This window comes from Rhinoraja longicauda, chromosome 6 (genome assembly GCF_053455715.1).
Source record: "Rhinoraja longicauda isolate Sanriku21f chromosome 6, sRhiLon1.1, whole genome shotgun sequence".
Classification (NCBI taxonomy): domain Eukaryota; kingdom Metazoa; phylum Chordata; class Chondrichthyes; order Rajiformes; family Arhynchobatidae; genus Rhinoraja; species Rhinoraja longicauda.
In genome coordinates, this window is record NC_135958.1 from 43,311,300 (window position 1) to 43,544,276 (window position 232,977).

General features: G+C 49.6%; 9 protein-coding genes across 11 annotated transcripts; 4 read left to right on the forward strand and 5 right to left on the reverse strand.

Moving 5' to 3' along the window:
* Positions 1–3,188: 3,188 nt before the first annotated feature.
* rad1 (RAD1 homolog (S. pombe)) lies at positions 3,189–14,324 on the reverse strand. The gene is made up of 5 exons (XM_078400889.1): positions 14,089–14,324; positions 8,772–8,880; positions 7,563–7,821; positions 5,504–5,602; positions 3,189–5,411 (listed from the first exon to the last, which is right to left on the reverse strand). Exons 1-5 carry the CDS (start codon positions 14,281–14,283, stop codon positions 5,228–5,230), a joined length of 846 nt encoding a protein of 281 aa, XP_078257015.1. The 5' UTR covers positions 14,284–14,324; the 3' UTR covers positions 3,189–5,227.
* Positions 14,325–20,974: 6,650 nt separating this feature from the next.
* On the forward strand, positions 20,975–50,690 carry tat (tyrosine aminotransferase). The gene is made up of 12 exons (XM_078400881.1): positions 20,975–21,091; positions 21,432–21,640; positions 22,613–22,717; positions 30,287–30,354; positions 33,082–33,240; positions 34,740–34,878; positions 41,839–41,891; positions 43,107–43,259; positions 46,375–46,503; positions 48,159–48,242; positions 48,340–48,438; positions 49,378–50,690. Exons 2-12 carry the CDS (start codon positions 21,436–21,438, stop codon positions 49,525–49,527), a joined length of 1,344 nt encoding a protein of 447 aa, XP_078257007.1. The 5' UTR covers positions 20,975–21,091; positions 21,432–21,435; the 3' UTR covers positions 49,528–50,690.
* Positions 50,691–66,204: 15,514 nt separating this feature from the next.
* On the forward strand, positions 66,205–110,940 carry LOC144594876 (1,5-anhydro-D-fructose reductase). 2 transcript variants are annotated; one of them, XM_078401796.1, is made up of 10 exons: positions 66,205–66,316; positions 74,626–74,793; positions 82,254–82,370; positions 90,624–90,701; positions 94,278–94,394; positions 102,774–102,886; positions 105,721–105,808; positions 106,905–106,988; positions 108,541–108,623; positions 110,698–110,940. In XM_078401796.1, the coding sequence occupies exons 1-10, from the start codon at positions 66,242–66,244 to the stop codon at positions 110,735–110,737; spliced, it is 963 nt and encodes a 320-aa protein (XP_078257922.1). In that variant the 5' UTR covers positions 66,205–66,241; the 3' UTR covers positions 110,738–110,940. The 2 variants fall into 2 exon arrangements, with proteins under 2 accessions (XP_078257922.1, XP_078257923.1); XM_078401797.1 differs by lacking the exon at positions 82,254–82,370.
* Positions 110,941–115,910: 4,970 nt separating this feature from the next.
* pdf (peptide deformylase, mitochondrial) lies at positions 115,911–117,751 on the forward strand. 2 transcript variants are annotated; one of them, XM_078400891.1, is made up of 2 exons: positions 115,911–116,523; positions 117,388–117,751. In XM_078400891.1, the coding sequence occupies exons 1-2, from the start codon at positions 115,929–115,931 to the stop codon at positions 117,555–117,557; spliced, it is 765 nt and encodes a 254-aa protein (XP_078257017.1). In that variant the 5' UTR covers positions 115,911–115,928; the 3' UTR covers positions 117,558–117,751. The 2 variants fall into 2 exon arrangements, with proteins under 2 accessions (XP_078257017.1, XP_078257018.1); XM_078400892.1 differs by having other exon boundaries at positions 115,911–116,516.
* A 234-nt stretch (positions 117,752–117,985) lies between these two features.
* Positions 117,986–153,962, reverse strand: LOC144594426 (vacuolar protein sorting-associated protein 4A). Its single transcript, XM_078400890.1, has 11 exons — positions 153,687–153,962; positions 140,652–140,763; positions 139,726–139,873; positions 137,322–137,383; positions 133,508–133,627; positions 126,426–126,582; positions 123,956–124,104; positions 122,124–122,205; positions 121,811–122,030; positions 120,103–120,243; positions 117,986–119,269 (listed from the first exon to the last, which is right to left on the reverse strand). Exons 1-11 carry the CDS (start codon positions 153,708–153,710, stop codon positions 119,168–119,170), a joined length of 1,317 nt encoding a protein of 438 aa, XP_078257016.1. The 5' UTR covers positions 153,711–153,962; the 3' UTR covers positions 117,986–119,167.
* A 3,043-nt stretch (positions 153,963–157,005) lies between these two features.
* On the reverse strand, positions 157,006–183,137 carry LOC144594428 (beta-2-syntrophin-like). Its single transcript, XM_078400893.1, has 7 exons — positions 182,456–183,137; positions 166,342–166,546; positions 164,669–164,864; positions 163,709–163,851; positions 161,252–161,448; positions 159,936–160,126; positions 157,006–159,440 (listed from the first exon to the last, which is right to left on the reverse strand). The coding sequence occupies exons 1-7, from the start codon at positions 183,120–183,122 to the stop codon at positions 159,348–159,350; spliced, it is 1,692 nt and encodes a 563-aa protein (XP_078257019.1). The 5' UTR covers positions 183,123–183,137; the 3' UTR covers positions 157,006–159,347.
* Positions 183,138–187,156: 4,019 nt separating this feature from the next.
* utp4 (UTP4 small subunit processome component) lies at positions 187,157–210,060 on the reverse strand. Its single transcript, XM_078400894.1, has 16 exons — positions 209,849–210,060; positions 208,734–208,925; positions 207,543–207,627; positions 205,473–205,562; positions 204,647–204,858; positions 203,985–204,156; positions 203,815–203,906; positions 202,262–202,358; positions 200,884–200,948; positions 199,647–199,769; positions 199,184–199,340; positions 192,858–192,964; positions 191,717–191,812; positions 189,777–189,962; positions 188,638–188,748; positions 187,157–187,406 (listed from the first exon to the last, which is right to left on the reverse strand). The coding sequence occupies exons 1-16, from the start codon at positions 210,005–210,007 to the stop codon at positions 187,290–187,292; spliced, it is 2,061 nt and encodes a 686-aa protein (XP_078257020.1). The 5' UTR covers positions 210,008–210,060; the 3' UTR covers positions 187,157–187,289.
* Positions 210,050–215,732, forward strand: chtf8 (CTF8, chromosome transmission fidelity factor 8 homolog (S. cerevisiae)). The gene is made up of 3 exons (XM_078400896.1): positions 210,050–210,191; positions 211,341–211,458; positions 214,018–215,732. The coding sequence occupies exons 1-3, from the start codon at positions 210,163–210,165 to the stop codon at positions 214,273–214,275; spliced, it is 405 nt and encodes a 134-aa protein (XP_078257022.1). The 5' UTR covers positions 210,050–210,162; the 3' UTR covers positions 214,276–215,732.
* A 1,341-nt stretch (positions 215,733–217,073) lies between these two features.
* LOC144594430 (hyaluronan synthase 3-like) lies at positions 217,074–228,310 on the reverse strand. Its single transcript, XM_078400895.1, has 3 exons — positions 227,687–228,310; positions 221,346–221,447; positions 217,074–218,578 (listed from the first exon to the last, which is right to left on the reverse strand). Exons 1-3 carry the CDS (start codon positions 228,308–228,310, stop codon positions 217,649–217,651), a joined length of 1,656 nt encoding a protein of 551 aa, XP_078257021.1. The 3' UTR covers positions 217,074–217,648.
* Between the last annotated feature and the right edge of the window lie 4,667 nt (positions 228,311–232,977).

Sequence of the window (232,977 nt, forward strand, 5' to 3'; positions counted from 1 at the left end):
GGTGGAGTTGCTATACTAATTAGGGGGAACATCACAATAGTAGTTCATGATGGCATTAGTGATGGCTCATGTTCATAATGTGATAGGAGCACAATTAAGCCATTTGGCCCATCAGGTCTACACCACCATTCAATCATGGCTGATCCATCTTTCCCTCTTAACCCCATTCTCTTGCCTTCTCCCCATAACCCTTGACACCCGCACCAACCAAACATTTGTCAATCGCTGCCTTAAAAATATCTATTGACATGGCCTCCGCAGCCGTCTATGTCAATGAATCCCAGATTCACCGCCCTCTGAACAAAAACATCCTCCTCAGCTCCTTTCTAAAGGAACGTCTTTTTACTGGGGCTGTGCCCTCTGGTCCTAGATTCTCCCACTAGTGGAAACATCCTCTCCACATCCACTCTATCCGGGCCTTTCACTGTTTGGTAAGTTTCAATGAGGTCCTCCCTCATCCTTTTAAACTCCAGCGAGTACAGGCCCAGTGCTGTCAAACGCTCATCATATGTTAACCCAATCATTCCTGGGATTATTATCGTAAACCTCCTCTGGACCCTCTCCAATGCCAGCACATCCTGCCTCAGATATGGGGCCCAAAACTGCTCACATTACTCCAGATGCAGTCTGGCCAGTGCCTTATAAAGCCTCAGCATTACATCCGTTTTTATATTCTGGCCCTCTCTAAATAAATGCTAACATTGCATTTGCCTTCCAAGTCAAGTCAAATTTATTTGTCACATACACATACTCGATGTGCAGTGAAATGAAAGTGGCAATGCCTGCGGGTTGTGCACAAAAATAATTACAGTTACAGCATATAAATAAAGTTAATAAGTTACTAAACATAGCACAAAAAGTGTCGACAAAAATTTAGTCTCTGGGGTTATCAAAGTTGACAGTCCTGATGGCCTGTGGGAAGAAGCTCCGTCTCATCCTCTCCATTTTCACAGCGTGACAGCGGAGGCGTTTGCCTGACCGTAGCATCTGGAACAGTCCGTTACTGGGGTGGCAGGGGTCCCTCATGATCTTGCTTGCTCTGGATCTGCACCTCCTGATGTATAAGTCCTGCAGGGGGACGAGTGTAGTTCCCATGGTGCGTTCTGCCGAACGCACTATTCTCTGCAGGGCCATCCTGTCCTGGGCAGAGCTGTTCCCAAACCAGACTGTAATGTTGCCGGACAGGATGCTCTCTACAGCCCCAGAGTAGAAGCAATGGAGGATCCTCAGCGACACTCTGAATTTCCTCAGTTGTCTAAGGTGGTAAAGGCGCTGCTTAGCCTTACCCACCAGTGCGGCAATGTGCGTTGCCCACGTCAGATCCTCTGAGATGCGGACTCCCAAGTATTTGAAATTGCTCACCCTATCCACAATAGACCCATTTATCTCCAGTGGCGTGTACGTCCTTGGATGTTTAGCCCTTCTGAAGTCCACAATCAGCTCCTTTGTTTTAGTGACATTCAAGAGGAGGCTATTGTCCTGACACCAGAGTGCCAGATCAGCCACCTCCTCCCGGTAGGCCTTCTCATCGTTGTTGGAGATCCGGCCCACCACCACAGTGTCATCAGCAAACTTGATGATGGAGTTTGAGCTGAACCTGGCCCTACAGTCATGTGTGTACAGGGAGTACAGTAGGGGGCTAAGGACGCAGCCCTGGGGGGATCCTATGTTCAGGGTGAGGGAGCTAGATGTGTGTTCCCCCATCCTGACCACTTGGGGCCTGGCTACTTACTACTGATTCAACTTGCAAATTAACCATTTAGGAATCCTGCACCAACATTCTCAAGTCCCTTTGCATCTCTGATTTCTGAATCCTGTCCCCATTTAGAAAATAGTTTATGACGTTATTCCTACTACCAAAATGCATGGCTGCACACATTGCTACGCTGTATTCTATCTGCCTCTTCTTTGCCCACTCTCCCAACCTGTCCAGTCCTTCTGCAGAGTCCCTACTTTCTCGACACTACCTGCCCCTCTACCTATCTTTGTATCATGTAGTCATGCAGTGTGGAAACAGGCCCTTCAGCCCAACTTGCCCACTACGGCCAACATGTCCCAACTGCACTGGTCCCATCTGCCCGCATTTGGTCCATATCCCTCAACCTGTCCTATCCATATACCTGTCTAAATGTTTCTTAAATGTTGGGAGAGTCCCAGCCTCAACTACCTCCTCTGGCAGCTCGTTCCATACACTCACCACCCTTTGTGTGAAAAAGTTACCCCCTCAGATTCCTATCAAATCTTTTTCCCTTCACCTTAAACTTATGTCCTCTGGTCCTCGATTAGACTCTGTGCATCTACCCGATCTATTCCTCTCATGATTTTGTACATCTTGAAAAGATCACCCCTCATCCTCCTGCGCTCCAAGTAATAGAACCCCAGCCTACTCAACTTCTCCCTATAGCTCACACCCTCTAGTCCTAGCAACATCCTTGTGAATCCTCTCTGTACACTTTCAAGCCTGACAACTTTCCTATAACACGGTGCCCAGAACTGAACACAACACTCTAAATGCGGCCTCACCAACATCTTATACCACTACATGACCTCCCAATACTCTCTAGTAACTTTCCAACTACAGGTACCATCCTCAAACTTGGCCACAAAACCTTCAATTCCCTCATCCAAATCATTGCTATATAAGCATGAAAGTTTGCAGCCCCAGCACTGAACCCTGCGGAAGACCACTAGTCATTTGCAGCCAACCAGGTTAGGATAGCCCAGTTCGACTTCAGTGAGACGATATTCCTGGAGCTGAGAAATAAATAAGGGATAATCACTTTATTTGGAGTGTACAATCATTCTCCAATTGGCCAGTTAATACAAGAACATATATGCAGGGAGAATGCAGGCAAGTGCAAGTAGGGTCACCAACTGTCCCGTATTAGCCGGGACATCCCGTATTTTGGGCTAAATTGGTTTGTCCCGTACGGGGACCGCCCTTGTATTAGTAGGGTTGCCAACTTCCTCACTCCCAAATACAGGACAAAGGGTGACGTCAATGGCGCCCCCCACTTGACCTCACCCAGCCAGCAGCCGCCATTGGTGGAGTGGGAGCACGTGGCTGCTGGCTGGGTGACGTCACCCTTTGTCCCTTATGTGGGAGTGAGGAAGTTGGCAACCCTAACAAGTTGTTATCTGTTAGATCAGTGAATATACACAATGATTCCCCGAGCCCTGTGGTAGTATTTTAAAACTTTTATTCAGGCACAGAGTTTACATAATATGAGTGAAGCATAGTACAGAAAAACAAAAACTATGGATGAACTATTAATTAAACTTTCCCTTTGATCAGATGTTATCTCCCTTACCTTTCTATTGGCTGGTGACACTATTGGAAAATCATGCCTCTTTCTGATTGCTTTAACTCCAACTAGCACAAAATGCTGGAGGAACTCAGCGGGACAGGCTGAGAAGGAATAGGTCATGCAAAATGGAACACCCATTCCTTCTCTCCAGAGATGCTGCCTGTCACAGTTATTCCAGCATCTTGTGTCTATCGTCGGTGTAAACCAGCATCTGCAGTTCCTTCCTGCACATTCCAACTGGTAGGGTGTTTGTTACAAGATGGACACTCTCCACATGGCCACTCTTCATTGGAACTGCTTTCAACCAACCCTGCAAAATTGTTGATTTCATCAATTTGCCAGCACAACCTTTAAACACATTCCTCAACTTGTTAGACCTCTTTACCCAATGATGCTGCAAGAGTGAAGCAGCAAGATTGTTGTTTCCCTGGTCGGAGGAAACAGCGAGCACCAAAGCGAGCTGATTGAACTAAACAAAGATCTGGAAGCACATGAGCAAACCGAGCAAACAGAGGAGAAATCTCAGCAATCGTGTTTTATTTGATTTCCTGCACCAGGATAATGAGTAAGAGGCAAAGCAGAGGTGACCCATTGGCTTGCAACAGAAGGAGTTTAAACAGAAGACCCTAATGCATCTGAAGAAGGGTCCCAAGCCACAATAATCACCCAATCTTTTTCTCCAGAGTTGTTTTGCTGCCTGACCCACTGAGTTACTCCAGCACTTTGTGTCTATCTTTAGAAGAGGTTTAAGTCCTGGTACTCACAGGAATCCCCAAACACCAAAGGATTCTTTTGCCACCTCAGTCAGATTAATTTATAAAATGTTGCCCAAAATCTGCACCACCTGACAGTTTAGTGAAAAGATATAATGTGGAAACAACCCCTTCGGCCCACCGGTCTATCTAGTATGAGAATCAAATTAGTTGTCAAATTTCTCCCAATCTTGTGTAAATGATTTCAAGATATTTGTAAGAGCTTGCCATTTGTTAGGTTAGCTGTAAGTTAAGATTCTCATGAATTAAATGATATCATATTCCCAGTTATTCTGAAATGAATTATTCCAAATCGCTATCATAAAATAAAATTGGCCAATGTGATGAGGACATGAGGCCTTTGCATTCTCTGCTGGCTGGTTGGTGGGTTCACGGCCCGTGGTCTTAACCCCTGATAAACTCCGTCAGCAGATCCCAATGCCCGACTTTCACTCCTCACTCGCCCATCTTTTTAGAGATACAACGCAGAAACAGGCCCTTCTGTCCCACCGGGTCCGTGCTGACCAGCGATCCCCACACATTAACACTATCCTACACCCACTAGGGACAATTTCTACAGTTACCAAGCCAATTAACCTACATACCTGTACGTCTTTGGAGTGTTGGAGGAAACCGAAGATCCCGTAGAAAACCCACAGGGAGAATGTACAAACTCCACACAGACAGCACCCAGTCAGGATCAAACCCGGGTCTCCGGCGCTGCATTCACTGTAAGGCAGCTCTACCGCTGCGTCACTGTGCCGCCCTGACCTCTACCCGCTCTGCCTGCCTTCCTGCTCAACCCGATGCTCTGCCCTCCTCACTGTCTCTGCCAAGTTACACAGGCTTGCCACCTGCCCAAGCCGCCTCACAGCAGATTTTAAATTTGGCCCTGCCATTTTCCACGGCTGCTATTCAGCACCCACAGTAACGTCTTCATATTTCAGCAGCGTCGGACAGATTTACATGACAAACGAAAGTGGATCTCTTGTGAAAAGGTGAAGCAGCTTTACACAGATTGGCTGCTATCAGCCTAAAACTACTGAGTGAAATCGGGAAATACTGCAGGATCTAATTCACCCAGACAAGGCTTATAGTCTGACAGGACAGTCTCCACAAAACCATTAGGTGGAATTTTTGATCCACTTTTTGATGAGTGACTGGTCATTATGAGTCTAGCCCCTCCATCTCTTCATCAGGGCAACAATAATATTCGACAAAGCAGATCTGCCCGTCTTCATTGCGGATCATGTATTGTAAGGAAAGAAATCCCCGATTGTCTGTGCGAAGCGAAACTTTGGAGGAGAGCGCCAAGGCTTTAGTGGACGGCTTCAGTAGTGAGATTTTGTACCTGTTCAGAAGAGAAGATGATTACTTTTGGATCACTTCTATAATTTTACTTCATGCCAACCAAAATGTCAAGAATCCAGTCAATGTGCGTACCTATTGCACTGGGTCTGGTTGCAATGGAATGCCTCAATCATGTCAGAGTCCTTTGGATAATCACAGTGCGTGCTTCCAGCATCACCATAAGTAGATAATCTGAAACAGAAATGTTGATTATTTACGGTTAACAAACGAGCAGAAACGTAGACTGGAATCGGAAGCCCACAAGAAACAAACAATGTGGGCAACTACTTTGTCATTGGAAGAGAAAAAAAACAGCAGCGAATAATGAACATGAAGGGAATCAAGGATTTAATGCAGGAAAGTGGCGCTTAAGTAAAAGGTCAGTCAGAATCTCTCTGAATGTTGGAAAGACTCCAGGTTCTTGTGAAATACTGCCATGACTGGATGGTTGTGAGGTCTGTCAGGGAAGCTACGCAGAGTAATTCTCACATTGCCGCTCTCGTCCTTGGTGGGAAGTAACTGCAGAGCCCTTGGTAGACTGCACACTGCAGCCAGTGGAGTGGAGAGATGGGTAATCAAAGTGGCTTTGTTGGGGCCGCATGGTCATTGTACATAATCTGGGTAAATGAAAAAGGTAGTAAAGGCAGAAGGTAGTAAAGGTGGAGACTCTCATAACATTCAAGTATCTGAACGTACACTCGGATCACCACAGCACAGAAGGCTATGGACCAAGTGCGAGTAATGGGGTTGGAGAAATATTTGATGGTTGGCATGGATATTGTCTCAAAGGCTCTGTTTGTGCATGATTTGATGAACATTCGAAGGTCGTGGCCGAATTTCCGTTGGATTTGGATTTAGTAAAGTTATTGGAAAGGACAAAGGAATATCAGGTGCAAAATATGTAAATCAAAGTAAGTTACCAGACTGAAATATTATTTATCACAACACTACCACTCCAAAATTAAGTGCTTCAATGAAGGAGAAAGTTTTGAATGTACGAGGTAGTGAAAGTTCAGACTATATTGAACATAGATTACATTTTCTCATGAACTGATGGTGCATCAGTTGGCAGGAGCCGTCGAATGGACTGATGGTGCATCAGTTGGCAGGAGCTGTCGAATGGACTGCAGCACATTTTGTGGGAAGTGCCTACTGCAGCTAAAGGCTGTCAGACACAGAGACATGGAGGTTAGTGGTGAAGCTTAGAGTATCTGTCAAGTGGACGTCATTGAGGAGTAAGTTGGAACTGCAAGGCAAGTGGCAAGTACTCTTTAACTGTCTTAGTCTTGTAAATGAGGGAAGAGGAGGGAGATTTGGGCGTCAGGAGGTGAATGTTTCATTGCAGGGTGCTCCCATTCTGAACTTCACAAGCAGCACAGTATTTATGTCACTGGTGTGGTTCAGTTTCCAGTCAATGTTCAGTGCCCCACCTCTTCTCTCACACACTAACCCCAAGATGGAGGTACGCAAGATTAATTTAACATGCATTGATGTGTGCTAAAGGTAAGTACGCTATTACTCGAGATGATCTATGGCAGAACATATATGGCAGAAACTTTACATCTACACATGAATGGGCGTAGAATACACATGGGCACCCTCAATTCCTGAAATGCAGGGGTTTCTGCAACAAGGCCCTGGGGCTAGGCCGCTGTGATAGTTGTAAACTTCTTCTCAGCCCAAGGAGACGTCCTCCTGATTGCCACTGATGTCAGCATCAAGACTCCTTGATGCCACACTTGGTGAGCACACGGGTTTATTTGATAAGGGCAGTCACTCTGAACCCGCCTCTGGAAGTCCACTGTCCTGTGCTCAGGGGACGAAGGTCTGGACCGGAGTGATTCTGGCACATCCCAGCTGAGCACGAGGGAATGGGTTTGCTTGATGGCCCTGGAAACCAAATTAAACATGATTCATTCTAGAATCTATAAGATTGATGTAAAGGCACCATTTATCATGCTGTGCTGATCACACCCACACATTTACAGTTCACCCACATCCAGGAGGAACAAAGCATCAGTAACAAAGCTCAGACACATTAACTGAGGTGGGCAATGTGGTGGCCGAGGGCGAACACAGAGAGTGCTGGAGTCTGCTGTGAACAGCCTCATTATCTCTTATTGTAATGTCACATTCTGGTGTGTTCCAGTACCTGAAATACGGTTTCTCTGGTGACATGGTGATCTGCAGCACATCACTGCTCATATCAAGTTCAGCAAATGTCTCCCGCAGGCTCTCTGATTGTAAAATAATTTTATTTACAACATTTGTACTGCAAAAATCAAAATCGAGAGTTTCCTCTGGCTCTTGAGTCTGAATCTTGCAGACAGTGACCACGCCACTCTCCTCAAGGAACAGGGTGAGGGGGTAGCCGTACCCACGGTAGCACATTCGCAGGGCTGTCGTCACCCCTAGGGAAGGGAAATCAAACGTCAGCCTCAGCTGCATCACAACATTCTGCAAGTGGACAGAAGATCAGTCTTCACTGCTTAAGTACAGAGCCACAGACAAAACTACAGACACAGAATGCTGGAGTAACTCAGCGGGTCAGGCAGCATCTCTGGAAAAAATAGGTGACATTTCAGGTCACATCTTATAGAAACATAGAAAATAGGTGCAGGAGTAGGCCATTCGGCCCTTCGAGCCTGCACCACCATTCAATATGATCATGGCTGATCATTCAACTCAGACGGGTCTACCAAAACTGCAGGTCCACTACCAATTTTCCAGCAACCAGTGGTCCAGCCCCTCAGTAATCCATACAAAATTATGAGAGCACACGTGAACCCCCCCCCCCCAGAAATGCCCTGGAAAATGTGCCGTCTAGGCCGGGTGAGGCGGCCAATCTCCACCTCATGCTCCAATCGGCGGGTCGAATTTGCCGGCTGTGGCCAGAGCTCTGGAACTAAGGCCTAGCCAGGGCTGGCAGATCCATTCCCATGGCCAACTTCCACAGCCAACTCTGCAGGCTCCAAAGTTCATGACCTCTGTCGGTCCAGCAAAATACGGCAAGGATCTGGGACCAAGGTGCAACAAAAATTTAGATTTTTTAAAACGGTGGTGGACCTGTACTTGAAAATCAAAAGAATTTCAGGTGCCGCAAGTCTGAAATAAAAGCACAAAATGCTGGAGCATCTGCGGTGGTCAGGAAGCATCTTCACAAAAGAGTCAGAACTGGGAACATTTTAAATTGCAGAGAGGATGTGGAGAAAGCAAATAGCAGTAGAAATCTGGAAACTTCTACTGAGTAAGAGTATTAAAACATACAAAACTAAAGTAGGTTGAGATACAAGTCAGTTACGATCTACTGAAATAAAATATTAGAATCAAAGGCTGAATAGCGAAAATAGTGATTATTTACCTGGCAGAGAACTTGCACTGAATATTGTCAGACAATCTAAAAGAACTGTTAAGTTTATGAGAAAGATTACAGAATCCTCTTCAATTCGAAACTCCTGAAAGATACTGGCCTGAAAATAATAAATATTTGAAAAAAATTAGTTGACCATAAAGCAATCATTGACACTAACTTCACCACTCACATGACCATGGAGAGATTTGCGATGGCCAATTAACTGACCTATTTAATAGGAGCGCTAGGAAAAGCTTGGGAACAATGAGTGAGGTTAACACCAATGGTGAGCATGTTACTGGAGAGGATTGTGAGGGATGAGGTGTGCAGTGACCCCTCGTTATAACCGCCCATCAGGGACGAATGGTGTCTGTTATTGCCGATTGTCTGCTATAACCGACTACGGTATTATCATTGAATGTACTGGAAATGCTGGTTAATACACAAAAGGACATAAAGTGCTGGAGTAACTCAGCAGATTAGGCAGCTTCGCTGGAAAACATGGATAGGTGACATCTAGACCCTTCTTCAGACAGATTCAGTCCGCTTTACTCCAGCAATTTGTAACGTTTCACCTTAAAACTAGGCACGGATGCTGCTGCTGTGCATCAGCGAGCCCTTCACCGGTTCACACGGCTGTTTAGTTTAGAGATACAGCGTGGAAACAGGCCCTTGGGCCCACCGGGTCCACGCCGACCAACGATCCCCGCACTTTAACACTATCCTATACACACAACACACTAGGGACAATTTTTACATTTACCAAGCCAATTAACCTACAAACCTGTACGTCTTTGGAGTGTGGGAGGAAACCGAAGATCTTGGAGAAAACGCACACAGGTCACGGGTAGAACGTACAAACTCCGTACAGACCCATAGTCGGGATGGAACCCGGGTCTCCGGCGCTGCATTTGCTGTAAGACAGCAACTCTACTGCTGCGGCTCCGTGCCGGCTATTGTTGTGGCTCTCGCTGTAGCCCCTGGGGACAGCGCTTGCGTCAGGCTGCCGGCCACCGACAGACGCACTGGGTCACCCTGGGGCTGCCTCCCCACTCACTTGGCCCGTCTCTCTGCCCTGCCGCCCGCTCCTTCTCCACCTCCTTGTTTTTCCTCACAGTCACCGACATCTTCCAAGGTGGAGTATGTCAGTGATTCCAGGGAAGAAAAAGGCAGCAGTGGTGGTGATGGGGAGGTGGAGGAGACAAAGACGGCCAACAAGATGCATCAGCAGGTGAGAGGGGAGAAGCCCCATGGTGACCGAGCTCATCCTGTTGATGGTGGCGGCCTGAAGGGAGAGCGGTCCCCGGGGGCTACAACGTGAGCCGCAACAACCACACCGTTCGACGGGTGAAGAAGGGCTCGCTGGTGCACCTTACAAGCCAGGGGTGACATTGAAAGCAGAGGCTGTGAGAGCCTCGGGAGGTCATGTGAGTGTGGGTGGCATCGGCAGGTCTGACTGCTAAAACCAAAATCCATTATAAAAGGCCCGTAAAATTCAGGGTTTACTGTATATGCAAAAACAAGGAACTGCAGGCTGGAGTAACTTAGGAATCACATTGTTACATCCACCCTGGTGCAATTTTGCAAACATCAGCTATTCAGGACCCAAGGTTCAGGCTCATCCTGTGCATTCATTCTACCATTTTATTATTTCTGTGGTTTCCAGAGATCATCATCATATCATATATCTACAGCCGGAAACAGGCCTTTTCGGCCCTCCAAGTCCGTGCCGCCCAGTGATCCCCGTACATTAACACTATCCTACACCCACTAGGGACAATTTTTACATTTACATTTACCCAGCCAATTAACCTACATACCTGTACGTCTTTGGAGTGTGGGATTGTAAGTTTCAGCTACCAGACACACCCTTATGAGCAATAGATTAATGGATTGATTGTAATCATGTACTGATGCTCCTCGACTTGCTATTGAGGGCGTGCAGCGTAGGTTCACTAGGTTAATTCCCGGAATGGCGGGACTGTCGTATGTTGAAAGGCTGGAGCAATTAGACTTGTATACACTGGAATTTAGAAGGATGAGGGGGGATCTTATTGAAACATATAAGATAATTAGGGGATTGGACACATTAGAGGCAGGAAACATGTTCCCAATGTTGGGGGAGTCCAGAACAAGGGGCCACAGTTTAAGAATAAGGGGTAGGCCATTTAGAACGGAGATGAGGAAGAACTTTTTCAGTCAGAGAGTGGTGAAGGTGTGGAATTCTCTGCCTCAGAAGGCAGTGGAGGCCAGTTCGTTGGATGCTTTCAAGAGAGAGCTGGATAGAGCTCTTAAGGATAGCGGAGTGAGGGGGTATGGGGAGAAGGCAGGAACGGGGTACTGATTGAGAGTGATCAGCCATGATCGCATTGAATGGCGGTGCTGGCTCGAAGGGCTGAATGGCCTACTCCTGCACCTATTGTCTATTGACTCGAAGGCTGAGCGACAGGGTGAGGATGGGCAGGCTAGGACTTTATTCCTTGGAATGCAGGAGGCTGAGGTGTGGTCTTATGGAGCTGTATAAAATCATGTGGGGGATTGGGTGAATGCACAGCGTCTTTAGGTAGGGAAATCAAGAAGCAGTGGACATAGGTTTAAGATGAGAGGGGCAAGATTTAATAGAATGTGTGAGAGGCAAGTTTTTCCACTCAGAGGGTGGTGAATATCTGGAACGAGCTGCCTGAGGAGGTAGTTGAAGTAGGCACTATACAGCATTTAAAAGACACGGGAGAGATCCATGGATAGTTCAGTTCAGTTTATTGTCACGTGCACCAAGGTACAATGAAAAGGTTTGGTTGCATGCTAACCAGTCAGCAGAAAGACAACACAGATGCTCCTCGACTTACAATGGGGTTACGTTCAGATAAACCCATGGTAAATCGAAAATATTATAAGTCGAAAATGCATTTAACACACCTAACCTACCAAACATCACAGCCACCTAACCTACCAAACATCATAGCCACCTAACCTACCAAACATCATAGCCACCTAACCTACAGTTTCTACCGGATGTTTAGTTTAGTTTAGAGGTACAGCGCGGAAACAGGCCCTTTCGGCCCACCGGGTCCACGCCGACCAGCGATCCCCGCACATATGGATATGCAAGGAATGAAAGGATTCGGATTATGTGTAGGCAGATAAGATTTGGTGTAGCATCATGTTCAGCACAGGCATTGTGGGCCGAGGGGGCTGGTCTTGTACTGGTCTGTTCGATGTTCTGTTCGCCACTTCAATAAACTCAATCAAATCTGTGAGATACAATGTCTCATGCACAAAGCCATGGTGTATCCATAATTAGGTATATACTGTCACACACAATCCTGCCCAGATGCTTTCCCACCACTGCTGTTAGTTACACTGGCCCATTTAGTTTTTAGTTTAGAGATACAGCGCGGAAACAGGCCCTTCGGCCCACCGGGTCCGCGCCGACCAGCGATCCCCGCACATTAACACTATCCTATAGGCACTAGGGACAATTTTTACATTTACCAAGCCAATTAACCTGCAAACCTGTATGTCTTTGGAATGTGGGAGGAAACCGAAGATTTCGGAAAAAACCCACGCAGATCACAGGGAGAACGCACAAACTCCGTACAGACAGCACCCGTAGTCGGGATCGAACCCGGGTCTCCGGTGCTGCATTCGCTGTAAGGCAGCAACTCTACCGTGCCGAATGTGTATCTCTTTTGCACCATCGAAAAGTTGAAATATCGTGAGTCGAGGAGCATCAGTACATGATTACAATCAGTCCATTTACAGTGTATAGATACATGATAAGGGAATAACGTTTAGTGCAAGGTAAAGCCGTGCAAGTGCAAGGTGCAAGGATAGTCCGAGGGTCATCGAAGAGGTAGATAGTAGTTCAGCACTGCTCTCTGTTTAGAGGGATATGGGCCAATTGGGACTTGCGTAGATGGGCATCTTGGTCGGCGTGGATTGAAGGGCCTGTTTGTGTGCTGTATGACTATGGCCAACATGCCTGGCTTTGGTATGCGAGAGTAAACCTCCTCATCCTCCTCCCTTCTTCCATCTCCCACCTCCTCCTCCTCCCTTCCCATCACCAAACTTGCAGGACCTGGGGTCAGCACTCATCTCTGCAAAAGGATCCTCGACTTCTTATCCAATAGACCCCAATCAGTGAGGATAGGGGACAAATCATCCTCTGCGATAATCCTCACCATGGGGGCTCCGCAAGGATGCGTTCTCAGCCCCCTTCTTTACTCCTTGTACACCCATGACTGTGCAGCCATGAACAAATCTAATTAATTTTACAAATTCGCAAACGACACCAGCATTGTGGGCCGGATATCAAATAACGAGGAGACAGAGTACAGGAAGGAGATTGAGAACCTCGAGTCCTGGTGTCAAGACAACAACCTTTCTCTCAAGGTCAGCAAGACAGAGGAGATAGTGATTGACTTCAGGAAGCAGAGCAGTACACATACGTACACATATGGTACATGTGTGCATTGATGGCACTGAAGTAGTTGAAAGCTTCAAATTCCTCAGAGTAAATATCACCAACAACTTGTCCTGGACCACCCATATTGAAGCACTGAAAACACACCAACTCCTCTACTCCGTCAGAATGTTTCGAACGTTCGGAATTTCCCCAAAACTCCCACCAACTTCTGCAGATGTGCCTTACAAAGCATTTTATCAGGATGCATCAAATCATGGTTTGGGGACAGCTCCATCCAAGCACGCAGCCCAGATCATCACACAAACCAACCTCCCTCCCGTTGACTCCATCTACACCTCATGCTGCCACGGCAAGGCCAGCAGCATAACCAAGGACCACTCCCTCTTCTCCCATCAGGCAAGAGCTACAGGAGTGTGAAAACGCACACCTCCAGATTCAGGGAGTTTCTTCCCAGCTGTTTTCAGGCAACCTAACCATCCTATCACTAACGAGAGAGCAGTCCAGAGCTACTATGTACCTCACCAGAGACCTTCAGATTATCTTTAATTGGACTTTATTTTGCACTGAATGGATTTCTCTTTATTATGTATCTGTACACTGCGGATGGCTCGATTGTAATCATGTATAGTCTTTCCGCTGACTGGTTAGTACACAACAAAAGCTTTTCACTGCACCTGAGTACTCTGTAAACTGGTCCTCGCATTGTTCCTACATCTCCCTCCTCACTCCTCCATGCTTTCTCCTTCTCCCATCACCTCCACCTCTTCTGCTCACTCTTCCTGCAACAGCCCCCTCTCCACCCCTCCCTCTCCCCTCCACATCTCCCCCTTCCCCCCCCTCATCTCCCCATCCCTCTCCCTCTACTCCCCCTCCCTCTCCACATCTCTCCCCCCGCGGTACCTGGATGAACGCGTTGCCCTGGACACTCTTTGCCGCCTCGGCCGTCATGCGGATGCCATTGGCCGAGGCGAAGAAGGTGACCTGGTCTCGGAAGTGAATGGCCTTGAGCAGGTTGGAGAGGTTCCGCGCGTTGTCCAGAGTGGCGACAAAAACATAGCGCTCGTCGTCGCCCGGGACAGGCGGGGAGCGCAGCATGGCGCCGTCCCCGTCCCCAACCTCAACCCCGTCCGCGGCCCCCAACCCCCAACCCCGGCCCCAGCCCCGGATCCGGTCCCGCCACCCGGACCCGCCCCCAACCCCCATCCTCGTCCGCGGAACCCTCCCCCCGAGACAAAGGTTCCGGCCCGGCGGACCCACAAGATGCCGCTCATCCCAGCACAGTGACGGCCAAACCACTCGCCACCCCACAGTGACGGACTGACCACTGACCCACTCGCCACCCCACAGTGACGGACTGACCACTGACCCACTCGCCACCCCACAGCGATGGACTGAGCACCCCCAAAGTGATGGCCAAACCACTCACCACCCCACAGTGACGGACTGACCACTGATTGTCCACACCACAATGTCTCTCAGCCTTTATTTAAGAAAGGCTGCAAGGACAAGCCAGAGAATGGTGTGGGCAAGTTGGGCTGAAGGGCCTGTTTCCACGATGTTTGACTCTATGACAACAGGTTCATAAATGAGTCGACTGCCGTGTTAAAGCCTTTACACCGTCTACTGCAGAAGGGCCAATGTTGGGCATGGTCAAGAGCTGAGCCGACGGCATTTGAACAAATAAAATCAGCGCTAGGTTGCCGCCCATTCTGGTGCGTCACGATCCAAAGAAGCCTGTAGTTATCGGCATTGGGGCCATTCTACATCGAAAGCCTTGCGGAACAGAGATGCCTGTTGCTTCTGTGTCAAGAACAATGTCTTTGGTGGAGACAAATTACTCTCAGCTTGACCAAGAAGCCCTTACTGTGATGTTTGGTATCAAGCATTTCCACTAATATATATTTGGATGCCCTTTCGAAATCTACAGACCAGAAGACCTCGACTTCTCAACTTCCTGACCAACAGACCCCAATCAGATACACAATACAATACAATACAATATATCTTTATTGTCATTGTACCCAGGGGTACAACGAGATTGGGAATGCGCCTCCCATACGATGCAATAATTTAGGTAATTTAGACAGCAGCAACCCAACGAAACGAAACAATTGTAACAGTTTTTTAGACAGGGTAAAGTGCAAGTTGATCTATGCGTTGTGGCCATCCGGCTCAGCAGGACCGGTTCATAGCAGCTATGGCCCTGGGGATGAAGCTGTTCCTGAGTCTGGAGGTGCGGGCGTAGAAGGCCTTGTATCGTCTGCCCGATGGAAGGAGTTCGAACAGACTATTGCAGGGGTGTGAAGAGTCTTTGTGGATGCTGGTGGCTTTTCTGAGGCATCGTGTGTTGTAGATGCCCTCCAAGTCTGGTAGCTGTGCTCCGATGGCCCTCTGAGCTCTATGGACTACCCGCTGTAGAGCTTTCCTTTCTGCCTCCGTGCAGCTGAGGTACCACACAGTTATGCGTTAGGATGCTCTCTAAGGTGCAGCGGTAGAAGGTCGTCAGCAGCTGTTGGGGTAGACCAGACTTTTTCAGTGTTCTTAAGTAGAACAGTCTTTGTTGTGCCTTCTTGACCAGCGCAGCAGTGTTATTGGACCATGTTAGGTCCTCCGAAATGTGAGTGCCCAGAAACTTGAAGCTGGACACTCTCTCCACACTGTCCCCGTTGATAGAGATTGGGGCATATTCCCCGTTATGTGACCTACGGAAGTTGATGATCAGCTCCTTGGTCTTGGTGGTATTTAGGGACAGGTTGTTATCCGAGCACCAGTCCGCCAGGTTCTGCACCTCCGCTCTATAGTTTGTTTCATCCCCGTTGGTGATAAGCCCGATCACCGTTGTGTCGTCTGCAAACTTGACAATGGTGTTGGTGTCGAATGCAGGAACACAGTCGTGTGTGAAGAGGGAGTAGAGCATGGGGCTCAGAACACAGCCCTGTGGTGTGCCGGTACTCAGGGTGATAGTGGAGGACAGGTGCGGGCCCATTCTCACTGCCTGCGGTCGTTCCAGCAGGAAGTCCAGGATCCAGTCACATAATGACGAGCTGAGGCCTAGCTGGTGGAGTTTGGTGATGAGCTTGGTGGGGATGACCGTGTTGAAGGCGGAGCTATAGTCTATGAATAGCATCCTCACGTACGTGCCCTGTCTCTCTAGGTGAGTCAGGACAGTGTGAAGAGCCAGAGAGATGGCGTCCTCTGTGGATCTATTTGCCCTGTATGCAAATTGATGTAGGTCCAGTGAGTCAGGGATGCTGGATTTGATGTGTGAGAGGACCAGCCTCTCAAAGCACTTCATGACTATCGGCGTTAGGGCAACCGGGCGGTAGTCGTTCAGGTTGGAGATCTTTGCTTTTTTCGGCACCGGAACTATGATAGCCGACTTCAGGCACTTGGGGACCGTAGCTAGAGATAATGACAGGTTAAAGATCCTGGTGAATACCTCAGCCAGCTGTTCAGCACAGTCCTTCAGTACCCTTCCTTGAACTCCATCCGGTCCTGCAGCCTTGCATGGGTTGACCCTTTGCAGAGCGCGTTGTACCTCCTGTGTGTTCAGTTGCAAGACCTGTCCCACCGCCTCGGCTGGGGTTCTTTCACTCAAGGTGGTTTTGCCAGTTTCAAAGCGGGCAAAGAAGGTGTTAAGCTCGTTGGTCAGTGCCATATCGCTAGGACAAGGGATAAATCATTCTCCACGATAATCTTCACCACGGGGGCTTCGCCAGGATGCGTTCTCAGCCCCCTTCTATACTCCTTGTACACCCACGACTGTGCAGCCATGTACAAATCTAATTCAATTTTCAAATTCGCAGACGACACCACCATTGTGGGCCGGATATCAAATAATGATGAGACAGAGAATAGGAAGGAGATCGAGAACCTCATGTCCTGGTGTCGAGACAACAACTTTTCTCTCAAAGTCAGCAAGACAAAGAAGATTGTGATTGACTTCAGGAAGCGGTTACACACACCCCAGTTTGCATCAACGGTGCCAAAGTAGAGATGGTTGAAAACCTCTAATTCCTAGGAGTCAATATGACCAACAACTTCTCCTGGACCACCCATATTGAAGCAATGACAAAGAAAGCACTTCAGCATGTTCCCAACAACTCTCACCAACTTTTACAGATGCACCATGGAAAGCATTTTATCAAAATACATCACAGCTTGGTTTGGGAAGAACTCCATCCAAGATCGCATGAAATTGCAGCGAATTGTGGACGCAGCCCAGACCATCACACAAACCAACCTCCCTTCTACTGACTTCATTTATACTTCACGCTATCTCGGCAAGGCCAACAGCATAATCAAGGATGAGTCACACCCTGGCCACTTCCTCTTCTCCCATCTCCCATCGGGCAACAGGTATAGAAGTGTGGAAACGCACACTTCCAGATTCAGGGACAGTTTCTTCCCAGCTGTTATCATGCAACTGAACCATCCTAGCACAATTAGAGAGCAGTGCTGAACTACTATCGACCTCTTTGGTGACCCTCAGACTATCTTTAATCAGACTTTATTTTGCACTTAACGTTATATTCCCCTTTCATGTATCTGTGCGCTGTGAATGGCTTAATTGTAATTATATATTGTCCTTCCACTGGTTAGCACATGCAAAAGCTTCTCACATTACGTCTGTGGTGTCCGGGCCTGCGGTGTCCAGGCCTATAGAGCCCCCAGGACCTAATACGCGACAAGGGCGATCCCTTACGGGACAAATCAATTTAGCCCAAAATACAGGATGTCCTGGCTAATATGCGACAGTTGGCAACCCTATTGGTGAGGCCATAAAATATAGGAAGCATATCATTAGGCCGGAAAGGGTGGAGAAAAAAATTCTGAGCATCTTACTGGGACTTAAGGACTTGAATGAAGAGAGTGATCTGGGATCTTACCTTCCACACCCTCAAGGTCGGCTGGGGGAGGCACCCCCGGGGCACAAAGGTTGAAGGTGGCCGGCGAGGAGAGGGATGGCTGTTCACTGGGCGATCTGGACGGAGGTGACGGCTGGAGGCCCTGCAGCAGCCTGGGGCTCACCTGGATTGGGTGCTTCTCCAGAGGACCAAGCGCGTGGACCTTGATGGTCAGGTGCGGCAAAGAAAGGGCAGAGGAAGTGGACCAGGGGGTTGAGGGGGAGCGTGCGTCGGGGAGCAGGGGGGACCAGGGGGTTGAGGGGGAGAGTGCGTCAGGGAGCAGGGGCGAGGGTGGGCAGAGGAAGTGGACCAGGGGGATTGAGGGAGAGAGTGCGTCGGGGAGCAGGGGGGACCAGGGGGTTGAGGGGGAGAATGCGTCGGGGAGCAGGGGGGACCAGGGGGTTGAGGGGGAGAGTGCGTCAGGGAGCAGGGGCGAGGGTGGGCAGAGGAAGTGGACCAGGGGGTTGAGGGGGAGAGTGCGTCGGGGAGCAGGGGCGAGGGTGGGCAGAGGCCCCAGCATCAAATCTATTGAAAAACAAGTTTAGCTTGTTGGCCCAGTCCTGATTGCTTTCCCTCCCCAGGCCTCTGGTCTTCTTGTAGTCTGTAATGCTCTTCAGACCGCCCCACACATCCCTCATGCTGTTCTGCTGAAGTTTCAGCTCCAGCTTCCCCCTGTAGTCGTCCTCGGTCTCGCCTTCACGTGCCCCCCCTTGCACCCGTTTCACCTCCTCCCGACCTGTCACCATTCCTGAAGGCCCTCTTCCTCTGGTTGAGAAGGGTCTTTATGTCACTGGTGACCCAGGGCTTGTTGTTGGGGAAACAGTGTACAGTCTGTTCAGGGACAACGTTATCCACATAGGAGTTTATTTAGGTGGTAACACAGTCCATGTGTCCATCAATGTCCTCTCCATGGGGACTATAGAGTGCATCGCAGTCGGTGACCTCCAAACAGCCCTGTAGAGCGTCACAGGCCTCCTGTGGCCACCTCCTCACTGACCTTGAGGTCACAGGTAGCCTGGGTAGGAGGTGAACCAGGTTGTGGTCGGATCTTCCCAGTGGCGGAAGGGCTATGGAGCTGTACGCCTCTTTAACATTGGCATAACAATGTTTTCATATCTCTGGTGGGACAGCCAACAAACGGAGTGAAAGTGGGTAGGGTAGTGTCCACAGTCACGTGGTTGATATCCCCCGAGATTGCGATGAAAGCTGTCGGGCGCTGAGTTTGGAATCTCGCGGTGACTGAGTGGACGATGTCACTCACGCACAGCGGGTTGGCGGACAGAGGAATGTAACTGCCACCACAATGGCGTGTGAGAATTCCCTCACCACCCCCACAGTGATGGGCAAACCCATGATCGTCCAAGCCACAGTGTCTCTCAACCTTTTTGACTCTTGTACTAATTCCATTTTGTCTGTATACTTTCACGTATTGCAAATCATTTTAAACATGGCTTTGTACGGATTCTGCGGCCGGGCAAGGAGAGGGACGATGGTTCACTGGGCGATCCAGTAATTTCTTCGATAGCTTCCCACAGTGTCCTCGAATATATCTGATCAGGCCCAGCAATTTATCCACCATCATACACTTTAAGACTTTCAGTAGAGGGTTGCCAACTTTCTCACTCCCAAATAAGGGACAAAAGGTGACGTCACTGCCCCGCGCCCCACATGACCTCACCCAGCCAGCGGCCACGTGCTCCTGCTCCACCAATGGCGGCCGCCCGGGTTGGGAGGCGGGTTGCTATGCAACCTCCATTAGGCGGTGCCCGGGCCTCCGGGCCTACACTGTTCAGGCCTACATCGGCACCTGGGCCTACTGTGTCCGGGCCTACACTGTCCAGGCTTACACTGTCCAGGCTTACACTATCCAGGCTTACACTGTCCAGGGCTATACTGTCCGGGCCTACAGTGTCTAGGCCTACAGCGCCCTCCGGGCCTAATACGGGACAAGGGCAGTCCTGTACGGAATAATTTAGCCCAATGTACGGGATGTCCCGGCTAATATGGGACAGTTGGCAACCCTATTTCAGTACCTCCTCAACTGTAATATAGACTGTCCTCTAAAACACTTCTATTATCTATCCCAAGTTCCCCAGTCTTCACATCTTTCTCCACAGTAAACACAGAGGATAAATGCTCATTGAGGGCCTTGCCCATCTCCTGCGGCCCCACACAGAGATGTAAGCTTTGGTTTCTAAGGGCGCTATTCTATTCACCCTCTTGCCCTACTGCCTTTTTTGAAAAGGGTGACCACATTTGTTGTCTTCTAAGCCTTGACATCTCAATTTTATTAACTATTTCTTCTCTTGCTAATTTACCTCTCTCTCTGAGCAACTATTCTGATTTCTTTCTCTGTCAAAGCAAATGCACCAGCGACACATCAACACCCACAGTTTATCATAACAGGAGCTGGGACAAGAAGGGCTGGCGCATCTGTCGGCCTGTTCCCTGGAAGACACCATCTCAACCCCAAGCTCCAGTTTGTTGTTACTATCTCCTTGTGAGCCCCTGCCCTGACTCCAGCAAGCCACAATTAACCTTTCTCCAGGTTTAAATAATCCTGACAATGGAAGGTGAGAGATTCAGGACCAAATAACCGGCTTCAACTAAAGCATTGCATAAACCAAACAAGTGACATCAAAACAGAGAAATCATTGCACAGCTGCTTGCAGGATTGATGTACGAATGTGTTCTCCACATTGCTTGACTCAGGTTTACCTTTATTGAGTAATTTCTGTTTGTTTTGTCCATTTTCTTGTTGGAGAGTTTGGAAAAGTAAATGCCAGACGTCAGTGGTGGAATTGTGCTTGGTGTCAGTGGCCTGACACAGCCCACTCCTGAGACCAATGGACGTGGGAGTTAGCTCTCCGCCCAGCCCGGTCAGCTTTTAGAGCTCTCCGCATTTTCCTTGCAGCACTCATCCTTCTAAAGCAACTCATCCTTCCACAGGACATCATCCTCCAGCTAGGCATCATCTCTACTTTCCTCTCTGTCAGGTACTCAATCTGTGTAGTCCTAAAGATAAGTCATAGATCAAAGAACTGAACTGCTGTTTTAAAGCGTTTGACAATTCTAATTGTTTGGCAAGGTTTCTATTTTTAAAAGCAGGTTGGGCAAGCAAAGGAGATGTTTGAACTTTCCCATATCATTGAACTTCTGCTTCATGAACTTTCTCCATCCCTCTCTCCCTATCTTCTCTTCCCATTCCCCCATTCATTCTCTAGTTCCACCAAATGCTCACCATTATCTCATCCCCTACTTTGTTCTCTCCCATTCATCTCGTCCCTCACTTTCTACTGTTGTTCTGAAATCTGTGATCTTATTGTTGCTCCCCAGTGAGATGGCCAGTGACAGTTTGATGATCCTCGACTCCATCCTGAGTAGCAGTGGTTTCACGTGTTCCGGGAGGTTAAAATCACGCTGTACCAAGTGGAATATTCGGGCCTCGGAAATGTCCAAACGTACTTTCAACCCAATACGTGCCATTGTGGATAACATGAAGATCGAGCCAAATCCCGAGAAAGCCTTGATTACCCTGTCTATTGGTAAGTGGATACGTGCAACAACTGCACTTTGTAAGAGTGTTGCTTCCACACAACAAAGGCACCTTTGCCCATCTTTCATGTTGACCTCACTTCAGATTGGGGAACAAACAATGTAGTGAGTGAAATCTAATCAATGTGGAGGTGAATTGTATTGTATTGTATTGTATTGTATTGTATTGTGAACACAGTGAATACTGTAGTCAATTCTGAGCAGATCTCCACAGTCCAATTCATGAGATATGAAATGAGAAGGAGCAGGAAAAAAAGTGCAGATGCTGGTAAAAATCGAAGGTAGACATAAAATGCTGGAGTAACTCAGCGGGTCAGGCAGCATCTCTGGAGAGAAGGAAACGTCATCCATTCTTTCTCTCCAGAGATGCTGCCTGACCCGCTGAGTTACTCCAGCATTTTGTGTCTACCTTTGATATGGAATGAGAGTTGTGGAGTTTTAACGATTTCACTCAGATTTGAAAAGGGTTAATGTGACTTTGCTCCTGACAGTGAAACCAGTTCAAAACTTGATTCAGTTCTGCTCCCTTTGGGGATATCGGGAAGGTGGGAGGGGGTGGGAGGGGGGGAGGCAGGTAGGAGGTGAGATTGTTGTGAAGTGGAGTCAATCAGAGAGTCAGGGCTTGAGTTTGATTTGCTGGATGTGCTGGGGTGGTTGGACTTACATATGACAGGAAGGACCAAGGTTTGGTGTAGGGTTCGTGGTGGGGGAACGCGTTGGACTTGGGTTTGTGGTCATAGGTGATGGGAGTGAAGTGGGGTTAGTATTGGAGTTCTTGCTGGGAGGAGGAGCCCACATGGTCCACGCTATGTTGACACCTGTACAAGTCTCCAGCAATGGTGGCCAGCTGTTTCCCAAACCCAAGGGTTTAATTCTGAATCAAACAATATTTAATGATGAATGTTTAGGAGCATCCCTCCAGAGCCTGGTGTTGATGAATAATCTGTAACTTTTGTTTGAAGGTGATCCTACTGTGTTTGGGAATTTTCCCACTAATGAGAAGATTCTGCAGGCCATGAAGGAAGCGGTGGACTCGGGCAGGTTCAATGGCTATGCACCTTCCATAGGTACTGACTTCAATTCTAACACAGTGCAAGGGCTCATATACGAAGCACATTGTGATCCTAATTACCATCACAGATAGGGTTGCCAACTTCCTCACTCCCAAAGAAGGGACAAAGGGTGTCGTCACAGCCCGGCCCGGGGGCCGCCATTGGTGGAGCGGGAGCACGTGGCCGCTGGCTGGGTAAGGTCACATGGGGCGTGGGGCAGTGACATCACCCTTAGTGCCTTCTTTGGGAGTGAGGAAGTTGGCAACCCTACTAATACGGGACAAGGACTAATTTAGCCCAAAATACGGGATGTCCCGGCTGATACGGGACCGTTGGCGACCCTAGTCTCAGACACTACACTATACTGTATACTATTTTCTAGTGTATGTGTGGACATTTCAATGAGGTGAAAAGAGATTTTGTTCAGTTGCATTATATATAAAGTGACCTCTACACAAATGAACAAATTATCTGCAAAATGTAAGATATTTGATAAAGTCCCCCATGGTAGGCTGATCCAGAAGATGCAGTAGATTAACAGTGGCTTGTTGTATGGATTCATAACTAGCTTTCTAATAGAAGACAGAGGGTTGTGGTGGAGGGACAATATTCTAGCTGGAGGTCTGTGACTAGTGGAGTTCCACAGGGATCTGTGCTGGAACCTCTGTTGTTAGAAGAAATGGGTTGCTTAGTTAGTTTGTAAATGACACCAAGATGGCTGGGTTGCAGACTGTGAAGGCTGTCAAAGTATACAGCAGGATACAGAAATGGGCAGAGAAATGGCAGATGCAGTTTAATCCGAGCAAGCATGAGATGTAGCACTTTGGGAGGTCAAATGTAAAGGGAAGATAATGGCAAGACCCTTAACAGCATTGATGCACACCAAGTCCATAACTCCCTGGAAGTGGCAACACAAGTAGATAGAGTGGTGAATAAGACATATAGTGTGCTTGCCTTCATAGGGGTAGGAGCATTGAGCATGAGAGTCAGGAGGTCATGATGCAGCTTCTCAGGACTTTGGTTAGCCTGCATTTGGAATATTGCGTGGTTATAGTCACCCCAATACATGAAGGATGTGGAGGCTTTGGAAAGGATGCAGAGCAGGTTCACCAGAATGATGCCTGGATTAGAGTGCATTAGCTACAAGGAGAGGTTCCTAGACTGTTTTCCCGGGAACACGGGAGGTAGAGGGGAAACCTGATAGGTATATGAATTATGAGAAGCAGAGATAGTCTGGATAGGCAGAACCTTTATCCCAGGATGGAATTATCAAACACCAGAGAGCATCAAGGAAAAAGTGACCGGGTTTAAAGGGGACCACATAGTAACATAGAAAATAGGTGCAGGAGGAGGCCATTTGGCCCTTTGAGCCAGCACTGCCATTCATTGTGATCATGGCTGATCATCCACAATCAGTAACCCCCGCCTGCCTTCTCCCTATATCCCTTGATTCCACTAGCCCCCAGAGCTCTATCTAACTCTCTTTTAAATTCATTCAGTGAATTGGCCTCCACTGCCCTCTGTGTCAGAGAATCCCACAAATTCACAACTCTCTGGGTGAAAACGTTTCTTCTCACGTCAGTTTTAAATGGCCTCCCCTTTATTCTTAGACTGTGGCCACTGGTTCTGGACTCCCCCAACATTGGGAACATTTTTCCTGCACCTTTTATAATTTTATACGTCTCTATAAGATCCCCTCTCATCCTTCTAAACTCCAGTGAAGACTCCAGCCCAGTCTTTCCAATCTTTCCTCATCTGACAGTCAAGGTGCTGGGCAAGATTCTTCCAGAGTGGGTGGTGAGTGGGTGGTGAGTGGGTGGTGAGTGGGTGGGGAGTGGGTGGTGAGTGGGTGGGGAGTGGGTGGGGAGTGGGTGGGGAGTGGGTGGGGAGTGGGTGGTGAGTGGGTGGGGAGTGGGTGGGGAGTGGGTGGGGAGTGGGTGGAGAGTGGGTGGGGAGTGGGTGGTGAGTGGGTGGTGAGTGGGTGGAACACTCTCCGTTAGTGGTGGTGGATGCACATACCATAGTGGTATTTAAGAGACGTTTGGATAGGCACATGGACATGCAGGGAATGGAGGGATATGGTTTATGTGTGTGATGGTGTTGGCATCTTGGTGGGCACAGGCATTACCAGCAAGGGCCTGGTCCGGGGCTGTGCTGTTCTATGTTCCGTGTGTATTTTGGTTACTCAGCTTCTGCCAGTGAAATTAAAGAAAAAACTGTCACAAACGTTCATTATTTTGAAAACCAATAAAAGTCCTCTATTCTAAATGCTCTGATCTCTGCACATAATGTGCTTCATCCATGGGAACTAGTACTTGTTCATCTCTGTATCACAGCACAGGAGGAGGTAGTTTGATTCCGTGCCAGCAGAATAATCACGACTGTCCCATTCCTTGTCTCTTTATTCCCATGTTGCTCTGCAACCTGGTGAATGGACAGGTACTTGATGGTCGGCGTGGACAAGGTGGCCCTCAAGGGATGACCTTGATCCCAGCTGCTTATACCTGACCCCTGCCCCATTCTCCTGATCAGAGCCTCAATCTCTCTCGTCATCCAGGGTTCCCTATGCCTGCCAGTCTTGTCCTTCACTCTAATTGGAACACGCTGGGCCTGAATTTTCAAGAACTCCGTTTTAAAAGCCTCCCACTTGCTTTATCTGTAAACAGCCTCTCCCAATCACTTTTTGAAAGTTGTTGTCCTATAAAATCAAAATTGGCCGTCTTCTTTAGATATCTACTTCTTCTCTGATTTGAGATTCAGATTTGGATTTAGATTAGGAAAAAAAACTGCAGATGCTGGTTTAAATCGAAGATAGACACAAAATCCTGGAGTAACTCAGCGGGTCAGGCAGCATCTCTAGAGAGAAGGAATAGGTGACGTTTTCGGGTCGCGACCCTCCTGAATTGGCCTCCAATGAATATTTTCTGCCTGACAGGAGAAGGGGGAATGACCGGGGTGTGAATGGTCTGATTATGTTTGCTGCTTTCCTGAGGCAGTATGAAGAGTAGATGGAGGGGAGGAGGGAGGCTGCTTTGTGTGATGAACTGGACTGATAATGACCGATACAACAATAAATACAATGACAAGTGCAAAACAGCAGAATGGTGCAAAGGTTAGTGTGCAATTTGAAGTGCAAACAAAAAACTAAAGTGCAACAACTGAATCGAGTTGAGAATGAGAGTACATGGCAGCAGCTCGGCAGCATGGGGAGAAACATAGACACATAGACAATAGGTGCAGGAGGAGGCCATTTGCCCCTTCGCGCCAGCACCGCCATTCATTGTGATCATGGCGGATCATCCACAATCAGTAACCTGTGCCTGCCTTCTCCCCATATCCCTTGATTCCACTAGCCCCTAGAGCTCTATCTAACTCTCTTTTAGATTCATCCAGTGCATTGGCCTCCACTGCCCTCTGTGGCAGAGAATTCCACAGATTCACAACTCCCTGGGTGAAAAGGTTTTTTCTCATATCAGTGGGAGAAGCTGTTGTTAACCTGGACATTTAAACTTCTCCCAATTCTATCTGTAATCTATTCTACAATCCTATCATAATGAGCCTGCTTCTTGCTGCCACTTAGAAACCTGCACTTAATTTTCACAGCCATTGGAAACCTGGAAACCCTGGAACATTGAGCTACCTGTCCTGTAATGGCCACAACATCATAGTTCCATGCACTGATCCCGTCTCTGAGTTTATCCCTTTTATCCATAATATTTTTGCCCTGAGATAAACACACTTCAGCCCATTGGATCTCACCATCTCCATCACAGGAGACAGACCACTGACCGACATCTACTACAAACCTACTGACTCCCATAGCTATCTTGACTACACTTCTTCCCACCCTGTTTCCTTTAAAAACTCTATCCCCTACTCCCAATTCCTCCGTCTACGCCGCATCTACGCCCAGGATGAGGTCTTTCACACTAGGGCATCAGAGATGTCCTCATTCTTTAGGAAATGGGGGTTCCATTATAGATGAGGCTCTCACTAGGGCCTCCTCAATATCCCGCAGCTCCGTTCTTGCTCCCCTCCCTCCATTCATAACAAGGACAGAGTCCCCCTTGTCCTCACCTTCACCCCATCAGCAGTCGCATACAACAAATTATCCTCCAACATTTCCGCTACTTCCAACGGGATCCCACTACTGGCCACATCTTCCCATCTCCTCCCCTTTCTACTTTCCACAGAGACCGTTCCTTCTGTAACTCCCTGGTCCACTCATCCCTTCCCACCCAAACCACCCCCTCCTCAGGCACTTTCCCCTGCAACCACAGGAGATGCAACACATGTCCCTTTACCTCCCCCCTCGACTCCATCCAAGGACCCAAACAGTCTTTCCAGGTGAGGCAGAGGTTCACCTGCACCTCCTCCAACCTCATCTATTGTATCCGCTGTTCCAGATGTCAACTTCTCTACATCGGCGAGACCAAGCGCAGGCTTGGTGATCGTTTCGCTCAACGCCTCCGCTCAGTCCGCCTTAACCAACCTGATCTCCCGGTGGCTCAGCACTTTAACTCCCCCTCCCATTCCCAAGCTTATCTTTCTGTCCTGGGTCTCCTCCATTGTCAGTGAGAGGCCCAGCGCAAATTTGAGGAACAGCACCTCATATTTCGCTTGGGTAGTTTACACCCCAGCGGCATGAACATTCTATGGCTAACTTCAGGTAGTTCCTGCTTTCCCTCTCTATCCCCTCCCCCTTTCCCAGTTCTCCCACTAGTCTTCCTTTCTCCTACTACATCCTAACTTTGTCCCGCCCCCTCCCCTGACATCAGTCTGAAGAAAGGTCTCGACCGGAAACGTCACCCATTCCTTCTCTCCCGAGATGCTGCCTGACCCTCTGAGTTACTCCAGCATTTTGTGTCTACCATTCGATTTAAACCAGCAGCAGCAGTTTTTTTTCCTAAACTTCAGCCCACCATGATCACCATGTCAAAGGCACAAAGGCTAATTTACAATGAGACTGCTGGAATTGGAGGGCTTCGGCTACAAGAGGGACAGGTCGGGTTTTTTTGCTCTGAAACAAAGGCGGCTGAGGGCTGACCTTATGGAGGTCATGAGAGGCAGAGATAAGGTGAAAGGTTAGTCTTTTTTCCAAGGTGGGGAGTCATAAATGGGAGGGCATAGGTTTAGTTGAGAGGGTACAGACTTAAAAGGAACCCAAGGGGCATTTCTTTTACACAGAAGTTGATGGGTAGACACAAAATCCTGGCGTAACTCAGTGGGTCAGGCAGCATCTCGGGAGAGAGAATTGTTTTTTTCCTACACAGTTGATGGGTAAATATGGAATAAAGTCCCAGAAGCAGTAGCTGAGGCATATACCATTACAACATTTATAAGATGTGGACAGGTTCATATTTAGGAAAAGTTTAGAGAGACCGGGGCCATGTGCGGGCAAGTGGGTCTAGCTCAGGTAGGCAACTTTGTCGGTATGAACAAGTAGAGCAAAGGGGCCATTTCTGTATCAGCTCATCAGCGAGAGTGTAGTCCTGATAGGGTTGCCAACTTCCTCACTCCCAAATAAGGGACAAAGGGTGACGTTACCGCCCCGCGCCTCACGTGACCTCACCCAGCCAGGGGCCACGTGCTCCCGCTCCACCAATGGTTGCTACGTAAACCGCCTCCCGGCCTGGGCGGCCGCCATTGCTGGAGCGGGAGCACGTGGCCCCTGGCTGGGTGAGGTCACCCTTTGTCCCTTACTTGGGAATGAGGAAGTTGTCAACCCTACTCATACGGGACAAACTAATTTAGCACAAAATATGAGATGTCCCAGCTAAACGATAAACAAGAAAAAAAAGTTCATAGAAACATAGAAAATAGGTGCAGGAGCAGGCCACTCGGCACTTCAAGCCTGCACCGCCAATCAATATGATCATGGCTGATCATCCAAAATCAGTACCCCGTTCCTGCTTTCTCCCCAGATCTCTTGATTCTGTTAGCCCTAAGAGTTAAATCTAACTCTCTCATGAAAACATCCAGTGAATTGGCCTCCAATGCCCTCTGTGGCAGAGAATTCCACAGATTCACAACTCTGGCTGAAAAAGTTTTTCCTCATCTCAATCCTAAATGGCCTACCCCTTATTCTTAAACTGTGACCCCTAGTTCTGGACTCCCCCAACATTGGGAACATTTTTCCTGTATCTAGCCTGTCCAATCCCTGAAGAATTTTATATGTTTCTATCAGATCCCTTCTCACCCGTCTAAATTCCAGTGAATATAAGTCCAGTCGATTAATTCTTTCATCATATGATAGTCCCGCCATCCTGGGAATTAACCTGGTGAACCTACACTGCATTCCCTCAATGGCAAGAATGTCCTTCCTCAAATTAGGAGACCAAAACTGCACACAACACTCCAGGTGCAGTCTCACCAGGACCCTGTACAACTGCAGTAGTACCTCCTTGCTCCTAAACGCAAATCCTCTCGCAATGAGTGTATACATATGCACACGTACATATGCACGCACACACACAACACACACAAACACACACACATAAAAAACAGACAGTAATAGTGTAAAAAGACAAAACCAATGCCCCCAAGCCTATGTAGTTCAGAGCCTATTTGAGGTTGTGGTGTTTAATAGCCTGATGGCTGTGGGGAAGAAGCTGTTCCTGAACCTGGACGTTACAGTTTTCAGGCTCCTGTACCTTCTTCCCAATGGCAGGGGTGAAATGAGTGTGTGGCCAGGGTGATGTGGGTCAGTGAGAGTGTGGCCAGGGTGGTGTGGGCCAGTGTGGTGTGGGTCAGTGAGAGTGTGGCCAGGGTGGTGTGGTCCAGAGTGGTGTGGGTCAGTGTGGCCAGGGTGGTGTGGGTCAGTGAGAGTGTGGCCAGGGTGGTGTGGGCCAGTGAGAGTGTGGCCAGGGTGGTGTGGGTCAGTGAGAGTGTGGCCAGAGTGGTGTGGGCCAGTGAGAGTGTGGCCAGGGTGGTGTGGGCCAGTGAGAGTGTGGCCAGAGTGGTGTGGGTCAGTGAGAGTGTGGCCAGGGTGGTGTGGGCCAGTGAGAGTGTGGCCAGGGTGGTGTGGGTCAGTGAGAGTGTGGCCAGGGTGGTGTGGTCCAGAGTGGTGTGGGTCAGTGTGGCCAGGGTGGTGTGGGTCAGTGTGGCTAGGGTGGTGTGGGCCAGTGAGAGTGTGGCCAGGGTGGTGTGGGCCAGTGAGAGTGTGGCCAGAGTGGTGTGGGCCAGTGAGAGTGTGGCCAGAGTGGTGTGGGCCAGTGAGAGTGTGGCCAGAGTGGTGTGGGTCTCTGATGAAGCTGGCTGCCTTCTTGAGGCAGCAACTGCGGTAAATCCCTTTGATGGTGGGGAGGTCAGAGCCGTGATGGACTGGGCAGTGCTCACAACTTTTTCCAGTCTTCTTTGTTCCTGGACATTCAGGTTGCTGAAGCAGCTGTGATGCTGAGCTGAGGCCTGGGTCATGTGGAGGGCAGGGCAGGGCAGGGCAGGCTCCAGCGGCCTGGTGCCACCTGCTCCTGGTCCTATTTTCTTATTTTATACCTGTTCTACAGTCATCGGGTGTGTTGACGTGCTGAATGAAGGAGGTCGTTTGAACTGCATGCAGGCTGATTTCTTCTGCTTTCTTTGTAGGTTATCAGATCAGCAGAGATGCTGTGGCTAATTTCTACAGCTGTCCTGAATCACCCTTGAAGGCAAAGGTAATGATCCAGCAACATTCATGTTGTGGATAGGGAAGGGCCGTGTCAGACAAGGAGGTTGTGGTGCAGGAAAGAACTGCAGATGCTGGTTTAAACCGAAGATAGACACAAAGTGCTGGAGTAACTCAGTGGGACAGGCAGCATCTCTGTAGAGAAGGAATGGGTGACGTTTCTGGTCGAGATCCTTCTTCCGACAGGGGTTCAGTTCAGGAGGTTATGGTGTTTGGTGGGGAGGCATCGTTGGGGAATTGTGGGGAAGGGTGCTGGGGGTGGGAGAGATTGAAGGACACAGCAGAGTGTGCAGGTGGGGGGAGAGAGGTGTAGGGAGGAGTGGGTCGGGTTGCCAACTGTCCCGTATTAGTAACATCCCGTATATTGGGCTAAATTTGTTTGTCCCATATGGGACCGCCCTTGTCCCGTATTAGACAAGGGCAGTCCTGTAGGCCCGGACACTGTAGTCCCGGACACTGTAGGCCCGGACACTGTAGGCCCGGACACTGTAGGCCCGGACACTGTAGGCCCGGACACTGTAGGCCCGGACACTGTAGGCCCGGACACTGTAGGCCCGGACACTGTAGGCCCGGACACTGTAGGCCCGGACACTGTAGGCCCGGACACTGTAGGCCCGGACACTGTAGGCCTGGGAGCCACTGTAGGCCTGGCCACTGTAGGCCCGGACACTGTAGGCCTGCAGGACGCTGTAGGCCGGGACAGTGTAGGCTAACGGAGTGTGTTCCTGGAGCGGGGCCGAGTATGTTCACCTTTTGGAGGTTGCGTAGGAGTCTTGACCTGAAACATCACCCATTCCTTCTCTCCAGAGATGCTGCCTGACCCACTGAGTTACTCAGGCATTTTGTGTCTACCTTCGATTATTACCAGCATCTGCAGTTTTTTTCCTACAGAGATAGCCAGCATTGCATTGTCAAGGGCAGATACTGTCTGACCAATCTGACTCCATTTTTGAAGAGATAATAAAGTGTATTGATGACAGTGTAGGTGTTGTTTACATGGACTTTAGTAAGGTCTTTGCACAGTCCTACGTGAGAGATTATCACAAAAGGTTAGAGCCCATGTGATCTAGGACAACTTAGTAAATTGGATCCAAGTTTGAATTGGCAATAGTGTCATAGAACACAGAGGTAGGCCCTTCAGCCCAAACCAGCCATTCTGGTTAAGCTGCTCCTTCTAAGCTCGTCCAATTTGCACACGTTTGGCCCATCTATATATATTACTAAAACTCATCTTGTTTGTTCCCCCGTTTGTTTGTTTGTCCCGTATGTGCAGTTTTCATCCGGAAAAAAATTGGTACACGATAGCGCCACAATTTTAGGCCCATCCTACTTACCATTCCCCCGCGGTCTCAAGAAATCAACTTTTGTTACTTTTTGAAAACAATTTACTTCATAAACTTTAACAAATGCGCTGCCCCCCCCCCCCCCGCCCGTCTCGGCGTGCCCCATGCCTGACCTTCCTCCCGTGGTGCAGTGTGGCGGCAGAAGCTCCAACAGAGTCCAACAAAATGGCCGTTCGCTGCCGACCACTCCAGGACAGGTTTCAGATCCACAGCTCGCTCTGGCTGATGTGATGGACGTCCGGGGCCGACGTGAGTGGTTCCCTCTACCCTTCCCTGTCCCCCCTCGCCCGCACACGGCCCCGGGGGACACTCCCCGCCCATCAACAGGTCCATGGATCGGTAGGAGAGGTTTGCCACAGGAGAGGTTTGCACCCAACGGGTCCACATGAGTCTATATCCCTCTAAACCTGTCCTATCCATGAACTGATTTTACCATGTACCATCTCAATAAGGGTCTCGACCTGAAAAGTCACCCATTCCTTCGCTCCAGAAATGCTGCCTGTCCCGCTGAGTTACTCCAACATTTTGTGTCTACCTTCCGTGAAAACCAGCATCTGCAGTTCTCTCCTACCGATTTGTGCATGTCTTTAAGTGTTGTTATTGTCGCTGCCTCAACAGCTTCCTCTGGCAGCTTATTGCAATAGATAGTGGGTGGGCAGAGAGTTGTGTGATTGGGTGCCGGTGGTCAGTGGTACTCACTGGAGTCAGTGCTGGGACCCTTGCTGTGTGTAATGTACCTGAACCATGTGGCTGTGGGAGGCATGCACAGTGAGTTCACAGGCAACATAAAATATTGAAGTCCATAGGTAGACACAAAATGCTGGAGTCACTCAGCGGGTCAGACAGCATCTCTGTAGAGAAGGAATGTGTGAAGTTTCGGGTCGAGACCCTTCTTCAGACTGATGTCAGGGGAGGGGGCGGGACAAAGATAGGATGTAGTCGGAGACAGGAAGACTAGTGGGAGAACTGGGAAGTGGGAGGGGATAGAGAGGGAAAGCAGGGACTATCTGAAGTTAGAGAAGTCAATGTTCATACCGCTGGGGTGTAAACTACCCAAGCAAAATATGAGGTGCTGTTCCTCCAATTTGCGCTGGGCCTCACTCTGACAATGGAGGAGGCCCAGGACAGAAAGGTCAGATTGGGAATGGGAGGGGGAGTTGAAGTGCTGAGCCACCGGGAGATCAAGTATGTTAAGATGGACTGAGCGGAGGTGTTCAGCGAAACGATCACCAAGCCTACGCTTGGTCTTGCCGATGTAGAGAAGTTGACACCTGGAGTCTTATATATTGAAGTCCATAGTTGTCAGACTTATTACTCATTAGGAATTATCATGCAGTAATTGACCTTGACTGACATCATATTTTATTCCTTAGGATGTGATTTTGGCCAGTGGCTGCAGTCAAGCCATTGAACTAGCCATCAACGTACTGGCAAACCCAGGACAGAACATTCTGATCCCCAGGCCAGGATTCTCTCTCTACAAAACGCTGGCTGAGTCTCTGGGTATTGAAGTTAAATTCTACAATTTACTGGTATGTAACACTGGAATGAGGGGCCTAGATATAATGAACGCATCCAGTATTTTTTTCTTGGGAATGGGAATTAAAAACTAGAGGGCATATATTCAAGGTGAGGGGGGTAGATTTAAACGGGACTCAATGGTTAAGAAAGTGGTGGGTATAATGAACAAGCTGCCACTTGAAATAAATGAGGCAGGCACAATAACAACATTTAACGGGCAGTTGGACAAGCACATGTGCATGAAAGGTTCAGCAGGTTAGGGGTAGGGATGCCAACAGTCCCGTATTAGCCGGGACATCCCGTATATTGGGCTAAATTGGTTTGTCCCGTAAGAGACCGCCCTTATCCCGTATTAGGCCCGGGGGGGGGGGGGGGGGTGTAGGCCCGGACACTGTAGGCCCGGGGGCCGCTGTAGGCCCGGACGGTGTTGACCAGGAGGCCCAGGAGCCGCCTAATGGAGGTTACATAGCAACCCGCCTCCTGGCCCGGGCGGCCGCCATTGGTGGAGCGGGAGCACGCGGCCTCTGGCTGGGTGAGGTCACATGGGGCACGGGGCAGTGACATCACCTTTTGTCCCTTATTTAGGAGTGAGGAAGTTGGCAACCCTAGTTAGGGGGTAAATGGGAGTGGCTTATGGGGCATCTTAGTTGGCATGGATGAGTTAGGCCAGAGGGCCTGTTTCTATGCTGTTTGACTGTGACTCTCTAACCATAGAAACATAGAAACACAGAAACATAGAAAATAGGTGCAGGAGTAGGCCATTCGGCCCTTCGAGCCTGCACCACCATTCAATATGATCATGGCTGATCATCCAGCTCAGTAGCCTGTACCTGCCTTCTCTCCATACCCCCTGATCCCTTTAGCAAAAAGGGCCACATCTAACTCCCTCTTAAATATAGCCAATGAACTGGCCTCAACTACCTTCTGTGGCAGAGAATTCCACAGACTCACCACTCTCTGTGTGAAGAAATGTTTTCTCATCTCGGTCCTAAAAGACTTCCCCCTTATCCTTAAGCTGTGACCCCTGGTTCTGGACTCCCCCAACATCGGGAACAATCTTCCTGCATCTAGCCTCTCCAACCCCTTAAGAATTTTATATGTTTCTATAAGATCCCCCCTCAGTCTTCTAAATTCCAGCGAGTACAAGCCCAGTCTATCCAGTCACACAAATTGCTAACTTTTGTCCTCAGTGCTCTGGCTGATGAAGACAGGCATGCTGTGTGCCTTCTTTACCCCCTTTCCACTTATGTTGCTACTGCTGTGGTGTATAACCCTCATGCTCTTGCATTTAGCTGCCATCGTAACTGCACAGACATCAATGGTTCTTGAAGAAAGCTTTTACCAGGACCAATAGGCCACTTATCCTGTGGTCCATACTAGCAATTTAACGTTTTAGTCATGTATTTGCTGTACTCTTGTTTATAAACATTAGCTGTTAGCATTTCTTGAATGGGACTTTGTTTGGTGTTTGCCAAGTAAGTGACTGTGTTTTTGATTGATTTGATTCTAGCCAGAACGGTCATGGGAAATTGATCTTCAGCATTTGGAAGCTTTAATTGATGATAAAACTGCCTGCATCATTGTGAACAATCCTTCAAATCCATGTGGCTCTGTGTTCAACAAATCACATCTCCTAAATATTCTGACTGGTTAGTACACAGGTTTGGGAATTTTGCAAATGAGATATTGGTCCAAGTAACTAAATCTAAGTAACTAAGTGCACTGGGTTTATCAGTCCTGGAGGTTTCAAGACAACAATCTTTAAATGCCAGGGGGTGGGAGGAGGGAGGGGGGGGAGGGGGGGGGAGGAGCAGATTCTCATGAAGCAACTCCTGGAGAAAGTGAAGTGAGCTGACATGGAACATCCCTGAGGCAAAATGAGAACGAGAAAGAGAAATGGTAAAAATGGTAAAAAATCTAATGTGTCAATCTAAAATTGGAGAAGTTAATATTGGTACCATTGGGTTGTGAGCTACCCAAGCGGAACATGAGGTGCTGTTCCTCCAGTCTGCATGTGGCCGCACTCTGGCAATGGACAGACTCAGGACAGAAAGGTCAGTGGCAAATGGAAAGGGGAGTTAAAATGGTTGTTTTACCGGGAGACTCGTTAGGCCTCGGCAGAACAAACGCAAGTGTTCAGTGAAACCGTTGGAGAGTCTACGCTTGGTCTCACTGATGTACAGGAAGCCAAATCAGGAACACCGGATGCAGTAGATGAGATTCGAGGAGGTGCACGTGAACCTCCGTCACAGCTGAAGGACTGTTGGGGTCTTGGATGGAGGTGACGGTGGAGATATAAGACCAGGTGTTACATCTCCTGTACCTGGGGAGGGGCTGTTTTTTTGAGTGAACCAAGGAGTTGCGGAGGGAGCTGTCTCTGCGGAAGGCGGGAAGGGGTGGGGGTGGGAAAATGTGACTGGTGGTGGGGTCACGATGGATGTGATGGAAATGTCAGAGGATGATATGTTGGATGCGAAGGCTGGAGGGGTGAAATGTGAAGTCCAGGGGAACTCTATCCTTGTTCTGTTTGGGGAGAGGAGCAAGAGCAGAACTAGGGGGCACAGAGGAGATGCTGGTGAGGAATTCATCTATGGCAATACAGGGAAAACCATGTTTACTAAAGAAACAGAACATCTTGGATGTCCCAGAATGCAAAGCCTCATCTTGGGAGCAGATGCAGCAAATACAAAGGATTTGAGAGCAGGGAATAGCATCCTTGGAAGAGGCAGGGTCAGGGTAGTCTGGATCACTGTGGGAGGCAGTGGGTTTGTAGTATATCTCAATCGTTAGTCTGTCCCTGGGATGGAGACAAGAGAGATCAAGAAAGGGGAGAGACGTGTCAGAGATGGTCCAGGTAAGTTGAATTGAAGATTAGCCAAGTATGTATACATACAAGGAATTTACCTTGGTGCTTTGCTCGCAAGTAGCAATACAATATACAGTAAACAATTAAGAATACAACAATATAAATTACACATGTGAAGAATGAAATAAAATACCAGAGCAAAAGGAGGCTACAGACTTTTGGCTGTTGAGTAGAGCTGCTGCTCATGGAAAAAAGCTGTTTTTATGTCTGGCTGTGGCTGCTTTGACAGTCCGGAGTCGCCTTCCAGAGGGAAGTGCTTCAAAAAGTTTGTGGCCAGGGTGAGAGGGGTCAGAGATGATCTTGCCCGCTCGCTTCCTGACCCTTGCAGTGTACAGTTCGTCAATGGGGGGAAGGTTGCAGCCAACAACCCAGTTTGTGGGCAGGTTAGAAGTGAATAAAATCAGTGAACTGGAAGCAGCCCAAATGCAGTCATTGATGTCGACGACATGAGCTAGCTTGGCTAAGGTTTTAGAGTCACAGTCATAGAGTGATACAGTGTGGAAACAGGCCCTTCAGCCCAACTTGCCCACACCGGTCAACATGTCCCAGCTATAGTCCCACTTGCTTACACTTGGTCCATATCCCTCCAAACCTGTCCTATCCATGTACCTGTCTAACTGTCTCTTAAATAATGGGATAGTCCCAGCCTCAACTACCACCACTTGTATGGCATTGTATAGTGAGGTTACGCTAAATCCAGGATATTTGCCCAGTGAGACTCTGTGGTTGGAACTCTGACCTCTGGCCCGGGTGGCCGCCATTGGTGGAGCAGGAGCACGTGGGTGAGGTCACGTGGGGCGCGGGGCGGTGACATCTCCCTTTGTCCCTACTTTGGGAGTGAGGAAGTTGGCAACCCTACTGATACAGAACAAGGGCGGTCCCGTACAGGACAAACTAATTTTGCCCAAAATACGGGATGTCCCGGCTAATACGGGACAGTTGGCAACCCTAACCGGGGCAGTATCTCCTTTAAGCCCACTAAAGCACCGTGCCTCCTCTTGATTTATGGACACCTGCATTAGGATTTTGCCTTCCCCTTTGCTGAGTGGTAGAGTCTTACAGCATGGAAACAGGCTCAAGAACCATCCTTCCCCCTCCCCTAATCCTGGCTGAGCTTGCATCGGCATCCCCTCCCCTCCCCCCCCCCCCCCCCCCCCCCACACACACACACAATGGATGCGCAATTCACAACTTTTCCCAAACATCAATTAGCCACTCTCTGCTCAGTCCGTCTAAACTTACCTGACCTCCTGGTTGCTAAACACTTTAACTCCCCCTCCCATTCCCACACTCACATTTCTTTCCTGGGCCTCCTCCACTGTCAGAGTGAGGCCCAGTGCAAATTGGAGGAACAGCACCTCATATTTTGCTTGGGCAGCTTGCACCCCAGCAGTATGAATATTGACTTCTCTAATTTCAAGTAACCCTCACTTTCCCTCTCTCTCCATCCCTCCCCCACCCTAGTTCTCTGACCAGTCTGATTGTCCCCCTGATTAAATTTTACTGAAGAAGGGTCCTGACCTGAAACATCACCTATCCATTTCTCCAGATATGCTGCCTGACCTGCTGAGTTACTCCAGCACTTTGTCTTCTTTTTTTTGTAAACCAGCATCTGCTGTTCCTTGTTTCTACATTTTGTCTTTTAAATGTTGTTATTGTACCTGCCTCGATTACATCCTCTGGCAGCTCTCCAAATTCCTCAAGTACTAAGTCTGTTTTCATTGTGAAATCTGATGAAAAGTATTGAACAGATATTGCTGAATAAACATTGTCCTCTGTGCTGAAAGATCACGTGGTTGAAAGCTGTCAGAGAACTGACCATCGAACATAGGACAACAGTACAGGTCAGGACCAGTCCCATCAGAGCACAAAAGATAGACACAAAATGCTGGAGTAACTCAGTGGGCCAGGCAGCATCTCTAGAGAGAAGGAATGGGTGATGTTTCAGGTCGAGACTCTTCTAGTTAGAGAACTCCAAGTAACAATAGACAATAGACAATAGACAATAGGTGCAGGAGTAGGCCATTCAGCCCTTCGAGCCAGCACCGCCATTCAATGCGATCATGGCTGATCACTCTCAATCAGTACCCCGTTCCTGCCTTCTCCCCATACCCCCTCACTCCGCTATCCTTAAGAGCTCTATCCAGCTTTGCTTTCCCTCTCTCTCCATCCCTTCCCCTATCCTAGTTCTCCAACCAGTCTGACTGTTCTCCTGATTACATTTTATCTCTGTATGCTTCATTGTTAGCTTCCCCTAGCTAAAATGATCTATTCTACATTTTCCATGAACTGCATCCCCTTTGATATCCCATTTTCACACCTTACCCTTCCTTATCTCTGTCTCCCTCTCCCCTGAGTCTCAGTCTGAAGAAGGGACTTGACCTGAAACTTCACCTGTTTCTTCTCTCCATAGATGTTGCCCGTCCCGCTGAGTTACTCCAGCATGTTGTGTCTATCTTCGGTGTAAACCAGCATCTGCAGTTCCTTCCTACACCATCAGCTCACAATGTGTCGAACATGATGTCAAGCCCAATTCTCATTTGCCTGCACATAATCCATATGCCTCCATTCCCTGCATATCCATGTGCTTTTCCAAAAGCCACTATCATATTTGCCTAATCAGAATGTTCTAGGCACACACTGCCCTTTGTGTAAAAAAAGTTGTCCCGCACATCCCCTTTAAACTTTACCTCTCCCACTTTAAACCCTGGACAAAAGGTTCTGACTGTCTGCTCTATCTATGTCTCTCATCATTTTATACACTTCTATCAGAACACCCCTTAAACTCCAGCATTACAGAGAAAACAATCCAACTCTCCTTGTAACTAATACACCCCAAACCAGGCATCATTCTGGTAAACACAAAAAGCTGGAGTAACTCAGTGGGTCAGGCAGCACCTCTGGAAAAAAGGAATAGGTGATGTTTTGGGTTAAGACCCTTCTTCAGACCTGATCCTTCTCGACCCAAAAAATCACCTTTTCTCCAGAGGTGCTGTCTAACCCGCTGAGCTACTCCAGCTTTTTGTGTCTATCTTTGGTTTAAACCAGCATCCGCAGTTCCTTCCTGCATCATTCTGGTAAACCTCTGCACCCTTTATCAAAACCTCTGGATCTTACCTATATTGGGGTGAGCAGAATTACACACAATACTCTAAATACAGTCCAAATAAAGGCAATAAAGCTGCAACATGACTTCTGGACTCTTGTACTCAATGCCCCGACCGGTGAAGGTGAGCATACCATATGCTTTCATACCACACTGTTGACGTGTCACCACTTTAAGGGAGTTATGGACTTGGACCCCAGGATCCCTGTATTTGGAAGGGGAATGGAAGACAATAGATGGACCTGGGTCTGATGTTGGGGGCTAGAGCATGGAGGTGGAAGGTGCATTGGGCACCTGTGTTTGAGGGGCTGGTACATTGGGCACCTGTGTTTGGGAGGTTGGTGCATTGGGCACCTGTGTTTGGGGGGCTGGTGCATTGGGCATTGGTGTTTGGGAGGCTGGTGCATTGGGCATTGGTGTTTGGGAGGCTGGTGCATTGGGCATTGGTGTTTGGGGGGCTGGTGCATTGGGCATTGGTGTTTGGGGGGCTGGTGCATTGGGCATCTGTGTTTGGGAGGTTGGTGCATTGGGCACCTGTGTTTGGGAGGCTGGTGCATTGGGCATTGGTGTTTGGGGGGCTGGTGCATTGGGCACCTGTGTTTGGGAGGCTGGTGCATTGGGCACCTGTGTTTGGGGGGCCTGGTGCATTGGGCACCTGTGTTTGGGGGCTGGTGCATTGGGCACTGGTGTTTGGGAGGTTGGTGCATTGGGCACCTGTGTTTGGGTGCTGGTGCATTGGGCACCTGTGTTTGGGGGCTGGTGCATTGGGCACCTGTGTTTGGGAGGTTGGTGCATTGGGCACCTGTGTTTGGGGGGCCTGGTGCATTGGGCACCTGTGTTTGGGAGGCTGGTGCATTGGGCACCTGTGTTTGGGAGGCTGGTGCATTGGGCACCTGTGTTTGGGGGCTGGTGCATTGGGCACTGGTGTTTGGGGGCTGGTGCATTGGGCACTGGTGTTTGGGGGGCTGGTGCATTGGGCACCTGTGTTTGGGGGGCTGGTGCATTGGGCATTGGTGTTTGGGGGGCTGGTGCATTGGGCATCTGTGTTTGGGAGGTTGGTGCATTGGGCACCTGTGTTTGGGAGGCTGGTGCATTGGGCATTGGTGTTTGGGGGGTTGGTGCATTGGGCACCTGTGTTTGGGAGGCTGGTGCATTGGGCATTGGTGTTTGGGGACTGGTGCATTGGGCACCTGTGTTTGGGGGCTGGTGCATTGGGCACCTGTGTTTGGGAGGCTGGTGCATTGGGCACCTGTGTTTGGGGGGCCTGGTGCATTGGGCACCTGTGTTTGGGGGCTGGTGCATTGGGCACTGGTGTTTGGGAGGTTGGTGCATTGGGCACCTGTGTTTGGGGGCTGGTGCATTGGGCACCTGTGTTTGGGAGGCTGGTGCATTGGGCACCTGTGTTTGGGGGGCCTGGTGCATTGGGCACCTGTGTTTGGGGGGCCTGGTGCATTGGGCACCTGTGTTTGGGGGCTGGTGCATTGGGCACTGGTGTTTGGGGGCTGGTGCATTGGGCACTGGTGTTTGGGGGCTGGTGCATTGGGCACCTGTGTTTGGGGGCTGGTGCATTGGGCACCTGTGTTTGGGGGCTGGTGCATTGGGCACTGGTGTTTGGGAGGTTGGTGCATTGGGCATTGGTGTTTGGGGGCTGGTGCATTGGGCACCTGTGTTTGGGGGGCCTGGTGCATTGGGCACCTGTGTTTGGGGGCTGGTGCATTGGGCACCTGTGTTTGGGGCCTGGTGCATTGGGCACTGGTGTTTGGGAGGCCTGGTGCATTGGGCACCTGTGTTTGGGGGCTGGTGCATTGGGCACTGGTGTTTGGAGGTTGGTGCATTGGGCATTGGTGTTTGGGGGGCCTGGTGCATTGGGCACTGGTGTTTGGGGGCTGGTGCATTGGGCACCTGTGTTTGGGGGGCCTGGTGCATTGGGCACTGGTGTTTGGGAGGTTGGTGCATTGGGCACTGGTGTTTGGGGGCTGGTGCATTGGGCACTGGTGTTTGGGGGGCCTGGTGCATTGGGCATTGGTGTTTGGGGGGCCTGGTGCATTGGGCACTGGTGTTTGGGGGCTGGTGCATTGGGCACCTGTGTTTGGGGGGCCTGGTGCATTGGGCACTGGTGTTTGGGAGGTTGGTGCATTGGGCACCTGTGTTTGGGAGGCTGGTGCATTGGGCACCTGTGTTTGGGGGCTGGTGCATTGGGCACTGGTGTTTGGGGGCTGGTGCATTGGGCACTGGTGTTTGGGGGCTGGTGCATTGGGCACTGGTGTTTGGGGGTTGGTGCATTGGGCACTGGTGTTTGGGGGGCCTGATGCATTGGGCACTGGTGTTTGGGGGGCCTGGTGCATTGGGCACTGGTGTTTGGGGGCTGGTGCATTGGGCACTGGTGTTTGGGAGGTTGGTGCATTGGGCACTGGTGTTTGGGGGGCTGGTGCATTGGGCACTGGTGGGGGAGGGCAAGGAGTTGGGCAGCTTGGGGTTTGAGAAAGTAGGGCAGAGGAAGGGGGAGTCACGATTGTGAACCAGTGGTGATATTTAACGCAACAGTTACCCACTTAACTCACAGGAAAGATATCTGTTAATTTCTCCAGCATATTTCCTCCGTTTGCAACGTATGATTCATGTTTGTTTCTCTTTTAGTTGCTGCAAGAAATTACCTTCCAATCATAGTGGATGAAATCTATGGAGGAATGGTGAGGAAAACCGGTGTGATCGGATTTATTCTTCTTAATAAACTTTGGAAACCAGTAATAATTGTCAGGACCAGCATTATTGGGGGCTGGTGCATTGGGCATTGGCCCCAGAGTTTTGACAAGAACTGCCCACATTAGTCCACACCTGGTTTAGCTGGAAATATCATTTATCCCCTTTTGTACTCCAATTGTTTATATTAAAAGCAAGCAAAACATTTTATTTTCCACAGTCATCCTTGCCAACCGAGTTTCGTGGTCCTTACCAATTCCAACCTTTTACCATTTAGAGAGTTCTTTATCCTTTATAAGTACAAAGTAAATAACCTCATATTTCCTCTGTATTAAAATCCAACCAACCCAGGTTTGTGTCATCAGCAACTTTGGGCATGTGCTGTTTGATCCCATCACCTCAGTTCTTTACACTGTGGTGAGCAGTGATGGCTCTTCAGCATCCCAATAATCCTGCTCATTTAAACCCTGGATTTTTTGGCTCTGTCTGTTTTCTAACCAGATCAGTAATGAATCCACTTTTATCTGTTTCAATTGTAGCTAATTGTTTCAGAAGGCACAATACAATGCTTTCAGGCAGTAGATATAACCAGTGACCACGTACATTCCCAGTCTACCACTTCACCATACTCCATATCTGTAGTCTCTAGTTGTCCGCACTAATCACCTGCCAGCCTCTGTCACTATCTCCGTCACTCCCTCCCCGACAAACTTAATCTGCTCATTGCCCCTCCCACCACCTATCACTGGCCAGTGACAGACACAAAGTGCTGCAATAACTCAGCAGGGTCAGGCAGCATCTCTGGAGAAAAAGGATGGGTGACGTTTTGGGTTGGGACCCTTCTTCAGACGGCCACTTGCCAGCTCCTGTCCCACCCCTCCGCCTCAACTCTTTCTACTGGCCAGCACCATTGGCACAGACAGGAGCCTGAGTGGTGGGTGCTGAGAACATGGTGCTGGGAGGGTGGTGGAGACAGATTACCTGGATGTGTTTCACAGGCATTTAGCTGGACACATGGATATGCACGGAATGTAGGCAGATAGGCTTAGTTGAACCTGGCATCACCATCATTGTGGACTGAGGGACCTGTTCATCTGCTATGCTGCTCTATGTTCTATGTAACTCTTATCCCTGCACTGCTGTTGCGTAATTCTATGAGTGACCACTGATGGAATATTTCTGACCGTTCAATCTGTCTGATGCAGGTCTTCGCTGAGAGCCATTTTATTGCTCTTGCCACCCTGAGCAGCAGCGTCCCCATCCTGTGCTGCGGAGGTCTGGCTAAACGCTGGCTTATACCCGGCTGGAGAATGGGTTGGATTCTCATCCATGACCGCAACGAGATCTTGAGCAGAGAGGTGAGACTCCAGCCCAATGGATGTGAGGTGCGATCGGCCACAAACTCTTGTGAAGCGGAGTTGTGGGAGGGTGCAGAACCTGCAGGGGAGGCAGACAAGTTGAGAGTTTGGACAGAAGATAGACACAAAAAGCTGGAGTAACTCAGTGGGCCAGGCTGCATCTCTGGAGAGAAGGAATGGGTGATGTTTTGTGTCAAAACCCTTCTTCAGACTGAAGAAGGGGTCTCAACCCAAAACATCAACCATTCCTTCTCTCCAGAGCTGCTGCCTGTCCCGCTGTGTCTATCTTCGGTTTAAACCAGCATCTTCCTTACACATGAGAGAGTGCACACCCACACAGTGAATGCAGCATTGAATGGCAGAACAGGGTCGAAGGGCAGAAGAGCTATTTCTGCTTCGAGAGTCATCAAGTTATGCAACACGGAAACAGGGCCTTCAACACGACTCGTCCATACTGACCAAGTTACTATTCTGAGCTTGTCCCATTTGTTTAAATTTGGCCCACATTGCTCTGAACTTTTCCTATCTATGTACCTGCCCAAGTGTCTTTTAAATGCTGTTGTAAGGTTGCCAACTGTCCCGTATTAGCCGGGACATCCCGTATTTTGGGCTAAATTAGTTTGTCCCGTACGACACCGCCCTTGTCCCATATTAGTAGGGATGTCAACTTCCTCACTCCCAAAGATGGGAGAAAGGGTGACGTCACCTCCCTGCGCCCCACGTGACCTCACCCAGCCAGCGGCCACGTGCTCCCGCTCCACCAATGGTGGCCGCCCGAGCCGGGCGGGAGCACGTGGCCGCTGGCTGGGTGAGGTCACATGGGGTGCGGGGCGGTGACATCACCCTTTGTCCCTTCTTTGGGAGTGAGGAAGTTGGCAACCCTACTAATATGGGACAAGGGCGGTCCCGTACGGGACAAACTAATTTAGCCCAAACTCAACGACTTCCTCTGGCATCTCGTTCCATACACCCACTATCCTTTGTATGAAAAGGTTTTCCCTCAGGTTCCTATTAAATCTTCCCCCTCTCAGCGTAAGTCTTTGCCATGTAGTGTTTGACTCCCTATCCTTAAGTTAAGGTGAGAGGGGAAAGATTCAAAAGGAATCGGAGGGGTAACCTTTTTTCACACAGAGTGATGTGGGTATGGAACGAGGTGCCAAAGAAAATAGCTGAGGCAGGTGCAATTGAAAAGACACATGGACAGGTACATTATAGAAACGTTTAAAGGGATATGGGTCAAATGCAGGAAAATGGGACTACTCTATGACTCTAAAATGCTGTAAGCACTATGTCGGAATCTGTCTGATGAAGAATCTTCAGTCCACTAATTAGAGGATTTTGTATGGCAATGTGATCGTTTTATGGTCATCATTGTAAATGACTCATTCAGATGTTGGGAAGACAGACCAGGGCAGGACCTTCACTGGTCCTGTGAGTGGCAGACCCTGAGGACAATAGACAATAGACAATAGACAATAGGTGCAGGAGTAGGCCATTCAGCCCTTCGAGCCAGCACCGCCATTCAATGCGATCATGGCTGATCACTATCAATCAGTACCCCGTTCCTGCCTTCTCCCCATACCCCCTCACTCCGCTATCCTTAAGAGCTCTATCCAGCTCTCTCTTGAAAGCATCCAACGAACTGGCCTCCACTGCCTTTTTTCTCACCTGTTTTAAATGGCCTCCCCATTATTCTTAGACTGTGGCCCCTGGTTCTGGACTCCCCCAACATTGGGAACATTTTTCCTGCATCTAGCTTGTCCAGTCCTTTTATAATTTTATATATAGAGCAGAGGCATCTAGCAGTACAGGTACTTAGTTCCCTGAAGTAGGTCACAGGTAAATAGGGTGGTAAAGAAGGCTTTTGGCACATTGGCATTCATCAGTCAGGGTATTAAGTGTAGAACCTGGGATGTTATGTTTCGGTGTTACAAGACGTTGGTGAAGCCGCATTTGGAGCATTGTTTTCATTTTGATCACCCTGCTATAGGAAGGATTTCATTAAACTGGAATGAGTGCAGAGAAGATTTACGAGGTTGTTGCCAGGACCCAAGTACCTAGCTATCGGGCGAGGTTGGGTAGCCAGGACATAATTCCTTGGAGTGCAGTCGGCTGAGGAGTGATCTAATAAAGGAAAATAAAATCATGAGAGGAATAGATAGGGTGAATGCACACAGACCTTTACCCAAGGTAGAGGAATCAAGTACCAGGGGACATAAATTTAAGGTAAGAGGGGAAGGTTTTAATAGGAACGTGAGGGGCAGCTTTTTCACTCAGAGGGTGCTGGGTATATGGAATGAACTGCCAGAGGAGGTAGTTGGGGCAGGTAATATAATGACTTTTAAAAGGCATTTGGATAGGTACATGGATCAGAAATGTTTATCGGGATATGGGTCGAATGCAGGCGAATGGGACTCACTTACATAGGCATCTTGGTCAGTATGGACAAGTTGGGCCGAAGTGCCTGCTCCTGTGCTGTGTGACTCTATAACTACACATTGTCATTCATTATTTCGGCTTTTGTGAACCATTAAATTTCCAGTAGCAACATTACGCTGTTTTTTAGAAATCAGAAATTTATGAACTACAACAGATCTATTCAGGCCAGCATGTTTCTGCTAGCTAGAAATGGGCTGTGTGAAGTGATTTGTTCCTTCCACAATGAACAAATCTGTAGCCCGAGTTGCTGATGTCCAAACAAATGGCAACTCCAGCTCCCAGAAGCAACATGGATGTAACCCTGACCTCCAGTGATATGCATGAGTTTGCCCGTCGGAACCTCAGCCAGGCCGATATGTCGCCTGCCAGGAACCACCTTGTCTACTTGTCCCAACACCTCCAGCGACCTGTGAACGTAAACTCCCAGATACTGCTGTTCCTCACACTTGGCATCCTTCCATTTGTTAAGTATTTTTTGTCCTTACTTCCCTCCTCATTTGGATTATTGATGTCCACCACCAGAAATCTTCCTGCAGTCAAGAAATTTCCTTCTCACCATTAACCACACTATTATTTATGGTATCACTGGCAAATTTCTTAATTTTGGCCTTTCATCATTTCTCAGTTGGAGAACAATATTTTTATAATATACTGATCTAACTATCTGTGCCAACAGGTCCGAAATGGCCTGGTCTGTTTGAGTCAAAGAATTCTTGGTCCATGCACAATAGTACAAGGAGCACTGGAAGATATTTTGAATAATACAAGTCAAGAGTTTTACGATGGCACCAACAGCATCCTGAAGGTAATGTTGTCCAGTCGAAAACTCCTCCAGGTATATGGATACAGTTAGACAGGGACATGGGTAAGGCAGGCTTGGAGGGATATGGACCAAACGCGGGCAGGTGGGACTAGTGTAGCTGGGACATGTTGGCCGGTGTGGGCAAGTTGGGCCGAAGGGCCTCTGTCCATGCTGTATCACTCGATGACTCTATGACACTCAGATTAAATAAATCCATCTGCCTTCACATGACTGCATCTCTCCATTCCTTGCATATCGATGTGCTTATCTAAAAGCCTCATAAACTCTACTACTGCATCAATTTGTACCACCACCCCTGGCAGCGCATTCCAGGTACCCACCACTTCCTGTGTAAAAAAAACTTGCCCCACACATCTCCTTTAAACTTTAACCCTCTCACCTTAAAGCAATGCCCTCCAGTCTGACATGGTGGCAAAGACGGACTAGCCCCTAGATAGCCCCATGGTGGCAAAGACGGACTATCTAACCTATCTATGCCTCTCCACGTTTTATATACCTCCCAGCCTCTAACACTCCAGCGAAAACATCCCAAGTTTGTCCAGCCTCTTCTGAGAGCTAATATCCTCCAATCCAGGCAGCATCCTTGACACCTCTCCTGCACTCTCTCCAAAGCCTCCATATCTTTCCCAAATTGGAGCATCATAACAGCACGCAACACTCGATAGTTTTATAAAGCTACATCTGACTTCCTTACTCTTATTCTCAATGCCCTAACCTGTGTAGGTAAGTATACCATATGCCATCATTACCACTCTATCTACTTGTGTTGCCACTTTCAGCAAGCTATGGACTTGGACTCCCAAGATCCCTCTATACACTGATGCTCTTGTCATTAACTGTACACCTTCCCTTTACACTTGACCTCCTAAAGTGCAACACCTCACACTTGCTGGCAGTAAGCTCAATCTGCCACAGCTGTGCACAGTTTTGGTTGCCACATTGTAGGTTAACACCTTGGAGAATCTCCTCTGCACTTCTCCAGATGGAACAGAGGAGGTTCACCAGGGTGTGAACAGGGTGGAGTGCTTAAGCTGTTGGGAAAAGCTGGGCTGGCTGGATTGGTGCCCTTGGAACGAGGCCGAGGGGAAACTTGATGGGCTGGCTGGATTGGCTGGGCTGGCTGGATTGGTGCCCTTGGAACGAGGCCGAGGGGAAACTTGATGGTTACACAAAATTATAAGGGCCATGTGGATGGTGGAATGTTTCGTCCCAGAAAAGAGCAGAAGGGAGAGTGGAATAGGGAGAGCCATCCCAGCGAGAGTGGAGGAAAGCTATTGACTCACAGCGAGCAAAGAGAGTTGGATGGTCATAGAGTGAGCGGGAACAGTGGGACATTCCAGAGCCAGGGAGATCGGGATCGGTCATCTTGGAATGAGGGGGAACAGAGAGGGACATTGTGGAGTAGAGGGAACAGATTGTGTCAGTGTACGATTTAGAGAGCCAGGACACATTGCTGATGTGAGCTGCCAGAATGCAGGATCCTGCGGTGAAAGTAGGAACAGATTGACAGAAGGATGCTGTGAGTTTTCCTGAGTGTGCCCATTATCAATGAGTGTGCCCATGATTTACTTTCAAAAGAAGGAATATGATTCCTGAACATTGCTTAAAGTGGGAGTAATTGTGTTTGCTTTTTTCAGTCCAATGCTGACCTGTGTTGCAATGCGCTTGCTCTGGTACCCGGCCTAAGACCCATCAGACCTTGTGGGTCTATGTACATGATGGTAAGTTGTAGCAAGCTCCAGATCAAGCACATCTATTGAGATTTCATCGCTCTTCGTTCAGTACCTCCAATCTCTGTTACTCTTTGTTGTTTGCTAGGTTGGAATTGACATTGACGATTTTCCTGAATTTGAAAACGACATTGACTTCACGGAACGCCTGATTTCGGAGCAATCCGTATTTTGCCTTCCTGCAACGGTAAATCATTTTCATGTAATGAAACCGGGGCCTTAAATCCTCTCCAAATTATTCCACATCTGCCTTAATTCCTCAATCTTCCAAAACACGGTCTACCTTCCCTTTAAACACTCCCTGTGATCCAACTCCTAAAACTGTCTCGAAGAGGACTACAGAACTGTACCATCCTCTGTGAGTTGAAATCACACACACTCAGCTATCAGTGACCACCTCCATCTTGTGATGCTTTTCATTTTCTCCCATGAGTAGAAACATCTCAATGCCCCCCCCCCCCCCCCCCCGCCTATGATGTCCTTAAGATTTTGGGTTTCATTAAATTCAACCCCAGTCTCCTGATCACAAAAGGAAGATGACTAACTGTTTGGGCTGTTCATGATAGACCGACCCTCTCCTGTCATCAGTGCATGTTGTGTCTCGCTGGAGGGGCAGCTGAAAGGGGCCATTTCTGGAGAATATGGGTCAACTTTCCTCTGATTTCTCTGATATCAGCACAGTGGCGCAGCGGTAGAGTTGCTGCCTTACAGCGAATGCAGCGCCGGAGACTCGGTTCGATCCCGACTACAGGTGCTGTCTGTACGGAGTTTGTACGTTCTCCCCATGACCTGCGTGGGTTTTCTCCAAGATCTTCGGTTTCCTCCCACACTCCAAAGACATGCAGGTATGTAGGTTAATTGGCTTGGTAAATGTAAGAAATGTCCCATGTGGGTGTCGGATAGTGTTAATGTGCAGGGATCACAGGTCGGCGCAGACCCGGTGGGCCGAAGGGCATGTTTCCGCGCTGTTCCTCTGAACTAAACTAAACTAATCATCTACAGAATGCACCTGGAAAAGAGTTGGAACGGTGGTCATCTCACCCATTTGCCTCAACTCCTGCTCCAGTGGCTGGCATCAGTAGCAGGAGTGTTTAATTGCAAAGTGTAACTTCTCTTCCATCTGTAGTGCTTCGAGTATCCAAACTTCTTCCGTGTGGTTCTGACTGTGCCTGAGGACCTGATACTGGAGGCGTGCAACCGTATCCGCGAATTCTGCGAGGTGCATTTCCAGTCACAAGAATATTGCAGTGCGCCTGATATTGAATGTGATAAGTAATCACGTGTACAGAGTTACTATCAAATCTTCATCTTTGTTATTTTATTCAATCCTAAGAAATGTTTAGATTTCTGTACAAAGTTTGATTTATTATTTATGCAAAGTAATTCTCATGAAATTTAATCTGTGCCATGGTGGGTCAGCTTGTGTAGAGACTGGTGAGACCATGGTTATCAGCTGCCGCTGGCTTTTAGACCACTTCCAATGTTCAGATCCAGATCTGTTCACTGCTGACACAATTAATAAACTGTCACATTTACTCTAATAATTGTTTCAGGGGATAATCTCCCTCTGAGCTGGGACAAAGAGGAGCAAAGAATCGATGTAGTAATTGGAACAATAAACTGTGTAGGTCCGTGGCACAATCAGCAATCTCCTCACATACATCATTAGATCCGTGGAACAGAAGACAGAGATGGTATCGCCCTCCCTAAACTTGTCGGTGTGAGACTTCTGAAAGACCTCACTTGTTCCTCTTTGGAACATTGCATTTTATAAGCAGCAGTTGGAGCGGTCACGGTGGTACAGCGGTAGAGTTGCTGCCTTACAGGAAATGCAGTACCGGAGACCCGGGTTCGATCCCGACTACGGGTGCTGTCTGTACGGAGTTTGTACGTTCTCCCCGTGACCTGCGTGGGTTTTCTCCGAGATCTTTGGTTTCCTCCGGCACTCCAAAGACGTACAGGTTTGTAGGTTAATTGGCTTGGTAAATGTAAAAATTGTCCCTAGTGGGTGTAGGATGGTGTTAATGTGTGGGGATCGCTGGTCAGTGCGGACCCAGTGGGCCGAAGGGCCTGTTTCCGCGCTGTATTTCTAAACTAAATAAACTAAACTAATTGGTTTGAGAAATTACTGCCATCCTATTGGAGGCAATGATTCTCAGCCACAGCTGGGACGCATCATTTATTTTCCTGCAGCAAACCTTCCAGTCACACAGTAAGTGCCATTGATTACTCACGGATGGAAAATAATAATAATATAATAATAATAATAATAATAATAATAATAATAATAATAATAATATTCATTTATTGTCATTGCAACGAGTACAACGAAATTAAAAAATAGCTAATCCTGACGGTGCGTACAAACATATATGCAATAAATGCAAAAACAAATAAATACATAAATACAATTATATTAAGTACAAGATTTTTTAACGGTGTTGCCTAGTGCAAAGGTAGTGTTCAGTTCTCGTATGGCCCTGGGGTAAAAACTGTTCTTAAGTCTGTTTGTTCGGGATTTGATCGACCTGAAACGTCGACCAGAGGGCAGATGAACAAACAGACGGTGGCCGGGGTGGGATGGATCTTTTATTATTTTGCCTGCTCTACTGAGGCAGCGTAGGCTGAACAGGTGCTCCAGGGAGGGCAGTGAGCAGCCGATGATCTTCTGGGCCGTCGTGATGACCCTCTGAAGGGCCTTCCTGTCCTTTTCTGAGCAGCTGGCATACCATGTGGTTATACAGTATGCCAGCACACTCTCGATGGAGCAGCGATAGAAGGACATCATGAGCTTCTCCTGCAGGTTGGTCTTCCTGAGGATCCTCAGGAAGTGGAGTCTCTGCTGTGCCTTCTTTACTGTGGTGATGGTGTTGGTAGACCAGGTAAGATCCTCTGCGATGTGCGTACCCAGGAACCTGAAAGTGGGTACCCTTTCCACACAGACCCCATTGATGTAGAGTGGGTCGTATTCTACACTGGTTTTTCTAAAGTCAATTATAAGTTCCTTTGTTTTGGAGGAGTTCAGGACCAGATTGTTCACTGAACACCATGCTGCCAGCCTTTGGATTTCATCCCTATAGGCTGTCTCATCTCCTCCTGAGATGAGTCCAACCACAGTCGTGTCATCCGCGAACTTGATGATGGTGTTGGTGGGATGGGTGGGGGCGCAGTCGTGAGTGTAGAGGGAGTAAAGGATGGGGCTCAACACACAGCCCTGTGGTGAGCCGGTGCTCAGTGTAATGGTGGAGGAGAGGTGAGGGCCTATTTTGACGGTCTGGGGGCGGTTGGTCAGGAAGTCCTTGATCCATTGGCAGATGGTTTGGGAAAATCCAAGGTCGGAAAGTTTGGTGACCAGTCTGCTCGGGATGACCGTGTTAAAGGCAGAGCTGAAGTCGAGGAAGAGCATCCTCACATAGCTCCCCTGGTGTTCAAGGTGGGTCAGTGCAGTGTGAAGAGCAGTGTCGATGGCATCCCCTGTAGACCTATTTGCTCTGTAGGCAAACTGGTGTGGGTCGAAGGTGGGTGGGAGGCTGGCTTTGATGTGCTGCAGGACCAGTCTCTCGAAGCACTTTGTGATGTGTGAGTGCTACCGGACGGTAGTCGTTAAGGCCGCTGATGACAGACTTTTTCGGCAGTGGGATGATTGTGGCGGACTTCAGGCAGGGAGGGATGGTGGATTTTAAAAGGGACAGGTTGAAGATTTTTGTGAAGACCTCAGATAATTGGTCTGCACATTCCCTCAGCACTCTGCCCGTCACACCATCGGGGCCTGCAGCTTTCCTGGGATTCACTGCTCTGAGCACGCGCTTAACATCATACTCCTGCACAGTGAAGGTGTTGCTGTCAGGTGCTGGAGAGGGTGTTATGTCTGCCACTGTAGCTTTCACCTCGAAACGAGCAAAGAAACAGTTAAGTTCCTCTGCCAGCGAGGCGTCGCCGTCGGCAGTCGTGCGGTTGCTGGTCTTGTAGTTGGTGATGTGCTGGATGCCTTGCCATACCCGCCGTGGGTCATTGTTGGTAAAGTGGTCCTCAATCTTCCTCTTGTAGGACGCTTTGGCATCCTTGATGCCTCTCTTCAGGTTGGTTCTAGCAGCACTGTATAGAGCTCTATCACTAGACCTGAAGGCGGTGTTACGGTCCTTGAGGAGAGACCTGACATCCTTTGTCATCCAGGGTTTCTGATTGGGATACAACCGGATGCGTTTGTCGACGGTGACATTGTCAACACAGTTTTGGATGTAGCAAAGTACAGTTGATGTGTACTCCTCCAAGTCCTGATCCTCAAAAATATCCCAGTTGGTCCTTTCGAAGCAATCCTGCAGCTGCGAGGAAGCTCCTTCAGGCCATGTCTTAACAGTCTTTATGGTGACTGGAGCTTTCCTCCTGAGTGGGGTGTATGCTGGAGTTAGGAATATGGACAGGTGATCTGACTGCCCCAGGTGTGGTAGTGGTGCTGACCTGAAACCCTTCTTAATATTTGAATAAACCTTGTCTAGTGTGTTTTTCCCCCTGGTAGCACATCTTATGTGTTGTTCAAGTTTCGGGAGAACTGACTTTAGGTCTGCATGATTGAAGTCCCCGGCTATGATGTGGGCTGCTTCTGGATATGTGCTCTGTTGTGAGTTTATTGCACCGAGCAGGTAGCCTAAAGCTGTGCTAGCGTTAGCATTCGGTGGGATGTAGACTGCTGTTACTATAACCCCTGTAAATTCACGAGGAAGGTAAAAAGGCCTGCATTTAACTGTTAGGGACTCCAGATCAGGAGAACAGTGGCTATCTATGATTTGGATGGGCAGACCTGTAGCAAGGCATAACTCCTCACCCTTAAACAACCTGCATCTAAATGTGAATATTCAGCACTGTGCTGGACTGCCCACCTGTGGATGTTTCCACTGATTCATTTACTGGCATCCTTGAATTATTAACCTTCCACAGTTGTAGGACATGGCAAGCTCAAGGACCTGTCCGCATAATTTAACCCACCCCAGAACCAGAAGTTGTGAGTGCCTCAGTCCACCAAGCCCTTCGCCAGTGATGTTCCACCTGAGCCTCAGGTCAGATACACAGCCAATGTCCTTCCAAATGTGTATACTGCCTGTCATTATCACCCTTTCAGGCAGGTAGTTCCAGGCCACTACCAACCTTGTCTCTAATCAAAGGTAGACATAAAATGCTGGAGTAACTCAGCAGGTCAGGCAGCATCTCGGGAGAGAAGGAATGGGTGACGTTTCGGGTCGAAACCCTTCTTCAGTCCTCTCAATCTTTCTCCCCATTTATGTATGAACCCCTCTGCTCAGGGACACGGATATACGGTATGTACAGTACATTCAAATAAGGAGCAGGAGTTGGGTTTTGCGGCTCAGCGATTTAACAAGACAAGGCTGATCAAAGTGTCTCCAGAACTCCACCTCCCCTCTGTCCAGAGCATCCATTCACCTCCTTGGTTATCAAGAATTAAACTCTATCTTAAATATATTTAAAGGCTCTGCTTCCACTGTCCTCTCCAAAGACAAACCGACAATGTTCCCAATGTTGGGGGAGTCCAGAACATGGGGCCACAGTTTAAGAATAAGGGGTAGGCCATTTAGAACGGAGATGAGGAAGAACTTTTTCAGTCAGAGAGTGGTGAAGGTGTGGAATTCTCTGCCTCAGAAGGCAGTGGAGGCCAGTTCGTTGGATGCTTTCAAGAGAGAGCTGGATAGAGCTCTTAAGGATAGCGGAGTGAGGGGGTATGGGGAGAAGGCAGGAACGGGGTACTGATTGAGAGTGATCAGCCATGATCGCATTGAATGGCGGTGCTGGCTCGAAGGGCTGAATGGCCTACTCCTGCACCTATTGTCTATTGACAAAGAATTCTACCTTACCTGTCTTGAATGGGTGACCTTTTCCAAACTGCTTCCAATGGGTAAACTCCCCTTCTTAAATAACAAGACCAACACGACACTGCTCTCCATTACGGGCCCACGGCTGTCCTATAGAATAAAACCATGTCATGACAAGGTTCATTGAGTGGACAGTACAATGTTAGCAGTCTACCGATCTTATTGCTGGGGATTCACCCATTTTCTAATATGATACATTAATACATTCCATCCCTTGATTCTGGTCTCATCTTGGGTTGCCAACTTCTTCATTCCCAGATACGGGACAAAGGGTGATGTCACCGCCCCACACCACCTCACCCAGCCAGCGGCCTCGTGCTCCCTCCCGGGCGGCTGCCATTGGTGGAGCGGGAGCACGTGGCCGCTGACTGGGTGAGGTCACATGGGGCGCGGGGCGGTGACGTCACCCTTTGTCCCTTATTTGGGAGTGAGGAAGTTGGCAACCCTACTAATACGGGACAAGGGCATCCCCGTACGGGTGCAAACTAATTTAGCCCAAAATACGGGATGTCCCGGCTAATACGGGACAGTTGGCAACCCTAGTCTCATCTGCAGCTTTCCATCAGAGGACTTAGTTCTGGGCTCCTCTCACCAGGGAGAGTGTAAGCAGAGTGAGTGTATCATTAGGACAAGGGTAGGTGCATTTGTTACAACGAAGTACAGCAACAATATATGCAATATATAAAGCCGCATTGGTCTGAAGGTGAAGTCACTTTCACTTCTGCTACTTCAGGGGGGTTTGACTGTGCTGTATAAACATGTAGAATAACTCGCAGACTTCTACAGGTAAGTTCCAACATTCAGTTGGTCTTTTCATGACTTTGTCCGTGGTCCCTGTTAGTGATCCCTGACCCCGTGATTCTTCTTCATGCTCCCTTACTTTCTGATTTCATTGAAAGAATCACAGAAACCCACCGCACAGGGGAAGTCCACTCTGCCCGGCAGTCAATGCTACCAAATAATGGACGTCAGGTTATTCCCACTCCCCACCTCTTTGCTCAGAGCCCTGCTGTTTCAGCCCCTCGAGTGGCACACTGGATGCCTTCACACTTTCCACATTGAACTCAAGCACCCACAGCCCTGTCCATGCCCTACTGCAGTCATCTGGTGCACTGTTCACTGTGTCACCTCCCTCATTGACGAAAACAAATGTAAGTGTACAGCAATCTACTGATCATCAGCTGAATCCTATCTGAAGGAACTGGTCACACTCACAATCACTCTACACGGCCAATATGCTTTAGCTGGGATTAAGTAGTTCCATACAGACTAAATGCAGATTAACACTTTGATTTATGGCTGCTTTAAGGTTATTTCTGCATCTGATCTGCTCAAATGGATCCTTTTAATGCATTATTTAATATTATTATTGTAAAGATTTGTTGTGTTTCTAATAAATATCCTACAAACTTTACAGCTATTTTTTTTCTTTATTATTAGTGAAGTTCCTTGTGTGGGCTGTATACTGTACTTCATTGGACAAGCAGAATGTAAACTGGTACTGCACTTTCCTCTGCTGTGTCCACACATAGACAGTGTGGTGAAGGAGGCAAATGGAACGCTTGCCTTCATTGGCTGAGGCACTGAGTGCAAGAGTTGAGACATGTTACAGTTGTACAAAACATTGGAAAAGTTGCACTTGGAGTAGTGTGTGCAGTTCTGGTTGCACAATAGAGGGAGGGTGCAGATTAGATTTTATTGTCATATATGAAATCCTTGTTCACATGAAGCTCACAGAGTAAACAGTATACACACAGTAATAATAAATACAATAAATACAACGATCTGTGCAAGAATTTAGTGTTAAAAAAGTAGTGCAGAAAAATATTTAAATAAAATGTCAGAATAAGTAAACGAAGTAGAGTTAAGTGGACACAAGGAACTGCAGATGCTGGAATCGAGCAAAAAAACATAATGTGCTGGAGTAACACAATGGGTCAGACAATATCTCTGGAAACATGTATAGGCAACATTTTGAGTTGGGATCCTTCTTCATACTGATACTTCCTTCATACTGATTCTTCATACTTCCTTCTTCATAGTAGGGGGGAGAAAGCTGGAAGAGTGGTGGGGAATGGGACAAAACCTGGCAAGTGATAGGTGGAGACGGGTGAGGGGAATTATGGCAGAAAGGTGGACGAATGCCAGAGATGAAAAGGAGACAGACGGCTGGCTATGAGATAAAGGAAGGAGGCATAAATTGTGAGGCCAGAGGAAAGGGTGTAAGTGGGGACAGGGGGCGGGAGGAATGGGTGCACATCAGCTGGGATACAGGGAAGGGGAGGGTAGCTGGTGTTGGTTAGTTACCTAAAATTGGTTATATCCTTGCAGTGTAAGCTACCTGAGCTGAATGTGAGGTGCTGTTCCTCCAATTTGCCTGCGGCCTCACTCTGGCAATGGAGGAGGCCCAGGACAAAAAGATCAATGTGGGTATGGGAAATTGAGTTAAAGTAGTTAGCACCCGGGAGATTCAGCGGGCCTTGGCAGACCGTGTAAGTATTTGGAGAAACAGCCCAGTCTACGCTTGGTCTCGCCGATGTAAAGAAGGCCATTTGAGGAGCACTGAATGCAATAGATGGAGTTAGAGGAGGTGCATGTTTCCTGCAGTCGGCTGTGGTCCCCGGATGGATGAGAGAGGAGGTCTGGGGACAGGTGTTCCATGTCCTGCAGTTTAAGTTTAAGTTCAGTTTAGAGATACAGCGCGGACACAGGCCAGTCGGCCCACCGAGTCTGCACCGACCAACGACCTTACACTATCCTACACACACTAGGGACAATTTACATTTATACCAAGCCAATTAACCGACAAACCTGTATGTCTTTGGAACGTGGGAGGAAACTGAAGATCTCAGAGAAAACCCATGCAGGTGACAGGGAGAACGTACAAACGTACAAACTCCGTGTAGACAGCACCCATAGTCGAGATCGAATAAGGATTGCTGGCGCTGTAAGGCAGCAACTCTGCCGCTGCGCCACCGTGCCACCCTAAATTGCTGAGGCAATACCTGCGGAGGGAGTGGTTTGGATCGGAAGGGATTAGTGAACCAAAGAGTTGCAGAGGTGGTGGTCGCTGTGGAAAGTAGAAAGGGGTGGGGATGGGAAAATGTGACCACATTGAAGGAGGCGGAAATATTGAACAATGATGTGTGGGATGCAGAGATGTGTGGGTGAAAGGTAAGAACCAGGGGAACTCTATCCTTGTTCCATCTGAGGGGAAGGGAAGCGGGAGAACTATGGGACACAGAGGAGATGAGGGTGATGGATCCATCTACAACGGCAGGGTGGAAACTATGTTTACTAAAGAACGAGGACATCTTGGATGTGCTAGAGTGGAAAACCTTATCTTGGAAACAGATGCGGAGACGCTGAAAAAATGAGAGTAGAGAATGGCATCTTTGCAAGAGGCAGTGTGGGGGAAAGTGTAGGTCAGATAACTGTGGGAGTCAGTGGGTTTATCATAGACATTAGTCAATACTCTGTTCCTTGTGATGGAGACAGACAGGTGTCAGAGACAGTCCAAGTAAATATGAGGGAATGGTGAAGCTGGTGGTAAAATTGATGAAGTCAACGAGTTCAGCATGGGTGCAGGAGGAGCCCTGATGCAGTCATTGATGCAGCAGAGTAAGAGTTGGAGTGTGGTGTACATGTGGTACAAGGACAGCTCAGAGTAAACGATAAAAGCTGGGGCACATGCAAGTGCCCATGGCTACAGCTTTACATTGAGGAAAGTGAGAAGTGTCAAAAGAGAGGTTGTTGAGGGTGAGGGCAAGTTCTGCCGGGCGGAGGAGAGTGTAAGTAGTGGGGAACCAACTGGATTTCTGATCAAGGAAGCTCCAGAGGGCCTTGCGACCTTCCTTGATGGGAATGGAGGTGCAAAGGGACTGGACGTCCATTGTGAAGATAGGGCAATGGTGGCCCAGGAGTTGGAAGTTATTGATGTGTTCATAAGATCATAAGTGATAGGAACAGAGTAAGGCCATTCAGCCCATCAAGTCCAATCCACCATTCAATCACGGTTGATCTATCTCTCCCTCCTAACCCCATTCTCCTGCCTTCTCCCCATAACCTCTGACGCCCGTGTTGAGGAGTGTGTGAGGTGTCTCAGGTGTAGGAGTTAACAATTAAGGTTAGAGTACATGGCCTCACCTCCGGGAAGAAGGTGTAAGAGAGGTTTATTCACAAAATGCTGGAGTAACTCAGCAGGTCAGGCAGCATCTCGGGAGAGAAGGAATGGGTGACGTTTCGGGTCGAGACCCTTCTTCAGATTGATGTCGGGGGTGGAACAAAGGAAGGATATAGGTGGAGACAGGAAGATAGAGGGAGATCTGGGAAGGAGGAGGGGAAGGGAGGGACAGAGGAGCTATCTGAAGTTGGAGAAGTCGACGTTTCTGGACCTCACCATCTCCATCACAGGGGACAGACTAGTGACGGACATTTACTACAAGCCCACCGACTCGCACAGCTATCTGGACTACACTTCTTCCCACCCGGTCCCCTTCAAAAAGTCTATCCCCTACTCCCAATTCCTCCGTCTACGCCGCATCTGCGCCCGGGATGAGGTGTTTCAGACTAGGGCTTCCGAGATGTCCTCGTTCTTCAGAAAACGGGGCTTCCCCTCCTCCATTATAGATGAGGCTCTCACTAGGGTCTCTTCTACATCCCGCAGCTCCGCTCTTGCTCCCCCTCCCCCCACTCGCAACAAGGACAGGATCCCCCTCGTTCTCACCTTCCACCCCACCAGCCAGCGTATCCAACATATCATCCACCAACATTTCCGTCACCTACAACGGGACCCCACCACTGGCCATATCTTCCCATCCCCTCCCCTCTCTGCGTTCCGCAGAGACCGTTCCCTCCGTAACTCCCTGGTCCACTCGTCCCTTCCTACCCAAACCACCCCAACCCCGGGCACTTTCCCTTGCAACCGCACGAGATGCAACACCTGTCCCTTTACCTCCCCCCTCAACTCCATCAAAGGACCCAAACAGTCTTTCCAGGTGAGACAGAGGTTCACCTGCACCTCCTCCAACCTCATCTATTGCATCCGCTGCTCTAGATGTCAACTTATTTATATCGGCGAAACCAAGCGCAGGCTCGGCGATCGCTTCGCTGAACACCTGCGCTCGGTCCCCATTAACGCAACTGATCTCCCGGTGGCCCAGCACTTTAACTCCCCCTCCCATTCCCAGTCTGACCTCTCTGTCATGGGCCTCCTCCAGTGCCATAGTGAGGCCCACCGGAAATTGGAGGAGCAGCACCTCATATTTCGCCTGGGCAGTTTGCAGCCCGGTGGTATGAACGTCGACTTCTCCAACTTCAGATAGCTCCTCTGTCCCTCCCTTCCTCTCCTCCTTCCCAGATCTCCCTCTATCTTCCTGTCTCCACCTATATCCTTCCTTTGTCCCACCCCCGACATCAGTCTGAAGAAGGGTCTCGACCCGAAACGTCACCCATTCCTTCTCTCCCGAGATGCTGCCTGACCTGCTGAGTTACTCCAGCATTTTGTGAATAAATCGATTTGTACCAGCATCTGCAGTTATTTTCTTATACTACTAGGTGTAAGAGAGGTGATTGGTTCAGAAGTCTGAGAGGAATGGGGAGAAAGCTGTTCTTAAGTCTGGACATCTGAGCTTTCAAACCCTGTATCTTCTCCCAGAAGGTGGAAGAGAGAAATGGGAATGGCCAGGGTGGCAGGCATCCTTGATGATTTTAGTTTAGTTTAGTTTAGTTTAGAGGTACAGTGTGGAAACAGACCCTTCGGCCCACCGAGTCTACGCCGACCAGCGATCCCCGCACATTAACACTGTCTTACACAAACAAGAGACAATTTACACTTATACCAAGCCAATTAACCTACAAACCTGTACGTCTTTGGAGTGTGGGGGGAAACCGAAGATCTCGGAGAAAACCCACGCAGGTCACAGGGAGAATGTGCAAACTCCGTACAGACAGCAGCCGTAGTTGGGATTGAACCTGGGTCTCCGGCGCTGTAAGGCAACAACTCTACCACTGCGCCACCGTGCTGCCCTGATACTTAATACTTCCAATCTTCCTGAAATGCACCATGAAAATGGACTGGATGGGAGCAAAGGACAAGCCTGTGATGGACTGGGTACATTCACCACTCTCTGGGATGACTGGATAGGCTTGTCCATTTTTCCTGGAGCAAAGAAGGCCAAGAAGTGACATGATAGAAGTTATGAGACGCATAGGTGGAATAGAGTATGTGTAGGAAGGAACTACAGATGCTGGTTTAAACAAAGGATAGACACAAAATACTGGAGTAACTTAGTGGGACAGGAGGCATCTCTGGAGAGATGAAACGGGTGACATTTTGGGTCGAGGCCCTTCTTCAGACTGTCTCGACCCAAAACGACTGTCTCACCTGCCTGTTCCGCTGAGGAACTCCAGCATTATGTGTCTATCATAGGCAGAATAGAATCTGTTTCACGTGGTCAAAGTATCCAAAACTAGAGGTCAGGGTTTAAGGTGAGAGAGAGGTGGTTTAAAGGGCTGTGAGGAATACATTTTTTACACAAATGCAGAAACAGTAAGATGTTTTGAGAGTCATCTGGAGGTACATGATTGAGCAGAGCATTCAGGGATGTGGAATTAAGGCAATAGATGTGGTGGCCAAAGGATCTGTGTCTACGGTGTGCATGATATTCAGGGTGTGTTCCCGGTAATGAGAATGTCAATATCATTATACATTACATAGAACATAGAACAGTATCATATCATATCATATCATATATATACAGCCGGAAACAGGCCTTTTCGGCCCTCCAAGTCCGTGCCGCCCAGTGATCCCCGTACATTAACACTATCCTACACCCACTAGGGACAATTTTTACATTTACCCAGCCAATTAACCTACATACCTGTACGTCTTTGGAGTGTGGGAGGAAACCGAAGATCTCGGAGAAAACCGTGACCTGCGTGGGTTTTCTCCGAGATCTTCGGTTTCCTCCCACACTCCAAAGATGTACAGGTATGTAGGTTAATTGGCTGGGTAAATGTAAAAATTGTCCCTAGTGGGTGTAGGATAGTGTTAATGTACGGGGATCACTGGGCGGCACGGACTTGGAGGGCCGAAAAGGCCTGTTTCCGGCTGTATATATATGATATGATATGATGATGATAAAACCCACGCAGGTCACGGGGAGAACGTACAAACTCCTTACAGTGCAGCACCCGTAGTCAGGATCGAACCTGAGTCTCCGGCGCTGCATTCGCTGTAAAGCAGCAACTCTACCGCTGCGCTACCGTGCAACAGAGGGAGCAGACCCATCAGCCTAGTGTCCATGCTAAAAATCATCTCTTCTGCCGACATTCCACATCCCTTCATTCCTCACATATCCACGTGCCTATCTAAAACTCTCTGAAATGCCACTATTTAGTATGCTTGTCGTGGCTGGACAGTATATTGAGTACAGGAGTTATGATGTCATGCTACAACTGGACAAGAGGTTGGTGCAGCTACATGTAGTGCTGCACGCAGTTCTTGGTGGCCTGTTATAGGAAGGATGTGATTAAATTGAAAAGAATGCAGAGGAAATGTCCAAGGGGATGTTGCAGGGTCGGCAAGGTTTGATTTATAGACAATAGACAACAGACGATAGGTGCAGGAGGAGGCCATTCGGCCCTTCGAGCCAGCACCGCCATTCAATGTGATCATGGCTGAACATTCTCAATCAGTACCCTGTTCCTGCCTTCTCCCCATACCCCCTGACTCCGCTATCCTTAAGAGCTCTATCTAGCTCTCTCTTGAATGCATTCGGTGAATTGGCCTCCACTGCCTTCTGAGGCAGAGAATTCCACAGATTCACAACTCTCTGAGTGAAAAAGTTTTTCCTCATCTCCGTTCTATACGGACAGGTTGGACAGGCTTATTTCTTTTTCATGCTGATATAGGGATCCTCACATCAGCTACAGTGCGGTCTTGACCTCCCATCTACCTCATTGGGGACCTTTAAACTTTCTTTATGTAGACAAATCGGACTTCAATGTTATGTCTTTGCACAAAATATTGTACCCTTTACCCTTTACCTGTGTACTGTGGATGGCTTGATCGTATTCATGAATAGTCTTTTCCTTGACAGGATAGCACAAAAACAAAAGCTTTTCACTAATATTCTGATACACGTGACAATGATAAACTAAACTAAATCAGATGTTAATAAAACCAGAAGAGGCATTGATAAGGTGAATAGCCATAGTTATTTCTCTAGGGTAGGAGAGATGAGGGGAGGGCATAAGTTAAGGTGAGACATGGAGGCACCTTTTTCTAGAGATTGGTGGATTTATGGAACATGTTGCCATTCCCCCACATTTCCGTCACCTTTAACGTGATTACCAACTACATCCCATCCCCTTTCTGCCTTCCTCCGCAACTCCTCGGTTCATTAATCGCTTCCCACGTAAACCAGCCCCTCCCTGGGTACTTTCCCCAGCAACTCTCCCTACACCTGCCCCTATACCTCCTCCCTTACATCCAAGCAGGAACCACAGCACCTCCTCCAGGCGAGGCAGAGGTTCACGTGCACCTCGCCTAACCCCATATTGATCTTTCTGTTCTGGGCCTCAGGCAAACTGGACCAACAGCTTGGGTAGCTCTTACACTCATTTCTCTCCACTCCTCCCCCCCCCCCCATTTTTCCAACTATATTTTTTCCGCTGTCTTCTATCCTTATCTCCCACCTTTTGCCTTTTCATCTGTGGCCTTTGTTCAACCATCTGCCTATCAAAACAAACCATGTACACTGTACCTGTACCCAGCTATTACTTGTAAAAACATGGAACTGCAGATGCTGATTTATTAACAAAATGATACAAAGTGCTGGAGTAACTCAAGTGGGTCAGACAGCATCCCTGCAGAACATGGATATGTGAGATTTCGGGACGGGACTCTTCTTTCAGATTCACAAAGAAGGGTCTGAAAAAAGGTCCCATCCCGAAATAACACCATCCATGTTCTTCAGGGATGCTGCGTAACCCACTGAGCTACTCCAGCATGGTGAGACGTTTTTTGTAAGCCAGCATCTGCAGTTCCTTGTTGTGTAGGAAGGAACTGCAGATGCTGGTTTACGCCGAAGATAGACTCAAAATGCTGGAGTAACTCAGCGGGACAGGTAGCATCTCTGGAGAGAAGGAATGGGTCGGAAGAAGGGTCTCAACCCGAAATGTCACCCATTGCTTCTCTCCAGAGATGCTGCCTGACCCGCTGAGTTACTCCAGCATTTTGTGTCTATCCTCAGTTTAAACCAGCATCTGCAGTTCCTTCCTACACAATCCCCAGCAATTTTCTCTGATTCCTGCTTGCAAATGCCAAACTTGTGACTCACAAAAATCTCTGATGGAGACTTTTTAGGAGTTTCTCAATGTCATAGAAACATAGAAAATAGGTGCAGGAGGAGGCCATTCGGCCCTTCAAGCCAGCACCGCCACTCATTGTGGTCATGGCTGATCGTCCCCAATCAATAACCTGTGCCTGCCTTCTCCCCATATCCCTCGATTCCACTAGCCCCTAGAGCTCTATCTAACTCTCTCTTAAATCCATCCAGTGATTTGGCCTCCACTGCCCTCTGTGGCAGAGAATTCCACAAATTCACAACTCTCTGGGTGAAATAGTTTTTTCTCACCTTAGTTTTAAATGGCCTCTCCTTCATTCTAAGACTGTGGCCCCTGGTTCTGGACCCGCCCAACATTGGGAATTTTTTTCCTGCATCTAGCTTGTCCAGTCCTTTTATAATTTTATATGTCCCTATAAGATCCCCTCTCATCCTTCTAAACTCCAGTGAATACAAGCCTAGTCTTTTCAATCTTTCCTCATATGTCAGTCCCAGGGCTCATGTTGTCGACCTCCTCGTGGTCAACTGACCTCAGTCAGGCGAACGACAACAAACAGAGACAGCAGAAGCAGAAGCAGCTTCATAACTTCTGCTGCCTCAAACCAAGAAGAAGATGACAGTCCCGCCATCCCAGGGATCAATCTCGTGTGTCCTGGTATGAAACCTTGCCTGAGGTCCATGGTCAAGGTCTGTGTTTGATCTGTGTTTTCACACCTTACTCTTCCACATCTCCCTGTCTCCCTCTACGCTGAGTGTCAGTCTGAAGGCTCTCGACCCGAAACGAAACATTGCTTCTCTCCAGAAATGCTGCCTGTCCCGCTGAGTTACTCCAGCATTGCGTGTTTCTGCAGTTCCTTGTTTCTCCTTTGAGAGCCAGGTCAGGCTCGGCTGGGCAGGTGGAGTGAAGGTGGAGTGGAGGTGGAGTGGAGGTGGAGGTGGAGTGGAGGTGGGGGTGGAGTGGAGATGGAGTGGAGGTGGGGGTGAAGTGGAGGTGGGGGTGGAGCAGGGCCGTTTTTACAGCATTATGGGCCCCCGGGCAAAGCAGTGTACTGGGGCCCCTACCGTTACTCTCCCCCACCCCCTTTCCCTACCAGTCCCCCCCTGTCGTGCCGGCGAAAAGCACTTACCGAAAAGCACTTAGCGATGGACTTAGGGTGCCACATTGTTGCGAAAAGCACTTACAGATCGCTGTGAGAAGCACTTAGGGACCGAAAATGTTGCGAAAAAAGCACTTATTGAACCTACATTTTTAAAGTAGTATTTATTTATTGCAAGTCACTTAACATACACAGATCAGCATGGGGCCCCTATGCTCGTGGGGCCCCGGGCACGTGCCCACCAGGCCCATGCGTTAAGACGGCCCTGGGGTGGAGTGGAGGTGAAGTGTGAAGCCAGATATTCTTCCCTCTGGGAGACAACAACGACTTAGATCGCTTTGGTTTCAGAACATCTCGACTGTCCTGCAGATTATCTCCAGCCGGAGCCTGGAGCGGGGGCGGGGCCTGTGAGGGGCTGGGGCCTGGGAGGGGCTGGGGCTTGGGAGGGGCTGGGGCCTGGGAGGGGCTGGGGCTTGGGAGGGGCTGGGGCCTGGGAGGGGCTGGGGCTTGGGAGGGGCTGGGGCCTGGGAGGGGCTGGGGCTTGGGAGGGGCTGGGGCCTGGGAGGGGCTGGGGCTTGGGAGGGGCTGGGGCCTGGGAGGGGCTGGGGCTTGGGAGGGGCTGGGGCCTGGGAGGGGCTGGGGCCTGGGAGGGGCTGGGGCCTGGGATGGGCTGGGGCCTGGGAGGGGCTGGGGCCTGGGAGGGGCTGGGGCCTGGGAGGGGCTGGGGCCTGGGAGGGGCTGGGGCCTGGGAGGGGCGGGCCCTGGGAGGGGCTGGGGCCTGGGAGGGGCTGGGGCCTGGGAGGGGCGGGCCCTGGGAGGGGCTGGGGCCTGGGAGGGGCTGGGGCCTGGGAGGGGCTGGGGCCTGGGGCCTGGGAGGGGCTGGGGCCTGGGAGGGGCTGGGGCCTGGGAGGGGCTGGGGCCTGGGAGGGGCTGGGGCCTGGGAGGGGCTGGGGCCTGGGAGGGGCTGGGGCCTGGGAGGGGCGGGCCCTGGGAGGGGCTGGGGCCTGGGAGGGGCTGGGGCCTGGGAGGGGCTGGGGCCTGGGAGGGGCTGGGGCCTGGGAGGGCCTGGGGCCTGGGAGGGGCTGGGGCCTGGGAGGGGCTGGGGCCTGGGAGGGGCTGGGGCCTGGGAGGGGCGGGCCCTGGGAGGGGCTGGGGCCTGGGAGGGGCTGGGGCCTGGGAGGGGCTGGGGCCTGGGAGGGGCTGGGGCCTGGGAGGGGCTGGGGCCTGGGAGGGGCTGGGGCCTGGGAGGGGCTGGGGCCTGGGAGGGGCTGGGGCCTGGGAGGGGCTGGGGCCTGGGAGGGGCTGGGGCCTGGGAGGGGCTGGGGCCTGGGAGGGGCTGGGGCCTGGGAGGGGCTGGGGCCTGGGAGGGGCTGGGGCCTGGGAGGGGCTGGGGCCTGGGAGGGGCGGGCCCTGGGTGGGGCTGGGGCCTGGGAGGGAGGGGCGGGGGCGGGGCCTGGGCCTGACTGACTGATCCCCGGCCCGGCGCTGGGGTGAGCGGTGGTTGGGGGCGGGGCGGGGGATGGGGGCGGGGTTGATGGGCGGGGAGGGGCGGGGTTGGGGCGGGTCCGGGTTAGGGGCGGGGCCGGGAGGGGCGGGGGCGGGGAGGGGCCTGACTGACTGATCCCCGGCCCGGCGCTGGGGGGGGGGCGCAGCGCGGCGGGATGAGCGTCTCCACTGGCCGGCGGCAGCTGAGCGATGGCTCCTGGATGCCGCTCCTGGGCTTCGGGACGTGGAAGGTAACAGGCGACTCCCAGCCGGGGCTCCGGCTCCGGCTCTCCCGCACCCCCGGGACCGGACCGAGCCGAGCGGGCAAAGCTGCCCCAGGCTGCGGGAAACCCTGCTTGACCCCTAACCCTAACCTGCCCCTGACCAGCCCTGACCCTAACCTGACCCTGCCTCTGCCCCTAACCCAGCCCTCACCCTAACCCTGCCCCTGACCCAGCCCTAACCTACCCCTGACCCAGCCCTGACCCTACCCCTGACCAGCCCTGACCCTAACCCAGCCCTGACCCTAACCCAGCCCTGACCCTAACCTGACCCTGCCCCTGACCCAGCCATAACCCTACCCCTGACCAGCCCTGACCCTAACCTGACCCTGCCCCTAACCCAGCCCTGACCCTAACCTGACCCTGCCCCAAACCCCGCCCTGACCCTAACCCAGCCCTGACTCTAACCCAGCCCTGACCATAATCTGACCCTGACCCAGCCCTAACCCTACCCCTGACCAGCCCTGACCCTAACCTGACCCTGCCCCTAACCCAGCCCTGACCCTAACCCAGCCCTGACCCTAACTTGACCCGGCCCCTGACCCAGCCCTGACCCTAACCCAGCCCTGACCCTAACCCAGCCCTGACCCTAACCTGACCCAGCCCTGACCCAAACCCAGCCCTGACCCTAACCTGACTCAGCCCTGACCGTAACCTGACCCTAACCCAACCCTGACCCTAACCCTGAACCTAACTGCTTGCCTCCCTACCCTGATCCTAACCCTAACCCAGCCCTGATCCTAACCCTGACCCTATCCCTTGTAGTTTAGAAGGATGAGAGGGGATCTTATAGGAATATATAAAATTATAAAAGGACTGGACAAGCTAGATGCAGGAAAAATGTTCCCAATGTTGGGCCAGTCCAGATCCAAGGGCCACAGTCTTAGAATAATGGGGAGGCCATTTAAAACTGAGGTGAGAAAAAAAAATTCACCCAGAGAGTTGTGAATTTGTGGAATTCTCTGCCACAGAGGGCAGTGGAGGCCAAATCACTGGATGGATTTAAGAGAGAGTTAGATAGAGCTCTAGGGGCTAGTGGAATCAAGGGATATGTGGAGAAGGCAGGCGCAGGTTATTGATTGGGGATGATCAGCCATGATCACAATGAATGGCGGTGCTGGCTCGAAGGGCCGAATGGCCTCCTCCTGCACCTATTTTCTATGTTTCTATGTGTCTATGTTTCTGAGTCCGTTTGTCTGGTTCTATGTGTCTGTGTGTCCATGTGTCCATGTTTCTATGTAACCCAGCCCTGACAACCTGATGCAGCCCAGACCGTGCTGGACCCTCTCCAAATGTGTTGCCGAATGTCTTATTGCAGATTGTGTTGAAACACAGAAAATAGGGGCAGCAGAAGGCCATTCAGCCCCTCGCACCTGCTGCACCATTGAAGAGATCACTTCAGGCTCCCCTGATCCTGCCTTTCCTCTGTAACTGAATGTAAAGGAGGGTCTCAGCCATTAGACATCACCTGTCCTTGTCCTCCAGGAAGGATCTCAGCCATTAAACGTCGCCTGTCCATGTCCTCCAGGGATGCTGCCTGACCACAGTTACAAGGTTGTGTCTTTTAAACATTGTGACTGTACCCTTCCCAATACTTAATCCACCTTCTGTGTGGACATCCGTCCCTCAGTTGCCCTATAATTATTTCCCTCTCACCTTAAACATTTGTCTCTAGTCTTAGACTCCCCTGCCCTGGGACAACAGCCTCTTGTGCTCCAGGGACATAAGCTCTTTTTCTCCTTCCCATTCAAGCCTCCAGTTCCCGACCTGTGATTTTTTTTCTGCACCCTCTCTAGCGTAATCACATCTTAACTACAGAATGGCAATCAGAACTGCACACAACACAGGGAGTTTAATTAGTGTAGTTTAGTTTATTGTCACGTGTACCAAGATACAGTGAAAAGCTTTTGTTACATGCAAACCAAGATCAGGGAAAGACAATACATGATTACAATTGAACCATTCACATTGTACAGGTACATGATAACGTGAATAATATTTCGTGCAAGATAAAGCCAGTAAAGTACAATCAAAGATAGTCCGTGGGTCACCAATGAGGTAGATGGTAGTTCAGCACTGATCTCTAGTTGTGGCAGGATGGTCCAGTTGCCTGATAACAGCTGGGAAGAAATTGTCCTTGAATCTGGAGGTGTGTGTTTTCACATCTAGCTGAAACTGTTCCCAAACTATGCTGTGATGCATTCCGATAAAATGCTTTCTACACAAAATGTATCTGTAGTAGTTGGTGAGAGTTGTTGGGACATGCCAAACTTACTAAGCCTTCTTAGGAAGTAGAGGTGTTGGTGTCCTTTCTTGGTCATTGCTTCGATATGGGTGGTCCAGGAGAAGTTGTTGGTGACATCTATATACTAAAACTCTCATTTGTTCGTTTGTTCCTGAACTACAGCCAAAACGGTACACGATAGCACGACAATTTTAGGCCCACCTTACCGTCATCCCGTGGTCCTATGGAAGAAGTTTTGTAGAAATCGGTGTTATATTTTTAAAGTTATTCGCATTTTTAAGTTTAAAAAACCACGCTTGCACAGTTGGGGCTCCGTTCATCTGGTACTTGCGTAAGATGGCCGCTGCATCCGCGCTTGCGCAGAACAAACATGTCCGCACCTGCGCAGTTGGGGCCCGTTGAGCAGGGCTCGGCCGCCTGTCTCTTGGGGGCGGGAGAGCCAAGCCTGATGCCGGAGGAAGCAACCGGAGCCTGGGCCTGGACGTGACCGGGTAACCGCGAGCCTGAGGTGGGCCAAGGGGAAAGGCAGCAGCAGCAGCGGCAGTGAGGCTGGGCGTTGGTGGAGGCCTGGGCCTGGCGCTGGGCCTGCCCTCGGCTCCCCCGTCCCCCCCTCCTCTCCCCAACTGTCACAGCGCCTTCCCCATGCCGCTCAGAGTCCAGCGGCTCAGCAACAGTGGGAGAGCCGCTGCCGTCTGCCACTGAACATCCCCGCACCGGGACGGGACAGGACTCTCCCGCTCCACCAATGGCGGCCGCCCGCGCCAGCAGACGGGTTGCCCCCGGGAGGGGTGTGGAGGAGAGGGGGTGGAGGGAGATTAGAGGAGGGAGTGGGGGAGGAGAGGGTGCTGCACCAATGCAGGAGTGGTTTGGGCTCAATGGGTCCACTTGGCAAGAAATGTGAGGTTTCCAACCATCTGTACTTTGGCACCATCATTGCAAGCTGGGGTGCGTGCACCACTTCACTTCCTGATGCCGATCACTGTCTCCTTTGTCTTGCTGAAGTTGAGAGAAAAATTGTTGTTTCAGCACCAGGACACGAGGTTCTCTATCTCCTTCCTGTACTTCGTCTCATCATTATTTGATATCTGGCCCACAATGCTGGTGTCGCTTGCAAATCTGTAAATGGAATGAGATGTGTACATGGCTGCACAGTCGTGGGTGTACAAGGAGTAAAGAAGGGGGCTGAGAACACATCCTTGCGGAGCAACCGGTGTTGAGGATTATCGCAGAGGATGATTTGTCCCCTATCCTCACTGATTGGGGTGTGTTGGTCAGGAAGTCGAGGATCCAGTCCGAGGTGTCATTGTCCGTGGAGTTGTGGCGGTAGGTGGACTGCAGTGGGTCAAGGCCGCTGGGAAGATCTGGATTTAATGCATTCCATAACTAGCCTCTCAAAACATTTCATGATGGTGGATGTCAAGGCCACTAGACAGTCGTTGTTTAGGCACGAGATCTTGCGCAAATCTGTAGATTAACACTGTCTCCCTGTCTCCCTGACAACAGTCTGTGCATGGAAATGTTGCCAAGTTTGAAATTAATAATTTCCCCCAAAACTAATAATTAAGCCATGACAGTTCTTGGAGACTGATAAGCAAAGCCGAGACTGGAGAAGGTCAGTGGAGATGATGGGAGTTGGTACCAGGGAGTTGAAGTGTGGCAGGCGCTTGGACGTTTGAGTCGCACGATGGGAACAACTGGTCTGCTCATCAGCAAGCAGCTTCATAAAAGACAGCTAATGAGCGTTGGCTCAGAGTTTGAACATTTACAATCTGAGGGAGCCGTTGGAGAGGACATCACTGCATTGTTTCCTGGTCATGGGTTTCGAGTGCTCTTCCTCTGATAATCCGAGTTCTTTACCTTCAGTCTGGGTTATATGATAAAGCCGAATACTGGATGAGTACAACAGATTTTCTGTCGAACAATCCCTGTTCCAGACGTACACTGGCCCCATCCCCGAACTCTACCTCCGCTACACCGACGACTGCATTGGTGCTACCTCTTATATCCATGCAGAACTCACTGACATCATACACTTCACTTCCAGTTTCCATCCTGCCCTTAAATATACCTGGACTATCTCCGACATCTCCCTCCCGTTTCTGGACCTCACCATCTCCATCACAGGAGACAGACTAGTGACTGACATCTACTATAAACCCACTGACTCGCACAGCTATCTGGACTACACTTCTTCCCACCCTGTCTCCTGCAAAAAGTCTATCCCCTACTCCCAATTCCTCCGTCTACGCCGCATCTGCGCCCGGGATGAGGTGTTTCACACTAGGGCATCAGAGATGTCCTCATTCTTCAGTAAACGGGGCTTCCCCTCTTCCATTATAGATGAGGCTCTCACTAGGCTCTCTTCTACATTCCGCAGCTCCGCTTTTGCTCCCCCTCCCCCCCATTCGTAACAGAATCCTCCTCGTTCTCGCCTTCCACCCCACCAGCCAGCGGATCCAACAAATCATCCGCCAACATTTCCGTCACCTACAACGGGACCCCACCACTGGCCATATCTTCCCATCCCCTCCCCTTTCTGCATTCCGCAGAGACCGTTCCCTTCGTAACTCCCTGGTCCACTCGTCCCTTCCTACTCAAACCACCCCATCCCCGGGCACTTTCCTCTGCAACCGCAGGAGATGCAACACCTGTCCCTTTACCTCCCCCCTCAACTCCATCCAAGGACCCAAACAGTCTTTCCAGGTGAGACAGAGGTTCACCTGCACCTGCTCCAAACTCATCTATTTTATCCGCTGCTCTAGATGTCAACTTCTTTACATCGGCGAAACCAAACGCAGGCTCGGCGATCGCTTCGCTCAACACCTTCGCTCAGTCCACTTTAACAAACCTGATCAACTCCCCCTCCCACTCCCAGTCTGACATTTCTGTCATGGGCCTCCTCCAGTGCCATAGTGAGGCCCACCGGAAATTGGAGGAACAGCACCTCATATTTCACCTGGGCAGCTTGCAGCCCAGCGGTATGAACATCGACTTCTCCAACTTTAGATAGTTCCTCTGTCCCTCTCTTCCCCTCCCCCTTCCCAGATCTCCCACTGTCTTCCTGTCTCCACCTATATCCTTCCTTTGTCCCGTCCCTCTGACATCAGTCTGAAGAAGGGTCTCGACCCGAAACGTCACCCATTCCTTCTCTCCTGAGATGCTGCCTGACCTGCTGACTTACTCCAGCATTTTGTGAATAAATATCTTCGATTTGTACCAGCATCTGCAGTTATTTACTTACACTTATTCCATAGTGGGGTTCTTTCCCTCTAAAATTCCTTCAGACCCAAGCAGTGTCCAAAGGGGTCTTAGCAGGAGAAGGGAAGAACTGCTTTTCCAAGATTCATTGCTTTTTATACAGAAAGGAAAAAGGGATGTTGCATAGTTAATCAATAACCAATTACAATCTTAATACAATTCACATGGTTACAGGGAATACAAAAACAACTCAATAATACAGGACACATGATTAGGGAAGATTGAAACTTAACTTTTCTACTTCGACACATGTCCATAGAAGGAGTTGTTATTCGAAAAGAAGGTGTCCCTTAGAAAAATTCAAGGGCTTTCTTGCTCACGATTGAAAACAACATTCCATTCTTATGAGAACATCAGCCTTCTACAACCCAGTATCCATGTCAGTGCTTTACTACTTAAAAACAGGCATTCATTTTCTAATAGCTAAAACAACAACAGGAGCTATTTTGTAACCATGATATCAATATCACTAATCACACAAGCTAATAGCATCCTTATACGCGATAGATTCCCACCTGAAAGAGTAGAGTCCGGAAGAATTTGGGTGAAGACAGATTTCCATTAGTCAGGTCTTCTATAACCTGAGGCCTCTGCACTCCAAATACATCGTCAGCAACATCCTCTGCAACTGCAACATGATCTCCCAGCTCTTGTACCCAGTGGCCCATCTGGCAGAGGCCAGGGTGCCATATGCTTTCTTTAACATCTTTTTCTATAGATTTGCCACTTTTGGGGAACTATGTCCTTGCACCCCTAGGTCTCACTGTTCTACGACACTCCCTGCAGCCCCATCATTTAAATTATCAAATTGCATCTCTTTGCACTTGATGTGTTAAATTACATCTGCCTTTCCTTTCCCCACTTCCCCAGTTGTCTAGATCCTCTTCTAACCCATATCGAAATCTTAGATAACCTCATCACCAGCTTTGATGTAATCCACAAATTTACTAATTATGCCACATAGTTACAACTCCAGTGCAGGTACATAGTTTGTTGAAAGTGGCACCACAGGTAGATATAGGAATGAAAAAGGCAAACTGGCCTTCATCAGAGTATTGAGTATAGAAGTTGGAAGGTGATGTTGCAGTTGTATAAGATGTTGGTGAGGCCGCTGTAGGAGTATTGTGTTCCGTTTTGGTCACTGGGTTATGGGAAAGGGTACAGAGAAGATTTACGAAGTTGTCAGGACTTGAGGGCCTGAGCTACAGGGAGAGATTAAGCAGGATAGGACCCTATTCCTTGAGCGCAGGAGAATGAGGGGTGATCTTATAGAGGTGCACAAAATCATGAGGGGAATAGATCGGGTAGATGCACAGTCTCTTTTGCCCAGAGTAGGGGAATCGAGGACCAGTGGACATAGGTTCAAGGTGAAGGGGAAAAGATTTAATAGGAATCTGAGGAGAAATGTTATCACACAGAGAGTGGTAGATGTGTGGAACAAGCTGCTGGAGGAGGTAGTTGAGGCAGGTAGTATCGCAACATTTAAGAAACATCTGGACAGGTACATGGATAGGACAGGCTTCGAGGGATAAGGGGCTAAATACAGGTAGGTGGAACTAGTGTAGATGGAAAACCAACCCCCCACCACCACCCTCTACCTTCCAGCAAGCCGACTTTGTATCCAATTGACCAATTCACCTTGGATCCCATGAGATCTCACCTTCTTGGCTGATCTACCATGTGGGTCCTTGCTGACCATGTAGACAATGTCGTGCCATCGCAATCCTCTTGGTGACCTCTTTATAAAAAAAACCTCATTTTTTTGTGAGATGTGATCTCCCACTCACCAAGTCATGCTAACTATCCTTAATCAGTCCTTGCTTTTCCAAACGCAGATAGATTCTATGTCTCAGATCCCCCTCCACGAACATACTGGCCTTTGATGTTCGGCTCAATGGTCTGTAGAACCCTGGGTTGTCCTTGTAACTTTTAAAATAAAGGCACAACTTTAGCCACGCTCTGGTCTTCTGGTACCTCACTCATCACTGGGGAAGATACGGAAATCTCGGCCAGGGCTCTAGTATTTCCTTGCCTTAGTTCCCACAATGTCCTACGCCATCGCTGGTCATGGCTTGGGGATGCAGTGTTGGTTTTGGTGAGGGGTTAGTGTCAGGACCTTTGCTGTGGTGGGTCTGGGGAGTGATGATCATTGGGTGGTGGGTGCACTAGTGGGCATTGAAATGTTTGGGGGTGGCAACGTTAATGGAGTAAAAGTGGTTGGAGTTACAAGTCAGTGTTTTGGTAGGTCTGGATAAAGTGGTTATCTGGTGATCCGGTGACTAGGGTTGCCAACTGTCCCGTATTAGCCGGGACATCACGTACTTTGGGCTAAAGTGGTTTGTCCCGTACGGGACTGCCCTTATCCCGTATTAGGCCCGGATGGCGCTGTACGCCCGGACACTGTAGGCCCGGACACTGTAGGCCCGGACACTGTGGGCCCGGGCACTGTAGGCCCGGACACTGTAGGCCTAGGCAATGTAGCCCGGGGGCATCTGTAGTCCCGGACAGTGTAGGGCGGGGCGTCGCCTGACGGAGGTTGCGTAGCAACCCGCCTCCTGGCCCGGGCGGCCGCCATTGGTGGAGCGGGAGCACGTGGCCACTGGCTGGGTGAGGTCATGCGGGGCATTGACATCGCCCTATGTCCCTTATTTGGGAGTGAGGAAGTTGGCAACCCTACGGGTGACTGGTGATCATCCTATTGCTTAGTCAATGTTTATTTTTCCTATTTTCTTGGCTCAGTGCAGTCTGCTTATTTCTGGAGAATTTCTTTGTACAGAGTGAGCCAGAAATGGTGGGCAATGCGGTTTCAGCCGCGATTGATGCTGGCTACCGGCACATCGATGGAGCTTACAGCTACTTGAACGAGGCAGAGGTGGGAGCCGCTGTGAAGAAGAAGATCGGTGAAGGGGTGGTTACCCGAGAAGACCTTTTCATTGTCAGTAAAGTGAGTTTTGGTTGCCCACTAACATTGCTCTGTTTAATGGTATTAACAGTAGTGGATGCTGTTAATTTAGTTTTTCATTTGTCAGATATGTTTCATACCAATTGTTGACACTGATAACCTCACCCCTCACCTGACATAGGACAAACACTGAGCGAGCATGTGCAGGGAACCTTCTGTATGTTGATGCAAGGGGTGGCTACGGGGGCAGTTAACCTTTGATCTTTACAATCCAGAAGAAGGCCATTCAGCCCATTGTGTCATGCTAACCAGAATGGGTTTGATGTTAATTATACTTGCATAATGTTTGCGACAAAGACCCATCATTTATTTATTTGCCTCTGTACTCCATAATTTGAGTTTGTAATAGAAAAAATCACATGTGGTTAAAGTGCACATTGTCAGATTTTAATAAAGGGTATTTTTATACATGTTGGTTTCACCATGTAGAAATTACAGCTGAGTTTGTACATATTCCCCTCATTTCACAGCACCATAATGTTTGGGACACATGGCTTCACAGGTGTTTGTAATTGCTCAGGTGTGTTTAATTGCCTCCTTAATGCAGGTATAAGAGAGCTCTCAACACCCAGTCTTTCCATCACCTTTAGAAACTTTAAAAGCAGTTTATCAACATGAGGACCAAAGTTGTGCCAATGAAAGTCAAAGAGGCCATTATGAGACTGAGAAACAAGAATAAAACTGTTAGAGACATCAGCCAAACCTTAGGTTTACCAAAATTAATTGTTTGGAACATCATTAAAAAGAAAGAGAGCACTTGTGAGCTTACTAATCGCAAAGGGACTGGCAGGCCAAGGAAGACCTCCACAGCTGATGACAGAAGAATTCTCTCTATAATAAAGAAAAATCCCCAAACACCTGTCCGACAGATCAGAAACTCTCTTCAGGAGTCAGGTGTGGATTTGTCAAATGTCCACTGTCTGCAGAAGACCTCATGTACAGAAATACAGAGGCTACACTGCAAGATGCAAACCACTGGTTAGCTGCAAAAATAGGATGGCCAGGTTACAGTTTGCCAAGATGTACATAAAAGAGCAACCACAGTTCTGGAAAAAGGTCTTGTGGACAGATGAGACGAACATTAACTTATATCAGAGTGATGGCAAGAGCAAAGTATGGAGGAGAGAAGGAACTACCCAAGATCCAAAGCATACCACCCCATCTGTGAAACAGAGTGGTGGGGGTGTTATGGCCTGGGCATGTATGGCTGCTGAAGGTACTGGCTCACTTATCTTCATTGATGATACAACTGCTGATGGTAGTAGCATAATGAATTCTGAAGTGTATTAGACACATCCTATCTGCTGAAGTTCAAACAAATGCCTCAAAACTCATTGGCCGGCCGTTCATTTTATAGCAAGACAATGATCCCAAACATACTGCTAAAGCAACAAAGGAGTTTTTCAAAGGTACAAAATGGTCAATTCTTGAGTGGCCAAGTCAATCACCCGATCTGAACCCAATTGAGCATGTCTTTTATATGCTGAAGAGAAAACTGAAGGGGACTAGCCCCCAAAACAAGCATAAGCTAAAGATGGCTGCAATACAGGCCTGGCAGAGCATCACCAGAGAAGACACCCAGCAACTGGTGATGTCCATGAATCGCAGACTTCAAGCAGTCATTGCATGCAAAGGATATGCAACAAAATACTAAACATGACTACTTTCATTTACATGACATTTCCGTGTCCCAAACATTATGGTGCCCTGAAATGGGGGTCCCGTGGCGGTGCCCGGGGGTTAGGCCACTCCCTGGGTCATCCCCCTCGGCACTGAGTGGACAGGGAGGATTAGGCCACTCCCTGGGTCACTACACTGGTGACCCTCGATATTTCCTCGCAAGTCGCGATGGACCAGACCGCTCCTCAACCCGCACTACCCGGCCCTGCCGGTCAGCCGCCTCTGGACCCCGCCGGACCCCACCCCTTGGACCCTGCCAGACCCCACCCCATGGACCCTGCTGGACCCCACCTCGTGGACCCTGCCGGACCCCACCCCGTGGCCCCTGCCGGACCCCACCTCATGGACCGTGTCAGACCCCACCCCATGGACCTGCCGGACCCCACCCCTTGGACCCTGCCAGACCCCACCCCATGGACCCTGCCGGACCCCACCTCGTGGACCCTGCCGGACCCCACCTCGTGGACCCTGCCAGACCCCACCCCATGGACCCTGCCGGACCCCACCCCATGGACCCTGCCGGACCCCACCCCATGGATCCTGCCGACCGCACCACTCTCCACACCGTGGCTTTGAAGCTGCCTCCCCTGTGGACCGACGACCCTTACTTCTGGTTTGACCAGTCCGAGGCGCAGTTCGCACTGCGGGGCGTGACAACCGATGCCACCAAGTACTTTAATGTGATCGGCGCCCTTGACCCGGCCACCGCGCCACGGGTCCGACCTTTCCTCCGCGCCCCCCCGGCGGGTGATAAGTATGAGGCCCTCAAGGCCTTTCTTCTGCGGCAGTTCAGCCTCAGCGAGGCCGAGCGGGCGACCCAGATCCTCCAGATGCTGGGCCTGGGTGACCGCCGCCCGTCGGTACTGCTGGGCGATATGTTGGCGCTGCTGGGCGACCACGAGCCCTGCTTGTTATTTAAACATTCTTACCTGCTGCAGCTGCCGTCCGATCTCCACCAGCAGCTCATCCACGACCCGTTCACCGACATGCAGGCGGTGGGCGAGCACGCGATGATCTTTGGATGGCCCGTCAGCTGGCCCTCGACGCGCTGGAAGTCCCTCCGATGGGCGACGACGATCCGCAGGTAGGGGCCTCGATCGCCTGCATCTCCACCGCTCCTCGACGTACTTCGCAACGGGCCCCGGCTGCAACGGCACACCCAGCCGGCAGCACGTCTCTCCCGCGCAGCCTGCCGGCAGTTCCTCCGCACGCCACCGGAGGTCGCTGGTGGTCGGATCGGCCCACACAGCCGCCCGTTTTCATGGACGCCAGCAGAGGGGGCTGACGCTACTTTCACCGGCGCTGGGGCCCTTCGGCCCGTCAATGTCAGCAGCCCTGTTCGTTCCCGGGAAACGCAGGGACCGGCTGTCAGTGATTGCTTCGGCGGCCGGCCAGATTGATCGCGTGTTTGCGTGGGATCGCCGCTCCGGGGCTCGTTTCCTTGTGGACACCGGGGCTGAGGTGAGCGTCCTTCCCCCTTCTAATGCTGACCTCCGCAGTGGTAAACGCGGCCCCCTCCTCGTCGCAGCAAACGGGACTCCAATCCGCTCATGTGGGATGCGCACGCTCTCCCTCAACTTCGGAGCGGGCCGCTTCTCATGGCCATTCGTCATTGTGGATGTGTCCCAGCCGTTGCTGGGTGCGGACTTCCTACGGGCACATTCCCTACTCGTGGACGTCAAGCGGCAGCGTTTGGTGCACTCCGTCTCACTCTGGAGGAGTTCCGCCTTATGGAGTTGCTGGGTATTGTGCGCCGCTCAGCCAGCCGTGGGCGTCCCCGCTCCATATGGTCCCCAAGGCAGACAGTGGCTGGCGCCCTTGCGGTGACTACCGTCGGCTTAACGATGCTACCATCGCTGACAGGTATCCGGTCCCCCACATTCAGGACTTTAACGCACACCTGGCTGGGGCCACGGTGTTTTCCAAGGTCGATCTGGTGCGTGGCTACAATCAGATTCCCGTCCACCCAGACGACGTCCCCAAGACGGCCATCGTGACGCCATTTGGCCTTTTCGAGTTCCTCCGTATGCCGTTCGGACTTAAGAACGCGGCGGCAGGCCTTATGGGCTGTGTGTGCCGTGGCCTGGACTTTATTTTCGTTGACCTCGACGACATTTTGGTGGCAAACCGCTCGAGACAGGAGCATGCTACCCATCTCCGCCAGCTGTGCCAGCGTCTCAGCGATCATTGGCTGGCCATCAACATCGCCAAATGCTGTTTCGGGGTGACGTCCATCAATTTCCTAGGCCACCACGTGACCCCGCACGGGGCGCTGCTACTACCGGACAAGGTGGACGCGGTGCGCCAGTTTCCACGGCCGACCACCCTGAGGGGCCTCCAGCAGTTCGTTGGGATGGTTGCCTTTCATCACCGATTTGTGCCGTCCGCGTCCAGGATCATGCGCTCGCTGTTCCACCTCATGGCGGGCAAGCGCAAGGAGGTCGAGTGGACTGACGATGCGGTGGCGGCGTTCCAACACGCCAAGGACGCCCTGGCTACGGCCACGATGTTCCTGCACCCACGGGCGGATGCACCAACCAGCCTGACGGTTGACGCGTCGGATGTAGCGGTTGGGGCGGAGCTAGAACAGCAGATTGATGGGTGTTGGAGGCCTCTCGCTTTCTTCAGCGACGCACAGTGGAAGTACAGTGCCTTTGACTGCGAGCTCCTCGCTCTTTACCTCACAGTCCCCCACTTCTGCTACTTCCTCGAGGGGTGAACCTTCATCGCGTACACTGACCACAAGCCCCTCACCTTTGCGTTTGCCAAGGTGTCCGACCCATGGTCAGCCCGCCAGCAGCGGCAGTTGGCTTTCGTCTCGGAGTTCACTACCTCCATCCGTTTCATCGGGGGCAAAGACAACAGAGTGGCCGACGCCTTGTCTCGACCCGCGGTCCACGCCGTCCTGCAATTGGCCGATGGCATCGACTACTGAGCCCTGGCGGCGGCCCAGCTGACGGACGATGAGGTGTCCGCCTATTGTACCGCCGTTTCGGGCCTGCGGTTGGAGGACGTTACCTGTGGTGCTGGGGGCGCGACGCTGCGATGTATCCACCGGGCAGCCGCGGCCCATCGTTCCCGTTGCCTGGCGGCGCAAGGTGTTCGAGGTGCTCCACGGGCTGGCCCACCCTTCCATTCGGGCGATGACGGCCCTCGTGGCTTCCCGTTTCGTGTGGCACGGGGTGCGTAAACAGGTTGGACATTGGGCGCGCACCTGCATCCCGTGCCAAACTGCCAAAGTACAGCGGCACGTGCGGGCGTCGCTCCAGGAGTTCCCCGTCCCTCGACCACATCCACGTGGACATCGTGGGGCCGCTGCCGCCTTCTCGGGGCTTCACCCACGTCCTGACTGTGGTGGACCGTTTCACGCGGTGGCCGGAAGCAGTTCCACTGGCGGACACTTCTGCCTCTACTTGTGCCCGTGCCTTGGCGGCACACTGGATTGCCAGATTCGGAGTGCCGCTCGACATCACGTCCGACCGAGGGCCTCAGTTCACATCTGAACTGTGGTCGGCCATGGCTCAACTACTGGGGGTTAACCTGCACCGCACCACAGCGTACCATCCGCAGGCGAACGGCCTGGTGGAGCGCTTCCACCGCCAGCTCAAGGCTGCCCTGAAGGCCCGGCTCGTTGGCCCGGACTGGGTCGACGCGTTGCCGTGGGTGTTACTGGGCGTCCGCACTGCGCCCAAAGAGGACTTGGCCACCTCCTCGGCTGAGTTGGTGTACAGGGCCCCGCTGACAGTGCCCGGTGAGTTTATTCCATCAGCCCAGGGTCAGGCGGAGCAGCCCTCGGCCGCCCTGCAACGCCTTCGGGAGACGATGGGCAAGCTGGCGTCTCGGCATGGTTCGGTTCAGTCGCATGTCCCTTCCACTTTGCAGGACTGTCCGTTTGTTTTCCTGCGCTGGGATGCACACCGGATGCCCTTTCAGCGGCCGTATGAAGGACTGTTCCAGGTGCTTGAGCGTGGCTCTGCCATTTTCGTTTTGGACATGGGGGGTCGTCCTGAGACAGTCTCTATTTCGCGGCTGAAGCCGGCGCACGTGGACGTTAGCCGGCCAGTCATACTGGCGCAGCCTCGCCCTCGGGGTCGTCCTACGTCCCGGCCCTTACCCCCAGTGTCACCGCCGCCTTCTTCGCCAGGCAGTGTGGTTCTGCGACCACCGTGGTGCGCACACGGGCTGGTCGTCTCGTACGTCCCCCTGTCCGTTTCGTGCCTGTGGGTCGTGGGGGGTCCTGTGGCGGTGCCCGGGGATTAGGCCACTCCCTGGGTCATCCCCCTCGGCACTGGTTGGATTGGGCTGGGGAGGGGTCTGGAGCTACGGGGTTTACTTGAAGGGTCGAGAGTTACTCGTGCGGGAAACTGAAGAGAGTGGATGTCTGATGCTGCATTAAAGTTATTGTTAATCCTTACCTGGCGTCTTGCCTGATTCCTGCTGCATCCAGACCCACTACAGGACTATGTACAAACATTGCTGTAATTTCTACATGGTGAAACCAAAATATATAAAAATGGTTTTTATTAAAATCTGACAATGTGCACTTTAACCACGTGTGTGTTTTTTTCTATTACAAATCTCAAATTGTGGAGTACAGAGGCAAATAAATAAATGATGGGTCTTTGTCCCACACATTATGGAGGGCACTGTAATTTAGACTCCCCTACCCTGGGTAAAAGTCTATGGTCATTCCCCTTATCTGTGCCCCTCATGATTTTATATACCTCAGCCTTTTGCTTTGTAGGGAAAAAAGCACCAGGCTCTCCAATAATCCAGGTAACATCCTTGTGAATCTTTTCTGCATTCTTTCCAGCTTAATAAGGTTGTGTTCATAAGTATTAGGAGCAGAATGAGGCCATTCGGCCCATTGTCCACTCCGCTATTCAATCATGGCTGATCCATCTCTCCCTCCTAACCTCATTCTCCTGCCTTCTCCCCTTAACCCCTGATACCCGTATTAATCAAGAATCTATCTATCTCTGCCTTAAAAATATCCATTGACAGCCTTCTGTGGTAATGAATTCCACAGATTCACCACCCTCTGACTGAAGAAATTCCTCCTCATCTGCTTCCTAAAGGAACGTCCTTTAATTCTGAGGCTACGGCCACTGGTGGAAATTTACTTGTGGAAACATCCTCTCCACATCCACTCTATTCAGGCCTTTAACTAATTGACATCTTTCTTGTAACTGGGTGGCCAAAACTGCACAATACTTGAGGTGCGGTCTCACCAATGCCCTGTACATCTGAAACATGAAATCCCAACGCTTGTACTCTGTACCCTGACCTATGTGGGCAGGCATGCCCTTTACCATCACCATGCTCATGTCTAGTGGTGGTAAGGTAGACGTTGGACGTGCCTGCCTTTGTTGGTTCTATTAGCTCTCTCTGACTGTTCAAGCACACATAGTAGACTCCAGTCAGCCTGCTAAAGTGGCTAAAGGGATCAGGGGGTATGGAGAGAAGGCAGGCACAGGTTACTGAGCTGGATGATCAGCCATGATCATATTGAATGGCGGTGCAGGCTCGAAGGGCCGAATGGCCTACTCCTGCACCTATTTTCTATGTTTCTATGCTTATTCTATCTTTGTTGCTCACTTCAATCTATATGGCCTGATTTAATGATGGAGTATTAGAATTATATATTTGCAACTGTTGTTTGTCCTAAGTTTCAAGTAGTAGGCGAATCTTGTAACTCAATGACAGCGGGCATATTCACAGATTCGAGTGATCTAACCTGTTTGTGTCGCTCCTTATTCTAGCTGTGGTGCACATTCCATGCACCAGAGGATGTGAAACCAAGTGTGATGGAAACCCTCCGTAAACTACAGCTCACTTACCTGAATCTGTACCTTATCCACTTCCCTGTGGGATTCCAAGTAAGTCACGGAGTTGTGGACCACAGAGGCAGGCCAGGCCCTGCAGCCAACCATGTCCATGCTAGGCATTCAACACACAGAGGCAAGCCCTTCAGGCCACTGTGTCCATGCTAGGCATTCACCACACAGAGGCAGGCCAGGCCCTGCAGCCAACCATGTCCATGCTAGGCATTCACCACACAGGCAAGCCCTTCAGCCCACTGTGTCCATGCTAGGCATTCACCACACAGAGGCAGGCCCTTCAGGCCACCGTGTCCATGCTAGGCATTCACCACACAGGGGCAGGCCCTGCAGCCAACCATGTCCATGCTAGGCATTCACCACACAGAGGCAAGCCCTTCAGCCCACTGTGTCCATGCTAGGCATTCACTACACAGAGGCAAGCCCTTCAGCCCACTGTGTCCATGCTAGGCATTCACTACACAGAGGCAAGCCCTTCAGCCCACTGTGTCCATGCTAGGCATTCACCACACAGAGGCAGGCCCTTCAGGCCACTGTGTCCATGCTAGGCATTCACCACACAGAGGCAGGCCAGGCCCTGCAGCCAACCATGTCCATGCTAGGCATTCACCACACAGGGGCAGGCCCTGCAGCCAACCATGTCCATGCTAGGCATTCACCACACAGAGGCAAGCCCTTCAGCCCACTGTGTCCATGCTAGGCATTCACCACACAGAGGCAGGCCCTTCAGGCCACCATGTCCATGCTAGGCATTCACCACAGAGATGCAGGCCCTTCAGCCCACCGTGTCCGTGCTAGGCATTCACCACGGTATTGCCAGGGAAGCAGCATTTTAGCTGTGAGGTGTTTGTCGGAATGGGTTAAGACAGATGAGACTGTAATTATATTCATCCGTCCATTACTTTTGCGTTAACTACTAATTCCACTTTAATCCTTTTTCTTCCTGCACATTTCTTTTCTTTGGTGTGGAGGAGGCTGAGGTGGCCGGCCTGATAGGCAGAAACAAAATGATGAGGTGCCTGGATAGTGAGAAACAAAAACAGAAGACAGGAAGAACTCAGTGAGTCAATAGAAACATAGAAAAATAGGTGCAGTGGGAGGCCATTCGGCCCTTCAAGCCTGCACCACCATTCAATATGATTATGGCTGAACGTCCAAAATCAGTACCCTGTTCCTGCTTTCTCCCCATGTCCCTTGATTCCTTTAGCCCTAAGAGCTAAATCTAACTCTCTGTTGAAAACATCCAGTGAATTGGCTTCCTCTGCCTTCTGTGGCAGAGAATTCCACAGATTCACAACTCTCTGGGTGAAGAAGTTTTTCCTCATCTCGGTCCAAAAATGGCCTACCCCTTATTCTTAAACTGTGACCCCCTGGTTCTGGACTCCCCCAACATCGGGAACTTTTTTCCTGCATCCAGCCTGTCCAATCCTTTAAGAATTTTATATGTTTCTATAAGATCCCCTCTCATCCTTCTAAATTCCAGTGAATACAAGCCCAGTCGACCCATTCCTTCATCATATGTCAGTCCTGCCATCCTGGGCATTAACTTGGTGAACCTACGCTGCACTCCCTCAATAGCAAGAATGTCCTTTCTCAAATTAGGAGACCAAAACTGCACACAGTACTCCAGGTGCGGTCCCACCAGGGCCCTGTACAACTGCAGTAGGACCTCCCTGCTCCTAAACTCAAATCCTCTCACAATGAAGGCCAACATGCCATTAGCTTTCTTCACTGCCTGTTGTACCTGCATGCTTACTTTCAGTGACTGATGTACAAGCACTCCCAGGTCTTGTTGCACCTCCCCTTTTCCTAATCTGACATCATTCAGATAATAATCTGCCTTCCTGTTCTTGCCACTAAAGTGGATAACCTCACATTTATCCACATTATATACTGCATCTGCCATACATCTGCCCACTCACCCAACCTATCCAAGTCACCCGGCAGCCTCATAGCATCCTCATCACAGCTCACACTGCCACCCAGCTTTGTGTCATCTGCAAACTTGGAGATGTTACATTTAATTCCCTCATCTAAATCGTTAATATATATTGTAAATATCTGGGGTCGCAGCACCGAGCCTTGTGGCACCCCACTGGGCACTGCGTGTAACAAAGGTACAGCAGTTATCATGGGTGACTTTAATCTACATATAGATTAGGCCAAGCAAATTGGTAGCAGCGCTGAGGAGGAGGGTTTCCTGGAATGTATACGGGATGGTTTTTTAAACCAATACGCAGAAGAACCGACTGGAGGACAGGCCATCCTAGACTGGGTATTGTGTAATGAGGAAGGATTAGTTAGCGATCTTGTTGTACAAAGCCCCTTGGGTAACAGTGACCACAATATGGTGGAATTCTGCATTAGGATGGAGAGTGACACGGTTAATTCAGAGACTAGGGCCCAAGGGTCAAGCAGCATCTCTGGAGGCAAAAGTGCAAGTTGACATTGCAGGTTGAGCCCTTGCATCAGGACTGAGAGCCTCCATGAGCTTGCCAGTGTGTAGCAGTGGGTGGGCAGGGGGGGGAGGCTGGGTGGTGGAGCCGGATGTGGAGGTAACAATGAAGTAATGGAACTAGATGGGGGACGGGATGGGAGGGAAGAACAAAGGGAGAAGGGATCTGAGCGGACAAGAGTGTGTGGAGAGAACAGTGGAGGCACAGAGGGGGGAGGAGAGCAGGCGCAGGGCCGGAGAGGTGTGAGGAAGAGCAGGCGGAGGGCAGCAGAGAGAGAGAGAGGTGGGGGAGAGCAGGCGGAGAGCAGCAGAGGGGTGGGGGGAGAGCAGCAGAGGATGGGGGAGAGCAGGCGCAGGGCCGGAGAGGTGTGGGGAAGAGGGTGGGGGGAGAGCAGCAGAGAGAGAGAGAGAGGTGGGGGAGAGGGTGGGGGGAGAGCAGCAGAGAGAGAGAGGTGGGGGAGAGCAGGCGGAGGGCCGGTTAGGGGTGGGGGAGAGAGTGGGGGGAGAGTAGCAGAAGGGTGGGGGAGAGCAGGCGGAGGGACGGTTAGGGGTGGGGGAGAGAGTGGAGGCAGAGCAGCAGAGAGAGAGAGGTGGGGGAGAGCAGGCGGAGGGACGGTTAGGGGGAGGGGAGAGAGTGGAGGCAGAGCAGCAGAGGGGTGGGGGAGAGCAGGCGGAGGGCCGGTTAGGGGTGGGGGAGAGAGTGGGGGGAGAGTAGCAGAGGGGTGGGGGAGAGCAGGCGGAGGGCCGGTTAGGGGTGGGGGAGAGAGTGGGGGGAGAGTAGCAGAGGGGTGGGGGAGAGCAGGCGGAGGGCCGGTTAGGGGTGGGGGAGAGAGTGGGGGGAGAGCAGCAGAGGGGTGGGGGAGAGCAGGCGGAGGGGTGGGGGAGAGGGCACAGAAAAATTCAATGTTCATACCATTGGACTCAAGTGGAATACAAAATGTTCTTCCAATTTGATGTCCAGCTTGCCTGAAGCAATAGAGAAGGCAGAGAGCAGACATGCCGATGTGGGCGTGAGGGCGGGAGTAAAAATGCCATGCAACTGCAGAATGGCTGCCTGGTCTGTGCTTGGCTTCACCAGTGTAGTGGAGGCCACATCATTGCTGTACACCAGCCTGGAAGAGGTGCAGGTGAACCATGGTTTATTCTGCAGAGCTGTTTAGGTCCCTGGGTGGTGGTGAGGGAGGAGGTGTGGGCACAGGTGTTATACCTGTGGTTTCGGAGGAAAGTGCCTGGGGATGGGGAGGGGTGTGTAGAGCAGGGAGTCTCAGAGTGGTCCGTGCGGAAAGCAGAAAGTGGGGTAGAGGGAAGGTGTCCTTGTACACCAGTCACTGAAAGTAAGCGTGCAGGTACAGCAGGCAGTGAAGAAAGCTAATGGAATCTTGGCCCTCATAATGAGAGGATTTGAGTACAGGAGCAAAGAAGTCCTTCTGCGGTTGTATAGGGCCCTGGTGAGACCACATCTGGAGTATTGTGTGCAGTTTTGGTCTCCTAATTTGAGGAAGGACGTCCTTGCTATTGAGGCAGTGCAGCGTAGGTTCACGAGGTTAATCCCTGGGATGGCGGGACTGTCATATGAGGAAAGATTGGAAAGACTAGGCTTGTATTTACTGGGGTTTAGAAGGATGAGAGGGGATCTTATAGAGACATATAAAATTATAAAAGGACTGGACAAGCTAGATGCAGGAAAAATGTTCCCAATGTTGGGGGAGTCCAGAACTAGGGGACACAGTCTAAGAATGAAGGGGAGTCCATTTAAAACTGAGGTGAGAAGAAACTTTTTCATCCAGAGAGTTGTGAATTTGTGGAATTCTCTGCCACAGAGGGCAGTGGAAGCCAATTCATTGGATGAATTTAAAAAAGAGTTAGATAGAGCTAGTGGAATCAAGGGATATGGCGAGAAGGCAGGCACGGGTTACTGATAGTGGATGATCAGCCATGATCACAAAGAATGGCGGTGCTGGCTCGAAGGGCCAAATGGCCTCCTCCTGCACCTATTTTCTATGTGTCTATGATATTATTGTAAGTGGAAGTGTTGGAGTAGACGGAAATAGCAGAGGATCATGTGTTGGACACAGAGGGCGGTGGGATACCTGGAGAACTCCTGCTGTTCCATTTGGGGAGGGGGTCGGGGGGGTCAGAATGGATAATGCATGTGAGGCCATCAGCTGTGGTTCACTCGCAGTGCGGGGCCATCAGCTGTGGTTCACTCGCAGTGCGGGGCCATCAGCTGTGGTTCACTCGCAGTGCGGGGCCATCAGCTGTGGTTCACTCGCAGTGCAGGGCCATCAGCTGTGGTTCACTCGCAGTGCGGGGCCATCAGCTGTGGTTCACTCGCAGTGCGGGGCCATCAGCTGTGGTTCACTCGCAGTGCGGGGCCATCAGCTGTGGTTCACTCGCAGTGCGGGGCCATCAGCTGTGGTTCACTCGCAGTGCGGGGCCTTCAGCTGTGGTTCACTCGCAGTGCGGGGCCATCAGCTGTGGTTCACTCGCAGTGCGGGGCGGGTCAGCTGTGGTTCACTCGCAGTGCAGGGCCATCAGCTGTGGTTCACTCGCAGTGCGGGGCCATCAGCTGTGGTTCACTCGCAGTGCGGAGCCACCAGCTGTGGTTCACTCGCAGTGCGGGGCCATCAGCTGTGGTTCACTCGCAGTGCGGGGCCATCAGCTGTGGTTCACTCGCAGTGCGGGGCCATCAGCTGTGGTTCACTCGCAGTGCGGGGCCAGCAGCTGTGGTTCACTCGCAGTGCGGGGCGGGTCAGCTGTGGTTCACTCGCAGTGCGGGGCCATCAGCTGTGGTTCACTCGCAGTGCGGGGCCATCAGCTGTGGTTCACTCGCAGTGCGGGGTCATCAGCTGTGGTTCACTCGCAGTGCGGGTCCACCAGCTGTGGTTCACTCGCAGTGCGGGGCGGGTCAGCTGTGGTTCACTCGCAGTGCGGGGCCATCAGCTGTGGTTCACTCGCAGTGCGGGGCCATCAGCTGTGGTTCACTCGCAGTGCGGGGCGGGTCAGCTGTGGTTCACTCGCAGTGCGGGGCCATCAGCTGTGGTTCACTCGCAGTGCGGGGCGGGTCAGCTGTGGTTCACTCGCAGTGCGGGGCCATCAGCTGTGGTTCACTCGCAGTGCGGGTCCACCAGCTGTGGTTCACTCGCAGTGCGGGGCGGGTCAGCTGTGGTTCACTCGCAGTGCGGGGCCATCAGCTGTGGTTCACTCGCAGTGCGGGGCGGGTCAGCTGTGGTTCACTCGCAGTGCGGGGCCATCAGCTGTGGTTCACTCGCAGTGCGGGGCCACCAGCTGTGGTTCACTCGCAGTGCGGGGCGGGTCAGCTGTGGTTCACTCGCAGTGCGGGGCCACCAGCTGTGGTTCACTCGCAGTGCGGGGCCATCAGCTGTGGTTCACTCGCAGTGCGGGGCCATCAACTGTGGTTCACTCGCAGTGCGGGGCCATCAGCTGTGGTTCACTCGCAGTGCGGGGCCATCAGCTGTGGTTCATTCGCAGTGCGGGGCCATCAGCTGTGGTTCACTCGCAGTGCGGGGCAGGTCAGCTGTGGTTCACTCGCAGTGCGGGGCCACCAGCTGTGGTTCACTCGCAGTGCGGGGCCATCAGCTGTGGTTCACTCGCAGTGCGGGGCCATCAGCTGTGGTTCACTCGCAGTGCGGGGCCATCAGCTGTGGTTCACTCGCAGTGCGGGGCGGGTCAGCTGTGGTTCACTCGCAGTGCGGGGCCATCAGCTGTGGTTCACTCGCAGTGCGGGGCCATCAGCTGTGGTTCACTCGCAGTGCGGGGCCATCAGCTGTGGTTCACTCGCAGTGCGGGGCGGGTCAGCTGTGGTTCACTCGCAGTGCGGGGCCATCAGCTGTGGTTCACTCGCAGTGCGGGGCCATCAGCTGTGGTTCACTCGCAGTGCGGGTCCACCAGCTGTGGTTCACTCGCAGTGCGGGGCGGGTCAGCTGTGGTTCACTCGCAGTGCGGGGCCATCAGCTGTGGTTCACTCGCAGTGCGGGGCCATGAGCTGTGGTTCACTCGCAGTGCGGGGCGGGTCAGCTGTGGTTCACTCGCAGTGCGGGGCCATCAGCTGTGGTTCACTCGCAGTGCGGGGCGGGTCAGCTGTGGTTCACTCGCAGTGCGGGGCCATCAGCTGTGGTTCACTCGCAGTGCGGGGCCACCAGCTGTGGTTCACTCGCAGTGCGGGGCGGGTCAGCTGTGGTTCACTCGCAGTGCGGGGCCACCAGCTGTGGTTCACTCGCAGTGCGGGGCCATCAGCTGTGGTTCACTCGCAGTGCGGGGCCATCAACTGTGGTTCACTCGCAGTGCGGGGCCATCAGCTGTGGTTCACTCGCAGTGCGGGGCCATCAGCTGTGGTTCATTCGCAGTGCGGGGCCATCAGCTGTGGTTCACTCGCAGTGCGGGGCAGGTCAGCTGTGGTTCACTCGCAGTGCGGGGCCACCAGCTGTGGTTCACTCGCAGTGCGGGGCCATCAGCTGTGGTTCACTCGCAGTGCGGGGCCATCAGCTGTGGTTCACTCGCAGTGCGGGGCCATCAGCTGTGGTTCACTCGCAGTGCGGGGCGGGTCAGCTGTGGTTCACTCGCAGTGCGGGGCCATCAGCTGTGGTTCACTCGCAGTGCGGGGCCATCAGCTGTGGTTCACTCGCAGTGCGGGGCCATCAGCTGTGGTTCACTCGCAGTGCGGGGCGGGTCAGCTGTGGTTCACTCGCAGTGCGGGGCCATCAGCTGTGGTTCACTCGCAGTGCGGGGCCATCAGCTGTGGTTCACTCGCAGTGCGGGTCCACCAGCTGTGGTTCACTCGCAGTGCGGGGCGGGTCAGCTGTGGTTCACTCGCAGTGCGGGGCCATCAGCTGTGGTTCACTCGCAGTGCGGGGCCATGAGCTGTGGTTCACTCGCAGTGCGGGGCGGGTCAGCTGTCGTTCACTCGCAGTGCGGGGCCATCAGCTGTGGTTCACTCGCAGTGCGGGGCGGGTCAGCTGTGGTTCACTCGCAGTGCGGGGCCATCAGCTGTGGTTCACTCGCAGTGCGGGTCCACCAGCTGTGGTTCACTCGCAGTGCGGGGCGGGTCAGCTGTGGTTCACTCGCAGTGCGGGGCCATCAGCTGTGGTTCACTCGCAGTGCGGGGCCATCAGCTGTGGTTCACTCGCAGTGCGGGGCGGGTCAGCTGTGGTTCACTCGCAGTGCGGGGCCATCAGCTGTGGTTCACTCGCAGTGCGGGGCCACCAGCTGTGGTTCACTCGCAGTGCGGGGCGGGTCAGCTGTGGTTCACTCGCAGTGCGGGGCCACCAGCTGTGGTTCACTCGCAGTGCGGGGCCATCAGCTGTGGTTCACTCGCAGTGCGGGGCCATCAGCTGTGGTTCACTCGCAGTGCGGGGCGGGTCAGCTGTGGTTCACTCGCAGTGCGGGGCCACCAGCTGTGGTTCACTCGCAGTGCGGGGCCATCAGCTGTGGTTCACTCGCAGTGCGGGGCCATCAGCTGTGGTTCACTCGCAGTGCGGGGCCATCAGCTGTGGTTCACTCGCAGTGCGGGGCGGGTCAGCTGTGGTTCACTCGCAGTGCGGGGCCATCAGCTGTGGTTCACTCGCAGTGCGGGGCCATCAGCTGTGGTTCACTCGCAGTGCGGGGCCATCAGCTGTGGTTCACTCGCAGTGCGGGGCGGGTCAGCTGTGGTTCACTCGCAGTGCGGGGCCATCAGCTGTGGTTCACTCGTAGTGCGGGGCCATCAGCTGTGGTTCACTCGCAGTGCGGGGCGGGTCAGCTGTGGTTCACTTGCAGTGCGGGGCGGGTCAGGCCACTCTATTTGTTCTGGATGTCACTGGTAACTTTCTGTTGAACAGAACGTCCCTGGTGAGCTGTTGCCAAGACGTGAGGGCAGCGTGCTGGTGAGCGAGGTTGACTATGTGGACACCTGGAAGGTGAGTATCTTGGTGTCAGAGGTGAATACTTGACACGGGTCAGCTTCTCCTGTCCTCGTAGAATTATGTCATAAGAATAAAAGTTGAAAATACTCGCCAGGCAACATTGCTGAAGTGATAACCAGACTGAAAATGTCAGGTGAAATGGAGGGAGCGAGGGGATAAAAAGAACATTAACTTGCAATGAAAGTCACAAAGTCACACAGCTTGAAAACTGGCCCTTCAGCCCACCTGCCCATGCTGACCAAGTTGCACATCAAGTAGTTCAATTTTTATGCATTTGGCCCATATCCCTTTCAACCTTTCCTATCCTTGTACCTGTCCAAATGTCTTTTAAATGCTTTATTGATACGTGCCTCAGCCACAACCACTGGCAGCTTGATCTACATGCCCACCACATAAACCTTTCGCTTCAGTATTTGATTTTCCAAAATTATGAAAAGAGATGGTGGCTCGAAGCATGGATTGTCCCTTCAGTCCCTAACATTCCACTCTTTCCCCAATTACCCATGTGCTCTTAATATATTTAAAAAATACTCGGGATTTACATTAATCCTGCCTGCCAGGCTTTACCCTGCATTTCTATATTAAATACCTGCTGACACATTCAGCTGTCCAAATTACTTTTAAATATAGTTATTGTACCTGCCTCAACTACTTCTCCTGGCAGATAGATATAAGGATCTAATCAAGGATTAGCTGCACCCCGGCCACTTCCACTCCCCCCCCCCCCCCCCCTCCCATCACGCAAGAGGCACAGAAGTGTAGAGACGCACACCTCCAGATTCAGGGACAGTTTCTTCCCAGCTGTTATCAGGCAACTGAATCATCCTTCCAACAACTTTTGAGCAGTCCTGAGCTTCTATCTGCCTCATTGGAGACCCTCAGACGATCTTTGATCGGACTTTACTGGACTTTATCTTGCACTAAACGTTATTCTCTTTATCAGGTATCTGTACATCATGGATGGTTTGATTGTAATCATGCATTGTCTTTCCGCTGATTTGTTAGCACGCAACAAACACTTATCAAGGTACCTCGGTACACGTGACAATAAACTAAACTATTTAAGAGACTTTTAGATAGGCACATGGATACGCAAGGAATGAAGGGTTATGAATTATGTGTAGGCAGATAAGATTTGGTGTAGCATCATGTTCAGCACAGGCATTGTGAGCCGAGGGGGCTGGTCTTGTACTGGTCTGTTCGATGTTTGATGTTCTGTTCGCCACTTCAATAAACTCAATCAAATCTGTGAGATACAATGTCTCATGCACAAAGCCATGGTGTATCCATAATTAGGTATATACTGTCACACACAATCCTGCCCAGATGCTTTCCCACCACTGCTGTTAGTTACACTGGCCCATTTCGTTTTTAGTTTCGAGATACAGCGCGGAAACAGGCCCTTCGGCCCACCGAGTCCGCGCCGCCCAGCGATCCCCGCACATTAACACTATCCTACACACACTAGGGACAATTTTTACATTTACCAAGCCAATTAACCTACATATCTGTACGTCTTTGGAGTGTGGAAGGAAACCGAAGATCTCAGAGAAAACCCACGCAAGGCACGGGGAGAACGTACAAACTCCGTACAGACGGGATGGAACCCGGGTCTGCGGTGCTGCATTCGCTGTATTTGCTGTAAGGCAGCAACTCTACCGCTACGCCCATTGTTGTGGCTTGTCCTTGCAGCCTTTTTAAAATAAAGGCATTAGCTACCTTCAGTATAAGAAAATAACTGCAGATGCTGGTACAAATCGATTTATTCACAAAATGCTGGAGTAACTCAGCAGGTCAGGCAGCATCTCGGGAGAGAAGGAATGGGTGACGTTTCGGGTCGAGACCCTTCAGAAGGGTCTCAACCCGAAACGTCACCCATTCCTTAAGCTACCTTCAGTCCTCTGGAACCTCACCCATGCCTAAAGGCAGTGTAAATATCTCTGCCAGGGCAATTTCTACCCAGCTCCCTTCAATGTCTTTGGATACACCTGAACAGGCCCCGGAGATCTATCCACTTTAACATGCCTTAAGATCTATCCACCTTAACATGCCTTAAGATCTATCCACTTTAACATGCCTTAAGATCTATCCACCTTAACATGCCTTAAGATCTATCCACTTTAACATGCCTTAAGATCTATCCACCTTAACATGCCTTAAGATCTATCCACCTTAACATGCCTTAAGATCTATCCACCTTAACATGCCTTAAAATCTATCCACTTTAACATGCCTTAAGCACCTCCCCTTTTATAATGTGGTTATGTTTTAATGCACCGCTATTAATTTTCCTTAATTCCTTTGCCTCATGACTTTCTCCGCAGTAAATGCAGGTGGGAAGAAGTCATTTAATTCCTTGCCCATCTCTTGTGACTCCACACACAGCTGACCACATTTATCCTAAAATATACCTATTCTCTCCCAAGTTATCCTTTTGATCTTAATATACTTGGAGAATACCTTAGGATCTTCCTTTACCATATCTTATTGGCAGAGAAGATTACGGACAATCCAAAGAGATTTTATATGTATATTCAGAGTATCGATGGAGAGAATAAGGCTCCAACGTGAACATCTATCTGTGGAGCTGCAGGGTATAGTCCTCAGTGAATATTTCTCCTGTGTTTTTACCACGAAAGCAGACATGAAGACTAGGGTAAGGTAATGGGGGATAGTCCACATTGCAGTAGAGGTGGTGCTGGACGTAAAACGTATGAAGGTGGATAAATCTCCAGGACCTGGACAGGTAGAACCAAGATAATTGGAGAAACTGGAGATAAACTGCAGGCAGATGGAGAAACAAAAGACAGCATCTGCTGGAATCTTGAGCAAAAGCAACGTGAAAAAAATCAACAGGCCTGACATCATCACAGGCCTGACATCATCACAGGCCTGACATCATGGCAGGCCTGACATCATCACAGGCCTGACATCATCGCAGGCCTGACATCATCGCAGGCCTGACATCATCGCAGGCCTGACATCATCGCAGGCCTGACATCATCGCAGGCCTAGTATCATCTGTGGAGGGATATGGCCAGACCATGTTTCGTGTCAGTACCCTTCTTCAGACGCAACATTTTACTTCCTCCTCCAATCTTTTCAATGACATTCAGTGTTCGCGATGTGGGCTCCTCTCCATTGATGAGACTAAGCATAGACCAAGGTAACACTTTCACTGAACACATGCTGTGAGCCAGGGCTCGCTGGAGCACTTGGTTGCTGACCAATTGAAATCCCATCCCTTTCCCAGACTGATCTGCCTGTCCTTGGCCACCTGCACTGTCGGAGTGAGACCATGCAAACTGGAAGGCCTCTCCCAACAAAGACCTCCAAAACAGATGGGAATAGAACCCGTGACAGGTTCTTCTCACAGTCACATACTGCTTTTCTTGAGAATGAAAATGCTGCCAGGCCTATCTATCTGTAGGGTAGAGTAGGTACTTGCTGTGTAGTTGCGTTAACTAATCACTCCCTGTTCTATTGCAATCAGCATCCATTCACTGTTGCTTGATAATTCTATGCATTTGCTTCAGTCCGTCATGAAATGTTTTATCTTTTGCTGAGCAGGCGATGGAAGCCTTGGTGGATGACGGGTTGGTGAAGTCTATTGGCGTTTCAAACTTTAACATTTCTCAGCTGCAGAGACTCCTATCAAAAGCCCGGATATTTCCTGCTGTGAATCAGGTATTGATCACTGCCATCACCCTGTGATTGAATGCACAAGCCCAATATTGATCAGCAAGTCCATGTCTGTGTTGTCTCTGCCTTGTGCACAGATGGACATAATTGTGGCATCATATCGTCAGTACAGTAGACTGCACGCTATTGGTACCAAGTCCATTAAGCACGGCTCGCAATTTCCATCCTGCAACTTCTTGCGTTTATTTCTGCATTCATTTTTTTGTTTTTTAATTAGTCATTTTTAGGATATGATCATCGCTGGCAAGGCCAGAATTTATTGTCCTCGATTGTTGTCCCTTGAAAAGGATGGATGGTTCTATCTTTGCAGTGAGCGTAGTGAAGCTACTGTCAATGAACTGATGGAGCGAGAGTTCATGGTGATGGTGGAAACATTTCTATAATTGCTATACATTTTTAGATTTTTTAGTTTTTAATTTTAGTGATACAGTGCGGAGTCCTTACCGGAGGACTACCGAGTCCGCACCGACCAGCGATCCCCGCACATTATCACTTTCCTACACATACTAGGGACAATTTACACTTACACCAAGCCAATTAACCTACAAAACTATTCCAGCCAAGAGTGTGTCATAGAGTCACAGAGTGACACAGCGCGAAAACAGGCCCTTCGGCCCAATTTGCCCACATTGGCGAACAATGTCCCAGCTACACTAGTCCCACCTGCCAGCATTTGGTCCATATCCCTCCAAACCTGTCCAACTACTTCTTAAACGTTGGGATAGTCACTTCCTCAACTATCTCCTCTGGCAGCTTGTTCCATACATCCACCGCGCTTTGTGTGAAAAAGTTACCCCACAGATTCCTATTAAATCTTTTCCCCTTAAACCTATGTCCTCTGGTCCTTGATTCACCTACTCTGGGCAAGAGACTGTGCATCTATCTACCTGATGTATTCCTCTAATGATCTTATACACCTCTATGAGATCACCCCTCATCCTCCTGCACTCCAAGGAATAGATACCCAGCCTCCTCAACCTCTGCCTACAGGTCTGCCCTCTAGTCCTGGCAACATCCTCGTAAAACCTCTCTGTAGCCTTTCCAGCTTATCATATCATCATATCATATATATACAGCGCGGAAACAGGCCTTTTCGGCCCACCAAGTCCGCGCCGCCCAGCGATCCCCGCACATTAACACTATCCTACACCCACTAGGGACAATTTTTTACATTTACCCAGTCAATTAACCTACATACCTGTACGTCTTTGGAGTGTGGGAGGAAACCGAAGATCTCGGAGAAAACCCACGCAGGTCACAGGGAGAACGTACAAACTCCTTACAGTGCAGCACCCGTAGTCAGGATCGAACCTGAGTCTTGACAACATCTTTCCTATAACACGGTGCCCAGAACTGAACACAATACAGTACTCTAAATGCGACCTCACCAACACCTTATACAACTGCAACATAAGTTCTCAACTTCTATACTCAATACTCTGGCTGATGAAGGCCAGAAAGCCAAAAGCCTTTTTGACCACCCGATCTACCTGTGACTCCACCTTCAGGGAGCCATGCACCTGTACTCATAGGTCCCTCTGGTCTACAACACTCCCCAGAGCCCTGCCATTCACTGTGTAAGTCTTGCCCATGTTAGACTTCCCAAAATGCAACACTTCACATTTTTCTGCACTAAACTCCATCAACCATTCCTCAGCCCACCTGGCCAATTGATCCAGATCCTGCTGTAATCTTTCACAACCATCTTCATTATCTGCAAAACCACACACTTTAGTATAATCTGCAAATTTGCTAATCTTGCCCTGTGTGTTCTCATCCAAATCATTGATGTAGATGACAAACAGTAACTGGAGTGTGCAGAGAGTCATATAGTAAGGAAATAGACCCTTAGACCCAACTCATCCGTGACTGACGCCCAAGATACCCCAACAAGCTCGTCCCACTTGACCTTATTGGCAAAACTCATAACCGAGGGATCTTGGGGTCCAAGTCTATAGCTTCCTGGAAGTGGTAACAAAAGTACCATTAAAACACTTCCACCCTGAGAAAAATGTTCCCTGAGAAAAACGTTCTGATTGTCTACCCTATCTATACATCTCATCAGTGTCAAAGACTTAAGGGCATAGCTTTAAGGTGACAGAGGCAAAATTTAAAGAGATTGTGCGGGTAGACTGATGGGACTGAAGGCTGATAAATCCCCAGGGCCTGATGGTCTGCATCCCAGGGTACTTAAGGAAGTGGCTCTAGAAATTGTGGACGCATTGGTGATCATTTTCCAATGTTCTATAGATTCAGGATCAGTTCTGTGGATTGGAGGGTAGCTAATGTTATCCCAATTTTTTAGGAAAGGAGGGAGAGAGATAACGGGAAATTATAGACCAGTTTGTCTGTCATCAGTGGTGGGGAAGGTGCTGGAGTCTGACAGAAACCTGGCAACAACCTCTGGATTACCTCTCACTCAACCTCACTACACCCAACGGATACTCCTACATCAATAAACCACGCTCGGAAGGCCGAGGTGGTGGGATTGCCGTAATTCACCGACAGGACTTCAAGATCAACCTCATCTCCATCTCATCTGCTCCGTCATTTGAACACCTGGCTTTCAAACTCTCTGGCCACACAAAATTAGTCATGGCAGTTGTCTACCGCCCTCCCAAACCACACCCATCATTCCTTTCTGACTTCTCTGACTTTCTGACCCAGTTCTGTTCTCTCTCCCCCTCAATCCTCCTCCTCGGTGATTTCAACATCCACATGGACTCCACTGACTCCACAATAACCGCTGACTTCACTGAAATACTCAACTGCTTTAACCTCACTCAACACGTCAATTTTCCCACCCATAACCGTGGGCACATTCTGGACCTTGTCTGCTCCACTGGACTAAATCTACATCACCTCTCTGGCTCCGACCCCACCCTCTCTGATCACTTAGCCATCACCATGTCTGTCAACATTCCCACCCCAGCTCCAAAGCAAAAACGCAAAATAAACTTCCGCAAGCTGAACTCTGTTTCACCTACCTCGCTCTCATCCTCCCTCTCTGAAATAATGTCCGCCTCTCCCTTCGTTGACCTCCACAGCCCCTCTGACCTCACTGACTACTACAACCACACTCTCTCCTCCTGCCTCGACCAACTTGCACCTATAAAAACCAAAACAGTTTCCTTCACCCACTCTGCTCCCTGGTTTACCCCTGAACTCCGCGTGATGAAAACTCATGCCCGCCAACTTGAAAGACTCCGCAACAAAACAGGTCTCACAATTCACTCCCAAGCCTACAAAGACCACATACAGCACTATAAAGATGCCCTCTCCCGCGCCCACTCCACCTACTACTCTCAAATAATTCACTCTGGCTCCGGAAACCCAAAAACACTCTTCTCTACAATAAACAAACTCCTCAGCCCCCTGGACACCATCTCCCAATCATTCACAGTTGACAAATGCACCACTTTCCTTTCATTCTTCCAAAGCAAAATAGACAACATCTACAGCACCTTAACCACCAACGCACCTGCTCCCACTCAAACCACCTGCCCCCCCTTATCCTGTCAGCCCCTGCCTCAGTTCTCCCCAATCTCCACCACCGACCTCTCTGACCTCTTCACAGGAATAAAAACTGCCACCTGCTCTCTGGACCCCATCCCCTCCAGTTTGTCAAGGCCTGCCTTCCTGCTCTCTCTCCACTTATCACTGCAACAATAAACTCCTCCCTGTCCACTGGCATCGTCCCGCCATCCCTCAAAATCGCTGCTGTCACCCCCATTCTGAAAAAACCTGGTCTAAACCCTGACACCCCAAACAACTTCAGACCAATCTCCAACCTACCCCTTCTGTCCAAAGTTTTGGAACGTGCTGTAGCTTCCCAACTCAAATACCACCTCTCTACCAATAACCTGTATGAAACTTTCCAATCCGGATTCCGCTCAAACCACTGTACTGAAACTGCGCTCCTCAAAATCACAAACGACATTCTCCTCTCCTCCGACGCTGGCAACCTCAACATCCTCATCCTACTTGACCTCAGCGCCGCCTTTGACACCATAAATCACTCCATTCTCCTCACCCGACTTGAAACCTCCCTTAACATCACTGGCACAGCCCTATCCTGGTTCAAATCTTACCTCTCTGACAGACACCAGTTCATCTCCATTAACAACTGTAAATCCCCCACCGCTCCCCTCCCCCAAGGTGTCCCCCAAGGCTCAGTCCTTGGCCCCCTCCTTTTCATCCTCTACCTGTTCCCCCTTGGTCAATTAATCCGCCGTCATGGTCTCAACTTCCACTGCTTCGCCGATGATATCCAGCTCCTCATCTCCACCAAGTCAATCTCCTCCACCACACACTCTACACTGACAAACTGCATTACTGAAATAAAATCTTGGCTTCAATCAAACTTCCTCAAACTCAATTGCAACAAATCTGAAATCATCATCATTGGTCCAAAAATGCTCACCAAATCCACCCAAAACTTCATCCTCAACATTGATGGTCTCCCAGTATCCACCTCACCTCACATCCGGAATCTTGGAATCATCCTTGATCAAACCCTCTCCTTCGACAAACACATCAAACACATCACAAAGACAGCCTTCTTCCACCTCAAAAACATTGCCCGTCTCCGTCCATCCCTCTCCTCCACAGCTGCAGAAACCCTCATCCACGCCTTCATCACCTCCCGTCTGGACTACTGCAACAGCCTCCTCTATGGCGCACCCTCAAAAATCATCAATAAACTTCAATACATTCAAAACTCCGCTGCCCGTCTACTCACACACACCTCGATCCGTGACCATATCACCCCCGTCCTTTATAAACTCCACTGGCTCCCCATCCCCCAGAGAATCCAGTACAAAATCCTCCTCATAACCTACAAAGCCCTCCATAACCTGGCCCCATCCTACCTGACCGACCTCCTCCACAGGCACACTCCCACCTGCACCCTCCGCTCTGCCGCTGCCAATCTCCTATCCCCCCACATCCGGACTAAACTCAGATCCTGGGGGGACAGGGCTTTCTCCATCGCTGCTCCCACCCTATGGAACGCACTACCCCAAACCATTAGAGACTCCCCCACACTCACCACATTCAAAACATCGCTGAAGTCTCACCTGTTCAGTACTGCCTTCAACCACTGAAGGTCACCTCACCTTCTGTCTCCTTTCTCTGTTCATTTATTTATTTACTTATTTATCTATTTATTCATTTCCCCTATGTTCTCAAAATCTCTGTAAAGCATCTTTGAGTATATGAAAAGCGCTATATAAATAAAATGTATTATTATTATTATTATTAATTATAAAAGAAGAAATTGCGGAACATTTGGATAGCAGTAACAGGATCGTTCCGAGTCAGCATGGATTTACGAAGGGGAAATCATGCTTGACTAATCTTCTGGCATTTTTTAAGGGTGTAACTAGGAAAATGGACAAGGGAGTGCCAGTGGATGTGGTGTACCTGGACTTTCAGAAAGCCTTTGATAAGGTCCCACATAGGAAATTAGTGGGCAAAATCAGAGCACATGGTATTGGGGGTAGGGTACTGACATGGATAGAAAATTGGTTGGCAGACAGGAAACAAAGAGTAGAGATTAATGGGTCTCTTTCAGAATGGCAGGCAGTGACGAGTGGGGTACCGCAAGGCTCGGTGCTGGGACCGCAGCTATTTACAATATACATTAATGACTTAGATGAAGGGATTAAAAGTAACATTAGCAAATTTGCTGATGACACAAAGCTGGGTGGCAGTGTGAACTGTGAGGAAGATGCTATGAGGTTGCAGGGTGACTTGGACAGGTTGTGTGAGTGGGCGGATGCATGGCAGATGCAGTTTAATGTGGATAAATGTGAGGTTACCACTTGGTGGTAAGAACAGGAAGGCAGATTATTGTCTGATTGGTGTCAAGTTAGGAAAAGGGGATGTACAAAGAGATCTGGGTGTCCTAGTGCATCAGTCACTGAAAGTAAGCATGCAGGTACAGCAGGCAGTGAAGAAAGCTAATGGTATGTTGGCCTTCATGACAAGAGGAGTTGAGTATAGAACCAAAGAGGTCCTTCTGCAGTTGTACAGGGCCCTAGTGAGACCAAACCTGGAGTACTGTATGCAATTTTGGTCTCCAAATTTGAGGAAGGACATTCTTGCTATTGAGGGAGTGCAGCGTAGGTTCACTAGGTTAATTCCTGTCGTATGTTGAAAGACTGGAGCGACTAGGCTTGTATACGCTGGAATTTAGAAGGATGAGAGGGGATCTTATTGAAACATACAAGATTATTAAGGGATTGGACATGCTAGAGGCAGGAAACATGTTCCCGATGTTGGGGGAGTCCAGAACCAGGGGCCACAGTTTAAGAATAAGGGAGATGAGGAAAACTTTAGAACGGAGATGAGGAAAAACTTTTTCACTGAGAGAGTTGTAAATCTGTGGAATTCTCAGCCTCAGAAGGCAGTGGAGGCCAATTCTCTGGATGCTTTCAAGAGAGAGTTAGATAGAGTTCTTAATGATAGCTGAGTCAGGGGGTATGGGGAGATGGGGGGAGGCCAGGAACGGGGTACTGATTGTGAATGATCAGCCATGATCACATTGAATGGCGGTGCTGGCTCGAAGGGCCGATTGGCCTACTCCTGCACCTATTGTCTATTGTCTAAATGTGGACGCAGATACAATAGTGGCATTTAAGATGCTTTTAAACAGGCCTATGGATTTGCAGGGAATGGAGGATATAGATCATATGTAGTCATAGGAGATTAGTTTAACGTGGCACTAAGATCATCACGGATATTTTGGACCAAGTTTCTATTTGGACCCAGAGTAGGGGAATGGAGGACCAGTGGACAGAGGTTCAAGGTGAAGGGGAAAAGATTTAATAGGAATCTGAGTGATAACTTTTTCACACAAAAGCTGGTGGGTGTATAGAACAAGCTGCCAGTTGAGGCTGGGACTATCCCAACATTTAAGAAATAGTTGGACAGGTACATGGATAGGACAGGTTTGGAGGGTTATGGACCAAGCGCAGGCAGGTGGGACTAGTGTAGCTGGGGCATGTTGGCCAGTGTGGGCAAGTTGGGCAGAAGGGCCTGTTTCCACACTGTATCACTCTATGACTCTATGACTCGTAAGGAGACTTGTATGTCTGAAGAAGGGTCTCGACCCGAAACGTCGCCCATTCCTTCTCTCCTGAGATGCTGCCTGACCCGCTGAGTTACTCCAGCATTTTGTGATACCTGACTCTATGACTCTATGTTCTAAGTCCCATATCCCTCTAAACCTTTTCTATCCATGTGTACCTGTCCAAATTTCTTTTACATTTTGTTATTGTAGATACTTCAACAACTTCCTTTGGCTTGCTCCATATACTCTGCAATTACTCTCTGTGTGAAAATGTTCCCATCAGGATCCTTTTAAATCTTTCCCCTCTCACCTTAAACTTATGCCCTCTAGTTTTGATGCCTTGTAAAAGACTGCATTCACCTCTGTTTCCTATCCTCCAAAAAGTAAAGTCTTAGCCTGCCCAACTCTCCTTTTGACACAGTTGCTCAAGTCGAGCAACATCCTTGTAAATCTTTTCTATACTCTTTCTTACAGCTTAAACGGCATCTTTCCTGACCTGCATGTAATAACTGCCCCACAGTGACAGAGTTTATGCCCAGGCACACAGCTAATGCTTGGTGATTCACCTCTGCTTGAGAAATTACAGATGGGAGTAAATCAAGCAATTTGATTTAGACTCAAGTACAGGAATAGGAGATAAAGGGAGAACTACAATCTTAGAATAAAGGGGAGGCCATTTAAAACTGAGGTGAGAAGCAACTTTTTCACCCAGAGAGTTGTGAATTTGTGGAATTATCTGCCACAGAGGGCAGTGGAGGCCAAATCACTGGATGGATTTAAGAGAGAGTTAGATAGAACTCTAGGGGCTAGTGGAATCAAGGGATATGGGGAGAAGGCAGGCACGGGTTATTGATTGTGGACGATCAGCCATGATCACAATGAATGGCGGTGTTGGCTCGAAGGGCCGAATGGCCTCCTCATGCACCTATTTTCTATGTTTCTATGTTTCTACAACGCAAGTAAGGAGGAGGAGGTGTGGAGGAAGGAACTGCAGATGCTGGTTTACACTGAAGATAGCCACAAAATGCTGGTGTAACTCAGCGGGACAGGCAGCATCTCTGGAGAAAAGGAATAGGTGACGTTTTGGGTCGAGACCATTCTTCAGACCTCAACCCGCTGAAGAAGGGTCTCGACCTGAAACGCCACCTACTCCAGAGATGCTGCCTGAGCTGCTGAGTTACTCCAGCTTTTTGAGTCTATCTAAGGAGGAGGAGAACTGATTATGAGCAAGGCCAGCTGTCCCATGGCTTATTTAATGGCTTCCTTCCTTCCTTCCTTCCTAATTGCAGGTGGAACTTCACCCATACCTGACACAACCCGAGCTGGTGGAATTCTGCACGTCAAGAAACATTGCGTTGACAGCATACAGCCCGCTTGGATCTCCCGGCCGCAGTCTGGCCTTGTGAGTGCAATGTGGCAGTGAGAGCCTTACTTCTTGCATTGTCCTTTCACAATTCCAAACAGGTTGAACACCAAATTCCCAGCAACTGATGGTCTGCCCACCATTATAACACTGACAAAATCACCAGAGCTCAGTTGAAGTTCCATGAGCGGCCACAGGTGGCGTTGCGAGTGGCGAGCGCTCTTTCCTGTCGTGTCCGTCTGGTGAATGAACCAACGATGCTCTCCATCTTCCCTCCTGTTTCACAAAGACTCTTCTTCACCCAGAGAGTTGTGAAGCTGTGGAATTCTCGGCCTCTGAAGGCAGTGGAAGCCGATTATCTGGATGCTTTCAAGAGAAAGTTGGATAGAGCTCTTAATGATAGCGGAGTCAAGGGATATGGGGAGAAGGCAGGAACGGGGTACTGATTGAGAATGATCAGCCATGATCACAGTGAATGGCGGTGTTGGCTCCAAGGGCCGAATGGCCTCCTTCTGCACTGATCGTCTACTGTCTCCCCAGCCCTCTCTGAGTCCCGGCCTCCGACCCCACTCCCGACTCGCATGGTGCACCAGCGAGCTCATCTTCAACACTAGGCGCTGGTCTGCACCAGCAAGCCCTTCTTCACCCACCAAAAGCACACAAAGTGCTGAGTAATTCAGCGGCTCAGGATCTCTGGAGAACAGGGACAGATGACATCAGGACCCTTCCTCACACTGATTCATCGGCTGAGTTACTCCAGCACTTTGTGCCGTTTCATTTTAAACCGAGGCGTCGGTGCCACTGGTCTGCACCACGGCGTAGTCTTCATTGTCCCCCCCCCCCCCCCCCGGCAGAACACGCTCAGCCACCGCGGGCTCCCTCCCCTCTCACCTGCTGTCACTTCCAAAGTGGAATATGTCGGCAACTCAAGGGCAGGAGGAGGGGGGGGTGAGGGGGAGAGGATGTGCAGGCACCTACCGAAGAACGCTGTCCCCAGGGGCTGCAACATGAGCCTCAACAACAGCCGTGGGAACCGGTGGAGATGGGCTCACTGATGCACCTTGTGAGTTGGGAGTGGGGTCTGAGTGGGGTGAGTCGGGAGTGTGGCCGGGGAGACCGGGGGTGGGGCCGGGGAGACCGGGGGTGGGGCCGGGGAGACCGGGGGTGGGGCCGGGGAGACCGGGGGTGGGGCCGGGGAGACCGGGGGTGGGGCCGGGGAGACCGGGGGTGGGGCCGGGGAGACCGGGGGTGGGGCCGGGGAGACCGGGGTTGGGGCCGGGGAGACCGGGGGTGGGTCAGCAGCTCATTCCATTCACATTCAGTTCTCGTTTTATATTTGTTTTTTAAATTTCCCGGCACTCCATGGTGCTTTGGGGACACGGGGGGGGTTTCATTAGCCGGCCTGGGGTGGGGTATCGTTTCATTATCTCTGTTGGTCGAGAAAAATTGATAATCCAGAAAGGCTCTGGAACCGAGGGTGGCAGAAAATCGTGCTCAACTCGTGCAGTTGTGGAGTCTGAGATGTAGTGCCAATGTTGCCAGCTTCCCAGCTGGAATTTAGCCTGTGGCTGAAGTTCTATTTGATGATTTGTGTTGATGTGACTCTGTCCCAAAGGATTTGCAGAAGATTTCAAAATATCAGTTTACTCACGAAAGTGATTTTTCTAAATATCAAACATATGGTGACAGATGGCAGGAGAACTTTAACTGATGTGCCCATCGTGTTCTTTGGGTAAAATGACATTACCTGTGAGCAACCGGAGTGGTGATTGGGTTCATCGTGGAGCAGCTACTCTGCTAACAACATGGTGATGCGGTTTAGGAGGGAGGTCAAATGCAGGGGATAAGGATACATTAAGGAGGAGGACCCTGAAGAGTATTGATGTACAGAAGGGTTTTGTCCTTGTGCCCAGTGAAAATGGCAACGTGAGTAAATGATGTGGTAACGAAAGTGTTTGAAGGCACTGAGTATAAAAGTTAGGTGTAAAAATTTGATAGGAATACTGTGTGCAGTTCAATGATAACAATCGACAGAGGGTTGAAGAGATTCACCTGGAGTGCAGTACATAAGGAGAGTTTGAAGAGGCAGGCTTTATTCTCAATGGAATGTGAGGATGAGGAGTGACTTTTGACGTTTACAAAACAAGATACAAATAAATGTGTTGCTGCGCACGCCAGTGAATCCCTAACATTCTCTGAGGAGAGAATGGTGGGGGCTAGATTATTGGAAGCATTTAAAGTTTGTAAAGGATTTGGGGCAAATCAAGGGTGTGGGGGTTTGATGAGGCCATAGATCGGCCATAATTACATTGAATAGCGGGCCAAGCTGCAGGTCGTGTGGCTTTCACAGTAAAACCTAGAAGAAAAACTGTACTGGAAGCCGCCTTGACCATCCTAGCTGCCTGTGTCGCAACTTTCCGGGAACTGTCTATCTGCACCCCTTGATCCCTCTGCTCAACAACACACCCCAAGGCTCTGCCATTCACTGTGAAGGTCTTGGCTGGTTTGACTTCCCAAAATGTAACACCTCGCACGTATCTGCATTAAACTCCATTGAGCATTTCCTTTGCCCACTTGCTGATCAAGATCCTGCTGCAATTTCTTGCCAATCATCATTTCTATTTACGACACCACCCAATCAGCGTAATCTGCAAACTTACTACTTGTGCCTTGAACATTCTCATCCAAATCTTTGACATAAAGCACCAACAGCAATGGGCCTGCACTGATCCTTGAGGCAAACCAATAGTCATCGGCCTCCACTCCGAAAACCAACCTTCCACCATCACCCTCTGTGTGGATCTGCTGGGATGAAAGGCCTGTTTTTAAACTGGTTGACTGTAATGATAGATCTACAAATAATTTCCTTCCAGCTTGAATGACTCTGCCGATCCAAAGGATCTTCTCGGAGACCCAGTGGTGAAGATGATTGCGGACAAGCACAGCAAGAGCCCAGCCCAGGTATGGGATGTAGAACTGATTAAAATACATCTTTACTCGACCTAGAAAGTAAACCAGTATTTAGTAACTAGTATTTTGTAACTAATATTAAACCAGTACTTTGTAGCCAATACACTCACAGTAGTGGGGTTACAGGGGGTGGACAAGGGGTGAGAGAGAACGCATCCTTGTGGGACACCAGTTATAGTGAAAATGTGTGGTCATCTATTCTTAACAATTGTGGTCCATGGGTGAGGAAATTGAGGATCCAGCGCAGGGAGAGATTATGAGTTTTATATCCAGGATTTTGAAGGCGAGTTTGGTTGGGATTATGGTGTTGAAGGCAGAGTTATTGCCAATAAATAGGATGTGTAGGAAGGAACAGCAGACACTGATTTATACGGAAGGTAAGCAAAATGCTGTAGTAACTCAGTAGGACAGACAGCATTTCTGGAGAGAAAGTATGGGTGACGTTTCGGGTCGAAACCCTTCTTCAGTCTGAAGAAGGGCCTCGACCCAAAACATCACCCATTTTCCTTCTCTCCAGAGATGCTGCCTGTATTTCGTGTCTATCTGTACCAAAAAATAGGAGTTTGATGTCGGTGTCCTTATTATCCAGATATTCTAGGGATGAGTGTAGAGTGATGAGTGCAGAGTGATGAGTGTAGAGTGATGAGTGTAGAGTGATGAGTGCAGATTGATGAGTGTAGAGTGATGAGTGTAGAGTGATGAGTGCAGATTGATGAGTGTAGAGTGATGAGTGCAGAGTGCAGAGTGTAGAGTGATGAGTGTAGAATGATGAGTGCAGATTGATGAGTGTAGAGTGAGGGGTATGGCACTTCTTGTGGACCTGTTGTGGGAGTGGGTGAAATGTGGATCAAGGCAGTCTGGGAGGCCGGGTCTATCTTGAATATACTCGATGATGCTGTGGTAAAGAACATGGCCACTCTTAGCATCTGCTGCCACAGGTCCATGTTTCATGTGGCTTTTTACCATGCTTTACTGTGAATTGCTGTATGTTCTCCAGGAAAGCGAACATTCAGTCAAGATTAAAACGACTTCCAGGATTAAAGTTCCCTCATTATGCAATTTTTAATTGTGTTTTTCCCCAAAACAGATATTGCTGCGTTTTCATATTCAACGAAACATAGCAACGATTCCAAAGAGTGTTTCACCTGAAAGGATTCGCCAGAATACCGAGGTAAATTCAAACTAACTTGTCCCATCACTCAGTGGTTCCATCTGTGACAGGTCAGTCTGCAGCCGCTGAAGCTGGCTACAAGCGCTCGATGGAAACGGTGGAACGTGGTGAGGCCCATGAACCAACACCTCATGCATTTGTCTACAATTTGCAGCAAAATGACCAGCAGTTTGTGCCTGACACAACTTTGGCCTTTTAACAGTCGTGGATGGAATGTACACCACAAAACACTCTGAGCACACCCTGGATGAGTTGATAGAGACAGGTACAATTTCAGTGTTTAAAAGGCACCTTTAGTTTAGTTTAGAGATACAACGCGGAAACAGGTCCTTCGGCCCACCGGGTCCGCGCCGACCAGCGATCTCTGCACATTAACACTATCCTACACACACTAGGGATAATTTTTACATTTACCAAGCCAATTAACCTATAAAACCTGTACATTTTTGGAATGTGGGAGGAAACCGAAGATCGTGGAGAAAACCCACGCAGGTCACGGGGAGAATGTACAAACTCCGTACAGACAGCACCCGTAGTCGGGATCGAACCCGAGTCTCCGGCGTTGCATCCGTTGTAAGGAACCAACTCTACCGCTGCGCCACCGTGACCGTCTATAGTGCAGATAGACATCATGAATAGCATGGAGGAGGTGGGCCGAAGGGCCTGTTTCAGTGCTGTATGACTCCAAGATTATAAAGTATGATTTTGTATAGCAGATGGAGCCATCTGACTGGGGACTCAGCCAGAAACCTGACACGGTCTTTGCATTAATACATTTATTGTGATCAGTAGATTTCATCTCGGCTCCTGTCTGATCACCTGTATTAAAACTCTCGAGGTTCTGTAAGGCTGTGGTACTAATATTTGTGAGACTTGGTCAGTCACTTAGTACACGGCAGGTATGACTGAGTGGGCAGGTTGACAGATGTGCTGATGGGTTCACCGTGGGAATGCATTTCCTCAGCCATGTGTATCCTGGGTGGGGCCGGAGTGTTTACTCCAAGCAGCTGCTGTGTCTGGGGTGGTGAGGGCAGTTGCAATCATGGATGGGGTGTACGTGGGGAACAAAGGGGAGGAAAGGGGAGTGGATTTGGGGGACGGGGAGGGTGGGTGGAATCAGGGATGGAGGGTTGAAGGAGTAGGGATGAGATACCTGGGAGTGGGTGGAATTAGGGGACGGGGAAAGGAATCTGGGGATGGGGAGGTCAAAGGACCTGGGCACTGAGGAGTGATTGGCAGAAGAACAATGAATTCTTATTTCACTTCTTGATGCACAACTTCAAACAGTCACCAGCTCACAATCTGATAGTTGCATGTACTGGTCAGGCTCATAATTCCCATTCAAATAAAATCACCTCCTCAAAGCAGAGGTTAGATAACATGCACTGAATCACCATGTTGTGACTTTAATAAACTGTATGAAATGGCAAGAGTGGATTGATTGTTGGTGAACGCAGACTGCACCAGCAGTCTGTGGAGTTACCACAATCAGTGGAGCTACCACTGTCCAGCAGCTCGGAGCTCATTATGTTCTCTGTGTGTTTGGCTGCAGGTTTTTGACTTTGAGTTGACAGAAGATGATCTTCAGTTGTTGCTGGGATTAAACAGGAACTGGAGGGTGTGCCAGATGAAGATGTAAGTTGGGCACTTGACTTTTCTTCTCCTGTTGGTGGGATGAGGTAGAGGTCAGCAGTGGGAGGTGCAGGGGATGGGAAGAGAAAGATTATACTGGGTGCAACAGTAAAGATAGTAATGAATAGACAACAGTGCTTTATTTCTCACGTGCAACTGCACAGTGGAATCACGTTGCACATACCACACATGCGGCTGCGGCAATGCTTGGCGCCATTATTCAAAGTTCAAAGACTGTGCTCTTGATGTACTGGAGCAGTTCCTGTGAACCGACGTCCCTCTCCTCTCCTCTCCTCGCCCGGCCATCTGTGTGTCCCCGGGGCATCTCCTGCAGCCTCCCTTGAAGGCACTGGAGGCATTACCCTGGGTCACCCTCCTCGCGTCCCACCTCTCCAGCTCCCTCCCGGTTATGCCTTGTGCCGAGCCTTCAGGCAGACGTCAACAAGCCTGCAGACGGGTTCCCGGTCCCAACGACGTCGAGCCTCGACACCTCGGGGTGAGGGATGAAGGAAGATTATACTGGGATGAGAGAGGGTCGGACTAGACTGGTTGGTCTGTTAAAGTTTAGGCACTGAAAGGAGAGTGGGATTAGACTGTGAAGTTTAAAATTTGCATGGAATGAAACCTTTGCTTGCCCCTCTCAACAACCAGAGGTAGATCCCATCAGGCCCTGGGGGCATCCACCTTGGTGAGACCCACTCATGATCTTAAAGTACCCTTGCAAACGGGGTGACCCCGCACTGATCTCACTGTCCTACATGTCTTTCCGTTTGGTGAATACAGATGCAAAGTACTTGTACCTCACCTACATCCTCTGACCCTCAAGCATAAATTATATCCTTTATCCTTGACATTTCAGGTCAGATCTGACTGAGTCCAGACCCAAAACACCATCTGTCTGGTCCCCTCCACAGATGCAGCCCGACCCACTGAGATTTCAGCAGTTTTTGCAGGACCTATAACACTGCTGGTTAGGACAACTTGAGTACAAGATATTTATTCAAGTTGCCACATGGGAATATATGGAATCGGAGCGGGAAGCACAAATCTACCTCAGGCACAGCTTCCTGTCATGTACCCACGTCTCTGATTCATTTAAGTTTCAGGAATCTGGAATCAATGGTTTTAGTACCATTGTTGACTTAAATTCTCTGCACCAGAGGGCAGTGAATGGTCAAAGATAAATCACTCCTTTGAGTGAAGGACTTCCTTCTCAATTCAGTTGTGAATGGCAGATCCACTTATTCTGAGACCATGACCCTGGTTCTAAACTACTGTATTAAGCCCGCTAAGAATTTTGTACATTTCAATAAGATCTCCTAAACATGAGAGAATAAAGAGTGAGCCGACACAATCTCTTCTCTCCAGAGGTGTTGCCTGACCCGCTGAGTTATCAATCTCTTATTCGACAGACCAACCATGCTGGCAAATGTATAGAATCCACATAAGACCAAAATTGCACACAGTATCTGTATGAAGGAACTGCAGATGCTGGTTTAAACCAAAGATAGACACAAAATGCTGGTCTAACTCAGCGGGGCAGGCAGCATCTCTGGAGAGAAGGAATGGGTGACGTTTCGGGTCGAGACCCTTCTTCAGACTGATGTCAGTGGGGAGGGGGCAGATAGATTGCACATACTACTTGGATTCTGGTCTTAACAAAGATCCATGTAATTGAGGTGACACCATCCTTTTGTACTCAAACAGCTGCTGATTGATAAACAGAAAGACTGTTTAATTCCTCGACCATTATTCTCAAAGCCTGGGGAGAGAATTAATTGTTGTACATAACATGTGATGTCATAGATAAAATATCTAAAGGCCAGATTTCCCTGAGCATAGAAGCTGTAAACCACTGGATTAGATGGAAGATGAGGGGGAATGCTAACATCCAGAGGGGATCTGTAATTTGTCGCCAGTGACAGCCTTCACATTATCTGATGTTGTGAATGATGATCAGCGTTTCAGGGCACTGGGATTAAGCTGGTGGTTCCTGACCTTGTCTTAAAATGTAATAATTCTGTGAATGAATTCTGAGAAATCAGATGAATGAATACTTTGTTTTTCTTTTCTCCAGGGTACGGGATCACCGGTTTTATCCCTTTACGGATTTCTAATTGACCCAGTGAAATGATAAGTGAATGCTACTGCTGGTCCTCGGCACTTTATCTTCTGGTTCAGGGAAACTTCTGTTTAGAAACTAATCTGGGTGCCGTCAGCGATGGCAGCCTCGCCTACAGTCTGTCTGTCCTGTTCGTCTTTTTTTGGTTATTTTTAGTGTGTTGTAATAGTTTGTGTTAATGTTCTCTGATTTGTTTTACGTGGGGGGTGGGGTAGGGGGTTGGGGGAAACCTTTTTTCAATCTCTTACCTTGCCGGAGATGGGATTGTTTTCTGGATCGTATCTCCGCTCGCTCTGCGGCCTAACATCGCGGAGCTGGAGGCCTTGCTCGAGACTAACACAGTGAGGCTCACCCCACCATGGGGTGTGGACTTACCATCAGAGAGTGCGATCTCTTGCCTGGGATCGCCTGTGGACTTTAACATCAATGAGCTCGCAGTCTCGGGTTGAGACCGACGTCAGGAAGCTCCAAAAGCCGCAAGATGTTCGACTAGCAACATCAGATAACTGGGGTAGATGGCCCGACGCAGGGGGGGAGCTGAGATTTTCCTGATGCAGGAGCTTGATGAGGAAGGCCTGCCGCCAGCTACGGGAGTCAAGATCGTCCCGTCAACGGAAGGCTCGAGGCCCCCGACCGCTGGAGGACAAAGAAGGGAAGAGATTGAACTTTTATTTTCACCTTCCATCACAGTGAGGAATGCAGAGGAGTCACTGTGGTGGATGTTTATGTTAAAATGTACTTTGTGTGTTCTGTTGCTTTTTATTGGTATGACTGTATGGCAAAACAAATTCCTCCTATGTTGCAAGACATACTTGGCTAATAAAGTGTGATTCTGATTCTGATTATGAAGATTTGATCATCTTCTTGCTCCAGCTCTGAAGTGGGTGTCTATGATTGAAGTTGTTTTGTCATTTCAGCAGAGTTGCATTCCTGATAATTGATAGCTTTCAGGAACTGTCAGCAGTTTCAGTTTTATTTTGTCCAGCAGCTAAGATTGAAGAATCAGGTGGTCCTTTCACTCCCTTGAGCTTCCTCTGCCGTCCAGTGATATCAGAGTTCACCTTTAATGCAGTTCACCCAACTACTGTAACATCATAGGGTGTTGTGGCAGTCAGAGCTGTACACCTGATGGGTTTGGTGTGTTATCGGTGTCACTTTTATAGAGATATAGTGACAAGCTATTTGTTAGCATATGTTCTAGTTAAATCAGATCACATCAGTCAAGTCATAAGTGATAGGAACAGAATTAGGCAATTACACCCATCTAGTCTATTCCGCCATTCAATAATTCCGCCTCTCTCCCAACCCTTTTCCTGCCTTCTCCCCATAACCCCTGACACCCGTACTAATCAAGAATCTATCTCTGCCTTAAAAATGTCAATTGACTTGTCATCCACAGCCTTCTGTGGCAAAGAATTCCACAGATTCACCACCACCACAGAATTCCAGATTCATGCACAAGTTCAATAGGTAGCACAGAGAGAAAAATACCAGAATGCAGGTTATAATGTTACAGCATTGTAGCATCACAGTTATAATGAGGAGGAGATAAGACTTTTCTTTGCCTTCCATCACAGTGAGGGTGTGCCTGGAGCAATCACTGTGATGGCTGTTTGTGTTAAAAATTGTAATTGTGTGTCTTGTGTTCTTTATTGTCTACTGCCGGACCCTGACGTGAGAGGACACTGGCGCTATTTGTTCGCCGCTTCTCCGTCAGGACAGTTTGTTTGTTTGTTTTTATGTTTTGACTGTTTTTGTAAAGCGTCTTTGAGCATTTGGAAAAGCGCTATAAAAAATAAATGTTTATTATTATAATGTTACAGCATTGTAGCATCACAGTTCCGGAGGTAAAATCCAATGTCTGCAATGAGAGAGATTGGAAAATTGGGACAACACTCTTATTTTAGTTTAGTTTAGGGATACAGCATGGAAACAGGCTCTTCGGCCCAACGAGTCCACACTGACCAGTGATCCCTGCACATTAACACTACCTTACACACACTAGGGATAATTTACACTTATACCAAGTCAATTAACCAACAAACCTGCATGTCTTTGGAGTGTGGGAGGAAACCGAAGATCTCGGAGAAAACCCACGCGGTCATGGGGAGAACGTACAAACTCCGTACAGACGGCAATGACCCCGTGAATATCACGTGAACTCTAGCGCTGCGCCACCGTGCTGCCCTTGTGGGAGGACCAGTCAGTAGATCATAAGATCACAAGTGATCAAACAATGTAAATTACAGCTTGGTTTGCAACAACTCTGCCTGAGACTACAAGAAAGTGGGGTTTCTCCGGGTGCTCCAAACACACTCCACACTCCAAAGACGTGCAGGTTTGCAGGTTAATTGGCTTGGTGTAAAATGCTAAATTGCCCCAGCGGTTGTATTAATGTGCAGGCATCGCTGGTCAGTGTGGACTTGGTGGGCTGAAGGGCCTGTTACTGTGCTGTATCTCTAAACTAAACTAAACCAAATATCCATTCAGTTTAAAATATAAATCCTCCTCGATTTTTTTTTATTTTTTAGATTTTAGAGATGTAGCGCGGAAACAGGCCCTTCGGCCCACCGGGTCGGCCCCACCCAGCGATCCCCGCACATTAACACTATCCTACACACACTAGGGACAATTTTTACATTTACCCAGCCAATTAACGTACATACATGTACGTCTTTGGAGTGTGGGAGGAAACTGAAGATCTCGGAGAATGATTTGGCCTCCTCTGCTTTCTGTGGGAGTGAAGGTTCATCACCTGTAAAGCAATGGAATTCACAATGTGGGTTGAAGGGCCTGTTCATGTGTTGTACTTTCCCAGGAAATTTTTCCGGACCTTGGTTCTAAATAACAGTTCCTGAGAGGGCAACCCTTGGTTCTGGATTCTCCCATGATCGGGAACACTCTCCTGTAACCGGGAACATACTCCCTCTGTCTAGTGTGTCCATGTTAAGGATCCATAGGTTTCAATGAGATTCCATCTTATTTCTTTAAACTTCAATGAATATCACGTGAGCCGTCTCAATCGTTCCCCGTATATCATCCTATGATCTCAAGAACCACACATTTAAACTTTGAGCTCCTCCATGGCAGGAGGCTCCACAATTAACCAGCCCAAACCTGCTCCTGTGGCAGCTCTGGTGTGCCTGAGTGGGGTAGGGGTTGGGAGTTATTCATGGGAAGTGGGGAAATAAAGTGGAAACAGCTAGGATTCATGTAAATGGGTGGTTAATTGATGACACAGACTAGGTTGAATGTCCTGTTCCGTGTGGTACATTTTTATGACCTTACTTTAGCCCCTTAATTCCCGAAATTAACCTCCGTTCTGACTCCAACATCCTTCCTTAAATATGGACAACAAAACTGTACTCTGGGTGTGGACTTGGGAAATGTTTGTCTGTGCTCCTCCATGCCTATTGCAATGAAGGCCAATGTCCCATAGACCCAAAGAATTGCAGTAGTGCTGGAGACAAAACTCGTGAGATAAGGAATAAGGATCAAAGAAGCACAAAATGTGAAGCCATAGGAAGGAATATAGGTGGAAGTGGGAAGGGAAAATGTGGGTGTACATCCAGGAAGGCACCGGGCCGAGTGGGAATAAAAAGGTTGGCATGTGTTTATAGGTTAGTTACTTAAAATTGGTGAATTCAATGTCCAGATCACTTGCCCTCGGCTATGACCTGCTGTATCTGCCAGTTGCTAACCAATTTAACTTCCCTTTCCATTCCCACAGTGACCTTTCAGTCCTGGGCCTGTTCAATTGCCAGAGTGAGGCCACATGCAAACAGGAAGGAACTGTGCCTTTTCTATTCTTCATAATTGCATCAATGTGCTGGGTCCAGGAAAGATCTTCAGAGATATGCAAGCTAAGAAATTGGATGTTTTTGACTCTACACCATCGTCTTGTCGATATAGACAGGTTTGTGAGTACTCGTCCTGCCTCTTCTAAAGTCCATAATAATTTCCTTGCTCATATGACATTGAGAGCCTGGTTTAGTTTAGTTTATTGTCATGTGTACCAAGGTACAGTGAAAGACTTTTGTTGCGTGCTAATCGGTCAACAGAAAGACAATACAAGATTACAATCAAGCCATTTACAGTGTACAGATACATGATAAGGGAATAATGTTTAGTGCAAAGTCAGCAAAGTCCAATCAAGGATAGTCCGAGGGTCACCAATGTGGTAGATAGTAGTTCAGGACTGCTCTCTGGGTGTGGTAGGATGATTCAGATGATTCAGTTGATGGGAGAGGGGAGAAGAGGGAGTGGCCAGGGTGCGACTCGTCCTTGGTTATGCTGCTGGCCTTGCCGAGGCAGCGTGAGGTGTAAATGGAATCAATGGGAGGATGGTTTGTGTGATGGTCTGGGCTGCGTCCACAATTCACTGCAATTGACGGGATGATCTTGGCTCCCATAGCCGGCGATCGGGCCCTCCGCATCGGGGTGATCAAGCTCCCTGCGTCAGAAGAATCTCAGCTACACCGTGCTGGGCAATCGGACCGCGGGTCGGGGCTAGTCAAACCTTCTGCGACTTTGGAGCTTCCCGACAACAGTCTCCACCCGAGAATGCGAGCTCCTTGATGTTGAAATCCGTAGGCCGTGGTTGGAGCATCGATCCCAGGTAAGGGATCGCAGGCTCCGATGGCAAGCCGGCGGAGCTGCGGTGGGGCTCAAAGTCAGTCCCGAGCAAGGCCCCTAGCTCCACAATGCTAGGCCATAGAGCGACCAGAGATACAATCCGGAAAATAATTGCATCTCCGGCAAGGTAAGTGATTGAAAACAAGTTTCCCCCGATCCCCTCCCCCAACCCCCACATAAAACAAACCAGAGAACATTAACATATACTTTTAAAACACACTAAAAATAACAAAAAAGACGGTGGCTAGGCTGCCATCGCTGTCGGCGCCACCGGTGGAGTGGGAATGCAGAGATGTTGCCCGGCCCAGAGTACCCCCCACTCACCCTCAATGAACCGCACTCACCCCCCAGTGGGCGGGGCTTCACCCACACATGCCCTCTGTGGGCGGGGCTTCCGCAATACACGCCCCCAGATGGGCGGGGATTCTGCTACACACGCCCCTCGGTGGGCGGAGCTTCATCCACACGTCCTCGGTGGGCGGGGCTTCAACTGGTCTAACTGCCGCGCCTCTCGGGGGCGTGGCCCCACCAGGACCCGCCCCCTCGCAGCCATGTTGCGGGCACGCGCGCTCTCGAACCTCCAGCTGCTGAGCGGCGCGCTGTACGCGGGCGCGCGCCCGGGACTGGTACTCGCGCTGTGTCCGGGCGCGCGCCCAGGGCTCGTGCTCGCGCGGGGCGGTGCGGCGCGGCGCTACAGCGTGGAGCGGCGGAGTTACTGGCAGGCGCTGCGGCGGCGGCTGCTCGGCCCGCCGGAGCCGCCCTACCGCCGGCCGTGCCTGGTGGGGACGCCGGTGCTGCGCGCCGCCGCGGCGGCCGTGCCCGCGGACCAGGTGCGCGGCCCCGAGGTGCAGCGGCTCGTGCACGCGCTGGTGGACGCGCTGCGTCGGGTGGACGCGGTGGGGCTGAGCGCGCCCCAGCTCGGGGTCGCGCTGCGCGTGCTCGTGCTGGAGGTGCCCGAGCGCGTGCTCGAGGCCGAGGATGCGCGCGTCCGCCAGGCGCGCGACATGGTGGTCGTGCCCCTGCGCGTCATCGTCAACCCGCGGATCCGCGTCGTCGACCCGCGGCCCGTCCTCCTGCCCGAGGCCTGTCACAGCCTCCCCGGCATCGCCGCCTGCGTGGCCCGGCCCCGCGCTGTGGAGGTGACAGGTGGGCCCGGGGGGGGGGGGGAGGGGAGGGGTTGGGCTGGGGGGAGGGAGGGGGAGGTGGTGGGGGAGGGAGGGGGAGGTGGTGGGGGGGGGAGGGGAGGGTGGGCCAGGGGTGGTGGGGGGGAGGTGGTGGGGTTGGGCTGGGGGGAGGGGAGGGTGGGCCAGGGGTGGTGGGGGGGGAGGGGAGGGTGGGCCAGGGGTGGTGGGGGGGGAGGGGAGAGTGGGCCAGGGGTGGTGGGGGGGAGGTGGTGGGGTTGGGCTGGGGGGAGGGGAGGGTGGGCCAGGGGTGGTGGGGGGGGAGGGGAGGGTGGGCCAGGGGTGGTGGGGGGGGGAGGGGAGAGTGGGCCAGGGGTGGTGGGGGGGAGGTGGTGGGGTTGGGCTGGGGATAGCGGGATTGCGGATCGCATGTGCCCCCCCCCCCCCCCCCCCCCCCCGTTCGTTGACCCCGGACGCCGCCTGTGTTGCAGGGCTGGACAAGCGGAGGTAGACGTTTGAAGGGTTCTGGGGGTGCAGTGGGTTGGGGGTCCTTTCTGCACTGTTGCAGGGCTGGGTGAGTGGAGCTCTGCCGGTATCCGCAGCTCTCCTCATCCCCCCCTTGTTGCGGGGTTGAAGGGGCCCGGGGTTTTGGTGTCCGAGGCCCCTTCCTCTGACCCACCCGCCCTGTGTTGCAGGTCTGGGACAAGTAGGAGAGGGGAGAAGGAAAGGTGTAGAGAGGCCTGGTGGGATAGGAGGGGGTGGAGTCAAGTGTTCAGGGGCTAATTCCTCTGACCCTCTCCATCCCCCCCCCTCTCTTAGTGTTGCAGGGCTGCACTGGTGGGGGGTAACGTTGGTCTCCATGGGTCTGACCCCCCCCATTGTATTGCAGGGCTGGATGAGCAGGGGCAGCCGCTGCGATGGACGGCATCGGGCTGGACAGCACGGATCCTGCAACATGAGGTGGACCACCTGGATGGGCGGCTCTTCATTGACCTGATGGACAGCAAAACCTTGCAGTACCTGCGCTGGCAGGAGGCGTTGGAGCGAGCGGCATGGTGATGCCGCCGTGCAGAGATGCAGGAACCCGCACAGCAAGATCCCACTGTCAGTGGCTCTGGACTTCAGCCCCTGAACCTGGCATGACCTCATTGGGAAATGAGTGGTTCAGCCAGAGGCGAGGACCTGACAGAATTTACAAATCTACCCAAATGTGGGAAACTGAATAAAATTCACCAGAAGCTGTGAACAGTGAATGAACGTGAAGTGAATGAATGTTGTTTAACTGCGTTTCTCACGGTAACCTCGCCTTACCATGGAAATTCCTGATGCTGTTTCCAGGCACAAATCCCCCCCTCCCCTTGCCGTACGACAGGGACGGCCGTTACGTTGCCCAGCCCTGGGAAGTGACATCAGTTTTGGTGTTGCCAAGCTTCATCAGAAAACATTCACCTGCTGTCATGCAGCACACACACCCTTCCACAACCGTAGCAAGCTTTTTTTGCCAGTTCTGGATAACACTTTTTATTTGTGACATTAAATGATGTGCCTTTTATAACAGCGTCTTATGCATTCAGACAAAAAGCTATCATATCACATTTATCTTTTGACCATTTTTGCTAACTGATTGGAGATATACCTGCGCACGCCCGGGCAATAGCCCATGATTGGAGGTGTCTTCCGACGCCTGCTTATTAGCCCATACAGCTATGGCCTTTTGATTCTTTGGTTCTCTACCCTGGTGTATTGAGAGTGGTTGGTCATCAACCATGTGACAAATGTGAAATCAATGGATTTTTAGAGATTTAAGTGGCCACTGGGATCAGGCAGGAGAGGATCTGAGATACAGATTGGGACATGATCTTCAGTCCACATCAGGCTCGAGGGGCAGTGTGGGCAACAGTGCTTTACATTTACGCACTGTTTTACAGAGTACTCAATAGCTGATGAGGTTCGGGGAGTTTCAGGAGAGCACCACTTGGAGGGAGCTCTCTGGTCTTTCCTTGTAAATGCCCCTAATCTCTGGTACCATCACAGAAAGTCTCCATGATCTTGACATCCTCACTGAACTGATTACAGAAAAGATCACAACTTTCCACCCGATGCCTAACAATATTACATAACATTTAGTGTAACCACAGTTCAGCCACTTCAGAGACGTAAGTAGGGTGTGGACCCTGCCCCAACATTGGTGACGTTTTCACGTTACTCATGGTTACTCAGTCAGACTGTTTACCGTTGAACTAAAATGGCTTTGATATTCCTGACTAATAACCCCTCGCCTCATAAATGCCAGTGAGTGGCTGCTGAAATACAGGGAGCAGGAATAAAGATCTGTGAATCCTAGATGGAATAGGGAGCATTTTATTTTAAGGCTCTCAATCACTGAATAAAAGGAAATCTAAGAACCTTTACAGAGATGGGAACAAGTAGGTACAAAGGGGGTTCTGAGCTCTGATGATGTGAAGGACATGCTGGAGTTTGCTGCCTGAAGCCAATGGATAGCAAAGTGTCTTCAGCAAAACAAACCAAAGTCAGCTGGTAAAACGGCAGCAATTGCAAGACTCCCTCCCACTCTGGCAATAGCACCTGAAGCTAGTTTCACTCTTGGACAGACAATTCCACTCGATTTCAGAGTGGAGTCAACTGGACGATCCAGTTTAAGAGAAGATTCAGCCTTCCTGCCCAAAATCATCTGTAAATTTCTTCACCTTGTGAAGATCCTCAGCATTGACAGTCGGCCGAGTGGTGGCCAGTGAACGGAGCATATCCACCTGCACAAAGAAACCAGAGTCGGGATGAGAACCACAGGGAAAGCCTGACCCTGACATGAGTTACACTCCAAGACCAGCAGCTGGTCAGCTCCAACCGCTGCTGTAATGGGAGGCAGTGAGGGAGCCTGGACACTGGACCAGAGGGGGTCGCTGAGGGGAGGCACGAAGCTCCAGGGAGGGGAAGGGTCAGCAGAAGAGCTCCAAGCAGGGAGGCACATGATCAAAGGGAACAAAATGTGTAAGAAAATAACTGCAGATGCTGGTACAAATCGAAGGTATTTATTTCACAAAATGCTGGAGTAACTCCGCAGGTCAGGCAGCATCTCAGGAGAGAAGGAATTGGTGACGTTTCGGGTCGAGACCCTTCTTCAGACTGATGTCAGGGGGGCGGGACAAAGGAAGGATATAGGTGGAGACAGGAAGATAGAGGGAGAACTGGGAAGGGGGAGGGGAAGAGAGGGACAGAGGAACTATCTAAAGTTGGAGAAGTCAATGTTCATACCGCTGGGCTGCAAGCTGCCCAGGCGAAATATGAGTTGCTGTTCCTCCAATTTCCGGTGGGCCTCACTATGGGACTGGAGGAGGCCCATGACAGAAAGGTCAGACTGGGAGTGGGAGGGAGTCAGAAAGGGAACATAATGGTCTGAATAAGAACACACACCCTGATCCCAGCCCAACCTCTCGCACTCCCCTGAGGTCTGACTGCTGCTTTGGCCTAAATGTTAAGCGAAGGTCCAGAGACTGAGAAAGAGCAACCTCCATCACTCCACCCCTTCATTTATTCTAGTCATTGCATCGTTACAGCACAAAAAGAAAGAGAAAAGCAGCCTTACCATACAAACCACGGGCTCCAGTAGCTTGTCACTGGGAACATCCACCCAGGTCAACTCAATGGCAGCCGGATCGCCTGGGGAACAAGGCGTCAGAAGGTCATCCACCAGCACATTTGGGTCGGTCCTGGATGGACCTCGCATCTGATGAGAAGAGATCGGAAAGTGAACTCTACTTCGACCTGAGAGCAAAGCAGTGTGATTATTTCCAAACAAGCAGCTGGTGAAACCCAAGCCCACCGAACTCTCACTCTGGCATTCTCTGAAATCAGAAACCACATGGTGATCAGTCCTCAACTCTGCTGTAGTCGGTTCACCTGCAGCTTTGTGCTTTCCTATCAAACTTATTTAACAATAACTTCAACAATATACTCTTTCTTGACAAACAATGCAAAAAGCATTGTCAGTAGTTGACTCATTCACGTGGTTCCACCAACAGATAATTAGTCAAGGAGGAGACTGACTCACAATAAGCCGTGACTCGCAAGAACACCACAGAAACAGACACTTCAGCCCACAATGCCCAGTTAACCTCCGCCTGCAGCTGATCATATTCCTCCATTCCCTCCATATCCATGTAAAAGCCTCTTAAATGCCACCTCTTAAATATCATGTCTGCCTCCACCACTACCACCTGGCATCTCATTCAGGTATCCATTACTACGTAAAAAAACCTGCCCGCTACATCTTTTAAATGTTGCCGTTCTGATTTTAACCTATGCCCTCTGGTATTTGACGTTTCCACCCTGGGAAAAAGGTTCTGACTCTCATAATTTTATAAACTTCTAACACGCCACCCCTCAACCTCTGATGCTCCAAAAATAATATTCCATAGAGTCATAGAGTGTGGAAACAGGCCCTTTGGCCCAACTTGCCCCGGCCAACATATCCCAGCTACACTAGTCCCACCTGCCCGCATTTGGTCCATATCCCTCCAAACTTGTCCTATGTACCTGTCCAACTGTCTCTTAAATATTGGGATAGTCCCTGCCTCTACTACCTCCATGTTATAGATATTGTCAAGCTTGTTCCAGACACCCACCACCCTCTGTGTGAAAACGTTACCCCTTTTCAATTTAAACCTATGTCCTCTGGTCCTCGATTCCCCTACTCTGGACAAGAGACTGTGCATCTATCAGACCTATTCCTCTCATGATCTATACACCTCATGTAAGATCACCCACATCCTCCTGCGCTCCAAGGAATAGAACCCAGCCTACTCAACCTCTCCCTGTTAGCTCAGACCCTCTAGTCCTGGCAACATCCTCATTAATCTGTGTACTCTTTCCAGCTTGACAATATCTATAACATGGTGCCCAGAAGTGAGCACAATAATCTAAATGCAGCCTCACAACTGCAACATGACCTCTCAACCTCTACTCAATACTCTGACTGAGGAAGGCCAAAGTCTTCCCCCGACGCCACCTTCAAGGAACCATGCACCTGCACTCCTAGATCCCTCTGCTCTACCACACTCCCCAGATCCCTACCATTCACTGTGTAGGTCCTGCCCAGGTTAGACGTCTCAAAATGTAACACCTCACATTTCTCTGTATTAAATTCTATCAACCATTCCTCAGCCCACCTGGCCAATCGATAAAGATCCTGTTGTCTACCCGCTCCTTACAGTCAATGCCTCTAATACGGGTACCTTTCCTGCATCCAATTACCTTTCCTGCACCCTATCCAAAGCTCCTGCACCCTCTCTTACCTTTTTAAAATGGGTGGCTGACTGCACTTTGCGCACGGGCTGCATTAGTGCATCGCGTACAATGACGCCGATGTCTGCTCCAGAGTATCCTTCTGTCTTCCTGCCAAGTTCCCTGAAGTCAGCCTCTGTGAAGCAATGTGGGGTTGTGCCCAGATGTATTTTAAACATGTGGGCTCTGGCTGGCTCCTCTGGCAATGCGATATAAATCCGCTTCTCAAATCTTGACAGATAAACAAAAGAAGACATTTGTAAATATGTTCACATATTCAGTGAAACTATGTGTAAAGGTGTCAGATGCTAAGCTGAAGCTGACCTCCTGCGAATGGCAGCATCCAGCACCCAGGGGATGTTAGTGGCTCCCAGAACCAAGATTCCATCACTGCTATTCCCAACACCTAAAGAAGTGAAACAAATTATTTGTGAATAAAACACACAAATGGAGAGTAACCAGGTCAGTTTTAACACCGGCTCCTATTCCAATGGATGAAGGTGTTCACAAGCTGGGAAGCAACAATTCATAGTCTAAATGCAAGGTGCTTGAGGAAGCTGATCCCACATCCAGTGGCTCCAACGAATCAGAAATAGAAACATGGAAAAATAGGTGCAGGAGGAGGCCATTCGGCCCTTCGAGCCAACACCGCCATTGTGATCATGGCTGATCATCCACAATCTGTAACCTGTGCCCAACATCTCCCCATATCCCTTGATTCCACTAGCCCCATGAGCTCTATTTAGCTCTCTCTTAAATTCTTCCAGTGATTTGGCCTCCACTGCCCTCTGCGGCAGAAAATTCCACAAATTCACAACTCTGCGTGAAAAAGTTCCTTCTCACCTCAGTTTTAAATGGCCTCCCCTTTATTCTAGATCCAGATGTGATCTCACCAGTGCTTTATACAACTGAAGCATTACCTTATTTTTGCATTCAATTCCCTAACAATAAACATCTGTCCTTGGATTTTCAATACCTGCAATTTTTTAACTCTAATTATCTCACCAAATTAATTCCTTTAACTTCCAATTCTCCTGAGCCCCATGGTTGAAAATCGACCCCCAGTTGAGAACTGGGTAAAACTGTTGAAGGGTACATGGACCAGGGTTGCCAACTTCCTCACTCCCAAATACGGGACAAGGTGATGTCACTGCTCCGCGCCCCACGTGACCTCACCCAGTCAGCGGCCATGTGCTCCCGCTCCACCAATGGCAGCCTCCCGGCCCGGGCGGCCGCCATTGGTGGAACTGGAGCACATGGCCGCTGGCTGGGTGAGGTCACGTGGGGCGCGGGGCGGTGATGTCACCCTTTGTCCCTTCTTTGGGAGTAAGGAAGTTGGCAACCCATCTAATACGGGACAAGGGCGGTCCCGTACAGGAAAACACCAATTTAGCCCAAAATGCGAGATGTCCCGGCTAATACGGGACAATTGGCAATTTGACAATTGGAGCCAAAACAGCGAACTGTCAATCCCCAATGGATCTGCCAACAAGAACGGCGAATGGCCTTGTTGTCACGCCACATTTCTTCACCAAGGATCCTCGTGCATCAAGTACATGAGTTTATGTGCATTCAAACAGCACAGGATTTGGGAAGTCATCCAACAACCTGGCAGCAACCTGTGACTATTGCACTGCTAAATAAACTCTCCAAATAGTCAATACGCCTTTAATAAACCGCCTTCTCAATGTACTCGACCACCTTGGAAGACTTGTGAATCTTCGTTACAAATTTTAAAACTCATCATTTACTTTCCTTTGCTTGTACATCCATGATTGGTGTAAGAAAAACAAAAGATTCAAGTCTAATGAGACAAGACCCATCACTTGACACGTTCCTATTTAAAACTTGCTAATTTTGACAATATTTCCAAATGTGGGATTTTTGACCCCTCTACTATCAGTGAACTTGCCAGCCCAGAAACTCAAGTCAATGATACAGGTGGATATAAAGTACATTGTCCAGCCGTGGGTGCAGCAGGCTCTACCATACCTTGCCACTGGACCAGAAACTCAAGTCAATGATACAGGTGGATATAAAGTGCATTGTCCAGGCCGTGGGTGCAGCAGGCTCTACCATACCTTGCCACTGGATCAGAAACTCAAGTCAATGATACCGGTGGATATAAAGTGCGAGTGCAGCGGGCTCTACCATACCTTGCATCTGGACCAGAAACTCTGTTTTGATGCGCCGGGCGGCTTCACTCTCATTCTCATTCCTGGATCCACAGAGGGAATCGACCTCATCAATAAATATGATGGAAGGTCTGTGCTGTCGGGCCAACACAAATAGATTTTTCACAAGTCTGAGGAGAGATAGGGAAACAACCATCACACAAAACCTCAGGTCGCCTTTCAAGGATAATGGGATTTTAAAATTATTTCAGGAAAGGCAAGGGAGATTGGCCTGGACTGAAACCATCCATGTCTTCCATGTGCTGAACATGTTTTAGACTCCTTGAATGAAGCTCAAATTTGTAATCAGCTACGTCCTGCTATAGAAGCGTTGTTATTAAGCTGGAAGGAGCGCAGAGAAAATTTGAGAAGGAATGTTGTCAGGACTCAAGGGCCTGAGCTACAAGGAGAGATTGGGCAAGCGAGGACTTTATTCCTTGCAGGAGGACGAGGGGTGATCTTATAGAGGTGGATGAAATCATGAGTGGAATAGATAAGCTATATGCAGTGTCTTTTTCTTGGGTAGAGGAAATGAAGAACTGGAGGACATAGGTGGAAGGTGAAGGGAAAGATTTAATAGGAACCTGAAAGGCAACTTTCTCAGAAACAGGCTGGTGGGTATTTTGAATGAGTTGCAGAGGAAGTAGTTGAGGCGGGCACTACAACAACATTTAAAAGACATTTGGACAGGTACCTGGACAGGAAAGGTTTAGAGGCATATGAGTAAAATGTGTGCAGGTGGGACTAGCTTTTTAGATGAGGAATCTTGGACAGATGAACAAGCTGGGCCAAAGGACATGTTTCTGTGCTGTGTGACTCAATGCTGCAGAAGTATTTGTAAGCACATGAAACAGAGGTGGTGCACTGTACATGATCATCCTGCAGGATTGTGAAGAGGATAAGGCAGGCCGTGGATAAAGCAGAGATCAGCAGTGGTCACACAGTAGGTGTTTGGCTCTTTCTTCGTTTGGCTCATCTCTGCATTTCTGATTCTTCAGCACCCAAATTCCCCCAGTCCTCAATTTTCATATTTACAGGCAAAATAGAATTTTCTTCTTAAAAACTCACCCTATTTATCTCCCTCTCCTCCAAGATGCAACTTAAAACCTACTGCTTTATCCAAGCTTGAGGTCATCTTCATACCTCTGGGTGTCATCGAGCCATACTGCACGAACACTGGCCCTTTGGCCCAACTCACCCATGCCAACCAAGATGCCCCATCTCCATCGTCCCATATGTTCACATTTGGCCCATTCCACTCACAACCTTGCCCGCATAGGTCAAATTTGTTTGATAAAGGCTTGTGTAAAGACACAGAATAAATGGAAGTTCTTCTGAAGGTGTGGAGTTCACTCTCTCTAAAGATCACAGACACCCTTCTTCACACTTTCGTCAGGGCGGCGGGACAAAGAAATGATATAGGTGGAGACAGGAATACAGTGGGAGAGAGTAGGAGGGCAGGAGGAATCAGAGGGGGAGCAGCGAGAGCATGTTGCTAAACTCTCGCCGAAGAGGAGAACTTCTTCAAAGTAGAGTTACTCCAGCATTTTGTGACGAAACGTCACCCATTCCCTCTCCTAGATGCTGCCTGACCTGCTGAGTTACTCCAGCATTTTGTGACTCCTCTCTTTGACGAGAGTTTAGCAACATGCTCTCTCGCTGCTCCCCCTGATTCCTCCTGCTCTCTCCACTGTCTTCCTGTCTCCACCTATATTCTTTCTTTGTCCCGCCCCCCTGACATCAGTCTGAAGAAGGGTCTCGACCCGAAACGTCACCCATTCCCTCTCTCCTAGATGCTGCCTGACCCGCTGAGTTACTCCAGCATTTTGTGATACCTTCGATTTGTACCAGCATCTGCAGTTATTTTCAATAACTTTGAGATTTTTAAACTGTTTTTTTCAGCTTGAGTATCCTCTGAGTAAAAACTATTTTTCCAGATGCTTCGTGTAAATTTGGTTTCCTATGAATTCTATTTGTATTCTCCGACTACACTTTCCCAAAACGACATTCTGCTTAATCTTGCAAGAATGATCCCCTCGTAGTTCCTACATAAGATGCAATGACTACGGTGTCACCCTGGCTTTTATTGGCTCCTCTCGTTTAAACTGGACACCAGTTGTGGAGCCTGATCCGCCACAGTCACCACAGCCTCCAATCTAACCTCCACACTCACCAAAGCAATTCCTCCACATTTTCCTTTGAGCTGTGATTTTGATTGTGAAGCTGATTTTTAGGTCGGTGGGTGGTGGTGGAGAAACACGTGCAATCCGTTTCTCCTTGTTTTCTGATATAACAATAGGTTGCGACATCACCAAGCATTTATTTCTGTAGATTCATTAAGCACCTGCCTGTTTGGACAATCAATAATGGTGGCAAATGTGGAACTCTGCCGAGAGATGGAACTGTTCCTGACATAGAAGCTCGTGGAGTGCAGATATCAGAGGTCACTTACTTCTCACTTTCTCCTAACCATTTGGACATGAGGTCAGATGAAGATACAGAGAAGAATGTTGAGTTATTGGCCTCTGTTGCTACAGCTTTGGCTAGGTAGGACTTTCCTGTACCTGGAGGGCCGAACAGCAAGATCCCACGCCAAGGTGTTCTTTTACCTACAAACATGAACAGACCACAGCAGCAATTAGATAACCCAGTCACAATCCTACCAAAGATTGCAAGGGACAAGAAAACTTTTTTTTTCAATCACAGAATCGCGTACAATTCATGGCACAGGGGACAGCTACCTGGCCATTCATCTCCATGCCTCTACAATGGAGTTATTTTGGGCATTCCTGTCCAGCCCCAGCTCTGTAACCTTGTAGTGTACGGCTCTCAAAGCACTCATCAAGGTAACCCTTAATGATGGTGAGAATCTCTGTTGCCACCATGCTCAGGCAGCAAGTTCCAGATATCCATGACTTTTGGTGAAGAGCTTCTCACATCTCCATGTCATTCACTCCTCCACCTCTCTGCTCAAAGTTGTCACCATAATTTTGTATTCCTCAAATCTGCCCTCAGTCTCCTTTTTTCCTGAAACATCCAACCATGACAAACTCTCCTCACAATACACCTCGAGCACTCCCTGTACCACCCATAGACCTGTGGTGATCTCTCTGCTTCTATCACTAGCTTCCCATGATCAGAAGTGCACACTACTCCACCAATGGCCCAATTAATATTGTATGCATTACCGCTGCCTTCACCAGAGAGGACAGAGTTTTCACATTTGTGGAATCTACTATTTTCTTTCACAAGCTTAGAAATAAATCTTTACTTGATTTTACCTGACAATGTTTTTTTCAGGCTGCTTTGCCTGTCAAGTTTATAGTAGAACTATATATAGGAACAGCCCCTTCATGCCATGATGTTTGTGCTGACCGTGATGCTAAATTAAACTCATTCTCACAGCCTGCACATGGTCCACATCCCTCCATTCCCTGCATATCCACGTACATATCTAACAGCCTCTTAAATGTCACTGTCGTACTTTCCACCACCACCCCTGGCGGCACATTCCAGGCACCCACCACTCTGTTAAAACAAACACTTGCCCTTCACATCTCCTTTAAACTTTCCCCCTCTCACTTTAAACCTATACCTAGTATTTGACATTTCAGTCCAGGGTAGAAGACCAACCATCCTATCTATCCCTATCATAATTTTACATACTTTTGTCAGGTCTTCCCTCAACCTCCAACGCACCAGAGACAACAATCCAAGTTTGGAATCCAATCTAATATCCTTGGGATTTTCTCGAATTTCGCTCGCAAAGCCAGTTTGTGGACCTTCTAACTGCCCACCCGAGTTATTTCCTGCTTGCTTTATATTCCTCAAAGGCCCTGTCCGATTTCATCTTCTTAAACCTTACATACACTTCCTTTTTCTTTTTGACCAAATGTACAAAATCTTTGTCCATCCAAGGTTCCCTTACCTTGCCATCCTTATCTTTCCTCCTCACTGGAACATCCAGCTATCTCTGAACTACATAGAAAAAAGGTGCAGGAGGAGGCCATTCGGCTCATGGCTGATTATCATGGCTGATTATCCACAATCAATAACCCGTGCCTGCCTTCTCCCCATATCCCTTGATTCTACTAGCCCCTGGAGCTCTATCTAACTCTCTCTTAAATCCATCCAGTGATTTGGCCTCCACTGCCCTCTGTGGCAGAGAATTCCACAAATTCACAACTCTCTGGGTGAAAAAGTTCCTTCTCACCTCAGTTTTAAATGGCCTCCCCTTTATTCTAAGACTATGGCCCCTGGTTCTGGACTCGCCCAACATTGGGAACATTTTTCCTGCATCTAGCTTGTCCAGTTCTTTTATAATTTTATATGTCTCTATAAGATCCCCTCTCATCCTTCGAAACTCCAGTGAATACAAGCCTAGTCTTTTCAATTTCCTCATAAGACAGTCCCGCCATCCCAGGGATCAATCTTGTAAACCTATGCTGCACTGCCTTAATTACAAGGATGTCCTTCCTCAAATTAGGAGACCAAAACTGTACACAATACTCCAGATGTGGTCTTACCAGGGCCCTATACAACTGCAGAAGAACCTCTTTACTCCTATACTGAAATCCTCTCGTTATTAAGGCCAACATGCCATTAGCTTTCTTCACTGCCTGCTGTACTTGCATGCCAACTTTCAGTGACTGGTGTACAAGGACACCCAGGTCTCACTGCACTCCCCCCTTACCTAACTTGACACCATTAAGACCACCTGCCTCCTTGTTTTTGCCGCCAAAGTGGATAACCTCACATTTATCTATATTATACTGCACCTGCCACGCATCTGCCCACTCACTCAACCTGTCCAGATCACCCTGCAACCTCCTAACATCCTCTTCGCAGTTCACACTGCCACCCAGCTTTGTGTCATCTGCAAACTTGCTAGTGTGGCTTCTCTGATCAGCTGGCCTTTAAATGCGTCAGTCATGGACTTAGCCAATAACTGCTCCCAGTTTACTCTCCCCAGCTTCTACTTTCATGTTGTAATCTGTCTTATCCAAATTTGGTACCTTTTCTCAAGGTCCAGACATCCTTATTCAGTTGTGATCACTGTCCCCAAAATGCTCTTCCACTGAAATACCAGTTCCCTGGCCAGGTTTGTTTCCCAATCCAAGGTTTTCTGCCTCCTTTCCCACTAAACACATCCTTCCTATGGCTAGGCAGTCAAAGGTGCACACAATTTTCCAAGTGCAGTCCATCAACATCTCGTACAGACGAACCATAACATTTTAACTCTTGTACTCAGTGAACCGGCAGACCCTGAGTGACTGTCTCGCTACTTTCAGGGAACTATATACTTGACCCCGCCATCTCTTTGTTATACAACACTCCCCAATTCTCTGCCCTTCACTGCATGTCCTGGTTTAACACCACTTCAAAATGGTCCTGCTTTAACTTTAAAATGCACCACTTCACATTGGTGTAAATGTAATTCCATCTGCCATTGCTTGACCCACTTTCCCATCGGATCTAGATCCTCTTGTAACCTGAGCAACATTCTTCAATGTCCATTAAACTAGCAGGTGTCATCGACAAACCTACACTCTCATCCAATTTATGAATATTCATGTCAAACAGAGGCAGACCAAGCTCCGATCCCCGCCGCACACCAATGGTCAAGGGCCACATCCTGACTCCTTCAATAAGCCAACACTGTACACAGTCGGCTAGTTCACCCAGGTTCTCATGTCATCTGACCTTCTGAACTAGCCTGCCCTGCAGGACCTTTGTGGTGTTTCTGTTACACATGACACCTTGCTCCTTTGTTGAAGTCATGTGCTTCTCTTCTGCCTCTTGACTGAGAGTACGGTTCAGTCTCTGCGCTGTACCACAGAAGAGCAGCCTGCCCAGGTCAGGATTCCCCCTCAGCCGTTCCTTGGCTGCCTTCAATTCTCTGCCTTTCTATTATCCTGGAGAAAGTGAGTAACATCGTCCAGTGATCCGATCGTCATGTCTTTGAGAACCTCACAATGTTGCCAGCTGTGATGGGCAGAATATTAGCAGTACCTCAGGATGCCAGAGCTGGAAGTCTGAGCTTTGAGTCTGCAAATGACTACCTCTCCCAGAAATGTTAAACATCACCAACCATTATAGACATTGGTAAATCCTGACTGTGTAAATGGGTGGGATATTGGGAGAAACTAGAACTGTGGGCTGTTGTTCAATAGCGTGTGGCTCCATTTAATATGTGGACGAGCAACAAACAAAATACTTTGAATGTTTTCGTAGCAACAATAGATTGAACCAGTTAACAAAGATGGTGTAAGGTGGGTAGAAAGGAATGTGGTTCTAATCAAATCGGCCATGACATTAAATGGTGACGCAGTGGGGTTAGTGTAGATGGGCAAAAAGGTCAGCATGGGTGCATTGGGGTGAAGGGTCAGTTTGCTGTATGGCTCTGAATCCTACTCCTAATTGATATATGTGTAAGAAAAAAACTGCAAATACTGGTTAAAATTGAAGGTAGACACAAAATGCTGGAGTAACTCAGCAGGTCAGGCAGCATCTCTGGAGAGAAGGAATGGTTGACGTTTCGGGTCGAGACCCTTCTGTCGCCCATTCCTTCTCTCCAGAGATGCTGCCTGGCCCGCTGAGTTACTCCAGCATCTTGTGTCTACCTCCTAATTGATATATCCTGTTTCAATTTTCCATCCTAGTGACATCTGATTGACAATAGACAATAGACAATAGACAATAGGTGCAGGAGTAGGCCATTCAGCCCTTCGAGCCAGCACCGCCATTCAATGCGATCATGGCTGATCACTATCAATCAGTACCCCGTTCCTGCCTTCTCCCCATACCCCCTCACTCCGCTATCCTTAAGAGCTCTATCCAGCTCTCTCTTGAAAGCATCCAACGAACTGGCCTCCACTGCCTTCTGAGGCAGAGAATTCCACACCTTCACCACCCTCTGACTGAAAAAGTTCTTCCTCATCTCCGTTCTAAATGGCCTACCCCTTATTCTCAAACTGTGGCCCCTTGTTCTGGACTCCCCCAACATTGGGAACATGTTATCTGCCTCTAATGTGTCCAATCCCCTAATTATCTTATATGTTTCAATAAGATCCCCCCTCATCCTTCTAAATTCCAGTGTATACAAGCCCAATCGCTCCAGCCTTTCAACATACGACAGTCCCGCCATTCCGGGAATTAATCTAGTGAACCTACGCTGCACGCCCTCCATAGCAAGAATATCCTTCCTCAAATTTGGAGACCAAAACTGCACACAGTACTCCAGGTGCGGTCTCACCAGGGCCCGGTACAACTGTAGAAGGACCTCTTTGCTCCTATACTCAACTCCTCTTGTTACGAAGGCCAACATTCCATTGGCTTTCTTCACTGCCTGCTGAACCTGCATGCTTCCTTTCATTGACTGATGCACTAGGACACCCAGATCTCGTTGAACTCCCCCTCCTCCTAACTTGACACCATTCAGATAATAATCTGCCTTTCTATTCTTACTTCCAAAGTGAATAACCTCACACTTATCTACATTAAACTGCATCTGCCATGTATCCGCCCACTCACACAACCTGTCCAGGTCACCCTGCAGCCTTATTGCATCTTCCTCACAATTCACACTACCCCCCAACTTAGTATCATCTGCAAATTTGCTAATGGTACTTTTAATCCCTTCGTCTAAGTCTTGAAAGTACTTACTGAGGCTGATCTTGCACCTCAACACTGATCTCCTCTTTCATCTCTGCTAGTGGACTCACATGGGGTAATGGTACATTCCCATGAGGCATTTGGCTATAGGCATTCATTAATGGCTTAACAAACACCCTTTGCTTCTGAAGTTTGGGTTGCGTTGTAAACCACCTTTTCAACCTGCCTGCCATTTTTAAGTCCTGTACACGTACCACAAAGTCTGTTTGTTCTGGTCCACTTTTCAGAACTGTGCCCTCTAGTGGATACAGACACGAGCGCAGAAAATGGCCCTTTGCCCATGAGGTGCACTCATCCACCAAGCACCCGTTGATACTAATCGTAGTACTTGCCTTGGCAATTCAAATATTTGTCTAGATATTTTGTGTCCCCTCTTTTCTCTCCAGATTCCCCTTCAGTAATGCAATGTTAATCTATACTGCAATGTTGCAGGGAAATGGCCAGTAGAGTTTTCCCCAAGGACCAACACTTCTTTATATGTAAACAGACTGATTCTGGCCCCTGCTGTTCCTTGTGTCTACTGCATGAGCTGTGATGAGGATGGTAAAAGAAGCATTCACGTTGATGGGGTGGCCAGATCGGTGGCAGGTTGGTTTAATGCTGAGGAATGGCAGCGTGATATTTTGGAAGAACGATGAAAAGCAGCAATATAAACAAGCCCACCATCTTTGCAGGGAGAGTTGCTCTTGCTGTTGGGAAGAGTTTAAACTAATTGACTTTTAAAAATAATTAATTCAGTAATTAATTACTGATACAGTAGCACATCGATCAGCTGGAAAGTACACCAGAATATTGGCAGATTGGATTTAATCCAGACAAGTGTGAGGTGAAGCTCTTTGGGAAATTAAATTATAGTAAAACACAAAGAGCAAACGACAGGGACCTTAGGAGCATTGATGGACTGAGAAACCTAGAATGCTCATCTATACCTCCTGAAAGTGACGACACAGGTAGAGCAAAAGTGAACAAGATGTTTGGCTCAGTTGCCTTTGTAGGCTGAGGCAATGACTAGTATACAGTGTTACAACTGTACAAAAGATTGTTTAGACCGCACTGGAAGTATTATGTACAGTTCTGGTCGCCACCTTGATAATCTTCTCCGTGGATTGTCACCTTGTCGTGGTGGAGAAGCTCGTGTGGTCCTGAGATGCTGAGAGCGATGCCGTCTGGAGCTACGCTCCTGGTAGGATCACCCCTGACAAAGAGCAATCCAACCAAGACCTCAACGGTGGAACAGGCGGAGGATGACGGCTGACTTTAATGGAGCGTCACAACAGCTGGGAAGGCTGCAGCAAAAAAGGGTCCCCGGTCGTCTTGGATTCCATGCCACTGGATCCTGACCAAGATCTGTCAAGGACTGTGTGGTGGCTGTCTGTACACCAGTCTCCCCACATTAAACAATGTCATGCACAGGCGTCCGATATAAAAGAGGACAGTCATACTCGTTTCGAGTAACCGCCAATGATGAGAGTGGCATTAGTAGAAGAGATTCACCAGGATTTTTCTGGAATGGAGGGCTGTTGTTATTAAGAGATAATCAAATGGGGTGACCTTATGGAAAGTTAACTTATGAGGGGAACAAGAGGATAGTCAGTGTTTTTTCCCTGGGTAGGGGAGTCAAAATCTAGACAGTACAGGTTTAATGTGAGTGGGGAGAAATTTTCCTTTCCACCCAATTCCAATGAAGGTTTTTAACCCAAAACACAAACTAATTCTCTCCAAAGATGTAACCCACAGCAAAATAATTCAGCAGTTTACATTTTATGACCATTTCCCAGGAATAAGACAGGAAAGATACAAAGGTCAGAACAAGGGACAAATGTTGAGCAGGGAAAAAAGCCGCCAGGTTCAAAACCATACCTGTGAACAGGTGAGGGAATTTGATGGGCAGTATCACTGCTTCCTTCAGAGCCTCCTTTGCTACTTCCAACCCTGCCACGTCATTCCACCGCACATTGGGCTTCTCCATCACAATCGCACCTGAATACAAGAAGAAAATAAAGGAATCAAGTTCAAATCAAATTAAACAAAAATCTGTCTGCCTCATGGAAAGTCAACACATGAACAGATACGCAAAAAATAAATGCAAAAAAGTAACGATGATAAAGGAAACAAGCCATTTGTCGGATGAAAACGAAAAGATAGTGCAACTTGGGTGGAGGAGGGATAGAGAGGGAATGCCGGAGCTACCTGAATTTAGAGAAATCAATATTCATACCACTGGGCTGTAAGCTGGACCCACAGATCAGTTAACCTGACTTCAAAAGCAGCAAAAATACCAGCATCTATTTTCAAGTAAGTGTAAGTGTAATAATGTAGTTATGTTCATAAACCACAAAGAATAAACTCACTTATCCATTATTTATTCAACTTGAATTTGGATGCAATTGGCAAAACTTGCTATTCTGGGTTTCCCGCTCACCACACACCCCCCCGCTCACCACACTCCCCCCCACTCACACCACCCACCCGCTCACAACACTCCCCCCCCACTCACCACACTCACCCCCCTACTCACCACACCCCGCTCACCACTCCCCCCCACTCACCACACCCCCCCGCTCACCACACTCCCCCCGCTCACCACACTCCCCCCCGCTCACCACACCCCCCCAGCTCACCACACCCCCCCCGCTCACCACACTCCCCCCCCACTCACCACACCCACCCGCTCACCACACTCCCTCCCCACTCACCACACTCACCCCCTACTCACCACACCCCACTCACCACACTCCCCCCCCACTCACCACAACCCCCCCCCACTCACCACAACCCCCCCACTCACCACACCCCCCCCACTCACCACTCCCTCCCGCCCACCACACCCCCCCCGCTCACCACACTCCCCCCCCCGCTCACCACACCCCGCTCACCACACTCCCCCCCGCTCACCACACACCCCCCCGCTCACCACACACCCCCCACTCACCACTCCCCCCCACTCACCACACTCCTCCCCACTCACCACTCCCCACACCCCGCTCACCACACCCCCCCCGCTCACCACACTCCCCCCCTTCTCACCACCCCCCCGCTCACCACACTCCCCCCACTCACCACACTCCCCCCCCCCGCTCACTACACCTTCCGCTCACCACACCCCCCCCGCTCACCACACTCCCCCCCGCTCACCACACACACCCCCGCTCACCACACTCCCCCCCGCTCACCACACACCCCCCCGCTCACCACTCCCCCCTGCTCACCACACACCCCCCCGCTCACCACACCCCCCCCGCTCACCACACTCCCCCTGCTCACCACACTCCCCCCCACTCACCACACTCACCCCCCTACTCACCACACCCCGCTCACCACACTCCCCCCACTCACCACACCCACCTGCTCACCACACTCCCCCCCACTCACCACACTCACCCCCCTACTCACCACACCCCGCTCACCACACTCCCCCCCCACTCACCACCCCCCCCCACTCACCACACTCCCCCCGCTCACCACACTCCCCCCACGCTCACCACACCCCCCCCTCACCACACTCACCCCCCCCACTCACCACACTCACCCCCCTACTCACCACATCCCGCTCACCACACTCCCCCCCCACCACACTCCCCCCCTCACCACTCCCCCCCCCACTCACCACTCCCCCCCGACTCACCACTCCCCCCCCGCTCACCACACTCCCCCCCACTCACCACTCCCCCCCACTCACCACCCTACTCACCACACCCCGCTCACCACACTCCCCCCCCACTCACCACTCCCCCCCACTCACCACACTCACCCCCCTACTCACCACACCCCGCTCACCACACTCCCCCCCACTCACCACACTCCCCCCCACTCACCACACCCCCCCCCCCACTCCCCCCCCACTCACCATACTCCCCCCCACTCACCACACTCCCTCCCCACTCACCACTCCCCCCCCACTCACCACACTCACCCCCCCACTCACCACTCACCCCCCCGCTCACCACACTCCCCCCCGCTCACCACACTCCCCCCGTCTCACCACACACCCCCCCACTCACCACACCCCCCCCACTCACCACTCCCTCCCGCCCACCACACCCCCCCCGCTCACCACACTCCCCCCCCCGCTCACCACACCCCGCTCACCACACACCCCCCCGCTCACCACACACCCCCCCACTCACCACTCCCCCCCACTCACCACACTCCTCCCCACTCACCACACCCCCCCCGCTCACCACACTCCCCCCCCTTCTCACCACCCCCCCGCTCACCACACTCCCCCCACACTCACCACACTCCCCCCCGCTCACTACACCCTCCGCTCACCACACCCCCCCCGCTCACCACACTCCCCCCCGCTCACCACACACACCCCCGCTCACCACACTCCCCCCCGCTCACCACACACCCCCCCGCTCACCACTCCCCCCTGCTCACCACACACCCCCCCGCTCACCACACCCCCCCCGCTCACCACACTCCCCCTGCTCACCACACTCCCCCCCTGCTCACCACACTCCCCCCCACTCACCACACTCACCCCCCTACTCACCACACCCCGCTCACCACACCCACCTGCTCACCACACTCCCCCCCACTCACCACACTCACCCCCCTACTCACCACACCCCGCTCACCACACTCCCCCCCACTCACCACCCCCCCCCCACTCACCACACTCCCCCCGCTCACCACACTCCCCCCACGCTCACCACACCCCCCCCCCACTCACCCCCCTACTCACCACATCCCGCTCACCACACTCCCCCCCCCCACCACACTCCCCCCCCCTCACCACTCCCCCCCCCTCACCACTCCCCCCCGACTCACCACTCCCCCCCCCGCTCACCACACCCCCCCCCGCTCACCACACTCCCCCCCACTCACCACACCCCCCCACTCACCACACTCACCCCCCTACTCACCACACCCCGCTCACCACACTCCCCCCCCACTCACCACACTCCCCCCCCACTCACCACACTCACCCCCGCTCACCACACTCCCCCCCACTCACCACTCCCCCCCCGCTCACCACACTCCCCCCCCACTCACCACACTCACCCCCCCACTCACCACTCACCCCCCCGCTCACCACACTCCCCCTTGCTCACCCCTCCCACTCACCACACTCACCCCCCCCACTCACCACACTCCCCCCCACTCACCACACCCCCCCCACTCACCACACCCCCCCCACTCACCACACCCCCCCCCACTCACCACACTCCCCCCCACTCACCACACTCACCCCCCCCACTCACCACACTCCCCCCCACTCACCACACACACCCCCGCTCACCACACTCCCCCCCACTCACCACTCCCCCCCCGCTCACCACACTCCCCCCCCACTCACCACACTCACCCTCCCCACTCACCACACCCCGCTCACCACACTCCCCCTTGCTCACCCCTCCCACTCACCACACTCACCCCCCCCTGCCTACCACACCCAACCCCCTCACCACACTACCCCCCCCCTGCTCACCACTCCCTTCTTCCTCACCACACTCCCCGCTCACCACATGCCTCCCCGCTCTCCGGCACATCTACATACTGAGTCACACCATGCTCACGCCTGGCAATCCTCAATTTGACCCAGATTTTCAACCTGGAGTTGTACGCTCAGACAGGCTGGGTGCAGTGTAATTGTGTGGCTCTGCAGCTAGAGATGGGGTAGGAGGTAAGTTGCAGTTACCTCTGCTACAGTGAGGGGCTCACTCACCCATTAGCTGCTCTTGCAGTTTCTTCTTCTCTGGATTCTCTCCTTCGCTGTCACTGTCACTCCTGAAAACAAAAGTCAGATTAAAGCTACAGCATCCCGATGCGCCGGGGAGATCAAACAGAAAGAGGCATAAATGATACAAAGAGAAGAGTACACAGGAAATGAATGTCTGGAAGCACTGTTGAAAGCTGAACCTGTTTAATCTGAGAGCCATTTCATTTGCTGGAATGAGAGCAGCACCAACAGCACCCAAGCAACTCGACAACATCCAGGGATACACTTCATCCCAGCTATCTCCACCTGGCCCATGCTTCCTTCCTTCTTCTGACCACAGCTTAAATATTCAGTTTAGCTTAGTTTAGACGCAGCATGGAAATAGGCCCTTCGGCCCACTGAGTCCGCGCTGACTAGCCTTCACCCGTCCAATAGTTCTATCCTACACACTAGGTACAATTTGCAGAAGACAATTGACCTACCAGCCTACGATAGACACAAAAAGCTGGAGTAATTCAGCGGGTCAGTCAGCATCACTGGAGAAAAGGAATAGGTGAAGTTTCGGGTCAAGTCCCTTTTTCAGACTTCAGACCTGTGCGTCTTTGGGATGTATGAGGAAACCAGGGTACCTGGAGAAAACCCACGTGGTCACTCGACAGCACCCATAGTCAGGATTGAACTCAGATCTCTGTGCCACCTTGCATCCATATCTTTCATCATCTAGGGTTCCACACTGCCAGCCTTCCCTGTACTCTAACATCAACATGCAGACCTCAAACTCACATTATCTGACTATGAAAAGCCTCCCACTTGATAGACCTCTTTGCCCTCTAACAACTTTTCCTACTCCAACCAACACTTACAAGTTCATGTCGAATACCGCCAACCTTGACCGTACCCTGATTTAGAACTTTAACTTGTGAACCAGTTCGGTCCTTATCCATAATTGTTTTAGAGCTAATAGAACTGTGGTGACTGGTCCCCTCCCCTCCCCTCCTCCGCCCCCCATCCCATCCACTCTCCTACCCGCTCCTCCCCTCCACCCCCATCCCATCTCCTCTCAACATCAACTCGCTACGCAGCGAGGCCAGGCCAGTGGCGAGGCCAAGCCAGCGGCGGGGCGAGGCATGTGTTTTGCGGAAAAATGTGAGGCGAAATCAGAATGGGGGAAATGAAATAAGAAAGCGTAAATTTTCCGCCAAATTCGGAAGGATTGGGAGGTCTGCATTGTTGTACAGTGCAATCTTGGGGTTCAAGTACATAGCTCCCTGAAAGTGGCAACACAAGCAGAACGAGTGGTAGATAGCTCACAGTAAGCTTGCAGTGATATACAATTTCTCAGCATCTCCCCTAATATGCTTTGAAGAAATGTCTGTTTGGTTTAGTTTAGAGATACAGTGCGGAAGCAGGGCCTTCGGCCCACCAAATCGGTGCCAACCAGTGATCCCCTCATATTAACACTATCCCTACACACACTAGGAACAATTTACAATATACCAAGTCAATTAGCCTACAAACATGCACGTCTTTGGAGTGTGGGAGAAAACCGGAGCTTTGCAGAGAAAACACACACAGGTCACGGGGAGAACGTACAATCTCCATACAGACAGCACCCGTAGCCAGGATCGAACATGGGTCTCTGGCACTGTAAGGCAGCAACTCTACTGCTGTTTATTGAGTGCAGATGAAATAGATGTAGAAAACTTCACAGTCACAGTTCAATAAAAAAATGGAACGGGGAGGCTTTTAATGACTGGTGGATAAATCGTGCATGTTCAGAGGAGGTTGGATGTCCCATGGATATCCGCAATGGAGACAACCTGGAAGTGGAGATGGACAACTATGAATGAACAACACGCAGCCCCGGTGAGACTGCGCCTGGAAACCAGACAGCAGCCTGGTCTTCCCACCCAAGGTAGCAAATGTTCACCAGACTGACTCCTGGGAGGAGAGTAGGAACCCGGGACCCATACTGCCCACAGCTTGGCAGCTGACGGGAAGTGTGGAGTTCACGATTTACCCGGCTGGCATGTCTAGAACCAAAGGTCACACTATCCTAAAACAAGGATAAAGCATTGACATCACAAAATGTCTTCACCCTGAGGGTGGGAAATACTTGGAAACGTTAACCAAGAGGACACCGAGCCTCAGCAATGGGGCATGTCCAAGATACAGACGATGGACATTGCGATATTGCGGTAATCGTTATTACTCCCAAACACCAGACAAGTTAATGGCAGTGAATGTACACAAATCCAGTAACTTCTCAGCTGATGCTGAAGCAATGAGACAGTGGACGGGCAGGACACAGACAGACCCAAAGTTGACGGAGGTAACAGGACTGCAATCGTTATTTGTCTACTACCCCAGAGACCAATCTCCCCAAAACTCACCCCTTCCCTGCACATACCCTTTGTCATTTTGCTGTGATTCTTTCACCGGCTTTTTGCCCTGCTTGTCTTTGTTTTTTAAATACTCCTTCAGTTTCTCTGCTCTGTCCAGGTACTGAACACATTTGGCTCGAATACTCTCCTTCGCCTTTTCTCCATGCGCCTCATCTGTAACGAAAACATTGCAGTATGTCAGTCACGGTTCAATCAAATGCCTGTCCACTTCCACCACCCCAGATGCCGAGGAATGGTCACACCAGCACCGCGCCCACGTGACTCGTCCATGGCACATTAAAGCAGCGGACTGCTGGCAAACTGGGGGCACCATCCCCAGACCCATCCCACGGCACCACACAGGCTGCCAGCTGAATACGTCACGGCATGGTGACTGGGAATAAAGACAGTATCAACAACCCAAACCTCCGCCCTAGCCCAGGAGTCAAGGTAGTGATCAGGAGCAGGATCTCTATTTATTTCTGGATTTGTTGTCCACATCTGTGGTGGTGACGGACTTCCTTGTTGAACCGCCGCAGCCCTGAGTGACGGTACCCCACAGGAGTGGGAGCACATTTACACAAGCAAACCTTCCCGGGCGCTAGAGCTCATACCTGGAGGACTCCAGGCAGTTTTGTTCTCCTCATTTGAAAATAGATATTCTGGCATTGGAGACAGATCAATAAAGGTTTATGGAGGTGATTCCTGGAGGAATAGTTAAGCAAGTTGGGAAGTTTCAGAATAAAAAGTTTCCAATTTCAGATCTGAAGGAGGAATCTCTATTCGGAGGCAAGAGCCCATGGAATTCTCAAGCATCAAATGATTGAATACAGTCAAGATTAGATATGTCACAAATTCATGATGGTGCAACAGGTTTGCACAGCCAGAGGCCTGAGCCTGCTCCCATGTATGTTCCTGCATCATCCCTCTACTGAGACACTGGAGAACTCACATTTAATAGCATGCAAGAAGTACTCGACTGCATGCTGATACAGTCTCAATGCCTCCTCATAATTCTTAGCCTTGTCTTCTTCTGTGGCTTTAGTTACAAGATCAATCGCTTTCTGAAAGAGTAAAAAACAAAAAAAGTGATTGTGCAAAAAATGATAAAAATCAAACAATCAAGCATGGCGAGTAAAGGTCAAGGCGCTGGAGTGTCTCAGTGGGTCAGGCAGCATTTGTGCGGGAAATGGACAGGTGATGTTTGGGATGGTGACCCTTTGGGAAAGGTTACAGTTAGAAGAACTTGGCTTGAAATCAATTGGAGTTCATCAATTTCCCTCCACAAATGCTGCCTGACCAACCGAGTTTCTCTAATAGTTTGTTTTTTTACTTAAGTTCAGCATCTGCGGTCTCTTGTGTCTCCAATTAACAGAGTATACTGTAACGACAGTCACAAGAAGCGGGCCATTTTCCTCACTGTTTCTTTATTTTGTACAATAAATGTCCCATAAACACATACTTTCTCTAGAACCAGCAAGACTGAATCTACAGTTTAATGGTTATTCACAGAGGAAACACTTTGCGGTTGAAGGATTTGGTGAAGGGGAGGGTGAAATCCTGCTTGATGCGTCAGTGCGCTGAAACGTGGATAAATCCCCCGGACCAGATGATATTTATCTCAGGCTGATAGGGGAGGCCGGTATACTGTGGATCTGGCTGAGATTTTTAAATATTCTCTGCCACAAAATGAGGTTCCAGATGATCGGAGGACAGTAAACGTGCTCTGTCTCTACAAATAGAGGATGCCAAAACCGGGTAATTTCAGAACTGTGAGCCTAGCATCAAGAGGAGGGAAGTTACTCGTTCAAAATTTGAGGGAAAGGATTAATGATGGCTAGGAAAGGCAGAGACTGGTCAAAAACAGCCTTAAAGGCCTTGTCAAGGGCAGTGGGTGACAGAAGGTGAGGGGAGAAGGTTGTTTTTGTGACTGGACTAGTGTGGTACACAGGAGTTGGTGCTGGGACTCTCACTGGGATATATACATGAATGATGTGGATGGAGCCATCATCAGGAAGTTCACAGATGACACAAAGAATGGTGAAGCAAACAGCAAAGTGCTGGGGGAACTCGGCGGGTCAGGCAGCATCTGTGGAGAGAAATGGACAGATGTTTTGGCCAGGACCCTTTATCTGGACTGAAAGAACAGAGGACAGACAGTATGAAGAGAGGAGGAGGGATGGGCATGAACTGTTGGATCCACGCGAGGAGGGGTTCATAGGTCACAGGAGCAGAATTATGCCACTCGGCCTATTTGCCATTCAATCATGGCTGAGCTATCTTTCCCTCCAACCCCATTCTCCTGCCTTTTCCCTGTTACCTTTGACACCCAGACTAATGAAGAACCTATCAATGTCCGCTTTAAAAAATACCCAATGAATTCCACAGATTCACCACCCACTGACTAAAGAAATTCCTCCTCATCTTCATTCTAAATCTATGTCCTTTTATTCTGAGACCTCTGGTCCTAGACTCTCGCAGTACTGAAAACATCCTCTCCACATTCACTCTATCCAGGCCTTTCCTTTTCGGTAAGTTTTAATGAGGTTCCTCCTCATCCTTCTAAGCTGCAGCGAGTACAGGCCCAGTGCCATCAAAGGCTTATCATGTGTTAAACCAATCATCCACGGGATCGTTGTTATGAACCTCCTCTGGACTCCCTCCAACAGCAGCACACCCCTCCTCAGATATGGGGCTGATTGGCAGAAGGCGTCAGGTCCGGGAGGGAAGGGTGGAGATAGCGACAGAGGCAGGGATGTGATAGGTGGAAGCAAAGAGCTGCAGCTGATGGAATCTGTTGGGAAGGAAGGAGAAGCCTGCATTGGGGTGAAGGGGTTGGGGTGGCTGGAACAGTGGGGAATGATTTTGTATATTTCAACAAGGTTACCCCTTGACCTCCTGTGCTCCTGGGAAGAGTCCCAGTCTGCCTAGCTCTCTCTATAACTCAAACCGAAGTTCCCAGAAACATGCCAATGAATTTCTTCTGCACCCTTCCCAACTTAATGACATTCTTCATTCTTGATCCTACTTACTCGATGGCACAATCCCGATTTAAGCAATAAAAGCAGGGCTGCAGCTCTTCTGCTTCATCTCTTCAACCTTTCCTTTCACATCTGTAAGATGGCAATAGAGAAAGAGAGCTGCAAGGCATTTTGCGAGGTCCTTGCATGTGGCAAAGTGCAACATCATGACACTGGCTGCATGATTGATATTCAGTAAGATTATGAAGCAGAGGTTAACAAAATGACATTGACATCGAGCCTGCGAGACGAATGGAGTGAGATTTCTTGAACTCAAATTGTTGTCCCGACCTCCTGCTGTGGTGAGGATGCTGAGCAGCAAGAATACATAGATCTGCAAACGCCATACAGTAGTTGTAACTGGAGATCTAAACCATCCAAACATTCTCTCACATGGGGACGTGTTTCTTAACTGGAACTAAATACACTTCTGGTCCAACAAATCTTTGTGAACTGAGGAGAGCAGTCCTGCTTGATGCGTCAGTGCGCTGAAACGTGGATAAATCCCCCGGACCAGATGATATTTATCTCAGGCTGATAGGGGAGGCCGGTATACTGTGGATCTGGCTGAGATTTTTAAATATTCTCTGCCACAAAATGAGGTTCCAGATGATCGGAGGACAGTAAACGTGCTCTGTCTCTACAAATAGAGGATGCCAAAACCGGGTAATTTCAGAACTGCGAGCCTAGCATCAAGAGGAGGGAAGTTACTCGTTCAAAATTTGAGGGAAAGGATTAATGATGGCTAGGAAAGGCAGAGACTGGTCAAAAACAGCCTTAAAGGCCTTGTCAAGGGCAGTGGGTGACAGAAGGTGAGGGGAGAAGGTTGTTTTTGTGACTGGACTAGTGTGGTACACAGGAGTTGGTGCTGGGACTCTCACTGGGATATATACATGAATGATGTGGATGGAGCCATCATCAGGAAGTTCACAGATGACACAAAGAATGGTGAAGCAAACAGCAAAGTGCTGGGGGAACTCGGCGGGTCAGGCAGCATCTGTGGAGAGAAATGGACAGATGTTTTGGCCAGGACCCTTTATCTGGACTGAAAGAACAGAGGACAGACAGTATGAAGAGAGGAGGAGGGATGGGCATGAACTGTTGGATCCACGCGAGGAGGGGTTCATAGGTCACAGGAGCAGAATTATGCCACTCGGCCTATTTGCCATTCAATCATGGCTGAGCTATCTTTCCCTCCAACCCCATTCTCCTGCCTTTTCCCTGTTACCTTTGACACCCAGACTAATGAAGAACCTATCAATGTCCGCTTTAAAAAATACCCAATGAATTCCACAGATTCACCACCCACTGACTAAAGAAATTCCTCCTCATCTTCATTCTAAATCTATGTCCTTTTATTCTGAGACCTCTGGTCCTAGACTCTCGCAGTACTGAAAACATCCTCTCCACATTCACTCTATCCAGGCCTTTCCTTTTCGGTAAGTTTTAATGAGGTTCCTCCTCATCCTTCTAAGCTGCAGCGAGTACAGGCCCAGTGCCATCAAAGGCTTATCATGTGTTAAACCAATCATCCACGGGATCGTTGTTATGAACCTCCTCTGGACTCCCTCCAACAGCAGCACACCCCTCCTCAGATATGGGGCTGATTGGCAGAAGGCGTCAGGTCCGGGAGGGAAGGGTGGAGATAGCGACAGAGGCAGGGATGTGATAGGTGGAAGCAAAGAGCTGCAGCTGATGGAATCTGTTGGGAAGGAAGGAGAAGCCTGCATTGGGGTGAAGGGGTTGGGGTGGCTGGAACAGTGGGGAATGATTTTGTATATTTCAACAAGGTTACCCCTTGGCCTCCTGTGCTCCTGGGAAGAGTCCCAGTCTGCCTAGCTCTCTCTATAACTCAAACCGAAGTTCCCAGAAACATGCCAATGAATTTCTTCTGCACCCTTCCCAACTTAATGACATTCTTCATTCTTGATCCTACTTACTCGATGGCACAATCCCGATTTAAGCAATAAAAGCAGGGCTGCAGCTCTTCTGCTTCATCTCTTCAACCTTTCCTTTCACATCTGTAAGATGGCAATAGAGAAAGAGAGCTGCAAGGCATTTTGCGAGGTCCTTGCATGTGGCAAAGTGCAACATCATGACACTGGCTGCATGATTGATATTCAGTAAGATTATGAAGCAGAGGTTAACAAAATGACATTGACATCGAGCCTGCGAGACGAATGGAGTGAGATTTCTTGAACTCAAATTGTTGTCCCGACCTCCTGCTGTGGTGAGGATGCTGAGCAGCAAGAATACATAGATCTGCAAACGCCATACAGTAGTTGTAACTGGAGATCTAAACCATCCAAACATTCTCTCACATGGGGACGTGTTTCTTAACTGGAACTAAATACACTTCTGGTCCAACAAATCTTTGTGAACTGAGGAGAGCAGTCACAAAACACATGTACAAAATGTATACAGGACTGTTACAAAATCACATGGGCATACAGGACAGAAACGGGCCCTTCAGCACACCACGTCCATGCAAACCTTTTTCCGCTTTGGACACTATTCTTCTATGACCTGCCGATTTACAGTGCCCTCCATAATGTTTGGGACAAACACCCATCATTTATTTATTTGCCTCTGTACTCCACAATTTGAGATTTGTAATAGAAAAAATCACATGTGATTAAAGTGCACATTGTCAGATTTTATTAAAGGGAATTTTTATACATTTTGGTTTCACCATGTAGAAATTACAGCTGTGTTTATACATAGTTTATACAGTTTGTACATTTCAGGGCACCATAATGTTTGTGGCACATGGCTTCACAGGCATTTGTAATTGCTCAGGTGTGTTTAATTGCCTCCTTAATGCAGGTATAAGAGAGCTCTCAGCACCTAGTCTTTCCTCCAGTCTTTCCATCACCTTTGGAAACTTTTATTGCTGTTTATCAACATGAGGACCAAAGTTGTGCCAATGAAAGTCAAATAAGCCATTATGAGGCTGAGAAACAAGAATAAAACTGTTAGAGACATCAGCCAAACCTTAGGTTTACCAAAATCAACTGTTTGGAACATCATTAAGAAGAAAGAGAGCACTGGTGAGCTTACTAAATCGCAAAGGGACTGGCAGGCCAAGGAAGACCTCAACAGCTGATGACAGAAGAATTCCCTCTATAATAAAGAAAAATCCCCAAACACCTGTCCGACAGATCAGAAACACTCTTCAGGAGTCGGGTGTGGATTTGTCAATGACCACTGTCCGCAGAAGACTTCATGAACAGAAATACAGAGGCTACACTGCAAGATGCAAACCACTGGTTAGCCGCAAAAATAGGATGGCCAGGTTACAGTTTGCCAAGAAGTACTTAAAAGAACAACCACAGTTCTGGAAAAAGGTCTTGTGGACAGATGAGACGAAGATTAACTTATTTCAGAGTGATGGCAAGAGCAAAGTATGGAGGAGAGAAGGAACTGCCCAAGATCCAAAGCATACCACCTCATCTGTGAAACACGGTGGTGGGGGTGTTATGGCCTGGGCATGTATGGCTGCTGAAGGTACTGGCTCACTTATCTTCATTGATGATACAACTGCTGATCGTAGTAGAATAATGAATTCTGAAGTGTATAGGCACATTCTATCTGCTCAAGTTCAAACAAATGCCTCAAAACTCATTGGCTGGCAGTTCATTCTACAGCAAAACAATGATCGCAAATATACTGCTAAAGCAACAAAGGAGTTTTTCAAAACTAAAAAATGGTCAATTCTTGAGCGGCCAAGTCAATCACCCGATCAATTGAGCATGCCCTTTATATGCTGAAGAGAAAGCTGAAGGGGACTAGCCCCCAAAACAAGCATAAGCTAAAGATGGCTGCAATACAGGCCTGGCAGAGCATCACCAGAGAAGACACCCAGCAACTGGTGATGTCCATGAATAGCAAACTTCAAACAGTCATTGCATACAAAAGATATGCAACAAAATACTAAACATGACTACTTTTATTTACATGACATTGCTGTGTCCCAAACATTATGGTGCCCTAAAATGGGGGAACTATGTATAAACACAGCTGTAATTTCTACATGGTGGAACCAAAATGTATAAAAATGGCCTTTAATAAAATCTGACAATGTGCACTTTAAACACGTGATTTTTTCTATTACAAATCTCAAATTGTGGAGTACAGAGGCAAATAAATAAATGATGGGTCTTTGTCCCAAACATTATGGAGGGCACTGTAAATGTCTAAATGTCTCTAGAACATAGCAATTGTAACCGAGTCTGGCAGAAAGTTCCAGATTTTATTCACTGTAAAGAGAATTACCCGAGATCATCTTTACAACTCCCACCCCCACACTTTAAAACAATGCCCTTTTGTTTTTGATACCTCGACCATATGAAAGAGATTTTGTCTATTTAACCTTTCTACGCCTCCTTTGCACTAGGGGAAACAATGACAACATTTTCAATCTCCCCCTATAACCAAGGAGTCCTCCCATCGGGAATCATCCTGGTGAATATCTTCTGCACTCTCGGCAGACCATTCACAGCCTTCCTATTGTGTGCTGACCAGAACACCACACAGCACTCCAGTGCAGCCGAACCAGTCTTTTGTAAAGTTGCAGTTAAACATTTCTATTTTTATATTTTGTGCTCTGAATTATGCTCCAGACTCAATGGTCTAATTCTGCCCCTATGTCTTATATGTTGGGTCCTAGGAAAATAGGTGCAGGACGAGGCCATTTGGCCCTTCATCGCCATTCATTGTGATCACGGCTGATCATCCACGATCAGTAATCCATGCCTGCCTTCTCCCCATATCCCTTGATTCCGCTAGCCCCTAGAACTCTATCCAACTCTCTTTTAAATTCATCCAGTGAATTGGCCTCTACTGCCTTCTGTGGCCGAGAATTCCACAAATCTCTGGGTGAAAAAGGTCTTTCTCATCTCAGTTTTAAATGGTCTCCCCTTTATTCGTAGACTGTGGCCCCTGGTTCTGGACTCCCCTAACATTGGAAACATTTTTCCTGTATCTACCTTGTCTAATCCTTTTATAATTTTATATGTTTCTATACGATCCCCTCTCATTCTTCTAAACTCCAGTGAATACCAGCCTAGTCTTTCCAATCTTTCTTCATATGACAGTCCCGCCATCCCAGGGATTAACCTCGTGAACCTATGCTGCACTGCCTCAATAGCAAGGATGTCCTTCCTCAAATTAGGAGACCAAAACTGCACACAATACTCCAGATGTTGTCTCACCGGGGCTCTGTACACTGGCTCACCTTCATCCATTTTACTTGTCACATCCTCAAAAAATTCCAGAAGATTAGTCAAGCAGGATTTCCCCTTCATAAATCCATGCTGACTTGGATCAATCCTTTTACTGCTATCCAAATGCGCCGTTATTACTCCTTTAATAATTGACTCCAGCATCTTCACCACTAATAACTGGTCTGTCATTCCCTGTTTTCTCTCTCGCTCCTTTCTTGAAAAGTGGGATAACATTAGCTACCCTCCAATCCACAGGAACTGATCCTGAATCTATTGAACATTGGAAAATGATCACCAATGCGTCCACTAATTCTAGAGCCACCTCCCTGAGTACTCTGGGATGCAGACCATCAGGCCCTGGGGATTTATCAGCCTTCAGTCCCATCAGTCTACCCAATACTATTTCTCACCTAATGCAAATTTCTTTCAGTTCCTCTATCCCCCAAGATCCTCTGTCCTCTAGTACACCTGGGAGACTGTTTGTGTCTTCCTGAGTGAAGACAGAACCAAAGTACCTGTTCAACTTTCCTTGTTCCCCATAATAATTTCACCCGTGTCTGCCTTCAAGGGACCTTCATTTGTCTTTACTAATCTTTTTCTCTTAACATAGCTAAAGAAGCTTTTACTATCCTTCTTTATATTCTTGGCCAGCTTCCCCTCGTACTTCATCTTTTCAGCCCGTATTGCCCGTTTTGTTACCTTCTGTTGTCCTTTGAAAGTTTCCCAATCCTCTGGCTTCCAGCTACTCTTTGCTACGTTATACACCTTTTCTTTTAGTTTTATTCCATCCCTAACTTCCCTTGTCAGCCACAGTTGCCTCTTGCTGCCCTTATAATCTTTCTTCCTCTTTGGAATGAAATGATCCTGCATCTTCTGGATTATGCCTAGAAATCCCTGCCATTGCTGTTCCATCGTCACTCTTGCTAGGATCTTTTTCCAGTCGACCTTGGCCAGTTCCTCTCTCATGCCTTCATAGTCCCCTTTGTTCAACTGCACCTCTAACACTTCTGATTTAACCTTCCCCCTCTCACATTGCAGATTAAAACTTATCATATTATGGTCACTACCTCCAAGTGATTCCTTTACCTTGAGTTACCTTATTAAATCTGGTTCATTGGACAACACTAAATCCAGAATTGCCTTCTCTCTGGTAGGCTCCAGTACAAGCTGCTCTAAGAATCCACCTCGGAGGCACTCTACAAACTCTCTTTCTTGGGGTCCAGAACCAACCTGATTTTCCCAGTCTATCTGCATGTTGAAATCCCCCATCACCACAGTGGCATTACCTTTGTTACATGCCAGTTTTAATTCCTGCTGCAACTTACACCCTATATCCAGCTACTGTTTGGGGCCTGTAGATAACTCCCATTGGTGTCTTCTTACCTTTACAATTCCTCAATTCTATCCACAAGCAACTCCACATCGTAAGTCCCTATGTCACCCCTTGCAAGGGACTGAATTTCATCCCTCACCAACAGAGCTACCCCACCTCCTCTGCCCACCTGCCTGTCCTTTCTTTAGGATGTATAACCCTGAATATTCAGTTCCCAGGTCCGATCCTCCTGCAGCCACATCTCTGTAATCCCCACAATGTCATATCTACCAATCTCTAACTGAGCCTCAAGCTCATCTACTTTACTTCTTACACTTTGCGCATTCATCTATAATACTTTTAATCCATGGTAGACACAAAATGCTGGAGTAACTCATCGGGTCAGGCAGCATCTCGGGAGAGAAGGAATGGGTGATGTTTCGGGTCTCAACCCTTCTTCAGACTGAAGAAAGGTCTTGACCCGAAACGTCACCCATTCCTTCTCTTGACCCGCTGAGTTACTCCAGCATTTTGTGTCTACCTTCGACTTAAACTAGCATCTCGTTTTTTTTTAACTACTTTTAATCCATTACTCACCTCACCTTTCACATCGATTCCTATTTCACTCGGCCATACTCTCCCATCCCTCCGTGAGCTTTCCGTCCTGTTAATTCTGGTGTCTTTCTTAACTTTTCCTATATTCTCTTGCCCTTTAACTCCATCCTTGTATTTCCAATTTGTCTCCCCCCTCCCTCCCCCCCCCCCCTATTTAGTTTAAACTAAACTAAATGAGTCCTGAGCATCACTCTTCAGGAAAGATATAAAGACTTTACAAAGGGTGCAGAATAAATTGTTTAAAATGAGGATGAGGGACTTGAGTAACATGGATAAAATGGAAAAGCTGGGATTGCTGTCCTGGGATCAATACAAGATGCAGGATGATCTGACACATATTTAAGTTCATGAATAATGTTGATGCAGAAAAAAAACATTTGCAATGGCACATGGATAAAAAATAAAGGGATACTTTATAACATGGCTTTGTTAATGGAAGGTTGTGTCTGACTAACTTGATTGAATTTTTTGAAGGGGTGACCAAGGAGGTAGATGGGGGTAGTGCAGTGGATGTGGTATACATGGATTTCAGTAAGGCTTTTGACAAGGTCCCACACAGGAGACTAGTCAAGAAGGTAAGAGCCCATGGGAACCAGGGCACCTTGGCAAAATGGATAAAAAACTGGCTTAGTGACAGAAGGCAGAGGGTGATGGTAGAAGGTTGCTTCTGTGACTGGAGGCCGGTGTCCAGTGGGGTGCCGCAGGGATCGGTGTTGGGTCCCTTACTGTTTGTAATCTACATTAATGATCTGGATGTCAACGTACAGGGCATGATCAGCAAGTTTGCAGATGACACAAAGTTAGGGGGGGGTGGTGAATAGCGAGGAAGGGATCTGCAAGCTGCAGGAAGATATAGATGAGATGGTCAGATGGGTGGAGCAGTGGCAGATGGAATTTAATCCTGAAAAGTGCGAGGTGATGCACTTTGGCAGGAATAACTTGGAGAGGGAGTACACCATGAATGGAAGGACCCTTGGGAAGACAGGGGTACAGAGGGACCTTGGAGTACAGGTACACAAGTCCTTGAAGGCAGCAGGACAGGTGGACAGGGTGGTCAAAAAGGCATATGGGTTACTGGCCTTCATTAGCCGGGGCATCGAATATAAAAGTAGGGGGTTAATGATGGAATTGTACAGAACACTGGTGAGGCCACAGCTGGAGTATTGTGTACAGTTCTGGTCACCACATTATAGAAAGGATGTGATAGCTTTGGAGAGGGTGCAGAGGAGATTCACCAGGATGCTGCCAGGGATGAAGGGCCTCGGCTATGAGGAGAGACTGAGCAGACTGGGGTTGTTTTCTCAGGAGCAGAGAAGGCTGAGAGGGGACATGATCGAGGTGTATGGCGGGGAACTTCTTCCACTGGTGGAAGGTTCAACAACGAGGGGACATAGATACAGGGTAAGGGGAGGGAGGTTTCGGGGGGATGTGAGAAAGAACTTTTTCACCCAGAGGGTGGTTGGAGTCTGGAACTCACTGCCTGGGGTGGTGGTGGAGGCGGGAACACTCACAGCGTTTAAGAGGCATTTGGATGGGCACTTGAAATGCTACAACATTCAGGGCTACGGTCCAAATGCGGGAAAATGGGATTAAAATTAGACTCTGTTTGGTAACGGGCGGCACGGACACGATGGGCCGAAGGGCCTCTTTCTGTGCTGTAGGACTCTATGACTCTATACTGAAAAACAAAGTAATCAGCTGCAGACCCACAGCAAAATGAAGAAAATGTTTATTTTACAGTGAATGGTTAGCATCAGGAACAAACAGGCCCCCTCATCCGCTCCCTGGAAATACCTGATGGCCGGTGCCTTCACTTTTCAATTGGCCTCCCCTCAATTTAGAACATTCACACTAGGTCTTTGCCATTTCCATATGTGAGTGTTTTACAAACTCAGAAATTAAAAATTACATTGGAAAACTGAGCAAATATCTTGGGTGTATCTGTACTGAAGATAAAGAAAAGCTCCTGGCAGCAGGGTGAAAGGGGAGCTCCATGCTCTTTTTTTTATATTGGACTGTGAATGTAGGAAGCATGATCAATAAATTATCAATAAATCAATAAAGGATTAATTAACCAGCCAATTTCCCTCTAGCAACACTCTCCTCCGCCGAGCAGAGTTGGTCCTTACCCTCAACGTCTGCGACTCCTCCCACTTTCTTCAATTCCAAGGCATAGCCATGGGCACTCGAATGGGCCCCAGCTATGCCTGCCTCTTTGTAGGGTACGTCGAACAATCCCTGTTCCAAGCGTACAGGCCCTATCCCGGAAATCTATCACCGCTACATTGACGACTGCATCGGTGCTACCTCCTGCACCCATGCAAAACTCACGGACTTCACAACTAATTTCCACCCTGCCCTCAAATTCAATTGGACCATCTCCGACATCTCCCTACCGTTTCTTGATCTCACTGTCTCCACCACAGATCGACTATCGACTGACAACTATTATAAAACCTACTGACTCCACTGCTATTCAGACAACGTTTCTTCCCACCCTACTTCCTGCAAAGACTCTATCCCCTACTCCCAATTCCTCTCTCTACGTCGCATCTGCACCCAAGAGGAGGTTCCATACCAGGACATCGAGATGTCCTCATTCGTTAGGGAACGGGGGAATCCCCTCTTCCATCATAGATGAGGCCCTCACTAGGGTCTCCTCAATATCCCGCAGCTCCGCCCTTGCTCCCCCTCCCTCCAGTCACAACAGGGACAGAGTCCCCCTAGTCCTCACCTTTCACCCCATCAGCCATTGCATATGGCACGTAATCCTCCAACATTTTCCCACCTCCAACAGGATCCCACTATTAGCCACATCTTCCCACCTCCACCCGTTTCCGCAGAGACCGTTCCCTCCGCAACTCCCTGGTCAACTCGTCCCTTCCCACCCAAACCACCCCCTCTCCAGATACTTTCCCCAGCAACCGCAGGAGATGCAACACCTGTCTCTATACCCCCCCCCCCCCCTCGACTCCATCCAAGGACCCCGACAGTCCTTTCAGGCGAGGCAGAGGTTCACTTGCACCTCCTCCAACCTCATCTACTGCATCCGCTGTTCCAGGTGTGATCTCCTATATATCGGCGAAACCAAGCGCAGGCTTGGCGATCGTTGCGCTAAGTCCGCCTTGACCTACAAGGTCTTACAAGGTCTCACGGTTGTTAAACACTTTAACTCCCCTCCCATTCCCACACTGACCTTTCTGTCCTGGGTCTCCTCCACTGTCAGAGTGAGAGGAAATGGAGGATCAGTGATGGAGGGGGAAAATGAGTGTGGGGGTGAGAATGTTGTTTGTGGGGGTGTGAGATGGGTCTGTGGAGGGTGTGTGGAGAGAGAGTGGGGCTGGGGAGTTGACTGTGGGGGAGGGGATGTCTGTGGGGGTGGGGTGGGGCATCTGTCTGTAGCGGAGGGGGTGGGATTGAGTGCGGGGATGTCTGTGGGGGAGGGGATGTCTGTGGGGGGGTGGTGTCTGTGGGGAAGGGAGCGTCTGTGTGGGGGGTGTCTGTGGGGGGGTGATGTCTGTGGGGGGGTGTCTGTGGGGAAGGGAGTGTCTGTGTGAGGGGGTCTGGGGGGGAGGGGATGTCTGTGGGGAAGGGGGTGTCTGTGGGGCATCTGTCTGTAGCGGAGGGAGTGGGATTAAGTGCGGGGTGTCTGTGGGGGAGGGGATGTTTGTGGGGGAGGGAGTGTCTGTGTGGGGGGGGAGGTGTCTGTGTGTGTGTGGGGGGGGGGGTGTATTTGTCCGTGGGTGGGTCTGTAGCGGAGGGGTGGGATTGAGGGCGGGCGGGTGTCTGTGGGAAGCGGCCGGAGACCCCTCTACCTGGAGGGTGTTGGGCGCTGACATCTCACATCTCCGGGCGCTCCGACTGTGCTTAGCGGCCGAGCCCCCGCCCGGTGGTGGTGCGCCGCGGCCTCCGCTCGGGCTCAACCTGGGCCTCGGGCTCGCCTGCCCCCGCTCCCGGCTCCGAACCGCAAAATGGCGGCGGGCGGAGCAACTCCGCGACGTCACTGAAAGAGGAGACAAGAGTGGCCGCGACCGGCCCGGAGCCGCCGCCCCGCACAGCGCCGCCCAGAGCCGCCGCCCCGCACAGCGCCGCCCGGAGCCGCCGCCCCGCACGCCGCCGCCCGGAGCCGCCGCCCCGCACAGCGCCGCCCAGAGCCGCCGCCCCGCACAGGAAACCTGTCCAAGTCACCCTGCAGCCTCATACCATCCTCATCACAGCCAACACTGCCACCCAGCTTAGAAATGGGTATAATCATAACGTTTCACAGACAAGTGCACAGATTGGAAAGATTTACAGAAGATTGGGACAAATGCAGGTATACGAGTTAGCGTAGTCAGCTTGAGTGAGTTCGGCCTATTTCCGTGCTGTTTGACTATGAATGACACTCCCAGCCCAGGAATTCTCTCTTCACTTCCACATTCCTGGCCACATACTCACGAGACTCAGCACATCACATCCATCCTGCAGTGCTGCACCTGAGCCCAAATTTAATGCAGTTGTAGTGATGATTCTCCTGCTCTTGAATTTTAAGCCTCAGCAGAAGGCAGGCACTCAGCATGTTCTTTGAGCCACATCCAATGTCTGTACATAATAATAATAATGCATTACATTTATATAGCGCTTTTCAAACACTCAAAGACGCTTTACAGGGATTTCTAGAACATAGAGAAGTGAATAAATAGATAAATAAGTAAATGAACAGAGAAAGGAGACAGAAGGTGAGGTGACCTTCAGTGGTTGAAGGCAGTGCTGAAGAGGTGAGACTTCAGTGATGTTTTGAATGTGGTGAGTGAGGAGGAGTCTGACGGTTTGGGGTAGTGAGTTCCATAGGGTGGGAGCAGCGATGGAGAAAGCCCTGTCCCCCCAGGATCTGAGTTTGGTCCGGATGGGGGGGGGGACACAGGAGATTGGCAGCAGCAGAGCGGAGGAGGGTGCAGGTGGGAGTGTGCCTGTGGAGGAGGTCAGTCAGGTAGGATGGGGCCAGGTTGTGGAGGGCTTTGTAGGTCATGAGGAGGATTTTGAATTGGATTCTCTGGGGGATGGGGAGCCAGTGGAGTTTGTAAAGGACGGGGGTGATATGGTCACGGATCGGGGAGTGGGTGAGTAGACGGGCAGCGGAGTTTTGAATGTATTGAAGTTTACTGATGATTTTTGAGGGTGAGCCAAAGAGGAGGCTGTTGCAGTAGTCCAGACGGGAGGTGATGAAGGCGTGGATGAGGGTTTCTGCAGCTGTGAAGGAGAGGGATGGACGGAGACGGGCAATGTTTTTGAGGTGGAAGAAGGCTGTCTTTGTGATGTGTTTGATGTGTTTGTCGAAGGAGAGGGTTTGATCAAAGATGATTCCAAGATTCCGGATGTGAGGGGAGGTGGATACTGGGAGACCATCAATATTGAGGATGAAGTTTTGGGTGGATTTGGTGAGCGTTTTTGGACCAATGATGATATGCTGATATGCTGATCTGTTCTCCTCACTCATTAGCAACCTTTCCGTGTTCCTTTACCACTTCTGTCTTCAGTTGATGTCCATTCATCAGTGTCTCCTCTGAATCATTTCATTGGTATCTGCCTGCCAGTGACTTTCTCACCTCCCTCACTATAATGTTCCAATGTTAATATATCCTGTGGATATTGGTCCCATCACTCCCGAAAACACTGTTCTTGTCCCACAACAGGCAGAACATCCACAACATTGGATCTGTATCCACTCACCTGATCTCAGCGAGCCTTTCCACAACAAACACCAGAAAATGTTTTTAAAAAAGACAAAAAATCAACAGAACGTAAAATGGATAATTTATTTCTATACATGTGATGTACAAAGAGGTACCACTAGGGTCCAGTGCAGATACAATCTGTTGTCTCAGTTACAGATGGGGGGAAACCCCAGGAAACTCTGAACGTCCCACCATTTAACTTTGGTATCACAATACAGGATTCAAGCACAAGACAGTTACAAAAATAGAATTTCCTTGGCAATTAGAAATGTCTCCCGATTCGCAGGAGCTGTTACACTTTAATCAAACACGAAGGTGACTGGAAGTGGACGCTGTTCTTGTGCCTTCAGTGACAGAACAGCTTCCTCCAAGGCACTCGTCAGTGACAGGAACTGTCTTGGGGCGTTTAGTTTGCATGATAGGTTCTATAATATAATCGTTGTCAGGTCTGTCCACCAGCTAACGGAGAATGTTCACATTGACCATCTGCACCTACGATGGGGTTGCCAACTGTCTCGTATTAGCCAGGACATCCCGTTTTTTGGGCTAAATTGGTTTGTCCTGTATGGGACCGTCCTTGGGCGGGTTCGTTAAGGTTGTCAACCTCCTCACTCCCAAATACGGGACAAAAGGTGACATCACCGCCCCGCGCCCCACGTGACCTCACCCAGCCAGCGGCCGCCCGGCCGCCATTGGTGGAGCAGAAGCATGTGGCCGCTGGCTCCCATACTTGGGAGTGGGGAAGTTGGCAACCCTAACCTACCGGGTAATCTACACCAAACAATACTCTCAGACCCAGAGCAAAGGCCCCTCTCACAATGACTCTCTTGCATCGTAAGCCTTGATTTGTGCAGCAGATGAGCAAGGCTGTGATGGTTACCCAAGGACCAGAAGGTCGAGGTGGTTACCCTGGAACACGACGTATTTTAAAGCATTCAATAAGCTACCACAGACGAATGCGGCATAAGGCAAGAGTTCATGGTAGTAGGGTCAATGTATTAGAATGGATAATCTAACAGAAATGGGTCAGGGTAATTACATCATCTTTATATTGGCACATTGGTGTTAACACTTAAACGATTTAGATGAAGGAATAAAATTTACTTCCTGCACAAAGGTGGGAAAGTTGTGAGTAGAGCCTTTGAAGCAGTGCCAAAGGTAAGAGTGGACAATGAACGGTGAAAAAAATACCAGAAAGGAAGCACATTGTTTATATGGAGAGAAATGTAATTCTCTGGAGATCTCAGAATGAGTCACAATATATTCAAGACCCTAATGGTCAATAGGAAAGTCAAGGGTGACCAAGACCATGGTAGGTGGTCATGGCGAAAAGGCAAATGGTGGAGGAGACTCACTGGGCCAGACTCACCCTGTCTGATATCTCCCTCCCCACCCACCCACCCCCCCCCCCGAATCTACTATTCACCGAAACAAGGGGCATTTTAACCCACCACCCGCATGTTGTTGAGATGTGGGAGGAAACTTGAGCATCTAGAAGATGTGCAAACTCCATACAGACAGCACCAGGTGTCAGGTTTGAACCATGTCTCTGCAGTTATCATGTTGCTCTCACTGACTTGTGTACACAGAAAGCTAGGTCCCTTTGACGATCACCGCCCTGTTTTGGGAACCTCAATGGGTAACTTCACCCTTGACGTTCTCTCATTCATCTCCCTTTGAAGCCATGTTCATCCTCCTCCCCACTCACAATCCCACTGACAGTCAATGAGGTGAACCACGAAACAGCGAGGTGAAGGACAGGCGAGCCACGAAACTGATAATTTGGTGACCGGTAGTCCAGAGGTTCAAGCACAGCAGCGGGTCAGACGCTGTGCATAAAGTGCAGTGGGTGTAGTGTTAATCAGGCAGCGAAACAGACAGCAGTCTGTGGGAGAGGGTCACTCCAGTGGTCCAGAGTAAATAATGAAAGAGAAATCAGAAGATGCACAGTCCTCCTCCCCAACTTTCACACATAGTTGGTTTTAGATCCTTCTAATACAAGAGCTTACCCACATATAACACTGAGCCATAAACGTTCATGCAGAAGGAATAAGACACAGGAGGCCTTGGAGGAAGACCACAGAACAAACACTGCCGCAGGTCAGCATGCCCCCACAACTCCAGCACGGGGCTGGGCAGCGCACCAGTGACGCAGGAACTCCAACCAACACTTGCAAAGCACAAAGCCAGGTGTCCCTCTGAGGAGCACCGAGTCCAAGGCTGCTGTTGGATTGCACAGAGATCAACACAAACAGTGCTATCCATCCAGAGGCCCACCACCGCTGCATGGCCTCGTTTACAGCACATGCCGCACTGTCGCATCACTAACTGTACCTACTCTCCACCACTGCGCTATGACTGTGTCACAGCAAACAGGGAAGGGGTGGATTCCACGCCTATCGAGTCATGCAGCACAGAAACAGACCTTTCTGCCCATCTTGCATATGTGCACCAAATACCTACCTTGGCTAGTCCCATTTGCCATAATCCTCTAATCCTTCCCATCCATATACATGTCCAAATCTCTTCCACTGTTACAGGTTATGCCTACCTCCACTGCCTCATCTGGCAGCTCATTCCATACACCTACCATCCTGTGTGGGAAAGGGTGTCGCTCAGGTGCTTATTAAATCTTCCCCCTCTCACCTTAAACCTACCTCCTCTGATCATCTACCTTGTCCATCATTTTATAACCTTCTATCAGGTCACCTCCTTCATTCCGGGAAGAACAACCTAAGCCTATCCAGGCTCTTATAGCTCAAGCACTCCATCATCGGCGGTCACTGGAAGCGAGTATGACTGTCCTCACCATAGGGTCGGACGCCTGTGTGTGACTTTGTTTAACGTGGGGAGACTGGTGCACAGACAGCCACCACACGGTCCTTGACAGATCTGGGTCAGGATCCAGTGGCATGGAGTCCAAGACGACCGGGGACCCTTTTCTGCTGCAGTCTTCATCCGCTTTCCCAGCCGTTGTGATGCTCCTCTAAAGTCAGTCATCATCCTCCGCCTGTTCCACCGTTGAGGTCTTGGCTCACGCACTCAGGCCAGGGTGAATCAACAACCTGGTGAATCTCCAGTTTAATCACACCCTTCACGTGGGCGACGACCAGGCAGGGGGGAACCAAAGGGGGGAGGGAGAACTGTCCCCTCACCCCACCAACCCCTCACCCCATCTCAGGCATTGCCCAAACACTGGCATCCATGCCCAGACCCAGCCGTTCTGGCACCACCCACCACTTGATCCCACCACCAGCTGAGGATCTGTGCTGGCAACGCCACACACTAACTGCAGGGGCAGGCTGCTCCAGAATGAAACCACGCCACATATCAGAGCCTGTCGGTTTACACGACATCCAGCTCTGTGACAACACTGAGCCCAATGCCACATCACAAAGCCCCTGGTTCCACGACAGGGGGGTTCAAAGATGATAGGACCGTGCTTCCCGGATTGGAACGTATTGCACCAGGCGCAGGGTTACACCAGACCAGCTAGCTTAGAGTTAAGATCATTTAAAAGTTACAAAACTACGTACTCCAAAGTTAAAGCAACTGTTGTTACATCAATAAGCTTAATGTGCAATTATAAGAATTGAGTTATTCAGTCTTGAAAGGCACATTTGGCATCAATCAGTCACATCGACATGATTTCTCCCATCCGCTGCTTGGTCTTCCACCCACCAGCACCGCCACTCCTGCACTTCCCCGAGACACACCAGCTTTGGTTGAGTTGATGATCCAGAGGTCTCACCAGGCAAACATTCAAACAACCAGCCCCATCCGTGTCACTTTAGCCGAGAGGAATGAATGAATGACGAAGACTGCAGGCTTTGGGCATGAGTGCAAGTCCAGGGCCTGCAGACAGAAATAAAAACATAAATCCCTCAATACACAGCACAACCAGACCCAGTATCACGATCAATCCTTAAACACAAACTCCTCATCCGCTCCCACCACTAGACAACGATTCACCATCTCGAGTTTAGTTTAGTTTAGAGATATAGCGTGGAAACAGGCCCTTCGGCCCACTGGGCCCGCGCTGACCAGCGGACCCAGTCAAAATATCGTAAGTCGAGGAGCATCTGTATATACAATGAGCTGCAAGAGGTAGTTGTGGTAAATACAGTAACAATATTTAAAAAGACAGGTCCATGAATAAGAAACATATAGAGGGATATGGGCCAAACACAGGGATACGGAAATGACTGAGACGGGCATTTTGGTTGGCATGGACGGGATGGGCCGAGCGGCCTGTTTCCATCTGTATGCCTGAGGCTAATGTGGAGCCTGCAGTCACACAATTTGCACACAATATTGTCAAGAATCAGATTCTGCACAGCCTGTACACACCAGCTCTCCCTCCGGCCCCTCAAAGTCCAGGTAGAGCATCCTGATGCCATCGTCAGCAGACGACTTCAGCCTCTCGAATGGATACTGGAGCAGGATGTTGGGCGAATCTGACATGGCGCCGCCCTGGGACATCACAAAACCACTCTCGTAGTTGATGATCAGCTTGACATCCCGCCCGTTCCAAGTACATCCTGGGGAAAATTAAAAGATTCTGTAATTGGAGTTAGAGGGTTCACCCATCTTGTCACTGTGTCAGTAAACGTTGACAGCATCCAGCCCAGGGTGCAGGAATGACTCAATATATAAAAACACACAGAAAACAGGAGCAGGAATGAACATTCAGCCCTGCTCACCTGCCTCCGTAAGTTGATTTTCACTTTAGGATCATCTTATCAATGAAGAGATACTGGTCTGTGAGGTTTAGTTTAGTTTAGAGATACAGCGCGGAAACAGGCCCTTTTCGTCCAACAGGTCCGCGCCAACCAGCGATCCCCGCACATTAACACCATCCTCCACCCAACTAGGGACAAATTTCACATTTACCAAGCCAATTAACCTACAAATTTATACGTCTTGAGTGTGGGAGGAAACCGAAGATCTCGGAGAAAACCCACGCAGGTCACAGGGAGAGCGTACAAACTCCGTAGACAGCATCCGTAGTCGGGATCGAACCCGGGTCTCCGGCACTGCATTCGCTGTAAGGCAGCAACTCTACCGCTGCGCCACCAGGTAGCAACCAGATATCAGACCGGCCTCCTGCAGTTAGCCTGTTTGAATCCTTTGCCTATTTTTGGATGACACTTTGAGAGAAGGGTGGTCTTCCACTGCCTCTGTTGCCGGCAGTTCTTCCTTCCACATTCCTCTCTGAATGAGCTCATAGATTAGCCACAATAGCACCAGATAGCACAGCAAAGAGGCTGAATGGCCTCTGTACGTTACCACCTTCCTATCACAAGGTGCCCATGAAAACGTTCACAGAATCTCGGTGGATTCTAAAACTAGAGAGCATAGGTTTATGCGAGAGGGGAGAGATTTAAAAGGGACCTCAGGGCCAATTTTTTCCAGAGGGTGGTCCATATCAGGAACAAGCTGCCAGAGAAGCAAATACAATTAAGACGTAAATACATTTGGACATATACTATATATGGATAGGAAGGATTTAAAAGAATATATGGGCCAAATGTAGGCAAATGTGACGAGCCCAGTGTGCTAACTTATTCAGCATGGATGGAGTGGGCCGAAGGACCTGCTTCACCCATCTACTGTACGATACAGAACCCACACAGCTCTGACACGAGATGTGCTAGCACGCGTACCCAGGGTCACCTCCTTTATCAGCTCGGACGCCCCGTGACAGCCCCGGACCAGCATCCGCGTCCACGTCGACAGCTCCCGGTGAGTCTCCACGCGGAACAAGTGCATCTCAACGCCTTGTCGCGAGCCCGTCCTCGTGGCAAACATCAGCTCCGAGCCCATGGAGGGGGAGCTGCGTGCAGATCCCGAGTGAACCAATCTGGGTGAGGAGTGAGAGGAGGAAGAGTCAGAGAATTCCATCACGCAGCACTCACCCAACATCAAGTGACTGCTTCACTTCACGTCAACCTTCACCCAACATCAAGTGACTGCTTCACTTCACGTCAACCTTCACCCAACATCAAGTGACTGCTTCACTTCACGTCAACCTTCACCCAACATCAAGTGACTGTGCTTCACCCACACGCAGCACTCACTCCAGCTCTGACACACAGTGGACAACACTGACGTTATAAACCAGTCCAAATATCTTAGATTACAGAGAGATTCCACACTTTCACCTTCTCCCTGACCACGCACTCTGCTCATTCCCCGCCCGCTATGAGTGTAAAACAACACTGATAAACATCCCAATAGAATACGGAACAGTACAATCTGGAATTCTCTGCCTCAAAAGGCAGTGGAGGCCAATTCTCTGGATGATTTAAAGAGCTAGATCGAGCTCTTAAATATAGTGGAGTCAAGGAATATGGGGAGAAGGCAGGAACGAGGTACTGATTGTGAATGATCAGCCATGATCACAGTGAATGGCAGTGCTGGCTCGAAGGGCCGAATGGCCTCCTCCTGCACCTATTGTCTACAGTACAGCACAGGAACACGTCCTTTGGCCCACAATGTCTGTGCTGAACACATGGTCAAGATAAGCTCATATCCTCTGCCTACACGTGATCCATATCCCTCCTTTCTGCTATGAGGCTGCAGGGTGACTTGAACAGGTTGTGTGAGTGGGCGGATGCATGGCAGATGCAGTTTAATGTGGATAAGTGTGAGGTTATCCACTTTGGTGGTAAGAATAGGAAGGCAGATCATTATCTGAATGGTGTCAAGTTAGGAACAGGGGACGTACAACGAGATCTGGGTGTCCTAGTGCATCAGTCACTGAAAGTAAGCATGCAGGTACAGCAGGCAGTGAAGAAAGCCCACAGAATGTTGGCCTTCATAACAAGAGGAGTTGAGTATAGGAGCAAAGAGGTCCTTCTGCAGTTGTAGAGGGCCCTAGTGAGATCGCACCTGGAGTACTGTGTGCAGTTTTGGTCTCCAAATTTGAGGAAGGATATTCTTGCTATTGAGGGCGTGCAGTGTAGGTTTACTAGGTTAATTCCCGGAATGGCGGGACTGTCATATGTTGAAAGACTGGAGCGACTAGGCTTGTATACACTGGAATTTAGAAGGATGAGAGAAGATCTTATCGAAACGTATAAGATTATTAAGGGGTTGGACACGTTAGAGGCAGGAAACATGTTCCCAATGTTGGGGGAGTCCAGAACAAGGGGCCACAGTTTAAGAATAAGGGGTAGGCCATTTAGAACTGAGATGAGGAAAAACTTTTTCAGTCAGAGTTGTGAATCTGTGGATTTCTCTGCCTCAGAAGGCAGTGGAGGTCAATTCTCAGCCATGATCACAATGAATGGTGGTGCTGGCTCGAAGGGCCGAATGGCATCCTCCTGCACCTATTGTCTATTTCCCTCCATATCCATGTGCCTATCTAAAATTCTCTTAAATACCTTTATGATTTCAGCTTCCACCACCTCTGGCAGTGGGTTCAGGCAGGGGTGGGGGTATATTGTGCGGGCAAATACGGGGAGCCATGGCGTTACAATGTGTAGAAAGGAACTGCAAATGCTGGTTTACACCAAAGATCGACACAAAATGCTGGAGTAACTCAGCAGGACAGGCAGCATCTCTGGAGAGAAGAAATGGGTGACGTTTCAGGTCGAGACCCTTCTTCAGACTCTGAAGGGTCCTGACCCGAAACGTTACCCATTCCATCTCCCCAGAGATGCTGCTTGTCCCACTGAGTTTCCCCAGCACTTCATGTCTATCTAGAGTTGGTTATACAACATGGAAACAGGCCCTTAGGCCCAACTTGTCCATGCTGACCAAGATGTCTATCTGGGTGAGTCCTACTTGTTTTATATTGCTCCTAATCTTTCCATTCCACGTACTTGTCAAAATGTTTTTTTAAACTTTATAATTCCAGATTCCTCTGCCAGCCCATTCCATATACATCACAGAAACAGCTCAATAAAAGCATCCATCAGCCACCAACGGTTTATTTTAACACTCTTCCTCGTTTCAAATAGGCAACTTAAGCCTACCCAGGGAGGGAACTAAAATCTCTCTGATCCCACCTGAGTCACGAGGGGCTTTTTATTCCGCTTTACCCCCGGTTTGGCACGGCAGAGAGGGCTCGGTGGAGCGGCGCATTAGAGGAAAGGACACGCCCATTGCCCGCGTACCTGGTGGCCAGCAGCGGGTGGCTTTGGCAGGGAGACTCCCACAGGTCCCGGCTCCAGGGAACGCTGTTGTAAAGCAGCAGATCTTTATCTGTCAGGACGGCCACCGCTGGTTTCCATTCCTGCTTCCCATCTTCCACCTTCAACTGGGGCCCAAGCACAAGAGAGATGGCAGCATTGCACAGACAGGGCAGCCCACAAACAGCACAGCACAAAGCTCCCACCTCACCCACCCTGGGCATCCGCAACCTGGGCAACAACCCGCTCCAGCAGGTCCCTGCCATCGGACCGACCGTCAGCCATTCAACCTCAGGCAAAGCCAGATGATCAGAATAAATACAGCTGCCACTGGCGTTGTATGTAAATGTATAACGTGTTACTATGAGCCACAGAGGTCATGATGTTGCTGGGATGTAAAGGCATGGCGCAATAAACACTGTTTGTATTCAGTGTCCTTGTGTACCCAGTGTGTTTGTTGTATCCGCATCAAGGCGAGGATCTGCAGCTGCTACCTGCCGATGCAGGTCTAGCGAATCCAGCGGCTAGTGGAGACCGAGGCACAGCCAGGCTGGCCTCCCCGAATCACAAACTCCTGTCCGGGTCTCAGCACAGCAACAACAGAGCGGTGGGGGAGTACAGGTGCAATCAAACAAAACTTCCAGATGCAGAACGTACGCCAGCAACTCCACCTGCCCCACCGGCAACTCCACCTGCACCGCGGTTCAGTGGGAACTCTACCTGCACCGCGGGACTCCGAGAACTCTACCTGCACCGCGGTTCACCGGGAACTCTACCTGCACCGCGGGACTCCCGAGAACTCTACCTGCACCGCGGTTCACCGGGAACTCTACCTGCACCGCGGGACTCCGAGAACTCTACCTGCACCGCGGTTCACCGGGAACTCTACCTGCACCGCGGGACTCCGAGAACTCTACCTGCACCGCGGTTCACCGGGAACTCTACCTGCTCTGCCAGCCAGCCCAGGTGCTGGACGGCCCTGCAGCCCGGGCCCAGGACCTCGCGCAGCTCCAGCAGTGCCTGCGGGGTGAGAGCGGCGATGCTGCCGTGGATCGCCATGAACCAGGCATGCGCTGCAGCAGCATCTCTGCCCCGCAGCACGATCGCATGCCTGCCGTCGGGGGAGCGTAGTTCAAATAACCTGCGGGAGCAACAGAGAACAGAGAATCAGCAGCAGGCACAGACACGGGGGCGGTCGGACGGCACGTGGCCGTGCGCGAGGGGCATCAGTGACGGCAACGGGATGCAGCCGGGTGAACCAGCGAGATCCAGGCGCCCACACCTGCACTCAGTTGCTGCAGCTAACCCCAATGCAAGCGCCGAGGTTCCGGCAGTGGTGCAGCAGGGAGTGAGAATCACCGGGGCTGTGGCAGGGGAGAGTCACAATTACATTCTATTGAAGGGTGTAGAGATGAGGCCATGTTGCCAATCAGGGCCAGGTGTTGTATCTGCGAGGTGCAACAGGCCGAGTGTATCAGTGATAATTCTGGGCTGTATCTGTATCTCTATTCACTGTCTGCAGATCAGAATTATTTTAAATAGCTCTCCAGATGCCCTGAGGTCTGTGTAAGAAGGAACTGCAGATGATGGTTTGGTGGTAAGAACAGGAAGGCAGATTATTATCTGAATGGTGTCAAGTTAGGAAAAGGGGATGTTCAACGAGATCTGGGTGTCTTTGTTCATCAGTCACTGAAAGTAAGCATGCAGGTACAGCAGGTAGTGAAGAAAGCTAATGGCATGTTGGCCTTCATGATAAGAGGAGTTGAGTATAGGAGCAAAGAGGTCCTTCTGCAGTTGTACAGGGCTCTAGTGAGACCACACCTGGAGTACTGTGTGCAGTTTTTGTCTCCAACTTTGAAGAAGGACATTCTTGCTATTGAGGGAGTACAGCATAGGTTCACTAGGTTACTCAGAGTAACTCAGAGAGTTCTAAATCTGTGGGATTCTCTGCCTCAGAAGACAGTTGAGGTCGATTCTCTGGATGCTTTCAAGAGAAAGTTAGATAGAGCTTTTAATGAATGCGGAGTCAGAGGGTATGGGGAGAAGGCAGGAACAGGGTACTGATTGTGGATGATCTACCATGATCACATTGAATGGTGGTGCTGGCTCGAAGGGCTGAATGGCCTACTCCTACACCTATTGTCTATTAAACCGCAGATAGACAAAAGCTGGAGTAATTCAGTGAGACAGGCAGCATCTCTGGAGAGAAGGAATGGGTGACGTTTCGGATCGAGACCCTTCATCAGAGTGAAGAAACGTCACCCATTCCTTCTCTCCAGAGATGCTGAGTTACTCCAGCTTTTTGTGTCTACCCTGAGGTCTGTGCCAGGGGGAACAGAGCATTGCCCAGTCCACCCACAAAACTGAAGCCTTTCATCCCGAGGATCATTCCATGTCACCACTGCAGGCCTTTGCATCTTGCCTTGTGAGCTGGACAGACTGGCTACATATTCCAGCTGTGGCCCAGACAGCATCTTATAAAGGGCCCTGCCTGGTGATTTGCTTGAGGTGTGCTCTGTGCCTTTATTTATGAAGTCCAACACCCCAGGTGCAGATACAGAACGGAATCTGGTTCATTCTTTGACTATCTGTGATTATTTACGAAGGTTAAACCCAACCTGTTCTCTGGGTCAGACATGCTGAGATTCCTGGTGACGAAGCACATCTTCAGTGGAAATATCTTGCTGTCTTTGGCACTGTGGTTTGGAGAAGCAGAGGAATCACCTCCCAGATACGGAGACTGAGGCATCAGACTGTCCCACCCAAGATCTGCAATCGGTGAGGGCTTTTTAAAGTACTGCATCACTTCCTGGATGTAAGTAACTGGAAGGAAAAAAATGACACAAGTCAAGGAAGGTCAACTACCACATTTCAAAGACAAACTATTCTGTTCTCAATTCTAGTAAGTGCCAAGATTTGATAGCTCACCGACAACTCTCTTGAACTTCTACAGGCATTCAGTAGAAAGCATATTGACTAGTTGCATCACGGCCTGGTTCAGCAACTCGAATGTCCAGCAACAAAGATGATTGCAAAAAGTGTTGAAAACTGCCCAGTCCATCACGACCTCTCCACCATCGAAGAGATCTACAAGTGTCGTTGCCTCAAAATATAGCCAGCTTCATCAGAGACCCACACCACCCTGGCCACACACTCATTTCACTCCTGTCATTGGGAAGAAGCTGCAGAAGCCTAAAAACTGTAACGTCCAGGTTCAGGAGCAACTTCTTCCCTACAGCCATCAGGCTATTAAACACGACAACCTCCAAACTAAATAGAATTGGGGACATTATTTTTGACATTGCACTACTACTGTCTATTTATTTGTCTGTTTGTCTTGTTCACATATATACTGAAACTTTTTTGTTGTTTATTATGGGTTTTACAGAGTATTATGTTTACATAACTGTTGTGCTGCTACAAGTTAAAAAATTCATTGTTCCGTTTTGGAACAGATGACAATAAAACACTCTTGACTTGACTAACATCTATTTCTATCAACAGCTTACACTAACACTCCTATCTACTCCAGAGCTCCCATTAAATTTCATTGAATCAGAATCATAATCTTACTTTATTAGCCAAGTATGTTTTGCAACATACGAGGAATTTGACTTGCCATACAGTCATACCAATAAAAAGCAACAGAACAAACAAAATACATTTTAACATAAACATCCACCACAGTGACTCCTCCACATTCCTCACTGTGATGGAAGGCAAAAAAAAGTACAATCTCTTCCCTTATCCAACTGAAATAAAGTTTCAATTTGTAATTTTCCTTCCTCAACACAGTACATTAAACCAGTGGGCGAGCAGAGACTTCACACCCTGCACTGGGAAAGTGTAATCAATCTGCCACACTCAATAGCTGCCCGGCCCATAGAAACATAGAAAATAGGTGCAGGAGGAGGCCATTTGGCCCTTCGAGCCAGCACCGCCATTCATTGTGATCATGGCTGATCATCCATAATCAGTAACCCGTGCCTGCCTTCTCCACATATCCCTTGATTCCACTAGCCCCCAGAGCTCCATTTTAAATCCATCCAGTGAATTGGCCTCCACTGCCCTCTGTGGCAGAGAATTCCACAAATTCACAACTCTCTGGGTTTCTTCTCACCTCAGTTTTAAATGGCCTCCCCTTTATTCTTAGACTGTGGCCCCTGGTTCTGGAATGGGCTAGAATGCGTTCCCTCAACCCCTGCCTTTTCTCCTCTGCTCTCAGAACTTGTTCACAACTCTGTCAATTATTGTCAGTGAGACACACTTTGGGACAATAAACACACTGAAGCTGCAACAAGTTGTTTTTGTACACCAAGATAGGGTCCAATTTTTCCCCGGCACCCGTCACATCTCCCCCACACTCAACATTCTGTTTACTCAGCAAAACTGAACCCTTGTTTGTAAGTTTGGGTCTCCCCCTTTTTATGTCCCTGGGTCCTGGCCTCACACAGGACCACGACCAACACCTTCCCTACATTCACCCATCCCACACTCGGTGGGGCGGCAGGGTGGCACAGTGGTAGAGTTGCTGCCTTACAGTGAATGCAGCGCCAGAAACCCTGGTTTGATCCTGACTACGGCTGCTGTCTGTACGTTCATACGTCCCATACAGATTAGCCAGAAAAAGTAGCATACCAGAGGACTGGGAGAAATTCAGAGTCCAGCAGAGGAGGACAAAGGGCTTAATTAGGAAAGGGATAATAGATTATGAGGGAAAACTGGCAAGGAACATAAAAACAGACTGCAAAAGCTTTTATAGATATGTCAAGAGAAAAAGATTAGTTAAGGCAAATGTAGGTCCCTTGCAGTCGGAAACAGGTGAATTGATCATAGGGAACAAGGAGATGGCAGACCAATTGAACAAATACTTTGGTTCTGTCTTCACTAAGGAAGACATAAACCGTCTGCCGGAAATAGCGGGGGACCGGGGGTCTAATGAGATGGAGGAACTGAGGGAAATCCAGGTTAGTCGGGAAGTGGTGTTAGGTAAATTAAATGGATTAAAGGCAGATAAATCCCCAGGGCCAGATAGGCTGCATCCCAGAGTGCTTAAGGAAGTAGCCTCAGAAATAGTGGATGCATTAGTGATAATTTTTCAAAACTCTTTAGATTCTGGAGTAGTTCTTGAGGACTGGAGGGTAGCTAATGTAATCCCACTTTTTAAAAAGGGAGGGAGAGAGAAAACGGGGAATTATAAACCAGTTAGCCTAACATCGGTAGTGGGGAAAATGCTAGAGTCAGTTATTAAAGATGTGATAGCATTACATTTGGAAAGTGGTGAAATCATCGGACAAAGTCAGCATGGATTTACCAAAGGCAAATCATGTCTGACGAATCTTATAGAATTTTTCGAGGATGTAACTAGTAGAGTGGATAAGGGAGAACCAGTCGATGTGTTATATCTGGACTTTCAGAAGGCCTTCGACAAGGTCCCACATAGGAGATTGGTGTACAAACTTAAAGCACACGGTATTGAGGGTTCAATGTTGAGGTGGATAGAAAATTGGTTGGCGGACAGGAAGCAAAGAGTAGGAATAAACGGGTCCTTTTCGGAATGGCAGGCAGTGACTAGTGGGGTACCGCAAGGCTCAGTGCTGGGACCCCAGTTATTTACAGTGTATATTAATGATTTGGACGAGGGAATTGAATGCAACATCTCTAAGTTTGCGGATGACACGAAGCTGGGTGGCAGTGTTAGCTGCGAGGAGGATGCTAGGAGGCTGCAGAGTGACTTGGATAGATTAGGCGAGTGGGCAAATGCATGGCAGATGCAATATCATGTGGATAAATGTGAGGTTATCCACTTTGGCGGCAAGAACAGGAAAGCAGAGTATTACCTGAATGGTGACCGATTGGGAGAAGGGGAGATGCAACGTGACCTGGGTGTCATGGTGCACATGTAGTGAGTCCAAACGAGCGGTATTATTCAAATACTTTATTGTCGGTAAAACCCGTGACAAACGCAACGCACTTACTCTTGGACTAACACTAACTTCGCGAACTAATCTAATCTCTATCTACAGTTTGGCGCCAGGCATTTAAATACCTCGCGCTCCCTCACCCCGTGACCGTAAACCAATCCGAGGGTTCTAGACTACCTGGCCAATCCCTATGTCCCTACATGACCCCCCCCAGAACCCTCAAAACCATACCTCACGGGCGCCCGAACCTCCCGCCCAGAACGTGTACGGAGGGGGGAAACCGATACCCCCAGCGTGACAGGTGGCGGGGTGGACGCCGCCGCTGGAGGCAATGGGGGGTCCACTGGAGCGGAGGGTGTAGGTGACGGGGGGCACTTGATCGGCAACGGCAGCCCGGGCCCAACCATCGGCGGCGGAGGCCCAAGAGGTGGTAAACAGGGCGCCGCTGGCGGGACCAGTCGAGCGGCCACAGGCCGGCCCCGGCGCGGCGGCTGAGCCACCGACACGGGGAGGTCCTGGTCCAAATGGGCCGGCTTGAGACGGGACACTGAAACAAGCTCCTGACGATTTCCTACCTGCAAGGTGAAGGTTACAGTCCCTCTTTTGAGCACCTGGAACGGGCCCTGGTAAACCGGCTGAAGAGGGGGGCGGTGGCAATCTTTCCGAAGAAACACGAAATCACAGCCCCGCAATTCCGACGGAACGTGAACTGCTGTGCTTCCGTGACTGGAGCCAGAGAACCCACCCGTGCCCGGAGGGAGCCCAAGACTGACGTGACGGAAGGCGGCAAGGCGGGAGTGGAAGGGAGAATGTCACCCGGCACCCGCAGGGGCGAACCGTAGACGAGCTCGGCCGAAGATGTGCCCAGCTCAGCCCGCGGGGCCGTACGAATGCCGAGGAGGACCCAAGGCAGCTGGTCAGCCCAATCGTAGCCGGTCAGGCGAGCACAGAGGGACGCCTTCAGCTGCCGATGGAAACGCTCAACCATCCCGTTGGCTTGGGGATGATAGGCGGTGGTCTGCTGTAATCGAGAACCATACAGCTGTGCCAGCGCGGCACAGAGGGACGAGGTGAACTGGGCTCCCCGATCTGTAGTGATGATAGCCGGGACCCCGAAACGGCCTCAAAAACCTTACGCCGCAGAGCGGCAGGCACCACCGGGCGAGGGCGTGGGAGGGAAACGTCACACCACAACTTGGTACCTGTGGGGCCACACGCCACCTGCTCCAACGCAGTCCCGAGGCTGTGGAGGCGTACACCGCGGCAGTCCCTTCCAGGCGCTGAGCCTCCGCTAGCTCCTGGAAATCCACCTGTTTACCCACCACGGCTACGGAGGGAATGGTCGGCCGGGACAGGGCATCAGCAACGGCTTTCAGCCTACCCGCAATATGACGGACATCGGTCGTAAACTCCGAAATCAGGGTTAGGTGCCGCTGCTGGCGAGCCGACCACGGATCAGAAACCTTAGCAAAAGCGAATGTCAGAGGTTTGTGATCCGTGTAGGCCACGAAAGAACGGCCTTCTAAAAAATAACGGAAGTGGCGGACTGCTAAATAAAGGGCCAGGAGCTCCCTATCGAACGCACTGTACTTGAGCTCCGCTCGAGAGAGCTGCCAGCTGAAAAATGCCAGAGGCTGCCAATTACCGTTGACCTGCTGCTCCAAAACCCCACCCACCGCCACGTCTGAGGCATCCACCGTCAGAGCCGTGGGGGCGGAGGAGCGCGGGTGCACCAGCATGGTGGCGTTGGCCTGTTTGACCGCAACAAAAGCCGTCTCTGCAGCTACGGACCATACCAACTCAGCGGGGTTACCCGCGAGACATTGAAAAGGGGGGCGCATGACCCGAGCTGCTGCAGGCATGAACCGATGATAGAAATTTACCATGCCCACGAATTCCTGCAAGCCCTTGATGGTAGTCGGGCGGGGGAAAGAGCGGACCGCGTCCACTTTAGCTGGTAAAGGAGTGGCACCGGCCGGAGTAACCCGGTGACCCAAACAATCCACCGCCGACAGGCCGAATTGGCATTTGTCCGGATGGAGAATCAGGCCATGGTCTTGCAGCCTCTGGAACACCGTGCGGAGGTGGACCAAGTGCTCCTGGACCGAACGGCTGGCAATCAAAATATCGTCAAGGTAAATAAAGACAAACGGCAACCCTCAACCCACCCGGTCCATCAGACGCTGGAATGCCTGAGCTGCATTTTTCAGGCCGAAAGGCATACGCAACCACTCAAACAACCCGAACGGAGTAATGGTCGCCGTTTTTGGAATGTCCGGCGGGTGGACCGGGATCTGATGGTATCCCCGCACCAAATCAATTTTTGAAAATATTGTAGCCCCCTCCAGGCTAGCTGAGAAGTCCTGAATGTGTGGAATCGGGTAGCGGTCCGGCCGTGTTGCCGCGTTGAGTCGACGGAAGTCACCACATGGTCTCCACCCCCCAGACGCTTTGGAAACCATGTGCAAGGGGGAGGCCCACGGACTACTCGAAGGCCGAATAATTCCCAGCCTCTCCAAGTTTAGGAACTCCTCTCGCGCCCTGGCCAGCTTGTCGGGTGGGAGACGCCGTGCCCGGGCAAAAACCGGCGGCCCCTCGGTCGGGATGAAATGAACGACCCCGTGCTTCTCAGAAGGTGCATCGAAACGCTGGACGAGGAGCTGCGGGAAGTCGGCTAGGACCGCATCGAACTGACCGGGAGCCGTGGTAATGGCCTGGATTACTGGGCTGGGTGAGGCGACGCTTGTAGAAGCCTCTGGTCCAGTACCCCGGGGCTGTACATCAGCCGAGGGTTGCAGGCCCCTCCCTCGGACGTCTGCGACCAAAGAAAACGCCCATAAGAAATCTGCACCCAATATGGCCTGGCCAACATCCGCAACGATGAATTCCCAACGGTAAGTCCTGGACTCGAAGGACAGGGACATAGTCCTTTTACCGTAAGTACGGATGGTGCTACCATTCACTGCAATTAGGGGCGGGCTCTTCCCCCCCACTTGAACTTCGCAGTCATAGGGGGGCACAATACTTACGACCGCTCCCGTATCCACTAGGAAGACGATCCCGGTACTCTGATCTGTAGCGTAGAGGCGGTAGTTACGGCCAATCGAGACTGCCTCTACATTCGATCGGCCCAGGCGTTTCCCGGAAACGAACACGGGGATCTACATCTTCGTGCCTCGCTGCCCCACCGCCGATGGAAAGAGCACCAGCCACGCCTATCCGGCTCTGTTGGTCGAGCCCGCTGCCAATGAACAGGCGCCGCCGCCCTCTCTTGGCGGGCCGACTGCGAAATAGCGGCCGATGTGTCGCTCTCCCGGCCGCACCCCCGACTGCCGCTGGGCCTCGAGACCCGGTTAACAGAGCCGTCTCGGGTGTTGCGCTCCCTAACGAGCGTGTCGGCCTTCTCGGCGAACGCTACCGGATCTTCAAAAGGGACGTCCGCCAACACTAACCTGACGTCCCCAGGTAGCTTCTCCCGAAAGGCCGCTTCGAATATCATGCATGGCTGATGGTCGCCCACCAAGGTCAGCATCTCGGACATCAAGTCCGACGGCAACCGCTGCCCCAGGTCTGGCAAATGGAGGAGCCTCAGAGCCCGCTGGTTCTGGGCCCAGCCAAAGGTCCGCAGCAGGAGCCTCTTGAGCCCCACGTACTGCTCCGTTTGGGGTGGACTGGTCAGGTATCGACTGACCCGCGCAGCCACCTCCGCCTGCAGACAGCTCACCAGGTGGTGGTACTTCTCCTGGTCTTCCTCCACCCTTTTAAGATGGAACTGCGATTCTGCCTGCACAAACCACAGGTGCGGCTGATGGGCCCAGAATGAATCTCACCCGCGCTCGCTCCCGCCTGCGACATCCTGCTGCTTGCTTCTTACGTTCGAGGTCACCAATGTAGTGAGTCCAAACGAGCGGTATTATTCAAATACTTTATTGTCGGTAAAACCCGTGACAAACGCAACGCACTTACTCTTGGACTAACACTAACTTCGCGAACTAATCTAATCTCTATCTACAGTTTGGCGCCAGGCATTTAAATACCTCGCGCTCCCTCACCCCGTGACCGTAAACCAATCCGAGGGTTCTAGACTACCTGGCCAATCCCTATGTCCCTACACACCAGTCATTGAAAGCAAGCATGCAGGTGCAGCAGGCAGTGAAGAAAGCGAATGGTATGTTGGCATTCATAGCAAGAGGATTTGAGTTTAGGAGCAGGGAGGTTCTGCTGCAGTTGTACAGGGCCTTGGTGAGACCGCACCTGGAGTATTGTGTGCAGTTTTGGTCTCCTAACCTGAGGAAAGACGTTCTTGCCTTAGAGGGAGTACAGAGAAGGTTCACCAGATTGATCCCTGGGATGGCGGGACTTACATATGAGGAAAGACTAGATAGACTGGGCTTGTACTCGCTGGAATTTAGAAGACTGAGGGGGGATCTTATAGAAACATATAAAATCCTTAAGGGGTTGGAGAGGCTAGATGCGGGAAGATTGTTCCCGATGTTGGGGGAACCCAGAACAAGGGGTCACAGCTTAAGGATAAGGGGGAAGTCTTTTAGGACTGAGATGAGAAAACATTTCTTCACACAGAGAGTGGTGAGTCTGTGGAATTCTCTGCCACAGAAGGTAGTTGAGGCCAGTTCATTGGCTATATTTAAGAGGGAGTTAGATGTGGCCCTTTTTGCTAAAGGGATCAGGGGGTATGGAGAGAAGGCAGGTACAGGCTACTGAGCTGAATGATCAGCCATGATCATATTGAATGGCGGTGGAGGCTCGAAGGGCCGAATGGCCTACTCCTGCACCTATTTTCTATGTCTATGTCTATGTCCCCGTGACTTGCATGGGTTTCTCCGAGATCTTCGGTTTCCTCCCACACTCCAAAGACGTACAGGTTTGTAGGTTAATTGGCTTGGTAAATGTCAAAATTGTCTCTGGTGGGTGTAGGATAGTGTTAATGTGTGGGGATCGTTGGTCAGCGCAGACCCGGTGGGCTGAAAGGGCCTGTTTCCGCGCTGTATCTCTAAATTAAACTAAACTCATGCACACATTACAGCTCCCCTTTGTGCTGCCCTCTGTTCCTCCTCTTCAAAACAAATACAGAAAAAATTCACATCTAAGCATCAAACGATATTCATGATGGATCATTTTTTCACCGGCATATCATGTGGGTTCATGTTGTGGAAATCTATGTACATCAAGAACACTGACCAAATGTGTAGGAAAAAAAACTGCAGATGCTGGTCTAAATCGAAGGTAGACACAAAATGCTGGAGTAACTCAGCGGGTCAAGCAGCATCTCGGGAGAGAAGGAATGGGTGATGGAAGGTCACCCATTCCTTCTCTCCCAAGATGCTGCTTGACCCGCTGAGTTACTCCAGCATCTTGTGTCTGTACACTGGTCATGTCACCACAGAAAAAAATCATTGTTAGACAGACATGACCATTGCTGAACAACCCCTCATTGATTGTTTTTGATTAATATCTTTCCAATTGAAAATGTATACTGTCACTCAGATTGGACAGCAATAATTTGTCGACCACTGAAGTAAAACAAGTAGCCTAGAGTTCCTCAACTTTCCCCCTTTTTAATCATCGCCAACAATGTCTAAATAAAGCAAATTAGTGAGAAACTGCCCCTCAAATCAGTTCAATAGAACTTTAATTATCCCAGGAGGGAAATTGGTTGGCTGTCATAAAACACAAGATACATGATATTAAAGTGATGAGAGGATGTCCGGGATTGGGGAATGTGCTAGGATTGGGGAGTGGAGTGGAGGATGGGGGGAAGGGGATTCAGCCTACCGCATGACAGAAGGGGGAGGAGTTGTACAGTTTGATAGCCACAGGGAAGAAGCATCTCCTGTGGCGTTCTGTGCTGCATCTTGGTGGGACCAGTCTGTTGCTGAAGGTGCTCCTCAGGTTGACTAGTGTGTCATGGAGGGGGTGAGCTGTATTGTCCAGGATGCTCCGCAGTTTGAGGAGCATCCTCCACTCTGAGACCACCTCCAATTAATCCAGCACCACTTCCAGGACAGAGCCAGCCTTCCCGAAGAGCTTGTTGGCCCTGGTGGTGTCCGCGGCCTTCACCCTGCTGCCCCAGCACACGACAGTGTAGAAGATGGCACTGGCCACCACCCATTGGTAGAACATCTGCAGCATCTTATCATCATATCATATCATATATATACAGCCGGAAACAGGCCTTTTCGGCCCTCCAAGTCCGTGCCGCCCAGCGATCCCCGTACATTAACACTATCCTACACCCACTAGGGACAATTTTTACATTTACCCAGCCAATTAACCTACATACCTGTACGTCTTTGGAGTGTGGGAGGAAACCGAAGATCTCGGAGAAAACCCACGCAGGTCACGGGGAGAACGTACAAACTCCTTACAGTGCAGCACCCGTAGTCAGGATCGAACCTGAGTCTCCGGCACTGCATTCGCTGTAAAGCAGCAACTCTACCGCTGCGCTACCGTGCCGCCCCTTACTGCAGACATTGAAGGAGCGGAGCCTTCTCAGAAAGTACAGCCGGCTCTGTCCCTTCTTACGGTTGCTGGTTATCAACTCCGCAACCTCCAGTAACTTTAACCCCCGCCCCCCCCCCAGACACTTCCTTAGAGGTTTTGTCAGCCTCCGCCTTAAAGATATTCAAAGACTCTGCTTCCAGCATCCTTTAAGGAAAACAGTTCCAATGACTCAATTCTCAGAAAAGTTATGCCTAGTCTGTTTAAACAGACAGTCTCTTCAAATCCCTGGGCTTGCATATGTCTGATCTAATGGGGAAACCGACACTGCACTCAATTCCTGGCTAGCATCCCCTCGTGTTTTCATTTTTACTTCCTTACCAACTTCTTAGTCATTCTTTGCTGTTTCCTAAATCTTTGCCAATCTTTGACTTGGCAGATGGAATCACTTCTGCAGCCAGTGCTGATCAAAAATGACGTCAAAGCCTCTTTAATTTCCTCTTTTCCCTTCTTAAAAAACAGCTTGATAATACTTAATCTAGACTTGAGAATCTAGACAGCATTTTATCAGGATGCATGACAGCCGGGTTTGGGAACAGCGCCTTCCAAAACCGCAAGAAATTGCAGAGAGTGTGGGACGTAGCCCACACCATCACACAAATCAACCTCCCTTCCATTGACGCCTTCTACATTTCACACTACCTCGGCAAAGTCATTGGCATAATCAAGGACACGTCGCACCATGGTCACTTTCTCATCTCCCCTCAGGCGAGAAGTAGAAAAGTTTAAAAATGCATACTTCCAGATTTAGGGGCGGTTTCTTCCCAGCTGTTATCAGGCAACTGAACGGTACTCTCATCAGCTAGAGTGCGGTCCTGACATCCCATCTACCTCACTGGAGACCTTTGAATGATCTTTAATCGGACTTCATCTTGCACTAGTATCCTTTATCTGTTCAGTGTGGACGGCTTGATTTTATTTGTGTATTGTCTTTTCTTTGACTGCAGAGCACGCAAACAAAAGCTTTTCACTGTACCTCGGTACACGTTACAATAAGCCAAACAAAGCTGTTAGTTCCAGTCCGCATTTGGTTTTACTGTAAGAAAAAAACCCTGCACGTTCTGGTTTAAATCGAAGGTTTAAAATGCTGGAGTAACTCGGCGGGTCAGGCAGCATCTCGGGAGAGAAGGAATGGGTGCCGTTTCGAGGCGAGACCCGCCCCCTCCCTTGACATCAGTCTGAAAAAGGGTCTCGACCCGAAACGTCCCCCATTCCTTCTCTCCCGAGATGCTCCCTGACCCGCTGAGTTACTCCAGCATTTTGAGTCTACCTTTGGCTTTACTGTAATTGGATCTCTTACTCCGTTTTATTCTATGATAAAATGTCTACAAACACCCGCATGCAGGAGCGATTAACGGAGCGCCCCATGCAGCTATTCCCCCAGTTACTGTGGAAACGCTGCTGGCTCACAGGAGCGACTCAGTCTCTCAGAGCCCAAAAGCATAGTCACTCAGGCCCTCTCACAAGCCCGTTTCAATTATGCTCACCATCAAAGACTACGCTGGCAGGAAACAGAGTCATAGAGTGATAAAGTGGGGAAACAGGCCCTCCAATCCAACTTGCCCACACCGGCCAACATGTCCCAGCTACACGTCCCACCTGCCTGCACTTGGTCTATATCCCTCCAAACCTGTCCTTTCCATGTACCTGTCTGTTTCTTAAACATTGGGATAGTCCCAGCCTCAACTACCTCATCTGGCAGCTTGTTCCATACACCCACCACCCTCTGTGTGAAAAAGTTATCCCTCAGATTTCTATTAAATCTTCTCCCCTTCACCTTTTAACCTATGTCCTCTGGTCCTCGATTCCCTTACTCTGGGCAAGAGACTCTGTACATCTACCCGAACTATTCCTCTCATGATTTTGTACATCTCTATAAGATCTCCCCTCATCCTCCTCCACTCCAAGGAATAGAGACCCAGCCTACTCAACCTCTCCCTAAAGCTCAGACCCTCTAGTCCTGTCAACATCCTCGTAAATCTTCTCTGAACCCTTTCAAGCTTGACAATATCTTTCCTATAACATGGTGCCCAGAACTGAACACAATATTCTAAATGCAGTCTCACCAACGTCTTATACAACTGCAACATGACCTCCCAACTTCTATACTCAATACTCTGACTGATGAAGGCCAATATGCCAAAAGCCTTATTGACCACCTTATCTACCCATGACTCGACCTTCAAGGAACCATGCACCTGCATTCCTAGATCTGCAGAAGGGTCTCAACTCACCCATTCCCAAACATCACCCATTCCTTCTCTCCTGAGATGCTGCCTGACCCGCTGAGTTACTCCAACATTTTGTCTACCTTACATTCCTAGATCCCTCTGCTCTACAATACTCCGCAGAGGCCTACCATTTACTGTGTAGGTCCTGCCCTTGTTCAATGTCCCAAAATGCAACACCTCACACTTTTCTGTATTAAATTCCATCAATCATTCCTCCGCCCACCTGGCCAATCAATCCAGATCCTGCTGCAATCGTTCACAACCATCTTCACTCTCTGCAACACCACTCACTTTTGTATCATCAGCAAACTTGCTAATCTTGCCCTGTATGTTCTCATCCAAATCATTGATGTAGATGACAAACAGTAACGGGCCCAGCACCGAACCCTGAGGCACATCACTAGTCACAGGCCTCCAGTCTGAGAAGCAGCCTTCTACCATCACCCTCTGCTTCTTTCCATGGAGCCAATTTTCTACCCATTCAGCTATCTCTCCTTGGATCCCATGCGATCTAACCTTCCAGAGCAGCCTACCTTGCGGAACCTTGTCTCTCCTTTTTAGTTTAGAATCTATTTCCCGTTGAATTCAATCCTCATCCTTGGCACGGGAAGGTGGAAACGAGAGGACTACACTGCAACTAACCATAGAGCTGCCACGTCCAAGGAATGCACTTCAGCTGCATGCGACCATTTAAACACTGAAATCTTCAATAAAACACGTTGGGAATGTGAAGGATGGAGCTCAGCTTTCAGTGCCGGGCGGCGTGATTAATAACCCGACAGAGAAGTCAACAGGAGGTGAATGTAGAAGGAATGTTTAGTCAGTTAGAAGATCTTTCATTCACTCAAGGGATGTGGGATCGCAGGTTGAACCATTAATTGCTCATTCCAGTCGCATTGAGAGGGTGGTGGAGAGCTGCCTTCATCAACTGTTGCAGTCCTTGAGAGTTTGCTGGGGACAGAGTTTCAGGATTTTCATCCAGCAATGGTGAAGGAACAGCGATACGTGATAGTGTTGATGCGATACTGTCAAAGCTAAAGTCAATGTGGGCCATCAAAGACCATAAACTAGGTTGGAATTCACAAGACCCTGGACACTTTCAGGGAATATTACGGAACAGCTGCTCAAAGAAAATAGCATTGTTAAAAAAATGTGTTGGAGAAAGTATTGGGTTTGAGAGCAAATATCGGCAGGGCTCAATGAGCAGCATCAAGGAGAAGCTATGGAGATGGTCATACAGCAGAGAAACAGCCTCAGCAAAACTTGCCCATGCGAACCAAGATGCCCCATCTACGCTAGTCCCACCTGCCCGCATTTGGTCCATATCTCTCTACTCATACTCATACTTTATTAGCCAAGTATGTTTTGCAACATACAGGGAATTTGACTTGCCATACAGGCATACCAATAAAAAGCAACAAAACACATTTTAACATAAACATCCTCCACATTCCTCACTGTGATGGAAGACAAAAAAAAGTTCAATCTTCTTCCCTTCTTTGTTCTCCAGCGGTCCGATCCATGTACCTGTCCAAATCCCTTCTCAATGATGTTACAGTACCTGCCTCACTACCTCCACTGGCAGCAGGTTCCATACACCCAAAAATTGTGAAAAAGTGTGAAATAATTGCCTCTCAGGTTCCTATTAAATCTTTCCCCTTTCACCTCAAACGCATGTCTTCTGGTTCTTGATTCCCCTACCCTGGGTAAAACACCGCGAGTTCATCCTATCTATTCCCCTCATGATTTTATACACCAAGTAGATACATTAATTGTCATCTACAAAAACCCTGATATTTCCCAGAGACACCAAATGGACCCCCACGCCTATCAGCCTGACCCATGGGCTGGAATGTGTCAGTAAAGAAAATGATTATAGTCAAGGATCCCTGAAAGGAAATATACATTTAACCGATCTGTGGGAATTTTTGAGACAATAACCAGCATAATATACAAGGACAAATCAGTTGTTGGAGACCTTCAATAAGCTGCCACATAAATGTTATTGAACAAATGGGGAACATGCAGTATTTGGGGTAACATACTGGCCTTGGCTGAGAAATAAAAAGTAATTTGTAGGAAAGGAAAACAGCAGATGCTGGTTTAAATCGAAGGTAGACACAAAATGCTGGAGTAACTCAGCGAGTCAGGCAGCATCTCTCCAAGAAGCCCTTCTTGCTTAAGTCCATACTCCGCCACCTCCAGTTTAAATTCCATTTGGAATATTTTGGAGGACCAAGAACCAAGAGAAGGAATGGGTGACGTTTTGGGTAGAGGCCCTTCCGAAGAAGGGTCTCGACCCAAAACGTCACCCATTCCTTCTCTCCGGAGATGCTGCCTGACTCGTTGAGTTACTCCAGCATTTTGCATCTACCTAGGTAATTTGTAGGTCTGGACAGGATAATCCCAATGAAATCACAGAATAAGAAACAAGAGCAGGCAAGAAGATCCCTCGAGCCGACTCCAACAACGTTCAGCTTCCTTGCTGCACCTTTCACTGCCTTGCCAGATTCCCCCCTCCCCTACAGTTTAAGTATCTGACTCTCACAGCCTTCAATCTATGCACGTAACGACAGGTAAGTGAACCTACGCAAGGCACGAGCCTCACAGAGGTAGACAAACTATTGGGGAAAACTGATTGAGACAAGAGACTGCCAATGCAATGTTGAGCAGTGAATTTGAGCAATTATTTTTTTCCACTTTACAAGTATTTCCTTAACATTTAATACCATATTTAACTTCACGGAATCATTGAGTTGTACAGCACAGAAACTATCCCTTTCAACACACTTCATTTACGCCACAATGCCAATTGATGTCGTTCCCATTTGACTGAATAAAGCCCTATCCCTCTACATCTATAATCGATTTTTCCTCTAATCAATGGTCGGATGATTTTTTCCACAACCTCTTTCATCAAGAAGAGCAGCAAGCACACCAGCTCCTGACAAACATGAGATCATACTACTCCTCGTAAGCTACTACTACTGTGCCATTCCTCAACAACATTGCTCATCTTCCATCTCAACACAACATTCCTGTATTAACCATTTCTCTTAATATCCCAAAATCTATTGAACTTAACAGACTTTCACAGCCCTAGAATGCAGCAAATCTCAAAAGATTCAATAACTGCTCATGAATTCTTCTCTCAATCCTAAACAACAATGCTAATTCTAAAACTGTAATGCCTAGTTCTAGTGTAGGAAGGAGCTGTAAATGTTGGTTTAAACTAAAGATAGACACAAATAGTTAGAGTAACTCAGTGGGTCAGACAGCATCTCTGGAAAAAAGGAAAAGTCTGAAGAAGGCTCTCGACCTGAAACTTCACCTATTCCTTTTCTTCAGAGATACTGACCCACTGAGTTACTCCAGTTTTTTGTGTCTATGTTTAGTTCTTGACTCAACAACCAGGGAAATCTCCCTAGACCAGAAATATACAACCCACAATAACAATCCTCCCACTAACAGAAATTTGGAAAAAGGTAACCAGAACATCAGCCACCAATTAACACCCTGCAGAATAGATCGTTCAAATTAATATGATTTTAAGCTCAGAAATTACTCTGGTTCTCTTGAGACAAGACTGCTATTTCAGTCAGATGTCCACGTAAATATTTTTTATAAAATCTGAAGAAGAGTCTGAAGGGTCTCGACCCGAAACGTCTCTCCAGAGATGCTGTCTGACCCGCTGAGTTACTCCAGCATTTTGTGATACCTCCGATTTGTACCAACATCTGCAGTTATTTTCCGACGTAAATATTTTTAATCTCTTTCCCAACAAAAACAAACAAATGGAGGTTTAGTTGTTCTGTTCCGATTTCCTAATTTCTGGTTAAAAATCCACTCATCTCAATTTAAAAATATTCCAGTTCCCTCATTCTCTCCTGCCCTTCCAGGCATGGGCAGGAGAGAGTGTATGGGCAGGAGAGAAGGCCGGGCAGTCCCCCTGGAGGGAGAGCCCTCTGCCTCCCCGGGCTCTCCCTCCAGGGGGACTGCCCGGCCTTCCTTCCCTCCCTCCCTCATCCCCCGGCTCTCCCTCGCCCGGCTCCGCTCACCCTCGAGGGTCACCTCCTTGCCGGCCTTCTTCAGGGCCTGGACGGCCTGGTCGTGGGTGGCGTCCTGCAGCCCGGCTCCGTTCACCGCCAGGATGGCGTCGCCCACGAAGAGAGCGCCGGTGCGGTCGGCCGCCAGGCCGTGGAAGATCTTGGAGATGACGATGGGCATGCGGTTCTCGCGGCCGCCCTTGATGCTGATGCCCAGCCCGCCGGCCTCCTGCTTCAGAACCCGCACCGAGCGCACCCGCTCCGGCAGCGCCGCCGGCCCAGGGCCCGGGCTGCCCCCCGCCCCGACCCTGCCGCTGTGGGTACCGGGGCTGCCGTCGAGGCCCCCCGCCCCGGGACCCGGGCTGACCCCCGCTCCGGGGCTGTTGCCGAGGCCTCCGGGCCCGGGTTCTGGGCTGCCCCCCAGGCCTCCGGGCCTCGGGCTGCCGCTGAGGACCGCGGGCCCCCCTGGGCTCATGTGCACCGGGCTGGGGCTCGGACTCCGCGCCCGCGGGGATCCGTTGGACAGCCTGTCCCAGGCATCAGCTTCGGGTCGCGGCTCGTCGCCGCCGAGGCGCAGGCTGCTCTGCCGCAGCTCGGCCTGCACCCGCTGCCAACCCTGGTCCCGCAGGAAGATGTCCAGCGCCCCGAAGCGGAGCCGCAGCTCGGCCGCCGCCGCCATCCCCAACGCGCGGCCAATGGGGAGGGCGCGGCCAATGAGGAGGGCGCGGCCAAATGAGGAGGGCGCGGCCAATGGGGAGGGCGCGGCCAATGAGGAGGGCGCGGCCAAATGGGGTAGGAGGGGCACTACTCGGCCAATGGGGAGGGCGGTCAATGGGAGGCGCCCACTCCGCCGCCAACCCCAGCGCCAGCAAAGTTACTAGAGTAAGATGAACCACTCCGTTGAAATCACCTATACTGAAGTGTAGTCCGCAAAGGAGTCCGCCATTTTAGTAAGCAAACCCCGCCGCTCGCTCTGCCTCTCGCAGTGTAATCAGTGTTGTACGGGAACAGTATGTGTGAAGATGTGATTAAAATGCAGAATACATCTCATCTATCAATTCACAGATTTTTGTTATTTTTCTTTTAAAATGTTTCTGCCTACTAAAATGGCCCCGTGATGTACCACGGTTTTTAGGGTCGAGTGGTTTATCTTGCCCCTCTCGTATCTTTGAGCGACAACGCAAGTGCACAGCCAATGGGGGCCGCGGCCAATGAGGGGACGCAGCCAATGTGGGGGTGGCGGGGGCCAACTCCGCAGCCAATGGGAGCGGTGAACCAACAGCCAATGGGAGTGGGAGGACCGCGGGCAAGAGGAGGTGAATCAGGCAAGGACTGCTGTCGAGTCACTGCCGTGGGCTTCACGGAGACCTGGCTGTGTGAGTCGACCCCGGACAGTGCGCTGCAACTGGCTGGCTTTCAACTGCACAGAGCGGACCGCGACGCAGAGGCAGCGGGGACATCAAGAGGTGGTGGAATATGCTTCTATACTAACCAGGGCTGGTGCAGCGACATCACGGTGCTGTCTAACTTCTGTTATCCTAACCTAGAATCTTTTTTTATAAATTACAAACCTTTTTATTCTCTGAGGAAATTTACCTCTTTTTATTCTCGCTGGAGTTTACATCCCCCCCCCCCCAAGCCTGCGTACGTGAGGCACAAACGCAACTTGCTGATCAGGTAATGAGAGTAGAGACTGACTTCCCGGACTCCATGGTCATTGTTTTGGGGGATTTTAACAAGGCTAACCTCAGCTGAGAGCTTCAAAGATACAGACATCACGTTACTTGCCCCACCAAAGGGGAGAGAACACTCGATCATTGTTATACTGCAATCAACTGTTGTACTACAATCAATGTAGTCAACTGGAGCAGCAATGTGTGTGGGGCATCAAGCCAGCAGGAGTGCTGTACCTGCACCCAATGGGACAGGGTAAAGTACGACTAAACGGACACAAGAAACATAAATCTATATACTAAAACTCTCTTGTTTGTTCCTGAACTACAGCCAAAACGATGCATGATAGCATGACAATTTTAGGCCCACCTTACTCACCGTCGACCGTTTGGTGCTAATGGAAGAAGTTTCATTGAAAGCAGTGATATATTTTAAGTTATTCACATTTTAAAGTTTAAATCTATCTCCTCGGGAAGGAGGAGAGAGGGGGGGAGGAGGGAGGATAAGGGGGGTTGAGGGGGGTGGAGTGGTGAGGGAGGAGGACAGAGGAGGAGGAGGGAAGGGGAGAGGAGAGGGCTCTGCACCAATGCAGGAGAGGTTTGGCCCACTTGGTCTAGTATAAATATAAAATTATAAAAGGACTGGACAAGCTAGGTACAGAATCCCCCCCCCCCCCCCCCCCCCAATATTGTGGGAGTCTAGAACCAGGGCCACATTCTAAGAATAAAGGGGGGGGGGGGGTGGCATTTAAAACTGAGATGAGAAAAAACCTTTTCCACCCAGTTGTGAATTTGTGGAATTCTCTGCCACAGAAGGTGGATTCACTGGATGAATCTAAAAGAGAGTTAGATAGAATAGATGCTAGTGGAATCAAGGGATATGGGGAGAAGGCAGGCACAGGTTACTGATTGTGGATGATCACAATGAATGGCGGTGCCGGCTCAAAGGGCCAAATGGCCTCCTCCTGTACCTATTTTCTATGTCTAAACTGAAGGGTCTCGTCCCAAAACGTCACCCATTCCTTCTCTCCAGAGATGCTGCCTGTCCCGCTGAGTTGCTCCAGCTTTTTGTGTCTATCTTCAAGAAATTATATATGATGGAATAAAATGAAAAAATAAACTGCCAAAGGAACTCAGTAGGTCGAGTAGCATATGTGAAGCAAAAAGATCACCCCAAAGCATGTACCTGCAGTACCTACAGTACATGCTTTGACCCAAAACATCAACTTTCCTTTTGCCTCCACAGACTATCGATAGAATCAATGAACACAGCAACAGCCACAGATGTGAGAATAGGGATCAATTTGTAGCCAGTGAATTAGGATGCAAATAGCAACAGTGAAGATGAAAGCCAATGTATATATGCAAAATAGAAGCCTGCAGGAGCAGATAACTTCCGTTGAAGGGAGTCTGAAAAAAACGAAAATAGGAATGATGATCTTGAAACCAGTGGAGCAGAGAATGGAAAGTATGGCAGACATGGCCCCATAGCAGAAGCATCCACGTCGCAGGGCTGGAAAATGAAAATGTCCTGAGCTAATTCTGCTACCACCATCATCTATTGTACAAGTGGTGGCTCCCACTGGTTGTCGCCGGAAGCTTGCTCCCTTTTCAGGACGAACGGCAGCTTGCAGCCCAGCGGTATGAACAATGACTTCTCCAACTTTAGATAGCTCCTCTGTCCCTCCCTTCCCAGTTCTCCCACTGTCTTCCTGTCTCCACCTATATCCTTTCTTTGTCCCGTCGTCCCCCCCCCCGACATCAATCTGAAGAAGGGTCTCGACCCGAAACGTCACACATTCCTTCTCTCCAGAGATGCTGCCTGACCTGCTGAGTTATTCCAGCATTTTGTGATACCTTCGATTTGTACCAGCATCTGCAGTTATTGTCCTATACAACTAGGTCCAACACCCTTTGTAAGAATGGCAAGAGAAAACATTTGTTTTCAGCAGCAAAGTGGAAGCTGGGTGGGTAGAACTTCGATGGGAGGGACCAGATCAACTCTGCCCCATATTTGGATCAGGCCAGTAATTAGAATAAAGAACAGTCAGGGTCCAAAACCCATCTGGTTGTTGAGGAGGAACAGCCACTCAATGGCAATGTTAATTACATATTCCATCACTCTGCTGGTGTCAAAGTGGGCCGATTTTCATGTTCATAAGTTCCAGGAGCAGAATTAGATCAATCAACCCAACAAGTCTACTCCACCATTCAATCATGGCTGATCTATACCTTTCCCTCTCAACCCCATCCTCCTGCCTTTGCCCCATAACCTCTGACACCCTTACTAATCAAGAATCTGTCAATATCCGCCTTAAAAATATCCAATGACTTGGCCTCCACAGCCTTCTGTGGCAATGGGTTCCACAGATTCACCACCCTGATTACAGAAATGCCTCCTCATCTCCCTTCTAAAGGTACGTCCTTTTATTCTGAGGCTATGGCCTCTGGTCCTAGACTCTCCCACGGGTGGAAACATCCTCTCTACATTCACAGAGCCTTAATTTGCCCCATAGGATGCCTTGCCTTTTGTTAATGGGGTATACTTATTAGTTTATTATTGTCACATGTGCTGAGGTACAGTGAAAAGCTTTTTGTCGTGTGCCATCCAGTCAACAAAAGGACTAGACATGCTTACAATCAAATCATCCATAATGTACAGATAAATGATAACAGTATACGTAGATTCCAAACACTAACAGTGTTGGATTTGCTTGTTTAGGTGCACAGCTAATTTGGGGGATTATGGGGATATTATTTGAAATTGGAATTTAATGCTTAGTTATATCATTTCCAACTGGCTTATTCTGAAACGTTGCAAATGATGAACTGAGGAACAGCAGGGAGTGATCCACATTGGCATCCCATCACCCTTCAGCATTGATAGAGAAGATTAATTGCAGAGGTCAGTCACAATCAATTCAAAGTGTTGCAAAAAAAACATAGCTTCCCAAGAATGATGGCAGCACATTTGTGCAAAGCCAGAGAATAAAGTGGCAAATAAAGTCAACCAGTATTTTCACAACGCCATGGTTGGAGTTTTCACAATATTTATTTATACAAAATATTTCAAGCTTGGAAATCCAATGCAACTTTTAGAGAAGAGTTCAGTCAGCAAGTTGAACAAGTCTAATGAAAGCAGAAATATAATGCAAATCAGACCCGGGAGCCAACTAAGTGGCAAATTTCTTCTGTCGGACTGGCGCGGGCAGCTGTGCGTTGATCGCCATCACGGGACGCTCCACCACCACCAGAGAGCCATCAAACAACAGCTCCACATGGAGCAACGGCTGCAGAGAGAGAGGGAGAGAGAGCCAAAGGATTGTGAAATCTGATCAAACACATCCACAGCCACCCCAAGAGCAAGCTTCAAAAGTGCAGTTTGGAAAGTAGTAAACTACTGACGAAAAGTAGGGAGAGAAATAACACGGAATAATAAGCCAGGGAAACTATTGGAATGTATTCATAAAAGATATGGTAACAGTGCATTTAAGGAAAAGCATGACATGATTGAGCAGAAAGAGTTTCATGAAAGGAAATAGTGATGGATGGGAGTTTTTAATGAGATGATGGGAAGATAATGAGCAAAATGCAACTGTGGTATGCTGGGATTTTCAGATATCTTGAACAAAGTGGGGGCAGGGGATTGGGGGGAATCATACGATCAGAAGACATAGGAGCAGGATTAGGCTATTCAGCCCATCATCTCTGCTCTACCATCAGATCACGGTTGATCTATTTTTCCATCTGAATCCCATTCTACTTTCTCCCCGTAACCTTTCACACCCTTACTAATCAAGAACCTATCAATCTCCGCTTTAAAAATTAAATATCCAATGAATTGGCCTCCACCACCGTCTGTGGTAATGAATCAAAATAGGTAAAAAATATTCTTCATCTCCATTCTAAAGATACGTCCTTTTATTCGGAGGCTGCGCCCTCTGGTCCTAGACTCTCCCACCACTGGAAATATCTTCTCCACGTCCACTATTTGGTAGATTCCTTCCCCCCCCCCCCATCCTTCTAAACTCCAGCTAGTACAGGCCCAGAGCCATCAAACACTCCTCATATGTTAACCCAACTGCCCACAATACTCCAAATGTGGTCTGACCAGTGCCTGATGAAGCCTCAGCATTATATCCTTCCTTTTCTATTATAATCCTCTCAAAATGAATGCTAACATTGTATTTGCCTTCCTTCCTACCAACTCAATCTGCAAATGAACCTTTTGGCAATCCTGCTCCAGCATTCCCAAGTCCATTTGCACCTCTGATTTCCAAATCCTCTCCCCATTTAGAAAATAGCCTATATCTACATCTGGTAACTCAAATTTCACTGTACCTTAATTGGTACATGTGACAATAAACTGACCTTGAAACTACCGAAGTTCACTTTGCTATGCTGTGTTCCATTTACCACTTATTTGCAAATTTTCCCAACCTGTCCAATCCTTTTGCAGATTCTCTGTTTCCACAACACTACCTGCCCTTCCTCCCATCTCAGTATCATCCCAGATCTTACCTTGAATTTCTTACAGATTTTGAATGCATGCTCCTGGGTCTTCCGAGCATGTGCAGGCAAATGTTTCAGGAAGCTCTGGTTATAAAGCTGCGACCGGTCAGTGGGCAGGGGCTGGAAAGATTGACAGGAATTAATTCCAAACAAAAATGCATCAAAGAAAGTCAGTCACTTAGCAACAAAAACAAATCCCGCAGACAGCGAGTATCGAGGATTGGGCCATCGGAACACAGCTACCAGACGTGGAGGGCATCTACAACACACGATGCCTCAGAAAAGCCACCAGCATCCACAAAGACTCTTCACACCCCTGCAACAGTCTGTTCGAACTCCTTCCATCGGGCAGACGATACAAGGCCTTCTACGCCCGCACCTCCAGACTCAGGAACAGCTTCATCCCCAGGGCCATAGCTGCTATGAACCGGTCCTGCTGAGCCGGATGGCCACAACGCATAGATCAACTTGCACTTTACCCTGTCTAAAAAACTGTTACAATTGTTTCGTTTCGTTGGGTTGCTGTTAATTACTTAAATTATTGCATCGTATGGGAGGCGCATTCCCAATCTCGTTGTACCCCTGGGTACAATGACAATAAAGATATATTGTATTGTATTGTATTGTAAGAGTGGGGGTGGTGAGGCTGCCATGGCTGCACGGCAGAAACATATAAAATTATTAACGGATTGGACACACAGATGCTGTGTGTTCCCGATGTTGGTGGGAGTCCAAAACCAGGGGCCATAGTTTAAGAATAAGGGGGAGGCCATTTAGAACTGAGATGAGGAAAAACTTTTTCACCCAGAGAGTTGTGAATCTGTGGAATTCTCTGCCACAGAAGGCAGTGTAGGCCAATTCACTTGATGCATTCAAAAGAGAGTTAGATAGAGCTCTTAGGGCTAGTGAAGTCAAGGGATATGGAGAAGGCAGGAACGGGGTGCTGATTGTGGATGATCAGCCATGATCACATTGAATGGCGGTGCTGGCTCAAAGGGCCGACTGGCCTCATGTACCTATTGTCTATGTATCTATGCAAGACATGGTAAACAAGGGTAGTTGCTAGAAATGGAGGAGGATAGCAAACGAGGCTGTGGGATAACAGGGCTGCAAAGAGGCGGGGAGAATGTTCAGGCAGGGCCACTCACCAGCGACTGGTCAATGATACAGAACATATACGTATCATGAACGATGATCTGTGTGGGCACTCTGGGGTTGAAGGTGACATGAATGATCGGGGTGTCCCGCTCCAGCCAGAGTGTGTGCAGACCCTGTTGCTGCAGTTTACGGCTCCACTCTGTGTACCTCTTCTCAATGATGCTGAACTCAAAAATCTGACAAGACAAAAGAAACACAGTCACTGAATATTGGAAAAGATTGTAAAGGCCAGTGTGCCCATCTCACCTTTGATTGTGCATTCAGTTCCCTGCTTGCACATCTATAGCATTTACCTATTTCCCTTCAAAATCTTCCTCTGAATCCACCTCCACTCCTGTCCTTTCAGGCAGTATGGTCCTGTTTCCAAATCGCTATAATAAAACACCTTTTTGCCAAATACTTCACATCTTTAGTTATAAACCTTTGTGCCTGTTTATCAAACCGATTCTCAGCTTGGAATACTTCTATCCCACTTTCTCTCAACAAATCTGTTGAGTTATAGAGCTGGGACAGTCTGGAAACAGGCCCTTCGGCCCACCTTGGCCATGCTAACCAATCTGGTGCACTGGGCTAGCCCCATTTACATGCATTTGGCCCATATCCCTGTAAACCCTTCCTAACCATACATCGGTCCAAAAGTATTTTAAAAACCATAATGTATCTGCTTCTGCAGTTTCCTCTGGCAACTTATTCCAGGTACAAACTACCCTCAGTGGAACATTTTGCCCCCTGAAGTTCTTCTTAAAACTCTACCACTCTCTCAACTCTAAATGCCCGTGCCCTCGAGTTTTAAAATTCTCTACCCTGGGGAAAAAAAGACTGTGAGCATCCACTTTATCCAGGCCGCTTATGATCTTGCTGCTCAGCCTCCTACACTCCATTAAGAAAAATGTCTCAGTCTCCCTCTACAACCCAAGCCCACAAGCCCAGCTAACATTCTCCAACCAGAGAGCAATGCTGAACTACTATCTACCTCTTTGATCACCCTCGCACTATCCTTGATCAGACTTTGCTGGCTTTACTTTGTATTAAACGTTATTCCCTTATACATTGTAAATGAATCTCTTCTGCATCTTTTCCAACTTGATGACATCTTTACCATAGCTGGGTTTCAAGGTGAACAACACCAGCTTCTTCAGCCTGTTCACAGAACAGTCTTCGATGTGTGGGATCATTCTCACTCGCACTGACTCTGACCCTGGGGTCACCGCTGTGCTAAAATCAATCACTTTATCCTAATTTGAGGAAGGACATCCTTGCTATTGAGGGAGTGCAGCGTAGGTTCACAAGGTTAATCCCTGGGATGGCGGGACTGTCATATGAGGAAAGATTGGACTGGGCTTGTATTCACTGGAATTTAGAAGGATGAGAGGGGATCTTATAGAAATGTATAAAATTATAAAAGGACTGGACAAGCTAGATGTAGGAAAAATGTTCCCAATGTTGGGGGAGTCCAGAACCAGGGGCCAGAGTCTAAGAATAAAGGGGAGGCCATTTAAAACTGAGATGAGAAAAATACTTTTTCACCCAGAGTTGTGAATTTGTGGAATTCTCTGCCAATTCACTGGATGAATTTTAAAGAGTTAGATGGAGCTCTAGGGGCTAGCGGAATCAAGGGATCTGGGGAGAAGGCAGGCATTGATGGTGGATGATCAGCCAGGATTACAATGAATGGCGCTGCTGGCTCGATGGGCCAAATGGCCTCCTTCTGCACCCATTTTCTGTTTCTATTATGGTCAATCAATCAGCACTGGTCTGCTTTCTGACCATGCCAATTTGCAAGTCACCGTCCATCTTTCCCCCAAGGCCTTTAATGCAGGTAACAGATCCTCTACAGGAACCCCAGACAAGAGTCTACAGAAACATCACAGATTGGACTATGTCCGTCCAATAGGTGGCCTGTACGAGCACCACTTCAGTCAGACCATACCTGCTGATCTGCGTGGGCAATGACGAGGTTGTTGGTGTGTGGATTGATGGCCATTGCAGTAGGGAGGTGGTTGTACACTGGAACAGTACAGTGATGCTGTGGGAAAGAACAAAGCTTGTCACTGGATCTTGGTACACGTGACGATAATATACCAATACATTACCACGGAAACCATCATCAAATGCAAATATCTCACTCTACCCATCACCTCAGCTTGTTTCCCCTTCCCTCCCCATCCTTTCCTCTTCCCAATCATCAGGCATGTGAGTGAGGTAAAAAAAAGAGGAAAAGAGCCGAGTGCTTGCGTGAGGTGTACAACAGGGGTCAGAAAATTGGAACTTTTTTGAAAATTTACACACAAAATTACCAGTTTCAAGCCTCTTTTAGTGCATTTCAAACTAAAAAACAATCATTAAAAAATAATGTGAATATGTCACTTTACACTAATAACATTGGATGAATTTAAGAGAAAGTTAGATAGAGCTCTAGGGGCTAGTGGGATCAAGGGATATGGGGAGAAGGCAGGCACAGGTTACTGATTGTGGATGATCAGCTATGATCACAATGAATGGCGGTGCTGGCTCAAAGGGCCAAATGGCCTCCTCCTGCACCTATTTTCTATGTCATGTCAGACGTTATTCAGGAGTTATACAATTATGTGGCTAGCAGGCATTAATCAAAAGGAGAACCAGTCTTAAAACAAACCTGTTCACAATTTACCTTCCCCTGATTTGTAAAGGCCAGCAAAAACCGACGATGTTTTGTGGATGGTGCAGTATGGTCAGAACACCTTGAAGCAGCAAACAGTGTTTGATTATTCAAAGGAGTCTGAGTTACCTGTCCACATTAAAGAGATTAAAGGAGGTAATTGTAACCACTGAAACTGTGGTTAATAGTTTGTCTCTGTGTTTAAGATGTATGAAACATTACTGTGTCAGGAGAGAAGTGGATTCTCCAGTTAGCATGCACGTGATGAATGGAGACCTGTGTTCACCAGCTTCCAGTCTCCAGTGACTCAGTCGCAGAACCCATGATCCTCAGCTTCTTTTCTGCCCGGGTCAAGTCCTCCCCACCTCCTCCCACCCTGCCAACATGCTCTGGCAACAGCTGCAACCCCTCCCTGCAATGTCCTCTCCCTTACCTTTAACCGTGTGAGGTTATAGACATTGATTTCACAGTTGCAACTTGCAGCCGCCAGCCAGCTCCCATCTGCACTCACCGCCAAGAGACAGACGGGCTCAAGGCAATCTGCAGGACGAGAGGGATGAAAACAGACCATGTAGAGGAAAGAAGAAACAAGGAAGCAGACGCTGCTTTACAATAATAGAAATAAAGTGCTGGAGTAACTCAGTAGGTCAGGCAGCATCTCTGAACATGGATCGGTGACACTTCACACTTATTCCTCTGAAGGGTCCCAACCTGAACCATCACGTATCCATGTTCTCCAGAGGTGCTGCCTGACCCACTGAATTAATTCAGCATTTTGGTCTTTTTTCCCCCAAATCTGGCCTCAGTAAAAGTTGCCCCCACTCTGCCCTAGCATACTCCCTTCCTCCCCCTGCCCGAGAATAGGGTGGCACGGTGGCACAGCAGTAGAGTTGCTGCCTGACAGCGAATGTAGCGCCAGAGACCTTGGTTCGATCCTGACTACGGGTGCTGTCTGTACAGAGTTTGCACGCTCTCCCCATGACCTGCGTGGGTTTTCTCCGAGATCTTCGGTTTCCTCCCACACTCCAAAGACGTATGTAGGTTAATTGGCTTGGTAAATGTAAAAATTGACCCTAGTGGGTGTAGGATAGTGTTAGTGTGTGGGGATCGCTGGTCAGCGCGGACCCGGTGGGTCAAAAGGGCCTGTTTCCGCGCTGTATCTCTAAACTAAACTAAAAATAGAGTGAGGCAGAATTCACAGGGACCATGCCACAACGAGCCAGACCCCCCCCCCCACAAATGGAAGAGTAAGAGAGGTTCCCAGTGTGACAATCAGCGGCGTTTGACCAAGAATCACAACCTCCACACAATTACACCCAGAGGCAATGACAGCTGAAGCTTTACACTCCAATCACATTGTCTTAACTGCAAAGAGACACACAAAATGCTGGAGTAACTCAGCGGGACAGGTAGCAGCATTGGATAGAAGGAATAGGTGACGTTTCGGGTCGAGACCCTTCTTCAGACTGAATCAGGGGAGAGGGAGATGCAGAGATAAGGAAAGGTAAGGTGTGAAAACTAGACAAAGGGGATGTGGATCAAGGAAAATGGAGAATAGATCATTGTAGGCTAGGAGAAGGTAGCAAAGCATACAGATATAAGATGTAAAGGAGGACAGTCAGACTAGTCGGAGAACTGAGAGGGGAGGTGGGGGTGGAGAGAGCAGGAAGACAAGGGTTACGTGAAGTTGGAGAAGTCAAGGGGGGAGGTACAGGGCCAGGTGTTGCATCTCCTGTAGTTGCAGGGGCAAGTACCTGGGGCGGGGATGGGAAGGAACTTGTTAACCAGGGAGTTGCGGAGGGAACGGTTTCTGCAGAAAGGGGTGGAGATGGGAAGGTGTGGCCAGTGGTGGGACCCCGGTGGAGGTAGCGGAAATGCTGGAGGATGCTGTGCTGTATGCGATGGCTGATGGGGTGAAAGGTGACTCTGTCCCTGGAGTGACTGGGGGGAGGGGGAAACAAGAGCGGAGCTGCGGGATATTGAGGAGACTCTAGTGAGGACCTCATCTGTGATGGAAGAGGGGAACCCCCGTTCCCTAAAGATTGAGAACATCTCAGATGTCCTGGTATTCTAGCCTTAGAGGGAGTACAGAGAAGGTTCACCAGATTGATCCCTGGGATGGCAGGACTTTCATATGAAGAAAGACTGGATAGACTAGGCTTATACTCGCTGGAATTTAGAAGACTGAGGGGGGATCTTATTGAAACATATAAAATTCTTAAGGGGTTGGAGAGGCTAGATGCGGGAAGATTGTTCCCGATGTTGGGGGAACCCAGAACAAGGGGTCACAGCTTAAGGATAAGGGGGAAGTCTTTTATCCTCAACAAGACTTTCATCCTCAACGACTTCTTCATCACCCGTGGATTGGACTTCCTACTGCTCACAGAATCCTGGCTTAACCCTGGTGAGCTTGCTCCACTCGTGGAACTCTGTCCTGATAACTGTCACTTCTTCACCTCGCCTAGGCTCTCCGGACGCGGTGGGGGCTTAGCCACTGTGTTTAAGAAACATTTCAACTGCCGCCTCCTGAACGCTGATCATTTCTCCAGTTTCGAGGTGCAACTAATTAAAGTAGGCCTAGCCTACCCCCTCTTAATTGTTCTTGTGTATCGCCCACCAAAAATGCATAAGGACTTCATCACCCAATTTGCTGATCTGATTTCTAGCATTTTGCCCAAATTTGACCGGATCATGATTCTTGGTGACTTTAATATTCATGTTTGCTGTCCCACTAAGCCTCTTGTGAGTGAATTTATGCACCTGGTTGAGTCCTTCAATCTGACTCTTCACACCACGGGACCCACTCACAAGTTAGGCCATACTCTCGACCTAGTGTTATCGTCCGGATTCCCAATCAACAACATTGAAACTACTGAAGCCTGTCTATCGGACCACAGTGCTATCATTTTTGACGCATCTCTGCCTTTATCTCCCGCAAAATCTCATCTCCCTGTTCGCTACTCCCGCGACATAAATTCATTGACTGCCAGTAAATTCTCCGAGGCTCTCACAGCTGCCCCCAACATCTGCACTATTGAGGCCTCTCCCCCCCATCTCAGCACTGAGGATCTCGCCTCTTTATTTAATATCACTTGCTCTTCCATCCTGGATTCTATCGCTCCCCTTAAAATGAAAAAGCCTAAGCCCAAAGGTCGGCCGTGGCTCAATGACACCACCAAAGCCCTAAGAAGGGAGTGCAGAAAATCAGAAAGGAGATGGAAATGTGACAAGCTTCAAATTTCATTCGAAATTCTGAGAAACAATCTTCTCAAATACCAGGAAGCAGTAAAGTCTGCTAGAGCACAATACTTCTCCGACCTTATTTCGAAAAACTCTCATAACTCCAAGGTCCTATTTAGAACAATTACCTCTGTCATATGTCCCGCCCCCAGTACCAGCTTAGTTGGGTCCCCTGCTAAGTGCGAAGAATTCGCTAAATTTTTCACCAACAAAGTTGAGAATATTAGAATGAACATTTCCCCTCCCACCCGTGACCTAGCTGTCTCACTAGTCTGTTCATCTAAATTGGACTGCTTCCAACCCGTCACTCTATCCTCCCTTGCAAAGCTTGTCTCCACTATGAAACCTGCAACCTGCCCCCTTGATCCTGCCCCCACTGCCCTTCTGAAGGATGTCATTGCAATAGCTGGTCCCAGCATCCTCTCTATTATCAACAGTTCTCTGGCCACTGGCACTGTTCCAACCAGTTTCAAGCACGCGGTGGTCCAGCCCCTACTGAAAAAACCTAACCTAGACCCCACCTTGCCTAGCAACTACAGACCCATTTCCAAACTGCCATTCCTGTCAAAAGTCCTTGAAAAGGCAATCCTTAACCAATTAGTGCCCTACCTGCACCAAAACACCATCCTGGAAAGTTTCCAGTCAGGTTTCAGAGCCCACCACAGCACAGAGTCTGCCTTGTTGAAGGTACACAACGACCTGCTTCTCGCCATCGACACCGGCGACTGTGCAATCCTGCTCCTTCTCGACCTCAGCGCAGCATTCGATACAGTGGACCACACCATCCTTATTGACCGTCTCCGGTACGCGGTTGGCATTGATGGCACTGCCCTGAGCTGGTTCGCTTCGTTCCTCAAAGATAGGAGTTTCGCCATCAACATAGGCAGTTATTCCTCTGCTCCAGCTAGCCTCTCCTGCGGAGTTCCACAAGGCTCCATCCTAGGCCCCATTCTCTTCTCTCTATACATGCTCCCCCTTGGCCAAATCATTCAAAGGCACGGCATTTCTTTCCACTGCTATGCCGATGACACTCAGCTTTACCTCCCCCTGAAACCCAACAACCAGTCAAATTTAAACAGCCTCTCACACTGCCTTGAGGACATAAAATGTTGGATGGCACAGAACTTCCTCCAATTAAATGAGAGCAAGTCTGAGGTCATCCTATTCGGCCCCCCCGACTCCATCAAATTGATAACAGGCAGTCTTGGAAGCCTATCCTGCCTAGTCAAACCGCATGTCAAAAACCTCGGCATGATATTTGACTCTGCATTAAAATTTGATAAGCAAGTCAACGCTGTGGTAAAAGCCAGCTTCTTCCAACTTCGAACCATAGCTAAAATCAAACCTTTCCTCAAATTCGACGACACAGAAAAAATCATTCACGCTTTCATTTCCTCCCGCCTAGACTACTGCAACTCCCTATACACTGGGATCAGCCAATCTTCCCTGTCCCGCCTGCAACTGGTCCAAAACGCCGCAGCGAGACTCCTGACGGGTACCCGTAAAAGGGACCACATCACCCCGATTCTGGCCTCTCTCCACTGGCTCCCTGTACGGTACAGAATCAACTTCAAGCTCCTCCTATTCACGTATAAAGCCCTAAATGGACACTCCCCCCACTACATCAAAAATCTTCTAACCCCCCTCTCTAACTCCAGGTCCCTCAGATCGGCCGACTTGGGGCTATTCACTATCCCGCGGTCTAGGCTTAAACTCAGGGGTGACCGCGCTTTTGCGGTTGCAGCTCCTAGACTGTGGAACAGCATCCCTCTCCCGATCAGAACTGCCCCCTCCATCGACTCCTTTAAGTCCAGGCTCAAAACATATTTCTACTCCCTAGCGTTTGAGGCTCATTGAGGAGGCGCTGTTTGCGTACTACTGTATGTTTTCATTTTTTTTTTCTATTGGAACCTAATCAAATGTACAGCACTTTGGTCAACGTGGGTTGTTTTTAAATGTGCTATACAAATAAAATTGACTTGACTTGACTTGACTTTTAGGACCAAGATGAGAAAACATTTCTTCACACAGAGAGTGGTGAGTCTGTGGAATTCTCTGCCACAGAAGGTAGTTGAGGCCAGTTCATTGGCTATATTTAAGAGGGAGTTAGATGTGGCCCTTATGGCTAAAGGGATCAGGGGATATGGAGAGAAGGCAGGTACAGGTTACTGAGCTGGATGATCAGCCATGATCATATTGAATGGCGGTGCAGGCTCGAATGGCCTACTCCTGCACCCAGTTTCATAGAACACCTCATCTTGGGCGCAGATGGGTGGCAGACGAAGTAGGGGATAGTCTCTACAGGGAGCAGGGTGGGAAGGTATAGTCTAGATAGCTGTGGGGGTCAGTGAGTTTATAATAGATGTCAGTCGATAGTTTATCTCCCGTGATGGAGACGGTGAGATCAAAAAACTGTAGGGAAATGTCGGAGATGGTCCAAGTAAATTTGAGGGCAGCATGAAACTTAGTAGTGAAGTTAATGAAGTCCATGAGTTCTGCATGGGTGCAGGAGGCACCGATGCAGTCGTCAATGTAGCGGAGGTAGAGTTCTGGGATTGTGCCAGTGTTAGTTCGACATACCCTACAAAGAGGCAGGCATAGCTGGGGCCCATATGGGAGCCCATGGCTACGCCTTGGACTTGGAGGAAGAGGGAGGAGTCGAGTTGTCTTCACATTAGAGCCCCAGGCAAATAGCCAAGAAGTTTATTTGTTGTAGGCACAGCCCAGTGCATCCCCCAAACCTACCCCCACGACCCATCGACTCCATGTACACTTCACGCTGCCTCAGGAAAGCAACCAACATAATCAGGGACCACTCAGCTTCCATAGGGCTGCAGGTCAAAGCAAGAAAGCACGGGGCATCAGATTCAGGAACAGCTTCTTCCCTGCTGTCATTAGATCTTAAACAGACCTCTCATAAGCCAAGGTGGGCACACAATGCTGGAGTAACTCAGTGGGTCAGGCAGCATCTCAGGAGAGAAGGAATGGGTGACATTTCGGGTCGAGACCCTTCTTCAGGCTGATGCCAGGGGAGGGGGTGGGCCAAAGATATGATGTAGTAGGAGACAGGAAGACAGTGGGAGATCTGGGAAGGGGAAGGGGAAAGAGAGGGACAGAGGAACTTTCTGAAGATAGAGAAGTCAATATTCATAACAACTTTGACTTCTCCCACTTCCTCCAAATCCGAGGCGTAGCTATGGGCACTGGCACGGGCCCTGGCTGTGCCTGCCTCCTTGAAGGGTACATCGAACAATCCCTGTTCCAGAATAATCATGCTCTCTCATAAGCCACGGGTGTCTGCATAATCTTCCAATCTAGCTACTTGTCGCCCTTGCATTTTTAAATCTACATTTTGTCTGAAGCTGTGACACTACATTCTGTACACTAGTTATCTTCACTTTTACACTGACGTGCTTGCCTATGGTACAATTTGTTTGAATAGCGTTCAAAACAAAGTCCAGTTTGTGGGACAATAATAAAGCAATATCAATTAGCAGCGTATTCCCACGGAAAACTCACCAGATTTGGGTGCTAGGGACTGTATGTTCTTGGAACCCAACATCGCCAGATCCACAACCTGAATTTGGCTGTGGTCTGAGGCAACAAACAGCCTTGCGGAATCAGCAGAGAACAGCAACCGATGAGCCGGTGGCAAAGTCTTCGTAAACCGCGAGATCTGTAAGAAAATAATTAAACTGCGTAGCTTTTCCCACCAGACTAGCCTTTAGACCTTGGAACATGGCAGCCTGTACTTGCACAGGCACTGCCTATCCGAGTATTTCCAGCCGTTCCTTTATTTCTGATTTCCTGCACCTGTTAGACCCCATCATCTTACAAACGCTCCCCTGGCCTCTCGCACTTGTGTCACACCCGTCTCCCCACACGCACCACTCTGAGCTCCATGCCACGGGACTTTTGACCACTCAGCACCCACTACTCCCACACCCTGTTCATCACCGTTTTGAAGTGAGAAGCTTCCTACCGTATTAACGTTGATGGAGTCGTTCTTGTACTGTATCCGATACAGACGGAGCCTGTAGATTGTTGAGAATGCAATCCAGGTCCCGCATGGAGACAATGCACAGCACCGGATGTGACTGCAACTCTACACAAGAGGGGTACAAAAGAAGCAACTCAGCTTGACTACAGGTTAGATGTCAACTGCCCACTATCCACTCGGTCCACACCCCTCATCATTTTACATCCTTCTGTTAAATCCCTCCTCAAATTTTGTATCTCCAAAGAAAACAGTTGCAGCCTCTCTAATGTAACCTTATAATTCAAGGACCCCCCATAGTCCTTCCAGGTGAGGCAAAGGTTCATTTGCACCTCCTCCAACCTCATCTACTGTATCCACGGTTCCAGGTGTCAACTTCTGTACGTCGGCGAGACCAAGCACAGGCGCGGCGATCGTTTCGCTCAGTCCACCTTAACCTCCTGGTTGCTCAACACTTTAACTCCCCCTCCCATTCGCAATCTGACCTTTGTCCTGGGCCTCCTCCACTATTAGAGTGAGTTCCAGTGTGAATTGGAAGAACAGCACCTCATATTTCGCTTGGGTAGCTTACACCCCAGCGGTATGAATATTGACTTCTCTAACTTCAAATTTCCCTTGCTTCCTCTCTCTCCTCTCTCCCCCCTCCCAGTTCTCCCACCAGTCTTCCTGTCTCCGACTATATTCCATCTCTGCCCCGCCCACTCCCCTGACATCAGTCTGATGAAGAATCTTAACCCGAAACATCACCCATTCCTTCTCTCCAGAGATGCTGCCTGACCCGCTGAGTTACTCCAGCATTTTGTGTCTACCTTCGATTTAAAACAGTATCTGCAATTCTTTCCTATACCTTATAATTGTAATTCTTCATCCAAGGAAACACTCTCATAAATCTCCTCTGAACCCTCTTAACAACCTTCCCATAACATGGTAACCAGGAATGAGAACAATATGCCACTGGAAGCCAGGCGGGTAAAGTATAAATGCTCAGCATGACTTCCCTGCTTTCAGATACGATGAATAAGGGTCCAGAATTGTGCGTACCCTTATTAGCTGTTTAATCAATTAGACAATTCCACAACTCCTCATTCAGAGAGCCAAGCAAGAACATAAATGCAGAATGAGTTGCCATCCAAGATTTCCATCAACACTGCATTGAATAGTCAGTTTTTAAAATACCCATTATTAATTTCAGACCCCCAAAAATATCCGTTCTCCTACACACCTTGGATTTTAACTCCAACAGTTTGTCTGGTTTCTTGCTGACAGGCAACACATCCCCTGGAGCACCTACGATGAAGGAAGAGAGAATTATCACAATGCTCACCAGCGCTTCCTGGAAATTTCTTGGGTAAACTAGTTAGGAAATGGATACGGGAGGTAATAATGTGGGAGGCACATGGGATAAACGTGTAGTGCAGGGGACTAAAAGCAAATAGACAGATTGCTGCTTCGAAATTTCCACTTAACCTGAAGATGGGGAAATCAGATGGGACCGGGCAAAGTACCTGCTCCTGTGAACACTGCACAGTGGGAATCAGCACATTTATTATGGCCAATCCACCGCCAACAATCAGTCGGATTGTCACAGGGTCAGTCATACCCTACTCTGAGCAGGTCCTTCAGCCCAACCTGTCCATTCCGCCCAAGGTGGTTTATTTGCATACTTTACATCTAAACCTTCGCTGCACTACTTCCTAAAAGTGGCGCTGCAGGTAGAAAACAATGGGCTTCATCAGCCAGGAGACTGAATGTAGAAGTTGCGAAGTGATGTGGCAGTGGTATAAGATGTTGGAATTTGGCTGCATTTGGAGGATTGTGTTCAGTTTTGGTCACCCTGCTGCAGGAAAGATGCTATTAAGCCGGGAAAAGTGCAAAGAAGATTTATGAGGACATTGCCAGGACTTGAGGGCCTGAGCTAAAGAGAGAGGTAGGGCAGGCTACGTTTATTTCTCGGGAGCACAGGATGCTGAGGGATGACGTATGGAGCATATAAAATCATGTAGGGCAGGAAGAACTAAAAATCACAAGTTTAAGGTGACAGGGGAAAGATTCAATAGGAATCTCTGGAGTAATCTTTTCCACAATGTGCTGCCAGAGAAACTTGTTGAGGTAGGTACAGTAACAACATTTTGTCTCGACTATGTCTTGCTGCTGGAGCCCGATAGGCCGGGACGAGAAAGTGAGGGTAACGATCTGCGCAACTCCCCCTCACTCAAATCCAAGTCACGCGCAAGTCATGACTTCAACCTCGGCCAGCATACGCGGCTGGCGGCGATCCCAATCAGAGGTCGAAATAATAAGATTGAAAGTGAAGTCATGATCATCTTCGAACCCGAAGGACGAACAACAATAACAACATTTTTGGACAGGTAGATGGATTAGAAAGGTTTAGAGGAATTTAGGTCAAACACACGCAAATGAGACCAGCTTAGATGAGACATCTTGGTTGGTCGGTGTCTCCAGCACCCTGGAGTAAATGTTTGGTCTATTGGCCTTGTCGCACCACACGTTGCTTTTCCAGTCCCTCGTCTGTACTTGTTAATGACCATGATGGTCCCCACTCACAAGACGCTGCCCCCCCCCCCCCCCAGATTGCTTACCTGCAGTTTGTGAGCTGCCCAAGCACCATAACTGCAGCTGCTCTGGGAAGTGAAACAGGAGCAGGTTTTCCGACCGGCTGCAGCTGACCAGGCTCCGCTGTGAGGAAGCAGAGATTTTACAGTTATTCAACATTCTTTTGTCTCCTCCTCTTCCCCACGCGATGCTCATATTATGACTGCAGATCAAGAACCTCTCAACACAAACCTTGCCACAGCTTTTCACGTTAGAACCAATGCAGCCTAATCTCACAGGGTGCCAGGAACAGGACGGAAGCAGCTCCAATCTTCCTGCTTCCTTGCCACACTCCTCCCTCTCCTCGAAGATCAGTGTCGCGTTCTTCTCCGGCATTGACTCCTGACACGTTATTACAACTTTAGTCGACTCCACAGGCAACCCCCGAGTTACAGCACTTGGGCAACAGACACGCTTCCTGACAGAGTTTACAAATCGCCACTCAAAAATTAATAAAATTCTCACTCAGTCAGAGTCATGCAGCATAGAAATAGGTCCTTTGGCCCTACCAGCCATGTCAACTGACTACGGGTGCTGTCTGTACAGTTTGTACGTTCTCCCTGTGAGCTGTACGGGTTTTCTCCAAGATCTTCGCTTTCCTCCCACACGCCAAAGATGTACAGGTTTGTAGGTTAATTGGCTTGGTGAATGTAAAAATTGTCCCTAGTGGGTATAGGATAGTGTTAATGTGTGGGGATCGCTGGTCAGCGCAGACCCGGTGGGCTGAAAGGGCCTGTTTCCGCGCTGTATCTCTAAACTAAACTAGCCTCAGATGCCCCAACAAAGCTCATCTCATTTGCCCACACAAGTCTAGTCAAGTTTATTTGTCACATACACGATGTGTAGTGAAATGAAAGTGCCAATGCCTGCGGATTGTGCACAAAAAAGAATTACAGTTACAGCATATAAATAAAGTTAATAAGTTACTATAGTGTAGACAAAAATGTAGTCTCTGGAGTTATAAAAGTTGACAGTCCTGATGGCCTGTGGGAAGAAACTCCGTCTCATCCTCTCCGTTTTCACAGCGTGACAGCGGAGGCGTTTGCCTGATCGTAGCATCTGGAACAGTCCGTTACTGGGGTGGCAGGGGTCTGCACCTCCTGATATATAGGTCCTGCAGGGGGACGAGTGTAGTTCCCATGGTGCGTTCTGCCGAACGCACTACTCTCTGCAGGGCCATCCTGTCCTGGGCAGAGCTGTTCCCAAACCAGACTGTAATGTTGCCGGACAGGATGCTCTCTACAGCCCCAGAGTAGAACCTACCCCACATCCCTCTAAACGTTTCAATTTTCCTGTTCAATTGTTTTTTAAATGTTGTACCTGCCTCAACCACCTCCTCTGGTAGCTTGTTACAGAAACCCACGACCCCCAGGGCACACTACAAGCCCATTAAACCTAGCTCCTTGCCCCAGCTTTCCAGATACGGGGTGAAAGCCACCATCGTCTTTGCTCACAAGCCCTGCAGATCACAATCTGAATGAACAGTCCGCTTGGAGTTCAGTGTGCAAAAGCAGTGACCACCACTGCAGTGACCACTCACGTGTGGGAAGAGGATCTTGCGGAGCGCGGTTTCATACGACTTGGTTTCCACTTGATCCATCAGCGGGCGAATGACGAGCTGGGAATCCACACCTTATCCGGGAAAAGAGAGCACTTTAGGGAACGTTCGCTTGCTAACCCACCGCGCAGAGAGAGGTTTAGTGCACTCACCGCCTGAGACGAGAGCAGACATGGCGTGAACAACAGCCCTCACGTCGTGAGTGTGATGCTTAAAGGTCTTCGTACGAACCCACTGAGCGCCAGCAACGTCTGATTGCACTGCAACCCGCTGGAACTGCACCACCGACCCCTCGGCTGTGCCAACAGCAATGCTGTCCTCACACTACAGAGAACAAAACGCCAGGCAGTGAGACGGTCTGTCACAGTCCCAAGTGCAACTCTGGTCTGGGCTGCGACCCCACGCAGTCCATGAACAAAGTAAGTAATGGGGAGGGCTGTGTGTTTGTGTGCGCGTGTGTACAGAGAGGTGTGCGGGTGCGTTCAGAGGCGTGTGTACAGAGGTGTGTCTGCATGTGTACAGAGGTTTGTGTGCATGTGTACCGAGGTGTGTGTGTGTGTAGAGGTGCGCGCGTGTGTACGGGTGTGCGTGCGTGTACAGAGGTGCATGGGTGAGTACAGAGGTGTGTGTACAGAGAGGTGTGCGTGCATGTACAGAGGTGTGTGTACAGAGGTGTGCGTGCATGTGGTCAGAGGTGTGTGTACAGAGGTGTATGCGGGTGTGTACAGAGCTGTGTGTGTACGCATGTGCTCACACAGTGTGCACTTAGTAGGTGAATTGTTGCTGCCCGTGACCAGAGAGCTGCTCCACTCACCTCATTCACGTTCAATGACAGCACGTCACACTTGGTGACGGGATGAGTTTTGAGCAGAGTTCCCGTTTTCCAATCCCAGAACTGCATTTTCCCTGCGGAGTCTGCACTCACGACGCTGAAGTCACTGAGGAAGCTGACGGCCCATATCACGCACTTTCTATTGCGAAATGTTATATCGCCGCGATCCACTCGAATATGGCGCTTACAGTGACCTAACGTGTGGAAATTACGCGAACAGTCAGCTACACGTGACCAATAGAACTGACTTACACTCGGATACACAGAAGAAGCATTCAGTCAAATAACTGACTGAATTTAAAGGTCTAAAAATGTCTCTTATTTTTGCTCTGAGGAACTGAGTTGTTTTAAGATTCATTAATTCTCAGGATTTGAATAATCGGACAGAGAAATGTTCACTATTCATTTGTAGGAAAAAACTGCAGATGCTGGTTAAAATCGAAGGTAGACACAAAATGCTGGAGTAACTCAGCGGGTCAGGCAGCATCTCGGGAGAGAAGGAATGGGTGACGTTTCGGGTCTCGGCCTTCTCTCCCGAGATGCTGCCTGACCCGCTGAGTTACTCCAGCATTTTATGTCTACGTTCACTGTTCATTTGCTCTGCCGCCCGGGCCACAGAGTGGGTATCGCTGCAGACTGCCGAGCTGTAGGGGGGCTTCTCCCTTCACGAGATCCACCATGTTAAACAAGTCACAGGGGGCTCTCACCAGCATCTATTCACACAAAACAAACATGCGACATACACACGCTCCCTCAAAGAACATCTGCTCAGGCCATCAGATACCATCCCAGTAACACAGCAACTTACCAGACTTCACATCCAAAACACGAATCGTGTCCAGTGATCCAGTCACAATCATTGTGCCTGATTTGTGCCAGGCTAAGGACAGCACACGACCTGCAACAGAAGAGCAGCCCATCACACACAGCCGATTTATCACCTACTCCGCTCCTTCAACAAGCTCTCTGGTTAATTCCACTACCATCAACAGTTTCTCTGGCAATTCCCCCCTCTTTCAATATATCAGAGGTGGAGTAGAAGGATGAGAGGGGATCTTATAGAAACATATAAAATTATAAAAGGACTGGACAAGCTAGATGCAGGAAAAATGTTCCCAATGTTGGGCGAGTCCAGAACCAGGGGCCACAGTCTAAGAATAAAGGGGAGGCCATTTAAAACTGAGATGAGAAAAACCTTTTTCACCCAGTTGTGAATTTGTGGAATTCTCTGCCACAGAAGGCTAATTCACTGGATGAATTTAAAAGAGAGTTAGATATTCTTTGGGCTAGCAGAATCAAGGGGTATGGGGAGAAGGCAGGCACAGGTTACTGACTGTGGATGATCAGCCATGATCACAATGAATGGCTCGAAGGGCCGAATGGCCTCCTCCTGCACCTATTATCTATGTTTCTAATGGGCATTCGCATGGGCCTGACTCTGCCTGCTCTTCACTGGCTACATTGAGCAGTCCTTGACCCTGGCACCACTCAACACTTACTCCACTACAATGACCACATTGGGTCATCCTGCACTGGATGTCTATTGTCATCCATGCTGACCAAGATGTTCCATCTGAGCTCTTCCCATTTATCTGTATTTGGTCATATATCCCATTAAACCTTTCCTATTAGCTTACAAAATGACCCGCATCATCTAGGGAAGTGGGCCAAGGAATGCCAGATGGAATTTAACTCTTGACAAGGTGTTGCATTTCGGTAAGTCAAACCAAGGTACGTGGATCAGGCCCGGAGAGGGTGTCGTAGAGTCCACAGGCCCCTGGAAGTAGCGGCACAGTTTGACATGGTGGTGATGCTTACCTTCATTGCACACACAGAAGTTGGACCGTCACGTCACAATGGTACAAGACTTGTGCTGTGTAGTTCTGATATGTCTGCTACAGGGAGGATGTCATTAAGCTAGAAAGAGTGCAGAAAAGATTCACCCGGATATTACCAGGACTCAAGAGTTTGAGTCATAAGGAGAGGCTGGGACTATTTTCCCTGGAGCATTGGAGGCTGAGGAGTGACCTTATAGAGGTATGCAGCATCACGAGAGGCAGAAAATGTGAATGGTCATACTCTTTTTCCCAGTCCAAAACTAGAGGCCATAGGTTGAATGTGAGAGGGGAGACCCAAGGGGCCATTTCTTCACCCAGAAGCTGGTGCATATGTGGAACCAGCTGTCAAATGTGGTGAGGTGGGTGCAACGCAACATTTAAAAGCATTTCTACTGTCACATGGACAGATAACATTTAAGATCAACACTGGTAAACACACTATGTTTTCATGTTCTTATTATTGGCCAGTACAGTGTAGCAGCTTGTAGAACAATTGCCTCACAGCGGCAGAGACCCGGGTTCTATCCTGACTTTGGGTGTTGTCCTTGTGGAGTTTGCACGTTCTCCCTGTGACGGCGTGGGTTTCCTCCAGGTGCTCCGGTTTCCTCCCACATCCCTGGGTGTTTGTAGGCTAATTGGCTTCTGTACATTGCCCCCTAGTGTGTAAGGAATGGATGAGAAAGTGGGATAACATGGAACTAGTGTGAACGGGTGATCGATGGTTGGCTTGGACTCGGTGGGCCGCAGGGACTGTTTCCATGCTGTATCTGAAGTGAACTATACATCTAGCTACTGTTACACGTGTCACACATGGGCTGATCACCACTCATGGGTGCCATTTAGTTTGTACTACCTACCCCAATCCACTTACAATATGTCTAATATTTAATTGATGTTTGAAACATCCTCTTGAACTGAGTCGCTGCCCTGACTGCACCCCCCCCCCCCCCCCCCCCCAGCCACAACGCCTGCTCGACTCAGAGTGCATGCCGACATGCCGACAAACACAAAACCTGGTGATTAGTTCAAAAGTGCCGTACCTTTTTGGCGATCCAAGTTTCTCTCAAACTGAAGCTTTTCAGGAACGATCTCAAACAGCTTGACTGAACCATCTTCACACCCGACCTGTGGGTAACAGACGCAGAAATCCATCAACCAGTGTGCAGATCTGCACCAGAAACACTAGAAATAATGAAGTAAGGGTATCAAACTGCTGGGGAAACTCAGCGGGCCAGGCAGCATCTGCGGAGGGAATGGACAGGTGGCAGTTTGGGTTAGGACCTTTTCAGGTTGATAAGTGTAATGGAGAGGAAGCTAGAAAAGTGGTGGGAGTGGGAGAAAGCCTTGCAACTGACAGGTGGATTCAGTGAGGTGGTGCTCATTAACAGATGGGTGGAGATGGTGACAAGGACTAAAGGTGATAAGGTGACAAAACGGGGTCAGATAAAGGAAGAAAAGCATGGGGTAGTGTCATAAATTTGATTGTTTTTTTTTTAAGAAGTAACCAAGAGGTTGATGTGGCCACGGCCATAGACATCGTCTCTATGAACTTCAGCTATGCCTTTGATAAGGTAGGGAGGCTGTTCTGGAAAGTTAGATGGCATGGGATCCAGGGAGAATTAGCCGACAGGATAGAGAATTGGCTTCATGGTAGGAAGCAGGGGTTGGCGGTTGAGGTTGTTTATCGGACAAGAAGCCTGTAACTAGCGTGTGCCTTAGGAATCGGCACTGGATTATATTACTGTTTGTCATTCTACATCAATGATTTGGATGAAATTGTTCAATGCATTATTAGTAAGCCTGATACTAAAATAGGTGGTATTGTAAACAGTATTGATGGTTAACAAGAATTACTGGATCTGATCAGTTGTTACAGTTGTACAAGACATGGGTGAGGCCATACATGGAGTGTTGGGTTCAGTTTTGGTCACCCTGCTGTAGGAAAGATGCGACCATGTTGTGAATGGTGCAGAGAAGCTTTACGAGGATGTTTCCAGGGCTCAAGGATCTAAGCTGTCAAGAAGTTGAGCAGGATGGGGCATTATTCCTTCATTCATTGGAGTGCAAGAGCCTAAGGGGCGATCTTATAGGTGTATAATGGTGTCCACTGCACTGCAGCTACCTGACAATGTCCACACCCTACAGTGTCTCCATGGATCTAGAGTCCACTGCACTCCAGCTACCCGACATGCTCCACACCGCAGTGTGCGCATGGATCCTGCTGTACTAACCGCCAGGTGCGTTTCCTCACAGTTGCAGCCCAAGCACCAAAGGGGACCACCGAAAGCATCCAGGCTGTACTTGGGGCAGAGCCTCTGCAGGTCATACTCGATGATCTCTCCACTCAATCCCACACTCACGAGTCGATCCTGACCAATCCAGTTGATTGCTTCAATTAATCTCTTCCTATCTCCAGGAATTACCTGCAAATATGAAATTACTTATCAATACCACGCTCCGAGGATGTTTCAGTTGATGCGTAGTGACACCTGGATATTTCCCGTTTCACCAACAATGATCTGTGGAGGGTTAATCGGCTGCGAGAAGTGACAAACAATGAGATGGGCAACTCCAGGGGAACAGTTGTTTGTGGCGCAATGTTCGTCAACAGCGAGCTGCTAGTAATGCATGGTCAATAGCGGGTAAGTAACCCGCAGTCAGCCAATAGTCATATGTGAGTAACCCTGATTAGTCAACCGTATCCCAGGGTCAGGCAGTGATGAGCAGCGATCAGCAATGACGGATCGACAGTGCTGTGGTTACAAGGGGTCAGTCTCAAGGCACTAAGTCCCATTCCAGGACATCAGCGCAGTTCAGAAGGATTAGGTGTCTTATGAGAAAAGATGGACAGACAAGGTTAGGATCTAGATAGGGACATGGATAGGAAAGGTTTAGAGGGATATGGGCAAAAACGCAGGTAGGTGGTACGAGTGTAGATGAGACATGTTGGTCGGCGTGGGAAAGTTGGGCCGAAGGGCCTGATTCCACGCCGTTTCACTCTAGGACTAATAATATTTCAGAAGTGTTTGGATGGGAAAGGTTTGAGAGTCCAGCCTGTATCTAAGGCTGGTTTCACGTTCAAGCGGCGCCCACGGATCCGACGCCCGGCCTCGACCACCCTCACCCCGCTGCCGCGCGTCGCCGTCCATGGAAGTGGCGGGTGAGCAGCGCGGTCGGGTCCCGGTGAGGGGGTGGGGGGCAGCGCGGTCCCGGGGAGAGCAGGTCCGTGTCCCGGTGTCGGGCGGGTTCGGGGGTCGGGGCAGCGCGGTCCGGGGGGGGGGGGGGGGGGGAGAGCAGGTCCGTGTCCCGGTGTCGGGGCAGTGCGGTCCGCGCCCCAGCGTCTCACCTTCTCCTGCACAAAGTTGCTGGCGAAGTTGAAGAGCTCGAGCGAGCCGTCGGCCCGGGCGAGTGCGAGGCGGCGGGCGGCGCGGTGCTGGGCGAGGCCGCGGATGGCGGACGGCACCAGGTCGAAGAAACGCACCCGGTGCAGGCGGAACTCGCCCATGGCGGCGCGGTGCGGTTCCCCCGGAAACGGACACGCTCACCCGGAACCAGACGCCCGCCCACCGGAAACAGACAACCGCCCACCGACCCCTCACCCGGAACCCGATTCCCCCCCCCCGAGGGGGACGGGGGAAACACCGGCGGCGCTAAAACAAAATGGTTCAAATCCCGGTGGCGCTGCCGAGGTGAGAGGGGGGAGAGAGGGACTAGGGATGGGGATGGACTAGGGGGGGGGGGGGGGGGAGATGGACTAGGGGGGGAAGGGGAGGGGGTAGTTGATGGGCGGTGGGAGTCTTTTAAAAGTCGTTGTATCCTCTGACTGAGTGAACAGGTTTAGGGATACAGCGCGGAAACAGGCCCTTCGGCCCACCGGGTCCGCGCCGACCAGCGATCCCCGCACATCAACACCATCCCACACACTGGGGACAATTTGCACTTACACTAAGCCAATTAACCTACAAACATGTACTTTGGAGTATGGGAGGAAACCGAATATCTCGGAGAAAACCCATGCAGGTCACGGGGAGAATGTACAAACTCCGTACAGACATTACCTGTGGTTGGGATTGAACCCGGGTCTCCTGTGCTGAGAGGCATCCCCTCTGAGTGAACAAGACTCTGAGGTCTCTGTTTAAAATCTCTCCCCTCTCACGCCTGTGCCCTCTAGGTTTAGAATCCTCTACGCAGAAAGTAAGGCTGTAAATGTGCACTTTATTTACGATCTTGTCTTCCTCAGTAAGGTCACCCCTCAGCTTCAAAGAAAAATGTCCCAGCCTATCCAACCTCTCATAACTCAGGCCCAGGTAACGTGTTGGTAAATCTCTTCTGCACCTTTTCCGACTTACTACAGCTGGGCAACCAGAACTGCACACAGTACTCCTAGTGTGGTCTTGCGAATGACTTGAACAGCTGCATTATGATGTCCCAACTCCTGTACTCAACCCCCATCCCAATAACCCCAAGCTTGCTGAAGCCACCTTCACCACTCTGTCCATCTGACTGGTCGCTATCAGGCAACCGTGCACCTGTACTCTCAGATCTCCAATTGGGCTCCCCAGGGTTCCACTGTTTACTGTGTAAGTCCTGCCCTAGTTTGATACACTAAAGTGTGGCACCTCACTTATCAGAGTTAAAAATCTGGTGGTGATGGAGGGGGCTGGGGTTGGAGGAGGGGGAGAGGGAGGGGTAGTAGAAGGTGGGAGTGGGGTTTGAAGATGATGGGGGAAGTGGGGGAATGTGAGAGGAGGGATGCCAATCTCTCTCCGTCTCCTCCCTCTTCCATTCCCACCTGACATGGCGGTCCGAGAGTTTAATCTTCTTGTGGCTTCCCCCAGCGCCAGAGGTGCATCGTGCCCAGAGTGGATATTGATGGAGCTGCAGGGAGAGATCGAGGCCCGGCATGAAAGGGGCCTGACTGGGAGCTTGATGGGAGATCTGCACTACAACCGGGAGGTAAACACTCTCCCCACCTCATCCCTCCTCTGCTCTATGAAAACAAGCACAGCCTGTCCAGTCTCTTCTCTTCTTTGAAATAATCCTCCCTGACAATATCTTGGTGAATCACCTGTGCAACTTCTCCAGTGTGTGGAGACCAAAGTGCACCGTATTCCACCTGTGGCTGAACCGGTATTTATAAAGTTGTACCATAATCTCCATGCTCTTATATTCAAAGCCCCGGCTGGCCCCTTGCAAACCTTATCTACTGCCTCAGTACTTCCTTGATCCTATCTTTAAGTGTGTAAGTCTTACTTTTATTAATCATTCCAAAGTACATCACGATGCACATTATCAGAATTAAATTCCATCTGATATAGCTCTGCTGATCTTACCAGCTAATCAAAGGTATTCACAAAATGCTGGAGTAACTCAGCCGGTCAGGCAGCATCTCAGGAGAGAAGGAATGGGTGACGTTTCGGGTCGAGACCCTTCTTCAGGTTCTCCGCAACAACCCGGAATCCTGAACGTGCAGCCCTCCACTCACTCCGCAACAACCCGGAACTTCTGCCTCCGCCTCCGAGCCTTTTTCCATGGGAAGGAGTCCTCACCCCCCACTGATGACCCCTTCTGTCTCCAACGGATCCCCTACTCTTGGACCCCCCCCGGTTGGCCAACTACCCTCACTAGAACTTTTCATCTCCAACTGCCGTTGTGACATTAACCGCCTCAAATACTCCACTCCCCTGACTAATTCTAACCTCTCCCCTCCTGAACGTGCAGCCCTCCACTCAATCCGCAACAACCCGGAATTTCTCCTTACCAGCTAATCAATATCATCCTATAGTCTAAAAACCAATGACAAGTGGAGTGACTATTACAAAAGAGATGGTGCTTGGGAAGCTGAAAGGTCTGAAGGTGGATGTGTCACATGGACCAAATGGACTGCACCCCAGTGGAAACGATAGGCCGGCTAGCCTCACTTCAGTGGTTGGTAAGATTTTAGAGCCCATTATAAAGGATGAGGCTACATAGTACTTAAAATGTTCATGATAAAATAGGAGAAAACAGGGACTCTGCAAAAGGACTTGGACAGGGTGGGGGAGTGGGCTGAGAAGTGGCAGATGGAATACAGCGCAGCAAAGTGTGCAGTCATGCATTTTGGTAGTGGGAATAAAGGCGTAGACTATTTTTTAAATGGGGAGAGAATCCAGATATCAGAGGTGCAAAGGGACTTGGGAGTGCTGGTGCAAGATTCCCAAAAAGTTCATTTGCAAGGTGAATCGTAGTAAGGAAGGCAAATGCAATGCTGGCATTTATTTCGAGAGGGCCACACTACAAAAACAGGGATGTAATGCTGAGGCTTTATAAAGCAGAGGTCAGACCGCATTTGGAGTATTGTGAGCTGTTTTGGGTCCCATATCTGAGGAACGATGTGCCGTCATTGGAGCGGGTCCAGAAGAGGTTTATGAGAATGACCCCAGGAATGATTGGGTTATCATATGATGAGCCTTTGAAAGCACTGGGCCTGTACTGGCTGGAGTTTAGAAAGATGAGGGGGAACCTCATTGAAACTTACCGAATAGTGAAAGGCCTGGATAGAATGAATGCGAAGAGGATGTTTCCACTAGCGGGAGAGTCTAAGATCAGAGACCATAACCTCAGAAAGGACGCACCTTTAGGAAGGAGTTGAGGAGGAATTTCTTTAGTCAGAGGATGGTGAATCTTGGAAGTCATTGCCACAGAAGGCTGTGGAGGCCAAGTCGATATATATTTTTAAGGCAGAGATTGACAGATTCTTGATTAGTAAGGGTGTTGGGTTATGGGAAGAAGGCAGGGGAATGGTGCTGAGAGGGAAAGATAGATCAGCCATGATTGAATGGCGGAGTAGACTTGAAGGGCCAAACGGTCTAATTCCACTCCTAGAACTTATGAACATGACTTTTGTGTCAACTGCAAACCTACTAGTCACAGTTCTTTTGTTCATATCCAAATAATTAATGTACATAACAAGCGGTAGGGTCCCGGCACTGATTCTTGTGGTCCGAGCCTTGCATTGAACAGGACATCACCATTACACCGCCCTCTATTACCAAGTCAGTTTTGGATCTAATTTGTTTGAATCCTATAGAATTGAACCTTTGGACCAGTCTCCCTGGTGGGACTTTGTCAAAGGCATTACCGAGGTACATGTGACAACGTCAGCTGCACTGCCCTCATCAATAGGTTTTGTTTTCTCTTTGAAAAAATAAATATAAATGGTCAGTCAGGTTCTCCACCTAATGAAGGGGCTAAACGAACTGTTTGATTTAAAATGTAAGGCCAATGTTGTAGCATTTTCAGCCATGGCTCTTTCTCCTGTCATACCTTTCAGTCGTGTGTCTCCTTTGTAGCCACCACATTCCGTTGTGCGTGCACTCCATCACATTGTGCCCCTTGTATCGGCTAAGTCCCACCTTTGTCGAATGAGGCTGCCTTGTACTCATCTTGACCCTTGCTCTTGGGCATGTTGTCCACGCTCATTCTCGCTGCTCAGTACGATTGAGACATCTTTCCTCCCACTTTGTCCACTTCCAGGGAGTTCCGATTCTGATCATCGGCCACCACATCCTATACGGCAAAGTCAGCCATTTGGAGAAGCCGTTTGCGGTACTTGTCAAGCACAGTGCCAGGAGAGATGGGGCTGAGAGCCCAGTGGAAGCTCAAGGTGCTGCCCATGGAGTTAATGAAGAGACCACCTCTGCCTGCTACATGGTGACTGCACTAATCAAGAGGAAGATCATCTTCAAAACCCGTCCAAAGCCCATCATTACCAATGTTCCCAAGAGGCTGTAGTGGCAGTGAAGCCGTGTGTACAGCGGGGATAGCCAGCCGTAACCCGCAGCTCCTCAAACTGCAGGTGAAAACTGAGCAGTGTGGTAACTGACTGGTGCAGATTTAATAGCACTCCCTGCCACACTGATCAGATCAACTCGTGCAGTGCTTGAGATTTTTCTACGGAGACTTCATGTCTGAGAAAGAAAATGTGATTTAAGTTCTGAACTGTGTTGTAAAGCAGATTTTATGACAAGCTGCTGCTTTCTGGTAATTTACAGTGACTGTGTATTTCATCACTCTCCTCGCCTACAGTATCCATTGTGAACAAGCAGTTGTAGTGGCGTTGAACCAGACAGATATCAACAAGAGGAATCATTTACAAAAAATATCCTTGTTGATTACTGGCTGAAATTAAGCATTCATCATCACAAAAGCAAGGGGTGTGGGGAAACAAGCTTCAGCCGACCAGGAGGTGGAGCCGCATCTGTGGAATGGATGGGAGTCTGTCCACCCACAGTGTAGAGGGAGGCAGTGGGCCGCAGGACAGTTCAGGTGGAAGTTGTGCCCGCAACAAGGAAGTTTGGCCCATGTAGGCAATTTAAAAGCCTAGATTAAGCTGACCTCAACACTTTGGGTCAGCAGTGGGTTTGATGGGATGAAGGTTATATTGCAGCAGGAAAGGCAAGATCGCAAACAGTACAGTGGAGGTAGACACAAAATGCTGGAGTAACTCAGCAGGACAGGCAGCATCTCTGGACAGAAGGAATGGGTGATGTTTCGGGTCAAGACGGGTGTCGCCAGCAATGGCTGCCTCACCAACAGTCTGTCTTTCCCTTCCTTTGTGTTTAAATAAGTATGTGTTAAATGTATGTTTAGTGTTCCTTAGCTTGTTTTATGAGGGGGGGTCGGGGAAAACGTTCTACTCTCGCACCTCGACGGAGATGCCATTTTTTTCCCGTATCGTATCTCTGTCCACACTGCGGCCTAACATCGAGGAGTTGGCGGCCTCTGCTGGAGACCGGCCGGGAGCTCCACCGCGGAGCCTGCGGGACTTACCATCGCGGAGCTCGCGATCCCTTTGCCAGGGTTCGACCTCGGAGCTCCAACCGTGGGTGCTTGCGGACTTAACATCACGGAGTCCGCAGTCTCTGGTTAGAGACCGACTTTCGGGAACTCCAAGCCACAGGAGTTTCGATCGCCCCGACACATGGGGCTTCGATCGCCGGCTGCGGGACCTTCGACCGCCCCAACCGCAGTTGGTACAACTGCCCCGACCGCGGGAGAATAAAGAGGAAGATTGGACTTTATTGCCTTCCATCGCAGTGAGAAATGTGGGGAATCCGCTGTGGTGGATGTTTATGTTAACTTTTATGTAGTTGCGTGTCTTGTTGCTTTTTTTTGTATGTGTGTATGGTAATTCGCATATCACTGTACTTTAATTGATACACATGACAATAAAAGACCTTTGAAACCGTCAGATGTCTCGACCCAAAACGTCACCCATTCTTTCTCTTCAGAGATGCTGCCTGTCCTGCTGAGTTACTCCAGTATTTTGTGTCGATCTTCGGTATAAACCAGCATCTGTAGTTCCTTCCTATCTTTGGTATAAACCAGCATCTGTAGTTCCTTCCTACACAAACATGGATGGTGGGGAGTGATAGGATGTGATGAAACAGCAAATGGGGGAAATGGGAAAAGAACAAAATTAAAGGCAATGTATTAATGCAAGAAGAGAGAGAAGTCTGCATGATCCTCTGGTGGCGAAGCAGCCTGGGCTAGGAACTGAGCACTCCACGGCAACATGAAAAAGGAATTAGCAAACCAAGATAAAGGGGCCGTGTAGTGCGGGATGATCTGGGCTCGGGTGGTCAGGCAGTGGCACTGGGTTGGGTGGAGATAAGGAGGATCAACAAATTGGCAGAACCCTCATAGCACTTGTGTTTCATGCGGCAATGTTGATCAATACACTGTGGCTGTGGTGAAGATGCAGTCATACTTGTGGTCATCCTTAATCTTCACGAAGATCCTTCTAAATGGTGTAAGATGGACACAAAATGCTGGAGTATCTCTGGACAGAAGGACAGAGCACCACTACCGTCTGGGCACATTGCAACCCTCTAGATACATTCAGCCACATCAGGTTAATTCATCTTTGTCTCAGTCTCCCAACTCTGTGCTAAATAGCCTGACCCACTGGGTTTTCCAGTAGTTTTGCATTTCACAATGTTTACATTGTTTGTCCTGGACTCGTCCTGGACTCGAACAATGAGATGGCTGCATCGTTTCTCATCAGATCAACCTGTTAGTGCTGTTGCCCTTGTCCTGCACCTTCCCCAACCTGTCTGCACCGTATCAGGTGGGGGAATCTCAAGGAGAAGGAGCACAGTAGCCGTGGAAAGGAAGGCTGTGAGGACAGGCTGCTTCAGAGACCTGTCACTACAATGAAGGAAGAAGGAAGCTATCTCCAAAAGTCAGGAAATGGTTGTCATCAGAATGAAGAAAGTGGATGACCGATTTCCTTGCCTGTCGCAAGGTGGGGTGTGATGGAATCCAGGTAGCTGTGGGAGGTGTGCTTGTGGTTATCGGCCATGTTCTGTGCCCTTTACTGACTTTGCTCTCCACTGTGGGGCTGGAGGTGGATCAGTGGTTGCTATGGATTAGTGTAGAGGTGGCCCTGCAACAACAGATCCTTGCGGACACTCTGTGTAATTTGGTACCAGCACATGCTGCCTGCTTTTTCTCATGTAACCATCATCCTGGTCATTCAAATGATTTGGAAAGGTTTACTGATCTCATCACATATTATAATCCTTATTTTATTATGTTTCTCCAAACCATCAGCAGTCAGTAATTACAAAGTGGATGCTGTGACCAGCCTCCTGCAGTGGGGCGACCACCATTCACCCCGAGAAGCACGAGTCAGCACCGTGACTGCCACCAAAAGTATTGTACAAATCGTAAAGGCCATGCACTCCCGGCAGGTGGAGCCGTGGCTGTAGTCTAAATACTGTGTCGTACAAGTGCATTCGTACAAAAATAAACGACTTTTTAAAAACAGCAGCATTATAAAAGGGGTGAGTGTCATGCTCAGTCCTGCAGCTGTGGGAACGCGGCTAACCATGGCTGCAAAAATGCAGATCATTTCCACAAATACTGAAAACGCCAATCCCTCCAGTACCCTGCTGGGCAGACCCCACTGCCCGACCCACCAGGCACAGACAGAGCTCTCGCCACTGGGTGCTTGGCTCCAGCTGGGCCTCAGGCCTGCAGCTGGGTCTCGGGCCTGCAGCTGGGTCTTGGGCCTGCAGCTGGGCCTCGGGCCTGCAGCTGGGTCCCGGGCCTGCAGCTGGGCCTCGGGCCCGCAGCTGGGCCTGCAGCTGGGTCCCGGGCCTCAGGCCTGCAGTAAGGCCTGGTCGGGGAGTTCTTGCTTGCGGCTACAGGGCTTGGCCACGATGGCCAGGTAGAGGACCAGCAGCAGCAGCCAGTAGCAGGCGTAGATGGCAGAGCCGGCGATGAGGAATGGCCTCTCGGTGTCGGGCAGTGGCTGCTGGCTCTCCCGGTACACGGTGTAGGCCAGGCCGCCGGCTAGCACCGCGAACCATACGGACACAGGCAGCAGCCCCACCAGGTTGAGCACCAGGCGGCGGCGGCCGGAGGTGCCCCAGCCCGGCCGGTTGATGGTGAGCAGAGCGAAGAGCTTGGCCGGCAGCAGGCTGGACATGTAGAGCAGTGAGTAGAGGGACAGGAAGAGCATGTGGGCCGAGCCACGCAGCAGGCAGGCCAGGACCGCCTTCAGCACCCCCACCCCCTGCACGGCCAGCAGGAAGAGCAGGATATTCCACAGCCGGCCTCGGTAGAACAGCTGCAGCACCGTGGCCGTCAGGAAGAAGGGGAAGAAGCCGCTGACCACAGCCTCGTACGTCATCCAGGGGTGGTGCTTGTGGAAGCAGAGGGCGCTGTATAGCCACTCGCGGAAGTACGACTTGCTCCAGCGGGTCTGCTGGTTGAGCCAGCGCAGGTACCCGCTGGGCGTCTCCGTCAGGCAGCGGGAGCGGCCCGTGAACTTGGTCTTGAAGCCCAGGTTCAGCACGCGGTTGGTGAGGTGACGGTCGTCCCCAAAGCTGCACTTGGAGCCGAGGAAATGCTGGCTGTACCAGTCATGCAGGAAGAGGCGCAGCAGCGAGTTTCGGTACAGGCCCAGGGGGCCACTGATGCACTGCACGCAGCCAAAGTAGGACTGGCAGGCTCGCTCCACATTGAAGGCCATCCAGTAACGCACGCTGCTCAGGAACGAAATCCACGAGTCATGCTGGTTCAGGATCTGTGAAACATAGAAAGCAAAGAAAATAGGTGCAGGAAGAGGTCATTTGGCCCTTCAAGCCAGCACCGCCATTCATTGTGGTCATGGCTGATCATCCACTATCAATACCCCGTGCCTGCCTTCTCATATCCCTTGATTCCACTAGCCCAGGGAGATCTATCTAACTCTCTTTTAAACCCATCCAGTGATTTGGCCTCCATTGCCCTCTGTGGCAGAGAATTCCACAAATTCACAACTCTCTGGGTGAAAAAGTTTTTTCTCAACTCAGTTTTAAATGGCCTCCCCTTTATTCTTGGACTGTGGCCCCTGGTTCTAGACTCCCCCATTCCTGCATCTAGCTTGTCCAGTCCTTTTATAATTTTATACGTTTCTATAAGATCCCCTCTCATCCTTCTAAATTCCAGTGAATACAAGCCCAGTCTTTCCAATCTTTCCACATATGGCAGTCCCGCCATCCCGGGGATTAACCTTGTGAACCTACGCTGCACTGCCTCAATAAATAACAAGGATGTCCTTCCTCAAATTAGGAGACCAAAACTGCATACAACACTCCAGATGTGGTCTCACCAGGGCCCTGTACAACTGCAGAAGGACCTATACTCAAATCCTCATCTGCTTTGTGGGCAAAGTAGAGTGGTTTGTACGGCAGTGTTGAGCTTACCACACAGGTGGTCAGTCGGAGCAGCGATCTGTCAATGGGAGCAGTGATCTGTCAGTGGGAGCAATGATCTATCAATGGGAGCAGTGATCTGTCAGTGGGAGCAGTGATCATAGCGATCTATCAATGGGAGCAGTGATCTGTCAATGGGAGCAGTGATCATAGCGATCTATCAATGGGAGCAGTGATCTGTCAGTGGGAGCAGTGATCTGTCAGTGGGAGCAGTGATCTGTCAGTGGGAGCAGTGATCTATCAATGGGAGCAGTGATCTGTCAATGGGAGCAGTGATCTGTCAATGGGAGCAGTGATCTGTCAATGGGAGCAGTGATCTATCAGTGGGAGCAGTGATCTATCAATGGGAGCAGTGATCTGTCAATGGGAGCAGTGATCTATCAGTGGGAGCAGTGATCTGTCAATGGGAGCAGTGATCTGTCAATGGGAGCAGTGATCTATCAGTGGGAGCAGTGATCTATCAATGGGAGCAGTGATCTGTCAGTGGGAGCAGTGATCTATCAATGGGAGCAGTGATCTGTCAATGGGAGCAGTGATCTATCAGTGGGAGCAGTGATCTGTCAATGCTCCTGAGATATGAGTAACACCATCACTGCAGGCCAGCAGCTCGACTCTGGCGAAATGTTTGGAAAGGACTGAGGGCGATGTTGGAACAGTTTGAGCCAATGATGGGGAATTTGTAGAAACTAGTTCAAGTAACGGTGTTTGATTGTCATGAATGTTTTGGTGAAGTAGCCATGTGGGCAGGAGGTTGGGCCTGCTCATCTCAGCCAGAGCTTCAGCTGCTGCTCGGTTCCTACTCGAGGCCGTTCACAAGAATGACACCCTTGGATGAAGTGGTCGGGGGCAGCAGCTGCAGGAGCCCTGAAGCTGCAGAAATGGATGCATTTATGGCTTCTAAAAGACACATGGATATATATAAAAATATATAACAACTACAGCATGGAAACAGGCCTGTCCGGCCCTACCAGTCCACGCCGACCATTCTCCCTGACATAGTCTCATCTACCTGCACTCAGACCATAACCCTCCAATCCCCTCCTATCCATATACCTATCCAATTTACTCTTAAATAATAAAATCGAGCCTGCCTCCACCACTTCCACCGGAAGCCCATTCCATACAGCCACAACCCTCTGAGTAAAGAAGTTCCCCCTCATGTTACCCCTAAACCTTTGTCCCTCAATTCTGAAGCTATGTCCCCGTGTTGGAATCTTCCCCACTCTCAAAGGGAAAAGCTTACCCACGTCAACTCTGTCCGTCCCTCTCAAAATGTTAAAAACCTCTATCAAGTCCCCCCTCAACCTTCTACGCTCCAAAGAATAAAGACCCAACCTGTTCAACCTCTCTCTGTAGCCTAAGTGCTGAAACCTAGGCAACATTCTAGTAAATCTCCTCTGTACCCTCTCCATTTTGTCGACATCCTTCCTATAATTTGGCGACCAGAACTGCACACCATACTCCAGATTCGGCCTCACCAATGCCCTGTACAATTTCAACATTACATCCCAACTTCTATACTCGATGCTCTGATTTATAAAGGCAAGCATACCAAACGCCTTCTTCACCACCCTATCCACATGAGATTCCACCTTCAGGGAACAATGCACAGTTATTCCCAGATCCCTCTGTTCCATTGCATTCCTCAATTCCCTACCATTTACCCTATACGTCCTATTTTGATTTGTCCTACCAAAATGCAGCACCTCACACTTATCAGCATTAAACTCCATCTGCCATCTTTCAGCCCACCCTTCCAAAAGGCCCAAGTCTCTCTGTAGACTTTGAAAATCTACCTCACTATCAACTACTCCACCTATCTTAGTATCATCTGCATATTTACTAATCCAATTTAAGAAGGGTTGGGAGGGCTGTGGGCCAAATACTAGCCCAATGTGGCAACGGTCAGCATGGACAAGCTGTGCCAGGGGCCTGTTACAATGTTGTATGCGATGCTTAGATGTAAAGCTGCTGGGGAGGCACGGAGCCCCAATCCTTGGCAGGGTGCTGGGAACGTTTTCCTTGGTCACCACTGATCAAGCATTGCCTGATTTCCAAGGCTGGAGCCGGTGGAACTCTGACAGGAGATGCACTCACCTGCACGTCACCTCCCACTGCCCCTACCCTGGGGTCTGAATCCAGGACTCGCACCATCTCTGCAGTGCAGGCTGGATCCAGCACGGTGTCTGAATCACACACCTGAGGAGAGAGGCATTGTCAAGGCCAGCTCAGTTCATACAGAACAAATATCACTCTGCTTCCAAACAGTAAAGGCATGGAGTTCTAGAGAGAGTGCTGGAAGATGGCACTGCGATATACGATCACCATATGTCTGCTCCCTCACACAAAACACACCTCATTTTCACCCATCTCCAAGAATCCTTCTCCAAGAATACAGAACAGGCCCTTTAGCCCCTGATGTCTGCACCGATATCGCAACTGGCTTCACCACTGAAGGCAGGACAATGGCAGTGGATTATTATGCTGACTGGACGTCTATAATCAGTGGTGTACCACAGGGATCATTGCTGGACCTTGGCTCTTGCTTTTTTTAACATTTTATTTTTATATATATTGTTACGGGTGGCACGATGGTGCAGCGGTAGAGTTGCTGCCTTACAGCGTCCAAAAGCCAGGTTTAATCCTGACCACAGGTGCTATCTGTACGGAGTTTGTACGTTCTCCCCGTGACCGCATGGGATTTGTCCCACATCTCCGGTTTCCTCCCAAGCTCCAAAGACGTACAGATTTGTAAGTTAATTGACTTGGTGTAAATGTAAAATTGTCCTCAGTGTGTGTAGGATAGTGTTAATGTGCAAGGATCGCTGGTCGGTGTGGACTCGGTGGACCGAAGGGCCTGTTTCCGTGCTGTATCGCTAAAACTAAAACAGATATATATTTTTGTGTGTGTACATAATATATACAAGATCGGATGAAACTGTAGGTGGTATGATTAATAAGTTGCAGTTAGCACAAAAATTAGCAGAGTTCATGAGGAAAGTTGCCAAAAGATGGGAAAATGGGCGCTGTAAAATGTAAAAATATCCAATGATGGCCTCCACAGATTGCACAGATTCACCACCCGCTGACGAAAGAAATTCCGCCTCATCTCCTTCCTAAAGGACCGTCCTTTAATTCTGAGGTTATGACCTCTTGGACCGAGATTCTCCCATTAGTGGAAACATCCTCTTCACATCCACTCTACCCAAACCTTACACTATTCAGTAAGTTTCAATGAGGTCATCCTAAACTCCAGCGAGTACAGGCCAAGTGCTGTCAAACGCTCATCAAATGTTAACCTACTCATTCCTGGGATCATTCTTGTAAACCTCCTCTGGACCCTCTCCAGAGCCAGCACATCCTTCCTCAGATATGGTGCCCAAAATTGCTCACAATACTCCAAATGCGGCCTAACCAGTGCATAACGGTATAGCAGTAAAAGGATTGGTCCAAGTCAGCATGGATTTATGAAGGGAAATCATGCTTGACTAATCTTCTGGAATTTTTTGAGGATGTGACAAGTAAATTGGATGAAGGAGAGCCAGTGGATGTAGTGTATCTGGACTTTAAGAAAGCCTTTGATAAGGTCCCACATGGGTGAGCAAAATTAGAGCACATGGTATTGGGGGTAGGGTATTGACATGGATAGAGAATTGGTTGGCAGACAGGAAGCAAAGCGTACGAATAAACGGGTCCTTTTCAGAATGGCAGGCAGTGGAGTGGAGTGCCGCAAGGCTCGGTGTTGGGGCCGCAACTATTTACAATATAAATGATTTGGATGATGGAATTAGAAGTAATACTCGCAAGTTTGCGGATGACACAAAGCTGGGTGGCAGTGTGAACTGTGAAGAGGATGTTAGGAGGTTGCAGGGTGACCTGGACAGGTTGAGTGAGTGGGTAGATGCATGGCAGATGCAGTATAATGTAGATAAATGTGAGGTTATACACTTGGGCGGCAAAAACAAGGAGGCAGATTGTTATCTCAATGGTGTCAGGTTAGGTAAAGGGGAAGTGCAACGAGATCTGGGTGTCCTTGTACACCAGTCATTGAAAGTAAGCATGCAGGTACAGCAGGCAGTGAAGAAAGCTAATGGCATGTTGGCCTTCTTAACGAGAGGATTTGAGTACAGGAGCAAAGAAGTCCTTCTGCAGTTGTATGTGGGACCACATCTGGAGTATTGTGTGCAGTTTTGGTCTCCTAATTTGAGGAAGGACGTCCTTGCTATTTAGGCAGTGCAGCGTGGGTTCACGAGGTTAATCCCTGGGTTGGTGGGACTGTCATATGAGGAAAGATTGAAAAGACTAGGTTTGTATTCACTGGAGTTTAGAAGGATGAGAGGGGATCTTATTGAGACGTATAAAATTATAAAAGGACTAGACAAGCTAGATGCAGGAAAAATATTCCCAGTGTTGGGGGAGTCCAGAACCAGGGGCCACAGTCTAAGAATAAAGAGAGGCCATTTAAAATTGAGGTGAGAAGAAACGTTTTCACCCAGAGTTGTGAATTTGTGGAATTCTCTGCCACAGAGGGCAGTGGAAGCCAAATCACTGGATGGATTTAAAAGAGAGTTAGATAGAGCTCTAGGGGCTAGTGGAATCAAGGGATATGGGGAGAAGATCAGGCACAGGTTATTGATTGTAGATGATCAGCCATGATCACAATTATGGTGGTGCTGGCTCAAAGGGCCGAATGGCCTCCTCCTGCACCTATTTTCGATGTTTCTAGAGCCTCAGCATTACATCCTTGTTTTTGTATTCTAGCCCTCTTGAAATAATTGCTTTTGCCTTGACTTGCAAATTAACCTTTTGTGAATCCTGCACCACGATCTCCTTTCCCATTGCACCTCCGATTTCTGGATTCTCATCCCATTTAGAAAATAGTCTTTGCCTTTATTCCTACAACCAAAATCCACACTTTGCTACACTATATTCCATCTGCCACTTCTCTGCCCACTCTCCCAACCTGTCCAAGTCCTTCTGCAGAGTCCCTGCTTTCTCTACACTACCTGCCCCTCCACCTATTTTCGGATCATCTGCAAACTTGGCCACAAAGCCTTGGCCTTGCTCAGCAATCTCCCGTGTGGCATCTTATCAAAGGCTTTCTGAAAATCTAGGTAAATGTGCACTGGCTCTCCCTTATCTGTCCTGTGCACAGTGTCAGAATTCCAACAGATTCAGCAGGCAATATCTCCACTTCACAAAACCATGCTGACTTTGGCCCATTTTATCATGATTTTTTAAGTATTCTGTAACCTCATCCTTTATAATGGACTTTAAAATCTTAAAATCTAAAGTCAGAGTAACCGGCCAGTCGTTGCCACTGTTCTGCTTTGCTCCCTTTTTGCGCAGCGGGGTAATAGTGGCAATTTTCCAAACGTCTGGAACCATTCCTGACTCCAGTGATTCCTGAAATATCACTACACTACCTGTGCAATCTTTAAGCCACCTCTTTCAGAACCCTAGGGTGCAGTCCATCCGGTCCAGGTGACTTATCCACCTTCAGCCCTTTCAGCTTCCCAAGCACCTTCTCCCTAGTAATAGCCACTCCATTAACCTCCACCCCCTGACTCTCTTGAATATCAGGCACGTTGCTGGTGTCTTCCACTGTGAAGACTGATGCAAAAATGTTATTCAATTCCTCTGCCATTTCTTTATTCCCCATCATCACTTTTCCTGCATCATTTCCCAGCGGTCTAATGTCCACTCTTGCCTCTTTCTTGCTCTTTATATAACTGATGAAACTCTTGCTATCCTCTTTTATATTATTGGCTAGCTTACCTTCGTATTTCATCTTTTCTCCCCATATTGCCTTTTTAGTTACCTTTTGTTGTTCTGTAAGAGCGTCCCAATCCCCTGGCTTCCTACTAATCTTTGCAATGTTATAAGTCTTCTGTTTTAGTTTTATGCTGTTCTTGACCTCCCTTCTCAGCCACGGGCTCTTACTCCCCCGAGAATTTTTTCTTCCTCTTTGAAATGAAAAGATTCTGCATCTTCTGAATTATTCCCGGAAATTCCTGCCATTGTTGTTCCACCGTCATTCCTGCTAGGGTCCCTTTTCAGTCAACGTTGGCCAGCTCCTCCCTCATGCCTCTGTAGTCCCCTCTGCCCAGCTGCAATACCGACAACATCTGATTTCACCTTCTCCCCCTCAAATTGCAGGTTAAATCTTATTATATTGTGGTCGCTGTGCATGTTGCAGCTTTATAAGACTTTGGTTAAGCTGCATTTGGAGTATTGCGTGCACTTCTGGTTGTCTGATTGCAGGAAGGATATGGAGGCTTTGAAGAGGTTTACCAGAATGATAGACACAAAATGCTGGGGTTACTCGAAGGAATGGGTGATGTTTCAGGTCAAGACCCTTCTTCAGACTGAGAGTCAGGGGAGCGGGTACCTCGAGATATGGAAGAGAAAGGTGTGAAAATGACAGATCAAAGCAGATGCTGTTCAAGGAAATGTAGAATGTTTCATTGCTGACAAGCAGGCCAAATTAATCAGGACGGTGAAACTAGTCGGAGAACTAGGGTGGGGGAGGGACGGAGAGAGAAAGCAAGGGTTACTTGAATTTAGAGAAATCAAATTCATACCACTGGGTTGTAAGCTGCCCAGGCGAAATATGAATTCCTACAATTTGTGTTTGGTCTCACACTGGCAGTGGAGGAGGCCCAGGACAGAAAGGTCAGTGTGGGAATGGGAGGGGGAGTTAAAGTGTTCAGCAACCGGAAGATCACATAGGTCTAGGCGGACTGAGCGGAGGTGTTCAGCGAAACGATCACCGAGTCTGAGCTTGATCTTGCGTCCACACCTGGAACAGCGGATACAGTAGACGAGGTGCAAGTGATCCTCTGTCTTACCTGAAAGGACTGTCGGGGTCCTTGGATGGAGTCGAGGGAGGGGATATAGGGACAGGTGTTGCATCTTCTGCGGTTGCAGAGGAAGGTACCTGGGGAGGGGGTGGTGTGGGTGGGAAGGGACGAGTTAACCAGGGAATTGCGGAGGGCACGGTCTCTGCAGAAAGCAGAAAGTGGTGGAGATGGGAAGATGTGAACAGTTGTGGGATTCCGCTGGAGGTGGTAAAAATGCGGGAGGATTATGTGCTGTACGCGACGGATGATGGGGTGAAAGGTGAGGACTAGGAGACTGTCTCTTGTGACTGGGGAAGGGGGAGCAAGAGTGGAGCTGTGAGATACTCAGGAGACCCGTGTGAGGGACTCATCTATGATGGGAGCCACCGTTCCCAAAGAATGAGGAACATCTCAGATGTCCTGGTATGGAACACCTCATCTTGGGCACAAGTGCAGCGTAGACGGAGGAATTGGGAGTGGGGGATTTAGTCTTTGCAGGAAGCAGGGTAGGAAGAAGTGTCGACTAGATAGCTGTGGGTGTCAGTAGGTATATAATAGATGTCAGTCTATATCTCCTGTGAAGGCACATCGTGTATGTGACAAATAAACTTGACTTGACTTGTGAGATCAAGAACCAGAAGAGCTGGTCCAAGTGAATTTGAGTGCAGGTACTGAAAATGAAGTCCGTGGGTTCTGCATGGGTGCAGGAGATAGCCGCGATGCAGTCGTCAATGTAGCGGAGACTGGGTTCGGGGATAGGGCCAGTGTACGCCTGGAATAAGGAATGTTTGACGTACCTTACAAAGAGGCAGGCATAGCCCATGGCTATGCCTTGGATTTGGAGGAAATGGGAGGAGTCGAAGGAGAAGTTGTTGAGAGTCATGACCAGCGGAGGAGGGTGTTGGTGGAGGGAAATTGGCTGGTTCTGGTCGAGGGGGGTGGGGGTGTATAGTGACTGAACATCCAGAATGATGCCTGGGTTGGAGAATATATGATACAAGGATAGATTAGACAAACTTAGACTCTTTTCTCTTGAACATTGGAGTTTGAGCAGAGACCTAATAGAACATTATAACATGGCAGGAGACATTGATAGGAGACATGGTCAGAGTAGAAATATCAAATACCAGAGGACCTAACCTGAATGCTAGAGGGGCAATGTTTAAAGGATATTTATGAGGCAAGGTTTTGTTTACATTGAGTGGTAGGTGGTTATGGTAGCAGATACAATGGCAACATTTAAGATGCATATGGACAGGCACATGAACATGACTGGAGGAATACAGATAGGGTTGCCAACTTCCTCACTCCCAAATAAGGGACAAAAGATGATGTCACCACCCCATGTGACCTCGCCCAGCCAGCGGCCATGTGCTCACGCTCCACCAATGGCGGCCGCCCGGGCCGGGAGGCGGGTTGTTACGCAACCTCCGTTAGGCGGCACCCAGGCCTACAGTGTCCGGGCCTACAGTGACTGCGGAATATCAGCCCCAGTAACCAGCGGGATCACTGGTTGCAGCCCACAGCTGTGAAGGTGACTGGTGCATCCTGGTGACTGAGCCCAGTGCCTGCCCCAAGACCCTGGTCTTCACCCACCTGTATATAATCCACAGAGTCTTCCAGGGCAGCAAAGGCCGTGTACATGACCTCTCGCTTGCCTCCCCACAGCTGCATGATGCAGGAGAAGGCAGACTGCCCAACGATCTGCTGCACCCTGCTCTTGCCCTCGCTCTGGGTGAACTCAGTCTCTCCAGGGCCCTCCTGGTGATAGTTACTCTGCCAGATGTAGGAGCCGCTGTTCTCCACACCCATCAGCTCGTTGAATATCTCCATCATGTACATGTCCTCCTCCTGGTTGCCATCGATGACCATCACCACCTTGAGGTTGGGATAGGCGATGCGCCTCGCTGACGCCAGGCACTTCCTCAGGTAGTCAGGATCCTCCTGGTAGGCCGCGATGCACAGGGCCACGGACTTGGTGAATTTGAGGGGCCTGTTCTCCTTCCTGGCTCGCCGATGTTCCAGGCAGGCAAAGAAACTTTGGATGAAGAGATGCAAAGTGAGGAAGGCCCCATACAGCCCAAAAGATAGGTGGTAGTTTTCTGTGTAGCCAAACTGGTAGCCTTTGACGTAGGTGCAGGTAATGGCACCCAGGACAGACAAGGCAAACAGGGTGCTCGCTGTGATCCGCAAGGCAGTGCAGAGTTGCTCCCCAGGCATTCTGTGGAACAGGAAGGAGATGCAGAACTTAGGGGGTCAGGAGATTGATTAAAAAAGCAGGATGTCAGGTAGCAATGCCACGTGCTGGTGAGTGCAGCAACAGGAAAACTGACCAGGTGAAGCTCATCGCTGAGAGGTGGTGCAGGGAGGAGGGATTTTGATTCCTGTAATGCTAGTACAGTTTGGTGTGACTTGCACGTGTAATGGCTTACAACCAGGCACAGCAGTGACTACTGTCCTCACAGGGGCTTACCAGTGATGTCGGAGACAGTTAAATCAGAATGGCAGAGGCCAAGACACAAAGCAGAGTGCAGAGGGAGAGAGGAGCGAGGACAGAAATATCAACAACAGGAGAATGTGAAAGAGGGTGGTAGGGAATCAGCACCAGGGGCAATAGGTTCAGAGCACAAAAACAAGGTGAGATGATTCAAGAAGGCAAGCATCAAGGCTTTGTATCTTAATTATAAAGCATTTGTAATATAAATAAACCAACTGCTAAAGTATTGGCAAATAAATATGACAGGCAGCATCACAAAGACATGGTTGTAAGGTGATCAACTGTTGATATTCAGCGTGTTTGAGTTTGAGGAAGCTGGTTCAGAGATGGAATAGGTCAGTTCTAAGACACCTTCTCAGAAGGCGTTCGGTCATTTGGTTGGAGGTTAAACTCACCGAGGGGAAGACACCACGGAGCAGGTCAGGGCACAAAGTGCTGGAGTAACTCAACGGGACAGGCAGCATCTCGGGAGGGAAGGAATGGGTGACGTTTCAGGTCGAGACCCTTCTTCAGACTCAGTCAGGACGGGAAAAGGGAGATATGGAAAGGTAAGGTGTGAAAATGAGAGACCAAAAGGGACGTTCAACAAAAATGTAGAATAAATCATTGTTAGCTGAGGGGAAGGTGACAATGAGATTTAATCAGAAGGATAGTGAAAGTAGTCAGAGTACGAGGATGGGGGAAGGATGGAGAGAGAGGAAGCAAGGGCTAGTTGAAGTTAGAGAAGTCAATATTCATACTGCTGGGTCGTAAGCTACCCAAGCGAAATATGAGGTGCTGTTCCTCCAATTTGCATTTGACCTCATTCTGACAGTGGAGGAGGACCAGGACAGAAAGGTCAGTGTGGGAATGGGAGGGGGAGTTAAAGTGTTTAGTAACCGGGAGATCACGTGGGCCTAGAAGGACTGAGCGGAGGTGTTCAGCGAAACGATCACTGAGCCTGTGCTTGGTCTCACCGATATATAGGAGTTCACACCTGGAACAGCAGATACAGTAGATGAGGTTGGAGGAGGTGCAAGTGATCCTCTGCCTCACCTGAAAGGACTGTCAGGGTCCTTGGACGGAGTCAAGGGAGGAGGTATAGGGCCAGGTGTTGCATCTTCTGTGGTTGCAGGGGAAGGTACCTGGGGAGGGGGTGGTGTGGATGGGAAGGGATGAGTTAACCAGGGAGTGCGGAGGGAACGGTCTCTGCGGAAGGTAGAAAAGGGTGGAGATGGGAAAATGTGGGTAGTGGTGGGATCCAGTTGGAGGCGGTGGAAATGTTGGAGGATTATGTGCTGTATGCGATGGCTGATGGTGAGGACTAGGGGGACTCTGTCTCTGTTGTGACTAGGAAGAGGGGGAGCAAGGGCGGAACTGCGGGGTACTGAGGAGACCCTTGTGAGGGCCTCATCTATGATGGGAGAGGGGAACCTCCTTCCCCTAAAGAACGAGGACATCTCGGATGTCCTGGTATAGAACACCTCATCCTGAGCGCACATGCGGTGTAGACGGAGAAATTGGGAGTAGGGGATAAAGTCTTTACAGGAAGCAGGGTAGAGGAAGTGTAGTTTAGATGGCTATGGGATAGCTATGGTAGCTTTATAATAGATGTCAGTTGATAGGTTATCTCCTGTGATGGAGACGGTGAGAACTAGAAACAGAAGGTAGATGTCGGAGATGGTCCGTGCATTTGAGTGCAGGATGGAAATTAGTCGTGAAAGTTCTTGAGTTCTGCATGGGTGCAGGAAGTGGGAGGAGTCGAAGGATAAGATAAGAGGATCAGCTCTGCGAGGCGGAGTAGAATGTTGGTAGAGGGAAATTGGCTGGTTCTGCATGTCGAGGAAGAAACGGGGCTTTAAACCTTCCTGGTGGGGGATGGAGGTGTAGAGTGACTGGACATCCATGGTAAAGAGTGGAGGCCTGGAAAACGTAAGTCATTGAAGAGCGTGTGAGGTGTCTAGGGAGGGATAGGTAGGGGGATAGGGTGGAGTCAAGGTATGTGGAAATAAGTTCAGTGAGACAGGAGCAAGCAGAAACAATGGGTGCTAGGGCAGTTCTGTTTATGGATTTTGTGGAGAAGATAAAACCGGGCCTTGCTGGGCTGGAGAATGATACGGTTGGAGACTGTGGAGGACAGACAGCTGGAAGTGATAAAATCTGAAATTGTGTGTGATATTATGGCCTAGTGCTCATCTGTGGGATCATGGTCCAAGGACAAGTGGGAGGTGTCAGAGTTGGCACTTGGCTACACTTCTACACTTCTTCCCACCCTGCCTCCTGCAAAGACTCTACCCCCTACTCCCAATTCCTCCGTCTAACCCACTTCTGTGCCCAATATGAGGTGTTCCATATGGTTTTAAGGACACCTTACATTCACAACGCTTCAATCTTTTTGTCTTGCACCGTGTCCTTATAGCCACCTCTTATCCCCTTACTCAGGACATCCGAGATGTCCTCATTCTTTAGGGAACAGGGGTTCCCCTCTCCCATCATAGATGAGGCTCTCACTCATGTCTCCTCGGTACCCCGCAGCTCCGCCCTTGCTCCCCCTCCACCCACGTCACAACAGAGACAGAGTCCCCCTAGTCCTCACCTTCCACATCATCAGCCGTCACATACAACAGATAATCCTCCGATATTTTCGCCACCTCCAACGGAATCCCACCACTAGTCACATCTTTTCATCTCTTCCGCCTTCTGCAGAGACTGTTCCCTCCGCAACTCCCAGTGGTATGAATATTAACTGCCCTAACATCAAGTAACCCTTGCTTTCCCTCTCTTCATCCCTTCCCCATCCTTGTTCTCCAATTAGTTTCACTTGATCACATCCCCATTGATCTCTCCTTCTCACACCTTACCCAATGTCTCCTTTTCCCGTCAGTCTGAAGTAGGGTCTAGACACGAAATTTCACCTCTTTTGAGATATGGCCTGTCCCACTGAGTTACTCCAGCATTTTGTGTCCATCTTCGGTGTAAACCAGAATCTGCTGTTTCTTCCTACATGTATAGGTGACGTTTCCGTCGGAATTCTTCTTCAGTGGGGGGGGGGGGAGATTGCTGGAAGAGAGGAGGGGCAGGACAAAGCTTGTCGGGTAATGGGCTGTTACAGGTAAGGAGGGTTTTAGATAGGCAGATGTTAGGCAGAAGGCAGTGGAGGCCAATTCTCTGAATGCATTGAAGAGAGAGCTAGATAGAGCTCTTAAGGATAGCGGAGTCAGGGAGTATGGGGAGAAGGCAGGAACGGGGTACTGATTGAGAATGATCAGCCATGATCACATTGAATGGCGGTGCTGGCTCGAAAGGCCGAATGGCCTCCTCCTGCACCTATTGTCAATTGTCTATTGGACAAACGCCAGAGATAAAAAAGACAGAAATGTGTGAGACAAAAAGATTGAAGAGTTGTGAATTGTGATGATGGAATGTAGTTGAAAGGGGAGGGGAGAAATAGATGTGTCAGGTGGGACACAGGGGGGGGGGGGGGGGGGGGGATGGGGGGGGGGAAAGAAGGGGAGGGTTTAGTGATGACCTAAAATTGGAGGATTCAGCGTTATACTGTTGGGTTGTACACAAGCGGAATACGAAGGGCTGTTCCTCCAGTTTGTGTGTGGCATCACTCTGGCAATGGAGGTGAGGGAGGAGGTATAGGGACAGGTGTTGCATCTCTTGCGGTTGCTGGGCAAAGTGCCCGGGGTTTGCGTGGGAAGAGATGAGCGAACAAGGAGTAGCGGAGGGAGTGAGTGGTCTTTATGTGATCCCACCACCAGTCACATCTTCCCATCCCTACCTCTTTCCACCTCCCATAAAGACCGCTCCCTCCACAACAGGAAGTTGTTGAGTGTTAGTAGAGGAAAATTAATTGGGTCACTGTTCAAGTAAAAACTGGGCGGTCATGAGACATTTGTGGTGGGCGATGGAGGTGTGATCCAGGAACTGGATATCCGTGGTGAAGATGAGGTAATAGGGACCTGGAAACTGACAGTTACTGAAGAGGTGACGGGGATGTGCGGTGTCTCAGATGGAGGTCGGGAGGGACTGAACAAGGGGGGTTCGGATGGAATCAAGGTGTTTGAAGATGAGTTCTGTGGGGCAGCGGCAGAGTAGCGCTGAGTGTGGATTTCTGGGAGGCGGTAGAAGTGGTCAGTGTGGGGCTGGGGGATAATAAGGTCGCAGGCTGCGGAGGGGAGATGGCTAGGTTTGATGAGATCAGAAACAGTCTGGGAGATGATCTGAGTCTGATCCTGGTCCAAGGTGTCTGGTCAGCAGGGCAAGGGTCTGTCGGCCAGACTACAACTTGTCTTGGCGGCTTCAATAACAAGCTGGGGTGAGCGGACGGCTGAGTGCTCAGAGTGAGATTGGAGAGAGAAGTCAAGACGGTTGATGTTGCACCAGCAGTTAAATAAACAGGACA

Bases quoted from the DNA above. Each gene is read 5' to 3' on its own strand.
- rad1 (XM_078400889.1), bottom strand. From the start codon at position 14,283: ATGCTGCGCTCCCCGCCTGTCCCGGGCGACGACGAGCGCTATGTTTTT. The intron at 8,881-14,088 runs GTACCGCGGGGG...TATTATTTTCAG, and splicing joins AGGGCAACGCGTTCATCCAG to GCCAGTATCTTTCAGGAGTT. The intron at 5,412-5,503 runs GTACGCACATTG...TCTTCTGAACAG, and splicing joins AACCAGACCCAGTGCAATAG to GTACAAAATCTCACTACTGA.
- tat (XM_078400881.1), top strand. From the start codon at position 21,436: ATGGCCAGTGACAGTTTGATGATCCTCGACTCCATCCTGAGTAGCAGT. The intron at 34,879-41,838 runs GTTAGTACACAG...TTTCTCTTTTAG, and splicing joins TCTCCTAAATATTCTGACTG to TTGCTGCAAGAAATTACCTT. The intron at 43,260-46,374 runs GTGAGACTCCAG...CTGTGCCAACAG, and splicing joins ACGAGATCTTGAGCAGAGAG to GTCCGAAATGGCCTGGTCTG.
- LOC144594876 (XM_078401796.1), top strand. From the start codon at position 66,242: ATGAGCGTCTCCACTGGCCGGCGGCAGCTGAGCGATGGCTCCTGGATG. The intron at 82,371-90,623 runs GTAAGTCACGGA...TCTGTTGAACAG, and splicing joins ACTTCCCTGTGGGATTCCAA to AACGTCCCTGGTGAGCTGTT. The intron at 102,887-105,720 runs GTGAGTGCAATG...ATTTCCTTCCAG, and splicing joins CCCGGCCGCAGTCTGGCCTT to CTTGAATGACTCTGCCGATC.
- pdf (XM_078400891.1), top strand. From the start codon at position 115,929: ATGTTGCGGGCACGCGCGCTCTCGAACCTCCAGCTGCTGAGCGGCGCG. The intron at 116,524-117,387 runs GTGGGCCCGGGG...ATTGTATTGCAG, and splicing joins CCGCGCTGTGGAGGTGACAG to GGCTGGATGAGCAGGGGCAG.
- LOC144594426 (XM_078400890.1), bottom strand. From the start codon at position 153,710: ATGTCAGCGCCCAACACCCTCCAG. The intron at 120,244-121,810 runs GTAAGAGAGGGT...TCTTCTCATCAG, and splicing joins CAGCCACCCATTTTAAAAAG to ATGCGAGGTCCATCCAGGAC. The intron at 119,270-120,102 runs GTAAGGCTGCTT...TTCTTTGTGCAG, and splicing joins TGGAGCCCGTGGTTTGTATG to GTGGATATGCTCCGTTCACT.
- LOC144594428 (XM_078400893.1), bottom strand. From the start codon at position 183,122: ATGGCGGCGGCGGCCGAGCTGCGGCTCCGCTTCGGGGCGCTGGACATC. The intron at 163,852-164,668 runs GTAGAGTTCCCG...CTTGGGCCCCAG, and splicing joins TGGGCTGGCTGGCAGAGCAG to TTGAAGGTGGAAGATGGGAA. The intron at 159,441-159,935 runs GTGTGTACAGGC...TTCTGTCTGCAG, and splicing joins AGGGGCCGGAGGGAGAGCTG to GCCCTGGACTTGCACTCATG.
- utp4 (XM_078400894.1), bottom strand. From the start codon at position 210,007: ATGGGCGAGTTCCGCCTGCACCGGGTGCGTTTCTTCGACCTGGTGCCG. The intron at 208,926-209,848 runs GTGAGACGCTGG...TCATATTTGCAG, and splicing joins GCAACTTTGTGCAGGAGAAG to GTAATTCCTGGAGATAGGAA. The intron at 205,563-207,542 runs GTACGGCACTTT...CTTCTGTTGCAG, and splicing joins AAACTTGGATCGCCAAAAAG to GTCGTGTGCTGTCCTTAGCC.
- chtf8 (XM_078400896.1), top strand. From the start codon at position 210,163: ATGGTTCAAATCCCGGTGGCGCTGCCGAG. The intron at 210,192-211,340 runs GTGAGAGGGGGG...GGCTTCCCCCAG, and splicing joins ATCCCGGTGGCGCTGCCGAG to CGCCAGAGGTGCATCGTGCC. The intron at 211,459-214,017 runs GTAAACACTCTC...GTCCACTTCCAG, and splicing joins ATCTGCACTACAACCGGGAG to GGAGTTCCGATTCTGATCAT.
- LOC144594430 (XM_078400895.1), bottom strand. From the start codon at position 228,310: ATGCCTGGGGAGCAACTCTGCACTGCCTTGCGGATCACAGCGAGCACC. The intron at 221,448-227,686 runs GTGGGTGAAGAC...CTCTCTCCTCAG, and splicing joins ACTCTGTGGATTATATACAG to GTGTGTGATTCAGACACCGT. The intron at 218,579-221,345 runs GTGAGTGCATCT...TATGTTTCACAG, and splicing joins CAGTGGGAGGTGACGTGCAG to ATCCTGAACCAGCATGACTC.